This window comes from Zophobas morio, unplaced genomic scaffold (assembly GCF_036711695.1).
Source record: "Zophobas morio isolate AGI-343-1 ecotype UQ-CSIRO unplaced genomic scaffold, CSIRO_AGI_Zmor_V1 ptg000026l, whole genome shotgun sequence".
Lineage (NCBI taxonomy): Eukaryota > Metazoa > Arthropoda > Insecta > Coleoptera > Tenebrionidae > Zophobas > Zophobas morio.
In genome coordinates this window covers 8,315,648-8,589,241 of record NW_026972131.1, presented here as the reverse complement: position 1 = coordinate 8,589,241, position 273,594 = coordinate 8,315,648, and the positions used below count along the sequence as shown (strand labels likewise).

General features: G+C 32.7%; 10 protein-coding genes, 4 long non-coding RNA genes and 1 other non-coding gene across 28 annotated transcripts; 11 read left to right on the top strand and 4 right to left on the bottom strand.

Annotated features, from left to right (window-relative positions):
- The first annotated feature begins 5,166 nt into the window (after positions 1–5,166).
- On the top strand, positions 5,167–5,990 carry LOC135136288 (proteasome subunit beta type-2-like). Its single transcript, XM_064065499.1, has 3 exons — positions 5,167–5,339; positions 5,389–5,582; positions 5,637–5,990. Exons 1-3 carry the CDS (start codon positions 5,249–5,251, stop codon positions 5,958–5,960), a joined length of 609 nt encoding a protein of 202 aa, XP_063921569.1. The 5' UTR covers positions 5,167–5,248; the 3' UTR covers positions 5,961–5,990.
- A 39-nt stretch (positions 5,991–6,029) lies between these two features.
- Positions 6,030–7,629, bottom strand: LOC135136287 (minor histocompatibility antigen H13). Its single transcript, XM_064065498.1, has 5 exons — positions 7,355–7,629; positions 7,113–7,282; positions 6,689–7,047; positions 6,329–6,638; positions 6,030–6,279 (listed from the first exon to the last, which is right to left on the bottom strand). The coding sequence occupies exons 1-5, from the start codon at positions 7,541–7,543 to the stop codon at positions 6,195–6,197; spliced, it is 1,113 nt and encodes a 370-aa protein (XP_063921568.1). The 5' UTR covers positions 7,544–7,629; the 3' UTR covers positions 6,030–6,194.
- Positions 7,630–18,196: 10,567 nt separating this feature from the next.
- Positions 18,197–18,676, top strand: LOC135136689 (uncharacterized). Its single transcript, XR_010281743.1, has 3 exons — positions 18,197–18,341; positions 18,394–18,562; positions 18,623–18,676. It is a non-coding gene; the product is annotated as an uncharacterized LOC135136689 (long non-coding RNA).
- Positions 18,677–29,215: 10,539 nt separating this feature from the next.
- On the top strand, positions 29,216–29,783 carry LOC135136413 (uncharacterized). The gene is made up of 3 exons (XR_010281701.1): positions 29,216–29,323; positions 29,374–29,496; positions 29,646–29,783. It is a non-coding gene; the product is annotated as an uncharacterized LOC135136413 (long non-coding RNA).
- A 7,355-nt stretch (positions 29,784–37,138) lies between these two features.
- Trnan-guu (transfer RNA asparagine (anticodon GUU)) lies at positions 37,139–37,212 on the top strand. Its single transcript has one exon. It is a non-coding gene; the product is annotated as a tRNA-Asn (tRNA).
- Positions 37,213–56,414: 19,202 nt separating this feature from the next.
- On the top strand, positions 56,415–57,694 carry LOC135136666 (phospholipase A1-like). The gene is made up of 4 exons (XM_064066063.1): positions 56,415–56,526; positions 56,580–56,957; positions 57,017–57,391; positions 57,437–57,694. Exons 1-4 carry the CDS (start codon positions 56,469–56,471, stop codon positions 57,646–57,648), a joined length of 1,023 nt encoding a protein of 340 aa, XP_063922133.1. The 5' UTR covers positions 56,415–56,468; the 3' UTR covers positions 57,649–57,694.
- An 8,587-nt stretch (positions 57,695–66,281) lies between these two features.
- On the top strand, positions 66,282–67,466 carry LOC135136051 (pancreatic triacylglycerol lipase-like). Its single transcript, XM_064065179.1, has 4 exons — positions 66,282–66,339; positions 66,397–66,774; positions 66,835–67,209; positions 67,255–67,466. Exons 1-4 carry the CDS (start codon positions 66,282–66,284, stop codon positions 67,464–67,466), a joined length of 1,023 nt encoding a protein of 340 aa, XP_063921249.1.
- Positions 67,467–71,510: 4,044 nt separating this feature from the next.
- On the top strand, positions 71,511–72,690 carry LOC135136050 (phospholipase A1-like). The gene is made up of 4 exons (XM_064065178.1): positions 71,511–71,568; positions 71,622–71,999; positions 72,059–72,433; positions 72,479–72,690. Exons 1-4 carry the CDS (start codon positions 71,511–71,513, stop codon positions 72,688–72,690), a joined length of 1,023 nt encoding a protein of 340 aa, XP_063921248.1.
- Positions 72,691–90,314: 17,624 nt separating this feature from the next.
- LOC135136559 (uncharacterized) lies at positions 90,315–138,140 on the top strand. Of its 2 annotated transcripts, XM_064065910.1 has the most exons (5): positions 90,315–90,404; positions 117,009–117,128; positions 123,828–123,962; positions 129,182–129,329; positions 137,955–138,140. In XM_064065910.1, exons 3-5 carry the CDS (start codon positions 123,835–123,837, stop codon positions 138,138–138,140), a joined length of 462 nt encoding a protein of 153 aa, XP_063921980.1. In that variant the 5' UTR covers positions 90,315–90,404; positions 117,009–117,128; positions 123,828–123,834. The 2 variants fall into 2 exon arrangements, with proteins under 2 accessions (XP_063921980.1, XP_063921981.1); XM_064065911.1 differs by lacking the exon at positions 90,315–90,404 and having other exon boundaries at positions 116,948–117,128.
- LOC135136556 (probable beta-hexosaminidase fdl) lies at positions 96,647–201,883 on the bottom strand. 13 transcript variants are annotated; one of them, XM_064065893.1, is made up of 5 exons: positions 201,751–201,883; positions 201,578–201,679; positions 115,091–115,248; positions 101,342–101,389; positions 96,647–98,687 (listed from the first exon to the last, which is right to left on the bottom strand). In XM_064065893.1, exons 1-5 carry the CDS (start codon positions 201,760–201,762, stop codon positions 96,941–96,943), a joined length of 2,067 nt encoding a protein of 688 aa, XP_063921963.1. In that variant the 5' UTR covers positions 201,763–201,883; the 3' UTR covers positions 96,647–96,940. The 13 variants fall into 13 exon arrangements, with proteins under 13 accessions (XP_063921963.1, XP_063921972.1, XP_063921965.1 ...); XM_064065902.1 differs by having other exon boundaries at positions 201,578–201,695; positions 201,751–201,879; XM_064065895.1 differs by lacking the exons at positions 201,578–201,679; positions 201,751–201,883 and adding exons at positions 128,816–129,103; positions 129,174–129,248.
- LOC135136299 (uncharacterized) lies at positions 170,153–170,550 on the top strand. The gene is made up of 2 exons (XR_010281687.1): positions 170,153–170,226; positions 170,395–170,550. It is a non-coding gene; the product is annotated as an uncharacterized LOC135136299 (long non-coding RNA).
- A 409-nt stretch (positions 201,884–202,292) lies between the features above and the next one.
- On the top strand, positions 202,293–222,898 carry LOC135136557 (uncharacterized oxidoreductase YjmC-like). Its single transcript, XM_064065908.1, has 8 exons — positions 202,293–202,459; positions 220,462–220,601; positions 220,653–220,805; positions 220,861–221,049; positions 221,936–222,051; positions 222,101–222,199; positions 222,252–222,602; positions 222,656–222,898. The coding sequence occupies exons 2-8, from the start codon at positions 220,484–220,486 to the stop codon at positions 222,812–222,814; spliced, it is 1,185 nt and encodes a 394-aa protein (XP_063921978.1). The 5' UTR covers positions 202,293–202,459; positions 220,462–220,483; the 3' UTR covers positions 222,815–222,898.
- On the bottom strand, positions 205,181–220,486 carry LOC135136560 (uncharacterized). The gene is made up of 2 exons (XR_010281732.1): positions 220,345–220,486; positions 205,181–205,791 (listed from the first exon to the last, which is right to left on the bottom strand). It is a non-coding gene; the product is annotated as an uncharacterized LOC135136560 (long non-coding RNA).
- Positions 222,899–231,302: 8,404 nt separating the features above from the next.
- Positions 231,303–234,653, top strand: LOC135136049 (uncharacterized). The gene is made up of 12 exons (XM_064065177.1): positions 231,303–231,419; positions 231,471–231,623; positions 231,710–232,014; positions 232,066–232,321; positions 232,372–232,526; positions 232,576–232,738; positions 233,310–233,504; positions 233,557–233,745; positions 233,793–233,908; positions 233,955–234,053; positions 234,102–234,413; positions 234,462–234,653. Exons 1-12 carry the CDS (start codon positions 231,395–231,397, stop codon positions 234,621–234,623), a joined length of 2,130 nt encoding a protein of 709 aa, XP_063921247.1. The 5' UTR covers positions 231,303–231,394; the 3' UTR covers positions 234,624–234,653.
- Tmhs (Tetraspan membrane protein in hair cell stereocilia) lies at positions 234,611–268,407 on the bottom strand. Its single transcript, XM_064065511.1, has 3 exons — positions 267,906–268,407; positions 241,905–242,147; positions 234,611–234,891 (listed from the first exon to the last, which is right to left on the bottom strand). Exons 1-3 carry the CDS (start codon positions 268,306–268,308, stop codon positions 234,689–234,691), a joined length of 849 nt encoding a protein of 282 aa, XP_063921581.1. The 5' UTR covers positions 268,309–268,407; the 3' UTR covers positions 234,611–234,688.
- Positions 268,408–273,594: the final 5,187 nt, after the last annotated feature.

Genomic DNA, 273,594 nt, shown 5'->3' with positions numbered 1-273,594 from the left:
TAAGTGCACATGCAGAGAACATACAGAAGCGTCACAGTTTAAATTAAATGACGGTTGAGGACTTCTCGACTTATTTTGGCAACAGTGTTTGTTTCTAACTAGGAATAAAATTAACTAGACAAAATGTCATCATATTTTTAACGACGCGTTTTACTTTCGACAAATTGACACTAGATTTACCAGAATATTACAAGCTGCTTACTGTTTCCTTCACTTTATTTCAGGTCACACGAATTACAGTTCGTCGTCTGACAACTTGTTTGATCTACAGACCTAGGTCTGCCAACGAATGAAAACTTCAGGCATCCTTCTGAAATTCTTCCTTCTTACTAAATCGAACCTCTGGAAGTAGAATTCTGAGTCAAAAATGATCTAAGACCGCTCCAGATTTTTTGCAATTTTTCCAGTTGTAGCATCTACCGGAAAATAAACGGTTGGATTTTGAGCTTTCTCACACTGGTAATAATGCCGATTTTGGTCTGAAAATCAACTAGTGCAACCAAAAAAAATCAGGAATCGAACAGCGGTGCCAAATTACCTATGAATGTGATTTTAATTTTTTCACCAACTTTTTCCTTCATACATGATCTCGGAATTTTTTCAGACTTCAGTCATATAATTCTAATTTGTTTATTTGGGCAGATATTTTTTTGGAAGTGGGTTCTTCTAGTAAATCAAACCTCCGGAATACGAATCCAGCCAAACTAAAGAATGATCTATGAAATATTTTGAATTTTTTCCAATTTTTTTCCTATCGGAAAATGACACCGTTCGATTTATAGTTTTCTCAAAATGAAAGAATGTCGATTTTGGCCTGAAAATCAAATGTTTCGGCTAGAAAGATTCAAGGAATCCTGATGAAGCCCAAAAATTAAGAAAAAACTTTATAGTAATTGGACAAACCACTTTTTCGCAGAGTAATCTTGTAACAGATTTTGTGAAAACTTTCATTTTTTCTTCAAATTTTTGCTTTAGCGAATAATTCTATTTCTGTATAAGATCCACCTTTCATTCAGGGCAGATAAAATTAATCACCGAAATGGAGGCGGGTGGGTGGGCGGGGTTTAGGCATATGTTCTTTTGTAGAGTGGGAGTGGGCACTAATTGAAATTAGCGCTAAATAATTTTTTTGGTGTTGTATTATTTGTGATAAGATTTACATTTTATTTCAGAAGAAAAAAAAAATAGAGAACGGGTGGGTGGGTGGGGCTAGGTTTAACTTTTTCCTAGAGTCTTTCATAGGCAAACAATAGCCCCGCCCACCCACCCCGCTTCTTTCCAATTACTACTCTTAAAATTGTTCAGTCTTATCGTTGCCATGATCCGTGATCTGATACACATCCTAACCGGTTTCGACCATAATTTCTTTCTGTTTCAACTTTCGAATTCTCAGTTTTTCGAAATTTTAGTTTGAGGACGTTTCAGTTTACTCCTATTTATTATTCAATTTTTGGATTTTAAATATTTCGATTTTTCAATTTTTGATTTTTATAAACTCTCTATTTGTCGATTTTTCAATTAATTGATTTTTCAGGTTTTTTGGTTTTTCAATTTTTCTATTTTTTCAGGTTTCGATTTTTCAACTTCACTTTTTTGATTTCTCGATTTCTCAATTTTTTCAATTTTTTAATTTCTCAGTTTTTGACATTTCAGTTTTGGGATTTTTCAATTTACTTATTATTCAATTTTTCAATCTTACGATTTTGCAGGTTTTTGATTATTCAATTTCTCGATTTTTTTAAGGTTTCGATATTTCGACTTCACTTTTTTGATTTTTCGATTTCTCAATTTTTTCAATTTTTTAATTTCTCAGTTTTTGACATTTCAGTTTTGGGATTTTTCAGTTTTTCCATTCGTCAGTTTTTCTTTCATTTTTCAGTTTTTCGATATTTCAGTATTGGGATTTTTCAATATTTCTGTTCGACTTTTTCATTTTTGACTTCTGGATTTTTCGATGTGTCGACTTTTTACTTTTTCGATTTTTAAATTTTAGATTTCTCAATTTTTTGGTATTTTAATTTTTCAATATTTAAAATTTTAGATTTTTCAATTTCTCGATATTTCATTTCAGCTCTTCCATATTTCAATTTTTCAAATGTTTCGATTTCTTAATCCTTCGATATTTCGACTTCCCGGTTGTAGATTTTCTGTTTTTCAATCGTCGTTTTTTCAATTATTCGATTTTTAAATTTCTGATTTTTCAGTTTTTTGATATTTTAATTTTTCAATATTTAAAATTTTAGATTTTTCGATTTCTTGATTTTTCATTTCAGTTCTTCGATATTTCAGTTTTTCAAGTTTTCGAATTTTTCAAATGTTTTGATTTCTTAATCGATCGATTTTTCGACTTCCCGATTTTAGATTTTCTGTTTTTCAATTGTCGTTTTTTCAAATTTTCGATTTTTCAATTTTTCCATTTTTCAATTAATCGATGTTTTGATTTTCCCATTTCTTGACTTTCGAGGATTTCCATATTCCTGTTCTTCAATTCTTTAATTTTTCGATTTTTCAGGTTTTTGATTTTTCATTTTTTATTTTTTTAAGGTTTCGATTTTTCGATTTCACTTTTTGGATTTTTCGATTGCTCAATTTTTCGACTTTTGAGGTTCTCAGTTTTTGGATATTTCAGTTTTCGGATTTTTCAGGTTTTCCATTTTTCAGTTTTGGGATTTTTCAATTTTTGATTCTTCGACTTTTCGATTTTTGACTCCTGAATTTTTGGATGTGTCGATTTTTTACTTTTTCGATTTTTCAATTTTAGATTTTTTAACTTTTAAAATTTTAGATTTTTCGATTTTTCATTTCAGTTCTTCGATATTTTAATTTTTCAAGTTTTCGAATTTTTCAAATGTTTCGATTTCTTAATCAATTGATTTTTCGACTTCCCTGTTTTAGATTTTCCGTTTTTCAATTGTGGTTTTGTCAAATTTTCGATTTTTTAATTTTTCAAATTTGACTTTTTGATTTTTCAGGTTTTTGATTTTTCTATTTTTCGAAATCACTTTTTTGATTTTTCGATTTTTCAGTTTTTAGATATTTCAGTTTTAGGATTTTTTAATATTTCAATTCTTCGACTTTTCTATTTTTGACTTCTGGATTTTTTGATGTGTCTACCTTTTTACTTTTTCGATTTTTAAATTTTAGATTTCTCAATTTCTCGATTTTTCATTTCAGCTCTTCCATATTTCAATTTTTCAAATGTTTTGATTTCTTAATCAATTGATTTTTCGACTTTCTGGTTTTAGATTTTCTGTTTTTCAATTGTGATTTTGTCAATTTTTCGATTTTTCAATTAATCGATGTTTTAATTTTCCCATTTCTTAACCTTTGAGTGTTTCGATTTTCCTGTTCTTCAATTCTTTAATTTTTTGATTTTTCAGGTTTTTGATTTTTCTATTTTTCGAATTCACTTTTTTGATTTTTCGATTTTACAGTTTTTAGACATTTCAGTTTTAGGATTTTTCAATATTTCAATTCTTCGCCTTTTCTATTTTGACATCTGGATTTTTCAATGTGTCTACCTTTTAACTTTTTCGATTTTTCAATTTTAGATTTCTCAATTTCTCGATTTTTCATTTCAGCTCTTTCATATTTCAATTTTTTAAATGTTTCGATTTCTTAATCAATTGATTTTTCGACTTTCTGGTTTTAGATTTTCTGTTTTTCAATTGTGATTTTGTCAAATTTTCGATTTTTTTATTTTTCAAATTTGATTTTTACAAACTCTCAATTTTTCGATTTTTCAATTAATCGATGTTTTGATTTTCCCATTTCTTGTCCTTCGAGTGTTTTGATTTTCCTGTTCTTCAATTCTTTAATTTTTTGATTTTTCAGGTTTTTGGTTTTTCTATTTTTCGAATTCACTTTTTTTGATTTTTCGATTTTACAGTTTTTAGACATTTCAGTTTTAGGATTTTTCAATATTTCAATTCTTCGGCTTTTCTATTTTTGACATCTGGATTTTTCAATGTGTCTACCTTTTTACTTTTTCGATTTTTCAATTTTTGGATTTTTAAATTTTAGATTTTTTAATCTGTTGATATTTTAATTTTCCAATACTTCTTAATCTTTCGATTTTTCGCCTTCCTGGTTTTATATGTTCTGTTTTCCAATTTTTCGATTTGTTAATTTTTCATTCCCTATTTATCGAGATTTGATTGTTCAGGTTTTCGATTTATCAGTTTTTCTATTTTTTATTTTGGCCTGTTCCGGTTTCTCAGGTTTTCCAGTTTTTCATTTTTTCGTTTTTTGATTTTTCCGCTTTTCCAGTTTTTCAACTTTTAACTTTTTGTTTGTCGATTTCTTTATTTTTCGATTTTTCGACTTCATCACTTTTCGATTTCTCGTTCTTTTGATCGTTCAGTCTCTCAATTTTCCAATTTTTCGAATTTTTAAGTTTCTTGATTTCTCGATTTATCGAGATTTGGATTTTTTGATATTTTGATTGTCAATTTCTCAATTTATAAATTGTTCAATTTTTTAACTTCTCGATTTTTCGATTTTGACCTATTTCGGTGTTTCTCAATTGTTTGACTTTTCGACTCCACGATTTCTTGATCTATTGATTTTTCGATTTCTCAGTTTTTCCATTTTCCAGTTTTTCGATGTTTCGATTTTTCAGTTATCCGATTTTTTAAATTTGGGAGTTTCGATTTTTCGAATTTTCTATTATTTTAATTATTCATTTTTTTTCTCACTGTTAATATCATACAGTGTATCGAAAACAACCACAAAAGTTGTCACTAAAAACATTAAAAAAAAAACATACAAAATAGAACACAGTGTTTTCAAAACATTTTCTCGAAAAAAATACATTAGGTTATTACGATTTCAACAATATTCTTAGTTTAAGACGTTTTGCTAGTATAAAACACAAATAAAAAATTAATTTTTAGTTAAACAAAATATGTAAAATCATCTAAATATGTATCAAAAATATTCACTTAGTCGTTATAAAAACCGACCAAACAACCAAATCGCTTCTGAACGCTTAGAGTCGACATTGGCCTGAGCACGCTCTGGTCTGTACATCAAACAAGTTCGACTATTTAAATTTGGCGCTTGCCTTTGGCTGTTGAGGACTCCAATCTCATTAATAAGGGTGGTTTTGCAAAATCAGCCTGTATGTCGCATCTACATTAATCTATGGCACATGCGTCGTCCTGCATGATTTGACGTTTTATCAACATAACCTCAAATTGTTATTACAAAGCACTTCTGAAATAAAGTTATCCACCGGTGAAGAATCATGGATTGTTTAATAGGTATTAAATTCAACGATTTTGCAATTGTTGCGGCCGACATGACCAACGCTCATAGCATAATCGTTATGAAAACAGGTAAGTTTAGTCGTATTCATTATGCTTGTGTAATTACAAAAAATTGTAGATGAAAATAAGCTGTACAAGCTGTCCAACAAATTGGCAATGGCTATATCCGGAGAACAGGGCGATACAATTCAGTTCGCCGAGTATATTGCAAAAAATGTGCAGTTGTATAAGATGCGAAACAACTATGAACTGAGCCCCAAGGAAGCTTCTCATTTCACGCGCCGCATTTTGGCGGATAATTTGCGAACTAGGGTATTTCAAATAAGCTTTATTTATTTTTCCGTTATTATAGTTGTTTTTTTTTAGACACCGTATCATGTTAATTTGCTGTTGGCGGGGTATGACAATCAAGATGGTCCACAGTTGTATTACATGGATTATTTGGCGTCTGTGGCTAGCGTAGACTATGCCGCTCATGGTTATGGTGGTTACTTCTCACTGTCCATCATGGATCGTCATTATTTACCGACCATGACCCGCGAGCAGGGCTATGACTTGTTAAAGAAATGTGTGAAAGAAGTTCACAAGAGACTCATTGTCAATCTGCCAAACTTCAAAGTGCAGGTTGTGGATAAGGATGGTGTTCACGATATGCCTACAATTACCATTGATAGCTTGAAAAACGAGTAATTGTGTTTAATAATATATTTTTTAATAAAATTGTGATTTTTATTTGCGGGTTTTCAACAAATCGCGAAATGCGAATTTCGTAATACTTTTAATAGAAAACATTCAGTTTCTAAAAATTAACATAACAAAATTCAATAAAGGGATGGAATATAAAAAATTGGATTACAATAAATACATTCACTTAATGGATTTGACAATAAACATTTATAACAGGCAGACACCCTCTGATAACGTTTATTTAACTTTTTTGGTTTCGGGTTTACTAGATTTTTCATCTTTCTTTTTTTCTTCGACTTTTTCTTCTGGGGAGTCTTCATATCTATAGCATTTATATTAAAAAAATTGAATTAGACTAGCAGTTAACTTACTTAAACAGCGCCGTGAGGTCACCTTTCACAAGAGCTAGGAGTAAAGGAGTCCCAACACAAGCAGGAACAAGATACAGTAAAGCAGGTTGAGCATGTTTGAAAACATGCATGACAAAAATGGTAGCCATCAGTCCAAGGAAGTACGCCAAACAGGCAGCATGGAAGTAGGTTTTAGTTTGCCGCTTGAGACTATGGTCAAATCTGAGCAACAGGGCAATGAAAATGCCTGGAATCACTATATCTCCTAAACCTAACATGGCAAAGTTATTAGCCGCAAATCCATTTTGCAATAAATCTTGTGGAAACACAACTATAAAATTCCAAATTAGTTCCAGTCACTGACGGTTAACAAAAACTTACGTTTGATTGGTGCTTCAAAACTTTTTGCCACCGTGACCATCACATCAGTCCCAAATACCCAAAAGATGTCATAGAAAAAGAGGCCACACAGCAAAATGCAGCCGGTTATTACGTTATTGAGGTGAAGCAATTCAACAGCATTTACAGCAAATGCTAGTCCAAATAAATTATTAGCAATCCAATGTTTCTGGACTAAGTACCAGGCACCGACTAGAGAACATGCAGCTAACGAAACTACATCATACGAGGAGAATCTATAGTTGATTAAGTATTGAGCTGATTCGCCTTCTCCCTGTTTGAAGGTGATGTGGAAGGGAATATTTGGAATTGCAGCAGGTACAAGCTTACTCACTACGGGACTGTAAACATGAAAAAAAAATGGCCATGAGCACTCCGCGTTCGACAGTTTTTAAATGATATTGACCTTAGTAAATGTGTGAGCGCCAAAACACCTAGAAAGAAGAAATAACCAGTCAACAGTAAGTTGATGTATTCCTTGGAGAACAGCTTGAACACAACATACAGTCCTACGAGTGCACACGATGCCATAATTGGGAATATGGCAGCGTCTTTCTTGGTCATTTTTTCGGCCTTCTGAAATTTGGAACATGTTTAGTGACGATATCATCGTGATTTTATGAATTTTTGGTATGACAGCTGTCTTACATTTTCCTTATGGTAGTTGACGGATCGGTAGGCGCCGAAAAATATGGGTAATAAAGCCATGATGACGATGCTCCCATATGCCATTGCCATACCTTCGGGGGTGCTTGGCGGTTTTCCTGTTGCGTTCGTCGCATTTTCTTTTACATTTTCTGTAGCCTGTGCCACGATTAAGTTGACAACGTCTGCCATGTTTTGAAAAAGGTCGAGATGAAGTTGGCACTTGACGTTTACGTATTGACGTATTTGGATGAAGTTAGATGCGGTTGTGGAAATCCAAAAAATACGCGCCACTACGCGCAAATGCCACTGATTGTGACTTGCAAATCATAAAAGGACACGTTGAGTGTCAACGATGCGAGGTTCGAGCAGAGCCGGACTTTTGTAAAAACTGGTTCATAATTAATTCCCTCTTTATTTACCATATGATAATGTAGCAGGAAATTATTAATATGGGGACATATCCTTAATTTAATTTGGTTCATTTAATCGAACTGATATATTCTTATCTTGGCGTTTAACGCGGAAAAACTGCTAAAATTCAGATTATTTATTTATTTCCTGCAATAAAAATTGTTTTTTAATTACAGAATTTTAATTATAGTTCATGTAAATTTTAACAGTTGGATGGAACTTCCGACCATAACACCATTCATTTTTTAATTAAGTTTTCCTTTATGTAATGTTATGGCATTTCTCTGTAATATTTACGAATTTGACGTATTAGCTTATTGCTTGACTAAAATATTGAATTTTGCATTTCGACCTTGAGATATGCAATCGGTGGATACGTAAAACTGGTACAAAACTGTCACAAAAAAATGAGAAAAAAGGAATCTTTCGAGGATTAAAAAATTTAGAATTTTTCTAAATAAATGGAACAATAAGATCCTTGATGAAGTCAAGTTTTATTTAGATATAACTATTACCAACCGTTTCATCATCACGGCAGCCTTTCTCTTGTACGGTATAAAATATTATCATACAATCTGTTTTTTTTTGGGAAAATTTGAATGCCAAGGGTAAAAACTCAAAACAGATTCATCAAAAAACAAATTTAGCAATGTTATTTTATAAAAAGTAAATAACATTTACTGTGTAAAACTTTGAGGTGACGTTATCAAATGGTTGGTGGGGGCCTGTCCAATTTGCAGACCACGGTTTATCTTGCAGACTGGGGGTTAAAAATGCTGAAATCAAGTAAAAACTCGACATTTGCATATTTCTCAATACGAAGATTGTTGATACAAAATTTCAAACCGTTCGGACAAACCACCCCCAAAACAACCTTGCAGACTGGGGCTTAAAAATACTCCAATCAAGTCAAAATTTGATATTCGCTAGTTTCTCAATACGGGGATTATCGTTACAAAATCTCAGCCTATTTGAAGAAACCCTCAAAAATCACCCCCAAAACAACCTTGCAGACTGGGGGTTAAAAATGCTCCAATCAAGTCAAAATTCGACATTTGCTTATTTTTCAATACGAAGATTGTTGACACAAAATTTTAACCCGTTCGCAAAGATCGTTAAAAACTACCCCCAAAACAGACTGCAGACTGGGGATTAAAAATATTACAATCAAGTTAAAACTCGGCATTTACTTATTTCTCAATACGAAGATTGTTGATGCAAAATTTCAATCCGTTCGGAGAAACCGTTAAAAACTACCTCCAAAACAACCTTGTAGAATGAGCCTTAAAGTACAAGTAGCAGAAAAATTTCAGACACATATAAAGAAACAGTAGGTACATATTTCTAAAGTAGGTGCGCACCATAGAGGCAGAATGAGAGGAGGGAAGATACTTTGAAAAAATGCCTGGTAGAGTTCCCTCAAACATATAAGGCGTTTATGACTTCATACCAATTTGACTCCCATTACAATTCAATAGGCCCTCACAACCGGATGTCTTAAACCCGCTCACCGATACCTACCTGAAAAGACCTTTTCTGGTAAAAGCACAGGGCAGGTCTGAGTTTTGCATTTACCGACAACTGCTCCTTTCGAGTTTTTTATTTTAAGTAAAAACAAAATAACTTTGTACTGAATCATTTTTTATTACAGCAAATTAGTTAGAATTTTGACATACACAACTATTTACTTATTAACTATACTACTGCTTATTTATTGATCGAAATAGTCACTGTCATAATCACTCGACTCTTCTAAATTCACAATTAACGGTTTTATCAACCGTGCCCTGTACTGGTCTTTTCCTGAATTTATTCTTCAAGAAGGCACTGTGTTTTGTAGCTTCTGCTACAAACCGCATTTCTATTTACAAATATATGTTTTCGGATCATCGGCAAAATTTTTTGCTACAATATTTCCAAAAGTATTTAAAAATAAATTGCTCCAAAAATACTAATTAAATGACCTATTATTATTAATTTTTATTTATTTGTCACTATTTAGTGTAAGACAATAATTTTTAAAATTTTTATTTATCTATGTATTTTTCATTAAAAAAATTAAGCTTGATAAACCTGTTTTTATAATTTGTAAATAAATTTAGTTGTGTTATTACACTTATTTTCAATTTTTGTAGGATATGCAACTGCATATCTCTGCATATATTAATAAAGTTACAGCATATTTGCATAAATTTCATGCATATTACATGATCATATTTCTCAAAATTTTGCTGCATACTTTTCGCTCTCTAGTCATGTATTATTTTTAATATAACAGCAATATGAATGTAACCTCTGGATTTGAAACAAAGGACGGTAACATCGTCAAAATTATTTGATTTATCAAAAAACTTAGTGGACCAGTTTTCTATGATTGCGATCGTACTTGTTAAAGATTTTATGTTTTTTGCTTTCAGTATCTTAATAATATTTTCAAATGTGCAGAATAATGATTAAATAATTAAGGTACGGAAGAAACGTTAAAAACAAAATTACTCTTAGTCCGGTCCTTCGGGTCTCGGCCGTCCCTGGCACGTGGCATGGTTTACATTTACTAAGCTTTATGAAGGGTTGGCTGTAAAGTACTTTAAACGTCAAAGCCATAAACGCCTTATAGGTTTGAGGAAACTATACTGCGCTTTCTACTAGGATCATATTGAAGATTTTAAATTGTGTAAGTTGCTTATATTAGGGGATTTTAACGTGCCTGAGTTTTCACTCGGCATTTCAAATCAATTCACGGCTTCTCTTAACAACTTTTTACAATTTAATATTTCTATCACAGTTCAACACAATACAAAATACGCGGCAACGCATCTTGGACTTAGTTCTGTCTAACTTGAAATGCCAGGTTGATAGTGCAGATTTTGATCTTGTTGATGCCGACGATCATCACTCTTCTTTATCCATACTTACGGTTTTAGAGACTCCATTACGTGAATTTCCATTAAATGATATGACTAATCAATTCAACTTAAAAAAGCTGACTTTCGATTGCTATATGATTTGCTTGGGTCAACCAATTGGGACTTTTTAGAGGCTAACATTGATGTTGATAAAGCATGCTCACTTTTCTATGATAAACTTCATGAAATTTTTCTTCCAAAATCGGTGCCCAAACGTAATAGTCACTCCTGGCCTCCCTGGTTCAATCAGGAAATAATTGCAACTATTAAGGCAAAGGATGCTTGTTACAGGCTGTATAGAAAACGCAACACTGAATATTACAGGAATTTATTTAAATTGTATCGTTCTCGGTGTAAGCGTCGTACAAAGAATATATTCACAGAATTGAGAACAATATCTCAACGGACCCTAAATCGTTTTGGGCATTTGTTCAATCTAAAAAAGGGGTACTAGGATTCCTGGGGCGATGCATTTTAATGACTCACAACTTACTTCACCAGAGGAAATTGTAAACGCGTTTGGTGAGTACTTTAATAGTGTATACATTGCCTCCAATGATGATCTATGTCCCTCTTTTGCCCCTGACAAGTCGAGTCAACTATTTGTCTCTATTGATTCTCTAACTGAAAATGATGTTTTTCTAACCTTGAAAAAGTCAAAGAATTCTTGTACTGCTGGGTTGGATGGCATTCCTAGTTTCCTCCTGAGTGACTGTGCATGTATCTGTGCCCATCCCTTGCTAAAGATCTTTTGCCCCTGACAAGTCGAGTCAACTATTTGTCTCTATTGATTCTCTAACTGAAAATGATGTTTTTCTAACCTTGAAAAAGTCAAAGAATTCTTGTACTGCTGGGTTGGATGGCATTCCTAGTTTCCTCCTGAGTGACTGTGCATGTATCTGTGCCCATCCCTTGCTAAAGATCTTTAATTTCATATTAAAGCAATGTAAAATGCCTGATTGTTGGAAAAAGACTTGTATCTGCCCGGTATTCAAAGCAGGTGATGTCTCTGATATTGATAAGTATAGACCCATTAATTTATTATGTAATTTTGCAAAAACATTTGAGACTGTTCTGTATAAATACATTTATTCTGCTGTCAAATCTCATATAACTGAATATCAACATGTTTTTTTAGGGTAGATCTACGATTACAAACCTGGCGTGTTTCTCTCAATATGTTTCTGCTTGTCTTGATAATAGGGGTCAAGTTGACACCATTTACACGGATTTTCGTAAAGCATTTGACCAAATTGATTATTATATCTTGATTGCTAAATTACAACAGTTTGGATTTTCCACTCCTCTGATCAACTTTTTTCGTTCATATCTAACGAACAGAGTCCAAGTCGTTAAATATCGTAACTTTTATTCACAACCATTTTCTCCTACCTCTGGTGTGCCGCAAGGGTCGAACTTAGGTCCATTATTGTTTCTTCTGTTTGTTAATGATATTGTTGATGGTCTATCATGCGAGAAACTTTTATATGCGGATGACCTCAAGTTGTTTATGGAGATTAAAAATATTAACGATAGCGTGACTCTTCAAGCTAATATTCAGATTATTTTGCAATGGTGTATTCGTAATCGTTTATCTCTTAACCAAGACAAATGTTTCGTTGTGTCCTATACAAGAAAACTTAATCCTAGTATATTTCTTTACACCATAGCCAATACTGAGTTACATCGTTGTGACAATTTTAAAGATTTAGGCATTACGTTTGATTCTAAATTCAATTTTGTGAAACATATAGATGATGTAATAGCAAAATCTTTTAGGATGTATGGTTTTGTTTACAGAAATTGTAGCGAGTTCTCAAATATAAGAACTTTATGTAATTTATATTTGGCGCCTATTAGATCTAGATTGGAATATGGTGCTATAATTTGGTATCCCTTATATGATGTGCATGTTAAAAATATCGAAGCTGTTCAGAGTAAATTTCTCAAATTTTTATGTTATTGTATAGATAAAGTTTATCCTGAAAGGGGGTGTGATCGTGCTGCACTTCTGAGTAGGTTTGAATTTCTAGCTTTCCAGGATCGGCGCAATATTATTGTCATTAAATTTGTTTTTAATTTATTTAACAACAAAATAGATTGTCCGAGCCTTCTGGATAAATTTAACTTGGTCGTACCTCGTATTAATTCACGCCAATCTCAAACTTTTTATAGTCCACCATATAAGCCAAACGTATTACATAAATCTCCAGTAGTTGTTATGTGTAATAAGTTTAATGAAATATCTACTCATTGCGATATACATTACGATTCGCTATTGGTTATAATCAAATCCTTTTTTTGTATTAGTAAGTAGTAAGATTTATAGTTTGTAGTTTTGTGGGAGCTTTTATTATTAATAATGCCTTATGTTATATTTAAGTTCACTGACTTTGGAATTGTATGTTATTTATTTACTGTTTGCGGTTGATTTGAGCCTAAGTTTTAGTTTTCCTTGTTATTGGGTGTAAACCTGTTAGGAATAAAGCCTTATTATTATTATTATTATTACTAGCTGACCCCGTGAACTTCGTTTCACCTACAACTTAATTTTGAATCTGCAAACCGAATGCTTTGAAATCTTGCAGATGTTTTAAACATCTGATAAGCATAATAAATTTTTATTCAAAATAATACTTACTTCCTCCAAAAAATTGATGACGTCAGCTCAAAATTTTGCCAAATGAATCCTTTTTAAAATATCCAAAATAGGATGAGACTATACTTGTGATTTATCATTCCATTCATATTTTTTAGTTTTGCTTATAGTATATAGGGGGTGTCTCAAAAAAAATTAATCACTGAGTCAGTTTATTTTATTGATTGAATCAAGAATTGCAAAACTATATTTTTAGATTTATTGCAGACGTTTTGAAATTACTGTTTGACATGGTACGTTTTTAATTAAAATATATCTGTTTATCAAGCCCAAAAACTTGATGACGTCATCTCAAGATTTTGCCGAATAAATCCTATCTAAAATGTGCAAAATATCATCAGTATATTTTCGTAAATTTATCATTGCATTCATATTTTTTTGATTTGCTTTTACAGTGACAAAAAAATGTATGGATCAGTCAATTTATTTTAGAAAATAACTCAAGAGTTGCAGAAATGACATAATTAATATAATTCATAATGTTTAAATATAATAACTATTAATATGTGATAATTAAACCGTAAACAATTTTCCTAAGAACACGAGGTTAGCAAAAACAAATTAGTTTGTTTAAACATTGTTAAATTAACCCCGAACATGTACAATTTCTGAGCGAAAATATGAAAAATAATTGTTGCATTCTCATCGTGACGTACGATGACGCCATTGTCACGTGAGCCACCTGATAAAAGGTCACATTTTTCGGTCCTCTGCGTTTAGTTTTGATTTCGGTTTGGTGGCAGCAACATCAGAGTCCGTTTTGGCTTAAAAGTAGGGCTCTTTTCACGAATTTCTAATTTATATATTTAAATATTAGTGAAAATGTGTTGTATTAGTACTGTGAACACGAACGAAAATGGATATTTTTTCGAAAAGGACGGAAAACAGGGTAAGTTCGAGTTCAGTTTTAATTTATCGGATTCCGTGATTCGTTCACTCGACAATATTTAAATTTTGGGAAAATTTTCGAAACGATTGAAATGGGTTGATCAAAGCTATACATTTTCACGACATAAATAAACAAATTTTAAACATAATTAATATCATTTATAATGTTTAAATATGATAAGCATCAATGTATGATAATTAAACCGAAACCCGTTGTCCTACAAGCCCGAAATTATTAAAAACAAATCAATTTGTTTAAACAATGTTAAATTATCCCCGAAAATGTGCATTTTCCCGGCCAAAATATGAAAAATAAATTTTGCAATCTCATCGTGACGTACGATGACGTCAATGTCACCTGAGCTACTTGTATAAAGGTCACGTGTTTCGGTCCTTTGTGTTCAGTTTTAATTTCTGTTTGATGGCGGTAAGATCGTCGCTTCATTTCGGCGTAAAAGTGGAGCGTTTTAGCGAATTTCTAGTTTATTATTAATACATGTTACGGAAAATATGTTGTGTTAGTGCTGTGAACACGAACGAAAATGGATATTTTTCCGAAAAGGACCGAAAACAGGGTAAGTACGACTTCAGTTTTAATTTATCGGATTCCGTGATTCGTTTGGTCGACAATGTTTACATTTTGGATACATTTTCGAAACGATTGAAGTTGGTGGGTCAAAGCTATACATTTTCGCGATATAATTAAATAAAATTTAAACATAATTAATACAATTCATAATGTTCAAATATGATAACTATCAATATATGATAATTAAACCGAAATTCGTTTTCCTAAGAACACGAGGTTAGTAAAAACAAATTAGTTTGTTTAAACGTTGTTAAATTAACCCCGAACATGTACAGTTTCTGAGCGAAAATATGAAAAATAATTTTTGCAATCTCATCGTGACGTACGATGATGCCACTGTCACGTGAGCCACCTGATAAAAGGTCACATTTTTCGGTCCTCTGCGTTTAGTTTTGATTTCGGTTTGGTGGCAGCAACATCAGAGTCCGTTTTGGCTTAAAAGTAGGGCTCTTTTCACGAATTTCTAATTTATATATTTAAATATTAGTGAAAATGTATTGTATTAGTGCTGTGAACACGAACGAAAATGGATATTTTTTCGAAAAGGACCGAAAACAGGGTAAGTTCGAGTTCAGTTTTAATTTATCGGATTCCGTGATTCGTTCACTCGACAATATTTAAATTTTGGGAAAATTTTCGAAACGATTGAAATCGGTTGATCAAAGCTATACATTTTCACGACATAAATAAATAAATTTTAACCATAATTAATATCATTTATGATGTTTAAATATGATAAGCATCAATGTATGATAATTAAACCGAAACCCGTTGTCCTATAAGCCCGAAATTATTAAAAACAAATCAATTTGTTTAAACAATGTTAAATTATCCCCGAAAATGTGCATTTTCCCGACCAAAATATGAAAAATAAATTTTGCAATCTCATCGTGACGTACGATGACGTCAATGTCACCTGAGCTACTTGTATAAAGGTCACGTGTTTCGGTCCTTTGTGTTCAGTTTTAATTTCTGTTTGATGGCGGCAAGATCGTCGCTTCATTTCGGCGTAAAAGTGGAGCGTTTTAGCGAATTTCTAGTTTATTATTAATACATACCTATTACGGAAAATATATTATGTTAGTGCTGTGAACACGAACGAAAATGGATATTTTTCCGAAAAGGACCGAAAACAGGGTAAGTACGACTTCAGTTTTAATTTATCGGATTCCGTGATTCGTTTGGTCGACAATGTTTACATTTTCGATAAATTTTCGAAACGATTGAAGTTGGTGGGTCAAAGCTATACATTTTCGCGATTTAATTAAATAAAATTTAAACATAATTAATAGAATTTATAATGTTCAAATATGATAACTATCAATATATGATAATTAAACCGAAATCAGTTTTCCTAAGAACACGAGGTTAGTAAAAACAAATTAGTTTGTTTAAACGTTGTTAAATTAACCCCGAAAATGTACAATTTCTGATCTAAAATATGAAAAATAATTTTTGCAATCTCATCGTGACGTGCGATGATGTCACTGTCACGTGAGCTACCTGATAAAAGGTCACATTTTCGATCCTTTCTGTTCAATTTTGATTCCGGTCTGGTAGCAGCAACATTGGAGCTTCGTTTTGGGTTAAAAGTAGCACGTGTTTGCGAATTTCTAATTTATTGTTAATAAATATTAGCGAAAATGTTTTGTGTCAAGTGCTGTGAACACGAAGGAAAGTGGATGTTTTTCCAAAAATGCCCATTTTTTTTTAAATATGTTGTTAATAACATGCATTCAGGACTGATAAATACGCCTTTAGAATATACAAAGTACTGCGTTCATAATTCACAAAATACCGTATTCATCATTTTTAAAGTACGGCGTCCAAATTTACAAAATACGGTGTCCTTCACCCATGCTATCAAACCTTAGTCCTCTCTTTTAATGGCAAGACGCACTCCAGACCTCCTCGTATTGTTTGGTTCTTGCTGGGTAACAGCAACGAGCGAGCAAAGTCATCGCTCTTTGGTGGCAAACGTGGAGAAATTTGTATATTGTAACTTTTGTAATTGAAGCATTTTGTACTGTATATTGTATGTGTTACTAACTTAACTTGGGTCTTGCCAATTTAGCTCCAGTGGTGCAAATGCTTTGTTTTCATGGTGTATTTGCTTGGGTTTTAATTTTGCAACAGTGCATTCTTTGGTTCCGGGTTTGAATTCTCCATGTCGTCAGACGCTTTGGCCTGGGGGAGTTCTTTTGGCCCTTAGACGCTGGGTTGCATCGTTCTTTGAGAATGAGGTAAGACGACCTTGGATTTATGCGGCTGCGTTCTCCCTTGGGCGTGTGAGCGCTGCGACCAATAGATTTCGTCCCGAGTTCCATCGGTGTGCTTGCTTGGGTTTTCATTTTGCAACATTCTCAATTTTTGGTGCAATTTCTTCCGGTGGTGTATTGGCTACTAACTTTGCATTTGTATTGTATCTGAATTGTATCTGTATCTGTAGTGTATTCTGTATTGTAGTTAGATTGTAGGTACCTGTATTGTATTTCCATTGCATTGTACTGTATAACGTTCTATCCCTCATTAACAAATCCTAGCCCTCTCCTTTCCTAGCGAGATCTGCTCCAGACCTTCCCGTGGTTCTTGCTGAGCATCAACTATCGAGGACAGAAAATTCAAATTCAAAACCAGCAAAGTTTCACAAAAATCTTGAAAATCGCTCGTTGGTGGCCAACGTGGAGCAAAAGAGACTTTTGTAAGTCAACTAACTTTGTTAACTTTGTATTCTTAAGGAAACAAAAATATATTACATTTAATTTATTATTTATAAGGACAAATAGTCATTTGCCACACCGATGCTCATTTTTAGATTAAATGCTCACAAAACGCGTAGATGTCCAATTTGTGTCCGGGGAGATACAATGTTTTCAAGTAGGTACTTCGTACTTCGAATATGAGTATCTACTCAGTTTTATTCATACCACCCAATGTCTCACTTCAATGTTTGATTATGTTGATTATGAGCACAACGCCGATGAACTTCCGTATCCGAATTACCCATGAAATAAATCATTGCGATTTGCACCTGAGGTAGTTCGTCTGTAAATTTTGTCTTGAGAATTTTAAAATATCGAAAATTTCAAATTAAATCCTCGAATGACGGTAAAGTTTGAGGTTTTGTCGAAACCAACAAAGTGAATATACGTAAATAGAATGGCAGATCAAAATTAATAAGAAACTTTCGCAATGCGTAACTAAATTCACTTTAACCAACACTTTTCTTAAAATAAACGACGTTTCTTGTTACGAAAAAACAAACAACGACTTGAAATGCAATAATACTTTTCACCGTCGTCTTCGTTGATTCACTATTAAAGTCTCTCCAATCCCTTAAATGTGACACGTGGGGGCGCATACGTCGGGAGGGAAAGGAATCTGTAATGTCAGCTAAATGTCTGTCGTGGTCTGACTTTTTGACACAATTTGACATCATGTATTTCGGTTTTTACTTGAAAAAGAGGCAAAATTTCTGTACCGGTGCCAAAGTCACAACGCCATGGGCGTGAATGATGTTCAAAGGGATATGTAGTGGGAAAATTTTTCTTTGAGGTGTTTACATTGTTATCGGAATGTGTCTCAGGAATTATGAAGCTGCATTCTGGATCACGTTTAGTACTGGCTGAGGAGCTTGAAGAAGTAGGAACAGGTAGCGGTGACTTGGAACCATGGAGGAACAAACTAGGAACAGAGCCGGATTTAAGTCTTTTATTTGTATAATAACAACTTCTCTCAAAGTGTTTACCACAAAGGTATAAATTATGTGCAATATTATCACCTGAAATGGTTTTAATGGCTATACATTCCCTTAGGTAAAAGATTCATGTTGGGGTACCTACTTGTAGCATTAAAAACCTTTTTGGACCACAGTTCAAAGTGTTTGAAGGGAATCTGCGCATTATTTTGTGGTCTCTAGGATCCTTGATTACCCCACAAGCAGCCACAGAGCAATATTTTTTGAACATTTTGATAATAGCAATTCAAGCACAAACTGTTTTGGAGCGTGACAAAACGGATTAATTACAGGTTCCTATAACTCCCGAAGGGGGTGACATCTTTTGATATTTTCCCTTTTGACAAGTCGGACGATTGTAACCAATTGGAGAGACTTTAATAGTGAATCAACGAAGACGACGCTTTTCACAATCGCACGGAAGAAATAGTTTTGTGTGACACGTCAGTCAGGCGACAGGTCCGTCAGGAATGGCCAACTATTCAAATTGATTCGAAATGGCGATTCCCGTGCAAAATTTTTAATTTTTTTCTTATCTTTAACCGGTCTCATTTTTTATAAATATTCTTATATATAAACCTTCTCCTGACGATAAGGAACACGTAAAAAAAAGAATCGTCCGATTCGGTGCGGCCGTTCTCAAGTTATGGGCGTACATACATTTCGGCGATTCATTTTTATTAATATAGATTATTATAAATGGTTCTTCCAGGTCCTCAGAGAATAAAAATAATTTCATAAGAAAGCATTATAAAAGCAGCATCAGCAAATTTACTTGAGTTTTTAATTGGTTAAGATTGGTTGCGACGGTCGTCGTGTTATCTCCACCTTCGCGCAAACCGAGCTAATTCCTACAACTGCGTCATCAGTTCATCACCCAATGATCTTAATACGCAGTGTTAATTATGAAAAATATTGTTTTGTTACCTTTTATAACTTTATTTTATTGCATATATTTTTAGTAACCATTCTCATATTCATAATTATATTTTGCAAAAGCGTTGAATTTTTATTTTTGTTTTTTTAATTGGACTTTGCATATAAATTTGTTAAAAAAAGTAATATATAAATTAATTTATTCTAACAATATGGTTTTATTTATAATACACTACCTAAGTAGCAAGTTTTTGTTACCAAAATGTTATAATAAAATCAAGCTCCAAATTAGATGTAAGAATTTTGCTATACTACTTTTTTAATTGGTTTTGAAATCTTGTACTAAGTGTAAGATCTGCGATATTAGTTGATATTAATCGAGTCACAGATACGAGTAGGTGCTCTGAAAAGGTGACATTAACTAAATTTAACATTATTGAGTTTTGACTTGACTAGAGCATTTTTAACCCTCAGTCTGCAAGGTTGTTTTGGGGGTGGTTCTTGAGGGTTTCTCCGAATGGGCTAAAATTTTGCATCAATATTCTCCGAATTAAAAAGTAACAAAATATCGAGTTTTGCAACAAAATATTTTTTCAAAACTAACAGAATATGAAACCCATTTTCTGTTAATTTTCTCTATCAAAACAAAACTCCTAAATAAACTTTTTCTGGAGTCAAATGGTAATTTTTATTTCTGAAATTGGTGGGTAGATACTAGATAATTTAGTATTCAAATAGTATTCAAGGGTACATTAGGACTTAGCTTTATAAATAAGGTATGTAGTGCCTTTGGAAAGATTAAAGTCATATATATTTTCAAATTCTACATTTTTTTTCTTGAATTTTCACATCCATATCGTTATTTCCATCTAAGAATTTAATTTATCAATACAACTAAAATGTTTCTAAATACATGCACTCAACTAGATTAGTCGTAACTGTAGCCGTCTTTACTGCTACTAAGATTTTCCAATTTTAAGTCACTTTCACCGCTAGTACGTAAAAAAAAGAGAGAAAAGTTACAAATATTTTTTTTTAAACCAAGCAACCTTTTTTGTTTCCAATTTTATACTATTTATGTCATAGATTTATGTCAATTAACTCTTAAACAATGTCATACAAAAGAGAATTGCAAAAAGCGATATATCAATATTAATTACCGAAGTAACGATGGATTTTATACAAACAATGTAGAAGAAATTTCAAATAAAATTTAAGTCGAAGACAAAGTTTGAAGATAAAATTTTGGTTTGATGGGCTATATCTCCGGCTGGCGCTTCAGCACCTTTCATTGGCCGTATTAGTGGTGACGCGGTCAATACATAACAATATATGAGAACACCATAATAACAACGACAATTTTGCGTCGTATTGAATATAACGGATCTTTATCTGTTTTCCCATTAATAATAATTAATTAAGAAATTAGCACTTTTCTGGATTCTTTTTGAAATTCAAATAAAATTAAGTTTGAGCTTCCTATTATTAATTTAAACTTTCTCTTAAAACGTTTTCTTCACATTAGGTTTCTCAGAAATTAACCAGCATATAGTATGTACTGAATGAACCAAGTTAACAGTCAAAATGACGTGTAAAAATACATCCCAAAATGAGAGAATGGACGAAAAAATGCCGAACTTATGCATTCTTACTTAGTAGCAACTGATTAATATCTAACAGCGATAAACATAAACTCAAATTATCGCAATTCACGTACTATAAGAAATACTTCTATATTCGTAATTTATATATTTTGTAAATTTAAATATTAATAACTTAATTAATAATTAACAATAAAATAAAAAAAATAATAGAAAAAACTAAATTAAAATTGAAATAATAAAATAATTTTTTGGAGTGATTCGTTAGGGAGCCTGAGCTTTTACGGCGATAGCTGGGTAGCCGGGCTGTTTTAATCCCTAGTCTGTTTCTTTCAAGGATTTCTACGAATGTATTGAAATTTTGTATCAACAATCCTCGTTTTGATAAATTAGCAAATGTCGAGTTTTGACTTGATTGGTGTACTTTTAACCCCTATTCTCCGAGTAGGCTGAAATTTTGCATCAATAACCCCCGTATTGAAAAACTAGCGAATGTCAAATTTTGACTTGATTCGAGTATTTTTAAGCAAGGTTGTTTTAGGGGTAGTTTTTAACGGTTTCTCCGAACGGGTTGAAATTTTGTATCAACAATCTTCGTATTGAGAAATAAGGAAATGTCGAGTTTTGACTTGACTGGAGTATTTTTAACACCCAGTCTGCAAATCTGTTTTAAGGGTGGTTTTTAAGAATTTCTCCGAACGGGTTGAAATTTTGTATTAAAAATCTTCGAATTGAGAAATAAGCAAATATCGAGTTTTGACTTAATTGGAGCATTTTTAACCCCCAGTCTGCAAGATAAACTGTGGTCTGCAAATTAGAAACGCCTGTTGGGGGCGGCCGGGGATTACTAGACAAATTACTTATGGTTAGCGTCTTACCATTTACTCCATATTCCTAACCACTTCCTAACATACCTATATCCAGTGGTTGGAAGTAATTCAGTTACAAGTAATTCATTACTGTAATTCAATTCCTTTTCAAGTAATGAGTAATTGTAACGAATTAATTTTTTTGAGTAATTCAGTCACTTTACAATTACTTTTAACCCAAATACTTACTCAAAAATATTGTTCTGTTTTTCTCTACGAATCGTTTACCTGACTTTGAGGGATTATTACACTTGCTTCGTCCCCACATAGAGGAGATTAACCCAGTAAGAAGTTAAAATCTAAAACGAGTTTAGCACAGAATTTGTTAAGAAACCGGGTAACCATAGTATACATACGCTCTTCATCATTTTAAGGGTGAGCTAAAGCATATTCCAGCATAGGGAAATAGATATAAACTTCTGCCCAAGTTTTTGCCAAAAGTATACGTCCCATTGTAATAAACTTCACAACGTTGAAATGGGCGTAAAAAACCCTACCTAGACTGATTTTCCGTTTTTAAAAAAAAACTACAACGCTTTAAAATTGTGATGAGTATGAGATCATCAGGTTTTTGCTATTTATGGATCAATTTTAAATTTTCAAAAAAGTACACTAATAAAATATCTAAATAAATAATTGAGTAAACAGGAGCAGAATATTTAAAATTTGTGGTCAAACAAACTTTAGCCATTTTTCTGGTTCACTCAAATCCATAATAGGTAACTGATAGATCCCGTCCTTTTAAATAGCTCACAATCCGACAATAAAATTTTATGAGAGTGTCCATCCTCTAAGGTTTTCTAAATTTAATCTGTAAGTCACAACGTCAAGTAAGAGGCAATTAAAGACAGACTTTTACGTTTACTTTATCTTGTAGCCCCCTTCTAAGTATTTAGGAACATCCTTTTTATTAAAGATTAAAAGACTAATATATACGATACATTTACAAGTAGCTAATAAGATATTTTGAAATCTTCCACCAATGCAAATTTTTGATTAAAAGTTGTTGTAGCTAGCATCGAACTTTTATTTGTAGCTAGAGTGCAATGAAATTATTTATTATTTCCCTCTTCTATCTGAAGATTCCTTTCAACTGGCATTAGAAATTGATTTTTTGATTGATAAACCTCAAATTGTTCCATTTCTATTAAATAATAAGTAGTTAGAAACTATTCAATTTAGGAAAGCTAATTTTCCACTTCTTTATGGGATGTTCCTCGAAACCGATTAGTCATTCTTGGATAACATTCATGATGTCAATGATGTATGTTCTACACGACTATACGTAAAGTTACGCGATTTATTCTCTGCATCTGTCCCTTTGAAACAGCACAAACGTAATTTGTCTTCCTACCCTCTTTGGTTTGATCGTGCTTACGCCTGAAATCCAAAATGTTCTACAAAGCAACTCTACATGTTTTAAAAACTTTTTTGTACACTATCGCTCTTGTTCCAAAGTACCAATTAAGAAAGCCTACCCACGCTATACGAAGGGAGTTTGATAAGTGTGATAAATTGATAGGATGTCACGCAACAATTGACTAAATGTTATTTTTGCTGACAAGCATTCTTAAGACAGCACCTGTTAAAATTTCGTGCAGATTGTACGTTCCGTTATCATTTTATAAGCAGTTGAAGAGATCACTTTTTGAGTTAGGAAAAAAAAATGGAAAAAAAACGAGTTTCGTGCCGTGATTAAACCTTTTTATTTGAAGAAGTGGAGGGCCATGCAGATTAAAGCGGAGCTGGAAGAAGTTCACGGCAACTCTGCACCAGCCTTCAAAACCGTTTATTTTTGGATAAATGAATTCAAACCACCAAAGAAGTTATTGAAAAAGTTCATGGTATCGTGAAATAGCTGAGATTGTGGGCATCTCAACTGAATGGGTTACATATGAAAAAGCTCTGCGCAAAATGGGTGCCGCGACTCTTGACTGTGGATCAAAAACGCACGAGAAAGGACATTTCAGCGGAATTTGGCAAGGTTTCATGAGTCAAAGCAGTGGACACAGGCTGGTGAGAGTGCTCCAAAGAAGGCGAAGACCGTTTTGTCTGCGGGAAAGTTGATGGCTACTGTTTTTGGGATACTCAAGGGATAATTCTGATAGACTACCTGCAGAATGGTCCGATGATAACAGGAGCACATTACGTTGCATTGCTGGATCCTCTGGATGTTGCGTTGAAAAAGAAACGTCCAAGATTGGCACACAAAAAAGTGCTTTTCCATCAGGACAATGCACCGTCTTACAAATGTGCAGTTGCAATGGCAAAATTGTTTCAGTTGGGTTATGAATTGATTCCTCATCCAGCCTATTCTCCCGATCTGGCCCCTTGCGACTTTTTCCTGTTCCCTATTTAAAACTTTGGCTCGGTGGAAAGAAATTTTCTTCAAATGATGCGGCTGTGGAAGCTGTAAATGAGTATTTTGCAGGGTTTGAGAACTTATTTTTTGGAGGGGATGAAAAAATTGGATAGTCGCTGGACTAAGTGTGTAAACCTCGATGGAGATTACGTTGAAAAAAAAATTGATAAAAAATGTGTTAAACATTCTTTTGTACCACACTTATAAAACTACCCTCGTATTGTTGAACTTGAAACCTCATTTATCAACTATCCCTGCAAATTTTGGGCTTACATTCAACTGAGAAAAGGCTCCTCACGTATACCAGGACTCATGAAACACAACGGCATTGAATTTTCCACCCCTTCTTCAATTGTGAATGTTTTTGTATCAGTTTTTAGTAGTGTTTTTATTCAATCAGATGTAGATAATCTTAATATTGATCTTCCCTTTAATGACTACAATACTAATATAACCATTCCATCGATTTCTGAAGAGTTGTAAAGATAGTTTTACTCAAGGCATCGATAAGTCTCAGTTTCATTCTTAAAGATTGTGCTTACGTCTTTGCTAAGCCCCTACATCGTATCTTCAACTTAATTCTGAAAACTTCAACTTTCCCAAACATCTGGAAAACTGCCTGTGTTTCATGAGTTCTTAGAAAAGGCGATTTGAACAATATAGACAATTATCGTCTAATTTCTTTTCTTTGTTGCTTCTCAAAGTGTTCGAATCTATACTTTATAAACATAAATATGGCTATTTTTATGGAAAAAAAATCTACAGTTACAAATTTAGCATGTTTTAGTCAATTCACCTCAGAAGTAATCAATAACCGAGGTCAGGTCGACGTTGTTTATACAAATTCCCAAAAGGCATTTGACCAAATTGACCACGTCATTTTGTTAGCTAAACTGAAACGTTACGGCTTCTCTGACGCATTACGTTCTTTGTTTAAGTCATATCTTGTTAACCAGAATCAGTGTGTAAAATATAAGAAGCACCTATCTGATGTATATGTACCAACTTCTGGGGTCCCTCAAGGACCACTTCTTTTTTTACTTTTAATTAATGACATTACTGAGGTCATTGCATCCAACAAAGAACTTTTCGTCGATGATTTAAAAATTTATCGTAGCATCAGCTCCATCAGATACTGCATTTATTTACAACAAGATTTGGCTAAAATAATGATCTGGTGCGTGAAAAACCTACTTTATCTTAATGTTTCGAAATATTTCATTGTTTCCTTTTGTTGCAAGATTTATATATTGGTTTATGATTACACCTTAAACGACATTTTACTTGTACGGAAATCGGAAATTAGAGACCTTGACATTATTTTTGATGAGAAATTAACATTTAGACAGCTATACTAGACATTACGGCAAAAGCATTTAGGATTTATGGCTTTATATACAGAAATTGTAAACATTTTCGTTCTATATTGGTGTTAAATGCCCTTTATTATTGTTCGCTAATTAGAAGCAGATTAGAATAAGGTGTATTGATCTAGTTCCCAATATATAATGTGGCGGCGGCACAATGACACGGTGGTAAGCGAAGAAAGATAAGCGGCTTCGTGGTCTAGTGGTCAGGATATCTGCCCGGCAAGCGGGGGGCGTGTGGTTCGATTCCCACCGAGGCAGAAACATTTCTTTTTCTTCCCTTACCTACATATAATATTTATATTACCATGTTAGAATCTATTCAATTTAAATTTTTGAAGTATTTAGTATTTTTAACAGATGGTATTTATCCTCAACAAGGGTATAATCATAATATGTTGCCACTTAGATTTAATTATAATTTTTTAAATACTCGTCGTATTATTAATTTAATCCAGTTTTTAATTAAGCTTTTGAATAACAAAATTGATTGTTCCCAACTTTTATGTCAAATTAATTTCACTATTCCACGGTTAAACTCTCGTAGATTTTTAATTTTTTATTGTCACAATTCTGGATTCAGCAAGATAGTGCTCCGTTTCATTATTATGCTGCTGACCTTCAGCACTATTTCGCTAAAAGTACTCCGCCAAATAGATGGATTGGGAGACGCGAACTCATAGTGTGGCCAGCCAGAATTTTCCACATAAAACTGCTAGACTTCTTTTTATGGATTACTCTAAAGGAGGTACTGAATGCGAAATAAGCTCCGTGATGGAATTTCTGGACATATGTATCCTTGCTAAAATATTGATGACGTTATCACAAAATTTTGTTATGAAAAGTCATGAAACATAGACATCCAATGCTTCTTTACATGTACTTTAATAGTGCAGGCATATCTTTATTATAACGTATGGGGATTATCATAAAAATAATTGCAAAATTCATTCATAATTTTTCGAAGAAGCTATACCTGCTTGTTTGTCTATATTTCAGGAGCTAGTAATCGAGTCCATCGGACGAATTGCCACTTTTATATTTTTTCGACGTGTCATGACCTCTGGAGTACGAAAAGAGTGGTCTCCCGTTTCCGTCTGTCTGCCTGTCCATATGGTGTCTAGGTATATCCACTTTTATTACACACCTAGTCGCTGAAACTACCGGACCGACTGTTGTGAAATTTTGTATATATATTGAAATATAATGTAAATAGAACTAAAATTTGGCTAATCATACCCACCAGGAATGGGATGACGTCATCTCCAAAAATTATAACAGTAATTAATTTTTAATTTTATAAAATAAATCCTCCTGCGCTTGTGGTGTGTGAATCCGTGTCGAATTTTCACCCTAGTCATCCAAATTTTTGAAAAAAATTCAAAATTTGATAACAATATTTTGCAATTTAACTTTGAAACTGCACAGCCGAATGCTCTGAGATCTCGTAAACAATTTAAGGTAACCATAATCATGGTAAATTGTTAAGAAAAAATTATTCGTTTATCTCCTCCCAAAAAACTGATGATGTCATCTCAAAATTTTGCCGAATAAATCCTCTCTGAAAAATTCAAAATATTATGACTCTATACTTGTGGTTTAATCAACGCACTCTTAGTTTTTGGAATTACTTATACAGAGTGACTCAAAAAAATTCATTGATTAAATCAAGAACTGCACAACCGAACGCTTTGAAATCTTAGTGGTAAATTTTTAATCATAATATATCTGTTTATTCCCCCCTCCCAAAAAAAAATTGATGACATCATTTCAAAATTTTGCCGAATAAATCCTACGTAAAATGTGCAAAATGTGATGAGTCTATACTTGTGATTTGTCACTGCATTAAAGTTTTTGAAATTCTTATACAGGGTGATTTATAAATATTAATGAATGAGTCAATTTATTTTATTAATTAAATCGGGAACGGCTGCCGCCATTTTTTTTCTGTCGAAATAACCTTGGACCATTTTTTTTTTAAACGGGATTTGTCTGATTTCAATATTCAATTTTATCCCTCCTTTAAAATATGTAATAATAATAAAAACTAACTATTTACTAAAAACAAATGTCCATGATGTCATAAATTCGACGCCACCAATTAAAATTATTACATTTGTTTAAATCTTTTATCTAAATAGAATCAAAATCTGTAAATGATCTGTGTAGATAATTTTAATTTCGACTGCTGAAAAACACTATGTCATAGATACGGCTACGATAAATCAAATTTAAGAGGCCAACAATTTAAAAAATGTATCAAAACTGTCAGTAAAGTAACACTATAAATTTATATTGCACTTGGCATACTTTGCTGATTAAGTTATACCTACCTCGTAAAAAATAGGTAAATTAAATTTGTAGATAAACAGATAGCAGTAAGCCAAAATTCAACATGCATGACCTGAATATAAGATATACTACTAATCTTTTAAATTTTCGTTAACTAATTATTAAAAATAAATCTGTTTATTTGTGCTATAACCTAAAAAATAACTTCGCATGTCACTCTACTGTCGTATGATAAATTTATCTTCATATGTTTTGACTTTTTATATACAGACATCCCAGATAAAATTTCGCAACCTTACATCTTGAGAACGGATAGAAACACTGCAATTCTGTAAACGCCATTGTTTTTAGCGTAAATGTGAAAGCTACAGTACAGTGCAGATTTTATGTCTTTTTAAATTGCAGCGTATATTTTCAAATGGATTTTAATAAATTGTTAAATCAGAATTATAATGAAATAAAACACTTACCTATATAATTTTTAAAGACCCATTTCCTGTTGAAGTACAGATAACTGCAGTTATGTTTTACAGTCTTTTGAATATGTGGAGTGAAAGGCAGTTTTATTCCTACATGTTTCGAATTTTTATTAATACATTAAAGTCATCTTCAGGTATAACAAACTAAACGAGGTTCTTAAATAACTATAAGTTAAGTGTCAAAAACTCACCGAGGATGTAAAATACGACATGGTCTATAGTAATGTTAATAAAATTATTGTATAAAATTAACTGTATTTTAAAATTCAGTGGGCAATAGAGTAATTCGATGGCCAGCTCGTAGCCCAGATTCCGTGATTTAGAAGATAAAAAAAATAATGTGTTCAGTCTGTCAGGGAAACAGAGGTCGAACATTTGCTGAAATGACTGTTTTTGAAAAATATCTTACGAATTGTTTGTAAAATAAAGTATTGGGTGTGGAAATTTATAAGTATAATTTTGAACACTCATTATTGTTATTGTGCCTCTTTATTATTACACACACTGTTGGGAAAGTCAGCTGTGATTTTCCAGCTTTAAGTGGATAGGTACTTTAGTAACAAAGTAATTAACTTGTACCTATCTAAAGTTCTAATATCTATGACGTAACGTATTTATTACTATTTTGGAGTAATTCAGCAAATTTACATGGATATGTAATTAAGTATAACAGTACAAACATTTTAATCTTAATCTGAGTTCATAGTTATACATCCAAATTAACAAAATACTTTCATTGATTTTTTGATATACATTTATTGCAACATCAGCTCGACACACAACGACAGGTTAACTTCATTCAAAATAACGAAGAGATTTTAATAAAGAAAAGAAGTAATGGACATATCAATTTATTATCCGCGTTATCGGACAATTCTTACTAATATCTCACAAACTGAAAGTGTCTATGACAGTACATCTCCAACAGAAGAAGGTACGTAATTTTGTTTTATTAAAGCTTTGTTAATACTTTTTTACTGATAGGAATGATAATTTATTCAGTTGTGACACCAATTATTTGCGCTTTTGGGATATTCGGAAACACTATCTCACTTTTCGTTTTAAATAGAAGAGAACTTAAGGGTTCTGTCTACGTCTACTTGGCAGGTGAGTGATTTGATAATTTTCCTGCAGATAATGTTGTTGTAGAGAGACATGAACAAAATTTAATATCCTGTAAAGAACGAAATTGGCCGCAATTTCCTCTTTCTGTCGACGTCTCACAGATTTTCTGTTATTTACAAATATTTATTTAGTTTTAGCTTTTGTGGATCTTTGCAGTGCAATTTTACTTTTCTTCAGCGGATTGAGTTGTGGCGTATTTTTTGAGAAAGTTAATTGGCCCGTGTATGATGTTCTTTTCGGAATACCTTTGTCTATTCTGTTCAATACGATGGGCGTTCTTACAACAATTATGGTTACGTTTGGTAAGCTTATTTTCCCTCATAATTATACAATAGATGTTATTCACGAGAAGCTCCACGCCTGAAAAATTCAAGACACAACCATAAATATAATTTCAAAAGCATGTCTACCACAAAAAAAGTAACACAATTATTTATTTTGTAGTAACAACATTGAAATAATGTGAGACACTTTCATGTAAAAACTGATGTATACTTATTCAAAAGATTCACGTTTGTATAGAGAATTTCCGTACAGGAGATGCTTTGAGGACCTCTTCTTTTTGTTTTTGCTTTTAACCCTTTCAACTTAAAAACTGATAAGACTGCCAGGCAATTGTATTGTTGTTTGCATTTTGAAGTTTCTAGGGAGGCGCTTCTTGTAAATAGTTAACTTGTACCTATAGCATTTACTACATTTGTTCATTACACATTATACAATTTTTGAGAAGTCTGACGTGTGGAAGCAAATTAGTATATAATACGAAGTTTCCTTTAGATAAGGTTCTGTACATGGTAAATTTTATATGCAATATACATATGTAGTAAAATCAATTGTCACACTCTAATGACAAATTCAGGAAGATCACGGCGGTTTCTGCTGCTGCTTCCAGTTTTCTCTTTCTAAGCACAGTGTACCTACTTGTATTTTTTAATTTAGCACCATTAAATCAATACAACTGCATTTTTAAAGACTGTGTCACAATTCAGGGAGTACGGGCGATGTCACATGAATATGATATAATTAAACATTCAGTATAGCTGTAGGTGATGCCAGATAATATCACAAAGTTCACAGTATAAAACGTTATTAATACAATTTTTAAAAGAAAAACTGTAATTTTTTGACGATGGTTTCATGCAGCATCAGTAAGGGCGTGGTCCTCGATATCTCGTTAATTATAAGTCATGTTAAGTTAAGTTGTACGGTTTTTTGAGCATTATATTTTAAAATTATTGTTACGTTGATGGGTGATTAAAATCGGCGTGGGTAAAACTCAACAATTTATTTCTTAATAACTCAAATTTACACGACTGCTTACACAGAGATTATTCTACATTCTACAAAGGTGGCCTCCATGTAAACCCACATTCCCTTTTCGATGTTTCGCAATCGAGGTCTTTCTGGAATCCATCGCGTCTTCTGCTTCCAGACCTTTGTTTAGCGAACGCCGCTTCGAGGGGTTTGTGGACGCCGCAATCTAGACTTCCGGTAACCTGCTCCAGACTTGTCTTTATGCGAAAGCTGTCCGGGTGACGTCATCGGCGATAAGTTATTATGGGTGTACAGATCAGAAGTTCTCGACGGCCCATAGGCGTCGTACCGGGGCAGCGTATGGGTTTATTTCGTAACATTGCCCCCTCCTTAGTTCTGGTCGTCCCGATTAGAAACGTCGACGGTGTCACAGTTGTACTCCATGAGGCGGTCTAAATGGACGATCTTCATTTTCGTTTTCGGCCCTCGTCGAATTCTGTAAATGATATCGTTGATTCTTGTCACGACAATATATGGATCTTCCCCGTCTGGTGACAACTTCGGACAACGATTTTTTCTTCTTCGGGGGTTATAAAGCCATATCAAATTCCCTGCCTGGAATCCTACTGAGTTCCCCTTGACGTCGTAGCGTGTTTTCATTCCGTCTGTAATCTATGACCTCCTTTGGCTCTTCACTGGGAGAACCGAACAAGATGTCACAAAGTAGACGAAGTTCGTCGTGTCATGGACAGCTGAACGATAAGCCAGTAGGAACAGTGGAAGGTGTCGATCCCAATATTTCTGATTTCGGCCACCACTTACGAAAGATGTTCTTCCATATGGTACGATTGAACCGTTGTACCATTCCATCTGACTGTGGGTGCAACGACGTAGTTCGTGTCTTCCGTATCCCTAGTAACCCTTCGGAATACGTTTGACTCGAAGTCTCTGCCTTGATCCGAATGGAGTTCCATTGGGACCCCAAACCTGCCGATGATCCAATTGTCAATCAGTATTTTTGCAACCGTCGTGGCTTCTTGGTTCGGTATGGCATAAGCTTCAGGCCATTTGCTAAAGTAATCGCTGACGACCATTATGTACTTATTCCCGTCCTCGGTCACCGGGAAAGGACCTGCTGTATACAGGGCAATTCTTTCGAAAAGCGAACTGTATTGTTGCAAGGGCCCTCTAGCTCTAGTCCTTGGTCCCTTGACAGCCACACAAGTCTTACATTTCTTGCCCCAGTTCTCGACGTCCTCTCGACAACGATCCCAGTAAAATCCCTCCCTAACTTTAGAAAGCGTCTTGTTAATTCCAAAATGGGCACCGACGCTCCCGTTGTGCATTTCTTGAAGTACTTTCTTGATTTTGATGGCTAGAACCACCAACTACATGGTGGTATGTTTCGTGTCCGGACTCTCCCAAGCTCGCTTAGGCAATCCATTTTTGACACGCTGGGAGTCGCACTGACCCCATAATGCTTTGAAAGAGGGTGACTCGTCTGATATTTCCGACCAAGCTGGCTGTTCTCCCCGTCTTCTTTCCGTTTGAGCAACGGTCCGATATCAACGTCCTTCTCTTGGTCTTTTCTAAGCTGTGCTGTCTAGTCCATTCTTCATCTTTTACGACAGCTGTCCTTCCACAGTTGCACTATTGTAAAGCTTACCAGCCTATTTATAGAAGTGTTCAACAGCTCTGACAATCGCCAACAACTCCTTCCTAGTGGCGCAGTAGTTCTTTTCAGGTTGCGAAAGTACGCTGCTGAAGTACTCGATGACTTTTTTCTTCTTCTTTGACAGAATAGGGCTAGAGCATAGTGCATTCTTCAAATCTTTTGAAGGCTGCCGCACATTCAGCAGTCCAATTAAATTGAGACTTCAAATCTGTCAGCCTGTGTAGAGGAGCAGCAATATCAGCAAACCCTTTGCAGTACGTGCACAATCTCAAGAAACTCCGAACTTCGTGCTTATCTCTCGGTCTTGACCAATCGCGAATTGCACTGATCTTCGTTCCCGTAGTCTCGATCTCGGTTACCGAAACAGTATGTCCAAAAAATTCTACTTCTTTTTGGAAGAGGAGGCATTTCTTCGGATTCAGTTTCAAGTTTGCCTCCTTCATTCGATTGAATACTTCTTCTAGGTTCGTCAAGTGCTCCTCAAATGTTTTTCCCATTACCATGATGTCGTCTAAATAAACCAAACATGTTTTCCATGTTAGTCCTCCCAATACCATCTCCATTAGTTTCTCAAAAGTAGCCGGAGCATTACACAGTCCAAAAGGCATTACGGTAAATTTATACAAGTCGCTAAGCTAATCAAATCCGTTCCCCAAATTAAGTTTTCTTCAATGATAGTAATGAGTGCCCGATGTTTTATCTTCAGTTGACCAATGCAGATTTCTACCTCGGATTCAACTATGATAGGCGTCGACTCTCCAGTCACGGTCTTCAATCTGATTGTTTCGGGAATAGTCCTTAGAGCTTTAGCCCTCAAGAGACCTCTACGCAGGATTGAGACTTCAGCGCCAGTATCGATCGTGATTGCTCCGCAAGTCCCATTAATATTTCCCGGTATAGTTGGACTTCTGCCTTTGGTAAAACTGTCCATTTTCACTTCCCTGGAAGCCTTATTCTTACCAGCCAGCACATCCCCCAAAGTACTGGCTGTTTTTAGTTTTTCTGCACTTTTTGTTGAGGAGATCTGTCTTCTGTGCTTCTCCTCGGAACTGGTGAGGCACACCGTTCTCTCGTCCTTGAGCTAGGCCATTTATTATTTGCTGTAAGAATTTTTCCAAAAGCTTTTTTAACTTGCCGTTTTCTTCCGTCTCTAATTCGGCCACTCTGACTTTATGGCACGTTCTTGAAGAATTGTACGCTACCTCCACGTCCAGTGCACGAATTAGGGCATCAGATGATGTTTGATACGCTGATACTTGTAGTTTCTATCGCAAAAGCTCTCTTGGAAGGATGGTGGTGCGTCGGAGTATGCAAGACGTACCAATCTCTTGACATCTGCTTCAAATTCTTGTAGAGATTCCTTCGCTTTCTGTATTCTTCTTTTGACTTGGATGGCAAATACTTTTTTTAGATATTCATCCCCAAAGTGAAGTTCTGAGGCAGCAGTTAGGGCACTGTAACTGTTTCTATCTTCTTCAGATAGAGTTTGCAGTATCTCCAACGCTCCGCCTCGCAAAGCTATTACCAAGGCTGTCGCTTTTTGCTCTTCTTCTCAGAGATTCGCCGTCGCTGCAGCTTTGAACTGCTTCTTGTGAGATGACCAAGGCGTCTGACCATCATTGGTGGGTGGTTGAATTATTCTACACGTTCCACTTCTGACACCAGTGTTACGTAGATCGGTGATTGAAAATCGGCGTGGGTAAAACTCAACAATTTATTTTGCAATAATTCAAATTTACACGACTAATTACACAACTATTATGTACAAAACAATTCCGGCGCAACGTGGCTGGACTCCATTTTGACTCAACTGGCTGAATAATCTTCGTTCTCGAAGGTGGGGTCTATTTAAAACCATACTTCCGCTCCCAGGTTTTTCTATAGCGAACGCCGCCCGGCTGGCTTCATTGGCGATGAGTCATCATATATTTTATTAAAAAAAATGAGTTGTGTGTTACGATTTAAAAACAGAACACTCTGTATAGTCAAAAATAATTTTAACGTATAGTACGCAAAGAACCGTACAATTTTGGTCTTTGTTTTTTTTTTGTATTTCTGACAATTAATGATGTTATATCGAGAACTGCGTGGTTAGTGACTCACTCTGTATGTACAATATAAAATGTAATTTTTAACACGTGACTATATTCGATGGTACTGCACAACTTGTTATTAAATTTAGCTTTTCCTTGGGACTTATTTTAGAGAAATGAAATAATAAAGATAAGATTAATATAATATTGCGAATTGAGTACAAAATGTTTAGTGGATTTTGAATATTCTACGGATATACAGGGTGTTATTGAAAGGTATGTACAACAAAATGGATAGTTCTTCTCGAAGTCTAAAAGAAGTCGGAAAAACTTATTTTGTGTTATCAAAATTATAAGGGGAAAATTAACCCTTATCCAACCTTTTCAGACGCTACTGAAGGATAAAGAGGTAAAATTAATTTATTTTAGTAAATGCTAGCAACTGTAACAATAAAACTTTTGTCAAGACTAAATGTTGCTATAGAAACGAAAGATGATCTTTTTATCAGAGGCGTACAACGAATTTGGACATCAATTTTAATAATTTTTATCTCTAAAAGGAGAACACTTCTACTTGAACTTTTTTTTACTTTTAGCACCCAGACTTCGAGACCAATTCCCGATTTTATTTTGTACGTACCTTTCAATAACAGCCTATACATATATATACATTTTTGTATGTTAGTTTTTAATTTTAATTTCGTACATTTTACATTTCAGATAGAATTTGTTATTTAGCCCATCCATTGAGAAGACGAAAACCAAAATTTTGCCATACTTACGTAGCCAGAAGAGTAATGGCTATTGCTTTCGTATTATCTATTTTAAGTACTTTGCCATATTGCTTTGCTTTTACGACTGTTGATGGAAAAATAGTATGTCGCAAATTTTATTTTTCAAGGTAAGAGTTTTTTTTTGCACCATAAAATAACAACTTAAAACGTTCATCTTTTATTCTTGCATAATTATGTTACTTTTAATATAATGGTTTGCGTAAATTTAAAATTACAAATGCCTATGTACTTACAAAAAATAACATCTACGAAATTGTGTTGCCGTACAACGTACAGATACGTGTAAATAACAATATGGTACATAGTCTGGTGTTTCTTTGTCGTTATGATTAATAATTTTAGACCTATGCCTCGACTATACAGCAAATATTTATACCTGAGTACGTTTTTAATTGCAGTGCCTGTAATTATTTCAAAAATTATAGTTAAAAAATCATTTTTAATTTTCACGTCATAAAGCTTTATGTATACAGAAAGAAAGTTTCTTGCTTATCCGGATCATAACGTTCATTGCGGCTGTGATTGCAAGGGTTACTTCAGTGTTTGAGGCAGATTAGATCTAAATTGAATTAAAACATAAAGTTTGAATTTATAAGATTCACGTCCATTGTTATTAATGTAGAATCAGAAGGAATGAGAAAAGAGGACCGAAGAATATACTGATTATTAAGCCAACGTTTCGAGAATGTATTTTCTCTTCTTCAGGGCTAGTAGTCACTTTAAAATATTATATTTAACACTGTTATTTAATAAACGAATACATGAATAAAATTTTCGTTAAAACGGTTGAATGATGAAATGTCAAAAATGTTTTTTACTTTTATTGAATGTATTTTTGTATGTATTTATTTCCACATTGTGTCCCTCATTTCAAAAGGTCACGAGCCGCCACTGCTTATTAGGTTAAATTTATATTGTCTTGCACTGTTATTTGAATGAAAAATGTGACCTTAGTAAATCTTGATGAAGAATACCAAATTTATTCGACGTTAAGTTACAGTGAGAAATAAACAGCACACAATAGTTTACAGTACATATAACATATTTTTTTGAGGGTTAATATTCAAACTTGTTTTAAATGTTTTAAATTTAAAACATGTTGTAATTAAACCACGAATAACCAAGGACACTGCTGTGTATTATCCGTGCAGTATATCAATATATTTGATATATTTTTTTTTGTCACTATTATTTGTAAATTTGTGGTTTCTAACAATTTATTTCAGATGGCGTTTTTTGCATTATTGTATATACATATTTAAATAGAGATATCTCATGTTAAATTCTCACAGAAACTTTAGAACTAGAAAGTTATGAATTATGATTGTCTGCGTTTGATAAGACCTTGATTGTCTTGGAGTAAGGATGACGTGATCTAACGAAGTTATTTAAAGGGTGGAACCTGATCCCTAAAATATATTGCTCGCCAAAACTAGTGTACCATCCAGGTTTTGATGATGTGCACAATTGTAATAAAAATCAAATAATAAAAAAATATTAATAAATAATTATTATTATTATCTAGTTGACCCACAGGTCTAAGCCCTAATAATTATGTGATATGTTGTTATAACCCGAAAATAACCAGTATTTATTGTTAATGAATAAAATATATGGATAATAGTATATTGCAGAAACGTTAAAATTAGTATAACGTTAAAACGTTTTAGAAATTGTTTCTCCATTTTATAGGGTGTCGATTTATTTTTTCTATTCTGAAATGTAATTGTAGAAGAAAATAATTTTATAAAATTTTGCTTTATTGGTCAAATTTTTCAGAATATATTTTAATACAATATTTTCACGTTTATTCATGTGCTCTGCCTCGTTTCACTACATTTGCAGCTAGGTGAAACCATCGGTCGTGAGCCTCCGTGGCGCAATCGGCTAGCGCGTTCGGCTGTTAACCGAAAGGTTGGTGGTTCGAGCCCACCCGGGGGCGCTTTTTTTTAATTTAATTGAAGAAAATTAAATACAATAAAAAATGTGAATTCTGAAATTCAATTTAATTTGAATTTGGAATGTTGTTTTTTATTGGTTAGTTTATTAGAAATATATTTATTATTTTTATTAGAATAAATATTGCCTTATTGATCTTGTTAAGAACAGATTTAAATAATAAATTATCCTTTTTGTGTGGATATGTCGGTGAAATTTATATTCGTTCGTGGTATTGCAAATTTTTATATTTTTGTATTTACTCGAATGGTCTTTGATTTTAAGGACCCTATTTGTTCTGACATACTTAACTGAATTATAATGATAATTAAAATATATACCAAATTAAAAAGGTAAATTACGTCCCTGATGCAAACTGGGGACTGTGAGGTTATTACAACTATTTATGAGTAAACGATTCGCATTGATATCTTTTATTAACTTGTTCTAAATTGGATATGAAATTTGTTTAAATCTTTCTCCGTTATTGTGTATGTGTGTTCACGTCAGACTCCGGAATCGAGAGCACAGATTTGTTAACAAATAGTTTCTTTACAATGTATTCTCTGTTGCTAGCGGACTCAATATAAGATTCCAATCGCTTTTCCCATAAAATATCTTTTGTTTTCTCTTGAGATTACATGTTCAGATTTCTGTTTACTGTCTATGTGGTTTTCAATTTTAGTTTTCTTCACTGTTTTTGTTTGCTTATTTCTTTATTATAGATTTTCTTCTAGATTTATTTCGTGTATATCTTTTGAGATAGTTTATTTTGAAAGGTTGTTATTATTTTTTGACTCTATGTGTAGATTTCATTTGTTTTTAAAACCTAAACTTTTACTTTCCCTTATTTTCTATGTTTATAATAAAACATGTATATACATATACGTATATACGGATATGTTAATTCACACTCCTCATCTCTCGGTTTATTTCAATTGATAACATTGGACCCGTTCTTTTCTGTTTAATTTATATCCTCAACTCTGGTTACCATATTATCTTTAGATTTCTTTTTGCTGTTTTACAACACAGGATAATTAATGTTAAGTTGGTTGCATACCTGCTTGTAATGGATTGACTTGGACTTTTAAAAATTGAACATAAAATCTAATGGAGATTTAGGATATGTCAAAGATATTGCCATTGACATTTGGCACTACTGTCTTCATATTACGGTATTGTAATAAGTACAAGTTTAAAGAACAGAAAATTTACGTCATTGAACTTTTTAAAACAATTTCGTCAAAAATTTTACTGTAAATGTCACCGTTGACATGGCCTACTCCTTAATTATTACGAATCTTATGTGATCTTATGTTCAATTTTTAAAAGTCCAAAATGGTCCAAATCAATCCATTGGAGGATGAATATAGAACCCAACATACATGAATTATCCTATGTTCAGAGAAAAAATAAAACCTGACGGTATATGACTCCGATGTATTCTTTATTTAGTTGTTCTTTTTTATTGATCTGTTAAACTTTAGTCCTTTATCTCTTTTGCAAGTAATTATTGTGTCTGATATTTTACATATAAATATTTTCTTCGCTTTAACATTGTCTTAAATTTCGGGGATAAAAACTGCGTCCTACATAGAGGACAACAATGAAGTACCTAGTTCAAAGACATGTTGCTCATCTAATAATAATATATTTTTATTTTGTAATATATTTTCCTCAAGACGAAGTAAATCGATGCCAAATGTGGTCGTCGTAACATGAAAAATTGCTCTTACACTTAATAATTGTTCAAATGTAAATTTTAAAATTCTGATTATAGTCCAGTTTTATTACTTTTTAACGTACCACATCGAATTGTTACAACTTTATTAGCAATAACTGTTATTGTTTTATATGTGGATTATGGATATACGCGTAAATTACATTAATTTTTTTAGGTTCTATGCTGCATACAACTGGATACGATTCATTGTGTTAGGTGTTATACCTTCTATTTATCTAACTTTGGGAAATGGATACTTAATAAATGCCCTGCGTAAACTGAAAAAGATTTATGGAAAATGTAACTGCTTACGTTCCAAAAAACCAGAGGTAAGTACAAACTGCAGTTTTTAATTTTAACCATTTGCATATTTATAAAATATTAATATATATATTTAAAAACATCAACAGTTATTTCACATGTTGTTGATTCTGTTAAGAGCACATTAGGGACATAGTTTTTAAGGTATTTTATAATTTGATCAAGTAGTGCTAATGTAAAAGTACTATTAAGGGGACTCGCTAGACGAGGTATAACATTTTTTTTGTTTTTTTTTGTAAGAAAAAATGATATTAATATAGATGTATCATACATCAAACTACAGCTTTTTTCATATTCTAGAGCGCAGAGACCAATTCAATCAACTACAAAAATATGGCTGAGAAATATCGTAAAAAAAGCACCATTGTATGTTTTTTCAAGTTTTTTGAGTCATAACCATTATAGAATCGCTTGAAAATTCGCACATGGATAAAACATCAGTTTTTACAGGGCGTAGAGTCATTAAATGTTTGTTAGTGGTACAATTTGCTTAAATAATAATGTGTTTATTAAAATAAAAATATACCACAAATTAATGCAAAATACGTAGAATAATTTTAACAGGAATATCAGAGGAAAATTATTGATCTATTGGTTAGCAGAGTTTTTAACAAAAACTAAGAATTATTGAAAAAAATGGGTATCAATTCGACAGAATTTGAGCAGTTAGTTCAGTATTTTGCCGATAGGAGCGCCACTAAAATTTACGGAAGAGCTTGTTTTATAGGCGAACGATATTTTTTTGTTATTAAACCAGGACCGTTTTAATCACAATATATTTACTTATCCCCTCTAAAAAATTGGTGACGTCACCTCAAAATTTTGCTGAATAAATCCATGTCTAAATTGTATAAAATATGATGAGTCTCTTCTTGTGATTTATCACTCCATTCATGTTTTTTGGATTTGCATATACAGGATGACCCCAAAAATGAATGAATGCGTAAATTTATTTTATTGATTTAATCAGGAAGTACAGAACCCAATGCTTTGAAATCTTGCAAATGTTTTAAGGTTATAAAGAGCATAATAAATTTTTAGTCAAAATATATTTGCTTATCCCCTCCAAAAAATTGATGACGTCAGCTCAAAAGTTTGCGGTATAATCCTATTTAAAATTTACAAAATATGATGTGTCTCTTCTTGTAATTTATCATTCTATTCATATTTTTTGGATTCGGATATACAGGGTGACTCAAAAAATTTAATGAACGCGCAAATTTATTTTATTGATTTAATCAGGAACTACAAAACCGAATGCTTTGAAATCTAATGTGAAAAAAAAACATAATAGGCATGCAGTCGTCACGTTTCCGATAGCGAGGGAAGTACTGTCTAAACTCTTTAGACCAATTTTTTTTATTTTCCCATTTTTCCATTTCTCAATTTTTCAATGTTTCAGTTTGGGATTTTTTCACTGTTTCGATTCTTTAATTTTCCTTCCATTTTTAGGTTTTTCAATATTTCAGCTTTGGAATTTTGCAATATTTCGTTTCTTCAACTTTTCAAATTTTTTATATTGTTTTCTCGATTTTTAAATTTTTCGATGTTTTAATTTTTCAGTCTTTAAAGTTTTAGGTTTTTAGATTTCTCACCATCTCGACTTTTCGATTTTTCAGTTCCATGAATTTGTCGAATTTTTAAATTTTAGATTTTTTGTTCTCGATCATTCAATTTTCTGAGTTTTCAGGCTTAGATTTTTTTTGTTGTTCCATTCTTGGATTTTTAAAATTTTTGTTTTCTAAATTTTCCTATTTATCAACTTACTGGGAATTCAATGCTTTGATTTTTTGATTGTTCAATTTCTCGATTTTTTGAATTTTTAGTTTTTGGTACGATTTCTTTTCTCAAAAATTTTCAGTTTTTCAATTTATTAACTTCACGATATTTCAGTTTTACGATTTTTAATTTTTTTTTTCAGTTTTCAATTTTTGACGTTTCTAAATTTTTCGATTTTTTAATTTTTCGATTAACTGATTTTTTGATTTTCCCATTTCTCTAATCAATTCTTTCTTCACTTGTTATTTTTCAATTTTTCGATTTTTGGGTGTTTCAATGTTTCAGTTTTGGATTTTTTCACTTTTCCGATTTTTCAATTTTCTTTCCATTTTTCAGTTATTCAAGATTTCAGTTTTGAATTTTTTCACTTTTTCGATTTTTCAATTTTCCTTCCATTTTTCAGTTTTTCAGTATTTCAGTTCTGAGGTTTTGCAATGTTTCGGTTCTTCAATTTTTCCATTTTTTGATGTTTCGATTTCCCGGTTTTTCAATTTTTCGATAGGTATTTTAATTTTTCAATTCTTACGTTCTAGATTTTCCGTTAATTTTTTTGTTTTCCTTGATGTTTTGATCTCTCGATTATTTTCAAGTTCTCGGTTTAGATTTTTTGGTTTTCCAATTCTTCGATTTTTAAATTGTTTAATTTTTAGATTGTTGAATTTCTCGATTTATAGATTTTTCAATTTTTCAGTTTACCGATTTTTTCCATTTAAAATGTTTCAATTTTTCAATTATTAAGTTTTCGATTTTTCAATTTTGGTGTAATTTGAAAACGGTATTAATAATATATTTAGGCGAATAAACTAATAGACGGGCTTAATAAGCCTTGTTTGCTCTGCAGTGTCTAAATTGTGTTTGAATAATATAATAATTATCTCGAATATTAAAATTAATATGTCAAAAGAATCCGAGAAATGATTATTCTGTGCTGAAGGTATGTTGTGGGCCGCCTGTCATAAATTATCATTATTCTGCATTATCGGCTTACGATGCTTTTATGACCCACGTCCGGTAGTCGTCTATCCCAGCACGTCAGGTAGATTTAAAGAAGAATTGCTGGTTGCGTTTAAGGCAACAAATGGCGCCCAATTCAAACTTGTCTCTCGTCTAGCGTTCCCCCTTAACCTCGTTGTTAGTTGAATGTACAAAGGTGTCGCCATATAAACCTACAGCCTTCCATAACGTAGATAGTACATAAATCTAGTGAGAAATACAATTATCTCCATTTAACATTTTTGTTGTTTTGCAGTTGGTGGTTTATTAGAAAATTAATTTCCGAAACTAGGTACTGGACAGATTTTGTTGTGAAATTTTAGACAAATCGTTAATCAGAATTCATCTGTTGATGTTTTTCTAAATATCTAAAAATCTAATCAAAATGTTGTTAAATAAACCCTGTTTTAAATTTATAGCCTGATATGCTGCTTTATTTGTTGTCTAATACCGTAACCAATTTTTGGTAATATGTAGACGGGTTACCTTACCGTAAAAAACAAAAGTTTCAAAAACCACATTTTCCACTTTAACTATAAATGTATGATCCACATATGTATTTGGAATGGCGAATGTCTTGTTTTCCCGCCGTTTCTTAGTCTATAGAATTTGAAAAAATAGATCTTCCGTTTCCATCTGTCTGTCACCTGTCTGTCTGGCTGTCTGTTGTCTGTTAGCGATTTTATTAGACAAGTAAATTCTGAAAATAATTGTATATTTCTGGATAAACCCTACTGTTATTAGTGTTACACTATAAATATAAAAATTGATATATTTGTTTCTACTAGAAAGTCAGAATTAAATGTGATAATTTTTCTAATAAATGTTTTTGTTTACAAGCAGTTCACGTACATATACGTATGTTTACCAGAGTAATGAGTTTTAAGAGTAATCGAATGTGCTTTGTGTCCGATTCTTTTCCACACTATCAAGAATTTTTTTCTGGTGTGTTACATTCCGAAACACTCCCTTTTCACGCACGATTTATGTTCGTTAATCTTTCTTTTTCAGAATTACACCAATCTGACCACGACACTGATCCTAATAGTGTTCATTTTTGTGATTAGCCAGATTCCATCTATTATGGTAAACCGTGCAACAGCGTGTACTTTCTTCTTCTCATCGGCTGCAAGTTCGGACGACAATTGCAACTCTAAATGGTTAGAAAACATGCGTGAGACAAGTACGATTCTGAATGCTATAAGTCTGAGCAGTGATTTTATTCTGTATTATTTGTTTTGTCCTCCATTTTGTAAAGTTCTTGCAAAAATGTTCAGGAAGGAAAAGAAATGTAAAAAGGTGCAGATGAACGTGTTTGTCCTCGACAAACAAATATGTTTCGATAATAACGGAAAATCGATAAACGAAGTGACGGCAGGAAAATTATTCCAGATGATGCATGCTGAAAGTAACAGAGATAGTTACCATTCTAGTATTTACGATGGCTCCTGTGATAGACCTGAAGAAGAAGTAGTTAAGTCGAATAGAGATACACTAATCACTTTGTGCGCTGATAGTCCTGATTAGGATTTATCTTGTTTTACAGAATGCATAAATTTATATTTTGATTATTTATAAAGATAAGGGGTCTTAAAAGAAATTGTTTCAAAATTCAGTATGTCGAACTACTTGTTGCACTAATGCGATTTATTAGAAGTTTCACTGCAACTCTATACTTTTTCGGTTGTATTTTAAGAAAGGTGAAAAGAATATATTTTAGAAAATGTCAATTTTATTGTTCAAACTAGTGAATTATACAGCCTGTTATTGAAAGGTATGTACAAAATAAAATCGGCAATTGGTCTCCAAGTATGGGTGCTAAAAGTTAAAAAAAGTTCAGGTAAAAGTGTTCTCCTTTTAGAGATAAAAATTATTAAAATTTATGTCCAAATTCGTTGTACGCCTCTGATAAAAAGATCATCTTTCGTTTCTATAGCAACATTTAGTCTTGACAAAAGTTTTATTGTTACAGTTGCTAGGATTTACTAAAAAAAAAATAATTTTACCTATTTATCCTTCAGCAGCGTCTAAAAAGATTGGATAAGGGTTAATTTTCCCCTTAAAATTTTGATAAGACAAAATAAGTTTTTCCGACTTCTTAGACTTCGCGAAGAACTGTCCATTTTGTTGTACGTACCTTTCAATAACACCCTGTATTTCAAAAAACTTCAGTGGTATTCCAAACTGCGTCATTTGTAATTCAGAAGTATCATTTATAATTTATATGTATAATTTTTATGTATGCACCTGGACATTTTTTTTAACTCTGAACATACACCATGAAGTCCCTATGTTCATTTGAAAAAACTTATAAATACTGTGTTAATATGTACATACCACAGATTACGGATACCAGATGGTTCACTTGTGGGCGTAACTGTCCGCAAATTTTCCGTGCGCATGACACTAAAATTGGTTCAGCACTTTTAAATCTCTTTGAAACTGGTTCGACAGATTAACACGCAGAATAATATTTACAATGAAGCAGATATAAGAATAAAAGTTTAGGTAATAATTCAGGGAATAAATAACATTACAAGGATTAATTTCTACGTTTTTTGGTTACGAAGGGATTTTTTAAAAGTTTTAAAATAATCAGAAAATTAGTTAAATAAATACCTACCTGCATTAAACTGCATTATAGTATCGTTTAGTAAATATGTCTTGTCTATAATGCCTGATTTTGTAAATGAATAAGAGAAAAAAACATTTTTCCTTCTTTTCATTTAAACTCGTTTCAGTCTTAAATAACCACCAAAAATCGAAGATCACTATAAAGACGAGTAGATTAGAAAACTGTAACAACAAAATTCAGGAAGGCAAGCGCAGCAAATTTCATTAACTATGCCCTCCAATTCTTCTAACTTTCGGTAACCCTTTAAGCCGTATAGTTAAAGAGGTTACGTTTATTCACCATGCAAAAATTTTAACACCACTTTCTTATTAGCACTATATTCGAGAATACGTGTTTTTTACGCTCTAAAATTTTTTAATGCCGATGCATGTGTCCGCAATTCTTTTCAGAGGAAATTGTGAAATGTTAAGCATTTGTAATAATCATAAATCATTTTGTGTAAGGCAAATAAGTATTTTGTTCGTTTTTTCTTCACTTAGAACCTCATCCCTTGCATCATCGCTGTAATTTTTCTCTGACCGCCGTGCTTTTAAATTCAAAGCTTGCGAACCAATTTTGGTGGAGCGTGCGTAGTAGTGTGAATACCGCTTGAAATCTCGGGACACCGACTTCAAAGTGCCGACAGCTGAGTGAACTATCTGGTATCCGTAATCTGTGTACATACATTGGAGGTATGTAACCAACGTTGCCTAAAAATTACAGATTTGATTTGTTACACGATATTTAACTTATTTTTCTGAGTTAAAACATAATTTGTTAACAAGTTTCTTTTGAATGAAACAGCTTTCACGTAGCATTGGTTGTATACTCCCAATGTACTGATGTGTGTTTTTTAAAATTGAACATAGGAATTAAGCCTATACTTACCTTCATATGTTCAGACTTAAAAAATGTCCCTGTATGTACTTCTGGGAGCAAAAATTTATTAATATTACCTTTTAGCAATAAATGATGTGCCTTGAATACTTTATTAATATAGAGTGCCTAATAATAACATTTTTAATAAGTGCATTTATTTTAAAATACTTTTTGTGTATTTGCTTTACTGTGTAAGTTTACTTATTCCAATTGTTAATCTATATTATTATAATTTATAACTGTTATTAATTAATAAAATAAAGCTGGAGAGAAAAATACATCGCCATTTTGGAAACAAAGCCCGTATCCGAAGATATTAATATTTGTAAAGTTAAAATTATTTTTTGGTGATAGATTTGTCGACGTGACCGAAGAAAAACTTTTATTATAAAAAGCGTACTAATCTCGTTTTTCTTCATATTAAATTCACAATTAAAGTTCGTAAGTTGTGGCTGGTTAAGAATACATATGTAGGCTTATACCGTCTTCTTAAGTCTTCCGATTCTCTGCCACCATCCTTTTCGGTCCATCCATTTCTCGGTCTATTCCATTCCTCCAACTGAGTCACGATCTTGCTCTTTTTCGTTTTCCATGTGGGCTCCATTTCAAGATCTGTTTTGGTAGTCCATCTTTCGACATTCTTTGTACATGCCCATACCATCGTAACTGTTCCAATGTGATCTTTTTTTCTTATTTCGATGTTTGTTACTTTCTTTATTTTAGATTTCTTGGCAGAGAGCCTATAGAAGTCCATTTCCTTAGCTTCCAGTTTATTTTTGTCGCTAAAATGGAATACCTTCCCTGACTTATTGAAAATTTGAAAGTTATACTAGTGTTTAAGGCAGGAAATTCGGGTGTTTTTAAATAGGAATAATAAAAGAAAGAAAAGAAAGCCGACTGTTACCAATTGATGTTGTATACATTGATCCCTCAAAAGCAGTTTATCGATTAACACATGATATTTTCTTATCCAAGCTTCAAAATGTGTATGTACAAATATTTTGAGTTCTCTCTTGTCGACCGAAGGGTGCGCATATAGTCACTACTGGAAGAGTTCCTTACCTTTTCGTGGCGCTGTAGTGGAGCTACTTTTATTTAACATCTTTGTAAATAACATAGTTACTGACCTAGAACCCCTTGTATGATTTATGCTGATGATCTAAAGTTTTTTTCAGTGATGAAAATAGAAGGGGGTTGTTTAAATCAACAGAGAAATTTAAATATTGTTACTCTCATGTAATGACTTTTTTAAATAAAGAAGAGGATTTTTTATTTGAATTCATCTGTGTGAAGATGTTGACTAGGTCTGAAACGTAGGAGATATGGGGGTTACATTTGACTGTAAACTGAGTTTTTCAAATCACATCAGTGACATCTGCAAAAGATCTGTGTCTATGTATAGCTACATGTAAAGAGTTTTGTTTTCCAGCTATGCATTAGACGCACAACTGAATATGCTATGATTGTGTGGTCTTTTTATCATGATGTACATATTTCATTTTTGGAAATATTCCATGTTTCCTTAAATAATTTTGTTTTTGGATTTAAAAGGAGTATTGGTTATTCACAAATTACTGAGTATGTTTTTTCTATAAAGTTTGACGTATAGGCATAAGTTAGCCTATGTAATGTTTGTTTTTATGTATGTTTTTACATAAATCACTTGGTTATGAAGTTCGTTGACCTAATTTACAACAATAAGTCGCAAACATTGACCGTGCGACAATTGGTCGCATAAAACAATTTATCGCGATGTCAACTGATCATAGCGAAAATTGGTCATACCAAAATTTATCGCAAAGTCAACTGATGGCACGGTAAAATTCATCAAACTTGTATTTTGATGTTTAATTTACAATAAATTTAAAACAGAGGTAAGATCTGGAAACAAAAGATGCGATGTCTTTTTCTCTCAGAAATACTAACTCAGTCCAAAATTAAACAGATAAAACGATTTTATGACGTTCGACCTTGATTGTGCTAGTCTTCTCATCCGAATATTCTTCATTATTTAATTAGGTAGTAGTGCAACTATCCGTTGCCATCTACAAATTTTAAAGTAATCAAATCCTCTGAACAACGATCTCATCTCCTATTGTTACCAGCGGTTGCCAGCACCATGTTATTTCGTTTAAAGTAAATTTGCAACAATATTCCAAAGGCTTATTATCCGTATTGGTGGAGTAGAACCGAGCGTTTGGATGAGAAGACTAGTACAATCAAGGTTGAACATCTGACCTGTTTAATTATGTGATTGCGTTTTCTCATTTGTCGTTATTTTAACATAAAATTTACCGCTTGTTTACCTAAAAAAATAATAAAAAAAAAGTGGTTAAAGACGACCCTTTTCACAATTTCAAAGAGTAGTTAAGAGTTGTTTCTCCATTGACGTAACAGTCTTTATAGGATTGGAAAACTGTTCAAAATGTATTTCAAATTTTTTAAAATTTTATTTCATTGTTATGAACTTTTTATGTTAAGCATGTACTGATAATTATTTCCAACATTCCAACTTAAAATATGTTAATTACAATTCATAACACGTAGACATGTTTACTAGTTCATTAGTTTAACAACTATTCAATAAAAGGCACTTTGCTGCGGGGGTGTTAATTATGCCGCTGGTTTTTACTTTATAGAGGTTATGGAAAAACAAATACATATTGCAAAATCTAATTTTATAATTTTTTAAAGAAATGGGATTTGTTGGACTTGTACTTCAGGGACGAGGGAAGTTCTGTCTAAATAACTTCAATAAATTTTTTTATGTTACTAGAAATAAACGTGTTCATAATTTCTGTGTGTAGTTTTTATTATGCATCAGAAAATGTAAAACAAATCTGGGCCTCCTATTGAAAATAAATAGGAAGCCTTTACTGTCAAAGCGAAAGAGGTAAACAAACGAAAAATGTTGTAATCAATTCGCCTTTTAATCTTAAGCTTTTTGACAAAAATATATGTTTTTATTATATAGTAATTTAGTTTGGGAAAGCCTGCGTCTCGCATTTGTGAATGCGGGAAGCAGGCTTCACGAACGCGTTGTGAATACGGTGAGTCAGTTAAACGAGGATACTTCGAATAACTTTACTTTTTTTAAAGTAGTGAATTTACGTATGCACAATTATTGTCCTCTTTTAGCTGACTCACCCTGTACAATATCTTTTGTAACGAATACATTTTTAAAATTATAACATTAATCGTTGTATAAACAACAAAGTCGACAGCGTTGTGAACACGTCACACCGTTGACACTGTCAGGCTACCATGGCAACGGAAAGTAAAAACCAGGCCTGCGGGAAATTCGTCCACCCCCACGCGAAATTCATCAAAAAAGGTCATAAATGCAAAACATATTTTTGCTTTCTTTAGATTTATCTTCGTATTCATTCGTCCATTTTTTTACATTTTCTATCAAGAAAATAAAAAATTAACATCAAATGGATTACTTGTAGTCATAAATTTTCAAAATTATGAAAGCGTTAATGTAACCATTCGTTTAAAAAACCGACATGCTAAATTTGGTATTGTAATTGACTATTGAAATTTAGATCGTAAAAAAGTATGATAAAAATGTACCACGAAGCAATGTTGTAAAATGACGTCGTATTAGGGTGGCTCGTGATTTACAGTATAGGGACACGGAAAAAATAACTTTTAAAATGTGTGCTTCTGTAAACACGATCAGTGAGCTGGTTATGCTATTCAAGTAAAAAAAAATATATATTTCATTTATTTTTTGCGTGTGTTTTATTTAAATGTAGCAAAAGTTATTTTTGGGTTATTAATTGCAGAAGTTTTTGATCTGAAACAGGATTTTCAGATTTGTTTTAAATTTTTCATTATGTTGCAATTCTTGTTATAATACATAAATAGGATTAGTATGCCTCCAATTATAATTAGGAAAAAAATATAGGAAATCGAAAAAAACTAGTAGAATCTTTTCCACAAATTACCAACAAACGTCAAGCGTTGCATTATTAATTAAGAAAAAAACTAATTCAACCTATTCCGAAATTTAAAACACTGGTGATTGGAGAATTTTGCAGAGATATATAAACCAAGAATGGATTTCAAATATTACGTAATCTTTTTAACGAGTGATTTGATTTTAACGGTGTAGTTTTAATAATAAACAATTTGGATAGACTAAATGTGTGTTTTAGTGCGTCCTGTGATTTTTTTTTACATGATTCAGAAATATTATCGTGATAAAAGATGACACATAGACAACACAACGGCTTTTAAAATTCTTTAAGTACTGCAGATTTTTAAGAAAAGTTGTAACTAAATGTAATAATTTTAATGAAGCGTTTTAATTCTGTGGTTTCCTTTCACTTTAACCTACGAGCCGCTACTGAGTCTCGTAAAACTTATAATATAATATATACATATATGTTTTTTTAAACTTGGCATAATGTTGGAATTTTTAATACATTTTTTTCAATTTTTTCAACGATTTATGTCTTCCTACGTTCGAATAAAACATGTAACTTGATAATTGTAAGTATTTAAAGCTTGGTTGTCATTTTTCTCAACATAACTGATAGATACGATAAAGGTCAAGAAACTTTCCTTACGTATTTTAAAATTTTTGAATATTTTTCTCTTTATTTTATTTAGTTCTTCTTAGTTATTCTGCGAATTAAAATTTAACAAAAAGATGTGGAAACAAATCTTATTTTATATCTTATTATTGTTTATCGTGGCTATTACAGGAGAATGTATGTAAGGATTGTATCAGGAGCTAATATTTATATGAAATTTTACTTTTTAGCTGACGACGACGAAATTGATATGTCATCCCTTACTGATGAAGTCAAAAAAGACATTTGCAACATTTGTAACAAACTAAGTCTGACAAGTACTTTAGTCAAACCAAATGTAAGAGCTGATAAGATCCATTACTACCTATTTCCTAGAGGTAGCAACAACTACGAAAAAATTGACACTTCTAATCCGAAGCAGTTTAACGTCAACAGCTTTGTCGTTGTGTTCATGGCTGGTCTCAGAAACTGACTGGTCAGAATATGCAAAACTGAATTACGTATCTTCTAGTTATTCCGTCAAAGCTGTTGGTATGTTAATTCTTAACAATGTTTTTCAATATCATTTTTCCATTTTTTGAAACCTACAGGTGGCTTTATTGGAGAGTTCATCGTAAAATTGATCAAAGATCGAGGGGTTCTCATTAAAAATGTTCTAATCATTGGCCACTCTCTAGGAGGCCAAGTCGCTAGTTTTGTGGGAAAAAAAGTTTATGAACTTTTGAACGAAAAGCTTCCTAAAATCATAGCCCCAGATCCTGCAGGTCCTCTTTTTAATCTTCGTCCAGAAAGTGACAGACTAAACCCAAATGATGCACAAATCGTGCATGTAATCCATGTTAATGGTGGCATTTTCGGGTTTTTGAGAGTATGTGGTACTATAGATTTTTTTCCAAACGGCGGCAGTCACCAAAATGGATGTTTAGAAACTATTTTGACGAATATACAAAATCTGACTTCAGCAAGTAGGTATGTCTTTAACAGAGAAAACTTTTTGATTTCGTTTTTAGTTTTTTGTGCTCACCATAGAAGCTGGGAATATTTGATTGAAGGTTTGACGCTTGAAAAAAAATTTAAGTCGAGAAAGTGTTCATCATATGTGGATTATGGAACTATTAATATTAGTTGTACTAATGACTATGCAAGTTTGGGAGTTTTGAACCTTACTTCTACTGGAAAATATTATCTAAATACAAACAGCAAATCGCCATTCTCCAAATAGTCAAAATGTTTAAAGATTTTGTTCCCTAAATTTGACCTAAAATAAAACCCAGGTATTTCTATTTCCCAGAAATAAATTAAAGAATTGTTATAATTTTCGTCAATGTTGTGATAACCCCAACATCCCGCCTTAAATTGACATGTGAATGAAAAATTGAAAGCTCGCGAAAAGTTAAAAATTCAGAATTTGGCCTTGGCTGTGATCGTCTGACAAAATGGAACCCTACGTTGTGTTTTTGAAAAATGGCGGGACTCGTTCAGATGCAAATGGTGGACCCCAAGGTTGGAAAAGTACCGCTAAATAAAACACAAAATTTATGGAGAACACCAAATTATTTATTTTAATAGCGTTTTCATTTTCGTAAGGCAAATTTTCCTGAATTATATATGCATTTCTACATATTAACTAGAATTCTTTGTTTCAGCAACATGATATTGATTCAGCGTGTGAAACCTTTTGTGATTGTCTATACTCTGCCATTACATGTTTTGTTCCAAAATATACTCCCACTCAGTCGTTGTATCTTGCGTGAGTTTCTCCTAAGATTATTAGGTTAATTAAAAGACATTAACATGTTTGGAAGAAAACCAAGAAGTCAGGTAAGCAAACTTTTCGAGATGAGTTTGTAGGCCTAAGGAGGGTTTTGAAGCAAGAAATTGAATCTTCGTACAGACAATTTGTATCTTCTGCTGAGGCAAATATTTCATCGGATCCGAGACAATTTTGGAGATTTGTTCATTTAAAAAAGAAGAGTTTAGAACTTCCGTCTAAGATGACATTTCGTGAGGACCAAATTTCAGGTGGTGAGATTATAGTTATTATTAAGTTAAGTTTAGAATTAAGATCCATTAATTTATTTAAGTTTTATTATAACAGAATAGTATTTAGATTTTGTATTTTTGTATCTGTATTTTTGTATTCAGTTGTGAGGTTGGCCCCGTTGAATACAATAAACCATTTATTTATTACTCCACTGACAAAAAAAAGATGCGACTAAGTTGCGCAGGTTGAAGATCTTAGTGCTCAGCTTCAAAAAAAACTTTGAATAAATTTTAAATGAAATCAAATTAAACGTTCTGAATCAATGCAAATACTTGAATACCACAAATTTAATAAAAACAAAGCAAAATCTGAAGTACAGTAACTGGATGCAAATAAAGAAGTTATTACAGACGTATGGCGGCAAGTTTAAATAATGGCAGTCAACAAGAGCACACAATTTTAATAAAAAAAACTATGCAGCGGCAGCGGCATCAGAGTGTGGCGATCGACTATGTCAATTTCGCTCTAGAGCACAACAAAAATATCCAGAGGGGACGTTGTAGCACGAGCGGAGTTTGGGGCTCCCGGTCGTGACTGCTCTCCCTCACGACGGTGATTCTATCTATCGCAAGCCTACCGCACAGCATTTCTCTATTACGGACGTGCCGTACGACAGGCTGTTACGGTCGCAAACTCGCAGTTGGACAGTGCAGATGGCGCGATAAATCCTGCCAGCTCGACAAAGAACCGCGTACTCCGCTTCCACTACGTATTTCGGTGTTATTTACTTCAATTCCATTTTAAATGTTTAATTTCTATGACTTTGATATTAACCACAACTGAACAAGTGTTAAAGTTTCAAAAAGCAATAAACAACAATAAAATTCTCCATACAATCTTGTGAAGTTTTAAACAAAAAATAATTCTTATGTGAGATTAAAATTGGACATCAGATAATTTATATGAAGGAAACATTCATCAACAAAATATTTAAATAAAAACTAGCAAAGATTTATGAAAATAAAAGATCTGATGTGAAATAAACTTGTGCAAATAAAAATATTACGTGAGGTTAAAACTGCAGAGCATGGAAATTTACGATCAATTAAAATTATAGATGAGATAGAGAAATATTGTATGGGGTGAAAAATTGCAAAGCTAACAAATTTACATGAGATTAATATTTCCCACGCTTTATCAACGAATCAAACATAGAATTTATATTATGTTCGATTATGTCTTGATCCAAGTGATTGGTTACTTAAAACAATTACCTTTCAAAGTTTATAATATCCTGAACTGCTTACCCGAAACAAAACACATAATAAATAAACACAAAAGTATCCAGTCAACGTTGCAAAAAATAAACGTCTCGGTGATGTAATTTTTAGCATTGCGAGGAAATGCCTCGGTGATCTAATCAGTCTTTAACGTTGCGAAGAAATGCCTCGGTGATGTAATCTTTAACGTCGCGAGGAAATACCTCGGTGATGTAATGATGATAACGATGGTAACTGTTTAAGGAGAGAAATCTTTAATCCCCTCGTCAGTTCATGATATTATGAATTTTGTTAATTTAACTGCCGTTAATGAACTATTAGCGATCTTTTGTGAAAAATTAAGAAGAATTGTGTTAGAACCAGTTGACGATTGGACTCCTAACCTGATCGGTGAATTTATAAACCATGACGCTTTCACCATGCTTTAGATTATTATTATGAAATTTTGCAAGTACGCGTTATTTTACAGAAATTTAGGAATGAAGTTAACAAATTTTTGGTAGAAAAGGCTTCTTACATTTTTGTTAATGGGATATCCAGATTTTTTTTACAATGTCATATATATTCATATTCTAAAATCAAATTTTATAATTTCTCAAAGAAACGGGATTAGTCGGACTTCAGGGGCGTGGAAAGTTCTGTTGAAATAAATTTCAATCATTTTTTTATATTACTAGAAATAAACGTGTTGATAATTTCTCTGTGTAGTTTTTATTCTGCATCAACAAATGTAAAAAAATTGGATCTCTCATTGAAAAAAAAGTAGAAAGCCTTTACTGTCAAACTGAAAGCGGTAAACAAAGGAAAATTGTTGTAATCAATTCGCATTTTAATCTGAAGTTTTTAGTTTTAAATTGAAATTAAAAATAAGCATGTCTGTCATAACTAGTTTGGATTACAAATTTGTGCAGTTTTATTTCTTTAAAAAAATATTGTGTACGAGTATACGTTTATCACAGTTTAAAAGCTCTTACGGCTTTATTTAAGTTGTTCGATTAATTAGGTAATGGAAACCTAAACAGCGAAGTGTATTTATACAAAATTTAACTATTGACTAGAAGTTAAACTGGTTATAAACATTTTTCGTTCGAAAACGATTTCCTCGCAGTACAACGCTTCAAGGCTTTAGATATGTACATTATGTAGATATATGTTTAGTTGTAGTTTGAAACGTAAAATTTGACTTCTAAATCTACTATAAACAGTGGACTATTAGGCATTGCATATGTGTTTCCCCTGCAGTACAAATAATTACCTAATATAAATTACTACTAATTTAGTAACTTTCAATGAAAATATCCTTTCTTAAAAATCTGCCACAGTTCAGATAGATAATTAGAAGTGGCAAATTCAACGTAGATCTTTTTTTTTATTTTAAATACGCTGTCTGTATATTTCCATATTTTTTTTTTCCGGAGACAAAAATATATGCTTTCATAATAGTGTTTTAGTTTGGGAATGTGGGAAGCAGGCTTCACGAACGTGTTGTGTGTAGGATGAGTCAGCTAAACGAGGATGCTTCGAATAACTTTACTTTTTTTAAAGTAGTAAATTTACGTATGCACAAGGTCTATTAATAACCATTTGCAAATTTAATATCATTAATTTTGGCTAATAAATAAAAAAGTTATTGGAAGAGTCCTCTTTTAGCTGCAACGATAATTATAATTTTTAAAATTATAACATTAATCGTTGTATAAACAACAAAGTTGACAGCGTTGTGAACACGTCACACCGTTGACACAGGCTACAGAGTACCATGGCAACGGAAAGTAAAAACTACGCCTGCGGAAATTCGTCTACCCCCACGCAAAATTCATCAAAAAAGGTTATAAATGCAAAAAATATTTTTGTTTTCTTTAGATTTATCTTCATATTCATTCTTCGATTTTTTTCTATCAAGAAAATGAAAAATTAACGTCAAATGGGTTATTTCTAGTCATAAATTTTCAAAATAGTGAAAACGTTAATGTAACCATATGTTTAAAAAAGTGATGTGCTAAATTAGAAAAATTTGGTATTGTAATTGACTATTGAAATTTAGATCGTAAAAATGTATGATAAGAATGTACCACGGAAGCAATGTTGTAAAATAACGTCGCATTAGGATGGCTCGTGATTTACAACATAGGGACACGGAAAAAATCATTTTTAAAATGTGTGCTTCTGTAAACACGATCAGTGAGCTGGTTATGCTACTGTAGTGAAAAAAAATGTATTTCATTTATTTTTTCCGTGTGTTTGATTTAAATGTAGCAAAAGTGATTTTTGGGTTATTAGTTGAACAAGTTTTTGATCTGAAACATGATTTTCAGATTTGTTTTAAATTTTTCTTTATGTTGCAATTTTTGTTACATATTATATATAAATAGGATTACTATGCTTTCAATTATAATTATTAAATTAGAAAAAGAATATAAGGAAATCGAAAAAAACTAGTAGAACAGACGTTAAAACCAGACAAACGCTGCATTCTTAATTAAAAAAAAACTAATTCAATCTATATTTCAAAATTTAACACACTGGTGATTACAGAGTTATATCAACCAAAAATATTACGTAACCTTTTTAATAAGTGATTTGATCTTAACGGTGTAGGTTTAATAATAAACAATTTCGATAGACTAAATTAATGTGTGGTTTAGTGCGTCCTGTGATTTTTTTTACATGATTCAGCGACATTATCGTGAGAAAAATGACACACAGACATAACAACGGCTTTTAAAATTCTTTAAGTACTGCAGATTTTTAGGAAAAGTTGTAACTAAATGTAATTTTTATGAAGCGTTTTAATTGTGTGGTTTCCTTTCACTTTAACCTACGAGCCGCTACTGCTTCTCGTAAAACTTATAATGTATGCTTTTTTTAAACTTGACATAATGTTGGAAATTTTAATACTTTTTTCAATTTTTTTAACGATTTATGTCTTCCTATATTTGAATAAAACATGTAGCTCGATAACTGTAAGTATTTAAAGCTTGGTTGTCATTTTACTCAACATTACCGATACGACAAAAGTGAAGATTAAGGTGTTGGACGAAACTTTCCTTGCGTATTGTCAGTCTTAAAATTTTTGATTCATTTCCTCTTTATTTTACTTAGTTTTTCAGTTATTCTGCGAATTAAAATTTAACAAAAATATGTGGAAACAAATCTTATTTCACATATTATTGTTTATCGTGGCTATTACAGGAGAATGTATGTATGGATTGTATCAGGAGCTAATATTTCTACTAAATTTTACTTTTTAGCTGACGACGACGAAATAGATTTCTCATCCCTTACTGATGAAGTCAAACAAGACATTTACAACATTTACAACAAATTAAATCTTACAAGTATTTTAGTCAAACCAAATGTAACAGCTGATAAGATCCATTACTACCTATTTCCTAAAGGCAGCAGCAACTACGAAGAAATTGACAATTCTAATCCGAAGCAGTTTGACTCCAATAGCTTCGTTGTTGTTTTAATTCATGGCTGGTCTCAGAACAGGTCAACTTTGTGGTATGAACTCCTAAAAAACACGTTCAAGGAAAGAGCAAGTCAGTACTCCGTCGTGGAAACTGACTGGTCAGAATATGCAAAACTGAACTACATATCTTCGAGTTATTCCGTCAAAGCTGTTGGTATGTTAATTCTTAACAATTTTTTTCAATATCATTTGTTCATTTTTTGAAATATACAGGTGGCTTTATTGGAGAATTCGTCGTAAAACTGATCAAAGATCGAAGCGTTCCCATTAAAAATGTTCTAATCATTGGTCACTCTCTAGGAGGCCAAGTCGCTGGTTTTGTGGGGAAAAAAGTTTTTGAACTTTTGAAAGAAAAGCTTCCTAAAATCATAGCCCCAGATCCTGCAGGTCCTCTTTTTAATCTTCGTCCAGAAAGTGAGAGATTAAACCCAAATGATGCACAAGTCGTGCATGTAATCCATACTAATGGTGGCATTTTCGGGTTTTTGAGAGTATGTGGTACTATAGATTTTTTTCCAAACGGTGGCAGTCACCAAAATGGATGCTTAGAAACTATTTTGACGAATATACAAAATCTGACTTCAGTAGGTAGGTATGTGTTTAACAGAGAAAACATTTTGATTTCGTTTTTAGTTTTTTGTGCTCACCATAGAAGCTGGGAGTATTTGATTGAAGGTTTGATGCTTGAAAAAAAATTTAAGTCGAGAAAGTGTTCATCATATGTGGATTATGGAACTACTAAGATTACTTGTACTGATGAGTATGCAAGTTTGGGAGTTTTGAACCTTACTTCTACTGGAAAATACTATCTAGACACAAACAGTAAATCGCCATTCTCCAAATAGTCAAAATGTTTAAAGATTTTGTTCCCTAAATTTGAGCCAAAATAAAACCCAGGTATTTCTATTGCCCAGAAATAAATTAAAGAAGTGTTATATATGTTTACACTAATAACTATTACACTAAACTGTTGTCAAATTATGCCGTTTAAGGATGATGTATCCGATCACATTGGTGTAGTGATGTCGTTACAAAATATAATAGTACTTAAGATATGTAAAGAAGACAGACAAAAGTGTAAAATTGTAAAACCTGCACAATATGGAATTTGTCTTCTTCACTATACTTAGTAAAGCCAGCTGGGATTTCATAAATTCGGAAACTGATATAGAAAATAAATTTACCATGTTTCTAAATACAATGTGCTACTACTTTGACTTAGCCTTTCCATCTGAGACAGTTGTTTCTTGTAGTCATAAATCTAATAAATGGTTTACTAGTGACTTATATAAAATGAGAAGAAACTTGGAATTGATTAAAGATGCACATAAGTTACATGGTACTACAGAATTAAAAACAGTATAAAAAAATTAGGTTCTTATAAAAAGCGGTATAAATCTAATACTATTAAACGAGCAAAGTTTGTATATATTTATATATATATATAATGGGTTTCTCGAAAACGGCTCTAACGATTTCGATGAAATTTACAGGTTAGGGGTTTTTTGGGTCGAAAAATCGATTGATCATAGTTTTAACTTCTGAAAATTACAGCTTCATGCATTTTCAGCAATTTTCAGGCAGTGAATTATATTTGTTGCTAGGCAACTTCAGATGACACTACACGAACACGAGATTGTTTTATAAGAGAAGTTTGGGTGACAGTCTGACAGTACGTTTGACGTACCTTTTTATCTTCAATTGTACGTACCGAAACATACTCCACTGTATAGAGGACGTTAAAATTCACCTTCTGAGGTGAGAAAATTTACCGAAAACTAAAGAGTGAGCGGATAAAAGACACACGAAAGTGCGTTGAATTGAGATTATTTTGTCAAGCATTCATTTCAGAGGTTTCACGGTCGGAGTCAATGTGTGATCGTTTTCCGGGATGGGACCGTGTTATTTGAGTTTTTGGGCTCAACGTTTCGCACACTTTCGTAAGTGGCATCTTCGGAAGCAGGGTTGAGATTGCGAAATTAGGAATAACGCAAAAGAGCACGGTAACTCAGTATGATAACCACACCAGAGGCGAAACTCTTCTGGCAGTAAGAATGTAGTTGTGACCTTTTTCTAGAGTCGAGAGAGAGAACTAGGAAAAAAAAAGAACGACAGAGAGAAAACTTGGGTAACAAATGAGATTGTAATAAATGTCAAACAATAATTCCAGTTTTCTGTTCTTTAATCTCTACATGTCACTTATCACTGTTTAAAACAAATACTGCTTATGGAATTTCTTTTTTAATGTGTATTTTTAATTAGCGCGTCTACTTCAAAATGCATACTATACGCATATTTATCTGTCCTAATCTGATCTAATACTACCAAACGAGCCGAGTGAAGCTCGGTCAACCAGATATTAATATATTATTTACTTGTAATTCTATTTATAGCAGAATTGATTTTTATTCAGATACATTTCCTAAATTTCAAATTAAGTTAAGGCAAATCTTATTTTAAAAATATTGTAACATTCTCATGTGATTTTATTATTTTTTCTTTGTATTGTTTAAGGATGTTTTTCCGTCAATAAAGTAAGTAAGTAAGTAAGTAACTTTGAAACGTAAAATTTTACTTCCAAATCTACTACAAACAGACATTACATATGTGTTTCCCCAGCAGTACAAGTAATTACCTAATATAAATTACCATTTATTTAGTAATTTTCAATAAAATATCCCTTCTTAAAAATCTACCACAGTGACAGAAAATTACAAGTGGCAAATTCCATGCAGATCCTTTTTTTAATTTTAAAGACATCTGTAATTTTCCATATTTTCCTTTCCGGAGAAAAAAGTACTATATGCTTTTATAATAGTAATTTACACAACTGCATAGTTTGGAAAAGTCTGCGTCTCGTATTTGTGAATGCGGGAAGCAGGCTTCACGAATGTGCTGTGAACAGTGTGAGTCAGCTAAAGAGGACACCTTGAATAATTTATCAAAAAAGGTCATAAATGCAAAAAAATAGTTTTGTTTTTCTTCAGATTTATCTTTGTATTTATTCTTCCATTTTTTATAAAAAAATGTTTACCAAGAAAATGAAAAACTAACACCAAATGGGTTATTTCTAGTCATAAATTTTCAAAATTGTGCATGCGTTAATATAATCATGTTTAAAAAAGCGCTATGCTAGATTAGAAAAATTTGGTATTGTACGTAATTATTGACTAATGAAATTTAGATCGTAAAAATGCATGATAAGAATGTACCACGGAAGCAATGTTGTAAAATTACTTCGTATTAGGGTGGCTCGTGATTTACAGAATAGGGACACGGAAAAAATAACTGTTAAAATGTACGCCTCCAATTATAATTAGGAAAAGAATGTAAGAAAACCGAAAAAACTAGTAGAACCTTTTCCATAAATTACAAATATACGTTAAAACCAGACAAGCGCTGCATTCTTATTAAAAAAAAAACTAAGTAATTCAATCTATTTTGAAATTCAACACTCTTGTACATGGAGAGTGTGCAGAGTTAAATCAATCAAGAATGGACTTCAAATATTATGTAACCTTTTTAACAAGTGATTTGATTTTAATGGTGTAGTCTTAATAATAAACAATTTTGGCAACCTAATGTATGGTTTAGTGCGTCCTGTGGTTTTTTTTTACATGATTCTGAGACATTATCGTGATAAAAGATGTCACATAGACAAACAACGGCTTCAAATTCTTTAAGGGGAACGCTAGACGAGAGACAAGTTTGAATTGGGCGCCATTTGTTGCCTTAAACGCAACCAGCAATTCTTCTTTAAATTTACCTGACGCGTTGGGATAGACGACTACCGGACGTGGGTCATTAAAGTATCGTAAGCCGATAATAATAATGAAGAATAATGATAATTTATGACAGGCGGCCCACAACATACCTTCAGCACAGAATAATCATTTCTCGTATTCTTTTGACATATTAATTTTAATATTCGATATAATTATTATATGATTCAAACACAATTTAGACACTGTAGAGCAAACAAGGCTTATCAAGCCCGTCTATTAGTTTATTCGCCTAAATGTATTATTAATACAGTTTTCAAATTACACCAAAATTGAAAAATCGAAAACTTAATAACTGAAAAACTGAAACATTTTAAATGAAAAAATCGGTAAACCGAAAAATTGAAAAATCTATAAATCGAGAAATTGAACAATCTAAAAATTAAACAATTTAAAAATCGAAGAATTGGAAAACCAAAAAATCTAAACCGAGAACTTGAAAAATCGAATAATCGACAAATCAAAACATAAAGGAAAACAAAAAAATTAACGGAAAATCTAGAACTTAAAGATTGAAAAATTAAAATACCTATCGAAAAATTGAAAAACCGAGAAATCGAAACATCAAAAAATAGAAAAATTGAAGAACCGAAACATTGCAAAATCTCAGAACTGAAATACTGAAAAACTGAAAAATGGAAGGAAAATTGAAAAATCGAAAAAGTGAAAAAATTCAAAACTGAAATCTTGAAAAACTGAAAAATGGAAAAAAATTGAAGAATCGGAAAAGTGAAAAAATCCAAAACTGAAACATTGAAAAATCCAGAAATCGAAAAATTGAAAAATCACAATTGAAGAAAGAATTGAAAAATCAAGAAATAGAGAAATGGGAAAATCAAAAAATCAGTTAATCGAAAAATTGAAAAATCAAAAAATTTAGAAACGTCAAAAATTGAAAACTGAAAAATAAAAAAATTTAAAAATCGTAAAATTGAAATATCGTAAAGTTAATAAATTGAAAAAACTGAAAATTTTTGAAAAAAAAAATCGTATCAAAAACTAAAAATTCAAAAAATTGAGAAATTGAACAATCAAAAAATCAAAACATTGAAATCCCAGTAAGTTGATAAATATGAAAATTTAAAAAACAAAAATTTTAAAAATCCAAGAATTGAACAACAAAAAAAATCTAAGCCTGAAAACTCAGAAATTGAATGATCGAGAACAAAAAATCTAAAATTTAAAAATTCGACAAATTGAAAAATCATGGAACTGAAAAATCGAAAAGTTGAGATAGTGAGAAATCTAAAAACCTAAAACTTTAAAAACTGAAAAATTAAAATATCGAAAAATTTAAAAACCGAGAAAACACAATATCAAAAATTTGAAAAATTGAAGAAACGAAATATTGCAAAATTCCAAAGCTGAAATATTGAAAAACCTAAAAACGGAAGGAAAATTAAAGAATCGAAACAGTGAAAAAATCCCAAACTGAAACATTGAAAAATTGAGAAATGGAAAAATGGGAAAATCAAAAAAATTGGTCTAAAGAGTTTAGACAGTACTTCCCTCGCTATCGGAAACGTGACGACTGCATGCCTATTATGTTTTTTTTCACATTAGATTTCAAAGCATTCGGTTTTGTAGTTCCTGATTAAATCAATAAAATAAATTTGCGCATTCATTAAATTTTTTGAGTCACCCTGTATACCCAATTCCAAAAAATATGAATGGAATGATAAATTACAAGAAGAGACTCATCATATTTTGTAAATTTTAAATAGGATTATACGGCAAACTTTTGAGCTGACGTCATCAATTTTTTGGAGGGGATAAGCAAATATACTTTGACTAAAAATTTATTATGCTCTTAAAAACCTTAAAACATTTGCAAGATTTCAAAGCATTGGGTTCTGTAGTTCCTGATTAATTCAATAAAATAAATTTATGTATTCATTAATTTTTGGGGTCACCTGTATATGCAAATCCAAAAAACATGAATGGAATGATAAATCACAAGAAGAGACTCGTCATATGCCCTGCATTGGGTCAAAGAAGAACAAGAGGAGACGCCATTGCAACATTTATTGCACTCATATTAAATGTTCCTCCGACGAACAGCATGTTTACTTTGAATTCTGATGTGCGTACTAGAGGTCATCAGTTCAAGCTCCTGAAAGAAGCGTTTCGCACCAGAACCCGACAGTTTTTCTTCTCGAACCGTATTTTCGACACATGGAACTCTCTCCCATTACAAGTAGTGTGCAGCCCAAGTGTACTTAGTTTCAAGAAAAATTTTGATCATTTTATGAATATGTAAACTATTTGAATTGTAATATTTGTATTTGTTGAATTTAATAAAGTTAAGAACTATTGTTGCTCACGCGGGCATAACAGAGTGTGAGCTCTCTGCTCGAGCGTGCAATAATAATAATAATAATAATAATAATAATAATATTTTATACAATTTAGATAGGATTTATTCAGCAAAATTTTAAGGTGACGTGAGGGGATAAGTAAATATATTGTGATTAAAACGGTCCTGGTTTAATAACAAAAAAATATTGTTCGTCTATAAAAGAAGCTCGTCTTAGACAAAGTATTCGTAAAAAAATATGTCGTAAAAAAATTTACGTATGCTGGTCCCGACTGCGATTGTGGTTTAAATATTTTTTAGAAAATCATGTCATGGATGTAGAAACATTTCTGACAGCCAAAGAGGTTTTTTGAGAAAATTATCTTTGAATTTAGACCAAATTGAAATAGGCACTAGGCAACAGGCACATTTGGGCAAAAGAAAGAGAAATTAGGGTTACGGCTTCAAATTTTGGACGTATTTACAAACTTAGACCGACTGCAGCAATAGCTAAAACTGTGGAGTCTCTGTTGTACAGTACATTTAGAGGTAATAGTCATACATACTATGGACAGCAAAGTGGGGAAAAAGATGTCAAGTGTTTTGAAACAAAAATAAAAATATAAAAACTGAACGGTGTGGCTTGTTTATTTCAAAACAATTTCCTTACTTGGCTGCTAGTCCAGACAGGGTTCTAGAGGATAGGAGTGCATCAGTCGAAATTACATGCCCTTCAAAATCGCAAGATTTGTCTCCCGAAGAAGCGGTTAGAAAAAAAATAATCAAATTTTGTACATTGACAGACAGAGAATTGAAACTAAAAAAAAAAATCATGATTACTACTTTCAAGTCCAGGGACAAATGCTTGTTACGGGTATTTCACAAGTTTATTTGACACCCAAAGGAATTAAATATAGAAAAAATTTATAAAGACGAAGAAATATATGTAAAAACTTGGCAGATTTTGTATTTTATATATTTTTTATTATTATTATAAATATGTTTATTAGTTTTATTAATTAACAAAGCAAAATATATATTAACAATAATATTACAATGAATTTTTAGTAATCACGTGTACTGAATTCAGGATCCTGAGTGGAGTAAAAATATTATAGTTCCCCAGTTTTAATTCGGTTTTATAATAGTACCTCATTGCGTAAAAGTTAATTTCCTTAACACTACGGCCGGTCCTGGCGGCTTGTTATAAAACTGAGTTCCTTGCCATAAATTAGAAAAATCAGCCGAGAAATCTAACAATCAGTTTATGGTAGAGCAGGCGATAAGGGTTTTACCTGGAAAGCAGGGGCGGCTTGTCCTATGAGGCAGGTGAGGCAGTGCCTCACCAATGAATTTTACGCCTTATTAGGATTTTTATTATTTTATACGGACACATTTCGGCCAATAATTTGTGTCTTTTTTCTAAAATTTTAAAAATAAATATAGAAAATTATATTCTTATTTTTATCTCGGTAGGTACTCGTTGCTCCCTTAATTAAACAGCGCGCTTAAACACTCGGCACAACATGTATTTTGTGACGCGAATGAGGCCGACTCGAAGCTTGCCTCTATAGCATATATAGAAATCATGTCGTTAATAGGCAAGCAACCTGCAATACACTTATAAGCGGTATGAGTTGAAAAAAGACAAAATTGAGGCTAGCCTCATTTCCGTGCTTGCAAAAGAGATGGACAACTATATTATTTGCGCGCGGGGAACGTGCGATTGCAATGCAGTCTGCATTCGCAGGAGTATTCAAAATTAGGCCGTTGATTGTTTTGCCACAAATCTGTGTGTGTATAAATTGATTCAAAATTTCGGTAACAGAATTTTGTCTTAAAAGTGCCTACGTTTGCGTGGGTCGCGTTAGTGCTTTGTGCTTGTCATAATTTGATTTCGGTAATCGTTATTTAAGATTACGAGTAAATCGGAATTTTTCTCTACTAACGTTAAATGACAATGGCAGTTCTGTTTTTTCTACTTTCACGTATGATGATAAATTGTATGTAGTTAAGGAATTAAAACCGCCGGTTCCTGATTTGAGTAAATCGTTAATTGATCCATAAAAAAAATTTTTAAATAAATCCGTATTTATATTTTATATTTTTTTCATTTTGTTTTTTGTTATAAATCAAATTAGCTTTATTTTATGTTGTATTTGATCTTTTTCGATATGTTTCCTTTAAAGTTTATTTTAATTTTGTTTTTTGTTAGAAGTTATATTAGTTTTTTCTGACCACGCTTCCCTTTCCTTTTGTCCTGTCATTCTCATCCTTTCCTTGCAAGACCTCCTTACACCTTCACGTTGGTTCTTTGTGGACAGTTAAATGAGTTTACAAATTTGTTTATTTGACTAAATAGAAAATATTTAAGTAAACTTGATTTATTTATATTTTAGAGCGTTTTGTGCTGTGCCTCATCAATTTTTCAAGTCATGAGCCGCCCCTGCTGGAAAGTCGCTTCCGTAAATTTTAGTGGCGCTCCTATCGGCAAAGTACTGAACTAACTGCTCAAATTCTGTCGAATCGAAACCCATTTTTTTCAGTAATTGTTAGTTTTTGTTAAAAACTCTGCTAACCAATAGATCATTAATTTTCCTCTGATATTCCTGTTAAAATTATTCGACGTATTTTGCATTAATTTGTAGTATATTTTGATTTTAATAAACACATTATTATTTAAACAAATTGTACCACTAACAAACATTTAATGACTCTGCGCCCTGTAAAAAGTGATGTTTTATCCATGTGCGAATTTTCAAGCGATTCTATGATGGTTATGACTCAAAAAACTTGAAGAGAAAACATACAATGGTGCTTTTTTTACGATATTTCTCAGCCATATTTTTTAGTTGATTGAACTGGTCTCTGTGCTCTAGAATATGAAAAAAGCTGCAGTTTGATGTATGATATATCTATATTAATATCATTTTTTCGTACAAAAAGCCAAAAAAATGTTATACCTCGTCTAGAGAGTCCCCTTAAGTATTGCAGATTTTTAAGAAAAGGTGGACTAAATGTAATCTTTATGAAGCGTTTTAATTGTGTGGCTTCTTTTCACTTTAACCTACGAGCCGCTACTGCGTCTCGTAAAACTTATTTACAATGTATTCTTTTTTAATCTTGGAGTAATGTTGGAAATTATAATACATTTTTTAAATTTTTGCAATGATTTATGTGTTCCTATATTTGAATAAATCATGTAGCTTGATAACTGTAAGTATTTAAAGGTTGGTTGTCATTTTACTCAACATTACCGATACGACAAAAGTGAAGATTAAAGTGTGACTGTTGGACAAAATTTTTCTTACGTATTTTCAGTCTTAAGATTTTTTTTTTAATTTTCTCTTTATTGTACTTAGTTTTTTTGTTATTCTGCGAATTAAAATTTAACAAAAAGATGTGGAAACAAATCTTATTTCATACATTGTTGTTTATCGTGGCTATTACAGGAGAATGTATATAAGGATTGTATCAGGAGCTTATATATATTTCTATTAAATTTTACTTTTTAGGTGACGACGACGAAATAGACATCTCATCCCTTTCTGATGAAGTCAAACAAGACATTTCCAACATTTGCAACCAATTAAATCTCACAAGTATTTTAGTCAAATCAAATGTAACAGCTGATAAGATCTGTTACTACCTATTTTCTAAAGGTAGCAGCAACTATGAAAAAATTGACACTTCTAATCCCAAGCAGTTTAACGCCAACAGCTTTGTCGTTGTTTTAATTCATGGCTGGACTGAGAACAGGTCAACTTTGTGGTACGAACTCTTAAAAAACAAGTTCAAGGAAAGAGCAAGTCAGTACTATGTCGTGGAAACTGACTGGTCAGAATATACAAAACTGAATTACGTATCTTCTAGTTATTCCGCCAAAGTTGTCGGTATGTTAATTCTTAACAATTTTTTTTCAGTATCATTTTTTCATTTTTTGAAACCTACAGGTGGTTTTATTGGAGAGTTCGTCGTAAAACTGATCAAAGATCGAGGCGTTTCCATTAAAAATATTCTAATCATTGGTCACTCTCTAGGGGGCCAAGTCGCAAGTTTTGTGGGAAAAACAGTTTTTGAACTTTTGAAAGAAAAACTTCCTAGAATCATAGCGCTAGATCCTGCAGGTCCTCTTTTTAATATTCGTCCAGAAAATGAGAGATTAAACCCAAATGATGCACAAGTCGTGCATGTAATCCACACTAATGGTGGTGTTTTCGGGTTCTTGAGAGAATGTGGTACTATAGATTTTTTTCCAAACGGCGGCAGTCATCAAAATGGGTGCTTAAAAACTATTTTGACGGATGTACAAAGTCTGACTTCGACAGGTAGGTATGTGTTTAACAGAGAAAACTTTTTGATTTCGTTTTTAGTTCTTTGTGATCACCATAGAAGCTGGGAGTATTTGATTGAAGGTTTGACGCTTGAAGAAAAATTTAAGTCGAGAAAGTGTTCATCATATGTGGATTATGGAACCACTAAGATTACTTGTACTGATGAGTATGCAAGTTTGGGAGTTTTGAACCTTACTTCTACTGGAAAATATTACCTAGACACAAACAGCAAATCGCCATTCTCCAAATAGTCAAAATGTCTAAAGATTTTGTTCCATAAATTTGAGACAAAATAAAACCCAGGTATTTCTATTTCCCAGAAATAAATTAAAGAAGTGTTATAGGTGTTTACACTAATAACTCTTACACTAAACTGTTGTGAAATTATACCGTTTAAGGATGGTCACATTGGTGTAGTGATGTCGTTACAAAATATAATAGTACTTAAGATATGTAAAGAAAACAGACAAAAATGTTAAATTGTAAAACCTGTCACAATATGGAATATTTGTCTTCTTCACTATACTTAGTAAAACCAACTGGGATTTCATAAATTCGGAAATTGATATAGAAAATAAATTTACCATGTTTTTAAATACAATGTGCTACTACTTTGACTTAGCCTTAGCCTTTCCATGTAAGACAGTTGTTTCTTGTAGTCATAAATCTAATAAATGGTTTACTAGTGACTTATATAAAATGAGAAGAAACTTAGAATTGATTAAAGTTGCACATAAGTTACATGGTACTACAGAATTAAAAACAGTATAAAAAAATTAGGTTCTTATAAAAAGCGGTATAAATTATCTATTAAAAAAGCAAAAATCAATGCAGCAGGAAAATTTGTTTTTGATAATAAAAATAAACCAAGAGAATTATGCACCATTGTCAATAATCACAAAGCTAAGAAAAAACAAATGAATTGTAACATAACTCCTGATCAATGCAATCAACATTTTTCGACAATAGCAGAATCTATTGTCAGTAAAGTGCCTACTGCAAAACATGATCCAATATCTATCATGGCAAACACCAGTACTATACATAATTGTGTCTTTCTATTGAAAAAGGTATCCTGTGTCCAGGTAAGGGATGCTATAAATAGTTTGCATAATAGTAATTCCCAAGATATATATGGTTTTTCTGTCCCATTAATAAAATATGTAAAAAAACCCAGTAATTTCTGAGATCACGAAATTGTGTAATTATTGTATAGAAGAAAATATCTTCCCTTCTTGTTTGAAAGTGGCGTTAGTTGTGCTTATACATAAAAAAGGGGACTCTGAGGAGTTAAACAATTATCAGCCATTTCTCTTCTCCCTTTTTGTCCAAGATATTAGAGACTCTACTACTAAAACGATATCTTATCGCAGGGCCAATATGGATTTTCCAAGGGTCGCTCTACCATATCAGCAATTCTAGATTTTACTAATAATGTTTTTCAATCTTTTGAATCTAAAAATTTTTACTCTACATCTTTTTTGGACCTCAGTAAAACGTTTGATGACATTCTAATACGACAACTATTTTATTATATTTTTTTCCTAGTGCTACGAAGCAACTATTGTCTTATCTTAGTAACTGAAGTCAATGTGTTAAAATAGAAACTATCAAGCAAATTGAATGTTGAATATGGTGTGCCCCAGGGGTCTATATTTGGATAGGTACTTTTCTTACTTTATATAAATGATCTACCAAACCTTCTTAATCAGACTGACATAATTTTGTATGCCGATGATTCAACAATGAGTACATCAGATTTATCTTTAGAGAACCTTATTACTAAGAAGAAACAACTTAATACCTTAGCCGAAGAATGGTATATAGTAATCAATAGATTGTCTTTAAATAAAGACAAAACTGTCCAGATGTTATTCACCTTAAATCATAGCGCAGGGGCTGCGGGGGTGTTATTTATGCCGCTGGTTTTTACTTTATATGGTTTATCAAAAAGCAAATATTGCAAAATCTAATTTTATAATTTTTCAAACGAGCGGGATGTGTTGGGCCAGGGAAGTTCTGTCGAAATAAACTTCGCTATATGAGGCACGTGGAACGAAAACACGAACAACAGTTAACACATTTATTATACAAACACAAGTAAATATACATTACAGTGAACTTAGACACACGCGCGCGGACCACCGACCAGCCATTAGTGTGACGTTCGTCTTCGTCATGGCTACATCATCGCTGGCGCAGTCGCGCAAACTACCGCCGAACACGCACTCCATCTATGTTTCCTAACAAAATAAACGTGTTGATAATTTCTGTGTGTAGTGTTTATTCTGCATCAGCAAATGTAAAAAAAATCTGGTTCTCTCACTGAAAAAAATTAAGAAGCCTTTACTGTCAAACTGAAAGCGGTAAACAAATGAAAAATGTAATCAATTTGCCTTTTAATCTAAAGTTTCTAGTTTTAAATTGAAGCACATCTCTCATGGTTTGCATTAAAAATTTGTGCATTTTTATTTCTTTTAAAAAATATATACAAGATTACATTTATCACACATTTTTTAAGTATTGACTAGACAATTTTTGCAAAACTACAGAATTGTGTAAAGAAAATAGAAAATAGAATAAAAATTAAAAACGTTAACAGAAAATCAGCAGAAAAATATTTTCCAAAGAGCATTGTTTAATTACCTAGTAAAAAATTCGAAGTAAAACTGCTTATCAAAATTTTCCGTTCGAACACGATATCCGAGCAATAAAACTCTTCAAGGCTTTAGATATGTACATTATGCAGATATGTAATAATTATATGTTTAGTTGAAGTTTGAAACGTAAAATTTGACTTCCAAATCTACTACAAACGGACATTGCATATGTGTTTCCCCAGCAGTACAAATAATTACCTATTATAAATTACCATTTTATTTAATAACTTTCAATGAAAATATCCTTTCCACAATGACAGAAAATTACAAGTCGCAAACTGAACGCAGATCCTTTTTTTAATGTTAAAGTCATCTGTAATTTTCCATATTTTCCTTTCCGGAGAAAAAAGTTGTACATATATGCTTTTATAATAGTAATTTGGAAAACTGCATAATTTGGAAAAGTCTGCGTCTCGTATTTGTTAATGCGGGAAGCAGGTTTCACAAATGTGTTGTGAACAGTGTGAGTCAGCTAAAGAGGACACCTTGAATAATTTATCAAAAAAGGTCATAAATGCAAAAAAATAGATTTTTTTTTTAGATTTATCTTTGTATTCATTCTTCCATTTTTATAAAAAAAAATTACCAAGAAAATGATAAATTAGCATCAAATGAGTTATTGATAGTCGTAAATTTTTAAAATTGTGCAAGCGTTAATATAACCATATGTTTAAAAAAGCACTATGCTAAATTAGAAAAATTTGGTACTGTAATTATTGACTATTGAAATTTAGATCGTAAAAATGTATGATAAGAATGTACCAAGGAAGCAATGTTGTGAAAAGACGTCGTATTAGGGTGGCTCGTGATTTACAGCATCAGGACACGGAAAAAATGCGTGCTTCTGTAAACACGATCAGTGAGCTGGTTATGCTACTGTAGTCAAAAAAAATATATTTAATTTATTTTTTCCGTGTCTTTTATTTAAATGTATCAAAAGTGATTTTTGGGAAATTGTAGAAGTTTTTGATCTGAGACAGGATTTTCAGATTTGTTTAAAATTTTTCATTTGTTGCAATTCATTTTATATATGTATATAAATAGGATTAGTATGCCTTCAATTATAATTAGGAAAAGAAGGTAAGAAAATCGAAAAAAACTAGTAGAACCTTTTCCATAAATTACAAATAGTAATGTATGGTTTAGTGCGTCCTGTGATTTTTTTTTACATTATCGTAATAAAAGATGACACAGACAACACAACGGCTTCAAATTCTTTAAGTGCTGCAGATTTTTAAGAAAAGGTCTGACTAAATGCAATCTTTATGAAGCGTTTTAATTGTGTGGCTTCCTTTCACTTTAACTTACGAGCCGCTACTGCGTCTCGTAAAACTTACTTAGAATGTATTCTTTTTAATCTTGGAGTAATGTTGGAATTTTTAATACATTTTTTAAATTTTCTCAATGATGTATGTGTTCATATATTTGAATAAATCATGTAGCTTGATAACTGTAAGTATTTAAAGGTTGGTTGTCATTTTACTCAACATTACCGATACGACAAAAGTGAAGATTAAAGTGTTACTGTTGGACAAAATTTTTCTTGCGTATTTTCAGTCTTAACATTGTTTTTTCATTTTCTCTTTATTGTACTTAGGTTTTTTGCTATTCTGTGAATTAAAATTTAACAAAAAGATGTGGAAACAAATCTTACTTCATACATTGTTGTTTATTGTGGCTATTACAGGAGAATGTATGTAAGGATTGCATCAGGAGCTTATATTTCTATTAAATTTTACTTTTTAGCTGACAACGACAAAATACACAACTTATCCCTTTCTGATGAAGTCATACAAGACATTTACAATATTGTCAACAAATTAAATCTTACAAGTATTTTAGTCAAACCAAATGTAACAGCTGACAAGATCCATTACTACGTCTTTCCTAAAGGCAGCAGCAACTACGAAGAAGTTGACTATTCTAATCCGAAGCAGTTTGACGCCAACAGCTTTGTCGTTGTTTTAATTCATGGCTGGACTCAGGACAGGTCAACTTTGTGGTACAAACTTCTAAAAAACACCTTCAAGGAAAGAGCAAGTCAGTACTCCGTCGTGGAAACTGACTGGTCAGAATATGCAAAACTGAATTACGTATCTTCTAGTTATTCCGTCAAAGCTGTTGGTATGTTAATTCTTAACAATTTTTTTCAATATCATTTTTTCATTTTTTGAAACCTACAGGTGGTTTTATTGGAGAGTTCGTCGTAAAATTGATCAAAGATCGAGGCGTTCCCATTAAAAATGTTCTAATCATTGGTCACTCTCTAGGGGGCCAAGTCGCAAGTTTTGTGGGAAAAAAAGTTTTTAAACTTTTGAAAGAAAAGCTTCCTAGAATCATAGCCCCAGATCCTGCAGGTCCTCTTTTCAATATTCGTCCAGAAAGTGACAGATTAAACCCAAATGATGCACAAGTGGTGCATGTAATCCATACTAATGGTGGCGTTCTCGGGTTTTTGAGAGCATGTGGTACTATTGATTTTTTTCCAAACGGCGGCAGTCACCAAAAGGGATGCTTAGAAACTATTTTGACGAATGTACAAAATCTGACTTCAGCAGGTAGGTATGTGTTTAACAGAGAAAACTTTTTGATTTCGTTTTTAGTTTTTTGTGCTCACCATAGAAGCTGGGAGTATTTGATTGAAGGTTTGACGCTTGAAAAAAAATTTAAGTCGAGAAAGTGTTCATCATATGTGGATTATGAAACTATTAATATTACTTGTACTAATGACTATGCAAGTTTGGGGGTTTTGAACCTTACTTCCACTGGAAAATATTATCTAGACACAAACAGCAAATCGCCATTCTCCAAATAATCAAAATGTTTAATGATTTTGTTGCCTAAATTTGAGATAAAACAAAACCAAGATTTTTCTATGTCCCAGAAATAAATTAAAGAAGTGTTATAATTTTCGTCGATGTCTAACTTCATTTTTTGGGGTCTTTTTTTTTAAATTAATAGATTATTACTATGAAATTTTGGGTGTGCTGACAAACATTCTGTACCTTGCAAGTACGAGTTATTTTACAGAAATTTAGGAATTAAGTCAACAAATTTTTGGAAAAGACGATTAGTGATTTACCAAGTTCACCTCAAAGCAATCGTTGATTCGAACACAAAAATAGTAAAATTTGTTGTCTAGTTCCTATTTTTTTCCTAAAGCCTACATGCATAAGTTAAATTAAACATGTAAGATGTAAACATAGCAGCATATTATTTTGCACCTTTTAAGTAAGATTCATTACAAAAAAGTCGAGATCATAACAATAACATCTGGCATTTTAGAAGATTACATGTGACATAAACTCATAAAATTTCCTAGTTTAAGCAGGGAAAATAAAAATGGATCTGGCACTAACTAAGATTGTATATGACGGACAAGGAATTAGCCATGTCGCAATCGCAACATGCTCGAGACATCGATCCAGGTGGAAATGTCGAAAAAGTGTGTAGAAAGTGCAAAGAAAAAGTTCAAGTTGTGTTTACCAAATGTGCAAAGTGTGACAAATATTATCATAAAAGTTGTATGCAGCAACTCATAAATAGAGGCAAACAATTTACAACAATTACGGATAAAGTCATGTTATGCGAAGATCATTGCCGTGACATCAGTACAATTGAAGCAACTTTTCAAGATGCGATCCAAACACTTAAAGTTGCAAATAACACCCTTAAGAAGGAAAATGACGACTTAAAAAAAAAACTAGAATCAACACAACTTCAATTGAAAAATGACCCACAAAACATTATCAGCCAGGTGAAAGCGGAATTCTCTGATTATTTCTTATCTATGAAAAAAGAAATCAATGATACTATAAATAGGAAGTTCATTGAAATTCAAAATTCGATGGTAATACCCGAAATTCAAGTCAACCAGGAGCAGAGTCTTCCTCCCAAAAAATCATACAGCGAAACAGTCAAACGTGAGAAAGATGTTGTTATATTAAGACCAAAAAATACGCAAGAGACATCAGCTACAATTGAAACACTGAAACAGAAAATCAAACCTGAACAAATTGAAGTTGGAATTACGAAAATTAAACCTTTAAAAGACGGCGGAATCGCCGTAACATGCAACAATCAAGAAGAAACTAGAAAACTGGAAGAGGTAGCAAAAGTTAACCTGGGTGATAATTTCCACATAAAAAAAATAGAATTGCGAAACCCCAAAATTAAAATTGTTGGACTTGCTCAAAATCTTGATGTGGAAGACTTAAAAGAATGTCTCATTAAGCAAAACGCCGAACTTAAAGATATAACGGGTATTTTCAAACTCGTAACTTGCAAGAAAATGATCAAAAAATATTTCGCCATTATTGAAGTTGATCCAAACACTTTCTCCAAATTTATGGCCTTAAAAACAGTTTTTATACAATGGAGTGAGTGCGCCCTGTATGAACATGTTAACACTCTTAGATGTTTCAAATGTGGTGGCTTTAACCATATGGCTGAGAAATGTAAAGAAAATCATCCGAAATGTCTGAATTGTGGAAACGATGATCATTCTGAAAAAGAGTGTGAACAGGAACCCATATGTATAAACTGCGTGAAAGTCAACAAGAAATTAAATTTGCAGTTAAATATTAAACACTCTCGTTTTGATTGTAACTGTGAGGTATACAAAAGACAAATGGAAATTAACAAAAATAAAATTAACTACATTGCATAGCAACCAACTGATAAAGAAGAAAACTTTAAGGTGCTTTTTCTAAACGTACAATGTTTGAGGAACAAAGTTAATATTATGGACGCATTGTTGCAAACTTATAATTTTGACGTTTTGTGCTTAAGTGAACACTGGCTCACCACCACTGAAACAGAATTTGTCTTCTTCGAAAAATTTATAACAGCAGCAGCTTATGCCAGAATACAACATTCCCATGGAGGCGTTATCCAACTCGTTGATTATAATAAAAACTTCAGATCTTTAACTAATGTTACGAATTTATCAGTCGAAAAAGATTGTGAAATGGTAGGTACGTACTTCCCTGCATTTTATCTGTATATTGTTGTCATTTATAGATCACCTTCCGGAGACTTTAAAAATTTCATTGACAAAATAACACAAGTGTTTAACTGTTTAGACTTTAAAAATAGGAATATATTACTTGGTGGTGATTTTAATCTACATTTTGAGAAAAAGGATGATAAAACTGTTAAAGTTTTAACTGACTTAATGACAAGTTTCGGCATGAAACATTTAGTAAATTTCCCAACGAGAGGATTATCTCGCTTAGATAATGTTTACACTAACATTACACCAGATTGTTGTAAAGTTATGCCGTTTAAGGATGATGTATCCGATCACACTGGTGTAGTGATATCGTTACAAAATATAATAGATCTTAAAATATGCAAAGAAGGCAAACAAGAAATTAAAATTGTAAAACCTATAACACAATATGGAAAATTTATCTTCTTCACTATACTTAGTAAAGCCAGGTGGGATTTCATAAATTCGGATATTGATATAGAAAATAAATTTACCATGTTTTTAAATACAATGTGCTATTACTTTGACTTAGCCTTTCCATCTAAGACAGTTGTTTCTTGTAGACATAATTCTAATAATTGTAAATGGTTTACTAGTGACTTATATAAAATGAGAGGAACCTTAGAATTGATTAAAGATGCATATAAGTTACACGGTACTACAGAATTAAAAACACTCCTAGATTCGTATAAAAAGCGGTATAAATTATCTATTAAAAAAGCAAAAATCAACGCAGCAGAAAAATTTGTTTTTGATAACAAAAATAAGCCAAGAGCATTGTGGACCATTGTCAATAATCACAAAGCTAAGAAAAAACAAATTAATTGTAACATAACTCCTGAACAATTTAATCAACATTTTTCGACAATAGCACAATGTATTGTCAATAAGTTGCCTACTGCAAGTCGTGATCCAATATCTATTATGACAAACACCAGTACTATGCATAATTGTATCTTTCTATTTAAAAAGGTATCTTGTGTCCAGGTAAGAGATGCTATAAATAGTTTACATAATAGTAACGCCAAAGATATATATGGTTTTTCTGTCCCATTAATAAAATATGTCAAAAACTTACTAATTTCTGAGATCACGAAATTGTGTAATTATTGTATAGAAGAAAATATCTTCCCTTCTTGTTTGAAAGTGGCCTTAGTTGTGCCTATACATAAAAAAGGAGACTCTGATGAATTAAACAATTACCGGCCTATTTCTCTTCTCCCTGTTTTGTCCAAGATATTAGAGAAACTACTGCTTAATCAAATTTTAGATTATTTACAAGCAAATGATATCTTATCGCAGTGCCAATATGGATTTTCCAAAGGTCGCTCTACCATATCAGCAATTTTAGATTTTATTAATAATGTTTTTCAATCTTTTGAATCTAAAAAATTTTACTCCACATCTTTTCTGGACCTCAGCAAAGCGTTTGATTGTGTTTCCCATGACATTCTAATAAGAAAACTATTTTATTATAATTTTCATCCTAGTGCTACGAAGCTACTATTGTCTTATCTTAGTACCCGAAGTCAATGTGTTAAAATAGATGGAAAACTTTCAAGCAAATTGAATGTTGAATATGGTGTGCCCCAAGGGTCTATATTGGGACCGGTACTTTTCTTACTATATATAAATGATCTACCAAACTTTCTTAATCAGACTGACATAATTTTGTATGCTGATGATACAACTATAAGTACATCAGATTTATCTTTAGATAACCTTACTACCAAGAAGAAGCAACTTAATACCTTAGCTGAAGAATGGTTTGTAATCAACAGATTGTCCTTAAATAAAGACAAAACTGTCCAGATGTTATTCACCTTAAAACATACTGTTTTAGACAACACCTATTCAGCCTTTACAAAATTTCTTGGTTTACACATCGATTGTCAATTGAACTGGCACAAACATGGAGAACAAGTCTCAAATAAAATTTCCAAAGGTATATATTTTTTAAGATTCATGTCTAACAGTCTCTCACAAACTTTTCTTAGAACAGTATATTTTGCTCTAATACATTCTCATCTTCAGTATGGTATCTTGGTTTGGGGTCACTCGTCCTCACTTCAAAGTGTGTTTAAACTACAACGAAGAGCTGTCAGAGTCATAGCTAACATTGGATATAGAGACGACTGCAGGCAGTATTTTAGGGAACTGAATATTATCACATTACCCTCTTTATTTATTTATAAATGTTTGGAATATATTGTCACTAATCTTACATCCTTCCCGTTACTCAATGAAAGTCATCAATATTATACAAGAACGGAGATGGTTGCATATAATACATTAAGGTTGACTAAAACTAGAGATGGAACGCATTATTTAGCTATTAAATATTATAATATTATTCCCACATTAATTAAAAAACTTCCACCAAAAATCTTTTTACATAAAATAAAAAAATATCTCGTAGAAAAAACTTTCTACAATTGTGATGAATTTTTAAGAAATAATTTTAGTGATTTAGTTGCAGAAGCTGTGTAATTTAATTTAATTTACTATTTAAGTAGATAATTTTATTTTATGTTTTATGTATTTATGTATTATATATATATGACAAATTAATTCTTTATTTTAACGATGAATGTAATTTTATTTTGACGTGTGTAAATACTTGTATTCTAACACAAATATACTATCTATCTATCTATCTATCTATCTATCTATCTATCTATCTATCTATCTATCTATCTATCTAAATACTGGTTTGTAAAAATATATGTACGACTGTTGTGTCAGACACCAATACGTGGTATCACGTAAAAATTTTAATCAATAAAATCTGTAACCGTTAGACAAAATCCAAAAATTAAAAGTGTAGTTTAGTAAATTATTAGTGTTATTTAATACCATTCGAGAATATTGTTCAACGAGAAGCTTATAAACAATCATCATCATAAAAGGATTTATGTCATAAATACTTTCTAGCAATTCTTAGTATTTCTGTCAGATATAATGTAATACGCAGTGTCTGCAACATTAACACTTTTTATGTTATGGTTTAAATATGTATATAGAGCAAATTAAAACGACATAGCAAGTAATAAAAACAGATAACGTATTTTTGGGAGTAAAGCAAAAATTTCTATAAAATAATGAAAACAGTTCTTGTGAACAAAACGTGATGTGTTGAATATTTTAGGAATCAATTTCTTAGGTGGAGGAGAATCGACACTTGGTTTCAACAATGCATGTGCGGGCAGAAAGTTTCTTTAATAGTTTATCTTTTGTTAGTTTTGCGGTGGTAATGTTTGGGACGTTTACGAACAATTGATAAATGTACATACTTTTGGTCACTAAGGAATTTGAAAACAAAAAAATATACTTATATAAAACTGGATCAAAATTATTATCATTTAAGCAAGAAACAAAAATGTTTAGTTATTTATGTTCGTGCGTTTAAAATATAATTCCAGGTCTTTAAACAGTGTACACATAGTACATTTATATCTTTTATTAATATATGTACGCATTTTTTACTGTTACAAAACCGGGTGTCTTTCGGTGGAATATCGTCTGTAACAAAATTAATTACACTGAGGAAAATTGTTTCGGAATAGTGCTCTTGTTATGAAGAGAGGAAATTTAATTTAAACATCACTGTCTTTTTGTCACACTAGTGCTTTTCTGATAAAATTTTCAATGACACTAAACTATTTTTGAACGAAAATGGACAAAATGACACGATTATACGTAGCATGAAATAGTAACCAAGGAACATTTCTGATAGCTCGATATAATTACGACGAGAGACCTTTTGGAGTACACAATTAAAATTAATTTTTGTAATTTGTATGTAAAAAAAAATGGCAAAACTATCTCAGTGAGACTTGATTTCACCACTGAATGTCTCTGGCACCGACGAGTGTGAACTTAATGAATTCTGGGACATCCAATGAATGCATGCAGCTATTTGCATACATTGGATCTACTAACTAAAAACAAAGTCTATTTATATTAAACCTTACCCGACCAAATTTCAATATCAAAGCTAATAGCAGGGAATTCAATAGAGTTGGTTATCACACGACGGTATTGAATTATTTGTGTAGGTATAATTATTTCAAACAAAAAAAGAAGATTGTATATTAATGTGGACAAACAACACAAACAAATTCAATCTTTCGATTATTTCATGAAATTTAATTTATCTTCGGTAGATATTTTGAATATACAGGGTGTTCATTTTATCTGTTCACTTCTGACTATTTCTGCATTAAATCATAATGAACGCGTAGATAGCAATGATTAGAACTAAAATTATGACCAATTATTTCTGTCAGGCAAATATTTGTTTGCTTTAAAATGTTTTCGAATTCTGAAAAAACAGACATACTATAATATTGGGAAAGTGTGACAAAAATTTTGATGTCGTTGTTCGTGTATACGCCAGGCAATACCCCAATAGAAGAACTCCCTCAATCAAGCGTTTAGAAGACGACTGCATGCCTATTATATTTTTTTTCGCAGTAGATTTCAAAGCATTCGGTTTTGTAGTTCCTGAGTAATAAATCAATAAAATAAATTTACACTTTCATTATTTTTTTTGAGCCATCGGGTATATGCAAATTCAAAAAATATGAGTGGGATGATAAATTACAAGTACAGATTCAACATACTTTGTACATTCTAGATACGATTTATTCGGCAAACTTTTGAGCTGACGTCATCACTTTTTTGGAGAAGATAACCAAATATATTTTGACTAAAAATTTGTTATGCTCTTTATAACCTTAAAACATCTGCAAGATTTCAAAGCATTCGGTTTTGTAGTTCCTGAGTAAATCAATAAAATAAATTTACGCATTCATTAATTTTTTTGAGTCACCCTGTATATGCAAATCCAAAAAATATGAATGGAGTGATAGATCACAAATACAGACTCATCATATTTTGTACAGTTTAAATGGGATTTATTCGGCAAATTTTCGAGCTGACGTCATCAATTTTTTGGAAGGGATAACTAAATATATTTTGACTAAACATTTATTATGCCTTTTATAACCTTAGAACATCTGCAAGATTTCAAAGCATTCGGTTTTGTAGTTCCTGATTAATTCAATAAAATAAATTCACGCATTCATTAATTTTTTTGAGTCAGCCTGTATATGCAAATCCAAAAATATGAATGGAATGATAAATCACAAGTACAGACTCATCATATTTTATACATTTTAGATCATATTTATTCGGCAAACTTTTGAGCTGACGTCATCAAGTTTTTGGAGAGGATAACCAAATATATTTTGACTAAATATTTATGATGCTCTTTACAGCCTTAAAACATCTGCAACATTTCAAAGCATTCGGGTTAGCAGATTCAAAATTAAATTGCAAAATGTTGTTTTTAATTTTGATTTTTTTTCCAAAAATCTGGACGTTTCGGGTAAAAAACTCAATTCGGAGTCGTAAACTACATGTATAGGACTATGTTATTTTATACAATTTAAAACCCATTTACTATGTAAAATTTTGAAGTGACGTCATCGCATTAGTGGTGGGGATGATTAGACAAATTTTGGTTAGCGTTTTACTATCTACATGATATTCCTAATATAAGTACAAAATTTCACAACAATCGGTTCAGTACTTTCGGAGATTATCTGTCTAATAAAAATCCGGGACGGCAGACAGACGGACAGACGGACAGACGGACAGACACACAGACGGACAGACGGACAGATGGACAGACAGACGGAAATGGGAGACCTATTTCTTTGTCTTCTAGGGGTCATGAAAGATCGAGAAAACGTAAAAGTAGAAAGTCGGCCGAAGGACTCGATTACAATACTTCCTTAGCTTACGCTCGGGAAGTAAAAATAAAATGTTGCACATAATACACTTTTGCTTCAAGTTGGTTGAATCAGCTGGCCTTAATAACATACAAGCATCCATGTAGTAATCTCCCCCATGATTACCTTTTGTCATTATTTGTGCGATTAAGTATATTTTATATATTGAAATTCCATAATAGGGAACTACAAAAGCAAGCTAAAAACAGAGAAAATTTATGAAGCTTTTACCAGTTCCATCGGTTAATAATAATTAATTATAGGTGTAGAAAACCATCGGTTTACTTATCAGTGTTATTTTTATGGAACCAATCCTGTACTTACCAACAATATATTTTTTGTTAAAATGTACGTAACTGTAGTACATACCAGTGGCGGCTCGTGACCTTTTGAAATGGGGGGACACAATTTGATTGATGAGTTAAAGATGAAGATATAAAACAGGTTGTTATTACCAATAATAATTAATAGACGAAATTGTGTGACGGAAATAAATACAAAAATACATTCAATAAAAATAAAAAAGAATTTCTCCACGTACCTTTTTGCCTTCGGTGAAAATTTTACGTTCATGGCATCGAAAAGTTCATTTTGGACAGTTTTAGGCGTTGCTTCTTTCAAATGATCTGATAAAGTCCAATTCAGCCATAAAATTAATCAAACTTCGTAAAGCAAATTCAAACACTCCACAAAATTGTATGCACATTATCAATCAGCGTAATACATGGCGATTTTTGTCGACCCTTGCGTTATGTGCCCGAATATTATTAATATAAGTGGTGTGTAGTTGTTTCCGAATGTCTGTATTACCGAGAAGATTATCCAAGAATATTTATCATACGTGTTCGCGCAGAATGAAAATTAAAACCCGCGATAGTAACTCAATCCTTCCGAGCACGGTCGAAACGGGACCAGGTCCAGTTGTATCAGGTGCATATCAGGCGGCTACGACGTATAGTTTCCATGGCAACAGCGTAAACAAAACATCTAAATCAGCCATGATTTGGTCTCTGTGCCCGGTTTTTATCAGCATCTCATCAGAAATAACATATCATCTATCCAAGACACATCTGTGTGGAAGTAAGTTGTGATACATTTTATACAAGTGGAGCGAGATCCAAAAATTAGTTTTGATATTTATGACACAAATTTCCGGCTATTTTTTTAAATATTGAAAATTACTATTTTGCTATGTCCAGTGTGTTTGGACCTTGAAATTTGGGGGGGGGGGGTGTGTGTCCTTAAGCCTCTCGGCACTAGCCGCCTCTGGTACATATATACATACATACATATGCATATGCAATTAACGTGAATGTTCTTTTATAATTCGAAACCATCGCATCATATTTAATTAAGGTTATGTCATTTTTAGTACTCTCGCGCTTGTCGCTTGAGTCGCTAGTTACTACCGTTGCGAACAAGAGGCGCCTACGCACACTAATGGCGTGACTGCAATATACCTTCGGCCAAGAATAATTCGTCGAGCAATCACTCTCAGCGTCATTGCAGGGCCAAGCATTGCTGCCTGAAATGCGACTGCAACAAGCAGCGAAAGCAGGCCGCGAAATACGCTAATTGTGGCGGGCCACACCCGGCCAGCTACAAGGGGTGCCCCAGATTCCCCAAGCCGCAGCAACCGAAGTCTTCAAAGAGCCACCGCATCGTCCAAGACGACCGACCCCAAGACCGCCGCCTCCAAACGCGGTGCCGATCTCCAGCTCCAGAAGACCCAGCTAATGACCGCCATCGCCAAGGACTCTCAATCCATGGCGGGGAAAATGGCGGCATTCCTTGCCCTCCTCTTTAAAAATTAGATGGGTAGTACACCACTTATTGTTAATTCTTTGCAGATCGTCTTCTAGAATGCCAACTCACTCCGGACCGGGCGTTTTGAACTCTAAGAGTTCATGGAAGACCGCCAGCTCGATACCATCCTTGTCAACGAGACGATTCCTCCTGTGGAACTCCCCAGATCCCAAGATGCCGGGTTACAGTCTGCACCGAACGGAACGCCGGGACGGAAACGGTAGAGGAACGCCCATCTACGTAAGGAAAGAGATTAAACACTCTTCTTCTTACGTTCCCGATCTCCGACAACTGGAAGCGACGGCGGTAACCGTTGTGACAGCGAGAGGGCCTCTGCGCCTAATTACTTGTTACAACAACTCCAACACGCTCCAGGTTGAAGACATCGCTTATAGGTGCATGAAACGTAAAATTGGTACGATGAAATCTAGGTACAAAAGTTTCAGCGCAACGAGAACCTAATGTAGGTACTCTAATATCAAATAACATAACTAGGCCAGGGCAGTCAATGCAATTCTGGAACAAATAATAACCCAAACGAATTTCAAGTTTTTGTTTTCTACTTTCCAGTAGTTCCAAGTTTAGAAGTACAAGCCTTTGGTTGTAGTTGTTAGTTATCCTTATTTATTCCCATTTTAAAAAGTAGATAATTGATAAACTTATGTTGTACTCTTTCAAGACGATCAACATGGGTTTTATAAAATGGGAACCAAATAACAGAACAATATTCAAGAATCGGTCTAACTAAAGTTACAAACAATTTGTGTAGACAATTAATATTCCAAAAATCAATACACTGACGTTTGATAAAGCCACAAGTTCGAAATGACTTATTCAGAACAAGATCAATATGAGTAGTAAACCTTTGCTCTGAATCTAAGATTACACCCAAGTCGTTGATTTCAGAAACGCGTTCGAGAGTAACGTTATTCAAAGTATATGGAAATATAGTAGCCCAAAAGCTATAAGGTTATATGACCATCATAAAGGTAGTTGACCGCAAATAAATACCCCCTTTGTGTGGTTCGCACTAAATTGGCAATAAATCGTCTTCTAAACATTTCTTGCTCACATTTAACAGGGCCGGCTTTCAAAGCGACTGGTTATTTCGGAATCCTTTGTGGCTGCAGGTAGTAGTAGTAGTAGGTAGTTAGATATTTAGTAAAAGTCACCAACGAACCAACAGCAGCCGGTGAGAGCTGCAGTGGACACGTTATTTACGATCTTAAAACCTTTTCTATTGGAAACAACTTAACTTCGACACAATGGGATAATTTTATGATGGTCATATAAGCTTATAGCTTGTGGAGTATTTTACAATAAAGTTAGATTTGCGTAGAGTTGTTAGCGCACCAAGACCTAATGATTTCAAGTTTATTTTGAAGTAAATGACACTCGTTAATACTAGAAACTCTTCCAAAAATTTGAAATCATCTGCAAAAAGTAAACAATCATCGAGTAGACAAGCCAAATCGTTAACAAATAAGGAAAACATAACAGGTCCAAGATGGCTGCCCTGTGGAATACCTGACGTCACAATAATTGGATCAGAATAATGGTTCCCTAACTGAGCTATTTGAGTCCTCTGTTATAAGTAAGATTCGATCCACTGGTAAAGATTACCGCCCAGGCCGTATTGTTTCAATTTATAAACTAGAATATTGTAGTCAACTCGATCGAAAGCCTTGCTAAAATCAGTGTATATTGGTAACTTGGTAACACAAGTATTATCAGGAACAGTCGATAAAACTAGCTCTAATATAACATTGTTGTTGTTTGTTACAGTATTTAGCTGAAAAAGTTCTAAATACTTAATTAAACGAGTCACATATTATTTTCCCTGAAGTACAATTACCTACATGAAATACTATGTTCAACAAAGTTATGTAATAAATGAGGCAAACTATGATCTCCTACGACACAGACCTGAGAATAAGGATGTAAATCACGAATAATTTCAATCGTTTTTATAATATGATGTAAATAAGATGTAATGTACGATTTTGGCGGAATGTAAATGGTACCGAAAATAATAGTTTTATTCGACAACTTGATAGAAACGAACAATTCCTCGTGTGTTGATGGAGACTGCAATTTACATCAAAAAGAATTAAGATTAGAAGAAACCGCAATAAGCACGTCGCCACCGCGGTATTTATTGGTGGCTACATAATTTCGATCTTGACGATACATAACATAATTAGGTCCAAAAATTTCATTAGAAGAAATATCGGTACTGAGCCAGGTCTCAGTGAGGATGATGACATCGTAATCTAAAGCAAATGATTCCATTAAGACAGTAGGTATTTTGGTGCGGAGTCCACGAGCATTTTGGTAAAATAGGGACAACGAGTGACGATCTACTTTTTTTTCTCAGTTACTATTAGGCTTCGGATTTTAGGTCGTTAAAAAATGAGTAAAAGGAGACATTTTTAGGTCCCAAAATTGACGAATTAAGTTATAAAAATTTTAGTTTAGGTTAAAAACCTGGAGGAAAAAATATTTGCTTAACGAAAAAGCATACATAAAAAAAATATATATTAAAAAAAAAAAACATTAAACAAAACATTATAGAAACAAATATTTTGTGTAACAAACAAAAAAATGATTAAATAAACAAACGAGCTATAGTTACGTCCACTAATTCTAAGTTATCGCAAATAAATGGCGATCAAATTAAAGCAAGTCGCATTTAACAAAAAATAAAATAATAATTCAGGTATTTAAAATGAGTTACAAAAGCAAACTATATATTTCTCTAAATTTTTGATTGCAAATTTACACCTTTGACAGCTTAAAACACTTTTAAGTTTTGAAAACGTGTGTTCCACATTACAAGAAGTGATGGGTGCAAAATTAAATATTGAACAATCTACGATTTTGTATGTATTGTTGGTAGCATTTCCATTACCGCAAATTACGTTATTTACTGAACATATAAAATCGTATCCTGGATTCTTTTTTAATAGAGAACATAATTTTTGGAACGCCATATCCCCCACCTTTCCTGGTGTGTTTTTTAAAGGTGGATACACTTTTTCCACAATTTCCATACTTTGGTTTAATTTAGACCTATAGTTTCTAATTGTTCTATTGCATCAGCAATAATTTTAAAGTGAGTTTTAATGTACAAGAGTTCATTTTTAACGTTTGCTTTATTCAGGAATTCTTGAGCATTTTTACTGCTTTGTGCATCTGTGGATTCAAATGACATTACAACCTAAAAATATTCAATACAAGAATGATAGTAAAAAACCATTATATATTTACTAACTTGTTTTAAAACATCAAAGTGTTCTGCATAAAACAATGCTGCTTGAATCCAAGTGCCCCACCTGGTTAATACAGGTTCAGGTGGGAGAGGTGTATATGGTAAACTGCTTTTATAAAACTCTACTCTTATTGGTGCTTTTAAGAAGATTTTTTTAACATTGCTAATTATCCCATTGACATCTGGATAATTCAGTCTAATTGTTTCAGACACTAAATGTAACCCATGTGCCATACATGTTAAGTGTCTTACATTTTCATAAAACACCTTCAAATTAGTACCAGTTTTGATCATGTATGAAGCACCATCTGATACAAACCATTTAAGTTTTTTGTGTTCAGTTCCTTTTGGCCACAATAAAGCTACAAATTAACAATTAAATAAATTATAATAATTTCAATGCTTAAAATTATCAATAGCACACCCAATGATTCGTTTATAAATCTCGAGATTGTGTTGCTATTAGTTTTATCAAGCTGCTTCAAAGCTAGTAGAAATGGATGGCCAGCTTCTTCAGAAGATAACTTTCCAATTACTAAATGGGCTATGCATATTCCTAATCTGTCCGTCGTCTCATCGACGCTAATCCATATATCATTGTTGCCAATAGAATTTCTAATTTGTTTAATTACCTGTAAATTATAAAATTTATGTTAAAAACTTTTTAAATAAAAATTCTAGTGCTCACCATATCGTAATCTTTTGGTAAATAATTTTTTCTCAGAGTCTTTCTGAGGATAAATGCCTTCCTGTATATTTATGCTTAAAATTTTTAAACTCAGGACAACTAACTTTATTCCATGGAATATTTGCTGCGGTAAATGCCCTACATAAATCGGTGCAAAATTGCGTAAAATCATGGTCGCAACTAATGTTTAATAAAGTGTGTTCACTGGATTTATTCTTGTTCTTTTTATGTGCATCGCCAATGCAGTGTTGTTCAAAGTGTGATTTTTTTTCGCACTTAAACTAGGAAACAAAAATGTGAACATAATTCAGAGTTCAGTATTTTAAATGTTTACTTAGAACTGTTCCACACACCTTGCAGAATAACTCATTGTCTTTGGTTGAAGAAGGAAATTGAAAATTAGTGTCCAAATTATTCCCTAACCATAATTTGATTTTATCTTTCATGGATGATTTTACCTTAGGCATTTTGAGGATTCTTTACTGTATGCACAAAAATCAAAACCGACTCCGACACACTCACTAACACGCAAACACACTTAGTATCACTAACAATAAACTTCTAAAATAAAATGCTTTTACAGAGATTCACCTCCTTCCGGCTATAATCTAAATGAAATACAGGCCAGCGTTGTCAGTTGGCGACACCAACCCGTACCACTAAACTCAAGGGCGTTGTTTACAACCCATTTTTAAACAATCTGCTAGCCAAAACAATGAATTCACGCAAAATCTCTATTGTGCAAGCATGTCCGCTTCGTTGGTCGTGGAATCCTATTTTAATAAGTCTTTTAAAATTTACAATTAGGTCGTTTAATTAACACTTTAGGTCTCTAACGGTAAATTAGGCATTTTAGGTAGTAATAAATGGGCGTTAAATAAACAGAATTTTTTAAATTCGGATAAATATATAACTTTCGCTGCAATGCCTTAAGTAGATATAAAAAGGCAAAAAACCTAAGATCCGAAGCCTAGTTACTATTGTTGGTATACCTTTAATATATCGAATTGTTCTTGTTCGTCGAGTCTAATTTTATGTAAATACTTGCGTTGCGAAGGTGTTTTGTCGTCGCTAATTTTAATACTATTGTTACGACTGATAATAATCACAGCTTTACTTTTCAAAACCTGCAGGGCTTGGGTAGAATCTTCAAGAATTATCTTTAAGGGACGAGGGTTATTTCCAACGCTACCCATCCTAATAGTTTTGATGTTATAGCAATTTTATCTTCACGATTAGCATTGGTACTTTCATTGAAATTAAAAATAATTACATTTTTAGCTCTTGACTGACGCCCCTTTACTTCTTGAATTACGGATTCAGTAAGTTTAGCACTGTCAAAGGATTCAGAGTTAGTTTTTAGCGAAGCAAGTTTTTCATCAAACTGGCGTTTCATTTCCTCCAAGGATTTGGTAAATTTCATTTTCAGATTTTCTATAATAGGAATACGGTCGACGAATCTATCTATATTAGAGCTGCATTTATTGCATACAACTTTGATGGCACGGGATTTGGCTCTCGTGGTGATGGCATCAGTTTCCGTGAGACCAACACAAGCATAGTGGACGTTGCCACGACAAACGTCGCATTGAGTTGTTGGTTTGTTAGATTTCGCACTAGACGGGCAACAAACTGTGGAGGACATTCCTACCTTTGAAATTATGGGGTATGAAGGCAGAGAAGGAAACGTATCTTATCAGATGTACAAAAACGATTAGGTACTATCAGCTATTTTAGTAATTTGAGCCCAATTTCTAGTAATTTAATCTAGGAGACTAGTACCTAAGGATAATGTACCTGGAGAATACAATAGGGGTTTTCCACTGATACCAATTTTAATAATTGCATTTATGTATCTGACTCAATAATTCACAATTAAACGCCCAACATGTACCTACATGTAGAGATCGTACACTTATCAACACTGTGAAAAAGAGAAAGATAGAATACCTAGGCCACATAATGAGAAATCAGAATAGATACGTTTTCCTACAATTGATCCTACAGGGCAAAATACAAGGTAAAAGAGGACATGGAAGGACGAGAATTTCATGGTTAAGGAACCTGAGATCATGGTTTAACATAAATACGACAGGATTGTTTCGAGCAGCAGTTAATAAAGTTCAGATTGCCATGATGGTCGTTAACATCCGGAACGGATAGGCACAAGAAGAATATATTTGGATAGAAATCAATTTTTTGCTATCCAAGTACGACATGATTCGCAGCTCCTCTACAATATTGCCATTGCGAGATATTCCAAGTCTGATAATAACACAGGCCTGCGAAATATAACTTTTAATTTCCCTTTTAAATAATATTGTTTTTTTTTTAGGTATTTATGTATGCCGAATTAAAATATAACTCTAGTTTTTTTGTAGCACATCGAGATTTATTTTTATGTAGGCCTAAATATTCATAGTTTTTCAAACAATTTTTATGAAAAAATAAAATATAAAAAATATAAAATTGAATATTTATTTATTAAATGAACTAAATTAGTTATAAACAAGACTTAAAAAAACAAATAATTCAAGAAGCTTCTTTTTTTCTTTCTTCAAAGCTCTGATTTAAGCATTTTCTCTTGTATTCACGATAGGATATGTTATTGCTGTTACATTTTTCGCATTATATCTTTTTATATTTGAACAGCAAAAGTAACAATCGTCTGTATGATTTTGTGGCTCCATCCAAATCATTGGTGTCAGCAAACTTAAAGATTTTTTTTTTCCTTTTGACCATTTGCGAGGTGCATGAACACATTTTATGAGGCACCCATTTTTTGTCTTGGTTTTTTATATTAACTTTAAAATAACTTTCGCATAGTTGTTCGATAAATTCAGAAATTATTAGTTGTTGTTTTTTGATTAAATAACTTCTACAAATGTAACAGAAGTTATGTGAAGAATTAACCCATTTCCGAGAAGACATTAGTAATTTTTGTTTAAATTCAGAGTAGTAAGCGCATAGTCGACACAAATAAGTCTTACTAAGCTAAACAGCAAATGAAATATCAACACCATTATCCATACATATTATTACCACAAAATCTAGAAGTTAATTTTTATGGTACTAAGAACAAAATTGAAAAAAATATTTTTTGCAGAAACTGTACGTGATAGAAATTTTTGCAATTTTTTTTTATACATGAGTATCTAAGGCCTACCGAAATTACTACTTGATTTTGTTGGGGGAAAACCATCGCAGGCCTGTGTAATTGACGTAAGGTCCGCGTAAATTACGCGGTTTTGTGTAGACCTTGGACACTGTCAACTGTCAATAATTTAATTGTTCTGTATCTTGTTCATTTTGAGATTCTCGTTATTTCGAATAGTAAATAAAAAACAGAATATTGCTAATATTCCTATTCTCATTTAAAGATAATGTCTCATTTATTAAAAGAAATAGCATCTTTTTAAAAATCAGGAAGATCATGCACTAGTCACTATCTTTATGGTTGTTAACGTATCAATTTGTGTGTGAAAATGAAATACATTTCTCTGTCTGTTTGATATTAAACTGCCTAAAATATGGTTCACTCGATTGTATAAATTTTGTCTATTCTGAGGTTCCAGTTATTTTGAATTCAAAGTAGATCGAATCAGTATAACGAACTCACTTCACCCCCAGTTCACTTTAAAGTTCACGTTTGCTCCAGGTGAGCGAGTGCACGTGAACGTTATCGTTACGAAAAACGTCAGTTATTAACTGAATAGTCGATTTCACGTGCGTTTGATGTAGATGACGTCGCGATGCTGACGTCGTAAAGGCGTCGGCACGTGCGTCTGCGTCCACATGGCATCTGCGCGAACACGTGCAATGCCACAGGTTGCCAAAGATGGAATGTCACAACATATACTATCAGTAGTATCTACGGCGCTATCTTGAGGGGATGTTGGCTGGCGTCGCGGCGCACTTGCGGTAAATAAGTGGCACGTGAGTGGGAATGATAACGGAGGAAAGGCGAGTGGTTGTAAGTTTCATGTTTTTATTTGTTAATGTGTAAAATGTTCAAAAGTAATAACGGAAAATTTTGTCTTGAAATACAAGAATAGAATAATATTTTTATTAAAAAATTTCTGTTCTTGTATGAAAAATGTCACAAAATAAGAAGGTGTTTTAAAAAACGCTACAGTCTTTTATACGTATTTGATAATGTAATTTTAAAAACTTTGCAAATTGTAGGTGTTTTAATAGTCTCTTAATTTGGAATTTCGAATACAATAAGTTATCATCGACTCGAAACGTACCAAATTCCTTCCACATTGTTCTTGGGAATTTTAAAACAGCAGTTGTGTTTGTACATGTATCTTGAAGTCTGAATCTACGTTAATATTAAGGTAGCTTATGATTTCTAAAAAGAAAATGTTTTTTCTGCTAAGCAACGATAATAATAATTCGATCTCTGAAACGTAATAGAAACGTTCAGTCATACTCGATTTTTTACAATTTATTTTATACTGTTTATTAGTTCTAACGGGTATTCTAAAACTTATGTTTTGATAGAAGTGTTCATTTCTATGCAAGTCAATATTGTCTTGTTCTTGTTAAGTGGGTACAATGTTGCATATGTGAAGTTTCTGTAGTAAAATGTCTGTAAAATATGCAGAGTATGATTTTTCTTTAATCGGAGATATACATATCACTTATTTTCATAAACATATTTTTATAATTTTCAGTGCAGTTTACTATGGTAAAATATCTGTCATTTTGAGTGATAAAATTTCTGAAATTGTAACTGTATTTTAAAATTATCACCAAAATAAAAGCTGAAATCGTAACCAAAAATTTATCTGTGCATGTTATGTTTCTATGGTACCTTATTGAAGGTTTAATAATATCGTTTTACATTTAACTTATATATTTACCCATTGAAGCTATCGCAAAAAAAAGGTGCAACGGGAAAGCTCTGTTTCTAAGTTTACGTGTCGTACGCCGTTCATATGGTGTAAATACTAGTAAACAATAATAACAAATTAAATTTTAATAGATGTTTTACATTATAAAGTGCATGATGTATGTATTATCGAAATTTCAGGAAGGTTCCTTATCGGTTATTAAGGCAAACTGTAAAATTTAATTCTAGAACAGAAATTGTTTCTTCCACGATTATCCGTATGCGCAACGTTAAAAATGAATACTTCCATTATTAAATCGCAGAAAAAAGAACAGGTTACATTATAAATTTTAAGTGATATTTATTTCGCAAAATTTTGAGATGTCTTTTTCATCTTTTTATTTTTGTAACGCCAACTGACAAATTGACATATATTTTTAGGACATTTACGTATCCACAGTTTTGCTTATTTGCAGAAGCAAAAAATACTCATAAAAAAATCCCTAGGTCTTTGCCGACAATTTTTGAGTTCTAAAACCAGGATTGTGAGACGGAGATACAGGAATGTTTTTTAATGAAATGCAGCTTTTTTTGTTGAACTGAAAATCGCAGTCAAATAGGTATGTCTTATAATATTCTACAATATTGATACACATAATAAATTATTATTCACAACAACATTTTCACCTTCTGGCCACTAAGTCAGCGTTAGTTGGGTTATTTTGACGTCTGATGCTTTTATTTGACGTTTTATAGCTTGCAGAATACAGAAATGTTGTCATAAAGTTTTAAACATTTAATTCCGAAACGAGACAGCAATAAAAACACCATCAAAAATGGTTGTGCATTTTTGAAAATTGTCTTTGATCGTTTCATTTTCAACTCAAACTTCCAAAATGACGGTGATCTGAAAAAAATGGTCGAAGGTTATTTCGACAGAACTTACCTCGCCCCTAAAGTACAATAAAACAAATCCAGCTTTTTTGAAAAATTATAAAATTTAATTATGTGAATTTTATTTTTTTTAAGAGAACCCTCATATCCTGTTAAGTTAAAATAAAGATATGTATGTAATGTTAAAGTAAACATAAATGAATTTCTCCTTAAGAAAATTTTCTGATGACGCCATTAAAATTTTTGCAAGGACACGTATATCTATCAATTTTGATAGGTGCAGTCTAATACTAATGATAACAGTCTTGTATTTCCAAATTTTCGGGAAAATAGAGTGAGTTTTTCCTGATTTGATCAATAAAAAAAATTGACTCATTGATTAATGTTTATGAGTCATCATGCATCGGTTGGTATTATCGCTTGCCATTCTGGTACTGATAAGTGGCATGTTTCCGCAATAAAATAAAATGGAGAATCGTTTTTGCCCTTTTCATTTTCATAAATATATACCGTCGAAAACAATACAAGCAGTTACAATTTAGAACATACTTTTGCGAATATTTGTTATTTGCACGCCTCGCCTTCGACTCGGCCCCAAATGCACTTCAATTGGCAAAACCCTAGTTTCTGGTCCTGTGATGCAAATTACATTGGAAGTATAATGTATAATAATTAAAACCAATTTAAAATCGAGTTGCCTGGAATTTATAGGTTGGGAAATAGACACTTTCCAACCGGTTAAAAAAGTAAATCCGCGAACAATTGGCCATGTTTCAACTTTTTAAAAGATGAAAAGCTGAGTATTGTCGACCGATCGTGAATAAACTCTGTTTCACTATCAGATATTTTATTTGTTACAAAAAAATTGTAAATGCAAATTTGGTGTGATTTTTGATAACTAATTTAACAAAATGTCAATCGTGCAGCGTCTACTGAGTGTTAATATTTTACCAAAATAAACCACATGCATTATTATGAGGTGGGTTTTTTATTATTATATTGTTGCTTGTATTCTTAAATATGATTGTGTATAAAATAGTATCAAACCTCGGCAAAAGTACCATTCCTGTATCTCGAAAACTAGTTCACCTGGAGGTAAACTATATGTAATTCTCTCGGCAGGAATGAAATACGTTTCGCCTCGGTATGTAATATACCTATCATTCTTTTGCATTCTTGAAAACAATCTTGACAAGGTAATTTGATACGTCAGAATTTGAAGAGACAGAATAGTTACAGTGAAACCTCTTTACAGCGGACACCTACGGGGAATCTCAATTTTACATTTTAACAATTTAACATGTACATACTAACGGCGAATTTTTCTGAGAGTCGCCAAATGCTTAATTTAAACTTCTCGGCATTGTCGATAATTTAAATTTTTTCACAAATACTTAAAATTTTCTTTGCTTGGCGGTCGTTTTAACACTTTAAATGTAAACGCTCATATAATAATGTTTCATAAGTTCATTCGCTCTTGACAAACAAAACCACCCCAGCTTTGCTATTTGGGAAAAAGCCATATTTACTTGTATTATGAGCAGTGTGGGGTTGAAGAGAGTTATGGCCTGGTACCGAGAATCTGTTGGACTAATTTTTAATTTTATTGTATAGTGGTCCAACTCTGACTTTGTTTTTATGGCACTGCAATCTCAATTACCGCAAGTATTAGGAATTCTATTGAAAATGTAAATAGGCGTGCCATAAATCATCTTAAAGGTTTACGGGCGCATACGGCCCTGTGTAGTGTATACAGTTTGTCCCTTGATGGGTTATGAATGCTGGATTACTTACGGCAGAGGCCTATTGTGGAACATTTAACTCCTTCACAATAGGATAGAGTCATAAAAACGAACCAGCAGTTGAAGCACTATACGGTCTAATTTCGGAACCGCTTTACCTGTTACCTGTCCGTTGTGAAGAGATAATTTTACAAAGAAAATAACTAAAAATGCGCCAATTTTGCTGTCCGTGTCGGTTGTTTGGAAGATTCTTTACATTAAATAACCTATTTTATACGCTGGGACAGTGAAAAGTGTCCGCTGTGGAGAGGTGTCCGTTACAAGAGGTTTCAATGTACTAAAATAAATTACAAAATCCACGTTTCCAATTCAAAGTGCATAATTGCATTGTTGACATTTATGAAGATCAACTGCCAAGTGACTTTTTTCATTGTGCGTCGGATAGTAAACATTGCATCTCTTTTAAAAGTGGCCAAAGGGATTCCCATGTTAAATTGGGTCATCTTCTGTTGATTTTATAGACGGTTATGTTTTAAATTACAGGGTATTTCTTAAAAAAAAACTATTTGTGTATTTTTGTCGGTAATATTGTAGACAACCATGTAAAAAGAGACATTCACCTGGTTTTTCTAAAATTTGTTTACTCGTTCGAAACCTGGTTCTTACTGAGCAAAATTGGTTTAACATCCCACAGTACACAATTAAAGAAAAAGTAGAAATAGTTTGCTGCAACATCCTCACATCGTTCCATACCCGGCAAGGCTACAATTAAAAATTTTTAAGGCAGATTTATAAACCCAGGTTATCTCGATCGTGGAGATCAAAAACGCAATTTCAGAGAAATTATCCTTTATTTTCTACACTTATGTTTGAATTATATTCATTTATGCTGTTAAAAATGACAAGTCAAAACCTTCTATGATATACCTAAACTTTTTAACCAAAATGATTTTTACTTTTAACAATTTACTGCAAAAAGGTGGTGGTGAAAATTAAAAGTAGAACCTTCATGTTATTTCCACCACAAAAATCATCCCTGGGTTTTCACCTGCATAAAAGTTAACATGGGTCTAAAATTTGACATGGGAATCTCTATGGCCACTTTTAAACAAGTGTAATACTTAAAAACCCCCGACAAAAAAAATTAACCTTTAAAAAGTGTGAAAATGATAAACAAAGCTGAGTCCTCTACCATTGCAATGAACAGTCTCAGTTAAGATGCTTCTAACTTTGTCAATGATTTTCTGGTATGACGATAATTATTGGTCCTCCAGAACGAGGTCCGTGTTAACGGATCTTCTCTTGCGTTTGAACTAGTGCGGGCACAATAAATACGTTGGTAAGCAAAGAAAGACAAGCCGCTCTGTAGTTTAGTGGTCAGGGCACCCGCCCGGCAAGCGGGAAACGTGTGGTTCGATTCCTACCGGGGCAGCAACATTTTTCTCCGCTTACCTTCAAACTCATTAACTTAAAGGCGACTAAGAAAAATATGATTTACCCAATATAGGAAAAATCTTTTGGATTTTTTCCCTAGTTTTCATTTTCAAAAAGAAGAACTGAACCACATTACGAATTACAATTTTTTCCTTATTTAAATAAAAATCACTCGACACAAAAGTATTCAATCAATTCCTAAACGACAAATTACTGACAGAATCACTCGACATTATAAAAACGTCATCTATGGAAGCCTACTTGAAGCCTACATATGCAAATACTGCTTTTTCTTTTTTTACCCTCCAAGACGATGCGTAACGAGTTATTCATCAAACCATCCTCGTAAGAACCTCCCCGAGTGAACCGGTTTTCAAACAAAAGAAATTGCATTGAAATCGGTTCATCTGTTTGGGAGCTGTGGTGCAACAAAGAGCCACAGAGACTTCAGCTGATGATCAGACCATCCCGATCGAACTAGCTTTGGAACAAAAAAAGGCGCATTCAAATCTGATCATCCGTTTGGGAGCTACGGTGGCAATGACAAAGGCCCCAAAATTATAACACCCTCCTTTTTCAGTCGGGGGTTAAAAAGATGCACTGTGTAATAGCACGGCCAACTGTATTAATACAGTTGGCCGTGGTAATAGTGTTTATTAAAAAATATTGTTTGAAGTGGTCTTAATAAATTTTAGTAACATGTTAAAGTTTTGCTTTTAGTTCTCATAGAAGTGTTGGCTTTGTTTTATCACATATATTAAAATTAACCTGTTTGCTACGCATACTACGATAAATAAACCCTTAGGGAGAAATACGCTCAATAAGTATGCAGATTTTGTTGTGCTTCGGTAGGGGAAGTTATATCTAAACAACTTTAGACCAATTTTTTTAGTAGTACTAAAACGCACAAAAAATACCTATCGTAATCAGTCTTGTATACTTTGCAGCTGAGTTTTTTAACAATAAAGTTAGTAATTGTTTTAGTATTATTTTATACATAATTAATTACACAGTTATTTTTAGTTTTCTTCAGAAAGCACTGATAGGTATTTGGGTTTGAACATAAAATTTAAATTAGAACTAAGAGACCAAAAGAAATAGCAATTAAAATTTTTTTAAATGTATAGAACTGAATCTAACGTACAACTCCCTTCGAAAGTGTCGTTATTATGCTCAGAATGTGTATTCTGAAAATACATACATGACAAAGAAAAAAAATATATGCTGATGAAATTTTTAACAGAAGCTTCAGAACAAAAAAAGATACAACAGATTCTATTCTAACAAGGTTAGAATAAACACAAAATACACATTTCATTAAAAGTTTTATTTAATAAATAAGCAACACTTGATGACTCTTAAACTTAACATTACAATTGTACTGATGAAAAGTTTTATTTAAACAAAGAAACTTTGGCTGTAAGTACTCATCACGGGCAAGAGTCAGGGGTCATGAAAATTGTAAGCATTATCTCAGTCGTACTAAACAGGGTTGGCACATAATAAAATCAGTCCGGTGCTGGAAACAATAAAACTAATATCACTGACGTGCAAACGTGAACTTAATAAATTAACAACAAGTCCTAAATTGGTCCGCTGTCGTCAAAGGCACATGCCGGGATTTTGTACGCACCAAGTCGGCCACAAGGCCTCTGCCCCCAACCCTCGCGAAATCATTCGATCCCTGTGAGTATTGAGTCGCGTATAAACGTCCTCCTGTATCGTGAAGGTGGTAGTATCCAGTTGAGGGTCGCTCCACACACGCTCAGCAAAAGCGGCGGCTCGAGGCCACAGTCGAGCGTCCAAAGAACTCTCGTCGAACTGTTCACTCCACAAACACGCTTCACCTCCGAGAATCTGCCTCTTGTTCAGGTGCAGTTGCTGCCACGGGCGGTGGTTGTACACGGTCTGCCAAGGCCGGTAGGGATCGCAAGCAGCCTCTCCTGTTTCTCGCCACCTTCCGAAGCCACAGTCCAAGTACCAAGCATCTACGTGGGAGAGTATCACTCTGTAACCGTCGGCGATCAAGTCTGGAGTGTCCGGCCACTGACTGGCACCCCAACTTTGTACCACAATGTTGTTTTTATCCAAGTATTTATTAACATACGGTCTTTTGCTTAGGTTACTCGACCACATTATCACAAGTGGAACTTTGTTGCCGTTGTTGGCAGCCTCTAACCTTTTCAAAGCTTTGAGGGTGAAGTCGCCCCAAAGGTCGTGCAGATCTGTGTAGTTCATTATGGTTGTGCTTTTTTGTAGGTGTTGGGCCCAACATTCGAGATTTACTTCGTCTCCTCCTATATGAAATAGTTCGCGCTCCTCAGTAAGTTCTAAAAGATCTCTATAGATTTTTTCTAAAATATCGTATACGTTGACGTTTTCTGGGTTTAGTTGTCCACAAGGAGGTTCGCCACAGTAAAGACTCCAAGGTCGTTCGTTGACACACACAGCCAATTCTCCTAAACCTTCCTGAGGTCCCCAGGTCCATCCATTCCCAGCATGGGCAGGCGTGTCCACTTCTAGAATAACTCTAATTCCTCTGATTCTTGCAAATTCTACTAAAGCACGCACGTCTTCCGGTGTGTAAATCATGTCAGGTCCGTAGGCACCAGTTTTTGCAAGTTGAGGGACTCTGTATGATACTAAGGGAAAGCTCTGTGAATCAGTGATATGCCAATGGAAGACATTCAGTTTACTGGCAGCCATGCCGTCTAGAACTCGACGAATACTTTCAACTGACATGTAGTTTCTCGCCGTGTCTATCATTAGTCCTCTATAGGGAAAAATGGGGTTATCTTTAACGCTAGCACTTTTAAGTATTTTCAGCATGCCTGTTTTGTCATAGTCGTCCCACCAAATCAACTGCGACAAGGTCTCTAGACCGTGTCTGGCCCCAAAGAACGTCTTAGCTGTTATATTTGCTATCACTTCGTCATCTTTGGGCTTAACCACCAACGTGTAACTTTCACTAGTATCAAGCTTCAGCTTAACGACATTGTGTTGCGCTATATTAACTCTAACCACTAGCCTCTTGATGTCTGTACTTCTCTCTAAATAATCTTTGCTCTGGACTAGACTGATAACGTTGCTGTTGAAGGCCATGAAGGACTGCTGCAATAGACTTCTTGCTGGTTCTGACGCGGCGGTCTCCAGCTCTAATTGCTGGTGGTTGAATGTCACGGCCCTGCTGCCGAGAGTTACGGGTCCTGTGGGCTGGGGCCAGAGTTGCGTCGAGCCGCACAACATGCTGCATGTCGATAATGACACTACGGGGATGGCCCCTTTTATATGCCGCCTCTCGCAGCGCTGATTTATACATTGCCAAGTCCACTGGGGAGGGTGTGTCTTTCTGAAACAACGAAAATTGCTGTTAATTTCAGGTTATCTATGGCCGTATTATGGTTGGGTCGTGCTTGTTTGCGGAAAAACTTGGATAGTTGCTTCTGATCAATTTTTAATGGCACAACTTGCATGACGTATGACTTTAAATTTGATTTTTGGTTACGTTTTTTCGAGTGGAATACAGTCCGCAGGCACTCAACGATCCATTAGCTCGAATTTAATTGCGGATCCATTTAAATTAAAATAAAAATACCGAAAAGCGCCATCCGGGATTCATTTCAAATTCCGGACTTTGTATTTTTCTGCGATTCTGTGGGATTTATGTTTTACTGGATTCGGATATAAAAAGTGAAGCAGCCAAGCTTACTTTATTTGTATGTGAGAGTAAATATTACCATAAGCTGCTTTTGTTCTAAATATAATGCGGAAAGGGATTTTAAATTCAGAGACATAAACCAATTTGTTATCTTCTTAACAAAAAATTAGTATCATACTAAAACTGTTTGTATTTTCAATGCCTTGCATCGAGGGAGGTTTTAAACCACCCACGTAATCATATAATAACATAATCATTTTATCACGCGTATCTACAACATATGAATTGCTAATCCTAAAACGCTTTCAGCGATGGCTTTCTAACTTCGTAGGTGCAACGTACGTCGTTGCTGAACTTTAGGATTAATTACATAAATGGGGTGAAGTAGAATGGCGGGAACAAAAAACAAACAATATCTTATACGAACTTAACAAACAATGGAGCAGTGTAGTTATTATATATCGAGTGTTAATAAAGTAAGCAAGTAAGTAAAAACAAAATATTTGGAAAGATATCAAAAGCGACGAATGAGAAAGAAGCTAATACATTATTAATTATTTATTATTCCATGACGCCACTACATTTTTACATGTAAACAAATTTTTTTTAAAAATATTGCTGATCTTATTATTTGTCCTTAGAATATCAGTTTACAGTACGTTTGCTCATTCACATTTAAAAAGATAAGGTTTACATAAGAAAAGAAAAATTCAATTAGTATTCCACTATGCCAAGACCATTAACCTAATCTAAAAGTTTCAGAGTAGTCACGTGTTATGTGGAGGTAAATTCTGTTGTAAGTATTCCAACGAATACAGGAACTGGACACCAAAGATTACTTTCCAGAAGGAAGTGGGCATTTTATTTAGGTAGAGTGGAAGTGTTTGATTTAATGTAGTAGAAATGGATGTTTTTTAATTTTTCAACATTGTTGAGAAAAGTAATGTTTACAGCACTCGAATAAAATTGCCTTTTCTCACATTGTACGATCATGAGCAGGGCGTGAATATCGCAGAGTAATCCATTAGCGTGCGTGCCTTGAATTGCAAACTTCAAGGCCACACGTTTACGTTGACAGTTATTTTTGTTCTGAAAATTTGCCTTATAGTTTAACGCCACTGTGGAAATAAACTCATAATGGAAGTATGGGTGCTAATTTGTGTCTTGATGCTTTAAGCTGATAATTTTTCATAGACATTTATTCTTGTCGCAAAAAATTGTATAATTGTAAAATTTTATAACTCAATTGCTACAATTTAAGCAACAATAGTCCAACCATAAATGTGGGAGAAACTGGTTTCAAATTGTGAAGAGTTCGCGTGTCAGCTTTGTCGAGACGTAAGTCCTAGGTAACCTGTCCATTCATGTTTGATGGATTTACAACATCAGGACTGGGATTTATATTTAACGTTATAGTCGTAAAAGTTTACGAAGAAACAAAATTTTTGCAACAAGTATATGTGCCATTTATTTACTAGTTAATTGTGTCAAACAACATTCAATTTTTTGATAGATGTGAATAACAAACAGCAAGGAATAATAAGTAATAACGCCACTAAAAGATGTTGGAGCGTGGGTAATAGCCTTTATATTTTTGGCGTTTATAATGTAATTAAATATTTATAGTTTCCGTTCTCATGATTTATGAAGAAGGATGCTGTGTAATTTCTACAGAACAAAGAACTAATTTCATGAAATACTTTACAGAGAACAAATTATTGATTCAGATAAACCTCTTTGTTATCACGCGAAGAACAGTAGAGGGTAAAATAGTATCGGAAAAGTTTATCATCATCTTTGAAAAGTCCATTTCTGAGTTTTAATATAAAAACAGGTATTTATATATAAAATAGTAGTACAAAATTTTCAAAAAACACACATGCGTTGTTATTAATGTACTTAAAGCTCTAAAAATCAAACAAAAACAAGCAAAAAAATTAAAATGTAGAATTTGGTATAGTCAGTAATTATGGATACCTAATGAGTAGAGACAGACAAAGTTAGTGCATGCGACTCCCACCACTTTTCTTCAGTAGCGCGCGATGTTATTGTTTCGCTTCACCCATGACTGCATGTTCGGTCGCGCTACCCTGGACTGGCAATGAGAATGAGTAGTGGGAGAACTTTTCGAGCGCGCCAACTAATTTTGCCCATCTTTACTAATGACTAGTGTAATTCCTTTACTTCAACATTACAACATTACAAAGTCAACATTACATTATACAAGTGGGCAAGAAGTAAATTAACATAATGTTATTTTTACAAGCCACTACAAATAACAGTGTAATGAAACTGTTTTTTTGAATTTTTTAAATGATCAAACCAATGTCAAAAAATATACGTACAGTGTTACATTTTTAAGATTCCATAGCCTATTGGGATGGCCAACGAATCTGAAACGAATAATAGATTCAGTTGTAATTATTTTGATTAAATATAGACGTTGCTTATGAGAAGTAACAAAATTTGTTACCAGACAGCAGCTATTTTCGCTACATTCAAATTTGCAATAAAAGGGAAACTTCTTGTTCAAGTTTGATTTTAGACATTGACATTAGATAAGTACTAGTGTTTCGTTTAAAGTTCACTCCCCTTCTCCCTCTATTATACAGAGTGATCAACAAACATTGCTTGAAAATGGTAGAATTTCATTTCACTTTGCTTCCTGTTGGCAAAACTGACATGGTTGACAGTTTTTAGAATGAAGCAAGATCTGTTAATGAATAATTCATTAATAAAATGTCATAGATTAATAACGTGGCGTTCAAAAGCAGCATAGGACAGAATTGAAAAATTTAGTTTATCTGCAAAAATAATAAAGTTACAATGGGAACCTTAGCTGGAACACCGTGTGTATAGTAGATACGTTAAAATCGGACATTTGTACTAACGTTAAAATAATTTCAAATAAAGTGGTTTTTGCTTAACGAGAACGTTATAATTCCGGTCATTGCCTTAATCCTTTTGCATCTGTAAATCTTACACTGCAATAAGTTTCCGTATCAAAGTAAATCACAAAATTTTACCTAGTCCCAGTTGAATCAAACTAGAGGAGAAACTGGAACAATTATGGTGTTGTTTTTCCCTATTTGCACATAGACAACCAGTGCTCTACAAAATGCATAGCAGTGAATTCAACGAAGCTTGGAGCAGTGCCAACTGATTAATCCGACTTTGCTTCCTTGAAATTGCTCAGATAAACTTTCACACACAGTTCATCGAATTGTTATTAAATTTAAACGATATTGATTCTCGCGCTCAATTTAACAAAAAAGAACTCCAACTTGTATTTTAATGTAAACGTCACAACCATTGGTATGCCAATTAATCGTGCCATTCCCCTCCTAAATGAAATATATCAACCAAATTTAGATTAATAGACCTAAATATTTAAAGTTAGGGCTGAAAGGGGAACCGTAACCGCGATGGATTACTTGATAAAATGATGATGTTAATGTTAGGAGTTAGCGGTGCATGACACCCCGAGCAATAAATAAAACACTTCGCGACGAATAAAAAGACGATTGGTAACTGAATACGGAAAACGTCATCCGAAACCGAATGACTTTCTCTATATTCTATTTCTTCCAAGCAACATTAAAACTAAATGTAATAAAACAAATATTAGGTACATAGTTTAAAATGAAGACCGCTATCTCAGTGAAGCATTTATTATGGTCTTTAACACAAGAGCGTATTTTTTTTTTAAATTCTTACTGGCAGGAAAGTTTGCGATCTCCATACTTAAATTAGAATGAATTATGGTGTTATTAACTGCTTCCTTTGTTTTTGTTTTCGGAAATATATGATTGACGAGTCCATCCCATAGAACATCGAAACTGCATCAGTGCTATGACCAATGTAATTGACAATGCGGACTGCAAAAATTAATAATGGCTCAGGTAAACGTTGTTTGGAGAATATTTTTCATATATTCTTCGAACAGTGATGGATCATATTAGTAAAATAAAAATAACAAATGTTTTATTCACAATTTCAAAATTTCGTTTTTATAAGACCACTGGGATACTAGATCTGATGTGTGTAATTGTTGTTTTTATTCCAGAATGGATCCTTTAAAAAAATATTTGTCAGTTTATATAGTTTGTTGATTTGTGAATAACCGATAATTAAGTAAAAGCCGTTTAATTGGTTAGTAAGTAGTACGTCAAGCCAATTTTGGAATACTTTTAAATATAATTCTAGGTAGGTAGATATAATTAAATTCAATGATTTTTAGTTTTATCCTTGTGCCAGTTAGTCAAATATTGTTAAAAATATGGTAAAGTAATTCACTAACAACTAATGCAACGAGTTATTATTATGGATGATCGTTTTAACACATTAACACAATTTAGTTGTTGCACGCTCAAGTGTAACATACGATAATTATAAGGTAATCAGGTATTAAAAATATTCTCGTCTTATTTTGTACAGTTATTATAACGTCAGTTTATGAGCTATCGTGCATGACAAATACAAACGGCATGTATTTTCAATATAAGGAACCCAATCGTATACTTTTTGTCATGAGAAGTTAGGTTTATTATCTACATACAGAAAATTTTGAATCCAGGAAATGTGAGCTATTGATTACACCGAAAGTTGATCATAAGAGAATATTAAGAGTGATCACTGGAATGAAGAGAGGGTGGGTGGGCGGAGCTATTGCTTGCTTATAAAAGATTCTGTAGGAAAAAGTTAAACTTAACCCCGCCCACCCACCCGTTCTCTCATTTTTTTCTGCAGAAATAAGAAATAAATGTTATGGAAAATAAGTTGTATAACAAAAAAATTACGATTAACGCTTTTTTTTAAAGGTATTAGTTCCCATTCTCACTTACATATAATTTACCCCGCCCACCCACATCGCCTCCATTTCAATGATTCATTTTGTCTAGTCCCAAGGAAAGGTAGATGTCAATTGAAGAGAGATAAAATATAATAAAGATACGATTGATTTTGATAAATGACATACCTTCTAAGACAATAAAGTGTTGGTGGGGGTCTAGTACTTGCTAAGATAAGACTGATTGTGGCATACGACATATTTTCTAAGAAAAAAAAGGGTGGGTGGGTGGGGCTAAAACTTTGTAAGGTTAGTACTTAACAATATTAAGAGTAGTCACTGGAACGAAGCGGTGGGTGGGCGGGGCTACTGCTTCCTCATAAAACTAGAAAAAAGCTAAATTTAGCCCCGTCCTCCTCCACTTCACAGACTTGTTTTATTTAGTGTAAAATGGAAATTATAAAATAACAGTATTGTATTCCCAATATTTTCTCGGAGAATGGAGCCGTTCCTGATTTAATCAATAAAATAAATTGACTCATTCATTAATTTTTTTGAGCCACCTGTTTAAGCAAATGCAATGATAAATCACACGTAAAAACTCATCACATTTTGAGTAGAATTTATTAGGCAAAATTTTGAGATAACGTCATCAATTTTTTGGGTGAAACAAACAGATATATTTTGATTAGCAATTTATCATGCTTGCAATAACGTTAAAACGTCTGCAAGATTTCAAAATATTCACTTTGCAATTCTTGATTTCTTCAATAAAATAAATTGACTGATTCATTTTTTTTGAGTCGCCCTGTATAAGAAAATCTAAAAAATATGAATGCAATGATAAATTACAAGTATACCTACTCATCATATTTTGCACATTTTAGACAAAATTTTGAGATGACGTCATACATTTTTTGGAGTTGATAAACAGATACATTTTGATCAAAAAGTGACCATGCTTACAATAACTTCAAAGCGTCTGCAAGATTTCAAAAATATTCAGTTTTGCAATTCTTGATTTAATCAATGAAATAAATTTACTCAGTTACTAATATTTTTGAGACCCCTCTATAAGCAAATCTAAAAAATATTAATGGAATGATAAATCACAATTATAAACTCATCATATTTTCGACATTTTAGATAAAATTTATTCAGCAAAATTTTGAGGACGTCGTCAATTTTTTGGAGGGGATAAGTAAATATGTAAAATTTATTATGCTTATCATAACTTTAAAACATCTGCAAGATTTCAAGGCATACGGTTTGGCAGATTAAATTGCAAAATGTTGTTTTATAATTTTGATTTTTTTTTCCAAAAATTTGTACGTTTCGAGTAGAAATTCAACACGGAGTCATAAACTACATGTGTAGGACTATATTATTTTATACAATTTAAAACCCATTTACTATGTGCAATTTTGAAGTGATGTCATCATATTATTGGTGCGCATGATTAAATAAATTTTGATTAGCGTTTTACCATCTAATTACATGACATTCCTAATATAAATCCTGCAAGTATTAGGGGTCTTAAACACCTTAATTATTATCTTGTACATCTCAGAGATTCTAAAGATTCCAGAGATTAAAAAAATTTCAAAGATTTAAAAACTCTTGAAAATCTGGAAATATTTAGAAAGTGTGAAAAATCTGAAATACCTAGAAATCTCGAAAATTTCCTTTTACTGAATTTGTCAAAATATTCCAAATACTGTGAAAGCTCAAAGTCTTCTCTAAATTTCAAATATTTCGAGGATTCCAAGGGTGCTAAAACTCTAAGGAGTCTATTAATACTAAACTGATATATTGCTAAAATGTTAATGACGGAATAAAAAAAATATATGGTATATGGAAAAACTGACTGCAAAATCGATATTTCCTTATTACATGTTTAAAATGGTAAATTTTTGTAGACAAATACGGATTTTTTGGTTACATTTCGCCCGTCGGTCTGGCAACGAATGAAAAATTCATCATGAGTTTAAGCCCGCCCATACGTGCCCCGATCTCAATAGTTATGAAGTTTTCATTGGTTCTCAGACTGAGGAGCGGAGAAACTTATCATTTTAAAAGTGTTTTAAATTTCTTGCTGTGAATAGATGACTTATGTGTATTAAGGAGAAAACGCAAAATATAATATGCTCCTCCCCTCGACTTGAAAACGAATGAAATATTCATAACAATTTAGATCGGGGCGGGTATAGGTGGGGCTTAATCTTTTTTACTTAATACATATAGTTTCCTTGAACAACACAGGTAATTAAGAACTTGTTTCACATGATCATTTCTTGTAGAAAAATAAGGATTTTGCAATTAAGCTCCGCCCCGGTTCACGACGAATAAAAAACATCATCAGGATTGAGACAGAGCGGGTGGGCGGGGCTTGCATATTGCCTTGATTTTCTTAATATGGTAGTCTTCTTTTCACAACAAAAAACTTGAAACTCGTCAACTAGTTCCGATATATGTATTGGGAAAATACAGCTAAATTTGTAATGGTTGATATTTTCTGGACAAAACCATGCTGACTAGATGAAATCGATAGGTTCGGCGATGACTAAATGTGAGAATACAAAATTGATTCGAAAACCTTAGCAAAGTTGCAAAGTATCGAAACACCTCTATACTGTGTTATCTGAATCTGCTGTCTTTATGAATGGGACAAATGTCGAAAAATTGAAGAATCGAAAAATAAAAATCGAGAAACCGAAAATTTGAAGAATCGACAAATTGAAAAATTCTCAAACTAAAATGTCAAAAAATTGAAAAACCGAAAATCGAAAGAGAGATATGGAAACATCAAAAAAGTGACAAATCTAACATTTAATAAAGTTGACAAATAATAAATTTTAAAAATCAAAAAATTGAAAAACCAAAAACTCTAAAAGTTAGGAAGTCGAATATTCGAAAGGTCAAGAAATAGAAATGTTTAGAATTTAAAAAAACGAAAAATTAAAATGTTGAAAAATTGAGAAATCGAAACATCAAAAAATCGAAAAATTAAAAAATCTAGAAATCAAAAAGTAGAGAAATCGAAAATTTCGAAACGCCAAAAATGGAAATACTGAAAAATCGAAAAATTTGAAGAAACAAACAATTGAAGAGTCGAAGAATTGAAACGCAACCCAAAATACATTTTCACCACTATCTTGGATATTATTATTATTACAATCGGAGCATTAAACATAGTAACCTTAACACTTGCCAAAAGGTTTGACGAAAACTTCAAATTCAAAGATAAAAACACGTTTTATTTTTTACTAATGCAATAAATGTTCGAAGTGTTGACCGATGTTTCTCTCACATGCGTCAATTTAATTCCAGAAGGATGTCTTAACACGTATTAATGTCTGGGGAGTAATGGCTTTTATTGCTTCTGTAATTTTTTCGTTTAACTGGTCACTACTATTTATTTGAGTATTGTAAACCATTTCTTACCCTACCAGTCCATTTATTAGGAAAAATTTCCTCCAGGTAATTTCGCACAATTCTGTGAAAATGAGAAGGGGCACCGTCCTGGTGGAACCATAAATTTTGACGGATTCCCAAATTAACGTTTTCGAGGAGTATAACTAAAAAAATTTAGATAAAAATTTTTATTTAAATTTTCCCAAAAAAAAAGGACCAATAATGTTGTTTCCGAGTATCCCACACCAAACATTTGTAATATAAATTGTCTGAAAGTGATCTTCTCTAATCCAGTGGGTGTTTTGGGCGAAATAGTGGCAGTTATGTTTATTAAATACACCATTGTTCGAAAATTTTGCCTCATCAAAAAAAAGAACGAAATCATAAAAACGAAGATCTAAATTGTGTTTTTTTGAACCAAAGTCTGGTGGTAGGGATGAAATTTATTTGCACTAAGTATTCGTTGTTCTTTGACTGTAATGGGGATTTTGGTTAACCATTTCTAGAACTGCCACTTCATTTTCAACACCGGTAGCTGTTCGTCTTCGGGGTTTTTTCGTAGATGGCCAGTTCTCCGTCAATAAACTTTCTAGTCTTTTAAATATGGTATCTGGAGGGGCTCTTCTTTCAGGAAAACGTTGTGAATAAACACAAGTTGCCAAAGATGCGTTCTTTTTTCATTCCTCGTAAATAAACATCTACCTTTTCGTCATTCGAATACATTTTCTTCCGAAATACGTATGACAGAAATTGGCAAATTTTAAAACTTCCGTCAGTTTGAAATTCAGATTGCTATGGATCAACACTTCGAACATTAGTAAACAAATAAAACGTGTTTTTATCTTTAAATTTGACGTTTTTATCAAAACTTTTGGCAAGTGTTAAGGTTACTATGTTTAATGTTCCAATTGAAATTACATATAATAATATCCAAGATAGTGTTGAAAATTTTTTTAGGTTCTTTATTAATCGTGGACCACCCTATATATCATAGATTTAATATTTCAAGCAGTATCTCCACAGTGTTAAAGAGCCCATTGTTGGCTTTAAAACCACGCTGTATATTGCAATCTCACAAAATGTCCATGCCAGTTTAGCTTGGAGACTATTAAAGTTAGATGCAAATGTGTACTACATTCGAAGAGGATTAGAGGTGGAGACACACGACAGCTGAATAAATTTAGAGAACTACGGTAAAAACTGTACCAAAGGATATGTAAATATCTGTCACATACAAGTTATATCAAAATACTTACCCTTTAAACATGGTTAAAGTAAGAATCGAATTATTTTTGGTAAATATATGAACAAAAAAAAACTGACTAGAATTCGAGCTTCAAACTTCACTGAAAACGTTATGTAACATTAGCATCAAATTAAAAAATTAATTTCTGCAAATAAATATATATCAACCTTTGAAACACAAACACAAATTAATTGCTGGTCATAAATAAATATCACGTGTTTACTGTGCTCCAAAGGTGGGGGAAATTTTCTGTACTAAATTTTAGACATTTTTTTGTGTTTAATACATTTTTAAAAGTCCGCATAAAAGTGCTAAAGTGCACGGTCAGAATATCGAGACACATCTTGCATCACCTTATAAAATATTTTATTTCTGTTTTATATAGCAAGACTCGGTGCATAGACCAGAAGCCCCTCAGAAAGCTTCAGCTTCCGACATCGTAGTCTGTTAACCCAATTATTTGCAGATCTTCGCCAAACTTTATCTTCACCTTGTAAATAATAACCAGCTTATCGATCCCGAAGTTATTATTTCGTGTCCATATGTGTTGCAACAACCATCAAAGTTTGCCTTTCCTTCGAATTTTACGGCGTACTAAACTTTATTATGACAAGATAATAGTTTTTCGTTTGGTCTGCGTAAATGTCATGGGTGTGACGTGATCTAATTATTCGTCCATTTCAAAACTTCACCACACGGTCTCACCGTTGATTTATTATTTGGCGATATATGCAAACCTGTGGTAAATCGTAACCGCTCATGTAAATTGCTCGCCTAAATCCGGATTTAATTAATTCTCACCGTACTACATGCAACCAGCAGATCTGTTTGTGATCTGCATTTCCTAACTGTCCAACTTCGATCTGAAGTGCTAGTGAAGTAAGAACAAAATGTCTAATGCATATTTAATTTCTCGTTTCTAAAGCTCGCTTGTCGCTTCTTCTGTGACAGTTCGATGGGGAAAGACTCAAATTTAATTTTTGTTCGGTGCTGTCTGCCGAGTTGAACTCGAATCACGTTGGATTATATACAATTGTCTGGGTTAGATTGATCGTTTTTACTAGAATGTCTGAGGTGTTGTACGTACGCGCGATGTTATTATTTGAAAAGTCACTGCAGTGCTTTATTAAAACCGTACTGTCAGGGAATTTTTGCGAAAAAGTGCTACAAAGGAAGGACTCAGAAAATTGTATTATACTTCGTACATGAATACTGTTTGTCATCGATATTGCTTGTGTCTTACTTAATCAAACTTCTGTGAAGTCGAAGGTTTACCACGGTTTTTGGACATACCTACTTACCTATCCAAAAGTGATACTAATAACTTTTGTCTTGTTGAAGATGAACGAATAAATTAGTTAATTTTTAATCTGTGTTTTATATGAAAATTTCAGTTAAGGAATGGTAGGCTGCATGTAATGAAAAAAAAAAAAGTGTTATATTGTTCAACACTGAAACAATCTAATATTCTATAAAGGTAAATCAACTTCAAAATAATAAAATCTAACAGTTAAAATATTATTTGTAACAAGAATTTACTATTACGATTATGTACAACTAAAAAAATGTTTAAACAGGGTACATATTTGGATACAATTTATTTTATTGAAAGGAACCTGGGTTTTTGACGTCCTGTTGTGGAGACAAATGAAAAAAATTGGTCTAAAGAGTTTAGACAGTCTTCCCTCGCTGTCGAAAACGTGACGACTGCACGCCTATTTATCTTTTTTTTCGCATTAGATTCCAAAGCATTCGGTTTTGTTGTTCTTGATTAAATCAATAAAATAAATTTGCGCATTCATTAAATTTTTTGAGTCACCCTGTATATCCAAATCCAAAAAATATGAATGGAATAATAATTTACAAGTATAGACTCATCATATTTTGTACATTTTAGATAGGATTTATTCAGGAAAATTTTGGGGTGACGTCATCAATTTTTTGGAGGGGATAACTAAGTAGATTATGATTAAAATTTTATCATGGTTATCATAACTGTAAACCATCTGCAAGATTTCAAAGCATTGGGTTTGTAGATTCCAAATTAAATGTCAAAATGTTGTTTCGTAATTTTGATTTTTTTTGGAAAAATCTGGACGTTTCGAGTAAAATCTCAATTTGGAGTCATAAACTACATGTGTAAGACTATGCTATTTGATGCAATTTAAAACTCAATTACTATGTACAATTTTGAACTGACGTCATCATATTAGTGGTGGGGATGATTAGACAAATTTTAGTTAGCGTTTTACCATCTACATGATATACCTAATATAAATACAAAATTTGACAACAATCGGCCCAGTACTTTCGGAAATTATCTATCTAATAAAAATCCGGGACGGCAGACAGACGGACAGACGGACAGACAGACGGACAGACAGACGAAAACGGGAGACCTATTTCTTCGTCTTCTAGGGGTCATGAAAGATCGAGAAAATGTAAAAGTAGACAGTCGGCCAACGGACTCAATTACAATACTTCCTTTGCTTACGCTCGGGAAGTAAAAATTAGTCGAAGGTTGTTTCGCTAGAACTTCCTTCGCCCCTGAAGTACAACGAACGATATCCAGCATTTTCGAAGAATCATAAAATTTGATTTTGCGAATTTTATTTTTTATGAGAATTCCCATAACTTGAAATAAACATATGTATGTAATGTGGAAATAGCAAATATATTTTGATTACAAATTTACCATGTTTATAATCATTAATAATTTTACAACATCTGCAAGATTTGAAAAGCACTCGGTTTTGCAGATTCAAAATTAAGTTGTAAAATGTTGTTACATAATTTTGATTTTTTTCGTTTCGGGTAACACGGATTCATAAACTACAAGTGCAGAACTAAATTACTTGATACATTTAAAACCCATTTACTATGTACAATTCTGAGGTGACGTCATCACATTATTGGTGGGGATGATTAAACAAAGTTTAGTTAGTGTTTTACCATCTCCATGATATTCGCAACAGACATATAAAATTTGAGAAAAATCGGTTCGTTAGTTTCGGAGATTATCTATCTAACCAAAAATGGCACAGACGGCGGACCGATAGACAGACAGACAGACGGAAATGGAAGACCCATTTTTTCGTACTCTAGGGGTCATGACTCATATGAACAGAACCAGTCGCCCAATGGACGCACTTACAGTACTTCTTTAGCTTACACTCAGGAGTAAAAAGGTGAAACTTGGGGTCAGAATCAGTTTTTTGACGCTTTATGTATATATATTATATACATATCGTAAATCTCGCAGAATACGAGAAAAAGATAGGTCGTCTGTCGTATGTTGGCGATTGTATGTATATATTTAACTGTGAAATTTTAGATATATTTTTAGAATATAATGGTAAACGCCGTCAAATTTCTTTGATCATCTTATTAAATTTTAATGACGTCATCTAATTTTTACTTCCCGAGCGTAAGCAAAGTGAGTGTTGTAATCGAGTCTGTCTGCCGACTCTCTACTTTTACATTTTCTCGACCTTTCATGACCTCTAGAGGATGAAAAAATAGATCTCCCGTTTCCGTCTGTCTGTCTGTCTCTCCGTCTGTCTGCCGTCCCAGATTTTTATTAGACAGATAATTTCCGAAAGTACTGAGCCGATTGTTGTCAAATTTTGTATTTATATTAGGAATATCAGGTAGATGGTAAAACGCCAACCAAAATTTGTTGAATCATTCCCACCATTAATGTGATGACGTCACTTCAAAATTGTACATAGTAAATGGGTTTTAGAGTGTATAAAATTACATAGTCCTACACATGTAGTTTATGACTCCGAATTGAATTTTTACCCGAAATGTCCAAGGTTTTGAAAAAAAAATCGAAGTTTTGAAACATTTTCCTTTAATTTGGAATCTACAAAACCGAATGCTTTGTATTATCATAAGAATGATATATTTTTAATCAAAAGTTATCTCCTCCAAAAAATTGATGACGTCAGCTCAAAACTTTGACGAATAAATCCTATCTAAAATGCACAAAATATGATGAGTCTGTATTTGGGATTTATCATTCTGTTCCTTTTTTTGGATTTGCATATACAGGGTGACTGAAAAAAATTAATGAATGCGTAAATGTATGTTATTGATTTAATCAGGAACTATAAAACCGGATGCTTTAAAATCTTGGAGATGTTTTAAATTTAAATGGACAAAGTATGATCAGTGTATACTTGTGATCTAACACTGAATTAATATTTTTTAAACTTGGTTATACGGGGTGTCCGAAAAAAATTAATGACTGAGTCAATTTATTTTATTGATTAAATCAAGAATTGCAAAACTGAGTATGTGAATACTTTGAAATCTTGATGTTGTAAAGTTATTGTAAGCATGTTAGGTTTTTAATCAAAATGTATCTGTCTATTAACCCCAAAAATTTGATTACGTCGTCTCAAAATTTTGCCGAATAAATTTTTTCGAAAATGTGGAAAATATGATCAAACTTAACTTACCATTGCATTCATATTTTTTAGATTTGCTTATACAGGTGACCAAAAAAAATTAATGAATCAGTCAATTTATTAAAGCAAGTGAAACCAGAAGCGAGGGAAGTTCTGTCGAAATAAATTTCGACCAATTTTTTTTAACTAAAATCTATCTATACAAAACCTTAAAATAATACACTTTTAGAGCTGTGACATTCATTTATCTCTCTGTTTCACTTTATGTCTATAGGTTAACAAAAATGGTCGAAAGTTGTTTCAACAGAACTTCCCTCGTACCGAAAATACAATGAAACATATCTAGCATTTTCGAGTTTTTGTAAGGACACATTTATATGAACTTGGTTTGGCGCAGTGTAGTACTTGCTAAGATAAGACTGATTGTGGCAAATTGCATACCCCCTAAGAAAAAAGAGGGCGGGTGGGTGGGGGTACTACTTGTTAAGATAAGATTATTTTGATAAATGATATATTTTCTAAGAAAAAAAGGGTGGGTGGGCGGGGCTAAAACTTGCTATGTTAGGACTGAACAATATTAAGAGTAGTCACTGGAATGAAGAAGGGGTGGGTGGGCAGGGCTAAGGCTTCCTCATAAAACTAGAAAAAAAGCTAAATTTAGCCCCGCCCACCTCCTTTATCCATTTTACTGACTTATTTTTTTAGTGTAAAATGGAAATTGAAAAATAACAGTACTGCATTCCTAAAATTTTCACGGAAAATGGAGTGAGTCGTTCCTGATTTAATCAATAAAATAAATTGACTCATTTATTAATTTTTTTGAGCCACCTGTTTAAGCAAATCTAAAAAATATGAATGCAATGATAAATCGTAAGTAAAAACTCATCACATTTTGGACATTTTGGGTAGAATTTATTCGGCAAAATTTTGAGATGACATGAAATGAACAGATGTGTTTTTATTAATAATTTACTATGCTTACAGTAACTTTAAAACGTCTGCAACATTTCAAAGTATTCAGTTTTGCAATTCTTGATTTCTTCAATAAAATAAATTGACTGATTCATTTTTTTGTGTCGCCCTGTATAAGAAAATCTAAAAAATATGAATGCAATGATAAATTACAAGTATTGACTGATTATATTTTGCACATTTTGGATAGTATTTATTCGGCAAAAGGTTGAGATGACGTCATCAATTTTTTTGGGGTGGATAAACACATACATTTTGATTAAAAATTTACCATGCTTACAATAACCTCAAAGCGTCTGCGAGATTTCAAAGCATTCGGTTTGGCAGATTCACAATTAAATTGCAAAATTTGTTGCATAATTTTGATTTTTTTTCCAAAAATCTGACGTTTCGGGTAAAAACTCAACACGTAACTGCAATACCCATGATTCTGAAATTTACACCCACTTCTAGACTACCCTGGACATATTACAACAGGATGTTTCTTTTTTAAATAAACTCCTTTTAAAATTACTTATACAGAATATTTCAAAAATATGAATGGATGAAGTAATTAATTGTATTGATTTAATCAAAAACGTCTTCTCGACTTTGATTTTTCTTAAGATTACGCTGTATTTAACCAAACTAACATATTCATCCCTACCAAAAAGTTTATGACGTCATTACAGATTATTTAAAAAAAATCTCGCCTGAAACCTAGTTTAATACTACGTATACCACTATTTTTAATTTAACTATCATATTACTTTAACAAGATGTCATAAAAACGTCGCAAGATCAAATTTTATGATTGATGAAGAAATCTGATTCGTTTAGATTGTTCTTTAGGGGTTCGGAAAGTTAAAACAATGTTTTAGAAATAAGTATATAATAATATCAGTTTCATGTAATAAAGAGTAGGTATAGCAACAACGTTTTCAATAACGTGACAGGTCAATTTCGTGTCTTAGCCATCTGCTGTAACATACGAGTATATTTTGATAGTAAACGTTGTTATAATAATAGATCTTGCAATATCAGAAGTAGATAAATAATGCAATGATGCAATGGCAAAATGATTTTCTTTAAATAATTATCTATTTCCATAAGGAAAAAATATTGTTTCCAACTGAATTAATGTTACTGAGCACAGTCAAATGCAAACTTCGCTTCACTTTGTACACAAATAAAGGTCTTTATTTCTCCCATGAAATTTGCAAAAAGTTAAATTTAAACATGTAATCGCAGAGAAAACCCCTGCCCAATATTTACTTACTTCTGTTTGCTTAAGGTATGCCTGTAGGAGTAGATAATCCGTGAGGTATCAATGCTGGTCGACTGTTGCCAATAAAGGTAAACGAAGAATAAAACGCAGCAGAGGGAGAAAAGGAAGAGGACACGCTTAAATTCACCAGGCTTCATCCTCTCGTGCCTCTGTAACAACAAAGTCCAGAATTAATAATGTATGGGGGTTGACTCCGCAAAGTAGACAAAACACCTCCTAACTCTATTAATCGTTGATAGCACCTAATTTAGTCCTTTATAGAAAATTAAAGTTTATGCTCCCAGTCCAGCACTTGACGACATAAATATCAATGTAGCAAACAAATATTTACTAGACTTGAAGTTGAAACGAAAGGGCTCGACGACTTTTTACTTATTAAATTTAGCCGTGTTGACGTTTACTGCTTGATCCTTCTGCTTAAATTTAGCGTATAATTAACGATTCAGGCTAATTAAAAACGGGGCGCCATTTACTGTCTTCACGAGGGGAATTTTAAAATCGACTTTTCGCAGTTTATCAACCCGAAGTAAATAATGTAATACACGTCGCATGATATGGGTTGTGGTCATTGTCCTCATCTTATGCTAAAAAAAGATCATTTATTATGTATCGATGACGAATTTAATACAACGCAAAATCGATACAATGACCTTAATGAACGTCGTTTGGCAGGGGCGTGTTTATAAAAATGTTATTAATTGATGAAAAAGTGGATAGACGACTAGAGAAGTGAAAGTTTAACTGTTCAGGTTCAGATGAGTCATTGACAGATAGCCATGGATAAAATCGGGCACGGTGGGATTTTAGTGAAAAAGGGACCGATGTAAGAACTAACTAATATATATATTATCATGTTGAATAGTGCCATTCGTTTTTTTTGAACATCCTCTCAACCGCTCCTTCTCAAAATCGTTGATAATGAAATAGGAGTGGACCACTTTTATAAACGAATATTTCTTTTGATTTCAAACTGTCGTTCCACATTTAAGATGAATTATTAATTAAATATCAAGTTTGAAGTATGACATAAAGCGTGAGATAGATAATCACTTCCAGTAAATAAATGAATATCGAGGGAAAACTTATTTTTCCAGATTTGGTGCTGTATTTAAATGTATTATTTCGTACAATGTAACATTAACCATAATGTTACTAATTTTCAGAGGCATGAGTCGTACATAAAAATATACTGAGTGATCTCTTTAAAGAAAGTTGCAAGTTACGCTTCAAAAAACAGAACTATCAGTTAGTAATTGAAAATAATTTGAGCTTATGCAGATCAAAAAGCCAGCCAGTTTTTGACTTTTTTAATTTCAACTGTTTAATAAAATATCAAGATAAGACACCCAAAATAATTATATATAACGTACACAATTCACATATAACCTAAAGTTTACATAGAAATTTGCTTGTATTAGGAAATGTTATAAATCTAGTACAAAATATGCAAAGATTGAAATATTGACGTCACCAAATGACTAAATGGTGCAGTGTCGAGTCATGCAAAAATGGACTAGGGTTTAAGTTACAAGAAATTAATAGTTTCTAACTATTTGTGTGATAATCGTAACGGTGACAAATATTATTATTGTTAAAATAACCTAACCTGGAAACGTATTAATGAAAACTATATGCTATTAACCAAATTGTTAATTTATGTTTTTCCCCGGCGCATCCACCATTTTTACAACATTCGCGTCGGCCACCATTTATTACTACCGGTTGTCTCGGTGTTAAAATGATAACATTAAACTGGACTCAGTATTGATTATTTCAGGTAAAATGTAAGTTGTTTCAGTCGTGTGAGAGCGTTCGATATACCAGTTTGCGTCACGAAATACTTCATGTTTCAAATATTAACAAGTGCCTTCTTCTAATACGACTCATACGTGTTTTACAATACTTCCAGAGAGCTATCGAACATGTCGACGACTCTCACTTGAGAAACACTCCGGGAGGCCTTTTGAAATATTGAAGAAGCTTAAAGGTTGCCATGTTGAGATAGCATCAGGACGGCGCTTTATAACAGGTAAGAATTCCACGAGTTCTAAAAATAAAACAACAACACATACACCTGATTCTCTTACTCCCTAATTAACCAATCTGTTTGATTAGGCGAATGTTTGAAAATGTTTGCTTGCGCCCTTGAATCGATTGAAATCACGTGCGAGAGTGCAATAGAGCAAGGTTCAATTGCTTCGGCCACTTTTAACAAGGTAGTTCGCATTCACATTTACATTGGTCGACAAGATTTGAATGATCTTGTTTTTTTGGTGATTTTTTTATTTCTAAGCATCTAACTGGGTGTATTTATCTACTACAAGCAAAGTTTCAGTGGTATACTTGTCGACTGGTGTTGTTTTCTAATTAGAATGTATATTGGCCGGAGCTAGAGGGCCTGTCTCTTACCAATGTCACTTTTCTGCTTAATAAAGTTAAATCATACCGAAAAAAAATTACTTTTGCATTACGAGTACTCCTTGAGGAAAAAAAGCTTTAAGTCGATTGGATCGGGGCTGAAATTCTCTGTTCTCTGTTTTAGTAACCGAGAATAATTGTAGAAGGGTCCGGATGATGCGAACCGGACGACTTTATCCGTCGTGAGTTGGCGGATTACTTATTTATACAGGTGGATCTTGAATCGTGAAACTTGGAAGTAAAACTGAAAGTTTTGTCCGAGACATTATCGGGGTAAACTCTGATAAATGTACGATGTTTAAATTTTAATCAAATGGACAAGAAACCAGACGGTGCAGTGTTACGTTGTAATGTCGTGGTTCCATTATCACAACACCTCCAAATTATTTAACAATGATAATACTATTAATATACTTTGACTTTAACGTTTTCATGTTGTCGGGTTATCCTTATCAGTTAAAGCAATAAAGATTTTTTCTTTTGCTTCAGTATGTCGAACGCAAACCCCATGAAAGCTATTATCTGCCGGTACCGTCAGTTGCGTTTCAGGGGCCAGGTGGGATTTATAAAACCATTAACGTTGTTTTGCAAGATTAGATTTTTTGAATTAAATATTTCGAAGCGAAAAATAATGACGATCTTCCAGATTAATCTAATAACCAAAAACGCTAAAAACTGCACTGATATTTACAACTTTTGAAAACTTGATTAAGAAAAACATGTTGGTGTGACTTGAAAAAAGAAAATTTTCCTTTTGATCGGATATGGTGTTTTTTATTTATTGAAGTTAAATACAATTTCCAAAACTGTAAAAATATAAGAACATTTTTTGATGATAACCGGGTTTCACCATAAACAGTATGGTTACCGATACCTTCTACAACTCACTAACGTTTGTTAGCTCAACCACTGGAATATGCTGTACTGATGAGACCTAAGGAGGTCGAAAATACAGTCTACGGATGTTTATTGTGTTGTTATTTAATCTCTATAGTGGTACTTTTAATTTGTGTTATAAAGGTCGATTTATAAGCTTGCCGCTGACGTTGCTGTTCACCGTTGACGTTACCGTTGTAAGATGCGTCGTTTCATCCGTTGACGTTGGTTTTCAACCAATCAAATTGCGGTAGTGTGCAGTGCTGCCAACCTGCCTACTTATATTTTACCTTTTTTTTTCGTAATATACATAGGCACAATATACTAGAAACTTAAAATATGGTTAAAATGGTACATTTTTGCAACGAAAGAAAAAATCGATATTTCTTTATACAAATTTTCCATTTTAAACTTGTTTTAAGTTTCAAGTGGTGAAAAAAAGTCTACACATATTAAAATAAAAAGGCAAAACGTAAGCCCGCCCACCCGCCCTATCTCAATTCTGATGATTTTTTTTATTCGTCGTGAGCCAAGAGGGCGCAGTTTAACTGCAAAATACTTATTCCTTCACAAGAAATTAAAAACACGTTTTTGAGTATCGTTATGTTCAAAGAATACATGTACACTAAGAGAAAAAGGCAACTATAAACCTCGCCCTCCCACCTCATCTCAATTGTGATGATTTTTTTTTTCTTAGAAATTTAAAACACGTTTAAAATGGCAAATTTTTGTGGGAAAATATAGATTTTGCAATTCGGCTCCGCTCCTAGCTCTGGCAAGGAATGAAAACTTCATTACTAAGTACATATTTAGACCAGGTCCTTATGGGTGGGACTTAATCTTTGGCTTTAATTTTTTCTTAATATACATAGTATTCTTTGAATATCACGATACTCAAAAACATGTCTTACATGGTAATTTCTTATAGAGAAATAATAAGGATTTTGCAATTAAATTCTGCTCCTTTTTGGCTCTCGTCGAACAAAAAAAATTATCACAATTGAGATAGGGTGGGTGGGCGGGGCTTATATTTTGCCTTTTTTTCATAATACGTGCAGTCATCTTTTCACAACAAGAAACTTAAAACATGTTTAAAATGGGAAATTTCTACAGCGAACGATTTTACAATTAAACTCTGCCCCTCAGCTTATGACGAATAGAAAAAATCATCAGAATTGAGACAGGGCGGGTGGGCGGGGCTTATATTTTACGTTTTTTTTCGTAATATACATTGGCATCTTTTCACAACTAGAAACTTAAAATATGGTTAAAATGGTACATTTTTGCAACGAAAGAAAAAATCGATATTTCTTTATACAAATTTTCCATTTTAAGCATGTTTTAAGTTTCATGTTGTGAAAAGAAGTCTACACATATTAAAACAAAAAGGAAAAACGTAAGCCCGCCCACCCGCCCTATCTCAATTGTGATGATTTTTTTTATTCGTCGTGAACCACGGGGGCGGAGCTTGACTGCAAAATTACTTATTTCTTTACAAGTAATTAAAAACACGTTTTTCAATATTGTGTTGTTAAAAAAAGTACTACGTATATTAAGAAAAAAAAAAGCAAAATTAAAACCCCGCCCACCCACCTCACCTCAATTGGAATGATTTGTTTTAGTCTTATAAATTTAAAACACGTTTAAAATGGTAAATTTTTGTGGGGAAATATAGATTTTGCAATTCGGCTCCGCCCCTAGCTTTGGCAACAAATGAAAACTTCATTACTACATATTTAAATCAGGTCAGGTATGGGTGGGGCTTAATCTTTGGCTTTAATTTTTTCTTAATATACATTCTTTGAATATCACGATACTCAAAAACATGTCTTACATGGTGATTTCTTGTTGAGAAATAATAAGGATTTTGCAATTAAATTCCGTTCCCTTTTAGCTCTCGACGAATAAAAAAAATTAATCACAATTGAGATAGGGCGGGTGGGCGGGGCTTATATTTTGCCTTTTTTCATAATACGTGCAGTCATCTTTTCACAACAAGAAACAGAAAACATGTTTAAAATGGGAAACTTGTACAGGGAACGATTTTACAATTAAGCTCTGAACCTCAGCTAAGACGAATAAAAAAAATCACCAGAATTGAGACAGGGCGGGTGGGCGGGCCTTATATTTTACCTTTTTTTTTGGTAATATATATAGGCATCTTTTCACGACTAGAAACTTAAAATATGGTTAAAATGGTACATTTTTGCAACAAGAAAAAAATCGATATTTCTTTATACAAATTTTCCATTTTAAACATGTTTTAAGTTTCAAGTTGCGAAAAGAAGTCTACACATATTAAAACAAAAAGGCAAAACGTAAGCCCACCCACCCGCCCTATCTCAATTGTGATGATTTTTTTTTTATTCGTTGTGAACCAAGGGACGGAGCTTTACTACAAAATTACTCATTTCTTTACAAGAAATTAAAAACACGTTTTTCAGTATCGTGTCATTAAAAGAGTACTATGTATATTAAGAAAAAAAGTAAAATATAAACCCCGCCCACCGACCTCATTTCAATTGTGATTTGTTTTATTCTTATAAATTTAAAGCACGTTTAAAATGGTAAATTTTTGTAAGGAAATATGGATTTTGCAATTAGGCTCCGCCCCTAGGTCTACCAAAGAATGAAAACTTCATTACTATTTAGATCAGGGGGAGGTATGGGTGGGGGTTAATCTTTGGCTTTAATTTTTTCTTAATATACATAGTATTCTTTGAATATCACGATACTCAAAAACATGTCTTACATGGTAATTTCTGGTAGAGAAATAATACGGATTTTGCAATTAAATTCCGCTCCTTTTTGGCTCTCGTCGAATAAAAAAAATTATCACAATTGAGATAGGGTGGGTGGGCGGGGCTTATATTTTGCCTTTTTTTCATAATACGTGCAGTCATCTTTTCACAACAAGAAACTTAAAACATGTTTAAAATTGGAAATTTGTACAGGGAACGATTTTACAATTAAACTCTGCCCCTCAGATTATGACGAATAAAAAATCATCAGAATTAAGACAGGGCGGGTGGGCGGGGCTTATATTTTACCTTTTTTTTCGTAATATACATAAACATCTTTTCACAACTAGAAACTTAAAACATGGTTAAAATGGTACATTTTTGCAACGAAAGCAAAAATCGATATTTCTTTATACAAATTTTCCATTTTAAACATGTTTTAAGTTTCATGTTGTGAAAAAAAGTCTACACATGTTAAAACAAAAAGGCAAAACGTAAGCCCGCCCACCCGCCCTATCTCAATTATGATGATTTTTTTTATTCGTCGTGAGTCAAGAGGGCGGAGTTTAATTGCAAAATACTTATTCCTTCACAAGAAATTAAAAACACGTTTTTGAGTATCGTTTTGTTCAAAGAATACTATGTATATTAAGAAAAAGGCAACATATAAAACTTGCCCACCCACCCCATCTCAATTGTGATGATTTTTTTATTCTTAGAAATTTAAAACACGTTTAAAATGGTAAGTTTTTGTGGGGAAATATGGATTTTACAACTAGGCTCCGCCCCTAAGTCTGGCAACGAATGAAAACTTCATTGCTACATATTTAGATCAGTCAGGTGTGGGGGTAGGGCTTAATCTTTGGCTTTCATTTTTTCTTAATATACGTAGTATTCTTTATACAACACGATACTCAAAATCATGTTTTTAATTTCTCGTAGAGGTTTGCATTTTAAGCTCCGCCCCCTTGGCGCACAATGAATAAAAATAATCATCACAATTGAGATAGGGCGGGTGGGCGGGCTTACATTTTGCCTTTTTTTTCTTAACATGTGTAGACTTATTTCGACAATAATAAACTTAAAACATGTTTAAAATGTAAACTCTCGTAGTAATCAACTTAAATCCGTCACTTTTCTTCTACAACCCCTTTAAATATGGCAACAATTGAACATCAAAGTCACTATCAACGGTTTCTTGGCAACGTCAACAGCAAGTTTATAAATCCCACTTAAGACCTGTATGCGTCATTTACAGTATTTTTGGTGTTTTTAATATAATAAAGGTGAGGTATAAATAAATGTCTACCGTAACAGTTGTAAACTTAAGAGTTCATTAAAATTTACCTACTTCCCATATATATTTAATATAAACGAACTCAGATATTATGATGACAACCCAAGATACGATTGATCGATGTTCGCTGCATAAAGCTTTGTCTGACAATATAAAATCTACAACTACAGGCTTCAAACACAAGTCAATTCACAGAAAGTGGATAACTAAAAAGTATAAAATTTGTAAAAATTGATTTGCAAGTAAATTGACCCTTTTTTGGTTTTTAAAATACTTATGGAAATGATGGGTAAATCATATACTCATTAATTTTTCCTCATTAAAACAAAATTACGAATAGGTGCCTAGTGTAGAAAACTTTTTCCATCAGTTTCCACAAAAAAAAACAAGAAAAAATCGTAGGACGCATTACATCATTGTATTGGAACTAAATGCGTGTAGTTTTTTTGTCACTATTCGATTTAGTTTGTAACTGTAACATTAAAACAAGAAATAAAGCATTTAATCCGAATTTATCGTATACTCCAATCAAGCAATTGTGAGGTTGCTATGACGTCAGTCGCATTCTTGTGGTAATTTGAGTTGCTTTATAATACAGAAGCCGCAAAAGCTAAATTTTCGTTTTTTCAGTTCTTTATACAATCTTGTAATTAAATTTCGTTTCTTTTCTACATTACCAGTAGGTAGGCGTCCTTTCCAAGAATCGCCAAATGACAACCGGAGCACGGATTAATACAATCTTTTACACAAAGGTCTTCACCCCTGTGGCTGTTTTAGTTTCTCTATCCGTTTTCGTTTTATTGTCGTTCATTTTGCTTTCGTTATAAATATGTTAATTGTGACAAAATTAAATTAATGTAAATTTGTCGTTACTGCAGTATAGACATAAATAGCAGTTATAATTATTTTCGATTTGTTGTATCTATACATTTAATTATATTTATAGATTGTAGCAGACTTTCCTATCAATAATGCACGAACCGGTTCGCTTTCCAACGAGTACTTGTAATGTGAGAGCTTTCTCGCTTATTTATCGATTGTTACCTACGCGGTAGAAATTATCGATATCTAATGTACCTGAATAATTTAGTAAAATTACTAACGAGCTTTCCCCTTATCGAGTTCTAATACTAAAGTTTACATCCATCTTAATGCGTCTTAAATAAATAACTCGTTCAACAATTAACCGATTTCTTTCTGAAACACTGGCAAGCCTGAGTCACAGTTACGCCTAATAAAACCCCATCTTTTATTACAGAACCCAACGTTCGGGTTGACCGTTATCCATAATTAACTAGACGTGTACTTAGTTATTTCTACTCGGGTTTAATGGATTTATCCATTACGCTGAAATATTGATTACTTGTGTTCCACCTTACTAATGTGGCAATTTCAGGTGTGTTATGTCTATGAAAAAATTGGCCGTCCTATCAGCACTGCACAACTATGGCGGACTAAACAGGACCGAAATGAACCCCACACCCGGATCCCCTCCAGCTCCGGTGCATGGGGTTAACGTCATGCTGGGAGGGTAAGACTTCCATCAGATTCACGATGGTTATCGTCTTAATTATTGATCGGGCGACCTGAACGCTCAAATAATTCATTCATTATTGAGATAATTAATTGGATAAGGCAGACACCAAATTAATTAACTGATCTTGTCAAGGGTACTTCAGTTATACCAATTGGCTAATTTATCTGGGACCTGAGGTCTGGTTAACAATCTCTAGCTCATTTTGTCTTTTCTCCTCGTATTTATTTTATTTTTATTGATCCCATTCTGAGCGGTAAAAGACAGTATATCTGGTGGCGATGAGGGGTGGAAAATTCCTCTAGGGGAGGAAATAACAGCTTTACGTGGTCGACTTGTCGAAAGATAGTTTTTATCGATTATTTTCACAAGAAGCAGGAGCAGATATTTTTATGGCAAAAAGTTTCAAGCCACATGTGTTTCGGTTTATAATCTAATTCGTCAAGATTGACTTTGATCGAATGGATTATAATTTTCAGTCTTTGCTAACTATCATTAAACTACGCGAAAATCAGGTCGGATCTGTAATTTAACTCGACAATCATTGTCAACTGAAATTAAAACAGACACACGATTAAAGTTCAAGGATGACTCAATTATCTTGACTTAGTTGTAACAGCAGGAATGGGTAGAAGTTATTTATATTAGCATAATGCGCATAGTAGAACAAATTAGAGATTTCTGGTATTACATTACAGAAAAAGTAATTGTTCCCACGATTATTCATTGAGATTGTACTGGTGAAATTATTGCGACTTTGTTAAACTTTTTTTGAGAAAATACATATCGTAGAAAACGTACACAGTTGGAGTGAAAATACTATGAATTCATGTGTTTACCTTTGTCAGTAACATATCCAACCCAGTGGTACACTTGCTGTTCCAGTTAGAATTCAACCAAATGAGCACACTCTGTCATGTCATAATTAATGTGGTACAAAAATTCACTATTTTCTCTAACATACAAAATCTCTTATAAGGGATAAAACTTCAAAAGTACAAAACACTGCAAACGTGCTATGTCATGAAACATACGTAGGTTACTGCAAAAAATAATACATGTCTGAGTTATCACTATCTACGATGTCGTGTTAATATTAACATATTTTTGCATATCATATATGATAACACAAGTGAAGCACACAGTTTTGTAATAATTACGATTATTACTTTCTAAATTAAGTAATACGGAATATTTAATGATTTTAGTATCAGCGCTCCAAGATTTTTGCAAAAATAATCAAAATAACAAAAATAGTAAGTTATAAAATGACAGTTATACTCAGTTATGTACAGTGTCGGATTGAGGACATAGACATAGGGGTCCTCCAAGAAATTTACACAGTGGGGCCCTGTGGTATTGTACACAGATGTTGTTGTTTGAGTATTATTACTATTATTATTTTCAGTTTTGCCGGCGACATTGGCGTTTTGAAAAAATTATGTTATTTTTGAAATTTTGACCATGTTACCAAGAAAAACAAAGCTAGTGATAACTGTTAACGTCTATTAAATGGCGTAATTAACATCCCGCAACTCTTGTTTCTATAGACATTCTCAATTTTCAGTATGTATATGCTTAACTTCGACCGTTTATATTTCCCCCGAATTCGATTATTGCTTGTTAAAGGTTAAAATAAAATGAAATTTGGTTGATTTTGTGTCCTCAACGCAGAGGAAAGCACACAAAACAATCTTAAAATATCTTCATGATTTTACAGGATTCGGTTTTTGCAATTCCAAAGTTAAATTGTCAAATATTGTTATACAATGTTGATTTTTATTTTTCCAAAAATCTGGATGCCAAGGGTAAAAAGTCAACACGGATTCATAAATCACACATGCAGGACTATGTTAAAGATGACGTCATAATTTTTTGTCAAACAAATTTTGATTAACGATTTTTCATCTTTCCTATAACTTTCAAACGTTTGGAATATTTCAGTCCATTCGCTTTGGCCACTTTATAGTTAAATTGTAAAATACAATTTTGAATTTTTGCCCGAAAATTTCGATGTCTAGGGGAAAAACTCAATACGGACTTTAAATTACACATACATGGAGAATGTAATTCTATTAACTGTTCTATTAAAATTATAAAATGACGTAATCATTCTTTAGAGGCCATAAACGGAAAAATCTTTATTAACGATTTACCATGTTTACGATAATCTTAAAAAGCTTGCAAGTTTTCAAAGCATTCAATTTCAAACTTAAATTGTAAAAAGTTATTATACAATTTTGATTTTTTTCTCAAAAATTCTGATGTCTAGGGTGAAAACTCGACACGGATTCATGAATCACACATACAGGAGTAAAAGGGGCAAATGAGTAGTCGGTAAAATGGCACTTTTCACCCCAGATTTTGTTTTTTAATTTATTGTAAGGTGCTCTATAATTTTTTTTTAAGAAAACAGGCTAATTTTGACGTTAAAGAGGTTTTTTCTTTTTTTTTTTTGTAAAAATCTCATCAGCGGTTTCTACATGGATCCACTGGAATCATGGTCAAAATCTTTAGAAATCCACAACTTTTTAAAAAATAACGTTTGGAGTGAAATGTTTTTATGTCATAAAAAAGTAATAATAAAATTAAATAGGATAAAAATTCAACAGGGATTGATCAACCACATGTGCAGGAGTATCTTGTTTTATAAAATTTAAATAATATTTACTATTGTAAATTTTGGAGATGACGTCATCAAATTGTTGGTAGGGATGATTAGCCAAATTTTGATTAGAGTTTTACCCTCTACACGATATTCGTATTGCACATATAAAAATTGACAACTGGTTCAGTAGTTTTAGAGTGTAAGCTAAGCAGTAGTATAAATACTGTAACTGGCTATGTTTTCTCGACGTTTCATAACCCGTAACGTATGAAAAAATAGGAATACCGTTTCCGCCGTCCGTCTCTCTGTCAGTCAGTCCGTTAGTTCGTCCGTCCGTCTCTGCGTGCGTCGTAGACAAACAATTTCGAACCTACCAGACTCGTTGTCATATTGTTGTACAATACTAACCTGTATTTGTGGTTTATGAATGCGCCTTGATTTTGTTATTATTATAATTTTCATTATTCAATATTTATCGTATTAATCGTGGTCTCTATATATAATAATATCAACCATAGGCAACGAGGGCTATGGTTCAGTGGCAAGCTCATTAGCTTTGTATGTAGGGGGTCCGGGGTTCGATCTTCGATATATCCATATTTTTTTCCTTACACCGACTGATTTACCTTTACTTTAACAGTCCATACGTAGTCTTCATTTCATAACAAGAAACTTCAAACGTGTTCAAAATGGTAAATTTTTGCTGGAAAATATGGATTTTGCAATTATGCTCCGCCCCCCGATCTGACACCAATGAAGAATTCATCGCAATTGAAATCGGGGCGGATATATGTGACGTTTACTGTAGAAAAAATAAGGATTTTGCAATTAAGCTCCACCCCTCGGCTCACAACGAATAAAAAGGTCATTACAATTGAGACGAGGGCGGGTGGGCGGGGTTTGTATTTTACTTTTTTTTCTTAATATATGTATGTAGTTTTTTTTCACAAGAAGCTGAAAACGTTCTTAAAATGGTAAATTTGTAGAGAAGTGCGGGGATAGAATTTACCATTTTAAACATGTTTTCCGTTTCTTGTTGTGAAAGGAAGACTATGTTTATTTAGAAGACAAAAAAAGCAAAACAAGCCCCGCCCACCCACCCTATCTTATTTCTGACGATTTTTCTTTGTTGTCGTGAGCCATCGGGGTGGAACTTAATTGCAAATTCCTCATTTTGCAACGAGAAACTACCAAGTGAAACATTTTTAAGTAATCGTGTTGTTCAAAGAACAATAAAATCTCAATCATGATGAATTTTTCATTCGTTGTCAGACCGAGGGGCGGGGCCTAGCTGCAAAATCTATACTTGTTGTGAAAAGTAGAGTACGTAGGTATATTCTGAGAAAAAGCAAAATAAAAGTTTCTCTAACAAAAATCCGGACAGACGGCAGACAGACAGACAGACAGACAGACAGAGAGGCAGACGGATATATGAAAAATGAAAATAATTGTATATAAAAAAAAGAAATAGACCGGGAAATTTCCCGGTGTCCCGGCGACACAATCCGACATTGGTTATTTATATTTATATATTTATATATTTAATATAAATAACCAATGAGTTTAATAATAAGACCTATTTTTGTCCTCATTTCTTAAGTGTTCTCGTTTTTTAATGTCGTCATAGTGTATTTTCAATGGAGTTAAAGACAACAATAAGCTTTTTACTTATTAGAGTATCGTTGATTGTTCGTTTTAATTAAGGTTCGGTTGACACAATTTTAGTTTTAAATCCAAATTTAGAACAAATACGATTTGTATCAAACAAAATAAAAAAAACACCAAGGTGACGATTGTATTAAATTTAAATTTTGTACACTATCAAACGGCGTAGTAAATATCACAATGTGAACTGGAAATTAGGATAGCAAAAACTCTAAAACTCAACTGTCAACGAATTTTGGGACATACTTAGTTAATAATTGAATTTTTTGGAAATTTTAAGAAATTGTGTAGAAATATTTTAATTTATTTCTTTATTATTATGGATCAGTGTTATCACAATTATTTGTTGTCTTGATATGGGAATTATAAAGTCTACAATGGTTAACACCACGAAATATTTATCTAAAGAATTAGTAATTTTTGACGAATTCCGTAACAGTACTGTTTATTATTTCGATATAAAGACGACTATTTTAAACCAACAGTTAGCTTTTGAGGCACAAAGATTTAAAATCTAGCTATAGCAATTACGAACTTTTATGTAAGTTCAAAGACGAAAATAAATAATCAACCTTACCATCATTTTAAAAACCGACGTCCCTAGTATTCTTTCAACAATTCCGCTTCCCATGTCATCGACCCAATTCTCGTGGCAAAGGTTAATCTTTCCGCTAACAATTCATGAAATTCTCCAGTCAACAAACGCTGCTGTGCAAAAACTGGGTTATCTTTAGACACAAATTCCCGTTTTAATATTATCCAAGAAAACATGCAAAGCGTTACGAACTGCCAACGTCATTTCCTTAAAGCGCTCATAGTAATCCAATAAGCATGTCCATCGAACGGCAATTTTCGGAATATAACACTAAAATTAGGTTACGCCCTAAACTCGATTTTCTATCGATGTAGATTTTTCTTCTAATCGGTTATTTTACCGTCACAGGGCCATGATCAGCGGCATCATTCTTGTTGTCTTCATTTTCTGCTACTGCTGTCACAAGACACAAAGGAAGTCACAGACGCATTTGCCTCCGTATTGGAGGGACCCAGGAGGACTGTCAATGGAAATCTACACCGTAGAAGCACAAAGTGTGAGTATTAGCAGCATAATAATAATAATAAAGCAAGCAATCACCTCGCACACTCGCGGAAGCATCGCGGTCACGTGCTGGTGAAAGCGGAAGTTGTTTTGATAATCGCTTTGCAATGCATAATGATGTGTTTTAACATTTGATTTGAAATCTACAAGATCCAAACATGAACGGAAATTACCATCCATTGTTTCAAACGCTGCAGAAAAAATAAAACAGCTTTGAAATGTTTAGATAATACAATAGAAGGATCAATTAAAAAGTGCAACAAGAAAATTAAACATTTTTGAGTTGGTACATCAGTGCCCTTAGCTTCAAGATTATACAAAAACATGTGGAGTAAGAGGTAAAGAGGTTTAATCGTAATTATTAGAGCGTAGACAGTTTGTTGAAATAAACGGAGTTAGTGTTATAATAATGAATATGGTGTACCCCAAGAGCTTATTTGGGGCTTGTGCTGTTTATAGAAGACACACATGATGGGCATGAACATACATGATTACTCGATTATGACCCCTAAATCAATAATAGTATACAAGATACAAAAAGTATTTGCTGTTACAATTGTAAACAATTTTTGTCTAATTTTTTAAGATTAATAGCTTCACGGTGTACATAAACAGTGAAATGTTAAAAAAAAAACAGGGCGGTAAATGCCGAAATATTTAAATTTTATACAGGGTGATTAAAGTACCTAATTCAACAATGTAGCATCATTAATCTAGTAAAAATATTATTTGCAAAAACATGAAAATACGATAAAATTATTGTAGCTAACGCGTGTTCAATAAATTCTTGTTTTATATCTACTAACAAATGAATTTAACACTGATGAGTTTGAAACAGCGAATATAACAAAAACGTGCGCTCGACGATGCGCGCCCAACTGTGAATGTGAAACACTTGATGAGTTTAAAAGTAATATACGTCAGCTGATCAAAGTAACTGAGGTGTATCTTGAAGAGTTTATATTTCATGAATTATTATACAATACAGATGGCAAATAAAAATCTATTATTACCATCATCATATGCAAAAAATGATTTTTATTTATGGTGTAGAAAAGTGATCTTTTATTGGCAAGTTATCAACAATGGTGTCATGATTACAGCGTCGAAGACGAAATTTCATTTTATCACATCATTATGGCTGTACTGGCTGTAAGCCGTCTCGGCGTCGTTATCTCTCGGTGGAAATTGATCGATGGAGAAGATTTATCGAGGTTCTAATAAAACTGCAGTTAGCTTTTTGGCAATAAACTTATCTTTTAAATAGGATTTACCGAGTCTGGGTGTTGCCAGCCATTTTAAGGAAGTTTTACAAAGTTAACATATCGCATAGATAATGGTTGAGAGTAATTTCTCAGAGGAGTTTCATTACAATATAGGAAGAATTAAAGTAATTAAGCATTCAGTAAAAATAGTTAAAATAAATTAGCTTCCAGCAGAGATACAGGTTGTTCAATCACCTTAACTTTTTTCTGCAATTGTTTCTACAGTCAATATCATATTTTTAATTATGTTCAAGATAATTGTGCCTGGGTTATGTAAGTTTATAATTCATTGGTAATAAATGTGTTTTTTTTTTTTCATGTGAATTTAATATGAAATATATGGCTCATTATGCCCGATATAGTACAGGGTCATTATTTCATATAAAACATTAAAATGGAAATACATATAATAACAGGTAACACAATAGGCTATTAATAGAATAATTCCCTAGGCTAAAACGTCAAACGACTGCTTGTTTATTTAAACAACTTTGCAATTGTTTGAAAAGCAAAAACTGAAAACTGTACAGGTCCTTCATATTGAAAATTTCTTAGATGTCACAGCAGCTTTTTTTTATCGTACGGTACATCAAGCTAAATGCTACCGTTTTGTTATTGTACAGTATAATCCAAAGAGCAGCGACTATTAGCCCGAACGCGAAAAGCAGCTAATTCCCTCGCTTTTAATCGGGCTTGTACACGTAAGGTTTTTCCACAATAATTAACCTTTTAATAATGCATCGGTAGGCGGTAAATTTGGTTTGTATTATTAAATATAAGCTGGCGTGGGTAGCTCTGACTGTCCATTATTACACCAACTGTTACTTATTTTATTTGAAATTAGCTACAAATTCAATTTGTCCCTAATGGAAATTGGAAAGCAAAAATTGATTGATTAAATTGTAAAGTGACATTTTGGTATGAAATCAGTGCAGAAGTGGTATTCGATCATCAAGCGTAACGCCGTGAATAAAATATTCCGTTCGATCATATAAATTATGAACTACTATGATAGTTTTTGAATTTTCCATTATCATAAACTGAGTGCCTGTGGTGTAAAAGTTTCCGCTGTATTGTGCAGCTTTTTTAAATAAAGTGTATTGAATTAAATTGGGTTGGATACGTTGCACAACTGGGGTCCGAGAGGTAAATCACTCATTACTGTACTGTTTATTTATTCTTTATTTACATACGTTGTACTAAACAAATATAAAATTTTAACGGTTAATTAATTTAAAAGTCTGATGTTACATTAAAATGTCTATAAATATCTTTTATTACCTCAGCTATTTTATTATGCTTGGAAAATGGACTTTCGATTGTAAGACCATTTTGAATGACATTTTATAGTCGTATAAATTTATGACTTCGAAAGCAATGGCATCTGCATAATAAATTGTCGCATTTTATAAGCATCAGAAATTGTGTCGGAGTCTCTAGCAGCTTATTTTTTGAGTTTTGATCGATATCTAAATTCACTGACATCACAAAGAAGTCGTCTATTAATAGTAATTATTTAATCAACTAATTCTATTTTTGCTTACTAAATATTAAAACAATGAAAATTTATTTATTCAACAATTCTTATCTACATTAATGAGATGTTATTGCTAGCTTGGTTGTCATAGTTAGATTCAGATTTTTCTTCCGAGTATCTGTCACGAATTAACAATAAAATAAATTTTACTAATAAATAACTATCACATTTCGCGGAAGTGATGCTCATTGCCGTCCGATCACCAGCGCCATTGCAGTTGTGGCCTATGACTTCGGGACTTCTTAATAACAATTACTACTTTTTCTCGGTTTTCGTCAGTGATACGAGTTGTCCTAGATGTTAAAATAACAATTTTCATTGTTGATTGTCCATCACTTCGGCTGTGCCTAACTCTGATAATATATATATTTTGGTTAAATGACTACAATGTTTCTAGCTCTTACACAAAACTACTCTACGTGGAATAGTATTTGTTTTTTTTTTATTTTAATAGAATTTAAAAAAGATTTAATTTAGAAGCAATCTACTCGTATTTTAACAAATTTCTGATACACTTTGAAAAACTATCACACTTTGGCCCGTTAGATTCATAGATTGAAAGTATGTTGAAGAAAGCACAGTGGATGTAAAGGCGTCCAGACGAGTCCACTTACGAATTGCAAGAAACTGTGAGCGACTGCTATAGACTAACAAAATAATGATCACATTTTATTTGGAGTATTCATTTCTCACTCATATTTTTTTACTCGTGAGAAATGAATGATGGTGTAGTACTTTCGTCATTAGATTAACCCTGCAATATTGACTATCATTTTCATGCACTACCGTGCAAATATAACGTTCGATTCTGACGTAACCCATGTCTAAAATGCCTTTCGGCATAAAAAGGTTTCCTTGTTGTAAATTTGCTTTCAAATGGAATCATGTCAGATTATAACAATGGACATCAGTGGAAATCCCGACAAGCTTATTCGAATGAAATTTAATACCTAAATCCCCAACAGCGTATTTTTGCATCAATAAAGCATCGTTATTAGCAATATCTGTAACAAAAAAGAGGATTTGTTGCATATGCAATGAAACGAAACCGGTTGGCAAAAATTAAAACAAAAAATTCCGTACAAGTGTCCAAGAAATTATATCAGTACGTTAACACTTTTATTTTTAACCTAAACACCCTAATAAAAAGCGACCAGCACGCTCGCATTTCCCTTCGGTGTAAATCTGCGTCACTTGCGCCTTCTATTTTTATCAAAAATCGTAAAGACTTGTTTACTGAATATAATCGGCAGTAAATTTGCCGTTGATCGACATTAAAAGCACATTAAACCCTGATTAAAAACTCCTTTAAAATTACATTTACGAACTTTACAATGACTGAAACACTTGACTAACAAAGTTTGAAATCTACAGCGGCATCTCTAACTCGGATCTTTCCCGCAAGGAAACTTCGTTTAAGTGTTATTAAGTTTCGTCTTTGGCACACTACTAACTTTTCAGATACTCCGATATATAAGGGTAAATAAAATTGTTTCTGATATGGGGATCATAGGAGAAAATCATGGGATACTTTTACTAGTCTGTCTATATAACAGGACTTTCATATTCCAAATAACAAAGGCTGCCGCTTTTGACAATTTTCTTATTTGGAGCCGTTTCAAGTTTCAATTTAGATGCAGTTTGTTTTGGATAAGTTTGTAAAGTGGAAGTTATTAATTTATGAAGCTAAGTTTCCAAATTTGAAATATTATATTATTAAGTATCAAATGACAGCAGTCGAATAGAATGGAAAACACTTTGTAATAGAGCTGACGTAGAAAATGTACTGAAAGGAAAGTATTTCATACTAATAACAAAGTTTTGCATATTTCTGTCGTAAACACGGAGGAATGCAGGAGGTATTTTCGTTCTTTACATTATGCTACGAAAAGTACTGATATTTGTATTAATTTACAACACATTTTTTTTGCCTGACATGTTTACACTACTGCCAACAACATTTTTAATTTTCAAAACTGAAAATAGTAAGTACTCAATTATTTCCATACTAAGAATGCGATTGAAACCCGTACAACCAAAATCAATAGTTTTTAATTATTTTTAAATATATACTTAAAACTGTAGCACGGACATAAGTGTGATAAGTCACGACAAATGGTTGAACTTTTGTCATGAAAATTATAAGAGATGTTCTATATTTTTATGGTAAAGTGCATGGGGAAGTGACGATGTGTTTGTGGTTTTGTTGAGGTTAGATAGTTTTTACTACCATTAATTTTGGCAGCAATTTTCCCAGTAATTCTGTGACGTGTAAAATGGTTCTTAGTAAAATGTTTTGGCAGTGTGCACATTTTTAGAATTAAGATCACCCAGAAAATATTATATAACTTTGTTAAAAATCCAATCGTCATACGTTTAAAGAAATCAGTAAACACCCTTTGACATCACCAACTGTTTTTCTTTTTTTTTTTTGTATTTGAAAATCTGTGAATTGAGTTTATTATTGTTGGATGTATAATTAATAAATTCATCTTAAAACAGTAATTTGACTCATAATAAAAATTAGGAGGTAGGTAATTCTTTAATGATTATCCCCAGAGTGTTAACTTTCTTTACTAATAGAAACAGGTAAGAAGGGGTTTGAAAAAACATTAGTAAAAACAATGAATTTGGAAATATCATGGTGCTTACTACATATAAATGAAAGCTTAGTTAAGAAAATTAAGGCCTTAATCCCTTAGTAACATTTCTGTTCTTGAAAACAAACGAGGTCAAGTTCGCAACAAACAATGGTCTATAAGTAGTCTAAATCTACACACTGTAAGCTAAATAAAATGAATCAACAATGTGTGCAAATGTTTCATCGTAACATTAGTACAAAGAATGATGATAATAGAGTTGTTCCACTTACTCGACAAAAAAATATGCACATTTTACATTATATCATCAGTGTGCTTAAATTAAACCGTGAAACTAAATTTGCAAAGTAATTAATAACAATAATGATAAGTAAAATTACATCACCAGGATTTGCTTAAAATTTAGCAAATGGTAACTTTCGGTTGATTGACAACGGCTTTTAATTAGAAAATTGTCTGGATATGAACGTTGCCAAATTTACCATCAACAAGTGGTGTTTCAACAGAAATGGCAAAGAGTCGATGTTAATGTTGCTATTAGATTCGATTTTTTTAGTAACATTTCTTGACAATCTTGACAACGATTCACGTATTAACTTCTTCAGGAAATCGGTGTGTTTTTAACAACTGGCAACATCGCAATAAAATCTCTTATATAACAAGCATTTTTATGGGTTTTTACGTTTCTAAGTTAAAGTGAACAGTACAATAAATAAATATGCCGCTGTTTTCTAATATGTTACGGGGAAAAATAGAATTTTTAATTATTAATTGTCGATTCAGAATTTTTATTGAGTTTTATGGTGTAACCATTACCATTTCAAATTTATTATTCCATGAAAGAATTAAAATTTTCTAGTGAAGTGTCCCGGATATAAAATAAATGAAGTAATTTTTTCGCTTAGATTTCCACTGGCCGTTGCTAATAAATAAATATCTTCTAACTTCTTGCCTAAAAATATATTTTCTGTGTGCTTTCATTTTCATCTTCTTTTAAAAAGATACAATGTTTGCTGTAGTACATCGTGCAACTTGAATCATTCACATACCTAATATCCCCATATTTATTTCAAATAGCTGCCATCATTTTCTACACTGTAGATTTCTGCGAGTTCTTATGCATTGTTAAAGATAGTTTAAATCAACAAGATTTATTGATATTCGTCTCAAAAACAGATTAGACAAGGAATAAAAAATTCATCACAATTGAGTTTGGGATGGATATGGGTAGGGCTAAATTTTTGACTTGTTTTTTTTCTTAATATACATGGTATTCTTTGAACAACACGATACTCAGAAATAAGGGTTTTGCAATTCAGCTCCGCCCCCTTGGCTCACGACGAATAAAGATATCATCACAATTGAGATAGGGCGGGTGGGCGGGGCTTATATTTTGCCTTTTTTTCTTAATACGTGTTTTAAGTTTCTTGTTGTGAGAATATTCACAACAAGAAACATGTTTAAAATGGTAAATTTGTATAGGGAAAGATCGATTTTGCAATTACGCTCCGCCCTTCTCTCGCCCTATCTCAATTGTGATGATTTTTTTTTATTCGCCGTGAATCAAAAAGGCGGAGCTTAACTGCAAAATACTTATTTCTTTATTATTTCTTTACATGAAATTAAAAATATGTTTTTGAGTATTGGGTTGTTCAAAGATTACTATGTATATTAAGAAAAAAAGACAAAATATAAACCCCGCCCACCCACCCCATCGCAATTGTGATGATCTTTTTATACCTAGAAACTTAAAACACGTTAAAAATGATATATTTTTGTAAGGAAATATGGATTTTGTGATTAGGTCCCGCCCCTACGTCCGCCAACGAATAAAAACTTCATTGCTATTTAGATCACGGAAGGAATGGGTGGGGCCTAATTTTTGGCTTTATTTTTATATAATTTACATAGTATCTTTAAAAAAACACGATACTCAAAAACATGTTTTACATGGTCATTTTTTGTAGATAAATAATAACGCTTTTGCAATTAAATTCCGCTCCTTTGGCTCTCGACGATTAAAAAAAATCATTACAATTGAGATAGGGTGGGTGGGCGGGGCTTATATTTTGTATTTTTTCTCAATTAGGTAGTCGTCTTTTCAGAACAAGAAACTTAAAACGTGTTTAAAACGGTAGATTCTTGTAGACAAATATGGATCTTGGAATTAAGCCCCGCCCCTCGATCTGAAAATTAATGAAAAATTCATCACAACTGAGAATTGAGACCGGGACGAATATGGGTGGAGCCTAATCTTTGGCTTTATTTTTTTCTTAATATACATAGTAATTCATTGAACAACACGATACTCAAAAACATGTTTTTAATTTATCGTAGAGAAATAACGATTTTGCAGTTAAGCTCTACCCCCTTGGCTCACGACGAATAAAAAATATCATAAGAATTGAGATAGGGTGGGTGGGCGGGGCAACATTTTTCCTTTTTTTTTTCTTAATATATATCGCTTACGTTCGGGAAGTAAACATGAATATTTAATGTAGCAACAATTAATATTAAAGAGGATTATCAGTCTGATTGGAACAGTGACACTTCAAAAATTAATTTCACTACTAATGAAATAGTACTAATTTTAATGATATAATTAAGCAAAATGAATTAAAACTACTTTTTTGTTGGCTTCGGTTTTAATTAACAGCAATTAACTACAACTATAACACTACCTATAACTATAACTCCAACAGTTATATCAAATTATTCATCACTTACCAATTTTTTAAATCTAATTAAAGAAAATTAACAATTTATCAATTAGGGAAATTTGAAGTTTGAAGAAAATTAACTATAATTACGTGCCAGTTATTTATTGTTATTATTTTAAGTTAAAATTCTTATTATACTAATTACTAATTAATAAACTATTAATTTGAATGAACTAGCTATTAATTATAATTTATTGCAACTAATTGTGGTTTAATCATAATGTCAGTTAATGACTAATTATTATTTAATTAACATACATAGTTTAAAAGAACAACCAAGGGATTTGAATTTTTTATCTACATACATTATAGCTGTCGACTCACCATTTTTATGAAATTAAAGGCTTTTTTATTTTTTCTAAGCAACAAAACAATTATAAACATATCGCATTGCATTTTTTTCCGCCTAGAGTTTTCTTCATGTATTTTTTAGCACAGTAAAATGACGTTATTGTTTCATTAACCTTTGACTCACTTGTTAATCTCTCCCTGCAGTGTTTCAGTTCGGAGGAATTTACCGAAACCCACCACCGACCACCTACACCTGGACCACCTCCAGCCTACGACCTCGTCGTCCCCATGCACAAAGGCTCCGACTGGGACAAAGGCGACGACGAAGGTGATTTGCCTAGCTACGAAACCGCCGTCAAACTGCAAGCCCCAGGAACCGGATATGTTTGAACCGGGAGTTGGTGCTTTGAGTGCTCTGTTTACGTTCGGTTTAAAAAGCGTGCGGCGAACCGGAGTGAAATTGAAAAACTCGAGACGAGGGAACGGAAAACATCGCAAGGACACGCAAATTTATTTAGCTTATCTGTTTAAGCGTAGATTTTCTAAGGAGATGCTTTTCGGTTAGTTTCTTCAAGTTAATTATGTACATTAGTTGAGTAATTAAAATCGTAACGTCAAGGGCGCATACTTAGATAAGAAACGCAATAATGTACGATACGTGTATATAAAAGACAAGTGTATAAAACACCAATTAAACTTAGGAATTGAAAAGCAAGTAGGCAGAATGGCCTTTATAGAAGTTCTAAATTCTCCAAGATTTTTATAGAGTGGACCTAATATTTAGGTATGTTGATATACGTGGATTTATTTCTTCAAATTCATAGGATTTTTGTCAAAATGATGTTCCTAAGTTAAACAAATCTGAATAAAAGTTATTTCCAAGATTTTCATGTTTAATTTTAAATGCGTTCTTTGTTTGTTTCTATAAAGTGCAATGTTTGATTTACTGTCTAAACACTCACAGTCTTTTAATAGTTGAAACATATAAACAAACAATATAAGAGAATTGCTTGAAAAACAAAAAAAAATTTGAAAAAGCTATAACAGCAAATTAAAAAATATATTAATTATTACTAAGGTTATTTCGACTTCCCTTGCCCTTAATTTTTTTGAGCCATCCTCTATAAGTAATTCTAAAAAGGAAGATCGCATTGTTAAACCACATATATTTTGATTAACGATTTACAATGATTACGATAACCTTAAAACCTTTGCAGGATTTCAGAGCATTCGGCTTTGTAATTCCAAAGTTACATTCCAAAATGTTATACAATTTTGATTTTTTTCCAAAATCTGGATGTCTAGTGTGACAATTCAATACAAGTGCAGGAGTATCCTGTTTTATACAATTAAAACAAATTTACTATTGTATATTTTGGAGATGACGTCATCCCATTGGTGGTGGGAATGATTATCCACATTGTGGTTGGCGTTTTACCATCTACACGATATTCCTAATGTACATACAAAATTTGACAACAGTCGGTTCAGTAGTTTTGGGGATTATCTATGTAATAAAAATGAATACAGGCGACAGATAACAGACAGACGGAAACGAAATACACACTTTTTCGGACTCTAGGGGTCATGATTCCTCGGATGGATCATATTACAATACTTCCTTAGATTACACTCAGAAAGTACTACTAAAAAACATGTTCAAGGTTACTTAGACAGAACTTACTTCGCCCTTGAAGTAGGCAGCTTCGAAAAAGCTACAGCTAAAGAAGCATGCTGTGTCTACGTTTCAAGTAAGTTTGCTTGCTGTGCTTATCAAGTTTCCTATGATGTGTCTAAGGAACAAGAGGGATTGAACAATAAAAGAATTTCATGATAATAAACAAAATTAAGGTATATATTAAATCACAAGTACAAGAGTATGTTATTTTATAAAATTTAAATGGTCTTTAGTACAAAACAGTTTGTGGGGACGTCATCAAATTGTTGGAGGGGATGATTGGACAAACTTTAGTTTAGTAGTTTCGGAGATTATCCGTCTGACAAAAAACGACTAGACGATAGACAGACGGAAACGGGGACCTATTTTTTCGTATTCTAAGGTAACAAAGGTAAGTTTTACGACGTTGTAAATCTATATAGCGTCGTACTGGATGTGTGTACGATCTGCGTAATGGTAAGGTGCATATCTTTAATTTAAAATAAAGAAAAACATTATAAACTGATAAACTTTGGACTTGAGTATATAAAAAAAAACTACCACAATTAAATTTATAACTACAATATAGAAGTAAGAAATACTAATAAAAACAAATTCCTGGAATTCGAAAACAACTGTTGTACAAATACTATTTGTTTGTTACATAACAATAGCTTTCCTATAAGGCATTTGTACGTCAAGTGTCAAAATGCTTACAGCATGCCCGTACCCAGATTTTTATAATAAAATCTGAATTACTGGTTGCCTACCTCGCAGGCATTTATTACAATTAATTAAAGTAAAGAAAAGAGTACACATCCTTATAAATTTAAATAAGCTGACCTAGAATACGAATTTTATCCAATACACACCATAATAATCTCAATTAGGAAACGTTACACTTACATTTCATAATTGAAAAGAAAAATACAAAGTAGACGAACAAAAACTTAAACTGCCTCCACAAATGGTAAGCCCTCAGATATGACGTTTTCCAGAACTAGAGAATTACTGGTTCGGTACATGTTCAAACATAAAAGAACAGTTATAGGAATCAGGTTAAATAGTGAAAGCGGGACAATTGATTGTAACTAGTGCTAATAATAACAATAACATAACATACATTATTTATAAAACATGTTTTTCACAAAATTATAAAAGCAATTATTTAAGTAAATTTTCGTGTTTAGGCTGAAACTGAGTTTGATATTTATTTATGAATTTTAGCGCTCAATTCAAAGCTGTATTTATTTACGCACCGTAAATGTACATATATTACATTAGTGATCTATTTTTTACGGCGTTGTACTTATAACATAGTAAATGTAATAAATATTTGTAACTTTTATGTGTGCAATCAAAAAATTAAAATATAGGAGTATTAATTACTGGAGTATTAAATTTTGCTTCAAACGAATGGGTCCAACTAATTTTCTGCTAAAAAGTGTGTGTATATTTACGTGTGTAAATACAGTGTGTTAGACGAAGACAGAAATAATAACATACCAGAAGTTGTAACTGGTCCACTTTCACATCTTGCCAAAATGAAAAGAATTATACTGCAGTCCAATAAGCGTATACACAGTTCCAATGAAGCGGCAAAATTTCATTACAGTCCAATATCAGAATTACAAGTACAAAATTCCGTCTAAGTTATTTTTAAGAAATATCTGTATTTAAAATTATTTTGTTTGAGAATAAATAAAATGATAAAACAATAACAATAAACTGGCGCCAGCATAAAATATATTAGATAAGTGTAAGTCGATATTTTTCATAAAACAAATAAAGTTTAAGTTATAAGTACAAATATTTTAATATTCATGAGAAACATTCCAAAAATTGTATAAAGCGTGTGTGTATAACGAATGTAAGAACAATGGATTAACCCACATGTTGCTTTATCGTGTTTAAATTATATATAATCATTCCGCAAACGTCTTAAAATTTGATAACCCTGTCTTGAGCAACGCCTGAAGATAAAACTTAACAATACAAAAAAAGGGTATTTGTTATCTATGTTACAGAGGGGCACTATATATTTATTAATCTTGAACTTGAATCGAAATATTTAACTAAGAACGTTCTGCCTAGTGTAATTATTCTTTATAAAGTTTAAAAGCAAATGTTAGCACTATAACAAAAACAAACCAACTAAAATAAACTCACGATATAATATAAAGTTTACTGCTTTTAAAGTGCCTATTTTTTGCCACATTGACCTCTGTTTCACAAGATGGTACTTTAAATGCAAAATTAAACACTTCATGGTCGTATGCAACAACATAAACAACATATGCACTTACCCAAATAAAGGTTAATAAGCATTCCATGCGTAACTGTACGAGCAGCAAGCAGTTTTAGATATCTTAGATTGAATTTATAGTACTTTATTTTGTCAATTGGATGTACATGCAAAACTACATTTTATTAATCTACTTTTATGTAGATGTTATATCGCCAAGAATGAGTTACACTATCACATTAACAGTTAATAAGACAACATGACATGCACATGGTAAGTATCTGTTGCGTTGCAGCGACAAAGGAAGTTCTTTATAAATAAATCTGAAATATGCAATACTTTCAATTTGCGGACTATCTATTGAGATTTTTAATTTAATCACCCTCGCTGGAGCAGCCGCAAATATTAGAGAAATGTTTCAATTACGAACTTCCAGCAGCGGATTTTTCCTTCAATTTCCAACCTAACATCTACCTTTAGATATTTCATTTCATTCCTAATGACTCGACTGAGGAATATTTAATGGCTTTATATCAGTTACACGAAAGTCTATTTTTAGAACAATTAAGCATTCAAGTTTGCACAATTTGCCGCAGCAGAAGCCTCAATTAAAATTCTTTCTTGAAGAAAAACATTCCGATTTTGCAAACACGACGAAAAAATCTGTATTTCTCTTGTTTTTCTGTTTGATAAAATCTCTCCGATCCAGCTGAAATAATAGAAGTGAAGCATCGGCAGAGAGTTATTGAAGGGAACATCTTTTCAATATTTAGCACGTCATCAGGATAATTCAACAAAGGCCATCAAAATCCCTTTAAATCCGGCACGTCTTTGAAAATATTACAGGTTATGCAACCGAAAAAGTGTTCCCTTGGGGTTTTTAAAGTTATGAAAAAATAATCAGAAGTAAGCAGTGTGGGCTGAAAGAAATACGGAGCTGCGAGTGTGATTTATGGGATGTGTACAGAGGTTATCGATGCGAAAATTTTCGTATCGACATTGCAATTTGTGTTTTTATGCGTAGGTGTGTCTGAACAATACCAGTTAAATGGTCAAAATAGAAATTGATATAGTTTTAACAATTCTTTGTATTAAATAGTAAAAATTTCAGTAGTTATTTTAGTTACTGAAAGAAGAATAATATGTGGCTGTACGGCTACTTAAAAATAAAAAGTTGGAGGCGGTACAATGGTTTTATAATACTTAGTATCTTTTTAAATGTTTTTCCGCATGCTCGTGTCTACATTAATAAATAAATGTGGTCTCTGCAACAAAATTTACAGCACATGGTATGCGTCAGAAGTTAACATTTTATTAATCATCAGCATTGAGGAAGGAAACTGTCAGCTATTTTAGTAGGTGTTGGTAGGTAGTCGCCTATAACAGGAACAGGAAAAGAAAGCAATTTTGGTTTTAAACAAGGAGTTCCTGTAGACGTTTAGATGAACTTAACAGAAGATTTATATTGTGAATTAAACAGGAGTCAAGAGAGTTGATTGCTGCATTTTTACTTGCAGCAATTTGTGTTTTGTTTTTGCAATAAAATTTAGACTTTACGTTAACCACATTGAGAAAGTTCTCATCGCATGTCGTAGAATAGGTTTATTTAGTTAAACCTGACACATTACTAGAACATGAAAATCCTTCCAAGTGTAGATTTTTTTTAGTTTTAAGTTAGAATATCTTTTATTTAATGTAACTTTTTATTTACATGTAAATATATTCAAAACGGAAAGTGAGAGCGAATTTCGAGTGTTTGTTTCCTAATCACGGTGTTCTCAGATACCTAGAGGTCCGCAAACAAAACACCACTTCGACTTGTTAAATAAATATGCAATTCAATGTATTTTCCTTCAGAAACACATCACTGAAGTTCCTTGTTAACAATCTATAACAAATTACATGGGAACGTGCAACAAATTTTGCATCATTCACATCAACATAACTACTAATAGGTACTCATTAAATTAAGTAAAAGCCAGTTATTATAATTTCCAGTTTTTCTGCAAACAATCCTGTTCTTAATTTATAAAATATTAGGAAAAACATCAAGGATGATATCGTTGAATGTAGTGGTTGTTTTAATATTTTAAAATTAAAAAAGGAATAGGTATATCAAGTACAAAAATTGGCCGAAGTTTATTTCGACAGAACTTCCCACACACCTGAAGTCCAACAAATCCTGCTTCTTTGAAAAATTATAAAATTTGTGTGTGGCATAAATAACACCCTCGCAGTCTCTGCGCCGTGGGGCGCAAATTTCAAGGGGGCGCCGCGTAAGTACAGACAATATAAAATAAACCTGAAAAAATGACCTCTCAGCAACAATAACATGATTAACTTCTAGTGTTGATGCGTATACATCGAAAGAATGTCACGTAGAAATATGTTTCATTTGAATGAGTTTGTCTCCTCAAAGCAGATGACTAAAATTGTTATTAATTAAGCCACAACAGAACAAAATGTTCTGAATATTATTATTATTTTTTCGTAATTAAGGACGCGTGTATTCTCATATTTTGGACAAAATGGGTCACCATTCTTAATTTGAAGAGTTAATACGCCATTTTCCAGACACCCGATATAATAATATTCACAGAAAAAAGAAACGACCAACTTTGGTATCGAACTTGCGATCGCGGGTTAGCGTTCTCCTAAATAACCCTTACGAAGGTTGTTACGTTAGCAGTAAAATGTTATTATACTTAGCGAATGTTTCTGCTAAAATTTGGACGTTTAGGAAAAAACTCAAAGCGGATTCGTACACCGCAAGTATAGGAGTAAATTGTTGTATAACATTTAAATCATTTTAGAATTTTTTGCGATGGCGTCATCAAATTGTTTGTGATGATTGGCTAAATTTTGGGTACCGTTTTACCATCTACATAAATTCCTAATATCCAGACACAATTTGACAACAATCGGTGCGGTAGTTTCGGAGAACATCTGTCTAATAAAAATCGACACAGACGACAGACAGACAGACAGTCAGACACTTCGACAGGCAGACGATCAACAAAGAAAACAGGAGACCACTTTTTTCGTGCTCCAGGGGTTATGATTGTTATGAAACAGAACATTTTGTTCGAGTGTGGCTTAATTAATAATTTTAGTCCTCTGTTTTGAGGTGACAAAACAAACACATTTTTTCGTGACATTCTTCCGATGCATAAACAACAGGGGCGGCTCGTAAGTAGAGAAATTGGCGGTTTAATATCTAAATGTCAAAAAAATTATATCGTTGTGCTCGCGTTTTTAGTTGACATGGACAATTTTTTCGGAAAAATGACATTTTAGACACATTAAGCACGTCAAAAATGTGTAATTTTTCTATGCCACAAAATTTAATTTGTATTTGATTAATTTTAGTATTAAGAATTTCGGAGAAAATTTGCTTTAATTTCTGTTTATCATTCATTTCATTTCGTTTACAACGTCTCAACAGTAAAATATCAATATCAAGTTTTCCGTAAATTTTAGTATCAATATGTTGAAAAATGTATGCGAAAGTTTCTAGAAAACATACGCTTTGTTACAGATTTTTTCCTATTCTTTCAGATTATCTCAATATTCCTGAAGATTCCCTCAGATTTAGTCAGAATTTTTCAAGATCGTTTTGGATCCTTTCAGATCCCTGCGGACTGTTCCAGATTCTTCCAGTTTTTTTTTCTACATTTTTCCAGATTCTCTCAAGTTCTCTCAGATTCTTCCAGGTTTACCTAGATTCGTCTAGATTTCCTGAGATTCTTTCCGATCTCCTCTGATTCTTTCTAATCCTTTCCGATTCTTAGTTTCATATCCCTCTTTCCTTTTGGACATTCTTTCGATATTTTTCAGATTCTTTCAAAGACACCTTCACGATTTTTTGGAATTTTCGAATTCTATTCAAGTCATTTTAAAATCGCGCAGATACTTTCAGATCCCTGCAAATTTTTCCAAATTCTTCCAGATAACTATTTCTAGATTCTTCGAGATTCTCCCAGATTCCCATAGGCTTGCTCATACAGATTCCTTCAAATACTTTCCGAATCTCTCAGATTCTTTTCGATCTCGCAATTTCTCCCAGATTTCCTCAAATTCCTCCAGATTCTTTCAAATGCTTTCATTTTTTTTTCTCTTTCAGATTTTTTCGATTTTTTTTAATTCTTTCTGATTATTGCGGATGCTTTTCAAAGGTTTCGGATTGTTTCCAATTCTTTCAAATTTTTCAGTTCTATTCAGATCGTTTCAGATCCTTTCAGATGTCTGCAGATTCTTCCAAATTCTTCGAAATTCTTCAAAATTCTCTTAAATTCCCTTTCTAGGATTCTCTGGATTTTAATAATAATAATATTTGCTTTCAAATTTTTCCACATCGGTTCCGAGTCCTATAAATAAATCGTTCAGATCTTTCCAGAATCTTCTAGAATTTTCGAGATTCTTCGAGATCTCGAAGAATCTAGCAAAATCTAACAAAATCTGGAAGAATCTGCAGGAATCTGAAAAGATTTATAAGGATCTGAAACAATGAACTAAAAAATTTTAAAGAATCTTGAGGATTTCTAATGGCGTCTTTGAAAGAATCAGAAAGAATCCTAGGAATTCGAAACGAATAGTCGTACAGAAAATGAAAGAATATGAAATAATCTTAAATTCTCTCAGATTCTTTCAGATTTTTTCAATACTCTCAGATTCTCTCACCATTTTTCACCTTTCATATCGTTTCAGATTCTTTCAAATTTTTCCAGATCATTTCAGATCCCTGCAGACTCTTTCAGATTCTTGTAGATTTTTCGAAATTCTTCGAGATTCTCTCAGATTCCTCCAAGGAATATGAGAAAATCTCAAAGAATCCAGCAAAATCTAAAAGAATCTAGAACAATCTGGAAGAGTCTGCAGGAATCTGAAAAGATTTGTAAGGATCTGAAACAATCTGAACTGAAGTAAAAAATTCTAAAGAATCTTGAGGGTTTCTGTTGGTGTCTTTGAAAGAATCTGAAAAGTTCGAAGGAATCTGAAAAAGTTCGAAAGAATCCGAAAAATGAGAAAGTGAGAATCAGAAAGAATCCAAAGAATTCGAAAGGAAGAGTTGTAAAGAAAATGAAAGAATTTGAAAAATCTTAAATTCTCTCAGATTCTTTCAAATTTTCCCAGATCATTTCAGACTCTTTCGGATTCTTCTAGATTTTGCAAGATTCTTCGAGATTTTCTCATATTCCTTGGAGGAATATGAGAAAATCTCGAAGAATCTTGCAAAATCTAAAAGGATCTAGAAGAATTTTGAAGAGTCTGCAGGAATCTGAAATGATTTGTAAGGGTCTGAAATCTGAACAGAAGTAAAAAATTTTAAAGAACCTTGAGGATTTCAGATGGTGTCTTTGAAAGAATCTGAAAAGTTCAAAGGAATCTGAAAAAAAACGTTCAAAAGAATCCGCAAAATGAGAAAGAGAGAATCAGAAAACAGAAGAGTCGTAAAGAACATGAAAGAATTTGAAAAATCTTAAATTCTCTCAGATTCTTTCAAATTTTCCCAGATCATTTCAGACTCTTTCGGATTCTTCTAGATTTTGCAAGATTCTTCGAGATTTTCTCATATTCCTTGGAGGAATATGAGAAAATCTCGAAGAATCTTGCAAAATCTAAAAGGATCTAGAAGAATTTTGAAGAGTCTGCAGGAATCTGAAATGATTTGTAAGGGTCTGAAATCTGAACAGAAGTAAAAAATTTTAAAGAACCTTGAGGATTTCAGATGGTGTCTTTGAAAGAATCTGAAAAGTTCGAAGGAATCTGAAAAAAAAACGTTCAAAAGAATCCGCAAAATGAGAAAGAGAGAATCAGAAAACAGAAGAGTCGTAAAGAACATGAAAGAATTTGAAAAATCTTAAATTCTCTCAGGCTCTTTCAAATTGTCCCAGATCATTTCAGACCCCTGCAGACTCTTTCAGATTCTTCTAGATTTTTCGAGATTCTTCCGAGATTCCCTCAGATTCCTCCAAGGAATATGAGAAAATCTCGAAGAATCTAGCAAAATCTAAAAGGATCTAGAGTCTACAGGAACCTGAAAGGATTTGTAAGGATCTGACACAATCTGAACAGAAGTAAAACAATTTAAAGAACCTTGAGGATTTCTGATGGTGTCTTTCACAGAATCTTAAAAGTTCGAAGGAATCTGAAAAAGTTCGAAAGAATCCGAAAAATGAGAAAGAGAGAATCAGGGAACAGAAGAGTCGTAAAGAACATGAAAGAATTTGAAAAATCTTAAATTCTCTCAGGCTCTTTCAAATTGTCCCAGATCATTTCAGACCCCTGCAGACTCTTTCAGATTCTTCTAGATTTTTCGAGATTCTTCCGAGATTCCCTCAGATTCCTCCAAGGAATATGAGAAAATCTCGAAGAATCTAGCAAAATCTAAAAGGATCTAGAGTCTACAGGAACCTGAAAGGATTTGTAAGGATCTGAAAGAATCTGAACAGAAGTAAAACAATTTAAAGAACCTTGAGGATTTCTGATGGTGTCTTTCACAGAATCTTAAAAGTTCGAAGGAATCTGAAAAAGTTCGAAAGAATCCGAAAAATGAGAAAGAGAGAATCAGGGAACAGAAGAGTCGTAAAGAACATGAAAGAATTTGAAAAACCTTAAATTCCTTCAGACTCTTTCAAATTTTCCCAGATCATTTCAGACCCCTGCAGACTCTTTCAGATTCTTATGGATTCTTCTGAATTCTTCGAAACAGCTAATATCCATCTACCATTTTAAACTCGTGCAGATACTTTCAGATCCCTAGATTCTTCGAGATTCTCACAGATTCCCACAGGTTTCCCCAGATTCCTTCAAATACTTTCCGAATCTCTCAGATTCTTTTCGATCTCGGAATTTGTCTTGGATTCCCTCAAATTCCTCCAGATTTTTTCAAATGCTTTCAGATGCTTTCATTTTCTTTCTCCTTCAGATTTTTTCGATTTTTTTTCTAATTCTTTCTCATTATTCCGGATGCTTTTCGATGCTTCCGGATTGTTTCCAATTCTTTTAAATTTTTTAAGATTCTATCAAAGACACCGTCAGGAATTCTCAAGATGTTTTCAAATTTTCCTGTTCTATTCAGATCGTTTAAGATCCTTTCAAATTCTTTCAGATTCCTCCAGTTTTTTTTTTAGATTCTTCAAAATTCTCTCAGATTCTCACAGATTCCCTAGGATTCTCTGATTCTCTGGATTTTAATAATAATGATAATATTTGCTTGCAAATTTTTCCACGTCGCTTCCGAGTCCTATAAAATCGTTCAGATTTTTTCCAGATTCTCCGAGATTCCCTTAGATTCCACCAGGAAATATGAGAATATCTAGAAGAATCTAGTAAAATATAACAGAATCTAGAAAAATCTGGAAAAATCTGTAGGAATCTGAAAGGGTTTGTGAGGATCTGAAACAATGTGAAAAGTTCGAAGAAATCTGAAAAATGCGAAAGAGAAAATTCGAAACGAAGAGTCGTAAATAAAATGAAAGAATTTGAAAAAAATTTAAATTCTCTCAGATTCTTTCAGATTTTTTCAATACTTTCAGATTCTCTCAGAATTTTTCACCTTTCATATCGTTTCAGATTCTTCTAGATTTTTCGAGATTCTTCGAGATTCCTTCAGATTCCTCCTAGGAATATGAGAAAATCTCGAAGAATCTAGCAAAATGTAAAAGGATCTAGAGTTTAAAGGAACCTGAAAGGATTTGTAAGGATCTGAAACAATCTGAACAGAAGTAAAAAGATTTAAAGAACCTTGAGGATTTCTGATGGTGTCTTTGAAAGAATCTGAAAAGTTCGAAAGAATTCGAAAAATGAGAAACAGAGAATCAGAGAACAGAAGAGTCGTAAAGAACATGAAAGAATTGGAAAAACCTTAAATTCTCTCAGACTCTTTCAAATTTTCCCAGATAATTTCAGACCCCTGCAAACTTTTTCAGATTCTTCTAGATTCTTCTGAATTCTTCGAAACAGCTAATATCCGTCTACCAAGATAAGAATAAGAATAATTTTTTCATGTTTATTATTAAAATATTTGAAGAAAACATTTTGTTAGCCAGAAATAATAAAAATTCATTGCTGAGGCATTGCCTCACTTGCCTCGACAAGCCGCCCCTGATAAACAAGCACTTGAAATTAAAGCTTGTTATTACTGCTGAAAGGCCACTTTTTCCCGTTGGTTTACATGGTGCGTACTGGTGCAATTTGCAAAATTCCTTGCAATTTGCGTCCTCACAGCGCAGGGGCCTGAGGGGGTGGTATTTATCCCGTTGGTGTTTACTTTATAGAGATTATACAATTTTTTTTACGATATTCCGCATATATTAGAATGAAAATAGGGGTAGATTATTAAACTACGGGCAAAGTGGCATTCTAAAAACTTACTACAAAATTTTGAGAAGACGCAAAAAAACTGTAAGGTTATCGTAAGCAGCAAATTGCTAATCAAAAATTTTCTATTTGTCCTCTCCAAAAATTTGATGACAGTCCAAAATTTTGCTACATAAATCCTATTTAAAATGTAAAAAATATTATGGATCTACATTTGCAGTTTGCCAGTGGATTTATATATGGGACTACAAAAAATAGAAAACTTTTCAATATTCGCGCACAACTTCAAGATGGTTGTAAAGCGTTTTAGAAGCTTGAAATGAGATTACAGTTAACGGTTACATAAGTAAATCATTCAGTTTTGAACTACAGCAAACATGTAAGAAACTCAAATATACCCAGCAAGTAGTACGTGACCATGGTCAGCGTAAGTTAGTATACACAAAGTAACTATTTTAAACACCACCAGGGAAAAGAAGACAACACTGTAGAAATGTTTATGGAGCGAAAAACATTTTTCCTTGATAAAATATTTAAAAAGTTGATCGACGCATAAAAGATGTATTGATTGTATCACCACGAATACGGCAATATTTTTCTGCCGTTCCTTACAATCAACATCGTCATCGTCAATTTAACAATAAAAAATTTACTCTTATTTTTGACCCACTTTATGTTCACCCCCCATCAACTTAGTTTTTGTTTGTCCCAGTTTCCTGTGTCAATTGCTTGTAAATGTTCTGACAAGCGACAATATTGCATATTGCGTTTGCCATCTGGAGTGTTATTTTTAGCGTCCAATTCTGAATTCTTTTCCAATTCATACTTTGTACGATCGATTTCCATGCACGATTGTTGTTTATTTATTTGCTACGAATGCGTCATCATTCTTCCATTATTCAAAATTGCTGCAAATGCCACAGCAAGTTTTGTTCCGTCACTTTTATTACGTTATACTATAACTCCACATTTTATCCAAAATTATTAAAACAAACTCGAACGCTCCATCGAAGTAGTTTGCATGCGGTTCCGAATTTGTAAAAACAGATTGCCACCGACACAAATATCCTTTCAGGAGGATTAAGAACGTCTCTCGTATTTGTATTGATGTAACAGACATGTTTTCCGCTTCACAGGCACTTAACTAGTATTGACAGTCCATTATCAGAATCTGGAATTAAACACTGATCAATGTGTAGAAGTCAGTCAAACGTGGCCTTAATAAACCATGCAATTAAAACTGAGAAAATATACAATTTTAATTAATCTGCAGCCGTAAATCAGGAAATGAGAAACTCGCTGATGCATCTCGAGTTTTTACTTCTGAACTGTAATAACCGCGGTTTTAGCGAAAACTTTTCTCTCGCGAGGTAAAAAACAGAAAATACATTCAGATCCAGAATTAGATAAGACGGGTTATTGAGAAGATAATTTACTCATCAGGGCAAATCTGTAAAGATAATGAGTTTCTGATTGCGTATGTTCGGAGGCATTAAGGATGGATAGGGATGAGTAAAGGCGATTGGAGGATAATTACTATATTGCTAAATTTAAAAGATAAATGACACTTCAAGGATACGTTTCTTGGGGTTCCAGTTTTTCTGGTTTAATCGATGTGGTGGTGTGAACAATAACTGCTGACAATAATATTTTTGCTCTACAACTATTAACTTAAGCTTATGAAAAACTGGAGCAATTTTTCTTGCGACTTTTGCGGCTCTAGTTCTCATTAAGGAAAAATGCTGATAATTTCACAAGGACGAAAAAGCCTACAGGACACAATACGTTTTTTAGCTATTAAGAAGCGTTATTAAAGGACGAAATAACAATTCTGACAATAAATAAATACATCTCCAATCGAAACCCACTACTTATAATATGGTAATACATCAAATTCCCACAAACGACATTTTTAAGACACATTTGAAAACTTATTGGTTTTAAGCAATTCTACAGTTATTTTCAAATAAATTATGACGCACATGAGATGCCGGAAGTTTCGTTTCAGCTGACTGGCAAAATTACTTCAATACGGCACTTTATACACAGGAAATATATTATACGATGAAGAATGTACAAATTAAAATCTACTTAGGGACCTGTTTAACCGGAATTAAAGACAAATTTGTCTGATCATTCCCCATCAACAATCCATCTAAAAATTTTACATAGTAGATGCTGGTTAAATTTTATAAAAAAAATATATTTGTACACCTGTGGTTTACGAATCTGCCTTCATTTTTTATCTTAGACACTGAAATTTTCGGGAGAGAATCAAAATTCTGTAATTTTGTAATCTAACTTAGAAACTGCAAAACTAAAAGTTCTGAAATCTCACACACCTTTTTATCCCCCCTGAAGAACTTGATGACGTTATCTCGAAATATTACTACAAAAATAAGTTACACAATTGTTTATATTTTTATAATAGAAAACAGCAACACGGTTTATGAAAATTATTAACATTCAACTTTATACCGGCAATATAGGATACTACATAATGAGAATCATAATCCCTGAAATCTAATCAAATTTTGTTTATTCCCTCCAAAAATTTGATGACGTCATCTTAGAATTTAGTTTTAAACTTGGTGTATGTGAAAAACTATATATATTTTGTTAATTAGTTCCACGACATTATGTGAAAATCTATTCTGAAATTAATTATTAAAAAAAAGTATGGGCTTATGTGAATCAATAATGATAAAAATGTGAATCCATTTCTGCTTGAATATTAATTTAAATAGTGAACGGTTTATGAAAAAGATAACGGTTGGAATAAATTATAGTTTCGGAATCGGCGATTTATGATGAAAAAATTTTTGAAATTTAATACAATATTTTATAACAACAAAAATATATGCAGAAATGAAATACATTCTCGTTTGTTATGAATAACAGCATAAAGACAAAATCTTTAGCATCTGAATCAATATTAAAAAAAAAAAAACAATACACAAATCTCCTTTAAAATACGAATTTCGGAAATTCTGGGATAATACCACCCGTATGGAGCTTAAGCTTGTGAATGAATCTCCACTGAATTTGAATAATCTCCTTTCGGCAGTTCATTTTTAACGCTTTTTTATTGCAATTCACAAACTGTTGTTGACGAGTATACAGTTTTTAAAATCTGCAAAATATTTGATTCTGTGATTTATTAATTCATTTTTATTTGTACGTGTTTGGAAAAAAATCAAAACCGTATTAGGAATGCCATAATTTAACTCGCTCCGAAATTTTGCATACGCTTTCAGGTTATTACGAAAACGGTAAATTGTTAATAAGAATTCATTTAATCATCCCTTACCACAAAATTTATTACGAAAAATTTACTTATAATACACAGCAAAGCATGCTATTTTATCCCTAATTTATACCTTAACATGTAAAGGATTATCGTAAAAAAATATAATTTGCAAAATTAGATTTTTGTTTAAAACAAGAATACGAGGCATGCTTCGTCCAGTTAATCCTACAATGTAGTTACTTTTTTACATATAACTTTTGTTACTTCATTTTTGTTAATATTTGCTTCAAAAAGAAATAGAATATAATAAGAATTAATTCTGGTTTTTAAAATGCCGCTTCTGCATTTAATTACGAGCATGTACTTGTTTTAAAAAGAAACACATGATACGACGATAAGCACTAGATACGATTGAAATTATAAAAACACAATATAGTTTGAACGGTTTGGTTACTTATTTTATTAATCGCTTATTTATAATTTTATTTGCTAGTAGGTACAGCTTATCAAATCCAGCTCTTTCGAAAAATTAAAAAAATTGACTTTGCGAATTTTATTTTTTTTTTATGACAACCATTATAAGCTAATAATATAAAAATGTGTAATGTTTCAGTAAAGATAAAAAAAAGTGCTAACCGTGTGTTACAGGTGAGTTTTCCGATTACAACATTTTGTGTTGATGTCATCCACATTTTTGCAAGGACGCATTATCACTTTGGATAGATTCATTGTAATACTAATAATGAAAATATTCTATTACTGTTATTCTCGAATAGTGATTTATAATAATCAATAAAATAACGAAACAATTTAATCGCGTCTGCCGTATGTAATAACAGAGGTGCGACTAAAGACTAAACTAAAAATCATTTATGGTACTCATAATTTAAGACACATAGCGATAACACTTATGAACCCGTACACGTGAGAGTGAAACAGAAACTAAACTAAAAGATGTTTTATACGAATTGCAATAATCGAATCACAATGCCGTCGGTTCAGACTTTTTTATTGCTCTGACTTCCGCTTATTATTAAATAAGAGGAAGTCAGAGCAATAAAAAAGTCTGAACTTGTGGTGTTTTATTGTAACTAACTAATCTAAGGGGAGGTTCAGCATCCCCTAGCTTCCCACTAGCGACGGTCTTGCTTAGGGGTTATGAAATATCGAGAAAACACGAAAGCACCAAATTGCCCGATGGACTCCATTACGTTATTACGTCCTTAGATAATCCTTCATAAGAAAAACAACTTGAAAGTGTTTATGTTTATACATTGGAAGAATGTCACGTAGAAATTAGTTTGCTTTGCATGAGTTATATTTTCACATGTTCGGGAAAATGGGGTGACTCGTTCTTAATTTGATCAATAAAAAATATGAATCCAATGATGAATCGCCAGTAAAAACTCAATCAATCATCAATTTTTTGGGGGGATTAAACAGATTTACGGCAAAGCATTCGGTTTTGCAGATTCAAAATTAAATTGCAAAATGGTGTTTTATAATTTTGATTTTTTTTCCAAAAATCTAGACGTTTCGGGTAAAAACTCAACACGGAGTCTTAAACTACGTGTGTTGGACTATGTTATTTTATACAATTTAAAACCCATTTACTATGTACAATTTTGAAGTGACGTCATAACCACTGTCCTGACACTTATCTACCAAATGCAATCCCCCAGCTATTGTGTGGCACTCTCCGCGCGCAGTAGTATCGACCACTCGATGCGGTCAGCTACATCGAGTGCAGTGGCGGGACCTGATACTCGCGCGTTTGCAAACTGATGTAACAAATAAATATAAAGAATCAAAACTAAACGTATTTTTCAAAATTATAAAAGACGTTTCTAGCTAATACGACCTGCCAAATGACCACTCTGCACGTGGACGTAAACACTGAGGGCTTCATACAAGTAATAAACATCGACCATCGGGGTATCGGGTAGCAGCTCCCGACCGTCCGACACGTTTACGCCAAGGCATCCTCTCTCTCGCGCGCGCCGCTGTTACGTACTTGGTAGATCGTTGTCAGGCCTTTAGTCATAACATTATTGGTCGGCATGATTACAAAAATTTTGGTTAGCGTTTTACCATCTACATGATATTCCCAATATACTTTTGGAGATTATCTGTGTAATAAAAGCCCGTGACGGCAGACAGACAGACAGACAGACGGACACAGAGATTGACGGACGTACTCTAGGGATCATGAAAGGCCACACATTCGTAACATATAAGAAATCACCTACGGAAATTTACTAAAAATTGTCACATTCTAAGTGTTTTTGACAAGGGGTATTTCCACGACTATATTTACATTCTCATTTTTATAAAACTCAGTAGGAGTCTCCGAGACTCTTTTATAATCTTTGTAACGAAGACACTAGAAGTCCCCGAGATTTTTCACTTCTTTATAAAAAAAGACACTAGAAGCCCTCGTGATTCTTCTACATTCTCGGAAAAAAAAACACTAGTGGCCCCCGAGATTCTTTTACACTCTTTATATAAAAAAATACTACAAGTTTCCGAAATTCTTCCATATTTTTACAAAAAAAAAAGACACAAGAAGGAGCATCTCGAGATTCTTTACAATGTTTATAAAAAAGACACTAGATAAATCGTCGAAATTCTTTCACATTCATAAAAATATACACTAGGAGCTCCGGAGTTTTTTTTATATTTTTTACAAAAAAAGACGCTAGAAACCCCCGAAATTCTTTCACATTCTTTATAAAAAAGAAACTAGAAGCCCTCGTGATTCTTCTACATTCTGGAAAAAAAATCTACTAACGCCCCCGAGATTCTTTTACATTCTTTATATAAAAAGAGACTACAATCCCCCGAAATTCTTCCACACTTTTTATATAAAAGATACAAGAAGCCCTCGACATTCTTGTACGTTCTTACAAAAATCGCTAAGAGACCTCGAGATTTATAACTTTTATATAAAAGACACTAGAAGCCCTCGTGATTCTTTCACATTCTCGAACAAAAACGCGCAAGAAAATTAGGGGCCCACGAAATTTTTTCACATTCTTCATATATAAAGAGACTACCAGCCCCGAGATTTCATCATATTCTTATAAAAATTATTAGGGGCCTCCAAGATTATTCTATGTGTTCTATGAGACATAAGACGCCACCGACATTCTTATTCATTCTTATAAAACTCAGTAGGAGCCTCCGAGACTCTTTTATAATCTTTATAACGAAGACACTAGAAGCTCCCGTTATTTTTTGACTTCTTCATAAAAAAAGAGATTCGAAGCCCCCGAGATTCTTTTACATTCTTTATATAAAAAGAGAGTACAAGCCCCCGAAATTCTTCCACACTTTTTATATAAAAGACACAAGGAGCCCTCGACATTCTTGTACGTTCTTACAAAAATCGCTAAGAGCCCTCGACATTCTTACAGGTTCTTATAAAATATCACATTCTTTATAAAAATATATACTAGAAGTCTCCGAGTTTCTTTTATATTTTTTATAAATGAGACACAAGAAGCCTTAGAGATTCTTCCACATTTTATATAAAAAAAGCACTAGAAGCCCTCCTGATTCTCTTACCTTCTCAATAAAAAGGAAAAAACATTAGGAGCCCTCGAAATTTTTTCACACTCTTCATATAAAAAGAGACTATTCTTTTATAAATAAGATACAAGAAGCTCTGGACATTCTTACAAAAGTCAGTACCAACGAGTTTCATCCATATTTTTTTTATAAATGGTGCTAGGGACCCTCGAGATTCTTTTAAAATCGTTATAAAAAAGACACAGGAAGCCTTCTATATTCTTTCACTTTTTTATAATAAAAGACACTAGAAGCTTCTTCCACATTCTCGATAAACAACAACTAGCAGCCCCCGAGATTTTTGTACATTTTTTATATAAAAAGAGACTACAAGCCCCCGAAAGTCTTGCACATTTTTTGTAAAAAAGATAAAAAACCCTCGAGATTCTTTTATAATTTTTGTGATATCTAAACTTTTTTGTTGATCATCCCGTGCCAAGTCATGGAGATAAAAGTATCGAGGACGTAACGGCGCTTGGCTGAGATTAAGGAATGAATCGGTTGAAACGAAACGTACTTAAGTCAAATTTTCAATATTTCGTGTACGATTTTTACGAATGTCACATATTAAAACAAAACAGGAAGTGATTATGGTTATTATCAATTTTTCTTGGCTACAAAAAATTGCAATGAAAAAAGTAGATAGTTGTGGCAACAATAAACACATTAAAATTCTGACTTGAGTAGTGTCAGTGTGTTTTGAGGTTGCAGCGGACATTACGTGAATTACATGTCACTGACGTATTTTCTGGCGTCAACATGACAAGCAAAATTTAAGGCTTAACACGATAAATATTACAAAATTATTCCTCTTGCTATACTGTGTATGCTCTATCGATGCAATTGACTGTAAACAGTATTTGTTTTGTTTCATATTTTTCTTCTAAGGTCCAATGCATTATCTCGATGAGCATTACCATGCTTGGTTAACAACCCGTAAAGTTTTTTGCAGATTCCATGGTATTAAAGAACAACGATTTAAGTGAAGCGCTACCACTAACTAATTTTTAACAATTCAAAATACTGTTACTTCGTAAATATAACTTTTGTTTCTAGAGAACCCAAACGTCGAAGGAAAAGATATTAAAACATGAAGAAAATTCTTATGCACACATATCCTGCACACTTTCCTTTGGGATTTTGGAATCCCTGAAGTGACGTTAGTGGTATTGGATCGATAATCGTCTAATGCATTCTGCTACAATACTTCAGCATAACTACGCGTTTAGGTTTAGATGGTGGTTAGTTCTTCCTAGTGTGTTATCTATTTTAACTTTGTGAGTTGATGAATTTTACCTGGTTTGCGTTTCAAACTGTGCACATGAGCGTCAGTAAATTATTGTAATTTAGTTCGTAAAAACAGAATTACATATACATACAATTATAGATTAAGGAACGAAACCATATAACACGTACTGATTAACATTTTCGCATATGACTCATGTTTTTGGAATTTTAATGTAATCGTACCTAAAAGAAAGACATGATATCGCGAAGCAAAATTTTCCAATGTTAATATTTTTGAAATTGCAAGCAAATTTGACGTATATCTATTTACTTGCTACCGCTCATACGTGTTATAATCTCTATACCAATTTGTTTGGGAAATGGTATGTTGTGGTAATTAACGGTTATTACAATAATTGTTGTTGAAACAGCGTTCTTCCGATTTGTGCATGTATTACTTCACGGAGTTTTGTGTTATTTATTTCTCATAATTTCACGAAAAAAGGCACTGGTGTTGCAAAATACCTTATTAAATCTTGACAGCGCATGGGAAAAGAATTTTTTTACAAGACTGCTAAAAATATGGTCACAATTACCAACAGAATATTTATCATGTTGTTAAAAAAATTCACATCAAGATGCATTCATTTCTATGTATTAATTAAAAGAGAACTAGATGCATAACTAACATATATAGTGTCTGTATAATATTCATTATTCGCAGCTCATAAAAAAAAAACAAATAAGAATTTCACATGCAATATAAAATCGTGATATGTGCAACCTTGAAATTTACATTTAAACCAGAAAAATAAGTCAATATAATACATCAACGAGTGTCAAAAATATAATTAAAGTAAATTTATTACTTACAGCTGCAATACAAACTGTTCATGGGCACGTACGATTTACTTTTTCACACCTTTTGTAAACTCTTATGGAACAGTCACAGTGGTTAGTATTTCGTGGAGCATGTTTGTTGCGCTTAAAATAAAGTCGCGTTACTTACTACTCGCATTACCGTAAAAAACGCCGAGAATATGATACGGAATGATGGGAAATAGTTGAAATGGCAGGATGCTGGACAGATTCGAGTTTCCTCTCGATTGTTGATTAGGTTATTGTGTTGCATTGTGTGGATGCTGAGCTCCGACACATTTTGCAGCCACCTGCAAGTATAATCCGTAATATTGCGAGACACAAAAACGGATCAGTACATGTGGGAAATTTTCTAGGTGACAATAAGACGACAGTGGAGACACACAGAATTCAAAAAATTGCTACGTGAAAGTGAATTTGATCAACGGAGGCATGAAGGCATCTGAAAAGATGTATCAATTTCAGTTCGTTTGTTATTAATAAATACTGAGTGTTATATTCTCTTCTGAAATGAAATATTTATGTGTCTATGAATTACATATAAGTAATCGCTTTTATCATTTAGTGCGAAGCAGAAACGAAATAAGGAAAACGGGAACCAAACAGATACCTACCCGGATTCCTTACGTTGCTTTACGATTTGAATGTTTAATTCCGGAAATGTTTTGGACGAAATTTGTTATTTTATTTTACTGTTTTCACAGTAGCTAATAATGTTACTTTTGACTTTTACTTGCATTCAAGTTTGGCTTAAAAACCTGCATTTTGTGAAATGATAACACAGTGGCAATGAGAAAGACCATACGAAACTAGAAATAAGTAGTTAAAAATGGATATTGTTTAATCCCGAATGCTCCAAGTTAGTTAATATCACACAAATTGGAAATTATATTGAAAATTGTACACATGATTGATGTGGCGATTTAACCATAACATTTGATCTTGGTTTAGAGCAGTAAAACGTAAGTGTATGACGTATATTTAACCTTGGTAAACAAAACGTAATACTGTACAGAAGCCACGTACAGTCATGCTCACATAAAGCCCGTACAACCTCCCTTTTACGTTGTGTCAAAATCAAATCAATAGCATGGATAAAAATTCAGATTGTCATTTGTACGGGATTTATGTGAGCATAACTGTACAATCCACTTGATTATTTACGAGTTTATACAAGAACTTGATTACTAGGTATGATATTACGTCGCTTTTCTTACGATAAAAATGAGAATCTGTTTAACAGCAATTCGTGATTATATCCCCTTTCGTCAATCAAGTGAGATAAGAATTTGAGATACGTTCTTTGTATAGAATCAAGTTGATGTATATATTTTATAAATGAGGAACCAGAATAATACTCTAACTTATACCTAATTATAGAGAAATATAAATATATATCTTCAGTGATGTCATTTATAAATAACAAAAACAGTAATGGATCGAGGTTTGATCCCTGTGGAACACCTGATGTGACTAGAAAGTCACTAAAAGTTTTAATATTTCACATATTGCTTTCTATTTCTCAAATATGATCGTTATAATAAAACAAGTTCATTTGAAAAACCAAGAGAATCTAATTTTTTTAATTGGTCCAAAGCTTTGTGAAAATCCAAATAGATAACATTCAACTAACTATGGCTGTCAATAGAAAAAGCTGCAACTTAATTCATATACGCTAAATTGGATACAGCAGATCCTTGTTCGAGTGAAATTAGCTTTTTTTAAAAACCGGGCAAAGAGAAAATACTTTTCACATTTCTGGAAATGTAGAAGTTTTCAAAATCAAATTAAATAGTAGTAGTATAAACAAAGTTTTTACAAAAAACTATAGCGCAAACCCTTAAGCAAAAAGCTGGGTATACCATCAGCCCCTTGCATGAAGAAATTTTTGCTTTGCTTTAATACTTTCATGATTCAGATATATTAGTGACCGAAATTGAAAGTTACTTGAAGAAATACTATTTAAAGCAGAGTTGTCAGAAATGGGGATAGCGAATACATTAACTGTTTCGGAAATTATACCGGGTCTCTGGACAATGGCGGATTAACTCCCCGCAATCAACTCGTGAGTATCAAAAATTATTATCAAAGTTTTCAAAATCCTACGTTTAAAATGTTCGCTGTTTATTTTAGGTCCCCTGCTGGAGTTTTATATTTGGATAAATTTAAAGGAATCTGGTGTTTTGTTGCTGAACTTGAAAAAATCTTTTCACCTAATACTTGCTCAGATACGACTAATTTTGGCAAACGTCATATCCTCTGAAAAAATAGAGGGCGGGTGGGAGGGGCTAGTATTTGCTAAGATAAAACTGATTTTGGCAGATCACATATCCTCTGAGGAAATAAGGGTGGGCGGGCGGGGCCAATACTTGCTCAGATAAGACTGATTTTGGCAAACGTCATATTCTCTGAGAAACTAGAGGGCGGGTGGGCGGGGTTAATACTTGCTAAGGTAAAACTTATTTTGGCAAATAACATATCCTCTGAGAAAATAGGGGGCGGGTGGGCGGGGCTAGTATTTGTTCAGATAAGACCGATTTTGGCAGATGACATATCCTCTGAGAAAATAGAGGGCGGGTGGGCGGGGCTAGTACTTGCTAAGGTAAAGCCTATTTTGGCAAATGGCACATCCTCTGAGGAAATTGGGGACGGCGCTAGTACTTGCTAAGATAAGACTAATTTTGCCCCTATTAAATTTGTAAAAACTTATAAATACAAACAATTCAAACAAACAAAAAACCAAAAAAAACTAAAAAATCCAAACAACTCAAAAACATAAAAAAACTGAAGAAATCTAAAAACTCAAGAAACTCAAGAAATTCAATTCCATAAATCCAAAAAATGAACTAAAAAGATCTGAAAAAATACGAAATTCGGAGAAAATAAATCAGTTCTTCTGGAGCGAATGCAACTAATAAAAGGATGTGCAAAGACGACTTTTTTTGTAAATTCACTCCTGTCCCTAAGACGCTAAATTATTAGCGAAAAAATGTATTTACCTTGTGACACTAAACTGAAAAGAAAACATTTAGAATGCGAGCACAGCGAGCGCGTTAAGGTTTTATTTCATTTTACATAGGGCTTATTAGGCAAAATTTTGAGATGACATCATCAATTTTTTCGGAGGAAGTAAACGGATGTCATACAATTTTGATTTTTTTCCAAAAATCTCCCGCAAACGCGAGACCTACTACTAACCACTCAGCAACCAAAGATCACTACTATTAGTGTTTTATTTTTTACGAATTTGAAAAAATCTTGAGTGCCGCAGTGTTTAGGGACCGATGGTGTACTATTTTGGGAATTATTTAAAAGATTGGATTCTATTTTTGGAAAATTCTGACCTGGGGTGGGATTTTGTTTCTCGATCGAAGTGATAAATTATCACTTGCGAAAAATGTCATTGCCTAGCTTTTAAATGCAAAGTTTGCATTTATTCTTTGCATATAAGGTTATTAAATGCTCAAAAGTTTACAATTACCTTAATTTTAAGAACTTATAACTCAGAATTAAGATTTTGAACTTCTATTTTGACATAAATTTCAAAGTTATGTCTCCAAAATTTATCACTGCACTCAGAGTTATCGAGAAAATATCACTCCATGAAGATTCGATTTCGTGACAGAATCGAAAAATGTGCCAGAAATGTCTCACCAACTCAGCCTCTCAACCAATCAGCAAACGAGATTTTATCGCTATCGAGTTTTTTTCGATCGAGAAACAAAATCGCACCCCTGGGGTGGGATTTTGTTTCTATAACGATAAAATATCGGTACCGATAAAATGTGGTCATCTTTTTTAAGCATCTAAAATTTATATTTTCGTCCTTGTCATTTATCGCTTCGTTATCGGTTCGTATCGTATAGGTGGAAACAAAATCCCACCCCTGATCTGTCTTTGAGTGAATTTTGGGACCTCGTTTTTTTTTTAATTTAAAACAATCTTGAGTTTCTAGGTACTCCTGTTTGGAAAGAATTTGAAAGTGTTTTCGAGTCTCTAGTATCTTGTCTTATAATAAGGTAATTGAACTCAATATGGCCTAGTACCCAATATGGACTATTGGCTGTTTCTCATATGTTTCAAACAGCTCACTAAAGAAGCAAGAAAATTATTTTTGCGAAATGTACCAAGAGGATATTGTAAAAGATATGAAAATATGCTCCGTATGTAAGAAATATGTGCACGAGGAGTGCCTGGGTCTCACAAAGATGATAAAGATATTTTTATTTTTCCTTATTCTGAAAATTAACAATTTGTTTATCAATAATCCTTTTCCCTGCTTATTTTTGTTTTTTTTTTTCGATTTTTTAAAACAGGCCCTATTGGGTATCTATGTACTCAATTTGGCCCAAAGACACACTTTAATTAAACCGGGTACTGTTGGGCTCTACAATTTTGAAAATGTCTGAAACTTGAAAATTATGTACAAAAATGTATCCTCTTTCAATTCCCACCATTACTCTTCCATTTCAAGTTCTTACAAAAATTTAAAAAAAAATCTCAAAGCTTAGGTAAGCCATATAGGTTACATTGACCTTAATTTAATTAACTTTCTTAGAGGAAACTACTACTAGCCTCACCCGTCCGCCCTCTATTTTCTTATAGAAATTGCCAAAGTCTTAGTCTTTGGAGAGGGTGGGTGGGCGGGGCTAGAACCTGCTAAGATAAGGCTGATTTTGGCAAATGACATACCTCCTAAGAAAAGAGAGGGTGGGTGGGCGGGGCTAGTACCTGCTAAAATAAAACTGATTTTGGCAAATGAGAGACCCTCCAGGAAAAGGGAGGGTGGGTCACCCTCTCTTTTCTTAGAGGGTATGTCATTTGCCAAAATCAGTGTTATCTTAGCAAGTACTGGCCCCGCCCACCCACCCTCTCGTTTCTTATAGGGTATCTAATTTACCAAAATCAGTTTTATCGTAGCAGCTACTAGCCCCGCCCACCCGCCCTCGCTTTTCTTAGAGACTATCTTATTTGCCAAAATTACTCTTATCTTAGCAGGTACTAGCCTCACCCGCCCGCCCTTTATTGTCTTATATGTCATTTGCCAAATTCTTAGTCTTAAGAGAGGGTGGGTAGGCGAGGCTAGTATCTTCTAAGATAAGGCTGGTTTTGGCTAATGAGATATCCCCTAAGAAAAGAGAGGGTGGGTGGGCGGGGCTAGTACCTGCTAAGATAAGGCTGATTTGGCAAATGAGAGACCCTTTAAGAAAAGGTAGGGCAGATGAGTGGAATAGGTACTAAGAACGCCCACCCGCCCTCTATTTTCTTCAAGGAATCTCATTTACCAAAATCAGTCTTACTAGTCCCCCCCACCCTCCCACCCTCTCGTTTCTTAGAAGGTATTTCATTTGCCAAAATCAGCCTTATCTTAGCAGGTACTTATCAAAACAGTTCGCAAAAGCAATGACTATGTCTATTGGGGTTTTTTCCTATGGATATGAGAACGAGACCAAAGTTTTTTTGGATCTTTGGAAATAGAATATTCTGTGGAACATATATTTTTTAGACTTCGTGATCAAACCTTTAGAGCGTGAACGGTAATTTTAAATAAGTTATAATAATATGACGAATTAAATTTTTTGTAGTTTTTATGTAAATCGAACTTCATAGGAAGACACTTAATAACTGTTGCTTTTTATGCCGGATTTTTGGTACGGTAATATCAAATATGTAATATTACAAATGGTGCATGGTTCGAGTGATTACTACTAAATTCGAAGTCCAATGCTAGATCGTGGGAATCTTTAATTAAAAATGGGTCTTTTGATTTGTCGACTATGACCTGAACATCTGAGAATATCAAATCTAAAGTACGATTGTGGCTGTTTGTTATGGAATTAAATTGAGTAAAATTGTAAAAATCTTTAAAATGATTTAGGATTGTTTTAAATATATCAGAAAATTCTGTATTGAAATGTGGCGTATTAAAATTGCTTATACATATCAAAACTGATAGATGGAGGAACGTAGACAACAAGAGTTTTAGTTATTCTAATATTTACCCCTTTCCTGAAGTTTCTGCTGTTGCTTAGGATGCATCTAGGTCGCAGAAATTTTGCACATTTTATAATTCTCCCCATTTTCAATTCGGGATTTATTTTCAATATTTTATTTTTCACTTTATTTGTATAGAATTTTATTTTTATCTTCCTCGGATACGTCACTTTTTTTCCATATCAGGGTAACATCGTCAGAAAATTCCAGATCTTTAAGTTGTCCAACAAGATTCCATCCATAATTCCAATTTTATTTTTCATGATCTTTAGTTGAAATTAACTTGGCGATCCACGCTTTTTTACACCTGCTTTCCGAATATTATAAGTCTACGTGGTGGCAATGTGAGAAAAACACTTCCGTAACGTCTGAGTGTTCCGCTATTGTATTGTTTTTGTATTGACCATTGTAAAAGTCCAGTACAGATTTATATTCTTTTATGTGTTTATTGCTTAAATTCTAATCAACATGTTAAATTGTCCGAATCTTGATAAAAAAACAATGGTATATCACCTTGGTACATTAATTATCTCATTGATCACAATTAATGTATGTATTGCGTTCACAGTTACCTATATACAGTTTCTGGTAAATTATATGAGTTATATCATTGACGATTATTTATAAAAATGTAATAAAGAAAATTGGAACAATTTATCAACGTAGCACTGGAATTTAAAAAAGCGTAAGAAGACAATTTAGACGTGTACAGGGGGTTCTATTTAAAGACACCAAGTTGTATGTTGCTTCCAAAACAAAACAGTCTGTAGAGATGAATATGATTTGGCTTGCAATTTCAGACAGACTTCCTGAAGGTCATTGTCGAACATTTTTTAACATACACTTTTGGGGTAACAACAGTTAACCATTCTTGCAACGTTTCTACTCGTCACGTTGTCTTCGTAATAATAGAAAACAAGACATCCGTAATTGTATGCTAATATTGGGAACCGTAATTCGCAGTAGAAGCGACCTAAGCCACTGAACTTGGACTGGTCTTTCAAGACAGAAAATTCGATGGGACGTAAATTATAACTTCGAGTACTTAACCATAGTATGTTTCGTTCTGGTATATTCCTAAAAAATGAAACTCGGTTTTACTGCCACCTTATCTATGGTTTCCGTTATGATATTGATAAGTTGTCGGTTTTCAAATGTCTAATTTTATTTTTACGTACGATAATTCAGAACAGAGGGAAATAAATTCAACGTTTGTGTATTTTCAGTAAAAAAATAATTGGGTGGCAAACCTCAAATGTATATCATTTTCTGACAATCTACTGTTGAAAGTATTTATAATAAGTTTAGAAATTCTTAACCTACGAAAGGACCCACATTTTTTTTTACTGTTAAGTGGAATATAACGCAAATTTTTTCCGTGAAATTTGTCATTCAAATTAAGTCGTAGTTGCTGCTTTTAAGAATCACACGCGCGTCCTTCATGGGGTCGCGTGATTGGATTGCAATAGTTGCTTATTTGAATGATCAAAGTTGCAAAAAATCACTTATTATAATCACATATGATAAAACAAAGCAAGGAAGCAGATGCTCAGATTTAAAAGCTCTACTTTACTGAAAATATTAAATTTAATTAATTCTTTGACTGGCAAAACATTTATGACAATCGCATATATGCAGCCAGCAACGTATTTGATCCTGTTACTGTTCCGTCGACATCGATTTTCGTAGAACTAGTGAAATGAAATAATTAAATAAATTCATGGAAAGCTGTTCGACATTTGTGATCTATTTTTAACGACCTTTTACTAGTCACGATTTACATCGCCTTTCGTTGTATATTTTAGTAGTGACTTAAAAAAGAATAGTTTTCAGTTGTGTTATGAATGCCAAAAATAGTACACACAAAATGCGTCATCATATCGATGTTAGGGATCGTCAGTCTAAATGTCTAAAATACGTATATCTCCACGTTTTTCTTTATCGAACAGGTACTTGTAATAAAGCTGTTTACATGTATTTGTTTCATACCTACTTTTGTTTTACACTTGGCACTGTGTCAAATTTTCGGGTCTTTGACCACTGAATTTGCATTTAGATATCATTGAATCGAAAACTGGATGAACAATAATTCTCAAAATTGAATACAACTCTTTCAAGTCATACAAAAATCGGCAGACGGTTCCCTACTCTCCAGTGGATAACTTACAATTTCATAGTAAAAACGTGCAAAGGCTTCCAAAATCAATAGCGATTCGCAACGTGACTTTCGGGAATTGTTGTAAGGCTTGAGTGATGATATTTAATCTTATTCCGACAAATTTCATTAGGATCGCGTTACGACAACAGTGACAGCAATATCTACCTGAAATTTAAACTTGTGTTTCAATGAAAATCATATAGTTCGTTTTTCGTTAATGTAATCCAGGCTATTTATCAAAGGTTTATATATTTTTTCTAGAGTCTTGACACGCTCCATTTAAATGGGTAATGAGAATAAGGGAATAAAATACATGGACAGACTTACAAACGTTCTGTTGCGCTATGTGAATATGTAATATCGTTGTTTTTAACGGAAAATGTAATTTGTTGTGTCTTGACAAGTTTCGTCGTGTTACTGTTTTTCATAACTGTATTGTTAATATTAAGGTGGCCCCGTACAGTTTTCTATTTAAAATATTTATATCCATTAGCTGGTGTTTCCTACCTCCACATTAATTACACGCCGTAAAATTATTAACCGATGAAAGTTTATGATCACGAGCAACAAACCAAGTAATTTTAATAGATTTTAAATGAGTTAATATAGATCGAAAATAAATCGCTATCTTAATGAAAGAATATTCTATGTATAAATAATTTACTTGTAATGGACATTTTTCTGTGCTTTATTATTATTAATTTGTTAACTAAATTTTTTGTGAAAATGTAGTAACAAATAAATCAATTGGTGCAGGTAACAGTGGCGGCTTCTTAATAGGAACTGCAGAGAATGTTTTATTATTTATAATGACCGCAGCCACTTTGTTTCCATTGCGAGAGCACTCAACTCTGATTTCTATATATTAAATAACTCGACTCAGTTGACGCCAATGTTGTTGCAACCAAGATAGCTACGTCGTTGTATTATATTATAATATTACACAAAACTAACCTTAAATTTTCTATAAGATAATTTGTCAAATGTTCTGGAGTAGTATACGAAAAAAGTAGTCTCCCGTTTCCGTCTGTCTGTCTGTATCCATTTTTATTAGACACATAGTCTCCGAGACCGGATTTTTAGCCTTCGATCAATTTTTTACTGATCAAATTAAGAACCTCATTTTCTAGAAAATGTGAGAATACTCACGTCTTTATTTAATTATGATCAAATAACAACACTAATTAATTAAAAAATAATTAATAATTTTAGTCCTCTGTTTTAAAGAGACAACTCATTCAAATCAAACAAATTTCTACGTGACATTCTTTCAATGTATAAACATAAACAATCGAACTTAAGCATGTACACTGATAATAATACACTCTTTTCCGTTGCTTATTTGCTTTGAATATATTTCATTTTTTACTCTATAAGGTTATCAGAAAACAAAAATTTTGTATAATTTTTCTATTATAGCAAGCAAATGTTTTGTTTGTCCACCTACAATTAGAATGTGAGTAATTTCATTTTTCAACTGTCTGTCGCCTGTCGTTTATTGTGGATTTTATTAGACAGATAATCTTCGCAACTGCCAAATTGACCCTTGTGAAATATTAGATATATTTTACGAATGTCGTATAAATGGTAAATCAAATTTGTCTGAACATTCCAACCAAAAATTTGACATATCTTACTAATCTTATTAACAATTCTATACCGATAGTTTATTAGTCCACGCGAATTCTTAACCTTATTTGTTTTAGGAGAAAAGTCGAAAACAAAATTTTGCAATTTAAATAAAAAATTAAAAAACCACTGCTTTGAAATACTGTATATTCTTCAAGGTTGTTGTGAAAACCATAAGTCGTTTCTTAAAATATGCTGTTACGACGGCTATGGGTTCTAGTATGTACGGCGATGATGACTCATTGTCGGTGACAGCGGTCGGAGAAAAGCATGGAAGCGGAAATCGCGATGGGCAATCCAGAAAGACCTCGACTGCGGAACTTCTAATAGGGAAATATGGCTTTAAATAGAGGCCACCTTCGGGAACGAATTCAGTCAAGTTGCGCCGGAATTATTTTGTACATAATCGATGTGTAAATAGCCGTGTGAATTTTAATTACTAAAAACTAAATTGTTGAGTTTTACTCACGCCGATTTTATTCATCGATCAACGTAACAATATCTAAATTTCTGTCCGGTAGATATGGATTTTTTTTGTCGAGTGCTAAAAGAATCCTGTGCCTGTAATAAAACTCAATATACCATTTATATATTTTTATTTATAGGAGCATTTTGAATATCATGTGACCCCGAATGTTGAATTTCATGTATTCTTTCCTGATGTCACCAAGTACAGGACAGGTACGTAGAATGCACATGGAAATTTTTCTAATAAAAGCGACGACAGGTGACAGACAGACGAAAATGGGAGCCCTACTTTTTCATATTTTAAATGTTATCAAGTTTAAGACCAAGGGACGCACTATATAAATAACTTTAGACAAATGTTTGCTACTCGAGTGTAGGTATCCTGTTTCCGTCTATATCCATTCTTATTTGTCAGATAATCTCCGAAACTACTGGAACGATTGTTACTCAATTTTGTATGCATATTAGTAGATTGTAGATAGTAAGACGCTAACCATAATTTGACGAATCGTCCCCACCAACAATTTAATAACGTCATCTCAAAATATTCTACATTAAAATTATTTAGTGCCTATTCTTTTTTACATTTGTTTGCATTTCAAAGTTAAATGAACGTTACAGAAACATTTGTAATGAAACAGCCATTAATCACAGTTTATCAGTTATATATTCTTTAAGGAGTAAAATTTTGGAAAAAATATATAAAGAAACAATAATTTGAAAGTCAAAGTATGACAATTAAGGAGTAAAATTTGGAAAAAAGATATAAAATTACATAATTTGACAGTTAAAGTATGGAAAACATCACATATGTATAAGTATAAGTGTACGGGTGCAACGTTAATTTTGCTTTACAATGTTTAACGGGTATTTATATATTCTGGAATTTTCATCAAAATCAACTGATAAAAGTAAAATTCATGTAGATATATTCTCTGTTAGGGTTGGGTAGCTACAAGGTTATGAGTCACCACCTATATAAGGAGCTTTGGACTAGGTATTTTTCAAAAAGTGTTGATCTCCGTCAAAATGAAAGTCATCGTTATTGTGTACGCAGCGCTAGTGGGCAGCCTGTTGGTAAGTAGTTTTAAAACACACCATAATAGAAAAAAGTATGCACAATTTTTAATACCAATTTGTTAAAAAAAAAACTGTCGCAAAATAGTGTCTCATAGTATCAAATTTATTTTTGACTGATTATTGTTATTTTGTTAATAGTTTCATTTATTAAGATATGTCTTCTAGATTTCCATGGCTATGGCTATGCAAGATAAGAAAAAGAAATATTCAGGAATTTAGAGGAGTACAGCTACGAATAATAACTTTACTGTAATTATAAAGAATCATTAATTAAGGAATGATGGTAGCATGTACTTAGAAATAAATACATCTGTATTCTAATATTTGTAGTTATTTCATGTACCGAGTGTTAAAATGCACACTTTTGAAATGAGAGTGTGAATCTTTAGTTTAGGCATAAGCCACTTATACCACTGACACTGTTTAGCCCATTTTTTACTTCCCGAGCGTAAGCAAAGGAAGTATTGTAATCGAGTCCGTCGGCCGACTCTCTACTTTTGCATTTTCTCAACCTATCATGACCCCTACAGGACGAAGAAATAGGTCTCCCGTTTCCGTCTGTCCGTCTGTCTGCCGTTCCGGATTTTTATTAGACAAACAATCTCCGAAAGTACTACGCCGATTGTTGTCAAATTTTGTATTTATATTAAGTATATCCTCTAGATGGTAAAACGCTAACCAAAATTTCTCTAATCATCCCCACCACTAATGTGATGACGTCACTTCAAAATTGTACATAGTAAATGAGTTTTAAATTGTATCAAATAACATAGTCTTACACATGTAGTTTATGACTCCGAATTGAGATTTTACCCGAAACGTCCAGATTTTTGGAAAACAAATCAAAATTAGGAAAAAACATTTTGACATTTAATTTAGAATCTGCAAAACCGAATGCTTTGAAATCTTACAGATGGTTTACAGTTATGATAAGGATGATAAAATTTTAATCACAATATAATTACTTATCCCCTCCAAAAAATTGATGACGTCACTTCAAACTTTCGCTGAAAAAAATGTGCTGTCTTAAATGTGTAAAGAATGATGTGTCTATAGTTGTGATCTATCACTGCATTAATATTTTTTAGATTTGCTTATACGGGGTGTCTGAAAAAAAATTAACGACGAGTCAATTTATTTTATTGATTAAATCAAGAATTGCAAAACTGAATACTTTGAAATCCTGCAGACGTTTTACAGTCATTGTAAGCATGGTAAATTGTTAATCGAAATAAATCTGTTTATTTCCCCCAAAAATTGATGACGTTATCTCAAAATTTTGCCGAATTTTACCTAAAATGTGGAAAATATGATGAGTTTTTACTTGTTCATTCATATTTTTTATTGATCAAATTAAGAACGAGTCACCCCACTTTCCCGAAAATGTGAAAATACAAACGTCTTTATTTAATAAAAATTATAATAATGATATTCAGAACTTTTTGTCGACTTGTTAATTACTAGTTTATAGTTTTGATTCTCTGTTTTGAGAGGACGAACTCATTCAAATCAAACTAATTTCTACGTGACATTCTTCCGATGTATATATAAACACTATAAAGTTGTTTTTCTTATCGACGTACAGTAATGGCTATTTGTCTTAAATTGCAAGCACTATACAGGGTGTTCATTTTATCTGTAGACGCCTGACAATTTTTGCATAGGCAACATATTATACACTCCAGATACGACTTCGTGCAATTTATTTTTTTTTAATAAGCAATCATAGCAATCACAAAAAAAATGACAAAAATGTCAATGCCAAATAATGACAACATTGAGAAAATTAATACTCAATTTATTTTAAAATCCCCCTACAAAAATGTAATACGAAAAAACATAATAGGTATGCAGTCGTCACGTTTTTAAACAGCGAGGAAAGTACTGTCTAAACTCCTTAGACCAATTTTTTTACACTTTGACCATTTTGATCAATAAAAAAATTAATGATCACAGGAAAATGATCCGTTCAAATCAAATTTCATTTTCTTTTGACATAAATGCATATTATCGAATTCTTTCTAAGTATAAACATAAACAATCGAAGTTAAACTGTGTACACTTTTTCCCGTTGGTTATTTATTTCACATTGTCTGCAGTTACGCGGAGCGCGGCCCCTTGGAATTTGCGGCGCAAGGGATAAGGGGGTGTTATTTATGCCATTGCTTCTTTATCTATATTGTAATAGTCCAGAGATAACTTTATTTGCAATTACAGGGGTTAAAAAATAAAATTTGCAAAATTAAATTTTATAATTTTTCGAAGAAATTGTAGTTGTTCGACTGTACATTAAAGGTGAGGGCAGTTCTGTCTAAATAACCTTAGACCAATTTTTATGTTTTATAATTAACACTTTATTGTATTTAAAGCTAGCTAAATTTTTCTCCAATAAATCTTAATGGAAAACTAGGAAGTTAACGAAATGAATATGGATCGTCAGATTTAAATATAGCGTTCGCTAACACAGGCTCAAAGTGTTAGCGTGTTTATGAATTGAACAAAGCTTATTCGGTCGGTTTGCCGAACGCTTTGATTTTAGTCCCTAATTTACGTATGTGTCGTCAAGCGAAAGGTACCTACTTTTATTTAAAAAAGTCTCACAAAGCGTACAATTATTATTAGTTATTTTAACTATACTTTAATATGGTAGAAAAAAAGTTGTTTGATAAAGTCTTAATTTTCTGGTGACTTATTATCTGAACTCTATAGCACTGTTTAATTTAAGGTCATGTATCTACAATAAATGAAACATTGTTGGTGATAAAGTTGTTAGATTTTTTACAATTTTCTGTTTTCATAAAATAAATATAGCTAAAAATTTCAATGTCAAGATGTTCATATGTCTGGTTTTCGTGGGTCGTATGAGCACTGAGAGACGTCGTAAAACACAACTTTATTTGATGTACCAAATTCTAGAAAAAAAATATGTTTCAACATTTTGGAAAATTGTCAACCTGTTGAAATTTTGTAGATAGATTTGAGATTATTGTCATTTTTTGTACGTAAAGTACCTTTGTGTACTAATTAAATTTTATAACCTCATTGTTGTCATTTCAACAACAACGATTCTCGTAAGGATACTTGTTGATCCTACATTATGACGCGTTCTATCCACAGATGACTACTTTATTAACATGTAATACAACGAACACGTTCCTGGTAAACATTTGGGGACCTCAATGGGTTTATAATAATCTATTGTTTATTGCTCGCGGTTGTTAACTTTAAAGTTGCAAAATTTTATTAGTATACTTTACAGTATCTTGGGATAAGTCAATTTTCACCAAAGTATAAATTCAACCTGTAGTGTGGGAATGCGTGGCTTTTGTCACGCAAGTGGAATGAATCCAGAACAGAAAAAAAGTGTAAAAATAATCTGGTGTCTCAGTCGAAAAAGAACGAAACAATTCTGTTGATAAAGCAAATAACTGCTTTGATTCAAGAAAATAAACAAAATATAACGAAACATATTTGCAGAATTTAGTAGGCAACCCTCGTAAAAGTAGGATGTTTTATTCGTTGAATTAGTAATCGCTTTCTTAAATTTACAATGAAACGTGAGAATGCGAGTTGTGGTTGCATTTAACCACACAAGCTTTGATATCTTTAGCGTTTTCTTAAATATACGATATTAATTTTTAATGTCCCCGTTTAACTACTTTAATGGCATGTTTGTAACTAAGCATAAACTGAATGCAACCAAAAAAATGTATGACTGCGGCGATTTTGTTTCACGCTCCAACTACCAGTTTTACGGTGCTTAATTCAAAATTCAAGTTTAATATTTTTAATCTAACCCAAAACTTAAGGGTAACATGAAGTAGCAATTTTATAACTTGTATACATGAAAGTAGAGTGGCTGCCATATTGAATCCCTTAGGACACGTTACTTCGCAAAATAAACGTTGCATATTGAACCGAATCTCCGGATAAGATAACAATGAAGTGTTTTGCATACAATTCACTCAGATACATAATTACATCATTAATTCTAAATAAGTTAGTGCATATTGTATTGTCGACGAATTGTGTGGCCTACAACGTTCTCGACTTCCTTGAGATTAAGAAAGACCGTGAACTTTTGACATGTAAACCCGTATACCGATAAGTGCCAATTAATATCGACTAGCGATAAAACGAGACATATCCAATCCTCATTGGAATTTTTAACGAACTGGTATTAAATGTCATTTAACAACTCGGTAATTAACGTTAGTTTAAAATTTGTTGTTTGCATGTTTCAGCATTGTCCTCGTGGTCCTTGAGAAGTTCGTTCCAGCCGAACGATCCGGTCTTCAAAACTGCCTAAACGCATTATTACAAGCAATTTTTAGTTTTAATTATCCATTTTCCAACTTAATTAACTGCGTGTTTCACTATTTACTTCTACATACTTATCGAAAACAGCAATCACGTCGCATCCGACGACTTGTTAGTCACTACATGGTAAACATACACAACTAGGTAATGGTAATTGTCGGTAATGGCGTCATGGTACTCGCTAAGCATAAAAATTTTGGGAGCGTTCCAGTTTCTAGGCGCTATTTAACGGAACATACCATATTTTTAACTTTAATACTATGTACCAAGAAACGATTAGATCGTTTTAATTTATTAAAACCGAAAATTAAGCGTTAATGGATTAAACAGAAGTGGGTTTTTCGATCACGTTTTGAGGACCTGAATTTACACGAAAACCCCTGGGGGTGCAGTTAAAACACAAAGCAAATTTGCATAATTTATGGAGAGAATTTGCACTATTTGTTGCGGTTCGAATTCGAATCGTTTTAATTTTTATTTAAACAATCAGTGACCCTAATTTTAATATTCAGCGTATTAGCGACCGATAGCTTTGGTGGTCGACGTGGTTTGTGGAGAGCTATTATGACTATTATTATCAATACTGTTATTAATATTTCGTTGATTCCATACTCAGTGGATGTTTGCATAAAGTAATGATTAATACTAAATAATTATATTAAATTGTGACAATGTCTGTTCGTTTGTTATCTGTAACAATATTATATTGCATATTTGTCTTTTGCAAATTGGTAGTTAAACAAATTTAAACCCACTGAAAATGGTCTTCAATTAAACAAAATGCCAAAAATTCTGTCAGTGTTGGTTTGAAATAAAAGAACTGTGTACCCTAGAAAAATCGTTTCAAAAATGAACGGAGTAATAAATAATAACAGTGGCGATTCGTGCCCTTTTGAGATGAGGGAACACAATTTGATTGACGAGTTAAATATGAAGATATAAAACAGGCTTATTACCAATTCAAAATTCAAATTTCTGAAATTAAAAAAATTAGAAAGGAACAAAGAGAATACAGGGAAGAAATGCAAGAGCTTAGAGCGGAAATTAAGAAACTAGGAGAAGAAAATAGAAAAATCAAGAAAACTATAAATGGATTTGAAAACGGTCTAGAACGATTGGAAAATGAGAAAAGAAAAAACAACGTGGTGTTACAAGGACTAAAAATAGATACTGATGACCGAGAAGAGGTAAAATACAGAACAAAAACAAATTAAGTACGAAAAGAAGGGAAGATATTTTTACTCAAGATGATTTATCGAAAAAATATAGAGAAATACAAAAGGAAATTATAATAAGAGCAAAAAAAGAAAAAGGAAACGGGCAAGTCACTAAAATAAGCTAGAAAAAACTATTGATAGGAACTTAAGAGTGGAAATGGGACATGTAAAAAGAAAACCCGATAAAAACGAAGCAGCTTAATATAAAAAAAAAAGAATGGAAACACTAAAGTCAGCAACAAAGGAAATGGATCAGGCAATGAATACGGCAATGAATAACAAGCAAAAAAGAAAAGAAGGGAAATAAAGAATAGAAGAATGCAACAAAAACAAAATATTATACTCGTAGGAACATGGAATGTAAGGGGTATTTATGAAGAAGGAGCTATCAAAAATCTTATTAAGGAAATTAAAAGATATACCTAAAACAGAATTAACAGCTTTGCAAGAAACACATCTAGCAGGTAGCGGAACAGAAGAAATTGACAAGTATAATCTGTTTAAAAGTGGAAGCACAACCAGACAGTTGGGGACAGGTTTTATAGTGGGGCAGAGACTTAAAAGAAATATAATAATTCTATGGAGATATTAGATAGGATCTCTGGGATAAGGGTAAAAGGACAAAACCAAAATCTATTTGTTCTAAATATACATGCACCGACAGAAGCAAAAGAAGATGATGTAAAGGATGTATTCTATGAAGAAATGGACAGAGTTATCGAAAAAATACCAAAAAGCGATATCATAATTATAATGGGAAACGCAAATGCAAAAGTAGGGAGAGAAGAAATACATAAAGAAATAGTAGGAAAACACAGCAAGCATGAAGAATCAAACAGCAATGGTCTAAGATTAATCGAATTGGCTCTAGAAAGAAATATGAAAATAGTAAGTACGCAATTTCAACGAAAAGATATACACAAGGGAACATGGATCATTCCAGGAAGACAAGAAACAAACCAGACTGATGACGTACTGATCCAAGAAAAACATTCTAGGTTAATAACATCAGTGAAAACCTGTCGAGGGGACGACACAGATTCAGACCACTTTTTGGTAAGAGCAAAACTGGAAGACAAAGAACACAGAAGGAATCACGAAGCAAGGTATAATACAGAAGAATTGCAAGCCCAGGAAATCACAACAAAATATGAAGCAGACATAGAAAGAAACCTCGAAAAGCAAGATATTTCAAAAGAAAAAAATGAACCAGCGAATTCTTTAGTAATTAACTTAAGTTTTGCTAAATAAGTGTCCGCTGAAATATATTCTTACAGTATTGACATTGTATGTACTATTACTGTACTATACATATAGTTAAATTTTATTTGATAAAACTAATTTGTTCGAAAGTTATATTTTTCGAGATTTTTACGGTCTTATAATAGGTTGAAAACTGAAAAAAACTCGGAGTTTTTATATTTCCCTATTAAAATGAGTACAAGTAATATACGTGTCACACCAAAAGATGTGGAAAGAGATTGTTTTTTACAAATTACACAAAACATTTACCAAAGTTGTTTTTCTTTCTTCTTGTTGAGTAAAATTTTAAAGCAAATTTCAAAACCATAGTGATATTTGTAGATGATAACTAATAAGGGAATACCACGAATATCAACCAAATTCGAGTCTTATTATCCAGAGGAAAGCAAAATGCAATTCACAGAAAAATACACCTCAAAATCGTTAAGATAATATTTGAAGAACTTATGTATCATGGCTTCCGAACAAATTCTGTGCGAAACTCGCAACGATTCCTACAGAAAAACAAAACAATACTTTTTTCCTAACAATCTTTCAAACTCTTTCAAACACAAAATACTATGAGAAGGGAGGGACTAGCAGCTACTGGCCCCACCCACCCGCCTTCTCTTTTCTTAGAGGGTATGTGATTTGCCAGATCAGTTTTATCTTAAAAGTTATTATAACCCCACCCACCCACCCTCTCTTTTCTTAGAGGTTATGGCATCTGTCAAAATTAGTTTTATCTTAGAAGGTACTAGCCTCACCCACCCACCCTCTCTTTTGTTAGAGGGTATATATCATTTGCCAAAATCAGTTTTATCTTAGCAGATACTAGCCCCGCCCACCCACCCTGTCTTTTCTTAAGTTTGAGTTTAAGACCGATTTTGGCAAATAACATATCCTCTAAGAAAAGAGAGGGTGGGTGGGCGGGGCTACTATCTGCTAATGTAAAGCTAATTTTGGCAAATCACATACCTTCTAAGAAAACAGAGGGTGGGTGGGTGGGGCTAGTACCTGCTAAGATAAAGCTGATTCTGGCAAATGAGATTCGTTCTAAAAAAAGAGACGGCAAGTGGGTGGGACTAGTACCTGCTAAAATATGACTGATTTTAGCAAATGACGTATCCTCTAAGAAATTTAATTAAATTATTATTAGAAAAGACACTAGAGGCTCCAAAGCTCTTTCAAATTCTTTCCAAACAGGAATACCTAAAACCTCAAAATTATGTATCATGGTTTCCTTACAAATTCTGTGCTACACATTCGCTTTAGATTTTAATTCCCTACTGGGTTAAATAAAGTTCGCTTTGTAAAAAGAACCAGATATAATAATTCCAACAGGTCGGATAAACGATTCGTACAGAAAAACAAAACAATGCTTTTTTCCTAAGAATCTTTCAAACTCTTTCAAACACATTTTTACTGGCTAGTACTTGCTAAGATAAGACTTATTTCGGCAAATGACATATCCTCTGGGAAAATAGGGGGCGAATGGACGGGACTACTGTTTGTTACGATAAAACTGATTTCGCCCCTGGTAATTTTGTAAAAACTTGTGAAATTTAAAGGTGTTAAATTGCAAATTTCCATAGTAACGAGTTAAATTCATAAATCTACCCGAAATGTCAAAATGTGATGAGTTTTTACTTGTGATTTATCGACGCATTAATATCTTTTAGATTTGCTTATACAGGTGGCTCAAAAAAATTAATGAATGTGTCAATTTATTTTATTGATTTAATCAGGAACTGAAAAACCGAATTTTTTGAAATAAATCATGGAGATGTTTTAAAGTTATCATAAGCATGGTAAACTTTTGATCAAAATGTATTTGCTCATCCCCCCAAAAAATTGGTGACGTCACCTCAAAATATTGCTGAATATATCTTAAATGTGCAAAATGTGATGATACTTGTGAGTTATTTTTAATACATAATTAATATTTTTTAAATTTGCTTATACGGGTTGTATCAGAAAAATTAATGACTGAATTGTTAAAAAATAAATATCCAATTAGATTTAGGAATTTAACTAGTTTCTAGGTAAATATGCAATTTAAAACCTTTAAATTTAAGAAGTTGTTACAAGTTTAATGGAGGCAAAATCAGTCTTATCTTAGCAAGTGCTAGCTCCGCCCACCTATTTTCTCAGCGTTTATGCCATTTGCCAAAATAAGTTTTACCTTTGCAAGTACTAGCCCCTCCATTTTCTCAGAGAGTATGGCATTTGCCAAAATCAGTCTTATCTTAACAAGTAATAGCCCCACCCGCCCGCCCCCATTTTCTCAGAGGGTATGGCGTCTGCAAAAATCAGTCTTATCTGAACAAGTACTAGCCCCGACCACCCGCCCCCTATTTTCTCAGAGTTTATGTCATTTGCCAAAATAAGTTTTACCAAATGGAACAATATAGAACGAATAGTAACAGAAGCGACAAAAAGACATGTGAGTAATACAAAAGCAAGAGAAAGGAAAGAATGGTTAGATGAAAAATGCAAAGCAGAGTAAAAGTAAAAACTAGCGACAGTTTTAATGTTAAACAAGGACTCAGACAAGGTGATCCGATGTCAACAACTCTATTCAATCTGGTTCTAGAGAATGTTATAAGGAAAAGTGATATAAACAGGAAGGGTCTACTATTCAATAGAAGCCATCAATGTCTAGCCTACGCAGACGATTTAGTCCTACTAGCTAGAAACAGAAAGGAATTGGAAAGGATAACAGCAAAGCGAATGAGACAAGCAGAAGAGATAGTTTTAGAATTTAATATAGAAAAAACAAAATATATAGAACTGTGGGAGTAGAAACAAAAACAACCTACAAATACACAGACAAGAAGGAATAAAAGTAGAATTTGAAAAAGTAGAAATGTTTATGTACTTGGGTGTTTCGATAACCAACAAATGCCAAGAAGACAAAGAAATAGAACTGAGAATTGCTAAAAGTAAAAACTGTGCAGGAGGATTAAGAAAAATTATGAAAAGTAAAGAAATATCAAGGCAAACAAAACTAAGAATATATAAAACCATAGTGAGACCACCCCTAACATACGCGTGCGAGACATGGATTATGATAAATAAAATTAAACAAAGAGTGGAAATTTGGGAAAGGAAGATACTTAGAAGAATCTTCTGATTTGGTATTCTTTTTTAACAATTTTAATAGCCTTTATTTACGTAACACCAGGATACCAGCACAGTACAGCAAAATTTATTAGTAGAGCCATTTTATCAGTTCTCACTATCACTCTGCAAGGAATATGAGAACTAGCATCAAAGTGATCTAATTTTGAACTCACTTGTAATAAACATTGTGTATTATGTGTTCTTGTACTGTTGACATATCTTTTTTATTTTATTATTGTATTTTATTATGCACACTGGTGAACAAACTGGGTAGACACAAGTTAGCCCTTTTTTACAAAGATATCAAATAAACGCATTATCAATTAACCTTAGTTAGACCGTTTTAAACCACATTTTACAACGTCCCCAGTAAAATTAATTAAGCAAAACACCTTGATAGGTAAGCCACTGTGTAAGGTAATAAATAAAGTAATTTGTGGTTTAGTGGTTTGCAGTAAAACATTTTGAAAATAGAAGATTTATAAGTATTTCAAACGTGACAAGAAGTCACCTCGGAAATTGCGTTAATAAAGTGTTTAAATTACCGAAGCCACAATTTCTTAGTTCATCGTTATGATAGTTCTAAGTGGAGCATCTCTAGCAATGTAGCGCTAAGTAACAAACCCGCATTAATAACAGTAAATACAGTGAAACGGATAATATAAAAGTATTTCGACGGTTTATACATCAACCGAGAGACCATTTAGATTTGAACACAATCTTCATGTCCAAAATTAAAACAAAATTCTGCAGTGCTAAAGTGAGATAAAATACGAGTAGATCGGTTTTTACTGATGCTAAATTCAAATAACTAAATTTCTATTATAGAAATTTTATACATGTAAAATTTAAAAGCTAAGCTAAACTGAGGGAGGCTCAAAATAAGACGTTGAAGTTCCCGTTGACGTTACTTTTAGATCTGAAAATTGTCATTTATAAACTCCGTTGCCAAGTTGCCGTTGATAGTAACGTTGATGTTCAACTTTTGCCGTATATATGTGAAAGGGTTGTACAAGAAAAGTGGAGAATTTAAGTTAATTATTACAAAAATGTACCATATAAAAAAAATTAAAACCCCGCCCACCCACCCGTCTCAATTGTGACGTTTTTTTTTAATCGTCGAGATTCAAAGGAGAGGAACTTAATTGCTGCAAAATTGTTATTATTTCTCTACTAGAAATTACTATGTAAGACATGTTTTTGAGTATCATCTTATTCAAAGAATACTATGCATACTAAAAAAAAATTAAAGCTAAAGATCTTAATCTGATCTAAATAGTAATGAAGTTTTCATTCGTTGGCAGACCTAGGAGCGGAGGCTAATTGCAAAATCCATATTTCCTTACAAAATTTTAGCATTTTAAACGTGTTTTAAGTTTCTAAGAAGAAAAAAGATGGTCACAATTGAGACGGGGTGGGTGGGCGGGGTTTTAATTTTGTTTTTTTAATATACATAGTATTCTTGGAACAACACGATACTCAAAAACATGATTTTAATTCCTTGTAGAGAAATAAGTATTTTGCAGTTAAGCTCCTTTGGTTCACGGCGAATAAAAAAAAAATAATTACAATTGAGATAGGGCGGGTGGGCGGGCTTACATTTTACCTTTTAGTGTTAATATGTGTACAGATTTCTTTTCACAACATGAAACTTAAAACATGTTCATGTAAAGTTCCTGAAATTTGAGCTCGAAAATCAAGAAAAGGCCTACTATTTTCTACTTTAGGAGATTCAAACGTCTAGAAAACATGAAATTAGCCGTTCGTCAAATGCAATACAATACATAATACTAAAAATGACAAGAATAAGTGAGTGCTAAATTAAGAACTTCGTAATTTTCATCGCAACGTTTATTACATGAATTTACTAGGAAAATAATCCGAATTAATTTATGTACATATTGTATGTTATTGTAATAACAATTATTTAAACAGAATGCAAAAAGGAATGTATAGTGAATAACTCCCTGATAAATTATTTTCAAGTTCATGCTCGTATAATGCTTTTGCACGGTATGCGGTTTTATTTACTAGTTTTAGGAATAAAGCATACGGAATTTCTTTCTAATGACAAATGATTACGTTAGCATACTTTTACACACAAGTGCATCCGATGACATTTATTAAAGCTGATATTTTGCTCGATGTAGTTTATCAGTGGAATTTTTTCATTAGAATGTGTACAAGTTGTAAAATAAATTCTGTGTTACCTTAAGCGAAGAGTTCATTGATTTCAATAAATTTAAAATTAGAAATTGATTCCACCGTACGTTTGAACGTTGCGCATGTTAACATTACAAGAAATACTAACCACATGTAATTATATTCCATCCACCTGCTTCTTACTTTTTATGAATTCTCTAGTCTCGTAGTATCTGAAGTGAACGAGTAAATTTCAGTAAAAACGAAAACAGTGTTTAGAATTTCAAACAGATCTGATAAAATCGGTTTCTAACATATACAGATACAGAATAACACCCAAATTATGTTAATTGAAAAAAGTGGCAAGTAGCTTACGCTCAAAAAGTAAAAAAGAAAAATACATAAAACATTAAATTGGTCCCAATACTTCCTTTTTGTTCCGCAATAAAAATTAAGTCTAATTGGTACAACTGGTTTTATAGTAAGAGTTTTCGCTAAACAGAAACTCAAATTTTCGTTTTATTAAAAACGGACGTAAATTTTAACTGTAATAGTGTATATTAATTTACTCTTTTGCAAACTTACTAACACTTTCAAATTCATGTAATTCGTATGACGATTAAAAAATTTGAAATGCCAAATTATTTAAATTTTATTAATAGATGCGATTAACCAAAAACGTTCTCAATTGGTGTTGGTGGAGCAAGCTGTCTTTCTCATCATCTACTACTTCCAATGGGAACGAGAAAGACATCTATAGACCCAGTGCCAACTAAAGGACGATTCTTGTTGATCTCATGTTATATATAATCACTACAAAAACATCTGAATGACTTTTTCTGTCACACTACAACATGTGTTTAAATTAAAATTGTCTCGACGTAGTTACAACAATATTAATTAATAATTAGGATATGTAATTGAATTTCGTGGCTATAAAAAATACGTATTTAAAATTGCGCATAATTTGAAACGCACGGGATTATAAAACACCTGCAGACTTAAAATACTCACAGCAAACCCAAGTACGACTGTGCGACGTAATTTGTACTTTTCTGTAATTATATAAATTACGTTTGTTCTAATCGACGGAACTAAAAATTATCAGTAATAAACGTAAAGCAATAAAAACAACAAACAAAAATTGAAAAACAAAAAAACATAAAATTACTCCTAATTTACAACACGTGGACGGAAACATAAAAACCCACCTAAACAAACAACGCATTTGAAATGCAAATAATATCAAACTACCACAACCGGCCAACAAAGCTCACTTTTAAAAACCGTACCAAACTAATTCAAGGGGTCTTAAATCAGGTAACCTTGGCGGATCATTCATCTGATTTAGCAATGCAAACACATTCACTGCTCTTCGACCGACACGACTGACATTTAAAATTCAGCTCGAGAGGTACCTCAGCGGTGCAACCGTTCTGCAGTAATTAAAAGGTGCATTTTTACGACTACCTAACGGGCCGAATGCACCCAAGTGCATTGTTCTCCTAACTGTATAGCCGGGACGTGGTGCATAAACAGGGTTGCGCGACTGCGTCGGGACGCCGGCGACGTCGAGTAATAGTACTTACTTACGTGTTATCACTGCGTTATGAGCATTTGCACGGTCACCACTAGGAGTTACTCGACACTAGAGTTTGCGATGGGACTGATGGGAGAGTGAGAGTTGGGTCGCCACCATCGCGTGCACAGGTAAGAAAGAACTGCCGCAGATGGACAGGGCAGCTTCTCTACCACCGGCCTTGGACCATCGACCCAGCAGACGGCAAAGAAACGCTGTCGGCACCCAACTGAGCGGCAATTTCGGTGGCGCGACACCACATCACTAATTTAATTACGTAACGGAGGAGTCACCATGGAGTCACCATGCTCTATTTGCGGCTTCGCGGTGGAGGGTTTGGGTAATTTCGGAGGAAAAGTAGCGTTTTTAAGCACACGTGCGGCGCGGAACTAGCTAGGAATCGGACTGGTTCGCGTCGTTAACATCCTCCATGGTCACGTTAGCGATCTCGAGTAATAACAGTGACGAGCCTACGGAGAAGACGTCACTCTACGGCTGCTCACACACTTTCACGTTTGCTAACTTACTGCGGACGGGTTATAACTATCTAGAGGACAGGCTGGAGTATGACTAAGGAAATAAAACGATATAGGCGGCTGGAGGAGGATTATTTCTTTGATAACGACGTCGATTCGCTTGGAAGACAAAATTAAATGATTACATGGCGAAAACATTAGATTCATACAAGTCAAAAAAAACACTTTCGTACCTAAAGGGGTATTTGTAGAAAAATAAAATCGTGACTATAGCGAAATTCCACAAAATGTTCAAGAAGGATCTTAGGATCTTACCACTTATAAATAAAGTTACAACAAAAAAAAAAAGAAATTGTAAAGAGTGAGAGGTAATCCATTTGTCCAACAATCTTAATGCCGCAGACGATGTTTTCTCGATCATTATATTATTATGATTTAAAATTTATTGTTGTAAAAAATTCTGTACGTGTAAGCATATAGGTAACTGATATATTTTTTTATCGAATGTAATAAAATGCATAAACGGATTGCTCACAACTACAAGAATAATTAATTAACTGTTACACTAACTTTCAGGGAACAAACTTTTGTATTAAAGTCGTTTGTTCTTATAAAAATATATTTTTTACGGAATTTACTCAAAAGCAAGTATGCAACACACATTACACTGCATTGGAAGCATCGTTTCAAACATTGTACTTCACTTCATTTCTATACAGTTGTTGCCTTTAAATATGTGCTATTATAGGCTCAATAATAAGTCGTAAATCGGAATTTATTCTGGATACGTAATTTCTTTGAGCAAAAAAATACTGACCCCCATTGTCCCATTCTAACTTTTGCAATACATATGGTATCTCGTATGAGTAATATTCTGCTCAACACCTACACGTTTTTGTAAAAAAGTACGAAATTGTTATTGTATTATTCAATATGTAAAATGCCGTAGAGGACAAGTCATGTAGAATTCCTGGAAATTACTTAAAATATAATATGGTAAACAAACCAGATATCTGTATTTTGTATACCTTACCTAGTTTACCTTCATGAAATGACTTACTTTAAATATTTTATATAATAAATAGGTACTATAAAAATAAAGTTAAATTAGCTTAAACACGTTATTATCCATACATCACCGAAAAATTTAAACATTAACTGTTAACCCAACTAAATTAAATGGTTTTTAATGATGACAGCATAGTTTTTGAAATGGATCGATAATGGGGTGAAATTTTTGGTGTTGTTGAGATAACAATTATTTGTTTGAGATTTTCTAAATGGACCCGCCATGCTTTAAAAATAGTCAAATATTATATATAAAATCATAAATAAAATTTTGAAAGCAGATTTTGCAGTACGAATCAAACTTTTCGGAAATTGTAGCTAGAGACTAATATGGATTTACCTACTGCAGTACAATGATTAAAATTTGTTTATTCGCCCTCTAGAAAGTTAATAACATATTCGTAAAAATGTCATAGACGCATAAAAAACTATATACAGCGTGTTATTGAAAGGTGCGTACAAAATAAAATCGGCAATTGGTCTCGAAGTATGGGTGCTAAAAGTTAAAAAAAGTTGAGGTAAAAGTGTTCTCTCGTTTCTATAGCAACATTTAGTCTTGACATTAAAAGTTTTATTGTTGCAGCTGCTAGGATTTACTAAAATAAATTAATTTTACCTATTTATCCTTCACTAGCGTCTTAAAAGGTTGGATTAGGGCTAATTTTCCCCTTATAATTTTGATAACACAAAATAAGTTTGTTTAGACTTCTTAGACTTCGCGAAGAACTGTCAATTTTGTTGTACGTACCTTTCAATAACACCGAGTATATAAATATTAAATAAGAGCAGCTCTTTACCTTCAGTACGAAACAATAGGTCTCCAGTTTCCGTTTGTCGGTCTGTCTGTTTGTCATCTAAAATTTTACATGTTTATTACGAGTATCCTGTATATGATAAAACGCTAATCAAATTTTGGCTAATCATCCCTACCAACAATTTGTTGACGTCATCTCCAAAATTTACAGTAGTAAATACTATTTAAATTTTATAAAATAAGATACTCTTTCACATGTGGTTTATGAACCCCTGTTGAACATCTTGCAATTTAACTTTGAAACTGCAAAATTGAAATTTTGCAAACGTTTTTGAGGTTTTCGTAAGCATGGTAAATCGTTAATCAGATTTTTTTGTTTATGCCCCTCTAAAACAATCATACATTTTTGTGGTTCCAAAAGCATTGTTTGTTATTTCAAATCCAATTCTCATCTGATTGGATTATTATCGGACGTTTTAGATGAATTTCTAAACTGAAATCACTAGAAAGTAAAATGGTGTGTTGCACCCTACATTTTTTTATTCATCTATTTAAGCTATATTTTACATGTTTTTTCATCTATTTTAAGGTACACACTGTATCATTTTTTTAAACAAACAGCCACCAATTTTGACGTTGAAGTTTTTTTATTTCTTTTTTATAAAATAAAAAAGTCAATTTTTGTCTTACAGTTTTTGATGCATTTTTTACATATATGTATAAAAACCACTCACTTTGAGATTTTTACAAAAAAACACTTTAACGTCCAAATTGGCCTGTTTTCTTAAAAAAAAAATGATAGTGCACCTTATATTACATTAGAAAACGAAATGTGAGGTGAAACATGCCATTTTACTTACTACTAAATTGCCCCTTTTTATGGTATTGTATATATTTAATTCTATAGGATATTCCTACATGTGTGATTCATGAATCCGTGTCAAGTTTTCACCCTAGACATCCAGATTTTTGGGGGAAAAAAATAAAAATTGTACAACAATATTTTACAATTTAACTCTGAAATTGTAAAATCGAATACTCTGAAAATGTGTAAGCTTTTTAAGTAAATTGTTAATCAAAATTTTTTCGTTTATGCCCTAAAGAAATGTCATTTTATACTTTTGCATAACAATGTTTCTTAAATTTTATACAACTTACCCATTTTATGTAACGGGTGATCAAAAAGTTTTCAGATTAGAGTTGGCCATGGAAATATTTCTCATATCTTTGATTAAAATGTAAATGTCAAAAAATCGAATTTTTGAACTACAAATGAGGTTATGCATGACATTTGCAGTTTAATCCCTGTTGAGTCTTTACCCTTGACATCGAGTTTTTTAAAGAAAATGCAAAATTGTATTTTACAATTTAACTTTAAAATTGCGAAAGCGAATGCATTGAAATATTGTAAACGTTTTAAGGTTGTAAGGAAGGAAAGGAAAAAAAATGTTCGTTTAAAGCCTTTGCAAAAAATTATGACGTGATTTTAGAATTCTGCGGAACAAATCTTTTATAAATTTTATAAAATAACATATTCCGACAAGTGTGATTTATGCATCCGTGTTGAATTTTTACCTTTTGCATCCAGATTTTTCGAAAAAAAGTCAACACTGTATAACAATATTTTACAATTTAACTTTGAAATTGCAAAAACCGAATCCTGTGAAATCATGCAAATATTTTAAGATTACTTGAAACATGGTAAATCCTTAATTAAAATTTATCCGTCGTCTTACATTTTTGCCGAATTTCTTCATATTTTTTAGTGTTTTGGGGAAAAATTGGGTATTAGTTAATCAATTAGTACTTTCCTTTGCGTTGAGGACACGAAATCAACCAACTTTCATTTTCTGTTAACCGGTGATGCTTGTAATCTGAACGTGCTAATAGTCGAATTCGGTCGAAGTATAAACATAAACAGTCGAAGTTAAGCATATACTGATAAATTGAAAATGTCTACATTTTTTCTGTTATCTAATTTTAACATATTTCACATTTACAGATGCAGGGGCTGCGGAGATGTTAATTACGCCACTTTATCGAGGTGAACAGTTATCACAATGCGTCAAACTATGCGTCAATGGCGAGGGAAGTTCTGTCAAAATAACTTTCCACAATTTTTTTACCAGCTTTGTTTTTCTTGGTGGCGTTATCAAAATTCCAAAAACAACATCATTTTTTCAAAACACCAATGTGAAAATTTCCTGGTGGACCCCTATGTCCTCAATCCGACACTGGGCCTATTAAAATATTCTCTAAGCTCCCAAGATTCATTGTTAAGCTTTGAATGAGTTAAAAATTGTCTCAGATTTCAATTTTTTTTAACTGGAGTTAAAAATAAATTTTTTCATCAAATAAATGTTTACAATTCTGGAGACGCCACGTGGATATACAGTGTTGTAGAAGCTCAAATCCTCTATAAACTTTTCGTGTACCTACATAACACCAATTCAGTGCTCTTTTCAAACCACTGCTCCAAAATTTTGAACTAAATTTTGCACTGTCAGATATATTTTTGGGGCAAGCAGTAGGTATTGCCTTATATTTACACACACAATCTGTGGATCATATTTTCTAACACACCACAAAGAAACACTGTAGGTTTCGTCCTTCATAGCATGAAGTAAGTAATTATTAATTATAATTAACTGCGTAAGGGAGTCCCTATCGAGTCAGTATGCTTCTTTTGGGTTTTGGTGGTGGAGGGTTTTGTATAGTTTTAGTACAAAAAATTTTAAAAAAACATACAACGTGAATATTTTTGCTACAGCATTGGACCAGTTCGTGCCGACTACACTTCTTCCGTGGTTATGTGAGCGATTGTCTAGTAACTAATAGGAGTGACCAGTTTTTCGAGAGTACGTCACTATGGCTGCCCACACACTTTACGTTTGCTAACTTACTGCGGAGATATTCGAATTAATTTGGGGATTGGGTGGAGTGGGACGAAGAAAAAAAAAGATACAGATAACTGGATGATTACTTTTTGATAAACTGTTTAAATGTGACCGATAAAAACCAATGGCTATTTAAATAGTAGGTGTGTTAGACATATATCTAACGGTCTAAGGATTTATAATTGCAAATCTTGCATCGACTTTTTCCTAACAAATTGGTATAATTTCCGGTAACTCGAAAATCATATTACTCTTTGATAACGTTTTTCAGATTTCATTAGCTTAATGTAATCATGTAATATTCAAAATGCACTACAATTTTGAGACTAAAAATATGTTTACTACTTTCTAGGTAGGAAGGTCATTATTTTTACTATTGAAAAACGAAGTAGAGTAAAGAAGTGAACCTTTTTGAACCATACACTCAACTAAAGATTGTACCGAATCTAAAGGAAGAAATTAAAGAAGCTGGCTAGGAATACACACCACAAACTACATAACAAGAATACTTAACTGTGTTATATTCGAGGAAGGGAGAATATACCAGGAGAGCAGTAAAGACTAAAAATGAGGGTTTAGGGCTAAATCAGCAAGGGATTTGAAAATGTAATAAAAATCGTTAAATAAAACAAAGCTGAACAAGGATTTACATTTAAAACATTATGTGTATACGTATACTATCTCTATGCCGATGATACAACTTTTCAAAGTATCGCACTAACTTAACAGACCTTGGAAATACGATAAGTAAAACAACCTATAATCTGGTGGTAAGTCAAAAACAAATAAATATATTATTTTTCTGTAAAAGTACCAACCTTTCGAATGTGTAAGCTTTTTATGCATCATTATTTCTAATAATCGACAGACTATTTTTACATGACTACTTTATCCGTAGATTTAGGTAAATGGCACCCAATTACAGACTTTCTTAAATACGAAGGAGGACAATAGTTTCCGCTAACTAATTGTTCGCCATAATCGAACAAATCCAGTTTTTCTGAAAAATGAAATAAAATTTGATTTTGCAAAATTTCAATGATTTTATGATAATCCCTGTAAGTAGTAAAAATATAGGTAACACCACTGACTGTAATAAGTCTGAAAATCCATCACCTAACCCACTCGGCCATGAGGTACATAAGCGAGATATCGTTGAATAGATATCGTGAAAATATTGCACAAAAAAATTTTTCGTACTCTAGGCGTCTTGAAACGTCGAAAAAAGATGAAAGTAGCCAATCACCCGATGAACTCGATTACAAACTTCCTTAGCTTACGCTCGGGAAGTAAAAGGGTTGAAATTTCTTTTGAAAAATTTATGAAGTTACGCTGACCACTTTTGTAGCAATATAATAAAGGAATGAGTTTCATTCAAAAGAATCCATCGATTGATATATTTTCTTTTAGAGTTAAACACACTTGGTCCATAAAAGCACACCTTTTCCTTTGTTGTGTGCTAAAAGGAGCCTTCGCAGTAATAAGCCAATATTTCAGATGTACTTATTTAAGACAAATTACATTTGGTGGAGCCACTCTAAAAGCACTAAATTTTCCAGTGTCCTGTTAAATCAACTTTGTTTAAAATGTGTCGACACTAGTATAACCGTATAACCTATTACAGAATGTGCAACAAATGGTTGCAGTTTAATGTGGTATTCCTAAGCGGTATTGGGCGCTATACGACTTACAAATTTGACATATGTTTGTCTCTTCGGGGTTACGACTTACAGTTTTTAGTTCTATGTGTTTAAAGTTTGAGGAGACACATTTTAATACAAAATTGACAAGATCAGCCAAATATCTACGAAGCATTTGAAATTGGATAATTTCAAACATTCGTTACATGATAAATTTTTTCGAAAATGTGTAAAATATGATCAGACTAACCTTGTAACTTATCATTGCATTAATATTTTTTAGATTTGCTTATACAGGGTGACCAAAAAAAATCATGAATCAGTCAATTTATTAGTAGAGAAGGTGAAAACAGAATCGAGGGAAGTTCTGTCGAAATAACTTTCGACCAATTTTTTTTCTAGTTACATGGAAAATGAGTTTTCATTCAGTTCTAATTTAGGTTGCACAAAGGACAGAATTACCCAAACAATTTTTAATTTTTTAAATCGCTGCTGTTTATCAATTTAAAACACATCTGAACTCAGTTAACCATGAAATTAATTTAGTTCAAGTATTTGCGCAATAACATTTTTATAAACACACATAAGTTTTAAACTGGAGTAATAATGTGTTTAATTACTTGTTACGTCATGGAGTTAATAATAATATCAGCAATTTAAGATATAATAACGTTCAACTAAAGTAAAAATAGAAAATATATTGCATATGTTTTTGCCCAGCTATTACTTACTTCACACAGTGTTTTCCTTTTCTATGAAAACACTTTCAAACTTTTGAAGCAGAAATATAGATTTATCATTGTTTTTATAACCAAAAATCATAACTTTTCTTCGAAACAAATATTTACCCAAATAAGATACTAAGTTAGCACATTGATGAAGACATGACTAAAGTCAAGTAAAATTATACTTAAGCAAATTTAAAAAGTTACACTTCGTTTAAGTAGAATATTTGCTGTCTGTCGTCCTATGTGTTTCAAATTTAATATTGTCCAACAGCAAACAGTAACAATTTAGTCCACCGCACCTATGCTTCTGCAATGACATTTTTCTATCCCCTTACATCTTATGTAGATGTTGTGTAAGCCTCGTTATTGCATTTGTCGGCATAGAATGCAACACTGTTGATTTGTGGTCCTACAGGAGCGGCTATTTTATTTATGAGCTCTTACATAAACAGGGTGTACTACTGACTCCCCCAGATTTACGTCATTTGCTAATAATGGTGTTCACAAGGTTTGGATATTTTTAAAATCCGGATTGAATCCGGTTGAACTAGGAATTTTCAGTTTTGTAAAATAATTTGGATCCGGATCTACATCCATAAATTTAATTATTAGTGTATGTGACTGTCGACGGCTATCTGAATCTTAAACATTTATCTAATATTAATAATAACTTCACATATTTCTTATATTATTATTATTATTAATAATACAGGGTGTTTTTGAAATACGTTACCAAAAGTTAACGAAGGTCTTTGGCAACTTTAAGGAATCGAATTGAGTAAGTCTCAATTTTTTTAACGATAAAAAAAATCGCTTCTAACCACCTGCTTGGAACACCACTGATGAAAATATCCACGTAAAACTGATTGCGTTGTGCTTCACGAGCATTTTCAAGGGCCCTTCTATGTGATGATGTCATCTCACAATCCGTGGTTTATGAACCCATCTTGGTTTTATACCCCAGACATTCACATTTTTGGAAAAAAAAAATAAAATTGTATAACAACATTTTACAATTTAATTTTGCAACTGCAAAACCTAATGTTCTGAAATTTTGCAAACGGTTTAAGGTAAAAAAGGTAGGCATGGTAAATCGTTAATAAAAATATATCCTCCTACCCCCGCCCATCAAATTTTGATGGACAAATTCGATGTAAAATGTGCAAAATATTATTAATGTTTAACTTGTGATTTATTAATGGATTCATATATTTTTAGAATTACTTCTGCAGTGTAACTCAAAAAAACTCACTTGAAACATGCGCAGAGCATGCTTCCTTACCTTTACCTTAATACTACATACGTATCTTTATTTTAATTTATAGGGGTTAATATAAAACAGAAATATTCGTGAAAAGATTTTTTTTTTAAGATGGATATGTTGAACTTTACTAGAGAGGCAAGGGAATTTCTACCTAAATAACTTTATACCAATTTATTTATTTCATGGAATTTGACTTAAATCGACGTAGAAATGGAATGAAAGTACAGAATTGGTAGTTAACTCATTTTCAGTTTCCGTTTTTCTACGTTAGTTAGGACTTCTTATATAGGTTAAATACCGACATTACTGCTGGACAACTCCTAATAGTTTCCCCAAACATTCTCGAATAACGCTCAATGATTCCTCTCAGAGTACGCTATCCTTGACCTTTGTATAAAGTCCCGTTGTTCATTAGGGAACACTGAGACAAATGTCAAATGTCAAATAAAGACAAAAGTTACGTAATGAATTTTTAAATTATTCTGTGAAAACATTGCTACTCATGAAAAATGGATTCGGTAGGGTGTGGTTGCAGATATGCAGATCCTGGCATCAATTTATATGAATTATACACGTAAAAGTCCAAAATTTTAAGTATAGAATAGATACATGTGATCTAAAAGAAAATACAGTATAACCTCGATAATCCGAATTAATTGGGGAAAGATGGCTTCGGAATAGCGATTTGTTCGAATCAGCGAATTTCCCAAAAAGCTAAAATAACAACATCATACACTGCTGAAAACAAATTTCAAGAAATAAACTTTAATTTTATTAAAGAGAAATAAAGTACATATTCTTAAGCCACAACGGATAATAATAGATACATTCGAAATAAATATTACTTCGTGACCATAACCATGCTATACTCGTATTTTTGGAATCAGCACGTCGGGATCTATATTCCTGAATTTAATCAAAATTTTTAGATGACTTTCAAAAATAAAATTTCCCATTATCTATTCGTATTACCTCCCTTATGCAAATTTCTACCCATTCTCGACGATTTTCGGCCGCATAAGTCACTTCTGCAATTTTTAAAAATTAAAAAAATTCTATATTTTTAGAATCAGCACGTCGGGATATACTCGTATATATACATCTCCGAATTTTTTCAGAATTTTTAGATAACTTTCAAAAATGAAATTTTACACTGTGGTAGTATTTGCCAAATAACCTACCCTTTAAGAAAATAAAACGCGGGTAGGCCAGGCTAGTATTTGCCAAAATAAGAGTTATTTTGACAAATGACCTACTTTTCTAAGAAAAGGTACTAGCCCCGCCCACCCACTCTTTATTTTTTTAGAAGAGTAGGTCATCTGCCAAAATTAATCTTATCTAGCCAAGTATAAGACTGATTTTTGCAAATGACATATTCTCTAAGAAAATAAGTGTGGGTGGGCGAGGTTAGTACTTGTCAAGATAAGGCTGATTTTGGCAAATGACATATCGTCCAAGAAAATAAGGGAGGGTGGGCGGGGGGCTAGTACTTGCCAAGATAAGACTGATTTTGGCAGATGACTTATTCTTCTAAGAAAATCAAAAACTCAAAAAAAAGAAAATCAGTCTTATCTTCGCAAGTATGAGACCGATTTTTACAAATAACATATCCTCTAAGAAAACAAGGGTGGGTGGGCTAGTACTTGTTAAAATAAGACTGATTTGGCAGATGACCCACTCTTCTAAGAAAATAAAGGGTAGGTGGGCGGTTCTAGTACATTTTCTTAGAAGAGTAGGTCATTTGTCAAAATGAGCCTGGCCCACCCGCCTTTTATTTCCTTAGAGGGTAGGTTATTTGGCAAGTACGAGCAAATTTCGACCCATTTTCGACGATTTTCGAAATTTAACTAAATACGCAGAAGTCACTTCCGGCCTTATTTCTTCGATAACTTCAACCTTTTTTCCAGAATTAGATAATTAATTCAGAGCATTGAATATCACAATTTTTAAAAACTTCAAAAAATTCAATACAACACGCACAGAAAGAAAATTTTGCTTCATTTTTGCAAGTAGGTGCAAGTTTTCAAGTTCAGTTAGGATTGCAGAGTTTTTGTTCGGATTACTGGATGTTCGGATAATCGTGGGTTCGGATTATAGAGGTTATACTATAGCTGAAAAATAGAGGCATTATTTAAGGAAAATTAACTTCTAAAAAACGAACGAGCGTTGTACAAATGAAGAAAGAATTTTGTCCACATATTCTGCAATAATGACGCAGTTACCCTGTGAAAGAACTCTAAAAAATGGAATGAACTAATAATAGCATCAGAAACTATTACATTATCGCCTCTTTTAGATCATTTACATTTAAAAGCTTTTGTTTCAGAGTGATGGTGGGAAGTAGACGGTATGGTTATGTATAGAATTCAACAATATTTTTAGTATGAGCTGCTGACGTAGTGATTTTTGTCAATTTAAAATGTTAATGACGGGCCAATTACAAGTTGAATTTGCGATATCGCAACTTCCAGTTGCTATAGAAGATACGATAGACAATGGCAATCGCGAATTGCAACAACTGTTTTCTTCTAGCAACGGGACTTGCGATATCGCAAATCCAACTTGAAATTGGCTAGTTAGAATATACATGTTCATTTGATAAGAAATAGAGGGATGGCTATAGAGAGTTAAAAGCTAAAAGAGAAGACGGCAGAAAACCATAAGTAAAAAACAATTGGAAAGGCATTCTTGAAATTAGATTTAAAATATGATAACATAGTCTGGGTCGTAAATTTAGAAAGAAAGTGGAATGGAATATGGTAGAAGTGAATTATTTAAGATGTCGAAGAAAAATTTGAACGAGGTAAGATATGAAATGTTCATCAACTTAATGCATATGGTAACTCGTAAAAAAGACCATAATTTTATAGAAGAAAACATAGCAATGGCAATCAAGTATGCGATATTAAGTATCTTGTTCATTGGAAGAAAAGCAAAAAGTGCTATGACGCCAATAAAAGTTCAATAATTGTTTGTATCACCTCTGTTTTAGAATGTATGGTTGGCAAAAGAATGTACGTAGAATTTTACTGAAAATTACACCTACAAAAAAATGTAAATTCTATGCATACTGATACTGGTATGCTGCATCTTCTTGGTCCCTTAAACATAACTAAGAAAGTTGAAAATTGGTGTCGTGGTATCAAGGTAGAATTATTTTGGATAACTATGTGACTGTACAAATATCGTTCATATACAGTAGCAGTCACTCGAGCTCTTTTCTATAGTTTTGTTACACACTGTGATAAATACTGTACAATTTCTTAATTTGTTACTAGTGATAGGATTTCCGAGGACATCGCAAGTTTTGTCAGTCTCAATTGGTATATTAATTTTAAGCACAACAAGTACGAACAAGGTACTACAAGATGTGAAGATCTAATACAGGGCTTTTCTAAATGATTCTAAGGGCGTAGTTGGCCATGGATTTCAAAGTGTGAATTACAGTAATTCTCGTTGATCCAAGCTCAAAACAGTCGTTTTCAAAACTCTTGGAAGTTGCGTACGAAAATTTTGTTTTTCTGCTGTCTTGTTATCACAATGGGACTTCGTGAACGAAAAGCGTGTGTATTCCGTAACCGGTTTTAAGCTAGAATATCCGGCCCAATACCGTGATTTAATAATTCAAGAAATATGGTTAAAGACTCACATTAGAGATGTAATCAATAGATTTGTTCGAACTGGCAGTGTCAACTAAGAGAAATCTCGTGGAAGACCTTCAGTATCTGAGGAAGTTGATTTGAGACGACTTGAGCAGAATCCGCAAACATTTTTGACAAAATTTCCTCAGCAGTCAGGAGTTCCTGTTGCAACATGAAATTGAACAATTGACATTTACGAAAGGATTAGTTTTGAAATTAAAAAGAGAGTGAACGTGTGCCTTGAACAACATTTTCGACATTTACTGTGATGTTCAACCGCAAAAAATTGTTACTTTTTATTGTAATAATTTGGTTTTATTTTTTATACAGATGTGTGTGGTCTTTGTCATGCGTCCTTGGGCATTTAGTGCAGTTCAGATCTGAAAGGCGGTACGTGTTCATGACCTACTTCGCCCCTATAATCATTTATAGAAACCCTGTATATATTGAATTTGAACTTTCCGTGGAGAACCAGCTAATAGTTGGGTTTTTCATACAAAATAATGATGTGATGTGATGTTGATAGTGGAGTAAGTATTTCATTTCTTCTTCTTCAACCAGACAAATATTAAAAACGACGGCAGGAGGTCAGGCGATAAATTCGGGTGGCCGACTGTGCAGTCTCAACGTCAGTGATGTTTGATGCACATCAGGGTTTATCTAATCAAGATCATTACGAAAATTGTGATGTTGAACAGTCACGAGTAGTTTGACGTACATATTTTATATTACTTCCTCTGATAGTTACAAAAAAGTGGACTCAGTTCAGATACGACAGTGCTAAATTTGATGTCTAGTTCAGTTTGCTTTTTTCAGTTTTTCTTAAATTTGTGACTGCCCGTTGGTAAATTGTCGTTTTTTTTCCCTAATTTTAATTTTATTTGAAGTTATCGAAAAAATCAGTAAGTTATTGTCTTACAGTGTTGATCCTTCTTTGGATAAAAAGCACCAAGATATGAAAGATAAAAAAGCAAACATTATGACACAATGCACCTTTTACTCAGTTGTTATCAGTAGAAGACAAATATAATGTAATACGGTGAAGCCGAGAAATAAAAAGTGTTTGTGACTTCACAGTGTCTTTGCTTTACACTGAGCTCCATTAGCTCAGCGACGCGGTTGCGCTGAGCCCCACCGGTTGGCGCGACAATTTGATCCAATTAGCCGGATCAAACAACATCAAACACTGACAGCTCGAAAAAATTGTCAGCAATTACAGGACCGTAAATATGCTTTGCGCCCAAAGTATACCATCAGTCAAAGATTTTTTAACAAATATGTCAATCGAAAATGTGTGAACCAAGTCCACAGAAATAGCAAAATACTGAAATTACCGTAGGCGGAATGCTACACGAGGTACTGTTTCCGAAGAACTTTGGCAACCTCACCAGCTAATTCTACCAGTTTGAAGAGATAGTGGCGCTGGAGGTCCTCAATAGTTGTAAAGGGATATATAGAAGATTCGATAAAAAAATGAAATTTCTGAAAATATCTTAGTTGTTTTCATCAAAAAATAAACCTTCTAGTAAACCAGTCAAGTTCTTCAAAATAAAGGAGTCTTCATGAAGAAACAGAACCACTTGACGTCCTCAAGTGGGATTAGGTACAATAAATAACTGTTCTATTCAAAATCTTCTCAAATATTATTTCGAATAAATAAACTAATATATCCAATATTCTGGTAGTTTGTACTGTAAAACACTTTTCCGTTCTAGGATGTAAAAGTCTCTCAGTTCGCGTCATGATTGGAAGGCATGGAATTTTTGTCAGTTTTCGAAAAATATTTCTGGAGTGAAATTTAAATTAGATCTTTTTTCACAGGAGTGTTGAAAAAAATATATATACCTCAAGGTAATACAATTATTGTTATATTTAACTACAAATTAAAAAATAATCGATCAGTTTAGTGATATTTTCTAGTTCTCTATATACAAGTGAAAATGATGTACAGCTGACCACACCATGGTAACAATTGTTTCATTTTGTATTACTTACACTTACGAGTAATACTTAAATATTTCGTCCAATGTATACAACTGCAAGGGAAGTAAAAACATAAAGGCGCGAAAATTACCAACGTAAAACCAACAAGAAATAAAATTTTAACAACAGTTCCTTGGATATTCTAGTGCGGTAAGGTTTTAATAACTAAGTAAATGTATGCTTTTGCAAATATCTTGCTCCTTTTTTTATAGTAGGTATTGCAGTCATGCAGCACCTACAAACGATGACTCGATTTTGCAGGAGAATGTGGCTATTTGGGCAAAAGCTGATATTAAGGGACTTTTCAGAGGAGCAAAATTAAACTTTGGCTATTTCTTTCTGGAACATTCGACTTGAAAATTTGCTGATGCTATTGACAAGATAAGATAAAAAGCTACAGAAACTGACAGCAAACTCTTGGCAAAAAGTTACAGGTTATTATAAAAGGATATGAACGTACATATGTGGTTCTAGCATGGCTTACTCTAGAATACTAGAAAAATGATTTTCGGCTGATTGGACTTCATTTGTACTTTACTTTATAATACTGGAATACTAATTAGTTATTAACACTGAGTACTGTTACTGTTTTTAGACTTATGTACCTAATATCTGGCGTTACAGTCGAACATTTGTGTTAATATACCGGGTGTTTCACGTAGGTACCTGTTCCACTCTCAAATATCTCAATGATTTTAAAACATAAAAAAACTGAAATTTGGCATGTTCATTATACTCGTATGTAACACAGTCTATTAAATGGATAGATTATTGGCGTCGTATTAGTTTTAGTTTCGCCGGACACGACATCAATTTTCTTTTTTCTAATACAAATGGGTATAGTATATATACATTAAATAGTGTCCTTTTTTGTCTCTTCAACGATATATCACATGATACGATGTTATTTACTTCAATGTTTTAAAACGACCTTAAAATACAAAAAACATGCATTTTCATGTATTTTCAAAAAAATTGAGAGGTCTTAGATCTGGAAATCTAGCAGGCCACCGAATTATGGCACAGGAAGTTCGTTTACAAAGAATTCCAAATAAATTTGCAAATTTGGATTTCCTTCGTAAAATTTAGGCCCGATAATTTCACTGATTCCACACCAAACGCTGATAGCTCAAATGTGTTGAAAATTAGTTTCTCCTAGTCAGTGAGAACTTTCTGAAGCCCAGTAATGGCAATTATGTCGATTCACAATTCCATTATTATTAAAACTAGTTTCATCTCACCATAAAATATTACTTATGATACCCTCTTCACCTGCCGTTAGTCAAGCAATAAATGCCAATCATTGTTTCAACATCTGGTGGGACTTAAGCTTGATGAAAATGAATCATGATATTGAGCCTTTTTTAAAATTCTTTGTATAAAGGAAGACCCAGATTGTTCTAAATTTTTTTGCTAATCTTACGAAATACATACAACTTTGGGTGTCTCTCTGGAAATGCTTCTTCGTATAATGTTCTGGATTGTCTTTTATTTCGCCAACACTCTCCGTAAATAATATCTAACTTTTCGGCATTTTCGTTTTCCATTTTTTGACACTACAATGTTTTATTTATTTTAATCTAGAAGTGATAAGCCAGAACATGAAAATAAGAGGAAACGTTGCTTGAGAAACGACACCGTATTATTTTTTTTTTAATTCAAACAATGCAAATTAAAAAAAAATGCTTTCTTTTATAGTACTACAAACTGTACTCTTTTACATTTACGAAAAAATGTTGATGTCATTTCCAGGGAAACTGAAACTAATAGGATGACAATAGTCTACTCATTTAATAGATGGTATTATGTATGTTGATCATGCCTAAGTTCAAATTTTTATGTTTTAAAATAATTGAGATATTTGAGTGGAACAGGTACGCTGGGACACCCGATATATTTATTTTTCACGATTTTTTTTTTGTTTAAAGCTTAATACGGATTCAAATTTAATAAACTTATGTTCTTGCTATTTTCTAATTAGTATAGATTTATAGTTCTATTTGCGATATAATAATTTTCAAACACTGGAGATATAAGTACAATATTAAACATTTGTAGTATTCGAGGTTGTTCAGAGTACTTAATTCGTGCATTAACTGTAATATACTTCGTCATAGAAAAACAATATTTCTGATATATTCTACATGGTAATCATTTTTTGTTACATTTCCATTAATCTTTGTAATGTTATTGGCACTATATTTTGATGCTGAAGGATTCACCACATTCGAGTGTATCGTTTCCAAACAAGTACTAGTAACGCCAACTTCGTTTGTATAGATGTTGTGAGCTACCCCACTAGGGTTATTTATATCACGGTAAACATGTTTGCAATCTTCACGGAAAGGTTGTAATGATTATATCAGGGATAGGGTATAGAGATGATGTGATAAGTAAATTTAAAACGAACTTTAATAGATACTCTACCTTATTCTACACAAACACTATTGCTAAATCGGTTATGGAAACTGTAAAAACATTTTTGTTAAAACTTGTTTGTTATTTTCTCGTCTTTTACTTTGTAACCATATTTTTTTATACATTCCTGATAACATATACTTTGTTGACAACTGAAAAACAGGGTATGTTATTATTATTATTAATTTAATTATTATTACTTTTACTTCTACTTGTGTACATACCATAACCAAGAAGTAACAAGTGATCTTTTAAGTAACAATCCCTGTAAAAATTTTATTAAACCAAGCTTAATTAGTTAATTACTAATTTTAACAAGGGCATTTCACATAGAATACTGCTTAAGAAATTGTCAAGAACACACATCAGACGAGATTCGTGGGGCTTGAGGCTTCCATGTAAGTAGGTATTTCTGTCAGTTTAGCAAAACTTTTGTTAAATGGCTTCATGTGAAAGGTCGGAGAAACCCTTCCATTCGGAAACTTTTTGGAACGAAGATAAGACAAGATTAGCTTGAGGAAATTGGGGTTCAATTTTAAACTAGTTGGTGAAAATTCTAAAATGTTGCATCAATTTTTGTGCCAGTCGGGCTTTTATTATTTTGAGAATACAATGAAATCGTACGCAAGATAGATAGGCTGTAGAGCAGGTGAATTACGCAAGTTTTGTAAATGCGCATGTTTGTTAAAAAAAGAAATAATATACGCCGTCGCTTTATTTATTTGTAAAATCTTGTTGTCCACTCAGATGGCGACTTCAGTTATAGGTGCCAATAAAAAATCTCATCAGACAAAAATCAACAACAAATGTTGTGACACGAATTTCATTAGTGAAAATTACGCTATGCCCTTACATGCTGGGTGTTTTCTGCAATTAGACCTCTTCCATTGTGGATTTTCTTGAAGGCGTCGCCGGCGGCACCGTACGAACGAGAAGATCTGCGCCGTATGGTAAGCTTTAAACAAACAACGCTAAAATAAAATGAAGGCAACGTGGTTCGAGTTCGGAAAAATTCGGAATACGTACCGAATCCGACATCAGTGTAAATACAATAAACACACAGAAATTGATGGTTGCCTATTCACAAAGACACGACACAGAAACCATCACTGAAAATGCCGCAAATATACGAAAATGGAAAATAGTTTAGGTTATGGAAAAACCTGTGGAAAACTGAAAAGGCAGGTCATGGCCGGTCCCCAATCATTCAATCGACGCTTGCGCTATTTTGCTCTTCTCTAACTTAACCTCGAGATGAAAGGCGCCACTGGGTTATTGTTTCAATGGCAAATATTTTGCTTTTTGAAATATTTTAGCAGTTTTTGCTTTGCGATAAGCGATGACTTGTGTTACAAGTATTTAAATAAAATACCACAACTGGAATAACGTAAGGTAATTACGTAATGTATACGTCCATACTCCATATTCATAACACTAAAAACATTATTATCGACTATTATTTTACATTTTCATATCCCTTCACACTGTTAGTTGTCATTAATAGCTCAAACGTTACAATTTACGAACGAGTGAATATTTTTAGAATTTCGTAGTATTTTTAGAAGTAAATATGCAATTTTAAAAAGTGCGTGTGTTGTAAAGTTTGCAACTTGTTTCGTTTTAACTTGAGTGTAGAAATGTCAATTTAATAATTCCATCGACCTTAACCTCGACTTATAATCTCGCTTAGCATTATAGTGTATACAATTGTTCAAGCTGACCTTGTATTTTTTGGGTAAATATTGTTCATTCATTTTTATACATTTATTCTACATACCTAATTATCAATGTTTGTAAACTTTTCTGTTAATAGTTGTTACCTAAATTACATATGCTGGTTTGGTAAAACAGCAGCAGGTATTATGTGTTTATTAAAGTGGCTTATGTTTGATTTGTAATTTTTTTTCGGTAGAGATAACCAGATTTATTCTATTTCTGTAGTTGGAAAATTGTCTAATAAAATAAGTAATAAGCAAAGTATATTTTTATACGCAATATTAAAGAGTAGTGATAAAATAGCGCATAAAATTCGTAAATTTTTATCTGTAAGTTTGTACCTACCATTTTCGTAATTTTTTTTTTCTATTGTCATAATTACATTCCCCTAACTATAAATGTCACATTAACATTTTTGTGAATGATAGTTTGTTCAAATTGAAGTTTGACATTTTTTAGATTGTAGATGACGTGAACCTGACATTTGCATTTTGGTGAATGTACTCAAGATCCTTAAAAGGTTTAGTACAGTTGCAACTTACGAAAGTCGTTGTTAAATTGTCTACAATGTTAAATAACCACTTAGAGTTAAATGCTTACACTCGATTCGTTTTTACACATCGCTCTTGCGCATGTTATTGATATTATTATTGTTTAGTCTGAATCAGTCTTTAAGCTAGATTATGTGGCGAAACTTTTTTTGATGGATTACTGGACTGTTTCAGAAACGTGAAGAATATATTAATTATTTTAAAGACAATTTTGATCGTACAAGTACTTAAAATAAACGAGGCTGTTAATAGAACACGGAAAACCATCATCGTGCCAAATGTAGCCAATACAACGACTACAAATAGAACACGAAAACTAGTTCTGGTCTCATAATACCGGGTGACTATTGTTATTAATGATTGAAAACAAATTTTGATTGGCAATTCTGAATTATTAGCAACAATGTTAGCATGTCAGTTTACAGTTATTAATTTTGATATGAACGCACCTAAAAAGTACTAAAAACTAATGAGAAGATGACAGCTACTGAATAATACAATTTTAAATATGTTGCCAACCTTACCAAAAAAAAAAATACGAACATTAACAGTGACTCGGGTTAAAATATAGCTCAAAGAATGTATAAAGTTTGGCGTATATTTGTTCTATTGTTCGTCCCACTTTGGATTGGAAGCAATGCTGGCAGCAAATATGGGACAATTCTGGACGGTGTTGACAAGTTATGAAAACCTAACTATTTCTGAAGAAGTTGATACATAAATCTTACACAATTTGTCATAAAGTTTTTACCATTCCGTATCTATTACTGCGAAAATTCCATTTTTTGTGTATTAAAATCTCATCTTTTGGTTCTGTTTGTCGGAATTTGAAGTCGATTTTAAAATATGATGTGATAAAAAATGCAGAAAAATGAATTGTAATAAATATAAATCGCTTTTGATCACACAACTCAAGAGTCGGTACGTGAATTTGGAAACTCTTGATCATTATGCATTTCGTATTGTGATAACCCAAACATCCCGCCTTAAATTGACATGTGAAAAGAAATTGAAAGCCCGCGAAAAATTTAAAAATTCAAAATTTGACCTTAACTGTGATCATTTAACAAAATGGAACTCTACGTTGTGTTCTTTTAAAATGGCGGGATGCTTTTAGATGTAAATGGTGGACCCCAAGGTTGGAAAAGCACAGCTAAATAAAACACAAAATTTATGGAGGACACAAAATTATTTGTTCCTCCAGTGACAAAAAAAAAAGAAAAAAGAAAAATTGCGTTCGAGCCTGACTTGTGACTTGCCCTCAGGCTGCCCAGAGGGGGCCGAATTTCAATCACTGTTCAGCTCCAAAATATTGAACTTTGGATGAAATTTAAATGAAATCAAATTAAACGTTCTGAATCAATGCAAATATTTGAAAATCACAAAGTTAATAAAACAAAACAAAAACTGAATTAAAGCAACTAGATGCAAATACACAAGTTATTACGGACGTGTGAGTGCTCTAAGAGTGTGGCGATCGAACTATGTGGATTTCAATCTAGAGCACAACAAAAATACCCATAGGAGCGTTGTAGCATGAGCGGAGTTTGGGGCTCCCGGTCGGGGCTGTTCTCTATCACACCTTCATGACGGTCGCAAACTCGTGATTGGAAGTCACGGCTATAAATAAGCTGACAGCGTTACGTCGTCCAGACCGTTCCCCTGATATCTATACAAAACCTGCATCCCTTGTGCAGATGACGCGATAAATCCCGTTAGCTCGACTAGGAACCGCGCCCTCAGCTTCTGCTACGTGTTTCGGTGTTTTTTAACCTCAATTCCATTTTTAAATGTTCAATTTCAATGACTCTTATTCTTATTCTTATTCGAGATTAAGATTGGACATCAGATAATTTATATGATGGAAACATTCATCAACAAAATATTTACATAAAAAAAACTAGCAAAGATTTATGAAAACAAAAGATCTGGTGTGAAATAAACTTGTGCAAATAGTACGTGAGGTTAAAACTGCAGAGCATGGAAATTTACGTTCAATTAAAATTATAAAACAAAGAAAATTACTGAGGTTAAAATTGTGAGACAGAGAAATATTGTATAAGGTGAAGAATTGCAAAGCTAACAAATTTACATTAGATTAATATTTGCCACACTTTATCAACGATTCAAACAGAGTTTACATTATGTTAAATTATGTCTTGATCCAAGTGATTGGTTACTTAAAACAATTAGCTTTGAGAGTTTATAATAGCCCAAACAAAACACATGGTAAATAAACACAAAAATATCAAGTCAGCGCTGCGAGGAATAAGCGTCTCGGTGATGTAAATTTTAGCATTGTAAGGAAATGCCTCGGTGATGTAATTTTTAACGTTGGGAGGAAATGCCTCGGTGATTTCAGCGAAGCGGTATTTTTGAAATCCATGGCAACTACGCCCTTAGAATAATTTATAAAAGCCCTGTACATCATTGAGGTAGATTTCAACTTCATGTGTAGTTGATATGGCGTTATGTTTTCTTCTCTTTCTATCCTCGCTTGTGGAAAAAAGGGTGATTTGGCATCCAGCTGGCCAGATGTTTGGGTCGGGTATCCTGTTTAGGCTATGCAGGTTGACTGTGTTCGTTCCGACTTCCGATGATGGGTTTGGTGTTGATTTCTTTCTTTTTCGTGACTACTTCAGTGTATATAAACTGGTCGTTAGTATTTCTTTTTGCTAGATTGGTACACTCCGGATCGTCACGTTTCGTTTTCTGGTCCCTAGTAGTAACATTGGTATGTTTGTTGACTGTGCTGGCCAGTAGCGGCTCGTCAGAAAAGGCAGGGGAGGCAGTGCCTTCTCTAGAAAAATTGAACATTAGTTTTTGTTTTAATATATGTCAACTTCAAATATATTTTAAAGAAATAGCAAACAATATTTTTAGAACACTCTGATTTATTAAAACGGGTCTTGGTAACATATTTTGAAGTACCCGTTTTCGACAGGAATGAGTGCTGATGATTAGTCAAATAGTCAGTGGCGCTACCATGTTTTTGAGAAAGACAATAGTCAGCGGAGACACCGACGCCTACCATATTTACGCTAATCTGATCGATTTTTTTAATCTCACGGTGAAACTGCACAATGCTGAACAGGGACGCTGAATGCATTTAGTTGTGCATTCATTAGACCCGAGAAAAGGTGTTCACTGCATGTGCATTGCCAAGGTTATGTATTAAAACTTTTAACTTTACTTGAACACATTTGGTCATTGAAAGTGTCAGTCTTGCCATGCTGACAGGAGTATAGGAATCTCTAATACTCTAATGACCTTGCAGAATTTCTTCTAAAGTTTAAATTTAAGCGCGGTTTTCTTGGATGATCAATTAATTGTATGTCAAAAATTTACGCACCTCACATTTAGATTTGAGCAGAACTTTATTAATTTTTCAATGCTCTTGTCGAAAAAATCACATCAATTAATATTTAATGCTAATAAACCAAATTCTGCAGTCTTCACACGTAGTTGCTTTCTACCAAACAATTAAATGTTTTTTATTTGATAAGTATACTTATGTAGAGATATGTTATTGACCAAGTAGTTATATGTATTGTTTTCATAAAAAGGGATAACAGTCTGTTTTTAACTAAGTAATTGTGCAGTTAATTAATATCTGGTGATTTTTAAACAAAAATGTTACATTCCCTAACGAAAAAACCACGAGCCGCTACTGGTACTGGCCACAATTTATTGTTATATTATTTTATTCTGCTCGGAGTCAGTTGCAGAATGGGCGGTCCTTATTCTGTATGGATACAAGACTCCATCTACTGACTTTTATGAGAACGGGTAGTGCTAGTGAAGTTGTTAAATATGTCAGGATTGTGACATAAAAAAAATAATGTGGTGAAAAAAAAAAGAAAATTAGTCATCCTTTAATGTTAACGTTCGATAAACGGATGCAGATTTCAGTGAGACCGAAACAATGGTAGAACATTAAAAAATAATGAAATAAATGAAAAGACTATTAAATAAAAGTGTACAAATAAACATAATGCCAAAGCCAAAGTAAAAGTATCACCACTAAATCCTTTTTTACTACTCGGTGTAACAGTTATTCCAGTACAACTTACTGCTCAATACACTTGAAAGTAGGTTGAGCAAATAGAAATTTAGTGTAATATTGATTAGTAAGTACATTGGTAAACGACGTGTTACCTAAAAAATATATGCCACCAAAGTTATTAGATTTTAGTCTAGTACCTATATTTTTGAGTAAAGTTAATTTTCTATATAAACATTAAATCATTTCTAAGTTCAAAAAACTTGTAAAGAGTTTCTTTATTTCTGAAGTATAACCGATAACCACAATCGTCTTCTGGCATATTTTTCAATAGCGTTATATCTGAATACACCTTCAACGCTTTATTTTTATAACTTTTTATGTTTTTTTATTTATAAGGAAAGAAAAATGAAGAGTGTAACTAGAAAATTCGGAACTGTTATCTTCTGCCTCTGATAATGATGGAATGAGTAATAATGTAGCCGAAGTCTGTTAATGTCATTTCTGAATAGATCGAATTCTAGATTGGTTTCGAATGTTTTGTAGAAAAAGGCAAACATTTTTCAATTTTGTTTGTATATTTTGAAATATCGGAAGAAGTTGAAGACGAAATAGAGAGATTTTTCTATCTTGAAGTCAAGTCGCTTCGATAAGATAAAGAATAGAATTGGACTTGGAATAATTAATAATAATAATAATAATAATAATAATAATAATAATCATTTATTTCCAACAGGCAAATTACACCCAATTACTGGAAACAATAAAATACTTAGTTCTAACAAAGAATGTAGGCATAAACTTAAAATTAAACGTATTTAGCCAGAAAAAAATATATTAAAGTGAAAAAGAAACAAGGGAAGGTAAAAAAGAAAAAGTTATTTCTCAAAAACCGTAATAACAATTTCCGAAATTCTATAAATGGAGTCAAAATGAATATCACATACACTGTTTAAGCTATTAAATAAATCCATCATCAGCGCTATCGGTGACTTAACTAAAACATTAGTTCTTTTAGGTGCAGAATAAAAAGTACGTGAGTTCCTTGCGCACATGCGAGGCACTAAAAAACTAAGTTTATTTAAAAGATAAATGCAGTCTATTCGGTAGTTGACAAGATTGTAAAGGAAGCGAATAACACTTATAGCACGTCTGGTATTTAAGGTTGTTAAGTTAAATCTTGCCAAAAGAAGCGAATGATCAAGACCAATAGGGGGATAAACACCATCAACAACATAAGAAATGAATTTAAGGAATTTCCTTTGCAACGATTCAATGTGATCTTTATGAATATTGTATATAGGGTACCATATCAATGCACAGTATTCCAGCCTGGATCTAATCAATGATGCATAAAGGAGTAGCAGAACAGATGCATCGGTGAAATCTTTGCAATTCCTATAAATGAAACCATAAGTTTTGTAAGCCATGCCCAAAGTATCAGAAATGTGATCAGTGAAATAGAATTTTTGATCAAATAGAACACCGAGGTCCTTGATTGAATCAACACGATTTATAACCTCTCCATTTAACGAATAATCATGTAGTAATAATTTAGATTTTCTCGAGAAAGTCATTACATTGCATTTGGATACGTTAAGGGTTAAGCGATTTTGTGCACACCAGTTTGAGATAATGTCAAGATTTTTTTGCAAAATGAGAGCGTCACCAGGAGCACAAATTTCAAGGTAAAGTTTCATATCATCGGCGAATAACAATTTACCACAAGAGATATCATCAACTATATCATTGATGAATATGAGAAATAAAAGTGGGCCTAAGTTTGACCCTTGAGGTACCCCAGAGGTTGGAGAAAAGCTTGAGGAGTAAAAGTTACAGTATCTGACAAATTGTACTCTGTTGAGTAAATAAGATTCGAGCAGTGATAATAAGGACTGAGTGAAGCCGTACGACTGTAATTTGTTAAGAAGAATGTAATAGTCAATTTGATCAAAAGCTTTTTGAAAGTCTGTATAGACAACGTCTACTTGACCTTGTTTATCAATGACTTCGGATACAAATTGGCTAAAACAGGCGAGATTTGTAACAGTAGATCGTTTATCGACAAAACCGTGTTGTTCAGTTGCTAGTAAACTTTTTATTTGAAAATAAATGTGTTTATAAATTACTGACTCGAATATTTTAGAAAAATTGCAAAGTAAAACTATTGCTCTGTAATTAGGAATTAATGTTGGATCGCCCTTCTTAAAAACAGGGGTGACACTGGCTTTTTTCCATATTTCAGGAAACTGTGAATTTCTTATAATTAGATTGAACAGGACATGTAACGGTTTGACCAAAACACAAGCGCAGTCCTTTAAAATAAAACTTGGAATTCCGTCTATGCCGGCTGTAAGTGAATTCTTAGATCGCTTTAAGGCTTCTAGAATTTCATCCTCTGAGATAGATGTAACAGATATGGGAGTACTAGAGAAACATTTTGTTACAGCGCACTGCTGGCTAAAATCGGAAGCAATATATACGGAATTGAAGAAATCATTGAACGCGTTTATAATAGCGGAAGGACTGGACAGCTCACTATCGTTGTAGTACATTACCCCTGGAATTCTTGTGTGACCCTTTTTCTTACGAATATATTCCCAGAGCTTCTTCGGATCGGTTGAGAGCGAATGTTGAATATTACTCAAATAATGTTGGTATGCAGATGTGATGAGTGTCTTACAGAGTGATCTGTAGTATCTGAATTTGATCAAATAATGTTCAGTTTTGAAACGTTTATATTTTTTATGAAAAGAATATTTCAACTTTAGCGAGTCAATTATCTCACGATCAAACCATGGAGGGTATTTGCGACAATTGTTGGAATTAATTCTATATTTGGGAACAGACTTGGTAAAAATTTTGTTCAAAGCGTTATAGAAAGAAGAACAAGCAACGTTTACATCCTTAATGTCATACAAGAAAGACCAATCTGCAGATAAAAGGTCTTGATACAATAACAAAAAATTAGCTTTCATAAAGTTAAATTGTTCTGAATCGGTGTTCGTGCTGAAATTAACAAATGGCTTTTTTATTACCTCAAAGCTTAAATCTAAACTTGGATGGTAGTCATCTTCAATGACAAGAGCGTGCTCCGATCGGGTCACATTACAATTAACATTAGCGAAAACTAAATCTAAGGTACAATTGAATTTGTTTGGCACGTTATTAAATTGGGTAAAGTTATAAAAGTGACTAAAATTATTTAAGTGTGTACTTATACTATCGTTGGACTTTTGGCAAAAATTTGGCGCATTAAAATCACCCAATACTATAACTCTGTCGTTGTGAGTTTCCTCAATATTACTAAGTATGTCAAGAAATAATTGGTAATCATTAACGGACACAGATGGGGTTATGTAAAGAACAAAAACAAATAAACAAGTACTAGTATCAAAAGAGATCTTCACGCCAACAATATCGATAAATGGTAGAGTATTAGTAATGGGGGAGAGGTCCAATTGAGAACACATATATTTACTTTCCGCAGCGAAAAGAACTCCACCGCCCCTTGAAACATGCGTCAACTGTTGATTCCTGTCTTTTCTAAAGACAACAAAGTTATCAGGAAAAAGTTCACTATTCTGAATTTCGTCGCTTAACCAGGTTTCACTTAAAGCTATAAAATTATAATTGCACATATATATTGTTATAAAAATAGTTAACTTTTGAGCGCAAACCTCGGACATTTTGGTAAAAACAATTGAGAGGAGTAGTGTAACTGGGTGGCGCTTTCAGTTTAAACGTATAATTTTAGGAGTGCCATTGTAATATCGAATTTTTAAATTAGATTCGCCTCTAGCAATACGGCCGTTCATCTCTGTCTTAAGTTGATTATATAATTCTAATTGCTTAGGTGTCCTATCAAAAGAAATATTGACGTTTTTGAACCGCAGATCGTTTTTGAGATTTTTAGAACTCCGGACTACACTGAAAACGTCAGATTCGTTCTTAAAAAACACCTTAATGGGTCGATTGCGAGATTCATTAAATCTACCCATTCTGCGTACACTGAAATTTTCGAAATCGACATTGGGGTTGGTGATGTTCAAAACATTTTTAACTAGAAGATTATCATTTTCCTTTCTTATCTCATCAGAAGAATTATTGGACTGCTCAGGTAAATTAAATATAACAATATTTTTGGCACGTTTCTGGCGTTCCAATACTTCTTGGACAACTTCTTCCAGTACAGGTGTGGACTGACGTTGTTGTGATGACTGGGTGAGTTTGACGTTAATGTCATCAAGTTGAGACTGAAACTCAGTTTTAAGTTGGTTAATTGAAGATGACAACTCATGCTGAAGAGATGTAATAAGTGTTCTGAGATCTTTAAGGCAGGACATATTGTTATTGCACTGATTGCATACAATCTTTATGGATTTGGACTTAGATCTCGTCATTGTTGCTTCCTTTTCAGAGATACCAATGCATGACAGATGAACCGTACCTTGACAACCATCACATTGTGTCTTGCCAGCGTTTGTTGCACATATTGTGCCGCAATTTACACAGAGGGTCATTCTACCAGTATTTTTAATTACTAATTAAATAGGGAAATAAACGGGGATACAAATTTTCGCACCTAGGGGCCCGTCAAGGTGGCTAACAAAGACAACACAAGAAGGCCACGGAAAGGTGTCTGAGAGGAATTCACAGAGGTTTATATTCATAAACTGAAAAACTAATTGATTGCTCGACCTTATGTGGGTGAGAAAAACTCTGGTGATAAGTAATTTCGCGGCGGTAAAAAGTGTTAATTAATCCAGTGAGACAGAATAAGGAGAGATGAAATTTATACCATCAATAAAGGACACTGAAGTCTTCCATTTGGTACCAAATACACTTGCAATAGTGGAAAAACACGCACTATTTTCACTAAAATATGAGAGCACACACGATCGCAGCGCCTACAACCTTTCGCGCACAGGTCATAAGAGAAATGGGGGACGAAGAAAATAACCGGAAGAGGAAGGGCGACAGAGATGAAGACGAATCTGATGAGGAAGAGATATCAAACAAAAGTAAAATAACTGGGAATTCGCCATTAAGGAATCAACGTAAACTAGAAGATACCATAGAAGAGTTAATGAAAATGATACAAATCCTGGGTCACATAATAAACGAAATGTCCACTGAAATTAAAAAAACGAGAAAATAACAAAGAGAATATAGGGAAGCAATGCAAGAGCTTAGAGCGGAAAATAAGAAACTAGAAGAAGAAAATAGAAAAATCAAGAAAACTATAAATGGATTAGAACGATTGGAAAATGAAAAAAGAAAAAACAACGTGGTGTTACAAGGACTAAGACTAGATACTGATGGCCGAGAAAAGTTTAAAAAAGACGCAGAGAGCTTTATAAGTCATTAAATGTAAATGTAGAAATTAAGAGCGTTGCGAAGCTAGAGGAAAAAATATGTTTAATCAGATTGGCAAAATATGACGACAAGATAAAGGTAATGCGAAACAAAAACAAATTAAGTACGAAAACAGGGGAAAAGATATTTATTCAAGAGATAGAGAAATACAAAAGCAAATTGCAATAAGAGCAAAAAAAAAGAGAAAACGGACAAGTCACTAAAGTAAGGTATAAAAAAACTGTTGATAGGAACTGAGGAGTAGAAAAAATGCGACAGCGAAAAAGAAAACCTGATAAAAATGAAACAGCTTAAAATCCAAAAAAATGAAAACACTCAAGTCAGTAACTTGAGTGTTTTCAGGCAATGAATACGGCAATGAATATGGTAACAAGCAAAAAAAGAAAAGAAGAGAAATAAAGAATTGAAGAATGAAACAAAAACAACATATTATATTAATAGAAACATGGAATATAAGGGGTATTTATGAAGAACGGTCTATCAAAAACCTTATTAAGGAAATTAAAAAATATAAAATAGAATTAATAGCAATGTGTTTAAAAATGGAGGTGCAACCAGACAATTTGGGACAGGTTTTATAGTGGGGCAGAGACTTAAAGGAAAAATAATTGACTTTATGCAGATATCAGATAGAATCTATTCGTTCTAAATATACATGCACCGACAGAAGAAAAAGAAGATGATGTAAAGGATGCATTCTATGGAGAAATGGACAGAGTTATCGACAAAATGCCAAAAAGAGATATCATAATTATAAAGGGAGATGCAAATCCAAAAGTAGAGAGACAAGAAATATATAAAGAAATAGTAGGAAAACACAGCAAGCATGAAGAATCGAACAGCAATGGTTTAAGATGAATCGAATTGGCTATAGAAAGAAATATGAAAATAGAAAGTACGCAATTTCAACGAAAAGATATATACAAGGGAACATGGATTATTCCAGGAAGACAAGAAACAAACTAGACTGATCACGTACTGATTCAAGAAAAGCCCTCTAGGTTAATAACATCAGTGAAAACCTGTCGAGGCGCCGACACAGATTCAGACCACTTTTTGGTAAGAGCAAAACTGAAGCAATGGAAAGGGGAAGACAAAGAACACAGAAGGAATCACGAAGTAAGGTATACTACAGAAGAATTGTAAGCACAGGAAATCAAAACAAAATATGAAGCAGACATAGAAAGAAACCTGGAAAAGCAAGATCTTCCAAAAGAAAAAAATGAACCAGCGAATTCTTTAGTAATTAACTTAAGTTTTGCTAAATAAGTGTCCGCTGAAATATATGCTTACAGTATTGACATTGTATGTACTATTACTGTACTATACATATGGTTAAATTTTAATTGATGAAACTGATTTGTTCGAAAGTTATATTTTTCGAGATTTTTACGGTCTTATAATAGGTTGAAAACTGAAAAAAACTCGGCGTTTTTATATTTCCCTATTAAAATAAGTACAAATAATACACGTGTCACACCAAAAGATGTGGAAAGAGATTGGTTTTTACAAATTACACAAAACATTTACCAAAGTTGTTTTTCTTTCTTCTTGTTAAGTAAAATTTTAAAGCAAATTTCAAGACCATAGTGACATTTATAGATGATAACTAATAAGAGAGTACCACGAATATCAACCAAATTCGAGTCTTATTATCCAGAGAAAAGCAAAATGCAATTCACAGAAAAATACACCTCAAAATCGTTAAAATAATATTTGAAGAACTTATGTATCATGGCTTCCGAACAAATTCTGTGCGAAACTCGCAACGATTCCTACAGAAAAACAAAACAATACTTTTTTCCTAACAATCTTTCAAACTCTTTCAAACACAAAATACTATGAAAAGAGAGGTATTAGCAGCTACTGGCCCCACCCACCCGCCCTCTCTTTTCTTAGAGGGTATGTGATTTGCCAGATCAGTTTTATCTTAGAAGTTATTATAACCCCACCCACCCACCCTCTCTTTTCTTAGAGGTTATAGCATCTGTCAAAATCAGTTCTATCTTAGAAGGTACTAGCCCCACCCACCCACCCTCTCTTTTCTTAGAGGGTATATCATTTGCCAAAATCAGTTTTAACTTAGCAGATACTAGCCCCGCCCACCCATCCTGTCTTTTCTTAAGTTTGATTTTAAGACCGATTTTGGCAAATAACATACCCTCTAAGAAAAGAGAGGGTGGGTGGGCGGGGCTACTATCTGCTAAAGTAAAGCTAATTTTGGCAAATCACATACCTTCTAAGAAAACAGAGGGTGGGTGGGTGGGGCTAGTACCTGCTAAGATAAAGCTGATTCTGGCAAATGAGATTCGTTCTAAAAAAAGAGAGGGCAAGTGGATGGGACTAGTACCTGCTAAAATATGACTGATTTTAGCAAATGACGTATCCTCTAAGAAATTTAATTAAATTATTATTAAAAAAGACACTAGAGGCTCCAAAGCACTTTCAAATTCTTTCCAAACAGGAATACCTAAAACCTCAAAATTATGTATCATGGTTTCCTTACAAATTCTGTGCTAAATATTCGCTTTAGATTTTAATTCCCTACTGGGTTAAATAAAATTTGCTTTGTAAGAAGAACCAGATATAATAATTCCAACAGGTCAGGTAAACGATTCGTACAGAAAAACAAAACAATGCTTTTTTCCTAAGAATCTTTCAACCTCTTTCAAACACAATACACTATGAGAAGAGAGGTATTAGCAGCTACTGGCTAGTACTTGCTAAGATAAGACTTATTTCGGCAAATGACATATCTCTCTATTTTCCCAATTACGATAAAACTGATTTCGCCCCTAGTAACTTGTGAAATTTAAAGATGTTAAACCAGACTGATCACGTACTGATTCAAGAAAAGCCCTCTAGGTTAATAACATCAGTGAAAACCTGTCGAGGGGCCGACACAGATTCAGACCACTTTTTGGTAAGAGTAAAACTGAAGCAATGGAAAGGGGAAGACAAAGAACACAGGAGGAATCACGAAGTAAGGTATAATACAGAAGAATTGCAGGCACAAGAAATCAAAACAAAATATGAAACAGACAGAAACAAACCTCGAAAACCAAGATCTTTCAAAAGAAAAAAATATAACCACCAAATGGAACAATATACGACGAATAGTAACAAAAGCGACAAAAAGACATGTGAGTAAAACAAAAGCAAGAGAATGGAAAGAATGGTTAGACGAATAATGCGAAGCAGAAATAAAACATAAAAAGTTACTCAGAATGAAAATGCTGCAGATAATAAACGAAGAAAACACAAAGAATTATAACAGTCAAAGAAAGATAGTTAAGCAAATATGTCGCAGGAAAAAAGGAGATTCTTTTGAAAGACAAAAAAAAACTATATAGGAAGCATACCAGAAGAAAGAGATAAGAAACTTTTATAAAGACATAACAAAATACGAACCTACGCAATATATAAAAGATATAGAAGGCAACTTAATAGGCGAGGATGAAGGAAAATTAAGAAGATGGAAACAGTACTTCGAACAAATATTAAATAGCGAAATCAGAGGAGGTCAGAGAAAAGAGCAAAAACAAGTACCAAAAAAATGAACTTTAAGCAATGGCAACAAAAGAAGAGATAGAGGAGATCATAAATCAGATGAGGAATAACAAAAGCCTAGGGAGAAATGGAATTACAAAAGAAAATCTAAAATATAGAGGTGAAAAACTTAAAGACGATATCCAGCTGGTAATATAGCAAATTTGGGAAACGGAAGAAATGCCGGATAGCTGGAAAGAAGCACTAATATGCCGCTCTTTAAAAAAGGTGACAGAAGAAGCTGCGAAAACTACCGTGGGGTTGCGTTATTAGACGTTACGTACAAACTACTGGCATCGATAATAAAAAGAAGACTTGAAGGATATATGGAAGAAGCTCTAGGAGGGCATCAAGGAGGCTTTCAAAAAGGAACAGGGACAATCGATCAAATATTTATGTTAAAACAAATCATGGTAGGAAACTATGAATATGAAATTCCTACTCATTTACTCTTCGTGGACTTCAAAAGAGCTTATGATGCGGTGAACAGGACGAAATTAATAAACATATTGAGAGAACTAGATATTCCCGAAATACTAATAAATCTAATAAAAATGACATTGAAAAACACAATAAGCAGAGTAAAAGTAAAAGGAAAAACTAGCGACAGTTTCAGTTAAACAAGAACTCAGACAAGGTGATCCGTTTTCAACAACTCTATTCAATTTGGTTTTAGAGAGTATTATAAGGAAAAGTGATATAAACAGGAAAGGTCTACTATTCAATAGAAGCCATCAATGTCTAGCCTACGTAGACGATTTAGTCGTACTAGCTAGGATCAGAAAGGAAGTAGAAAGCAACAACAAAGCTAATGAGACAAGCAGAAGAGGTAGGTTTAGAATATAGAAAAAACAAAATATATGGAACTAAAGAATAACTGTGGGAGGAGAAATAAAAACAACCTACAAATAGACAGACTAGAAGGAATAAAAGTAGAATTTGAAGAAGTAGAAATGTTTATGTACTTAGGGGTGTTGATAAGCAACAAATGCCAAGAAGACAAAGAAATAGAACTGAGAATTGCTAAAAGTAACAACTGTGCAGGAGGATTAAGAAAAATGATGAAAAGTAAAGAAATATCAAGGCAAACAAAACTAAGAATATATAAAACCATAGTAAGACCAACCCTAACATACGCGTGCGAGACATGGATTATGACAAATAAAATGAAACAAAGACTAGAAATTTGGGAAAGGAAGATACTTTGGAGGGAAACAAACAGAAGGAGGATGGGAAAGAAGTATTAGTGAAGATGATATGATAATTTCATAAAAATAAAAAGATTGCAATGGTTAGGACCCCTAGAAAGAATGACTCAAGAAAGAGAAGTTAAAATGGTGCCGTGAAAAATTCCGTAGCAAAAGGAAAAGAGGCAAGCCAAGGAAGAAGTGGAAAGAAGCGATAGAGAAAGACCTAGCAGAAAAACAAATACAGGACTGGAGGAAAAACGCAAAAAGCCGAAGGGAATGGAGACGCATCTCAAAGCTATGGGTCTAAATTGCCTGCGAGAAGCTTAATATATATAAGTATATCTTGAAGTCAAATCATCATTTGATTACAAGTCTCTGATGTGAAATGTTACGTTGGTTTTTTTTATATCTTATTTATATATTTTATACCTCGTTTGATAGCTCCTTTTGTACCAAACTTACTTGACATTTTTTCTTGCTAAACTGCAAACTTACATTTGAAAATACTGAGCTTGACATTAGAATTTTTTTTGGTAAAATTATTATTAAAATTTTGTAGTGAAAATATCGATTTTTGGAAGTTAAGTGTAACGATTTCAACATAATAGATCTGAACGCATTAAAACGACTTCGATGTAAAGATTATAAAAAGGGTTATAAATGAATTTTCTGTTTTTCAATGAGAACAATTAGAGAAACTAAAATAGGTCGTAAACCCATTTACCTTTGAAGTACCTATCAAGAGATTGGAAAACACTTTCAAAGGGCCTGGAATAAAAAAATCAGACAAAGCCTTCAAAGACTTTATCATAACACGAAGGATAAAATAAGGTCTGGGATGTATGAAATCAGTTACTTATAATTAAAAGCTATCGTCAAAAATATATTGGATAAACACAAGGGTCAAGGTTCATTTAAAGTTTGGTAGATATGAAAAATCAAGTATTAGTAAAATATATACATATGTTTTTTAATTGTTCACAAAATTAAGGAAATTGTTTAAAATTAAAGTAGAATTAATTAATTATTTTCAATTTTTGAATTATTTCGAATATATAGAAATACTTAAAAATAAAGATAAAATTATCTTAGATGTCTTTCAAGTCCTTAGGATATAATTATGTTAATTTGGTTAACCAAGGGTGTCGATATTTGTTATCAGATTTTGTACTTTTAAGGTGTGGTTTCAATGCGAGGATTGGTTTTTCGTGTTTTCCAGATATATGATAACGTCATTAAAAAAAAAAATTAATTGAAAAATGCGTTATAAAATGAAGTATTTCACGACTGATTTCGTAGAATGCAAAAAAAAAATGTAAAAGTATACCGATTTAGTTTATCAGTTATGTTAAGAGTGCTTTATCATTATCAACATTGTGATTACTGATTACTGATTAGTACTGTATTGTACCTACACTTCAGAATTAATGATGTTTTTGCGAAAAAAAAGTCGTCGACTTGAACATATTTTTTAAATTACTTGAAATTTATGTTGTGCTTTTTTAAATAAAAAGAGTAAAGATACGTTTTCTACTAACATTGAAAGATAAACAAAAATGCAGTCGTTATTTTTTTAATAATGGAAGAATATTTTATAGTATTAAATTCAATACGATTGGTACCATTGTCTCAATTTGTTTTCAAATAGTTTTCATTTACTCAATGTTTCAACGTCCTTGCAATTTTTGTATAGTTAATATTAAGTTTATTAAAAAAAGATGTTGTCAGAGTTACTATTAGTTGTAGTGTGTTTATTAATCAATATTGGAAGAGAAATATTAGCTTTGATAAGATTAGTTGTAACGGAGTCAAAATTCAAATAGTATAAATACTTATAACATTTTGAAAGATTTTTTTTGTTCTCAACAAACATAATTTGTTTTAAAGGAAGTCTTTTTCTTATTTCGAACTGGACCGTGATTTTCGAACTACATATATTTTTCGTGGTTATTCTCTGTGCTCATAATACCGGTAATCCGTACCTACCGATATAATATAATTTATTTTCTTAATCTCCTGTATTACTTTTTCACTTTTTAGTAACGTAATCCACTTAATAAAACGATGCTGTGCGATAACATCTACTAAAAATTCCACTGCGTTCGCTGATCGTTATCATTATAGAGTACACAGCATTTTTTTTAATTTTGCTAAAATGCTTTCTTTGTTTATAATACTTTAATAAAACGAATCTTCTGACATGATTGATTGGGAAACGTTCTCCCTAGCTTTCTTTTCTAGTACTTTTTTAAAAATGTGCTGTAAAATATTCGTTTAAAAAAAGCTCACTGGCTGTTGTTCGTCGTAAAGCTTATTCTTGCACAAATTAATTATGAATGAATGTGGATGCTAACTATTTAATGTTGTGTATAGTATTTCTTGTTGCAACAAAGTTGGAATTTTACGTGTTCTAACCTTAAGTGCAAATATTGCAATATTTATGTTTCTATTTATAATTTTATATTTACTTAAGGTGATTTACTTAGATATGTTTATAATAAAAGCAAATCCAAAAATTTGAATCAAATGCCTTTTTAAAAATCTGCTACGTGAATTTCTATTTAAATTATTCTCCTATTGAACTACTCCAAATAATAAAAATGTAAAAATTTGATGTAACACCATAAATATGACACTAATTACAATAACCTTAACAGTAAACTGTAAAAATAAACAAATAGGAGTATTAAGTAAACGTTAACGACAAGTGGATGATAAGGAAGTAGGACCATTGTTTACCTAATGTAATTTTCATTTATAATTTATCTGTGCCAGTTAATTATTTAGGTACTCACTACAGATTCATTTTGACGAATTCTGATTTAATTTTTTGGCTTGTATGTAGAACACAAAAATGTAAGTTTCCGTTTAAGTTTATTGTTTATATGCTTTACAAAAAATTATTTAGATTTATGTATTAAAAATATACCTTCATATCCAGGTGGTACTCGTTAATACGTTTTATATTTTTGAGTTAATAATTTTTTTGGTAAAACATTTGTAAATAAACTGTTGTTTGTTGGATGCAATAAAAAGATATTGCAAACATCTAATTGAAGACAGGAAAATAATCTTTGTTTGCCACAAAGATAAATACATTCAGATAATAATAATGTATATTAATAAATGTATAACATGTTTGTTAAAATAATATCTACTACTTTTTAATTCAAGCACTGATTGTGATAATCTGGCCACTAGCAACAAAATTTATTAAAAAAATTCCATTTACCTTTTGTTTGGTAGTGTTGTTCCACTACTCTACTTTTCGACAGACTTATCAACTCTAATCCTAAACACAAATCAAACGTGATATGCGTTATTTTATATAAATTAAATTTATCTTCAGTTGTTATCTTTATCCTTCCACAATGGCGTCCATCTCAACACGATGTGCGTTTCTCTTTTTCAAGCGTTGTCAAATCGCTCGAGGCCGCCAAACGTTGAACGTCGCACGCAGGAAAATGTCCATTAAAATTTTAGACATAGGTAAGATTTCCTCATGTATTATTAAGCATTATTATTTCTTTATTTCTCCAGGCACCCCTATCGTTGCGCTTTCTGACGCCCGAAGGTTTATAAGTGATTGTATGGTAGCTGTGGGAACTCCTAGGGAGTATGGAGATATCTTAGCAGAAAATTTAATAGAAGCAGATTACAGAGGGCATTACAGTCATGGCATGAATCGTTTAGGTTTGTAATGAATTTTATTTTTCTTCGTAATGATAACGTATATTTTCTTTGTTAGACATGTATGTGAGAGATGTGCAAGGAGGACTTTGCGATCCTAAAGCGGCGCCTTGCATTATTAAGGAAACTTCTGCCACAGCATGGGTAAATGGAAATAATGGCTTAGGAGCGGTGGTAGGCATTTACTGCATGGATTTAGCAATAGAGAAGGCAAAAAAAAGTGGTATTGGAATGGTAGTTGTTAAAGGTAAGAATCGTATTTTGTATTTCTTAAAAATCCTAGATTTTAATAACCATAGGATATTTTTGGAGTTGTAATTATGACATCATACGTGACAAATGTTATTAATTCTTTTTGTGTTGATACAGAGTCTAATGCATTCTTTGTAAACATTGTAATACCTACTGCTATAATATTTAATGTCAACAATTTAATTATAATTCTCGAAACAAGTAGTTTTCCGTTTTACTGTTGTTTAGGTCGGTGCATTGTCAATAGTCATTCCTGTATACCTTTCTTTATGATTCTCTGTAGACCTTTGTACATGTTTTGTCACTCATTCTAATCAAAATTTTAGATAATGAATGACTTAAAGAAAGTAACATTATACAACTCATTATCAGCCATGTTTTTTCTACTAAAAGTACTAGATTGTGTTCTATGAGAAAAAGATATCTCAAAAATTTGAAGTTGATGCAAACACAAAACAAGATTTTTTTCTATGCGTTAATCTTCTGTCATCGAGTAATCAAAAGTTTGGATTAATAGAATAATCTTTAGTTTTCTCGTATATATCTACAAATTACTTTTTTTATTAATCCTTTTGCAATATCACGAATTGATTAGCTCCAAAGCTGATAACATATCTAAAATCTTCATTTTTTTCTTCACCTGCAGGAGAATTTTGCTGAAACGTATGCATCCTATTAAAAGAGATTTAAAATATAGGCCAGCACTGCTTATCTAAATTATAAAGGGTTTCTGGATACGTAGTGAGAGCGGCACATTTTTTTAAATGTCCGCCATCTCAATATGAAGACCTCAGAATCAGTCGAAAACTAGTTTCACTAGTTATAGTGTGTTGTGGCTACCTCAACCTGTAAAATGATATAAGAATATTTTTCTTTTCCAGAATCGAATCATTACGGAATTGCTGGTAAATACAGTCTGCAAGCAATGGAGCAGGGTCTTTTAGGAATGAGTTTCACTAACACATCGCCTCTGATGGCACCAACTCGAGCGAAAGGGGTACGTGTATTCGTCATCAACCACTTCAACACTCTAATTTAAATTTTAGTCAGCCCTAGGGACCAATCCTTTATCCCTCGGGGCCCCCGCTGCTAACGGAGACAGTTTCGTATTAGACATGGCAACCACCGCCGTCGCTGTTGGAAAGGTATCCAGTGATTCGCAGACAATCAGTATCAGTACAATTAATTGTAACACAGATTGAAATTCAAAAAAGGAAACACGAACCCATCCCCGAAGGCTGGGCGCAGGACGAATCTGGGAATATCACGATGGACGCCCATGTTGCCTACGACGCTAAGCGATTGATGCCGTTGGGAGGACCTGAACTGAATTCGGGATACAAAGGATACGGTTTGGGAGTGTTGGTAGAGATCTTTTGCGGCATGTTAGGGGGCAGCGCATACGGGCCTAACATACGCAAATGGGGAGACTCGAGTAAAAAAGCCGATTTGGGTCAGTGCTTCATTGCCATCGATCCAGGATGCTTTGCGCCAGGGTTTCCAGAAAGGCTTAGTGATTTTATGGGATTTTTGAGGAATATGGAACCGGTAAATGTGTTTTTTTCATGATTGATGGTGAAAATACTGATTTGGATTTTTAGGCTGATCCTGCTAAACCAGTTTTGGTTCCGGGAGATCCCGAAAGACTTCATATGGCATCAGTTGATGAGGCTGGAGGGGTGCGGTACGTCCAAGATCAGCTCGATACCTGCAAATCGTTAGCGGAATCTCTGAAAGTAAAGCCATTGATACCAACATGACATAATTTTGTTGTGCCAAATTTGTAATTATCTGAGAAATTTACATTAAAAAAAAAAGAATACATGTTTTATTGCGCTGTGAAATCTAAATTTATTTTATACTGATAGGTTATACTCTAAAAAATATAATATTTTTTTACTCGACATGGACAAAAGTACTGGTATGCAGTTTTTATTTAACTTGTGATTACATTTCTTACTAAGTACTCGTAATAACTAACTTTCACAAATGCTGCAACAAAGTAATAACATTGAAAGAACGGTCTTTAAGAAAAACCTTCAGCGATAAATGCAATCCTTGGTGTTCAACACTTAATTCAAAATTTTTTGTACATCTATTCGAAATATAAATTCTCAGTAAACGTATGTAGGTGTTTTCATTGTTGCTGTAGCTTTTAAGTTAGTGGAACATGAGAGGTCATGCTTTCGTATCTTTCGGCTCGTCCTCGAAGGGAAAAACCACTATTTGCTGCACGTTCGAACCAATGGGAAATGCGAGGCTGTCTGTCCAGGTTGGTGAACCTGATCACTCCAGATTTAGTAAATCTATCTTTTGAAACGGATTCATTTTTCTACTGGATATGAAGGGCTATACACTTGAATATTTACGTTAATCATCACATAAAGGTGTGTTCAAAATAACGTACTATCCTCCCGTCTACCACACGGGTAACGCTAACTCATAAAACCTTATTCTAAACAAACTTTTTCCGTTTACAGGATCAGATCTTCTTCAACACCTGTCCTCGAGACAGAAAATAGTACACCCACGACTTCAGATACTCGTAAGAATGGCGTATCATTCTAGTTCTTTTTTCAAGGCACATCAAAAATCCCCTAGTCACAAAGTGGATATCCAGTATTTATTCCACCACCTGTTATGTCACCCGGCGTCCTCAATTTCTAAACGCCCCACAGGTTTGGACTGGGCCCGCTCATTGCGAGAAATGATGTTTTAGATTACATATAATCGTTTTGCAAATATTATGTTCTACAAATTGTAACTTGTCTTCTCACTACATACTCGTTTCCACGCACAATTTTTAAAGTGCTCACATTCTCTGAATAAGAGTCTCATCCTCTATTTGTCATCAGAGGTCCCTCCAACCTGTCAGTTGTTATATATATATGCTTGCGCTCTTTTTCAGCATATCTCGTAAAAAATTCAGGTAAACATATTAAGTCCTTTTTTACGTGTTATTCATATTTCCTTTGTAATAAGTGTGTAAAATAAAATATTTCAAATGATATCGTTCGTCACCCTCGAGGTACTGATTCCTCCGGATTGAGACTATACGTTGTTCATCCGATTAAAAGTTGAAATAGCTGATCAGGATATTGACTGCCATTCCACTACATTTAGATGTTGCCAGAATCTTATGCCTAGATGTGCCTAGGAAAGATGGGTTTTCCCTGAAAATCTTTCCGGGTGCGAGTCAAAGAGTGGTCACAGTTAAAGCAGTTGTGGTCCCTGGCACAAATACTAGAAACCTAAATACAAACATTATTTAGACCATTATACAGGGCTTTATAAATGATTCTAAGGGAGTAGTTGGCCATGGATTTCAAAAATCCCGCTTCGCTGAAATTATGCCTCATTATGACAGTTCCCACTTGTCATTAATGTCATTCGTAACCTGTCGTTTAAAGTCGTCGTTTTTATTGTTTTAAGGTTTTTCAAGTGTCAACTACAGTAATTCTCGTTGATCCAATCTCAAAACAGCAAAACACTCGTTTTCAAAACTCTTGGTGGTTGCGTACGAAAATTTTGTTTTGTAGTTGGACGCGAAGACTGTGAAAATGGTTTATTCTGTTGAAGAAGACACTTTCATTGTTACGTCTTGTTATCGCAATGGGACGAAGAGTACGTGTATTCTGTAACAGCTCGTAAACAAGAATATCAGGCCAAATAGCGTGATTTAATAATTCAAGAAACATTATTAGAGGCTTACATTAGGGACGTAATCGACAGATTTGTTCGAACTGGCAGTGTCAACAAAGAGAAATCGCATGGAAGACCTTCAGTATCTGAGGAAGTGGTTGATAATTTGAGACGACTTGAGCAGAATCCGCAAATTTCTTTGACAAAATTTCCTCAGCAGTCAGCACTTTTTGTTACAACATGAACTTGAACAATGGGTCCAAAACATTGACGAAAGGATGTTCAGAACATTTTTGAAATTAAGAAGAGAGTGAACATGTGACTTGAACAAAGTGGTAAACATTTTCAACATTTACTGTTGAACCGCAGTAAATTTGTTATTTTTATTGTAATGAATTAATTTTATTTTTTTATAAAGATATGATACATTTAGGCTATCAGTTATACAGATGCGTGTGGTCTTTGTCATGCGTCCTTGGGCATTTAGTACAGTCCAAATCGCAGAGGCGGCACGTTTACATGACTTACTGCGACCCTATAATCATTTAGAGAAACCCTATACATTGCAATGTTATTTCGTTTTTTCGTTAGCCACGTCTCGAATAAGACAGCGTTAAGTAATTAACAGAAAGGGCGGTAAAAATACCCTCTTGTGGGCATTGTTGCTCAGTTGATAATGGGGTAGATTAATAAACCAGGCGTCCAGATCTTCCGCTGTGGAGATTGAATGGACATCATCGTAAAAACTTTGGATATCCAGAGTTAGATCTACATCTTCACGATGTCTTAGTGCCTTTTTTCTTTATAATGACAATGAGATATCCAGTACAACAAGCATTAAAAAACAGAGGGCCTGTTGGTAGTTCCAAAATGACCTAGTCACCATTGCTAATTGAACTAAATGATACTAATTTTTAATCATATATTTAGGATTTATCACAGACATTCTTGTTTTTTCCATTTGAGCTCAGTCTATTCTCTCCAACATAATAGTATACATATACTCTATCACTGAAGCCAGACTAAATTTTTTAACTCCGATTGTCTTGAACTTTGTGGTGGGAGGTTATAATTCACCGGGCATTTTTTCCATTTGGTGAGACACCTGCCATAATTTGATTTTTACCAGTAACAGTTTTCCCCAACACGCGTAGCTAATTCTTGCGGTTTTTCCAAGTTTGGAAATGAGTGAATTTTCGACCTACGCTAACATGTGATGTAAATTTGTTTTATTGTTTGTAAAGTCGGAGTTTATGTTAGGATTTTAATCGTCAACTGGTTCTAACACAATTTAACAGACATTAGATTTGTTCACATAGAGCACTTGCAGGAGTTTTCATGAAATTCCCTTAGTCAGGATTCACCCCTTGTTTACCAAATCATGAATACTTAAGGTTTCTGGATGCTTACACTTAAGTGTTACATTATAAACAGTGCCCGAAATTATATCTTACTGCTACAGTCCCCCAGTTAAAGTAAGGTGTGTTTTACGGTTTAAATGTGGGGACGCTTTGTTCTGGTCCACAAGGCCCTCACCAGTGCGTCGCGCTAGGAGTATTCACAGCTGATAATACTACTTTTACAGTACTATATTACTTCAAATAATAATACTCGGTGCCCATTTTAATTTTTCAACCACAGGACTACAGATTTGTTATCTTGAAATGTTATATTATGTTGATATAGTCCAAAAAGAAAATACATTTGTAATCAAAGTATCGACGCGGCAGCACTGAATCGAGCACCTGAGATTTTATTCCGTGCTTTGATTAAAACCCTTCTTAATTCTTTACACAAGATTGCTAATAGTTCATTTACGTCAGTTAAAATTAGCTTAACGTTATCCCACTCTGGGAAAAGGACCGTAAAGGTGCGGTAGAATTCATAATATCGTAGACTGAGCTACGGGGGGATTATACATTTTTCTCGCAACGTGAAAATTATAAGTATCACCGAGACACATTCTCTCGCAATGTGGAAAATTACATCACCGAGAAGCTTTTCTCGCAACGCCTGGTTGTTTATTTATCATGTGTTTTGTTTGGGATAAGCTGGGGACAGTCCACGATGTAAACTCTCAAAACTAATCACTTGGATCAAGGCATCATTTAACATGATGTGAATTCTTTGTTTGAATCGTTGATTAGGTTTGGCATAATTTAACATCAGGCAAATTCTTTGTTCTGACGGCGGCCATGTTGAAAGAGTATTTTCGAACCGAGCACATGTTTGAACTGTAGAATCTCGCTGAACAAATTAACAACATTGTGGGTCATGTGGGACGTGTATTTTATTGCTTTGATTTCTACAGCGCTACACAAAATATTAAACTCATGTAATTTTGTAATCTTTGCAATTTTCACCTCATGCAATTTTTCTCTGTCTCACAATTTTGGTGTCAGTGATTTTCTTTGCTGTATAATGTAAATTGAACGTAAATTTCATGCTCTGCAGTTTCTAACCTCATGTAATTTTCTTTTGTTTGCTCAAGTTTTATTTCACACCAGATCTTTTGTTTTTATAAATCTTTGTTAGTTTTTTTTATGTAAATATTTTGTTGATGAATGTTTCCATCATATAAATTATCTGATGTCCAATCTCTTAATCGCAGATAAGAATTTATTCTTTGCTGTTTAAAAATTTCACGACAGTGTATGGCGAATTTAAATGTTGTTTATTGCTCTTTTTGAAACTTTAACAGTTGTTCACTTGTAGTTTAATACTAGAGTTATAGAAATTGAACATTTAAATAGATTGAAGTAAATAACACAATGATACGTGGGGGAAGCGGAGTGCGCGGTTCCTTGTCGAGTTGGCGGTCGCGCCATCTACACAATGGATGCAGGCCTAGAATAGAAGTCCGGGGCGGTCGCGATAACGTGACGCCGGCGGATTCGTGATAGCCGGGACCCAACCACGAGTGCTTTGCGATAGAATAGAATCACCGTCGTGGGTAGGAGAACAGCCACGACCAGAAGCTCCAAACTCCGCTCGTACTACGGATAATTTTGCTATGCCTCAGAATGAAATTGTAATAGTTCGTTCGACACACTCTTACACCGCTCTGGTGCCGCTGCCGCTGCACAGTTTATTATTAGAATTTTGTTCTTTTGTTGACTGCCATAATTTTAAATTTGCCGCCACACGCCCGTAATAACTTGTGTATTTGCATCCAGTTACTTTAACTCAGATTTTTCTTTGTTTTTATTAAATTTGTGATATTCAAATATTTGCATTGGTTCAGAACGTTTATTTTGATTTCATTCAAAGTTTTTTTTGTAACTGAGCATTAAGAGGTGTCTTCAACCGGCACAACTTAGTCGCAGCTTTTTTTCCTTATTTTTTTGTCAGTGGAGGAATAAATGATTTTGTGTCCTCTATAAATTTTGTGTTTTATTTAGCGGTACTTTTCCAACCTTGGGGTCCACCACTTGCATTTGAACGCATTCCGTCACAAAAAAAGAAAACACACACAACGTAGCCCAATTTTTGAATTTTTCGTGGGCTTTTCAATTTTTTTTCACATGTCAGTTTAAGGAGGGATTCAACCAAACACAGGATTTGTCTGATGGCCTTCCGGCTTCTACTGCAACCACACTGCAGCTGTTCGCCACCGTACTGATAGTACTGATACTACCATCAGACCATAGAATACAGATTTAATATATCGTGTATTCGTTTTACATATTCCGAGGCTTATGAAATACATAGACTCTATCTTCAAACTATGGAAAGTGTAAAAGAAAAGTAGATTCTCTTTTTTTTTGTCTTTCTTGTAAATTTCGTGGCAGAGTTTCTCGTTAATACAATATAGGTAGGTACATGGGTGAACCGGACCCGTACGCGCTGTTGGAACTGTTGCTAAGGCATCTGTCTATCTCAGTAGAATATACATCCTTTCTCAGACCTTGCAAAATTGTAACATCGGCGTTTTGTATCCGACTTTAGTTCTTAGATTCTGTTTTGCCTTTTGTTTCTGCAGAAAAGGTATGCCACTTCGTGTTAAAGAAAAACTTATGCCTGCAACAATATTTCTTTAAACGTCTACCTAGTTAGATAAAGAAAGTGTTCGGACGAGAAGACGTACCACAATTAAATAGGGCAAATGATTTTATAACGTTCAACCGTGACTCGGTTTCTAACCCCCCTAACACCGTTGATAAGCCCTTCGAATATTGTTGCACATACTTTAAACTTATTTTGAGGGTGGCAGTATTATTTAAGTTTTACTATTTAATCAAGTGCCACCCTCAAAATAAAATCTTTTTTCATATAAGAAAAACTGTTCTAATTTTAAAACATTTATTGTGTCAAATTATTATGTTGGCCGGTATACATTTTTTTTTTGTAATTGTTGGATATCTATCTATTTTTATATCCATTACCCATTAGCAAATACTGACGTCGAGATAATTTAGTTAGTTTACATAATTGTTATAAGTACAGAAAAAAGGGTGTTTTAATTGATTACGGAAAATCGATAAATCTGTTTGCTTATTTTGCATGATACTAGGTGTATTTTTCCTATCTTCATGTAAATGTAGATTATTAGATTAGTAAAGAGTGTATATCATTTTTTTGGAAATGAACGTGTTAACAATATGGAAGATCATGTTTGCCAATTGGTTGTAAGAAGGAACAACGCATAACAATTTATAACCAAATTACTGCCTTTGATCTCCATTAGAGTAAGTACTTAAGCTTATACTTTCCCGTGCTTCTTTCGTTAGATTAGGTATTAAATTTTAATGAAAATGCCAATTTGAATTTGTTATCTCTTTCCCACTAAGAAGTAATTTTTCTATTCTCCATCGAGTATAGAACAAAATGAAATATTTATATATTGTTCAAAAATAACTAAATAAATAAATAAATCAATATACAAATAAATATTTTTTGATTTTTTTTCCATATTACACAAATTATAAGTGTAACGTATATACTCATAGATAAGAATATTCGAATAAGATCAGTTTTGTGTTGATTTGTGAATTTTAGAAAAATTGGAGTCAGTCAGTTGTTTTTATCAGTACAAAAGTGGTTATTTGTATATTTCTAGATAAATCTTGGTTGACCAGGTTTACGAGAACCTAGATATTTACTTTGACATCACCTGATTAGGTTGGAAAAATGTAGTACCTATAAGTGGAATTTCTGAATGATAAGATGGTTAGTCGAATTCGTCAGTGATAACCAAACAACCGATATGCACTTTTGATCAAATTATCAAGAACCAAACAACCAGCTATGTTTAACTTAGACAGAAATGATGATAAATATATCGAAGACTGCTATGTGCTGTTGGTTGCGTTGTGTGTTTTTCAGGCGTGTAGCTTCTCGTAAATAACTCTGTATAATTCATTCACGAATAATTTCCAGTATTTCTGGCAGCCAAAATTACCACCATTAGCTCTAAAATACCTTGTATAAAGGTTTTTGAATTAGTTTCAAGCTTCAATTCTGTTGGAAGCATCGGCAGAAATTTCAGGAACTTGAAATTGTATAACAGTTCTTCCTGGGTGAGATACTTGCCATTTATCTGCATCCTCACTATAAATGGTCTAGAGGGATAAGTATATCGCAATATCCAAGGCTTATAACTTATGACTCGTATGGGATGCAAGATTGATCATACCATTGTCACGACAAAAATTCAACGTAGCCCAGCTTAAATGGGAAGAATGATTATTATCAAAAACTAATAAAATTGTGCATTCTTTCGAAGATCTTACTGGCTTCTGAAAATGTTGAAACAATCGTAAAAACAATTCGATGTTGATAAATCCCGTATCTGGAACCATCTGAATTGTACGCATCATTTAATAATTCAGGTTTTTGGTGTTTTCGTGGAAATACACAGTTGTCACTAATTGACATCTCTCCCCAGAAACGACTTTACCCGCTTTTGGTATTTTGTTGGGCACTGTTAACACACTGGTTTCGTCCATATTGTATACCTACTTAGTAAGATTTTTTCCGGTTGGCGCAAACTTAGATTAAATTTTTTGGAAAAGTGAGTTGCCCACTCTTTTCAGGTCAACTTCAATTCTTTGTTAAATGGATGATTTAAATTGTGACGTTCCGCACGTTCAAACGCAATTTTTCTGAGTTCTTTTAGTATTACTCCATAAAACTAAGAATCCAATGTTTTATGTGGTCTGTCAAACAAAGTCCCATATTCGCTGGAAAATCTAGTTTAAATCTCCCCAATGAAGTAGGAATCGTATTTTGTTTAAGCCATTTCATTTTCGCAAAATAACTTCCGGAATCCCATACCTGCCTAAGGCTTTCTTTCGATATATCATTTTCAATCTCTTTTTTAGTGGTTTTCAGTATTTTAATTGTAAAAATATTGTTTCTTTTTTTTTTTAAAGATGGAGATAAATAGGTGATTAGGCACGAAAAAATGTCCAAAAGTCTTATTTCAATGTATCAATAAATATTACATCTTTTTAGGACATTTCTAAAGAGTATTTTTATTAACTGAAGAATAATTTAATGGTTTTGTGAAAACACTGACCTTTTATATGATAATGTAATATGCTGATAAGGTTTATCTCTTTTTATTTACAGTTCTTGTTTAGATAATTCTCATTAATTCTTAGGTTTATGCAGTAACAATGCCTTTACTTAGTTTAAAATCGACCACAATTCATTCTGGAACATACAAATTGTTTTCTTAAAAGTGAAACAGAATAATGTCTACAAAACTGGTCGAAGCAGGTAATTAATATGCAATAATTATTTGTAATAACGGGCAACTTGTATTTTAAGAAACTCCTATAATACCACTACATGAATGCCGACGCTTCATAGTAGATTGTATGTTGGCTGTTGGTACGCCAAAATCTAACGCCGAAGCCTTAGCAAATATTTTAGTCGAAGCAGATTACAGAGGACATTATAGTCATGGCATGAATAGAATCGGTATGTAGATGTGTTTTCTTCATAACTGGCACTATAGCAGTCATCAAACCAATACAAAATCATAAACTTTATTTTTCTTTGTGTAGAAATGTATCTGTCAGAAATTCAAAACGGGATATGTAAAGTAAATGCAGCTCCCGAAATCTTAAAAGAAACCCCAGCAACTGCTTGGGTTGAAGGCCACAATGGTCTAGGAGTTGTAGTCGGCACTTTCGGTATGGAAATAGCAATTCAGAAAGCTAAAAAAGTAGGAATAGGACTGGTCGTCTGCAAGGGATCGAATCATTATGGAATTGCAGGAATGTATGCATTACAAGCAATGAAGGAAGGTCTTTTGGGATTAAGTTTTACCAATACGTCACCTGTCGTAGCCCCTACTAGAACCAAGCATGTACTCAATTCAGAATGAACTGGAAAAATTAAAATAACAATATATTTGCAGGCAGCCCTTGGAACAAATCCACTATCATTAGCTGCCCCTGGTCTCAATGCAGATAGCTTTGTTTTGGACATGGCTACCTCCGCCGTTGCCGTCGGGAAAATTGAAATGAAAAACAGAACCAAATCTGCAATACCACCTCAATGGGCAGATTTAGACACTGGTGCACTTCATCCTCTGGGCGGTGACGAAAATAATTCCTCCTACAAAGGATATGGTCTCGCTTTACTTGTTGAAGTTCTTTGTGGCATTCTAGGCGGTAGTTTTCTAAATATTTTGTAATTTTCTTAAAAAGACAGGTTGTTACAGGTGGAGCGTACGGTCCCAATATTCGTATGCTTGGAAATTTCGATATGTTTGCAGATTTAGGTCACTGTTTCATCGCTATAGATCCATCATGTTTTGCTCCTGGATTTGAAGAACGCTTGAGTGATCTTATGCAGTCTTTAAGACAAATGGAACCTGTAAGATTTTGAAAAAACTTATGCTGTTTATTTAAGTCCTTTTTTGCAGATTAGTACCGACAAACCAGTATTAGTACCTGGTGACCCAGAACAACTTCATATGGATGCTGTAAATAAAGCTGGAGGTGTACGTTATGTACAGGATCAATTAGACACTTGTAGAAAAGTCGCTGAAACATTGAAAGTTAAACCTTTGCAATATGATTTGCATTAACAATATTTAAATGAATTTAATACATTATTGATACTTTTACTACACAAAAGTGTTAATGTTGGTGGGTGTCACTGATTAAGAGGTATTATTAAAACCTTAATAACTAAATTCTTGAGTTTGAAGGATCTATTTGAATTATAAATATCTGTGTATGTATCTAGTTCTTGGAAAGCACCTCTACTGACTAACAAAATGTTATATTTATTCGTCTTGATCAAATTTTTTAGTGGACTACTTAAGTAGAAGTATTGTAAATTGTAGTTATTGTAGCAGCTTCCTAGATAGCATCTTCTTCTATTTGGTGTCAAGTGAATAAACATGTATTAAAATAAAACTTCATTCAAGGCATAACAATCTTTACACTCTTTATTGTGAAGAACGGGCTACCATTGTACTGTCATAATAGGAACGCGTTGTGTTTAGACCTTATGACAACATACTGATGTCATAGAGACATGATATTAACGTTATATAACAAACTTTTGACATTTTGACAAGAACAAAATTATTTCCAAAATGTCAGTTGCAGGAGTGTCAATTTCAGGTAAAATTTAACATATATTTTTAAGTTTCCTTTTTACAAAGTTTTTGTGAAGACTCTTCAGTAGAACGCATTCCAATTTTTGCATTAAGCGAGGTACAACGTTTCATCCGAGATTGCATGAAAGCTGTTGGTACTTCAGAGAGCCACGCTGACGCTGTAGCAATTTGTTTAACTCAAGCTGATTATAAGGGACACCTCTGTGAAGGGCTTTATCAATTAAGTTAGTTCGTTCTATTGACATGTGGAAATATAAATATTTTAAATGACTTCAGAAACCTACGTTGATGAGGTTGAATACGGAGGTTGTGATAAGGACGCCGTACCAACAATATTAAAAGAAAGTCCTGTCTGTGCTTGGGTTGATGGTAACAATGGATTAGGTGTAATTGTAGCTAATTTTTCTATGAATCTCGCCATCCAGAAAGCAAAGAAGTGTGGAATAGGCTGGGTGGTAGCAAAACGTATTTGTATTTAATAAATTTGGACGCGTTAACAAAAGATTTTTTAGGATCCAACAATTATGGTATTGCAGGAATGTATTCTTTGAAAGCACTTGACGCTGGCTTTTTAGGCTTGTCTTTCAGCAATGCTACCCCGCTAGTAGCCCCAAGTCGTGCTCTAGAGGTGATTAGAGCTGAAATGTTGGACGTAATAAGAGCATAATTTTCAGGGTGCTCTGGGTGCTAACCCAATTTCTGTAGCAGCTCCAGCAACAAATGAAGATTATTTCTTATTAGATATGTCGACAGCAACAGTTGCCCATGGGAAGGTGATAAATACAGTTGATAAAATTTTGTGCCATCATTTTTTGCTGTAGGTTGAAATATTAGGCAGAAAGAAACTTCCAGTACCCACGGAATGGGCTAATCCCGTAACAGGGGCTTTAACTCCTCTGGGAGGCAGTGACCCTAGTTCAAATTATAAAGGTTTCGGATTAGCGATGTTTGTAGAAATACTTTGTGGAATATTAGGAGACTCCGGCTACGGACCATATGTACGAAGATATGGAGATGTTCATCAAGCAGCAAATATTGGACACTGCTTTATAGCAGTAAATCCCAACTATTTTGCTCCTGGATTCGAAGAGCGACTAAGTGATTTAATGAACTACATCAGAAACATGCAACCTGTAGGAATTTTTCTTTGGTTAATTTACTTAACTTAATATTTTGTTTAGGCTGATCCCGAAAGACCTGTTATTGTACCTGGAGATTTTGAAAGACAACATATGTCAACAGTAGACCATCAAGGTGGGATTTGTTATGCTAAAGATTTGGTAAAAATCTGTCAAATGTTAGCAGATAGATTGAATGTAACACATTTAAGTCCATTAATATAAGTTATTTTATTTTTTGTATTATAGTATCAGTATCAGTAAACTTAATTTATAAAAAGTTCAGGAATTTACAATTGAAAGTTATGATGGTGTAAACTGTGTGGATGCGAATAGTGACCTGAGTGTGTAGACCTTGGGACTGTACGTTGTGAAAATTGCGAGTATGTATCATCTTGCCCGGGATGCATTAGTAAAACTGGATGCAGGTTGAGTGACTTCCTAGACCCCGCGACGCTGGCAGTGTCAGCGACAAAAGCACTGTTCATTTCACCTAAAAAATAAATGGATCAGCATAAGGATTTTTAATAAATCGTAAGCTTAATTAATTTACAACAAACTAAACACCAACAGAAATGTTAAAAATCACGTTAAAAAAGCGCATTCTGGAACCGATATTTTGCATCCGTTAAACACCATACTGCAAAGTTCAGTTGAAATTATATGTGATCATGGCTCAAACTGGTGATTTCACAAATTTTTATGACACTTAACCGTAAAGAGCCGATTTATCACGTCTCAAAGTTTCTAGGTGTTTTTACTTAATTATTACATTGTAACTCACTTCTTAGATTCTCACTCGAGATTGCTAATAGTTCAGTTATAGCATTTATAGTGAACCAAGAGTTATAAGGTTATATGGCCATCATAAAATCATCCCATTGTGTCGAAGTTAAGTTATTTACAATAGAAAAGGTTTTAGGGTCGTAAATAACGTGTCCACTACAGCTCGACCGGCTCTTGTGGTTTCGTTCAGGGGCGGCTTTCACTAAATATGAAAATCCACCACTCCACTATTTCTTTACTACCTGCAGCCGCTGAAAGTTCCGAAATAACCACTCGCTTTGAAAGCCGGCCCTGTTAAATATGAGCAAGAAATGTTTAGAAGATGATTTATTGCCAACCGGTAAGCTTAGTGCGAACCACACAAAGGGGGTATTTATTTGCGGTCAACTACTTTTATGATGGCCATATAACCTTATAGGTTATATGGCCATCACTATAACCATATGGTTCACTATAAACTAGTTTAATTTTGAGAGAAGGGATGGGAAATTTCTGTACAATTAATATTCTCGTGGACTCGAAAAAAACGAGAAGGTTTTAATATTTTCTTACAGATCTAATATAATAATAATAATAATTTTAGATCTAGTTATTCTCTTGTAGGTTTAACTTTTTTCGGCTTGAATTCGAACATTTATTCTCGACGACGCCGCTCTAGAGCGCAACGTTTCGGTGACGAGCTTATTGTGATGTTAATCATATTGAATGTGTTTTTTGTATGTAACGTGGAGATGTGCGAATGCATTTTGATTTGATTCTTTGTTGGTTGAAATGCTTGTTAGAGTGTGGCGTAATCAATCTAAGTAAGCAATTTAAATACAAATTCAGTCATCGTAATAAAATTGAGAGAGATGGAATTTGAATTAGACTGAAATAAAAAGGTACAAGATAGCGTGCCGCAAGCGGAACACACGGCTTCTAGTAAAAGTTTGCAGTTTTGTGATTGCCCAAATAGATGTGGAAATTGGAACTTCATAGGGAGACCCGCGCCCGCGTGAAACGCGCAGCTTGGTTTAATAGTTGGCTAGTTTGCGAAAACGGGGTAAAGAGAATAATATGCGGCAGGTGTTTTAATCATAGAAATGTGGAGCATGTGTTGTACCTGTCAATAACGTAAAATCATCTAGGAACGGTTAAATGCCGCTCTCGTAACATCGTGATAATTTGATATTTGCATTCAATTGAGTTATATTGACATATTTTCATTGATTTGTAAAGTTTGATTTTCAATTTAAGTGATTTTTTTAAAATTAAGTTCAGTTTTCATTTACGGTGTGACCTTAAGACATATGTATAAAGCAGTTAATCTTAGTAAATCCTGACTTAACGGATTATTAACGAGTGGTTTCCAGGTTTCTATCGCTGTACTCTGTATTTGACAATTCATCTATTCTATAAATAAAATAGCATGACCTGAGATCAACCGGAAGTCAAAGTTCATTACAATTCTCGAGTTGTGGTTGTTGTTTCGTTGTGTATCTATAGAAATTTATGAGAACTTGCGAGGAGTGAGTGTCCAAAAGTTTCAATATTAGCTTATGTGTTGTAGTTGAGAAGTTTTTTATGATAAATTTTATACAAGAACAACGTTCTTCTAATAGAGATACAAACACCACATCTCCTAGATTGTCAGAGTTGATAACTGCTTTTGTAAGTAATTTTCTTGCCAGGTTCTACATAATAAAACATTGTTAGTTTATGTAATTATACGAAAACGGTGAATTCGTAACTTGCTGTATAAAAATGGGACGTTAATGTATACAGTACAAGCAGTAAAACTTTGCACGCAGATTTTTGCACTTTAAACATGTGTTTCCACTGCATCAGTTCTTGCTGCTTTGTGCATCATAATGATGAACTCATGTTTCATCACCAGTAACAATTTTATTACGACAATAAATGCAGATATAATTATTCCTTAACTGTTCTGTGAAGTATTGTGACAATTTGAGAAAAAAATATAAAACATTTTTTTTTCATTTAAACCTTCACAGTTAGGTACATTTTGTTCAGCTTGTTCTCGTAACCTTTGTAAAGCAAAAATCAGTGGCGTAAATGACAACCCCGCAGCCCTTGCACCGCGGGGGCGTAAATTCCAACGTGGTACGGTGGGCACAAGTGCGGACAACATGAAATACATATATTTAAAGCAGATAACCAACGGGAAAAAATGCATCCCCAAAAGATGCTTAACTTCGACAGTTTACGTTTGTACAGCGACGGCATGCATTTGGTTTTAAGGAAAATGAATTATTTACGAAGCTTCCCATAATCTTAAAACGGGTGCATATATCACACATGCATGAGTACATTATTTTAAAAATTTTAAAAAACGTTTACTGTTGTAAATTTTGGAGATGACGCCATTCCATAGTTAGTGGGTTGAGTAGACAAATTTTATATATTTTTTTTATTTTTTATACATCTAAAGTTTTGAAAACGTTTCGGAGGTTGTGTCTAATAAAAATCGACACCGACATATAGACGACAAACGATAGACAGGCGACAGACGGCAAACCACAGACGGCAGACAGACAGGCAGATAGACAGACAGACCATAGACGACACATTTTAATTTAATTAACCGCTTATTCAAAATTTTCATAATTTAATAAAAAATAAAAATAAAAATTCTGCCATAAATAATTGTTAAAACCACTAAAGTTGAGTTAATAAAAACTTGCGACAGTTTAAATCTCGCTTTAACCAAGGACTGTCGGCTTTATTTTATCTTCTTTTTTTTTAAGTACTACAAACAATATTACTGCTATTTTATTGTGAATCTATCCTACCGTAAATTAATTGGCGAAATTTAAATTTAATTTAACACACCGCGTAATAAAATTATGTTTTGTAGTGTAGTTTGAAACAGTTTTATCGTTTGGATTCACTAAAAATGATAATATTGTCTGTCGTCTGGGTCAATTTTTGTTAGACAGACAATCTCCGAAACTATTGGACTGCTTGTTGTCAAATTTTATATGAATATCATGTAAGTGGTAAAGCATTAACCAAACTTTATCTAATCATTCCCGCCAACAATGTACAAATGGGTTTTAAATTGTATAAAATAACAGAGTCCTATACGTGTAGTTTATGAATCCATGTTGAGTTTTTACCCTAGACATCCTGATTTTATCTCTATTTAACTTTAGGTGTTGTATTGGTTTTAAATTGTAAAAAATTGGTCGAAGGTTATTTCGACAAAACTTCCTTTGACTTTGAAATGCAACCCAACAAATTCCGTTTCTTTGAAATATTCCCTCTGTCCCAAATTAAGAAGTGTCGGCTTTGAAAATAAATTTTGTCCCAAAATAAGTAACCGTTAAAAAAAATATATAATACTAAAATAATTTAAAAATAGAATCCTTTGAGATGACGTCATCAAAATGTTGATGGGGATGATTAGCCAAATTTTGGTTAGCGTTTTACCATCTACATGACATTCCTAATAAACAAACAAAATGTGATAATAATCGGCCAAGTCACACACAGACAGAGGGAAACGGGAGACCGCTTTTTTCGTATTCTGGTGGTCATAAAACGTCGGGAAAACATGAAAGTAGCAAGTCGTCCGATGGACTCGATTACTATACTTCCTTAATCAGCGCTGAGGAATTAATTTATAATTTATGAAAAAAATCATAAAACATAAGATATAAGCCTTTACACCATTACACATATAGACATAAGACGTTAGAAATTACAGCAAAGCTAAGTTTTCTTTACTTAGCTGAAATGCGATAACATGTCGGTAAGCGGAGAAAGACAAATCATCTCGTGGTCTAGTGGTCTGGATGCCTGCCCGGAAAGTGCGAGGCGTGGGTTCGATTCCCACCGAGGTAACAACATTTTTCTCCGCTTACCTGCACGGCAATTATATCATAAGTGGTTCAAATTTACTCGGATAAATTTAATTTTGGTACCAGATTTGATATTGTTGCTTAAGCAGATTTTTTCGAGATCAATTGACATACATAAATCACGAAACGCAGTCGAGTGATTTGTTCTAATGGCAATTGGTCAAGAAAAAATCTTTAAAAACTCAATTAACACGGTTCCATCCCGAAAAACGATTATGTATTGATTCCGACTGTGGAAGCCTCCGAAATTATTTAAGAAAAAATCTCTTTGCAACATTGAGTGACTAAAAAAAAATTTTTCCAGAGTAAATTTGGACCACGATTGGTATATGTTGTGATTATACGATTGGTATATGTTGTGATTATGCAACGATTAGAGCACACAACAGGGCACAGAAAACCAAATTTATTTAAATCAGATTAACATTTACCTAATAGGATTACAAATTAAGCACAATTAACCGATCCACAATTAAACGTGCAATTATTATAATTGATAACGGGTGAACCAAGGTTTTGATTCGTTCCTCCATCTCTTCTTAACACATTAACAATATTTGCATGGTGCTCTTCATCCAATTGCAAATACGGTTTCAACGAATTAGTACTTGAGTAACCCGTCATTTTAATAACTTCCTGTTCACAAACTCCTTTTTTTGTTAAATTTGAAACTGCTGATGACCGATTTGAATGATTAGAAATTTGCACAATAGTTAAGGTTTTGAATGAGATTCAAGGAAAATTCTTGTAGAAAAAATTAAGTTACTCACGCCTTCATTTCCATATCAACCGAGATAATAATAATTTTTTTAAATAAAACTTCCGTGGCATTTGATGCAGTTTTTGATGTTTTTCTGTGATTTCAACACGCAAATGCAAGAAAAGACATTTTGGGTCAAAATCAGAAGAAGAAATAGATGCCGAGATATCCAAAAGGACACCATGGAACACAAAAAATCACGCGACTCGGTATGGCGTCAATTTTCCAGCTTTTTGAAAGAAAAGGGCTACAATTTGGAGCAATCTACTTCTCCTGAGAGTTTAAATACTATTTTGAAAAGTTGGGCCTCCAACATAAAAAAAAAGATGGTATTGCTTACAAGGAAAATGTAATTAAACACATGTTTAATACAACAGCGAAGCTAGGTCAAGAAAAATATTTCAATGAGTGGAATATTAAAATAAATCCATTTACCGCCACCCGAAGAAAACTTCAAACATTACCAGAAAAAAGGACAGTAAACTCAGTAACTGAAAATGAATTCTTTCATAATTATGGTACAAATTTTATATGAAAATACAGCAGACGGTTTGCAAAAGAATTTTTTTTAATAGCATCTTTTGAATTAGCTTGGCGTGGTGGTGAAGGAGCCAGTTGTTTCACACACTATTTTATGCCAGAAAAATTGACAATAAAGGACTTATTACAGGCCGGATTGAATATAATCCTGTATTTTCAAAAACAGCACAAGGTGGTTCAAAACCACGGACAAGTAGTAAAGGGTTGACCAAAAATAAAGGCAACCCCAACGTCTACCCCGTTAGCTATTTTTCTTCCCCATTTTATGTCATATGTTAAATTGTTCTATTTTATAGGCTGTATCATCCACTAATGATGAAAAGAGGAAATAACATAAACACCGACAGAATGTTTTTAATACCCAATCCTTTTTGGAATACAAAATGCTGTGTAGTACAAAAATACATTGGAGTTAATGAAATTGGTACATGAGTAAAGTCGTTAATAATGACTGGTTTAGATATTAAAAGAAGGAAAATATCAAATCATTCTGTGCGCTCATCAGCGGTGTCTGCTTTGGCTAAAGCTGGAGTCGAAGAACTAAGCCATTTTTGCAACTCGACGAAGAACATCACAAATCAAATATTATTAAAATACGAAATAATTCAATTAATCAAGTAAACAATACTGTAAATGATAAAACTATAAGTGGAGCTTCTTGTTTATTACAAAACTGTACGAATGTAACCTTTTCAAAATGTACATTTAATGTTACTGACAAATAAATACATTAATTTGTCATCAACTTTCTTTTGTTAAAAATTGTCAGTTGAATACCTTCCTGGGAAGATATATCCGGTACAATACATTATAACTATAGTAACGCCCACACAAAGTACAACTTTATTGGCTCTTTTTAAGCAATTGACAGATGAATGGAATAGTCATATAAATACGTCCAAAATTTGCTTCAGTTGATATTTCAAGAGAATAGTAGTTCAGTTTTGGCATAAATCTTTACATGTGTAATGGTGAATTCAGGTTCAACTGGCTATTTAAATTTGTAGTTTCATGTTTTTGGAAAAAATAGTTAAGTGTGCAGGATGTTCTCAAAGTTGAAGCATTCTTTTTAACACATACCACTATACGTTGTTCTAAAGGGTTTTAGCTTAAATCCCTTTGGTAAAAGTTGCATTATAAAAAAATGTGTTACTTAGTCAGTTAGTTGTAATTGTACTACTTAGTTGTAAACCCTAATCTTTATTTAGAATTTGACCAAGACCGTCTTTAAAAATGTATAAAATTTATAAAAAGATAAACCCAATGGATCTCCAAATTTTACTAAGATGATTTAAGCTAAATCTCCCCAGAATAAAGGATAACACCACGTGTTGAAAGCAACGCCTCAACGTCGGGAGCACCCTGTATAAACCTCTAGGTTTAATTTATTTTCGACAGATATTGGTAGCGTGTTACCTTAGTGCGTTACTGAAAAAATTACCCATAAAAATTCCATAATTAGCACGACACCGATGAAATCTACAACGGTTTCCTCATAAATAACATCCGACATTCTTCACCATGTTATTAAAATACTGAGCAAAAGTTTGTTATTACCTTTAAATAAGCTAGCTGGAGCGTAATGAGGGTCAGGCTGCAGTCTCACGTGTCTTGTAGCTAAAATAAACGCTAAAGTAGCCAAAATAACGGCATCGAGGCAACCTATGGCGGCCAGTAGGTAAGCCCATCGTATGCCACAACTTCCGAGATCGTACTTGTCTGATGCCCCACAAACTCTACGGATGCTGTCTTCTGACCATCCGGCTGGAAAGCACACGCAACCGGCGATCATGCAGATTGCTGCAAAAAAAAGACACGAAATGTGAAGGTTATAGTCATTATTGACAGGAATGTGATGGTTTATGGTCCAGAAGCAAGCGTATGCACTACTTAGCGATATTTGTCCACATGAAATAATTGACTGTGCGCGTGGTAAAATTAAGTAATAGCTGGTGTAAGGTAATTGAACTGTGAAATTGTTGTTTCATAATATAACAACGTTACACTTCCTAATGGTTTATAGTTTACGCCAGCTTATCAGAATTATCTGGATTCAATCGAGAAAATTATGAAAGCGGTCTCGCCAAAACGGACGTTCCAGTTCTTGAGCGGCTGCCTTCACAAAAGCAGAGAAATTTTTTTCCTTCGAATGGAAAATGTACGCTTTACAAAGATGGGGAATTTTATTGTTGTGCAATTTTGACAAAACTTTCTTTGTGCTTTTCAATACGATTACACGCTGTGTGAAATTTTATTAATGGAAATTGAGTCACACCTAATTGATAGATAGATGTCAAATGGCGTTCCTCATAAATTGCTTAATTTACCGGTGGCGGACATAATTTGTATTTTTATGTTGGCGCAATTAGAAAAGTTCCTTTCGTTTTCCTGTTGGGTTAGTGGTCGGCTATTTATCCTTATTACACGCACTAATATTGATGCATTGTAAAATGTTTTGCAATAACTATTTTGTTATGAAAGTGAAAGGGGGAAAATGTTAAAGCACTGTTTGGTTTTTAGAAGTTTATTTGGTTTTTTCTAAAAAATTGAATTCCTTTCACATGTCTATAGATATGAAAATAAGGTTGCTTATGTACATGCAATGCATTAGTGTTATTTTTCTACTTCGCGTTCATAACGGAGGTATTAAGCACCTAAATTAAGTAATTTAATAGAACTGGTGTAATTTATGTTTTCAAGATTGGTAGTCATTACCAATGTCATTAAAAATAACAAATAAAATAACCATCAAAAAAACGAAATACTATTTTTAATTAGATTTAAACTTTACCATGAAATGTATGGTTATTAGTTATTGCACATATTAATCCTAAGAGTGGATGAGTCTTGGGGACTTGGATTAATTCAAGTAAGGTGATTGTCAAAATCGTAGTCTCCGTTGATTCGCTATTAAAGTCTCTCCAATAAGTTACAATCATCTGACATGTCAAAAGCGAAAATATCAAAAGATGTCACTCACTTCGGGAGTTACAGAAGCTTGTAATCCCTTTATTCAGTGTACTACAACAAAGTTTAATGTGTCTAAATTAATAACATTAATGCTTTTATATGAAATGAAATTCAAATCATCTCATTTATTCGCTCTAAATAGTATACTACCACATTACGCTCGATGACACTACTGCCTCGTTACATTATCGGTGGTGCTCCAGTATGTCAAATTCTGTCAAATAGCGTCAAATAGTCAGACTCGTGGTCAGACATTCACCTGGTATTACAGATTCCCTTACCCTCCGATGTATGTGCCACCATGTATCAGTTTTAACGAATTGGAGACACTTTAATAGCAAATCAATGAAGACGACGGTCATTATATTATGTTGAAAATGATTTTCATGATTAACCGTTTTACTGCCACGTGATCATTTTCATCATTTTGATTTGGACACTGCTTCCCGTGTTTCGGGGAGGGTAAATCAGCCATGTGTAGGAGAAACAACAGTGGACCTAAAACCGAGCTCTGAGGAACTCCGAACAAGTTTTTAGTATTTTAGCTGATAATTTGTCTAGTCCTGGTGCCAATGAATCTTTGAGTTTCTTGATAAGTGTATTCACCAATGCAGGAGTAAACGCAACTTCACAAATGGAGTTAGAAACTTTCCCAGTTAATATTTTGGGCAATACGATTGGAGAAGGTTCAACAGTAAATGAAGAGGAAAAAGTGTCAACAAAAATGGATGCAACGTCTGCATAATTATTATCACACATAGTACTATCCTCTTTTTTTAACGGCGGTATACTGACTCTTGCATTAACATAGGATCGAAAGTATTTGAAAAAACGTTTATGATTTTTGTGATCATCAGCAATGTGGTTTTCATATTGAGATCTAGCACTAGCTAGTCTGTTTGACAGTGCGTTTGAAAAAGATCTATGATTGTAATAGTCCTGAACATTATTAGAATGCTTGTATTTGTTCCAAAGGCTCTTTTTGAGACTAATTTGATTGAGAAAATATGAGTTGATCCATGGTTTGCGAGGAATCTCAACAAATTCCCTGAATTAAGAGCATCTAAGTAACATAGATGATAGCTGACTATAAAATAAGCTCCAGGAAATATCAGGATTGTTTAAATAATTGATAACAGGTAAACGAAATTCTTTAACTTCACGTAATAAGAAATCGTATTTTACACAGGTCTTGTAACACTTATAATCTTACGCCTTTTTACTGGCTATGGAAAACTGGATTTTTCCATTTTGTATAGTGTGATCAGATTTATGAAATTATTATTATTACTGATGATAATAATAATTTATAATAGTGAAAATTTTGACTTCAGATGTTACAATTTGACATTTGTTATACCAACTACGACAATTCCAAACTGTGTTGTAAAAAAAGTAGAAAAAATAGCATGAAATACATGTTTCTTACAATATTTTAGTGCACTTATCCCTTAGAAAACTCGTCAGTCGGATGATCAGTTTCTTCATTTTGGGATTCGTACTCTAAAATAGTATCATGAATCTTGCTTACTACTGCTATTAGTTCATAGTAAATCATTCTTTTACTCAAAATTCAATAAAATTAAAATAAGAAAATACATTTCCCGGAATTATATTTGAAAGACGGTGTGTCTCTAACTAACAGTCCAGCTACTATTCCAGCAATTTTTTTTACGAATTGATGCTAATTCAAACCCTAATAAACTACAATGTTATAAGTAAGTTATATGTATACAGCTCAGTTTAATTAACTAATTTAAGTTTTTATCTTCTTTGATTAGGGGTGAAATAAAAATAATAGATGTGGAAATTACTACTGCAACAAAATTTTGAAAATTGCATACAATATAATTCCAGTCCGAACTATCACGTCACTGCATAGTTTTTAAATGATAGCACTATTTTATCATTTATTTGAACGATGATAGAACCTAAATATTTTTTAAGGTGCTTAAATTCCAAATGTAATAGATGATTTACAAAAAATATAAACAGTAAATGTAGTAAAAAAATATATAAGAAAAGTCGAAAAGTTCTGGAATAGCTCAAAAAGATAGATGATACTTCTTTAAAAAGAGATCTGAGAAAACTTTGCTGTCACCTTCAGAGTTATGATTTCATTAAATATTTTCTAAATAGTAGTAATTTATAATTATACATTAAAACAATACACGTGCTTAAAAAATATTTATATGTACATATATGTAGGTATGCGTTGTTTCTCGTATGTAGTGTGACTTATCGGCCGCGGTGACATGGCATTCACTAAAGGAAAGCCTGCAAGCGGATGTCGCGACGAGCCCAGAGAAGTCTCGAAGCGGCGCTCGAAAAGCCTCGAAGCGGAAGTCGTGAATACTTAATTCGAGAAAGAGCTCGATCGCCGAAATATGGATTTAAATAGAGGCCACCGTCAAGAACGAAGTCAAGAAGTCGAGTGAGCGAATTCATTTAAGTTGCGCCACGAAGTTATTTTGTCCATAGTTGCTGTAATAGTGTAATCCGAGTTATTAAGAAATAAATTGTTGAGTTTGAATCCAGTAATTATATTAGAGACAAAAACGAATAAGAGTTTTACAGCTCTGAACAGCAGAAACAATTTTTTATGGAGCCATTTATTTATTTTTATATATTCTAATTGGTATTTTCTCAGGCTTTGCAAATATGTTTTGTTTGAAATTTGGATGCAACTTTGCCAAGTTATTGAATTGTTTGAATACGAACGTTACCAAATTTACTATCCGCAAATGGTCTTTCAATAGAAATTGCAGACACTATATTAGAAAAATATTTTAAATTTTGAATAAGCACCCTGTATACTAAGACTCATTGATTGCCATTACAACTCCTCTTGCTTATTTCTCCATCTAATATTGGATCATATATCTTAAAAATAACCATACTGTTGTTTTTTTTTTGTGAATTTTTGCATTGTTAAGACATATGAAATAATATGAAAATATGCTTGTAAAGTCCTAATAAGAGGGTAAGCACACATGTAGAAATAAGAGTATGTTCTATTTAAAACACCGAACTTGTTCTGATTAAAAAACGGAAAACTTTGTTCAAACTAATCTGAAGTTATGCAACCCAAAAATCTGTATAACTATAACCGTGTTTTTTCTATTTCTAATAATTAATTAATGAGTAATTGAAAAACGTGTTTATTGATATATTTTAGAATAGAATTAGAATAGAATTTTTTTATTTGTGCTAAAAACATAAGTTTACACACGTCACAGAAAAGAAAACATTATGGATTAATAATAATAATTAACATCAACTCTAAAATACAATTTTCTAATTAATACAATATAGTATAATCTAATAATGAAATATACGATAAGTTAGGAATTGTTAAACTGCACTACTAAGTCATCAAAATTATTATTTAGAAACTCCTCTAATGAATAAAAGGCCTTCTCGATTAGATATGCTTTTAAATGTTTCAAGAAAATTTTGGATGTATAATTATTTCTAAGTACTTTTTTTGGTAAAGCATTTAAAAGTTTAATGCAAACATAATTAGTGCCATCTCTAGATTTTGTTAGTCGTAAATTTTTAAATAAAATATCTTGACGTCTTGTGCTGTAATTATGGATGAAATTGACTTTTGGATACAGATTGACATTCATAGTAATAAATTGCAAGCAACGGTATATGTAAAGAGAGGGTAATGTAAGAGTGTTCAATGAAGTAAAAGACTTTCTGCAATCGTCTTTGTATCCTAAATTGTCTATGATTCTAATTGCTCTTCGTTGTAATTTAAATATTCTTATTAAAAAAGATGAATGGCCCCAGACCTTAAGATAGAATAATCGAGATAGCTGTGAATTAATGCATAATAAACGTTGCGCAGATATTTAAGGGAAAGTTCATTAGCTAAGTTCCGAAGAACAAACGTGTTTTTTGCTATTTTGTCAGATAAATAGTTACCATGTTGATTCCAGTTAAGTTCTTTATCAATATAGACACCTAAATATTTTGTAAATTCAGCAAAACTATTAAGGTAATTACAAGTTCGTAATGTAAAGAGCATTGACACATTTTTGTCTCTATTTAGATGTAATCTGTTCGCAGTAAACCACTCTTCAGTCTTACTTATACATTTTTTACTTTGTCTTGAAACAATATCGACAGTAGTTCCTGTAGTACCAACGCAAGTGTCGTCAGCATAAAGCATTACATCAGCTTCGGGAATATAATTTGGAAGATCATTGATGAACAATAAAAATAATATAGGTCCCAAAATAGATCCTTGGGGATGAGGTTCCTTGTTGTGTTCTATTTTTTAAATAACTCATGATGAGATTTATGCTTGTCGGATGAAAGTTATAGAAGTACATTTTTCGTAGCAGAATATCATGCGATAAACAATCGAATGCTTTGCTAAGATCTAAAAAGTTATTTACGTAGAATTTTTTGTGCTCAAAGCTTTGAATAATACTATTTGTTAATGAATTTATAGCAGAAGATGTGGAGAATCCTTTACGAAAACCAAATTGAAAAGACGACAATAAATTGTAACTATTTAGATGATGTATCATTTGTTTTAACAACAATTTTTCAATAATCTTTGACAAGATCGGAAGTACGGATATGCTGTTTTCAGGCAATCTGGGAAGACACTTTCTTTAATACATATGTTAATAAGTTTGGTAAGTGGCCATATTAAAATATCTTTTACAGATTTGATAATAGGAACTGTTAATCCATAAATGTCTTTAGAGTTCTTATTTTGTAAGCTGTCAAAAGCATCACGTACTTGCACATATGAAACTGTGTTTGTTGTAAATTCTTTTACAACAAACACAAAAAAATATTATTTGGCAAAATTAATGACGTCACAATTGTGATTGAATTAGAAATTTTCTAGTTAATTCTTAAAATGGAGTCCGCGCGAAACAGCATTTAAAACCGTTTTTGAATTTGCACGAATTGGAAGAGTTTTATTACTGTCTAGAAGAAAACATCAATTTGCTGAGGAGAAAATAACAACTGGAAGGATTGTCACAAATATCCTACAAGCTGAAATAAGAAAAAAAGAAATTAAGATGCAAAAGATGCAATTGACAGCAATCAGAGTTCTACAACATAAAATTAACCTGAATAGAAATAAAATTGCCATTTGACAGCAATTCTGATTATTCCTTGTGAAAAACCACTCAGAGTTTCAGAAGACCAATAGTTCAGATACCACTTATAAAAATAAAAAATCTGTACTGAAAAATGAATGAACAAAAACTGAAAGATTTGTTGGACGTTTAGAAACTGTATTCCAGCTACATGAATTCCAAGCTGAGGAGATTGGGAAACCCACTACAAAAGAATGGAAGTTAGTGGAAGCAATTTTTGTCCTCAAACCAGGTAAACCTGGTAAAACTCTACATAAGAACACTTCTTATAAACGAATATCATTGCTCCAGACAATATTAAAACTATTTGAGAAATTATTGTTTAAAAACTAAATCCAAGAATAGAAAAAAAGCATTAATCTGACTTGAACCAACCAAATACACCATCATAGAGCAGGTTGATTTAATAGAAACAAATTATTCTATAGTTATTTAGACAGAACTTCCCTCGTTCCTAAAGTAGAGTACAACATAACCAGCTTTTTCAAATGATAAAATTGGATTCTTGGGAATTTTATTTTTTATGATAATCCCCTATGATATGAGTATGTTCCAAACTAGTTTTTCCATTACAAAATTTTGTGATTACTTCATCAACATTTTAGTAAGTATATCGATTTGATTAGAAGCAGTGTAGTACTGAAAACAGTATTGTATTCCCAAATTTTCGGGAAAATGGAGTGAGCCGCTTTTGATTTGATCAATAAAATAAATTGTTTTATTATTCACACGATATTCATAAATACGTTATAGACTTTGATAACAGTCGGTCCAGTAGTTTCGGAGATTATCTGACCGACACATACAGGCTTAGTCACAAAAAAATTACTTCTTAAAATTGTTCTTACGCAACCCAAAATACTAGTACCCTTTATAATGCTTTATCCATGATTGCTTTGAATTTGGCAGTGTCACTTCGACGTTAGTTAATTTTTAACATTTCTTTTTCATTGTTTATTCCGCTCTACAGCCCCATTGAATCGACATACCTCTATCACTCTGCTCTATACTGAAGCAGTAAGTGCTCTACCAATATTTTTCCGCATCACCCCAACATGCCCCAGATTTTCAACAGTTGTACCTACTTAGTAGTTAAATTGTTTAATTACTTTTTTAAGTTTACGTTGTACCCCTTGAATAATATGTCGTAAAAGTAATTTTTAGAAGTAATTCTTTCGTGACTAATCCGTATCATTGCAAAAGATGAAGAGGTGCTCGAAGTAAGTCCTGACAAATTTATTAGCGGCGCCAGCAGAGAATATTATCTCTGAGTGGTTGCGGTACGACTATGGACACTCGGGTAACCTCATTTTCCGCAATTGTCAAAATGACACTGCCAAAGTCCAAGCAATCATGGATTAAGTACTTCGTTCTAAATTCAGTTAGTATCAAGTGGTACACGATATTAGTATTTTGGGTTGCGTAAAAATAATTCAGAAGTAATTTTTTCGTTTCCAATCCTGTATAGATAAATTCTTGAATGTATTTAAAAGATGCAGTTTTTTCATCAGAGTATTACTTAATTGTACAGAGAGATCAGAAATGATTGAGAGAGTTGGTACCTACTGTTTTTTTTTTCTTCAAGTTGTCAACCTGATGACAAATCTGTGACAAATCATTGTAAGGTTATCTGATAACTCCAGTGGCGTGACTGGCAAACGGGACGGGTATCCAACCGGACAACCAAATTATGCAAATAATAATTGTACACACCTCAGAATGTCTTCCCAAGTTTATTTCAAAATATCATAGAAAATTAAAAATAAATAAATAAACAAAACTTAATACGGAAACTAAAGAAGCAGAAAAAGATTACAATAAATGTTCTCTTTGAATTTTCAAACACGTTGTGTAAAACTTGGAGACAGATAATGTTAATTTCACGGACTATAGCTTCTTGCAAGTCGTCTAAACTATGAGATGTATTGCGAAAAATGTTGTTTTTTAAGTGCCCAAACAAAAACAAATCTGGAGGTGTTAAGTCTGGTGACCTAGAAGACCATAATCCTCTACTAATCATTCTGCTAGAAAATATTTGTTCTAAATAGTCCAGCGTAGTAGCAGCTGTATGAGGAGTCGCACCGTCTTGTTGAATAGAACAATTTTCTCGTTCTTCTTCGTCCAGTTGATTTATAAAATTGTCTAAAATTAGTTTTCTATATTGGGCGGAATTTATCGTTTCATTAAAGAAGATAAGTCCAATTGTCCTTCTCCTAGAGATGGCAACCCAAACACCGAGTTTAATGAGGTGCATTTAAATTGTCAAGGAACCAGTGGTAGTAACGAATACGGACTTCAAAGTCTTGGGGGAAGAGATGTTGAGCCATGTGAAGTTTTTTTTTTAAGATTGTTTGACAACTTCAGTAATACATGAGCAAATGACTCGAGCATTCTAAAGAAATTTCGCCAAAAATTATATACAAAATCATTGGTATAGCTTGATTTTAATAAATAATTTGAAAAAACCAAGTTATGTCGATTTACCCGTGATACGTTTTTTATTGAATCTTTGAAAAACTACATATGCATATGAATTGTAGCTTTTCAAGTAAAATACGAATTATAACTCTGCAATAAATAATTTCCTTATGGTTTTAAAGGGGGTACATGAAAAAGTAGTTTAGTAATGTAATTATCACAGGATATGTCATCTGAAATCTACATATAAATATATGTATTTGTAACAACAAGGTTAAAATAAGACCAAATTAAAAAAACATATTCAAACAAACCGGTGCCGACATGTAAAAGTTGTTTTTTGAGAGTATTAAAAAAGTGCTATCTGAAATGAGTTTAATACTTCTTTTTTTCGCGTTCAACGCATGTGTGAAGCCTGAAGCTTTGAAATCGTAACAGAAATTCAAAACAGTCCCCATTTCAATTTCTCCAACAGTGAAATAGTGTGAGAATAACACTATAATAAGGTAAACAACTCATTAATGTTAGATAATTTACACACATTCTTATATGTGCAAATGAATATATTCTCTCGATAGATTTTACTAATCTAGGAAGATTCAATTTTAGATTAATTCAGTATGGAGACTTCCATGTTACTGCCGCGATATAATTCGGTACAAATAAGCGATGGAGCTGGATAATTATGCTTTATGGCAGCGATAAAATTAAACCTGAAATAGACATTTGTTTATATTATGTAAATAGATTCAATGAACTATTAAGTAACAGTAATACATTAATCACTACTCCAACACACCGAATTAAAATGCAAGTAAGTAATAAAGTGATTTGCTACACGTGCAATATAAAGACGTCAAAATGTCACACACCAGCAAGTTTTGTCTTCCTTATTGAACGTAGTGAATACAATTTTCGTAATAATTGCTTTACAGTGTCCGTACCACTTAATTTAAATCGTTATAAAGCACCACATCTCGCATATTCTTGGTTGAAGCTATATAAAACACCACTTTTACCGTAACTTTTACTATAACAGTTTGATAAAAATCTAAGTATCATGCAAGGTCTTAGATTCACATGTAGGTTGCGGCATCGTTTTCACTTATTTTAATATTACTTTTTGTGGGATTAAACCTACTTAACTTGTAACCTATGGCCAGTATGTAGGCCAATAGGTGAAATTGTTAATTGCCGTGTCCCAGCTGATTGTGGTGTTCAGTCACCAAAAAGATTAAACTGCAAGGATTCCTACTTATTTATTTAATAAGACGTTTGATATGCAGTGAGAATAAAACAATTATGTAACATCTACACGTAACAGAATAAACAATAAAATTTATTCTTATATTGGCATAACTGTTTGCCCAAGTATGGGAACAACTCGGGAACAATAAGTATTGTTCAACGAGTTGTAACTTTCTTACATGATTTAAAACTGTAAGTGTAGAGGATTGATGAGCATGTCACTTTAAAACACTCGGTGTATATGTTTGAGAGAGTTTATTTCGCTAATAGACTTACGACAGTTGGTTAACCTAGTATTACATTTACTTTCCACTCAGTAAACGTGACAAATCTGTGTGAAGCCATGAGGAAACAATGAGAAACAAAATGATTATTTCGTATCACTGAAGTACGAGATTGAAAATTTTGCTTTCAAATTATTTACTTATTAGTCAGTTACTAAAAGTATGTGCTTTTATAAATACAAGCCGCCCACCTAAGCAGATATGGAGAAGTCAAAAGTCTTTCCCAGATGTCGTAAACCAGGTAATTAAATTTCCTGTATCTGATTTTGCGCCTCGTTGATTAATTTAATTAGCTAAAATTAACTTAAGGTCATAGTGTCACTTACAACAATAAGTAAAGTGTGATAAAGAAATTAACGGAGAAAGTTTATAGAAATTCATTATAATGTTACGGATAAGGATGCAGGTACTAATTGAGTATTTTTATTGGACCGTTTTACTGAACGCAGGATTATGAAAACAATCATTCAAAGCAAAAATGTAGTTTAAAATAATGCCGCAAATACAAATTAATTTAGTTACCTGAATCATAAAAGATGAATCAAATAATCCGAAAATGTAAGAGTGTTTTCCTAGTTTAAATAGGTTAAGTTCTACCAGCTTTTTTTTCTGATAAAGAGCAAAACCAATATTTTGTTAAAGTATTTCACCGAGTATCTAAATATACTTACATATATATTATTTCATGTAAAATCTAGTATAAACTACACTCATCGGCATGAAAAACGGGTCAGCTAATATTTTTCTGAGTACAGTGGTTCGACGTGTTTACTACATAAACAGTTTATTTCACGGGATGCCTTGGAGAATGGCAGCAGTCTTACAGGTCCGTGGGGGCAATACCTGACGTCCTTCAACAATATGTCAATGATAATTGATTTTGTTTTTTTGTAAACTTTAATTTCGTTTTTCAGCTTTGTTTGATTATTGAATTTTTATCATTTTCTATTAAAATAACATAGTTCTTAGTTCTTTTTGGATAAAAGTATTACAATAAACGTTGCATAACAACATCAAAGTATTGCAACCGAAATTTTGCACATTTTCGGATCTTAAAAAAATAAAAATAAGGGGGGCCCGTTTTTCGTGCGAGTGAGTGTATAATATTGATTAGTTTTTAATCAGTAAAAGGCGGGTGAAATTAAAGGAAAAAATTGGTCGAAAGTTGTTTCGACAGAACTTCCCTCGCTCTTGAAGTACAATGAAACAATCCACCATTTTTGAAAAATTATAAAATTTGATTTTGCGGGTTTTATTTATTATGAGAATCCCTATAAATTAAAAAAACTGGTTGAAAGTTGTTTTGACAGAAAGTACCATTGGTTGCTTATAAAAGAGTCTGCAGGAAAAAGTTAAACTTAGCCCCGCCCACCCATCCGTTCTCTCATTTTTCTTCTTCAGAAATAAGAAATAAATCTTATGTCAAATAAGTAGTATAACAAAAAAATACATACGATTAACGCTTTTTTTAGCAGCTTACGTTCTATTAGTTCGCATTCCCACTTTACAAAAGAATATATAATTCACCCCGCCCACCCACCCCATCTCCATTTCAATGATTCCTTGGATCTAGTCAGAATGTAAGGTGGATCTCACAATTGGTTCATTGAAGAGAAATACAATCGTTAGAATGAGAACACCGTGTGTAGACGGGACTAGGACCTGCTAAGATAAGATTGATTTTGGTAAATGACATACCCTCTAAGAAAATGAAGAGTGGGTGGGAGGGGCTAGCACTTACTGAGATAAGACTGATTGTGCCAAACGACATACCCTCTAACAAAATAGAGGGCGGGTGGGCGAGTTAGTACTTGTTAAGATAAGATTTATTTTGGCAAATGATATACCCTCTAAGAAAAAAAAAGGGTGGGGATGATTAGCCAAATTTTGGCTAGCATTTAACCATCTACATGATATTTCTAACAAACATACAAAATTTAACAACAATCGGTCCAGCAGTTTCGGAGATACAGACAGACAGACAGACGGAAACGGGAGATTACTTTTTTCGTACTGTAGGGGTCATGAAACGTCGACAAAATATAAAAGCTTACACTCGGGAAGTAATGAACATATGTAAATTAAATATGTAATGTTCTAATGTTAAAGTAAATGTAAATGAGCATACTGTATGTTTCAAATGAGTTTTTACTTTACAAGATTTTTGTGATGACATCATCAACATTTTTTAAAGTACACGTATATCAACTTGGAATGTACTTCCCACAAAAATTATCGAACCACTTCCAGTTCTGGTGCATCGGACTACATGTAGCTGCCATATGCATTTTAGCGATAAAATATGCAAGGCAGTGCCAAATAATGACAATACTTAATGTGATTTCGACCGATATGTTTCTTTAGTATATTTAAATTCAAAATATACAAAATTTTGAGGGTGGTGCGATAATTTTTGTAGGGAGTATACTAATAATAACAGTATTGTTTTCCCAAATTTTCGGGCAAATGGAGTAGTCCGTTCTTGATTTGATCAATAAAATAAACTGATTCATTCATTAATTTTTTTGAGGCCACCTGCATAAGCAAATCTAAAAACTATGAATGCAATGACATATAAACTTATCATATTTTGCACACTATAGATGGGATTTATTCGGCAAAATTTGGACATGACGTCATAAATTTTTTGGAGGGATAAAGAGATATATATTGATTAAAAATTTACTATGCCTACAATAACTTCAAAACGTCTGCAACATTTCAGAACATTCGTTTTTGCAGCTTCTGATTTAATAAATAAAATAAATTGTTTAATTGTTAAAAATTTATTAATTTTTTTGAGTCATCCTGTATAACCAAATCTAAAAAATATGAATGTCATGATAAATCACAAGTATAAACGCATAATATTTTGCACATTTTGGATAGGATTTATTGAGGTGACGTCATTAATTTTTTGGGGGATAAGCAAATATATATTGATAAAAAAATTACCATGCTTGTGATAACTTTAAAACATCTGTAAGGTTGCAAAACATTTGGTTTTGCAGATTCAAAATTAAATTGCATGTAAATTTAAATGTTATGTAAATTTGATTTCTGTTTCCAAAAATCTGGATGTTTCGGGTAAAAATTCAATACGGATTCATAAACTACACGTGTATGTACAATATTGAGATGATTGTGGGGATGATTAGACAAGGTTTGGTGTGCGTTTTACCATCTGCATGATATTACATATAATATATTATGTAAAATTTTATATATACATATAATTTGGCAAAAATCGGTCCCGTAGTTTCGGAGATTATCTGTCTAACGTAAATCGTTATAGACAGCAGACAGACAGACAAACAGACAGACAGACAGACAGACAGAAAGGGAAGACCCATTTTTTCGTACTCTAGAGGTCATGACCCATCGAGAAAATATGAAAGCAGCTCGTCGTCCAATGGACTCGATTACAATACTTCCTTAGTTTACGCTCAGGAAGTAAAAATCTGTTGACACAATTTGACATAATTCATTTACCTATAATCCGTTTCTATAAAAAAAACATGCTGCATATGACATCGTGCTGCATTTTGACTATCAATTAGCTTTTTTGTAATTTTTTCAGAAAAGAAGATGTATTAAAAAATTGCTCTGAAATATTTAAATAATTTTATAGTCTGCTAAGACATGATTTGATGCTATTGGCACATCAGAGAGTATCTATCACAGAAATCTTTACGAAAAAAAATAGGATAATCTCAAAGTCACATTAATTTAGAAATTTGTAATATGTATAACACCAATAAAAGCAGTATGTATTTTCTATTTTACAAAAAAAATGACATAGGAACAACATTTTTTGCTTAATTCAAAACCAATAAATCTGCAATTAAAATTTTAATATTATCAGGCTGTGCCCTTAAAATCGAAAAAAACTAAAAGTAACGAAGAACTTAGAAATATGAAAAAAATAATTTTAAGAGTACAGACTAGGATTGTTATTCCTATGTCATTTTTTTTTGTAAAATAGAAAATACAGTTTTTTTTCCTCTTGTGAACTCTATCCGGGAACATACTGTACCTATATAGTAAAAATAAACGTTTAGCAGCCTCTACGACACAAGCTTTTTTTACTGTATCGTTTCTGTTAAACAAAGTTGACGATATATCTGGTGCGATTTCTGGAGTTTTGTTAGCTGAAAACAGTGTTGAAAACCGTGTTCTGAAATTTTCTTAAATAATTGAGATATTGATTTTTAAAAAAATATGTTATGGAAAAGTTTCACTAAAATAAAAAAAATATGATCACAAACTGTTTTTAACAAAACTGCCCTTGCGTTATACTATAAAGAGAATTATGGACAACTTATATGTATAATTTCACAACCATAAATCTGTTAATAACTGACATATTATATTCTGAAACTGTAGAGAAATTTCCATGCAGAAAACGTAGCGACAGGCGTTAACGCAAATTAGGCTGTTTTTCTTTTGTTTAGTAAAAGCCAATACAATTGGTTTAAAAAAAAACGGGACGAGATGAGCAAACCAGGTCCTCATAGGTTAATAAAAATCAATGGGAACAAAACATTCACGTCATTTCTCCCGTTTTTTTAAGAACCAAATTGTATTTGTTCTTACTGAACAAAAGAAAAACACATTATAGGCGTATAACCCACTATTAACACTAAATGTTTGAAAAATACATTTTGTGGACGTTAAAATTTTCAAAGTACACGCAGATAACATATATATCATACATTGATCCATCTAGAAGAAATTTAGTTTTAATATTTTATGCTTTTGCTGCATAAATATAAAATTAAAATTTTGTCGATGGTTCATGGTTTGTATAGTTTTGGAAATTTCATTCTACCCTATAAAATTTTATTGGCAATAACAAGACGGACAGTAATACAATATCAAGAGATATTTACAACTTGTCGCGTATCAATAATTCCCAGTTGTTAGAAAGAAGATAATCCAGGTCCAGGTCCGGACAGGGACCATCGTTACTCACGAACAAAAATGATTTTTATAAGTACAACTACCTTCTAAATGTTCTCCTACAAATTCGGGTGAACTGGTGTGAGCCATAAATATTTCTTATCATTGTACTACTGTCCGAAAACGTGGGTCTGCCACGATTTTATTCGACACGTATGTACCTTATCTCCGCAACTACTGGAGCAATTGCTGAATTTTGAAAGTACTTAAAAACAGTGCTGTAGATGATTAAACGCCAACGAAATTCGTTTGTTCATCCTCACCACTCATTTGATGTTTCTCAAAATTTTGTTAAGTAGATCCAATTTAAATTTTATAAGATAATATACTTCAATACTTATGCTTTATTTATCCGTCAAAAAAAAATTCAAAATTGTAGAAGAAAATTTGTTCCAGAAAATATAAAACTAACTGCTTTGAAATATTGTAAAAATTTTAAAGTTATCGCTTGTCAAAATTTATCCGCTAATTCCCCCAAAAACTGGATGACGTCGTTTCAAATTGTACTAAATAAATCCTGTTTAAAATATGCAAAATATTGTCGGTCCGTACTTGGGCTATTAATGGAATTATATGTTTAAACTTGCATATATAGTTTTTTGGAAAAAAAAAATTAAAATTGTGCGACAAAACAAGAGAGAGAGAGAACTACGAATAGATGATCAAGAGCCCCAGGAATAAAGTTATTACATCGAGTTTACTTCATAGAAGCGCTAGACAAAAATGTATCTAAACCCGTCCGGGTTTGTTATGCGAGCAAAATTGGTGGTTTTTGAGCAATTTAGTTATGGTTTTGTCTTCCAACGTTTCAGTAGAACTTCTCGAGTCCACTTGCTTTATGGGTGCTTTTAACTCAGCTTGCACATGATTGCTGCAGTTTCTTTTTATAGAATTTATATCAAATTTAACAGACAAATGCAATTGCAAATTTTGCAAGACACTACTAGCTTTCATTTTAATCAACAAAATTATCCTAAATCTTTACAGCAATCAGTATAGAAAGTTTCGCATTAAATGCGATATTTATGGCTAGAAAAATAAATTTTCTCAGGTTATTAATTCCGAAATAATGTCTTCTCTTAAATACTCCTAATACAATTTGTTCAAATCTAAAAAGTGCAGAAATTTCGTAAAATCAGATATCTTTATTATTCACACAAGAATCATATAACCAAAACTAATTTCCACGAGGTTATGCATATTTTGCAACACACTCAACAAAATTTCAAAATATTTTCAAGAATCGTAAATATTTCACTCAATATTTGATCACAAATTTTTGCTTACGAATTTTCAAATCAAAAAAAATATTGGCTTCAGTAAAACACCCGATCTATAAATACTCGATATCCATAGATAATAAATTAATTACGAAAAGAATAATATCAAATTTAATTACTTTGAATCTTTCATCACTTTTCTCATCTTGACAGACAAACTACCTCAACTAATTAAAATAAGCGTTTTGCTCTATAAACCTGATATTTAAATGTAACATCAACCAAATGCATAAATTTCATGGTTTGTTTTATTAATGAAAAAAAGCAGAATATTTTCAAAGAATTTCGTACAGCTACTCAGATGATGGATACTTTTATATCGAGTGGCTATTATTGTTTATGATTTTTTTGTCAGGTTGGCAACCTATTTAAAATTTTATGATGGCATATCTTGCGAACTGATGTACTAGCATGGATGCCAATGATTCAGAATTGCCAACACAAATTTTTAGTTCATGATCTTGAAGAAAATTCTTCTAACAAGGATGTTTTTCTAAACGATGATATATGCTGATCTGTTGTCACCAGCTTACCGTATTCAGAAGCAGCAAATAAATGTATCAGCTGGCGTTAATGTGAATTTTTATGACAGCAATAATTCAAACATATTGATTCTGTAACAGTTTTTCAATGACTGATTTATAAGAGAAGTTGGTGCAGCTGTTTCCGCTGAAACAAAATATTACTTTCATCGACAAGTAATCGCATATTTTTCTCTTTATGATTAGGATTATGAAATTAATAGAGCAAAACATTTTGTTCCAGTTAATTTATTTCATAGTCTTTATTTAAAAACCGCAATACTTCTGTTTCCTCAATTACAGCATGAACAAGAATTGCTGTTTAAATAATCGACTTTGTCGACAAAAAAAAGGAAGAATAATAAATTGGTATTTACCAGAACGTTTGGAAGTGATGTAAATGTGGATATTTGAAAGGAGTGATAAATCAAGTCTTGTCTTCATAGGGGGGAAAAGTTTGAAACATCAGCATGTTAACTGACCCACTATCGAATGACGATCTTCAGATAACTTAGTTACTTTACAAAAAAACAATAACATTTTGGCATTTAAGAGAGAAAGATTTTATCAAGACTCAAGTGTTACTGATAAGCCTGACCGATATATTTTTTGGTAAATATTTACCTAAAAATTGAAAATGACAAAAGTAATTGTGCAAATTAATCTCTAAAATGGTATTAATTTAAGTATTTACAAACAGTGATTGCAGATCTCACAAATATTGTTCTACAAATGAACATTAGGTAATTCTGCAATTGTACATTAAATGACAAAATGGAAACCGGAAATAGATTATTATCAAAATCTTCCTTTTTTTAACTTGATACTCACATTTTTGAAACATTGAAACATGCTTTGAAAATTTACATAAAGCATACACCCTGTTTCTTTTTAGGGAAAATTATAATAATCACAATACAATACTGTCGACTGTATCCAACTTTCAAAGAAAAAAAATTCGGCATTCAAAGAGGTATCGAGATAATAAACATGCCATTTTTGTAGATTAATAAAATGTTGCAAGTTCGAGGTTAAAACGGTAATTAAACATGAAATTACAGACCCCCAATTGATGCTTGACGGTCGTTAAACGCTGAACAGAGGCGTAGAAGAATGCATAAGAAAAGGTTATTTTTACAAAAATACCATAATAACGTGAACTATATTTTTTTATATCTGTTGGTCCGACATGGCAACATCATATTATGATGGATACAAAAGCTATTAATACAAAAAACAATGCATTCCGCGACAAGAAAACGATCCAAATGCACTTCATTTGAGACCAATTGATTATCTTTCAACTGATACAAAAAGTACCTATATAAAGACTGAAAGTGGTTAGTAATCAGAAAAGTTAAAAGAATTACAAAAAAATCAAATTGAAACTTTGTAAGATTTAAAATGAACGAACACTTTGAACGATTGACGTCAAATATTTATACGAAATTTACTATGGTGTTCTTGTACAATATGTTTGTCATTCAAAATTTGTATTGTACTCGTATGTTCCAATTAATGTAAGATTAGATTTAACATTTTGTCCGGATTTTTAGCTGACATACTGCACATATTTATTAAACAAATATAAACCTTTTGTTAATTTAATGCATTTTTTTATATGTACAAATTCAGAAAAAGCTTTAAGTATATTAAAAATTTTAAATTCATAAGCATCAGCTTATTACAGTAAAAAATGGTTTCGAACCATTTGCTTTTTAAAATTCATTTTGTATTAATCTTAGTGTTTCACAGACAGTATGTAAGTAGTTTTTGAAATTTGTAGATAAAAAATATTAGTTACCTATTTCAAACTGAGGAAACCACATACATTTCAACAATCTCTAAAGTCATGAAATGCATCAAATTAGATTGTTGCAGTTAGCACACTAATTAAAACAGAAGTTGAAACACAACAAATGCAGTTTAAAACCTTAAATGATGAAATAAATATTTAATTAAGTTTTCTTCATAAAATTTATCAACTACGTTTGGTTATTTTGTTATTGTAAAAATTGGTCGAAGGTTATTTTAACAGAACTTCCCTCGCCCTGTGATGACGTCCACAACATTTTTCTTACAAAGACATTTTTTTTTGGATAGGTGCGGTCTAATATTAATGATAACAGTATTGTACTCCCAAATTTTCGGGAAAACGGAGTGAGCCGTTCCTGATTTAATCAATAAAATAAATTAACTCTTCCATTAACTTTTCCGAGTGACCTGTATAAGAAATTTAAAAATTTTTAATGCAATGATAAATCATAAGTAGACTCATCATATTTTGTACATTTTGGATAGGATTGAAAATTTAACACGAGTTCACACATGACAAGTGCAGGAGTATCTTATTTTATAGAATTTCAAAAAACTTTTTATTATAAATGTTGGAGATGACGTCATCCCATTGGTGGTGGGGATGATTAGCCAAATTTTAGTTAGCATTTAACCATCTACGTGGTATTCCTAATATATATTCAAAATTTGACAACAATCGGTCCAGTAGTTTTGGAGATTACTTGTATAATAAAAATGGATACAGACACCAGACAGACAAACAGACAGGTAGACGGAAACGGGAGACTACTTTTTTCGTAGTCTAGAGGTCAAGACACGTCGAGAAAATATGAAAGTGGCAATTCGGCCGATGGACTCGATTACTATACTTCCTTAGCTTATGGATGTTATAGTTCTGAAATGGTTAGTTCAAATTGTTTACATTTGTAATAAATAAAATATATCTGAAGAAGATGACGTTATAACATCAAAAGTAAAGAAATCAGAGAAAAATTCAAATTATAAGTGGTCCTTCTAAAATGTTTGAAATGATTTCATTATTTTTACAGATATATATTTTATGACCAGTTTCTGTGTAGATGTATCGAATCGCCAAGGGTTACAGGCAGACGGACAGACAGGCGACAGACAGACGGAAACTCGGGATATGTTTTTCATACTACATAGGGGTCATGAAACGTCGAGAAAACCTGAATTTTCCCATTTGTCAAATGGAACCTACTACAGTATTTTGCTCAATAAGTAAAAAGTATAAAAAGTCAAGTATTGAATGTTTTAAATTAAACTATAACCTGGCTATTTTAGAAAAATCTCCCACGAATTTGTAAGGTGTTCAATAAATAATATGCGGACTTCCCACTGGGTGATAGTGAAAGGTGATTCGTGTTTATTAACTTAATGAAATAATGTCTATATTTTACGCCTTCTAACAACACATTTCGATATATATGTATGTTTATGAATTATACACTAAATTTGCGTACTTAAAATGGATTAATTCTGACAACACACAATGTACCGTATTTTACTGTATTGTGTCCCAGTGTCTTTTTAAATACCGTTTAAGTGATTCGTGGTATATTGCTCAAACTTTATTCAAATATTAGCTCTTGATGGAGCACTGAATTAAAAAAAAAACACCTTTTTATGCATTAAATATATATAATTATTGTTTAATCACAAAGCCTACTGTGACTTAACATTTAAATTCTAACTTATGATAGTTAATTATGTTTGGAGTTTTATTGCTAGTTCCTATCTTTCTCGAATACAAGAACGATCCATTATAAAACGTGTGTTGCAATTCTTACATTTGATGAATTCAAAAATGAAATGAGAGTTTGTTAACTACCATATATTTTTTGCAAACAAAAATTATTACCTAATCAGAGATCAATAATGTATAAGTACTAATAATCTGTCACGTATATATTAATTAATTAAACAGAAGACAACAAAAATTAATAGTTAACAAACAAACATTTTATTCATGTAAAAAGGACTTACCTTATTTAAAGATCATAATCAAAACTTTAATGTTAAACCATAGTTTGTTTTATGTATGTTTGACTAATAAGATGTTGGAAAATTTACATAATATTTATCAGGGACTAATTAGCTATCCAAATTACAGTAGTGTCGAATATTTCCTGAAGCAGTGCGGAAGGACACCAAGATCGGCTCGGAGGACGGGAGCAGCGCGTCGCAGGGTGCAACTCAGGGGTCACTCTTTCTATATCGGTGCCGCAGCGCTTCAGGCGCAAAACCATGTTGTCTTACATCAAAATTAAATTTGGTTGTCAGCTTATTTCGTCTAAGTCATGTTTATTCACCATCGTTGTTTTTTGACAATTGTAAACTGAAAAATTATTTGTATATCATAATTTCATCAGAAACGTTAGGATATAAGCAAATACACCTGAGTTGATAACACACTTTAATTTTTATAATTTTTACTGTTTTATTTTATGCTGACAACTGCACAAGAAAGCTGGTTGTAGTTTTTCAATTTTTTATTATATTTACATTACAAGTTTCTATAGAACAATAAAACAAAAAACTAAATTTATGAGTCAACTCTGACAACACAAGAAATTGTAGGTAAAAGAACGAACAGATGCCGTGGAAAAACCACGATTTATAAAGTCATTACCAGCAGGAATAGTAGTTATATGAATGTTTCGAAAATCACAGCTTTCTCTAAGTTTAAATTTTATTTCTGGTAAATTATCGTTTTCTCACATTTGGAAAAAAGTTTCGTTGTAAAGCAAAATATGAGAAAATTATTATCGCAAAATTGTTTTCTAACAACTTTTTAGAAGTCTGTGTTTAGGTATACTGTTATTCACTTTGTTGTCTTGCCATGGTATGCAATACTAGTTAAAGTTTGTCTAGAATTATTAGAATTTTATGGACTCCCAAAGTTAATTCGTTTTACAGCCCTGTTGTCAATTGTATTGTACAGCTGAAGAGCCGGGCGAACTCAGGTACAGAAAACATCGGCTTTCCCCTGACAGGCTCTTTACCTGTACAATAGAATTGACGCCTGGGCTGTAAAACGAATTAACGTTGGAGTCCATAAAATTCTTATAATGCTGGACAAACTTTACTACGCTACACCGTATACAGGGTGTTTATTAAAGATGCCGCAAAAATTCAGGGGGTTATTTCTTGGATTATTTTAAGATTTTTTTCTTTGTCAATTAATGACGGAAAGATTAGATGCCTGCATTCTAGCTGGTGTTAGTCATTTTCAGCAGTTTTTGTGGATTAATAAGAATATTTTAATATAATTTGAATTAACAAAGCATTGTTTTCTTATCTTCTTCTTTTATCGCCCTGTATCTTCCAAACAGAACAATTAATTGTTCATATTCAATTAAAAAGTACCACGACTAATGATTAAAAATAAACTTTCAGAATATGAATGATATAATGTCCACTAAGTATACGTTCGAAATAAAAAAACTCTTACCTTCTTGATATGAATGTATCAGTTTTGGTAAATAGATACGACACGATCCAAAAAAGGGGCCCAAAGGAATCAGAATCAGTATATTGAAGATGTGACAGATCTTGGGTTAGTGCATATTGAAAATAGAACAATCTCAGACGTATTAGCATAGTCTACTCATATGTGAAAATTTTTTTTTCACGTGGTATAAGATAACATAAAACATCATGCTACTATGATTCCAGAATTTCAGGGAAATTGAATAAACCTGTCTGTGAAATGGTCGATGAAAAAATCGGTTCACACGTTAAACGTTATTTCCCGTATAGACAGCTGTAAACACAAATATAAATGTCACAGGTTATATGTTTTTTATCTTTACTTCCTGAGCGTAAGCAACAGTACGAAGAAATAGGTCTTCAGTTTCCGTCTGTTTGTCTGTCCGTCTGTCTGCCGTCTCGAATTTTTATTAGACACATAATCTCCAAAAGTACTATGCCCATTGTTGTGAAATTTTTTATTTTCAAACGTCATATAACTGACACTTATATCACCCTCTTACCGGGGTTTAAGTGTCATTTCTATGACACCGTGTTTGAGCGGCGCATAAGTACTACTTATACTCCAACTCATAGTGGTTGACAACCATAGTAACTATGGTAAGTGAAATCAAGGCAATTCCTTAATGAAGCAAGAAGATAGGAAATAATCATTTCAAAAGAAGATTAATCGTTTGAAAATAAAATATTGTAGTTCATTCGGAGTTTAAGTGACTTCATGTGACTCGTATGGACTTAATTCGCCTCGCTATCGCTCGGCGTTTAATCGTCCATACTCGACACATAAAGTATCACTTAAACTCCTAATAAAATAAATATCTATTATTTATATTAGGCATATCATGTAGATGGTAAAGCGATGACCAAAATTTGTCTAGTCGTCCCAACCAACAATGTGATGACGTCATTTCAAAATTGTACATAGTAAATGGGTTTTAATCTGTATAAAATAACATAGTCCAGATTTTAGGAAAAAAATATTTGCTTATCCCCTCCAAAAAATTGGTGACCTCAACTCAAAATTTTGCCGAATAAATCCTATTTAAAATAATTTATCATTTCATTGAATTTGCTTATACAGGGTGACTCAAAAAAATTAATGAAAATTGACAAATTGTTTCAGTATCACCTATCTATCTTTGCTTTCAAGTTATTTTTCTCTGCATCTCCGCCGTACTTGCGTCGTAAATTTTATACAAGGAAAAGTATGTTAAACTCAAATCTGTCATTAAGGAATCTTAAAGAACTGTCAATGCCAAAGCATTACACATCTATCTTTCTGAGATCTTTCACGTATAATATTATCAAAGTTTACAATAAATTTTTATTAGACTTTAATTCGAGTTCCTCCAGCAATTGTTTTAGGAAAAAAATAAAAATGTGCTTGATTAACACTTAGGTTTAAGTTCATTATTGTGGTTCTATTGCTCCTTGCTAACTTTTTGTTATTATTATTGTTATTATTTGTATAAATTTAGTTTCTAATTATGGATTATTTAATTTACATTTAATTAGTTTAAACTGTTTAATTTGATCATTACCTAGCTGACTCCTGTGTAGATATTTATTCCGTTTTTATGTATAAACTGTTTAGTTAATTTTATTTCCTTGTAAATCTAAGGTTAAGTGGAATAGCCTATGGCTAGACTTCGCCTATTATTATTTAATAAAGTCCTATTATCGTTATTATTATTAATGCGTGAATTTATTTTATTGATTTAATCAGGAACTGCAAAACCGAATGCTTTGAAATCATGGAGACGTTTTAAAGTTATCATAAGCATGGTAAATTTTTATTCAAAATGTAGTTGCTCATCCCCCCTAAAAAATTGATAACGTCACCTCAAAATATTGCTGAATAAATCCTTAGATCTCAAAGATACAAAATATGATGAATCTATACTTGTGATTTATCACTGTACACAATACTATTTTTTAGATTTGTTATACAGGGTGTCTCAAAAAAAATATGACTAAGTCAATTTATTTTATTGATTAAATCAAGAATTGCAAAAACTGAATACTTTGAAATCTTGCAGACGGTTTAAAGTGATTGTAAGCATAGTAAATTGTTAATCAAAATATATCTGTTTATTCCCCCCAAAAAATTGAAAAGGTCAACTCAAAATTTTGCCGAATTGAAGTTTTTACTTATGATAATTTTTTAGATTTGCTTAAACAGGTGGCTCAAAAAAAATTAATGAATGTGTCACTTTATTTTATTGATTAAATCAGGATCTGCTTACTCTATTTTCCCAGAAAATTTTGAGAATACAATACTGTTATTTTTAGTATTACACTGCACCACTCAACTCGAAAATCATGGATGTTTAATTGCATTTCAGGAGCGAGGGAAGTTCTGTCGAAACAACTTTCGACTAACTTTTTAACATTTATTTTATAATTTTTTGAGAACAAACAACTCTGGAAACCATAAAATTTGGGAGTCCAAATTAATGGCTAAGTACTATTGCTAATAATAAAAAAAGGCGACAGAAAAAGTTACTTTTTCTGACGCCGTCTAATATAAGATTCTCCAGTTTCGGGGAATAATTGTAAAAAAAATTGACCTGACAGACAAAATGAATAACCCACATTTTCGTATTCCATGAACCATGAGATACCCAGAAAACATGAAATTAAACACTTGTCTAAATCAAACTGTTAAAAATGCTCACCTGTCTCTAGAGAAGTGATTCATTACAAAAAAAGCTCTTTAGATAAACTCCAGTAAACCTGTTGTTGAGTGAAAGCTTGTTTCAGTATGAAATTTACAGAATCTAGTACTTGATAACATTTTACTTCTTTTGTACTAGCAGTTCAAATATGTAAATCTACATTGGAAATTTCATAGTGTGACTTGTAAAGGATTACAGTATACTTTAAAGTTTTTAAATTCTAAATTCGTGACACAAAAATTCTACTGAATATCCGTATGAACCAATATTGTTTTCCAGTCAAAAATCTTTATAATTGAACTGAATTCTTGATCATTAATTACATCATGAACTTTTTCAAGTCAGTGATTGCTATCACATGCTCTATTGGCAACGCATACTTGATCATCAACTGGAAAGTAAAGAAAAGTTCCTCTTTATGACTCTTTAGATTTTGTAAACATTATAACTAGTCTGTGGTTATAAGACAATCATGTAACAGCAAAAGGTATTGTAATATTTTTAACTCCATTTTCGGACGTCGTTCAATATACCTTTGAATTAAATCTTCATCACTATCACTATCAGTATTTTCACAATAGAGAGCGTACCATACATGCCTATCATATAAAATAAATATACTATTTTATACCCTGCATACAAAGAGCATTTTTCTTTGTGCTTTCTATTATGTTGTTATTTCCTTAACTTATTTTAAAATGTTTGGTTTTATCCAACAATGAACCGAAACTTTTTCTTCATCTTAATTTTCTTACCCGAAACTAGTTGTGTCCATCCACACACATGAAAGACTGTAGTTGAATGACAGAAGAAAAACAGAATCATGGCACAAATGGTCAATAGGGCACTAACCACCGCTAGGCCAACAAAAACAGTGGCGGCCTGAAAAGCACTGCTCGCAATGCTCATAAAGTCATCGAGTCTGCCCTTGCATTGTTCACCAGTCTCTTCCGCATAGCACACGGACCACAGACCGAATTTGCCTGGGGTTTCGCTGTCGGTGTCGCCGATCCACTCGGGGGTAACGAAGGACACTACGCCGATGATGGCGTAACAAATGGTGAAGATGGCCCAAAGGACGCCGATGGCTTTCGAGTTGCGGACGTAGCTCGTGGCGTAAATCTGGGACGAGTCCACATATTCGATTTTTGAGCCCATTCTCGAAGATCGCACTCACAGAGAACACATAGCGAGAAGATGGCGGTACTCTCCGCAACAAACACAGACTGAGGTATGATTTCACCTTCTTTTACCTGACACACCTGAATACCAAGTCTTCCCACCTGTACAGACTATGCTTAGTAAGGGAGGGGAGTGTTCTTCGGTAAATGTACCTATGCTGAATGTTGATTAGTATTTGCCGATCGTGCAGAATGAGCTAAATTTAGACACAGAAACGATACATAGGACGATTTTCTGCTAATTAAATGAAATAAAACTAGGTTTTCAATCAACTGATCCACTTTCTGCGTTTAATTAAAGGCATGATTAAATTTCTCAGCTTATCAGACAACACTTTTTTAGCAAATAAAAAACCTCTGCTTTCGTCTTAAATGTTTATCATTAAATGATATTCTATATCCGTGCTAAATTAAAAACAAAATCACTTTTCACTCATTTAATATAATACTTTTAGTTTTCTTCCTTGATAAAGAAGTTATTAGAAGGAGAAAACTCGTAAGGTCTTTCTGGTAAACTTTTGAAACTTATGGGGTCATATTTAGTAGTAGACTGCAATGGCTTTTTATTATCTTTGTTTAAATTAAAGTCGGGTGTTCCCCAAGGAGCCAACTTTGGGCCTTTACTTTGTTATATTTTTATCAACAATTTAATTGCCACGTTTTACATATGCAGATGGTGCTAACCTTCTTTGTGTTATTAATGTTAGCGATGCCATACGACTTCAGGATGACTTCGATAAACTTGCAGTTTGGTATTTTAAAAATAACCTTCAGTTAATTATTAGCAAAAAATGTAAAGTTGCATCATTTGGTAAAAAAAACTCTGTTATTGCATTTGATTACATTGATGGAGAACCCATAAGTAGGTGTGATGTTGTAAAATTTTCACTCTCTTAGATTTATAATTAGTCTGAAATGGAGCAAACCGCGAGCTAATGAGATGATTAAATAGGTGCAGTGTAATACAAATAATAATAGTAACTCTTTCATACTCAAATTTTCGAGAACATGTGGTAGCCTTACTTGATTTGATAAATAAAATAGACTGCCTCATTCATTAAATGTTTTAAATCACCCTATATAAATACCTCTAAAAAATATGAATGCACTGATGAGCTACAAGTATGGTTAGACCGATAATTTTTGTATATCCTATGTAGCATTTATTCAACAAAATTTTGAGATAACGTAATTAATTTTTTTGGAGGGGATAAGTTTTGATTACTCACTCAATTTTAAAATATTTCCAATATTTCAGAGCATTCGGTTTCACAGTTTCAAAGTTAAATTGCAAAAGGTTGTTATACAATGTTCATTTTTTACCTCCTGAACGCAAGCTAAGGAAGTATTGTAATCGAGTCTATCGATCGACTCCCTATTTTTATGTTTTTTCGATCCAAGAAATAGGTCTCCCGTTTCCGTCTATCTATCTCTCTGTCTGTCTGCCTGCCGTCTGTCCCGATTTTTATTAGACAGATAATCTCCGAAACTAATGGACCGATTGTTGTCAAATTTTGTATGTACATAGAAATATCATATAGATGGTAAAACGCTCGCTAAATTGTGGCTAATTATCCCCACGACCAATGACATACGTCATCTTGAAAATTTACAATAATATATATTTTTTTAATTCTATAAAGTAAGATAATCTTGCACTTGTGGTGTATAAATTCGTGTTTTCTCCCAAGATATCTCATTTTCTTGACAAAAAAAATCAAAATTGTATAACAACATTTTGCAATTTAACTCTGAAACTGTAAAACCGAAAGCTCTGAAATTTTGCAAAAGTTTTAAGATTATCTTAATGATGATAAATCGTTAATCAAATTTTATTCGTTTACCCCTCTCAAAAAATTGATGACGTCATTTCAAAATTTTGTCAAATAAATCCTACCCAAAATTTGCATTATAGTTTTTAGAATTGCTTATACAGGGTGTCTCGTAGAGCTAGTAGATGCTAGAATAAGACTGATTTTGGCAAATGAGAAACCCTCTAAGAAAAGAGAGGGTAGGTGGGCGGGGCTAGTACCTGCTAAGATAAGACTGACTTTAGCAAATGACGTATCCTCTAAGAAATTTAATTAAATTAAAGACATTAGAGGCTCCAAAGCAGTTTCGAATTCATTCCAAACAGGAATATCCAAAATCTCAAAATAGTTTTAAAGTTTTCAAAGAAAAAACGGGGTCCCAAAATTAACTCAAAAAGAGATCAATTCAGAATTTTCCAAAAATAGAACATCAAAGTCCCTTAAAATTCTTTTAAATAATTTACAAAAAATCTCTATGTGCATTATGGGCACTCAAATACTGACGCACTCAAGACTTTTTCAAATTCGTAAAAAGTACAACACTAAAAGCTCATAAGATTTTTTCAAGTTCAACCCGCAACAAAACACTATTTATTATCTACGAACGTTTTAAACGTAGAGTTTTGAAAACTTTGACAATTTTTGATTCTTCAAACGTTTTTAACTACTTACCAGTTTTTTGCTGATTTGTACCTTGGTTTTATATCAGGCAAATATTTTGACTTTTTTTCTTAATATACTTACATAGCATTCTTTGAATCACACGATACTCAAAAACATGTTTTTAATTTCTTGTAAAGAAATGAGTATTTTGCAGTTAAGCCCCGCCCCCTTGGTGCACGGCGAATAAAAAAAAATCATCACATTTGAGATAGGGCGGGTGGGCGGGCTTACATTTTGCCTTTTTGTTTTAATATGTGTAGACCTCTTTTCTCAACAAGAAACTTAAAACATGTTTAAAATGGAACAATGGTATAAGAAAATATTGATTATTTATATCGGTTGAGTTAGATCTTTTGATTTCGCAATAAATATTGAGTTATCTTTGCAAATTTGTCTTCTTATATTCTTGTTACTTGTTCCACTTTAACTTTATGTTTCTATATGTAACAAAGTAGGACAACTATTTTGCATAAAATAAAATTTGTTAAGGTCCCATTTTTTTTTTCATATTTAAGTTTCACCTTTATTTATTTCAAAATAAGTAAAATGTTACTTGTGCTAATTTTTCTCTGATCCTTTCAATTTAGTTTATTCTTTATAAATAAATCTATTAAACACAAAAATTGTAATTTAAATCATGTTTTCTAAATTCAAAGCAAAAAATTTGAATAAAAAATAAAAAAACAAATATAAAATAATTAAAAAGAAAAACTAGTCAATACAGCAAAAAATTTAATACAAAATAAAAAAAGCGATTTCAAAATACAAAAAATCTAAATAAAAATCTAGATTATATAATTAACTAGATGGATAAGAAAAATTTTAATATTATCAAATATATACATATGCAGAAAAATAATTGTAACAAAAAAAAAATTGGTCTAAAGAGTTTAGACAGTACTTCCCTCGCTGTCGGAAACTTGACGACTGCATGCCTATTGTGTTTTTTTCTCATTACATTTTTGTAGTGGGAATTTAAAAAAAATTGCAATGACGTCATCAACATTTTTGCAAGGACACGTATATCAGTTGGGATAGATGTAGTGTAATACTAAGAATAAAATTATTGTATTCCCAAATTTTCGGGAAAATGAATTGGGTCGTTTTGAATATTGATTTTTTATAATCAATAAAATAACGAAACAATTTACTCACGTATACGGCAACTGAAAATCGTTTATGTATAAACATTCTTAATTTAAGATGACAAGCGTAACAGCATACGTGAGAGTCAAACAGAGAAACTGTAAACAAAACGACCATCGGTTTTATTGCTTCGACTTCCGCTTATTATATAAAACATTGGGTTTTATTTTAATTCTTGACGGTGAAATTCACAATTGGTTGATATTAGCGCATAAAACAAATGCAGGTCTGTAATGTCAAAGTCGATGTAAATAAGCGTGCTACCCTTATGTTTCAACCGAGTTTTTCCTTTAACAAATTTTGTGTCTACCAAATTGGGTTGGTTGGGGTGTAATACTAATAATAAGTGTTGCCTTTAATTTAATCAATAAAATAAATTGACTTCATTAATTTTTTCGAACCACCTCTTAAGAAAATCTAAAAAATATGAATGGAACGATAAATCACAAGTACAAACTCATCATATTTTTTGCATTTTAGATAGGATTTATTCAGCAAAATTTAAGGGTGACGTCATCAATTTTTTTAGGAGGGATGAACAAATACATTTTGAACAAAAGTTTACCATGCTTATAATAACTTTAAAATATTCCCAAGATTTCAAAGCATTCGGTTTTGTAATTCCTGATTAAATCGATAAAATAAATTCACGCCTTCATTAATTTTTTTGAGTCACCCTGCATATACAAATCCAAAAATATGAATGGAATGATAAATCACAAGTACAGACTCATCATATTTTGTACATTTTAGATACGATTTATTCGGCAAACTTTTGAGCTGACGTCATCAGTTTTTTGTAGAAGATAACCAAATATATTTTGACTAAAAATTTATTATGCTCTTTATAACCTTAAAACATCTGCAAGATTTCAAAGCATTCGGTTTTGTAGTTCCTGATTAAATCAATAAAATAAATTTACGCATTCATTAATTTTTTTGAGTCACCCTGTATATGCAAATCGAAAAAATTTGAATGGAATGATAAATCACAAGAGAGACTCACCATATTTTGTACATTTTAGATAGGATTTATTCAGCAAAATTTTGTGGTGACGTCATAAATTTTTTAGGGGGGACGACCAAATACATTTTGATCAAAAATCTACCATGCTTATGATAATTTTAAAATATCTTCAAGATTTCGAAGCATTCGGTTTTGTAGTTCCTGAGTAAATCAGTAAAATAAATTTACGCTTTCATTTATTTTCTTGAATCACCCTGTATATGCAAATCCAAAAAAATATGAATGGAGTGATAGATCACAAGTACAGACTGATCATATTTTGTACATTTTAGATATGATTTATTCGGCAAATTTTCGAGCTGACGTCATCAAATTTTTGGAGGGGATAAGCAAATATATTTTGACTAAACATTTATTATGCTTTACATAACCTTAAAACATCTGCAAGATGTCAGAGCATTCCGTTTTGTAGTTCCTGATTAAATCAATAAAATATATTTACGCATTCATTAATTTTTTTGAGTCACCCTGTATATGCAAATCCAAAAAATATGAATGGAGTGATAAATTACAAGTACAGACTCATCATATTTTTACAGTTTGGATAGGATTTATTTGGCAAACTTTCGAGCTGACGTCATCAATTTTTTGGAGGGGATAAGCAAATATATTTTGA

Bases quoted from the DNA above. Each gene is read 5' to 3' on its own strand.
- LOC135136559 (XM_064065910.1), top strand. From the start codon at position 123,835: ATGTCTATGAAAAAATTGGCCGTCCTATCAGCACTGCACAACTATGGC. The intron at 123,963-129,181 runs GTAAGACTTCCA...TTACCGTCACAG, and splicing joins GTTAACGTCATGCTGGGAGG to GGCCATGATCAGCGGCATCA. The intron at 129,330-137,954 runs GTGAGTATTAGC...CTCTCCCTGCAG, and splicing joins ACACCGTAGAAGCACAAAGT to TGTTTCAGTTCGGAGGAATT.
- LOC135136557 (XM_064065908.1), top strand. From the start codon at position 220,484: ATGGCGTCCATCTCAACACGATGTGCGTTTCTCTTTTTCAAGCGTTGT. The intron at 222,052-222,100 runs GTACGTGTATTC...TTTAAATTTTAG, and splicing joins CACCAACTCGAGCGAAAGGG to TCAGCCCTAGGGACCAATCC. The intron at 222,200-222,251 runs GTATCCAGTGAT...ATTGTAACACAG, and splicing joins CCGCCGTCGCTGTTGGAAAG to ATTGAAATTCAAAAAAGGAA.
- LOC135136666 (XM_064066063.1), top strand. From the start codon at position 56,469: ATGTGGAAACAAATCTTATTTCACATATTATTGTTTATCGTGGCTATT. The intron at 56,527-56,579 runs GTATGTATGGAT...TTTACTTTTTAG, and splicing joins CGTGGCTATTACAGGAGAAT to CTGACGACGACGAAATAGAT. The intron at 57,392-57,436 runs GTAGGTATGTGT...TTTCGTTTTTAG, and splicing joins ACAAAATCTGACTTCAGTAG to TTTTTTGTGCTCACCATAGA.
- LOC135136287 (XM_064065498.1), bottom strand. From the start codon at position 7,543: ATGGCAGACGTTGTCAACTTAATCGTGGCACAGGCTACAGAAAATGTA. The intron at 7,048-7,112 runs GTCAATATCATT...TCATGTTTACAG, and splicing joins GCGCTCACACATTTACTAAG to TCCCGTAGTGAGTAAGCTTG. The intron at 6,280-6,328 runs GTAAGTTAACTG...TAAATGCTATAG, and splicing joins GACCTCACGGCGCTGTTTAA to ATATGAAGACTCCCCAGAAG.
- LOC135136050 (XM_064065178.1), top strand. From the start codon at position 71,511: ATGTGGAAACAAATCTTACTTCATACATTGTTGTTTATTGTGGCTATT. The intron at 71,569-71,621 runs GTATGTAAGGAT...TTTACTTTTTAG, and splicing joins TGTGGCTATTACAGGAGAAT to CTGACAACGACAAAATACAC. The intron at 72,434-72,478 runs GTAGGTATGTGT...TTTCGTTTTTAG, and splicing joins ACAAAATCTGACTTCAGCAG to TTTTTTGTGCTCACCATAGA.
- Tmhs (XM_064065511.1), bottom strand. From the start codon at position 268,308: ATGGGCTCAAAAATCGAATATGTGGACTCGTCCCAGATTTACGCCACG. The intron at 242,148-267,905 runs GTAAGAAAATTA...TTTTTTTTGCAG, and splicing joins ATGGACACAACTAGTTTCGG to CAATCTGCATGATCGCCGGT. The intron at 234,892-241,904 runs GTAATAACAAAC...TTTATTTTTTAG, and splicing joins TCCAGCTAGCTTATTTAAAG to GTGAAATGAACAGTGCTTTT.
- LOC135136051 (XM_064065179.1), top strand. From the start codon at position 66,282: ATGTGGAAACAAATCTTATTTCATACATTGTTGTTTATCGTGGCTATT. The intron at 66,775-66,834 runs GTATGTTAATTC...TGAAACCTACAG, and splicing joins TTATTCCGCCAAAGTTGTCG to GTGGTTTTATTGGAGAGTTC. The intron at 67,210-67,254 runs GTAGGTATGTGT...TTTCGTTTTTAG, and splicing joins ACAAAGTCTGACTTCGACAG to TTCTTTGTGATCACCATAGA.
- LOC135136556 (XM_064065893.1), bottom strand. The intron at 115,249-201,577 runs GTAAGGGCATAG...TTGTTGTTACAG, and splicing joins TTGCAGAAAACACCCAGCAT to AGGCACGAGAGGATGAAGCC. The intron at 101,390-115,090 runs GTAAGTAAATAT...TATTCGTTTCAG, and splicing joins CATACCTTAAGCAAACAGAA to ATTCGTTGGCCATCCCAATA.
- LOC135136049 (XM_064065177.1), top strand. From the start codon at position 231,395: ATGTCTACAAAACTGGTCGAAGCAG. The intron at 231,420-231,470 runs GTAATTAATATG...TTGTATTTTAAG, and splicing joins TACAAAACTGGTCGAAGCAG to AAACTCCTATAATACCACTA. The intron at 232,527-232,575 runs GTAAGATTTTGA...CCTTTTTTGCAG, and splicing joins CTTTAAGACAAATGGAACCT to ATTAGTACCGACAAACCAGT.
- LOC135136288 (XM_064065499.1), top strand. From the start codon at position 5,249: ATGGATTGTTTAATAGGTATTAAATTCAACGATTTTGCAATTGTTGCG. The intron at 5,340-5,388 runs GTAAGTTTAGTC...AAAAAATTGTAG, and splicing joins CATAATCGTTATGAAAACAG to ATGAAAATAAGCTGTACAAG. The intron at 5,583-5,636 runs GTATTTCAAATA...GTTTTTTTTTAG, and splicing joins CGGATAATTTGCGAACTAGG to ACACCGTATCATGTTAATTT.